At 36.4% G+C, this 288,358-nt stretch overlaps 4 protein-coding genes, 1 long non-coding RNA gene and 3 pseudogenes across 9 annotated transcripts; 5 read left to right on the top strand and 3 right to left on the bottom strand.

Annotated features, from left to right (window-relative positions):
- Positions 1-73,115: 73,115 nt before the first annotated feature.
- LOC120586098 (protein farnesyltransferase/geranylgeranyltransferase type-1 subunit alpha-like) lies at positions 73,116-80,088 on the top strand (annotated as a pseudogene).
- A 5,337-nt stretch (positions 80,089-85,425) lies between these two features.
- LOC120586097 (60S ribosomal protein L15-like) lies at positions 85,426-95,833 on the top strand. Its single transcript, XM_039842523.1, is given in 4 exon segments — positions 85,426-85,851; positions 89,092-89,194; positions 95,228-95,516; positions 95,518-95,833. Coding segments are annotated over 4 exon segments (1,134 nt in total).
- A 13,781-nt stretch (positions 95,834-109,614) lies between these two features.
- LOC120586423 (uncharacterized) lies at positions 109,615-109,733 on the top strand (annotated as a pseudogene).
- Positions 109,734-125,591: 15,858 nt separating this feature from the next.
- Positions 125,592-180,356, bottom strand: LOC120586165 (uncharacterized). Its single transcript, XR_005648614.1, has 5 exons — positions 179,530-180,356; positions 174,142-174,339; positions 161,863-162,072; positions 144,109-144,233; positions 125,592-125,949 (listed from the first exon to the last, which is right to left on the bottom strand). It is a non-coding gene; the product is annotated as an uncharacterized LOC120586165 (long non-coding RNA).
- LOC120586449 (uncharacterized) lies at positions 129,498-129,612 on the top strand (annotated as a pseudogene).
- PTGER4 (prostaglandin E receptor 4) lies at positions 180,348-194,732 on the top strand. The gene is made up of 3 exons (XM_039842603.1): positions 180,348-181,078; positions 181,534-182,445; positions 192,255-194,732. The coding sequence occupies exons 2-3, from the start codon at positions 181,576-181,578 to the stop codon at positions 192,843-192,845; spliced, it is 1,461 nt and encodes a 486-aa protein (XP_039698537.1). The 5' UTR covers positions 180,348-181,078; positions 181,534-181,575; the 3' UTR covers positions 192,846-194,732.
- An 8,323-nt stretch (positions 194,733-203,055) lies between these two features.
- On the bottom strand, positions 203,056-240,293 carry TTC33 (tetratricopeptide repeat domain 33). 3 transcript variants are annotated; one of them, XM_039842602.1, is made up of 6 exons: positions 240,011-240,133; positions 238,464-238,535; positions 234,663-234,884; positions 210,622-210,703; positions 209,039-209,170; positions 203,056-206,518 (listed from the first exon to the last, which is right to left on the bottom strand). In XM_039842602.1, the coding sequence occupies exons 3-6, from the start codon at positions 234,881-234,883 to the stop codon at positions 206,165-206,167; spliced, it is 789 nt and encodes a 262-aa protein (XP_039698536.1). In that variant the 5' UTR covers position 234,884; positions 238,464-238,535; positions 240,011-240,133; the 3' UTR covers positions 203,056-206,164. The 3 variants fall into 3 exon arrangements, with proteins under 3 accessions (XP_039698536.1, XP_039698535.1, XP_039698534.1); XM_039842601.1 differs by lacking the exons at positions 238,464-238,535; positions 240,011-240,133 and adding an exon at positions 240,160-240,293; XM_039842600.1 differs by lacking the exon at positions 238,464-238,535 and having other exon boundaries at positions 240,011-240,172.
- A 3,462-nt stretch (positions 240,294-243,755) lies between these two features.
- Positions 243,756-272,348, bottom strand: PRKAA1 (protein kinase AMP-activated catalytic subunit alpha 1). 3 transcript variants are annotated; one of them, XM_039842599.1, is made up of 10 exons: positions 272,195-272,304; positions 270,854-270,985; positions 258,662-258,803; positions 256,955-257,048; positions 253,508-253,652; positions 252,245-252,332; positions 251,015-251,239; positions 249,249-249,735; positions 249,004-249,130; positions 243,756-246,639 (listed from the first exon to the last, which is right to left on the bottom strand). In XM_039842599.1, exons 4-10 carry the CDS (start codon positions 257,012-257,014, stop codon positions 246,395-246,397), a joined length of 1,377 nt encoding a protein of 458 aa, XP_039698533.1. In that variant the 5' UTR covers positions 257,015-257,048; positions 258,662-258,803; positions 270,854-270,985; positions 272,195-272,304; the 3' UTR covers positions 243,756-246,394. The 3 variants fall into 3 exon arrangements, with proteins under 3 accessions (XP_039698533.1, XP_039698532.1, XP_039698531.1); XM_039842598.1 differs by having other exon boundaries at positions 270,862-270,985; XM_039842597.1 differs by lacking the exon at positions 270,854-270,985 and having other exon boundaries at positions 272,195-272,348.
- Positions 272,349-288,358: the final 16,010 nt, after the last annotated feature.

Below are 288,358 nucleotides of genomic sequence, written 5' to 3'. Positions count from 1 at the left end.
AATATTATTTTAATTTTTATTGCTTTTCCTTTCTGTGATAAATTAAAGTTCAACCCCAAATACTTAAGAAAAATAGTTTTTGCACATATGTCTTGATGTGGTTATCTTTTCATTTTTTCAAAGTATGAACAATAACCAAGCTACAGCAGAATCGTCTATTTTTCTTCTTTCAAATGAAGATGTCCAAACAAGACGTATAGCCTCTGAGGTTAGGGCCTAGAAACCTGCATTTTTAACAAGCTTCCCAAGTGATTCCTGTGTACATTAAATTTTGAGAACCCCTTCTTTGACAGTATATAATGGAATTTATTCTTAATGATGTATTTTTCCTTGGTTTTAAAATACTTTCGAATTATCTTAATTGTAAACTCAATAAACAGAAATTCAGAAAATTAGCTCCTGAGATATCTTTCGTCACAAGAAATCAAATCTAAGACTATAGTAAGAATATTTCCAATAAATAAATAAAATTTATACATTAGGTAATAAAATTGAGATGGGGAACTATGATTTTTTTACTTTACCAGTGTCAAAAAGATAAATCATTAAAGCTATATCTTCTCTATTAAACTTGTACACACAGGCCAAAGTCGCCTATAATAATTTTTAAACCTATATATTCCACTGGTAGTCTTCATTTTTTTCTCACTGTAGGGGCAGGTTGTGGCTATAATGTATTTACCAGAAACATAAATAAAGTGGAAACCAAACCAACAAAGTGATACAATTTGTTATTGTTGTTGTTGTGTTATCTTTGACTTTTTAGATATTTCTTGATGCCGGCAGCGTGAGCATCCATTCAAGACTTAGCATCCATCTACATGAGTTCTTCATAGAGGAGACAATGGTCAGGGGTTAGTCGCCGGCCCCAAAAGTCACGAGCCCAGTTCACTATCAATGCAGGTAACAATCCCCTAACTGGCTACTTTCTCCACAATCTTGGTTTGCCCTAGTCTGTGACAAATGACACTTGCCTCCATATAATATTGACAGCAGTGCTGCAAGCATCACAGCTTCTACCCAGCACCTAACTGATGAGCTGGGATATATCCACAGCACTTCTCATTCCTATTAAGTCACCCAATTCTATGGATTATCTCACATTACCAGTTTCCTATTTAAAATTATTTTTAAAAATTTTTTTTAATTATAGGAAATTTACAACATGGAAAAATTTTTAAATCATTTTGACATTACCCATATGCTTATTACAATTAAGTAATAATCTGTAATAATCATTTAGCAACATATCACAGATATTTTTCATATTTAAATTTCTTTTAATAATCGTATAATGTTCCTTCAAATGAGCAAACCATAGTCCACCTAAATTATCTCTATTGTTAAGTATTTATGTTGCTTTCAATATTTTACCATCATAAATCACGTTTTGATGAGTATTTACAATGTTTCTATATTTTTTAATATTACCTTGGAACAGATTCCTAGTTCTGGGATTAACAAAGCAAAGGTATGATGTTTTTATTGATTTTTGGAAAAAGTTATGGCAGTTTACAGAGCCCCAACAAAGGTATTATTAGTTCACTTTTTTGAAGTATCCTTGTCAAAAATGAATATACGATAAGGTTATGGCAGTTTACAGAGCCCCAACAAAGGTATTATTAGTTCACTTTTTTGAAGTATCCTTGTCAAAAATGAATATATGTCTATGTTTTTGCTAATTAAATAATTTAAAAGCAGTCGCTTTGCTGATACTGTACTCCTCAGTCCTTTGTTATTTTTTTCTCCAAGTATATTTACAGGAAAGCTTCTTAAAAACTGAAACTAGGAAAGCTGCAAATGAGCAGAATCTGGAAGGACTGATATACAAAATAATTACAACCAGCCAGTGAGGAAGGCTGGGAACATACCAGAATAATTGCAGAAAGAAGAAGATGCTGACTGAGTGGATACAGAATGAGTTCAGGGTCTGGAGGAGTTCCACAGTGGCCAACCGGGGCACCCACAGCGGCAGGGTTTGGAAAGGAAAGGAAAAAAGAAAGAGAACTAACGTTTGTTGAGCACCTGCTAAAAGCCAGCAACCATGCTAGATAATTTACAGACAATATATTGTTCAGTCCTTGCAAAGTCCTTGCAACAGAACACCAGTGCACTGGGTTAAATAGTATCTCTCCAAAATTTCCTGTCCACCCAGAACTTCAAACTGTGACCGTGATTGGAAATAAGAGTCATTGCAGATATGATTAGTTAAGATGAGGCCATACTGGATTAGAGTGGGTCCTAATTCAGTGACTGTCCTTATAGAAAGTCCGCATGGAGACACACACACTGACACGCTCTGGGAAGAAGACTATGCGACGACACAGGCAGAGATGGGAATGATGCAGCTATATGCCAAGAAACACCAAGGACTGCCAACTACCACTAGAAGCTATGAAAAGGCAAGGAAGGACCCTTCCCTAGAGCCTTCAGAGGGAGCAGGGCCCCCACTGAAGCCTTGATTTTGGACTTCAGGATTTTAGAATTGCGACACAATAAATTTGTTGTTTTAAGGCACCAAGTTTGTGGTAATTTGTCATGTAGCTCTAGGAAACTAACACAACTCGATATCTTACTCTGGTTTTACAGATGATAATGAAGTTCAGAAGTCCAGAGAGATTGAATACCCACCAAAACCCTATAAGCGGCAGAACCAGGTTTCAAACTAAAGTGGCTTGACTCCAACGTGTGTTCTTTCTTCCATATTTTGCTGCTTCGTAGGAATCATTGGTTCTAGGCCTGATCGTGTCACCAATTAGCTATGTGGCTTTGAGAAGGACACATAATCTCTTTTGGCCTTGGTTCCCTGTATGTAAAACAAAGTTACTGGGATGAGTGATTTCTGAGATCCTTCTTTCTCAGCATTCTGCAAGTCAGCTGCCCAGCTACGGCTTTGATCCTAGGAGCATCTCCAGCAAGGGAGGCTCAAGGACCCCGGGAATCCTTGCGTGTGGTTCCACTAAAGGCATTTCCTATGTCCTGCCTCGACCCACACATCCAGGTCCATGGCAGGTCTGTAGAATGGGACCTACCATAAAGAAAAGAGGCTTGAGATCCTTAACACCATGGAATTTGAGTCATGGACCTGCTGGCATCAGAGGCCAAGTTGTATCTTATTAAAGAAACAGATGGAGATAAAAGTCACCACATTAAGAGCAGAATACTAAGCAACCAACTCTATTTTTCCCTACCTCTAACTTCAGTGACTGCTTTTGCCAATACACTACTCCTCCTGCATTAGGCTTCATGGTCCATTCCCATGCTCTGGCATTAGAAACACCTTGTGTCACACTTATTACCCATCTCCAAACAATAAGTAAAGGCCATCATGATTTCAAGTCCTCTGAACCGAACTATTCAGTATGTCCCTTTTTACTATGAAATAAAATAATAGCAATACAGCTTTCCATTACAGAGTATCTGCTGTGTGCCAGACAATGAATGGAGTACCACATATACAATACACAGCTCATTCAACCCTCAGAACTCCAGACACTTTAGTAGCTGTTATTATTCTTGTTTTTTTTTCTAGGAAGAATCTGAGGACCAAGACACTCAAGTTCATTTAGTCATTTAATACACACTTATTAAACATCTCTATATACCAGTGATGAAAAGGACCAGTAAGACATGGTCGCTAAATAATAACAATTTTGATTAAATATATATGCACGATGGGAAAATCTGGAAAGATGTGTCATATAGAATGTTAAGAACTAGAATATCTGAGTAAATGATGACTTTTATTTTCTACTGTGTTCTTCCATTTTTCTATCATGAATATGCATTATATTTGTAATCATAAAAACCTTTCCTTAAAAAACAAAATCTCTGCTTTCAAGGGATTTACAGTGATGGGAAGCAGATATATCGACAACCTGCTCAGCCTCAGACAACTCATAAATGAAAAGGGCAAATTCCAGTTGTCAGAATCCCAAATCCCATTTCAGCTTCCCTACTCTATACTGCCCCTGGGAATATATTCATTTGCCTCTAGGTTTGTTAATATTTATTTTGTCTTAATGCAATTAAGTGATAGGCTTCAGAGGGCAGTGTCAGCAATACAATCTGAAAGATCTGCCTTTTTTGGCGTCATGGAGGTTGCTGGTGGCCCTCCTTCCTTTCTCCTCCCACAGATCTTTGTACCTAAGGAAACGTGGAGTTGGTGTCTGTGAGCATTTTATCTGACACCCAGACCCTCTAAAGAGATGCTTCAGATGCAATTAAGTGCTTCTAAAATATTCATCGCACAAATTATTTTACCTGCCCTATCACTTAAATCTGAAATATACTACATATTCTTGAACGATTAACTATACCATCCTAATGCTATATGGTAAAAGAAATTTCAAAAGGACTCTCTAAACTCTTTCTCCTTATCTAATTTGTTCATCTGCAAAAGAAATAGTCAATGATAGCCTAAGATCTCAAAACCTGTCCTCAAATATCCACTAAGCAATAGGATTTGAGTTTTGATATATGTCTGCCTATGATTGATTTACTTTCCAGTCCTACAGCAATAGTCTCATGGGGATAATAGATTTATTTTGATTTTCATAACTTTGTTAATGTTATTAGTCTTTGTTCTTATAATTATGTTAGGGATAGTGGTCAACATGGCTATATTCCTGATAATTCTTATTGAAGTACTGAGTGTAGTGTGAGTAATGGATACACACTGACCATCAGATTAATTGATTGCTGCAATTGAGTTTAGGGAATTTTTTTAATCTCAAAAACAGTATACAATAATTATTTTTCTATTATAAACCATAAAATGACTAACTCAATCTTACAGTTATTCAGCAACAAATTTTGCCAAATTACTTGCTCTACCTTTCTAATATTTTTTCTTGTCGTCCATCTATTTTCTCCACTGGATCCAAAATGGAATTCTTAACCGCTTGGCTGAAAAAGCAACTGAATCATAATATGATGTACAGTCCATTTGGGACTATTTCGTTGCCCCGTCCTCCTTTATTCAGTTCAGTTTCTGTAAAAATATTACTTGTCATTGAAAGTCTATGTCAGTTAAAGTCACTCTCTTCAAAATAAGAAGCAATGATGGAGTCTAACAAGAGGACATGTGATTTAGAATGTCACAGAGTGACTTAAGCTCACGTCACCAATGCCACAGCTTGATTCCCACTGTACAGTGAGGATTTGCTTTTTTTTTTTTCCTTTCTTAATCACGAAATATGCATTCTCAAAGGGAAAAGAGATGAGAAACAGTGAAAAATGGGGAAGGTAGGAAAGAGGCTGGGGTAGCAAGAAAGAGATAATCACTTGGTGGCTTGATTCAGGATTTGATTGAACTCACCATGGAAATACCTCGCTATGAAAATTAAACTCTCTATGGAAGTACCTGCATCATCCCAGAAACACTATACTAGGCTTAGGTCTAAGCTCTCAATGCTGAGACTTGAATTTACTTAGTAAAGGTCTGAGAAAGGTATGTGAGGACTCAAAAAATTCAAGATAAACATTGTCCCACATACATTCTTCAATGCTCAACTTCTTCAATCCCCGGCTCATATCACACTGGCCAGCACACTGGCCAGTTCACTGGCCAAGGCTGCTGCAGAGACTGGGAACACACAGTGGTGCTGTCCCACAGTGTGGTTGCTGAGGGCAGTGATGACAAGGTTCCCACAGATGAAGAGGACACCGAGAGCATCATCTGAGCCATTCGGTTCCTTCCCGTCCAGGTGCCAGGCGGTGTTCGTCCACAGCGGTCCTGCCACACACCTCCGAGCTTCTGGGGGAACCCAGGCCTCCTGTAGTCAGTCACCAAAAAGAGAAAAACGAGAAAGAAAAAGAAAAGAATGCAGGAGAAGGGAAGCATGAGAAAGAAACCAAGAAATGAAAATCATTCGCAGAGTGGAGCTGTTCCCTAATGCACAGGAGTACGAGATTTCCTGTGGTGAAGAGATCTGGGCTTTGATCGAAGCGCCACCTTGACTGTGGCAGAAAAAGGTTTCACCATGAAAAAGGTTTCGCCACTTTCAATGAAGAGTGTTTCCAAGATTGTTGTTTTCATTTATAAATTAAATTATTTGAAACATTATGTACCTTGGATGAAGAAGAGAAACGGCAGCCTCTAGAAGAAAAAGATTCTATGTTATTGGTTAAGACCATAAACCAAAGAGTATTTTAAAGCAGCTGTTTAAATCATGGGCATTTTCAAAGGTAAGCAGAGCACTGAAGTACACATATATGGTTCTAAAACAAGTATTTTCATATTCTGTAGCATAAGTGTATTAGGCAAATTTAACACAAAACAAAATATTGTAGGGAAATTCTATTTTCCCAGGGACTGATATACATTTATAAATTTCACATATAAATTTTCACATTTTAAAATGTCCTTCGGTGAACTCAGTTCAAAATGATGGTAAAAAGTTACTGAGGTAACAGCATCTAAAAATCAAAGTCCAAAGCAGGAACACACCCACTAGCAGCCATGGTTCTTCCCCTGAACCCATCCCCACTCAATCTGTTCATTCTATTTGTAGCATTTCTGTGATTCAGCTTCTTTTTTTATTTTGTCTCTTACCTCTAATCCTACAAATCCCATACTTGCTACCTTCAAACCATAAAACCTGCCCCAGACTTGGGACTCTCAACAATGCCAGCCCCTGGTGTGGCCCCTCATATCTAGGGCACCCTATATAATATAGATTATATTTAAGTTATATATTGCATTTATATATTTACATATGGTTATATTTATATATATGATATGTAATGTCATCCCAAAAGCGAGTGCTACCTACCTTCCAAAACACCACATTCTAGACTCATAAATCTGTCCATTTCAGCTCCCAAATTAGGTAAAATAAGCTATCTGATTTATCACATATCAAATTTAAAAAATCTTCCATGGTTAAAATTTCTTTCACAAAAACAATCATAATTGCTGGCTAACTTTCACTGAGTACTCAAGTTATATCAGGAACAATCTCTGTGTGTTAGTTAATCCTCCCACAACCGCATAAGGGGGATACTCCCATTACACCTCACTTGTAGTTGCTCAGAGGCGTACTGTAGCTAAGTAGCTAGTTAGTAACAGCAGAGATGAGTTTCAAACCCAGTCAGCCATGCTCTGAGCCCCCCTCTTACACACTGCACTATACTAACTCAGATATCTGAAAAACAGCTGAACGACCAACAAATTCCTGATGCTAACACAAAGTCTGACCACAGAAAGCAGGAATATAACAAGCAAATCAATTCAGAATAATTATTTTCTTGGCATTTTAATTATACTCTTTGTTTTTCTATCAGTTATAAACTATTGGGTTAATAGGCTACTTTGCAACTACCCTGATTGTTCCTTTTCCAAGCCCCGGTCAAAAGGAAATATCACAAACCTGCAGTTCTGGAATCCTGGGGTTATTATAGCTTTAAGAAAAGTATCATGGGACCACTCAATCATTGTATTGAGAATAAAATGATTTTCTGCTAGAACTGATACAGAGCCAGTAAAACATACGAGATGATGCACCAAAGTGAGCTTTGAAAGCCATAAATCAAATGATATTACTCGTGTGCAAATCCCTAGAAGGTTTCCTAGCCAGCAGAGATCAAAGTTCTCCAAGATCCAGACCCCATTTTTCGTCTCTCTGGTTTCCTTTTTTTTCACACTCTCTCCCTGTCCAGGTTTTCATCCGGTTGCCTCTTGTACTTCATTCAAGTTCTACTTAATTGCTTTTTCTCATCTCTCTCACTTTACCTGAAATTATATTTTATGTTCATATGTTCCCTTGTTTGTTTTCTCTCCTCTAGCATACTCCATGAGGTCTAGTACTTGACTATTTACTATAGTAACCCAAGCACCTAATAAATATCTGTTGACACAAAAATAAATATCTATTGGCTGAATAAATGATTGAATGAACTAATTGTTTCAGACCTAGAAATGTACAGGATACTTCTTAGATGATCACCTAGCGACAAAATACACGTTGCCTTTGCCCGACTCGATATAACAATGATCAACCACATTTTAATTCAATGCCTTAGAGCTGGAAAGTAAAACTCAAACTCTGCCCTCTCATTCTTGCTTATTTGGCAACTTCCTCTTTCTGTTGGTGTCAGCACTTAAAACGTTTTTCCCTGTAGCCAGATGATAATAACTTCAAATTGTTTTGCCATTTTTTTCACAGCAAAAGCACTACTTAGTTGAAACACTGAAGAGCCATACTGTAGTTGCATAACTCACCCAGACACACACACATGCTTTCAAACATAGTGAAAACCTGCTAAAAACACCTACCCAGTGATGTAAGATTAAGCAGAAGGAAACAAAAGAAAATATGCCATGATCATATACATTATTTTACAACTGAGTAACAAGGACTATCAGTGATTCTGCAATAGATAAAAATGTCACTGCTATTAGAGAAATAGTTATTACCAAGCTGCCCATATCTTCAACAGAAGTCCAACTCCAGAAATAGCCACAGATGCAATCAACAGGATCACTCATGACTAGACTGGCAGGTAGTTTCAAGAATTTACACACCCAAACCCTGAACATGTTATAACAGCCCCTGATAACTGCACATACAACACCCTGCTTTTATCTTCAAAGAAATTTATATCACCCACATAAATTGACTTGGATTAGAAATTGTGGATAGCTGTAAAGATAAAGTTTTTAAAGTTTTGAGGTCTTTGTTTCCAGTTTCCCAAACATAATGAGCTTTTTTCCTTGTGTGGCCCCTGGCGGAGACCATGTAAATGACCAGCACCTCACCAGAGTGGAGCATCTGCCTCCTGGTGGCACTGGCTCTGACCCTCTTCTACCACTAACCAGTGGCTTCAGCTGCGGCTGCCAGGAAAATACCAACAGATAGAGGAGGAGAGGCAAAAGCAGAGATTACAACTTCAGAGATATTTAATCACGGCCTTTTACTTGGCATCACCTAAAGCAAAAGTTTCTTGTCCCACGCGCCACTCAACTTCCTTTTTGAGACAAAAGCCCAAAAGGCATTTGGGAAGTGACTTGTCAGACGACATCACCAATAAGTGAAAATAAAGCAGACTGTAAGGGGAAAAATTGTTTGTGTTTACTCTGTTTATGTCAGTGATATGACTATCTCAGAGTTCCTCTAAGAGAGGAGCCTGCCACAAAGGGCTAACAAAAGACATAGCCACACATAGTCACTGATTCATGCTAGAGCACCCACTTTCCAGCACGTCTCTCTGTCCAGCTGGGAGAACTCACTCCACCATCCCTGCTCTTAGGAACGGCTCTGCCCAGCAGACCACACACATTGCCTCCCCGAGGAAAACGGACAGGTAAACCATGCAGGCCTCACTCCTGCCTTTGACCCATGTAGCTAAGCCAAAGGGACATAAAAAACCCTCATTTGAACACTGATCACATGGAGCAGGCCCATGCTGGAAGTGAATAAGAGCTCTGCTTCCCATCCCCACACGCCCTTCAGAAAAGATCATCACATCTGCCAGGCAGAGGACAGCCACAGCTGACCGAATGTGCTTTCTCTTTCACCTCTCAACCCTTCTGCCTTTGGTTGTCCACGGCAACCTGAGTTTTCAGAGAATTCTAAAGTGACTATAAGAAGCTGCTTGTGATCTCTCAATCTGCTGAAGACATTTATAACAAAGTGTTACAATGAATTAGGGAATTTTAAAAAGTCTTTGGAGTGTATAGCAAATTGACCCACATCATTTTCATCATGCACAACTCTTAAGATTCTTTCTGGTGGGTAATGTTAATCGCTAAAAATGTTGGATGTACACATGTATTAGCTACTCTTCCACAGCCTCTTTACCAGATTACAATGAAAACAAGTATCATGCCAAATTCTGCCACCATGTCGAGTGACTAACTTCATTAGCAAGCAAGAATAAAACACTAGATGTAAAGCTCTCTTTCAGCTGGAAGTCCAAGCTCTCTGCCCTCCTTGGTGACAAACCATCATCTTCCATGAAAGGTCTCTGTGAGGCAGAATAACATTCCAAAGACAGGATTCTGATACTCTCACACTGGTGTTAACCAACCAGAAATCCTCTTCAATAAATGGCTTGAAATAGGATTGCTTAGAGATTAGGTCTCAAGCGTCATCCTTAAAGAAACAAGCTACAGAATTCACTATGAGAATTTGTTTCTGCAAAAGTGTAAAGTGTCTTTTAAAATATTTTAGTGTCTTAAATGCTTTTTATCCATGCAAGCTCATTTCTGGTTTCTACAAAGCAGTACAAAATTTTCACCAAATAAATGTATTGGACATTCATCATGCTAACTAACCAAACCTCTGATGTGGATCAAGGTATGGCTAGCTGAAGCACCTGTGGTGGTTGCCAGCTTTGAGGGTGGTTTTTCTGGTATAATGTCTGTCACCATCCTTCAGATGTGGATTCTCCATTAGGGCACCAGACTAGTCCAAGAGTTGAAGCTCTAGTTAACTATAAACTTATAAACTACATAACGTCACACTGTTCTAGGCTGCAATATTTGAAATTAAGTTGTCTGCATCACAACTGGATGGGGAAAAAAGAATAGAATTTTAATAATAATGACTGAGAATTATTTTTAAAGCTAATTTAAATCTCATCTTCATTCAGTTGGCAGACCTGAAAGAAGGCAAGGTGGAAGCCCAGAGACCTCTGCCAATGGGCCCAAGAAGCAAGCCCTATAAAACTATATGTATGAGCCCTTCTTGTTGCTAGGGAGTGAAGTCAAAGCAATAGAGTGGTGTGTCTGTGTGCACAAACGTGTGTGTGTGTGTGTGTGTGTGTGTGTGCTGTGTACATGTCCACTGCCCTATAAGGTAATTATTTCCTTTTCATTTTATTGTGGTTTGTTGGTTTGTTCCCCATCTGGGTTGAGTTTAACTTCCAATCTCCACTGCACCCATGCATGAAAGAGGCCTTCCTGGAGGAGGAAACTCGAAATGAGACAAAAATCTTGAAGGTTAAATACCAAGAGACTCTATAGCTTAGAATTATAGACACTTCCATTTAAAGCTGCTTCATCCTATGAGTTCCAAAACTAAAAAAGAGAAATTCAACAGGACTAACAACTGTTTCAAAATATCCTATTAAGCTGATATTTAATACCAGGATTATTTAAAAGGCATTGTTTGGAAATGACGGCAGTATGTGATTTGGTCAACACAATTACTGAGTGTATGTTTATCATTATTATCATTTTTACTATAGATGTTTTTGGATTATGAACACCTCCTTCGGCCCCTCAGAATTGTGACAAACATAACCTTAGCTCTGAGTTTGAGAAGTCGTCCTGCTGAACAAGGACTTTGTTCTTTATTGTTCTTGGAGGCAAAACTTGACTCAAAGGATAGAGATATCCTAAGAGAATTCTTCTAACCATCAGAGCTATCAAACAGTAAATTGTAAATTCTTTTAACAAAATTGTATTTTGGTCACAACAGGTAAGTTGGCCTTCTTTTTCTCATTTTCCTGTACTTCCAGTTGCTTTATCCTCCTGCATTCCCCTTTTCTTCCTTGCCCATGACACTCCTCCACCCCCATTTCCAAACACATCCAAAAATACAACCTTATACACCCCGACCACACACAATCCTGAACACATATGCATCTTGATTTCTTCTGAGACAAGATTTCAAAAGGAACTTTTACTAATAAATTGCGTAGCAGAAGAGAAGAGGACTAAAGCACAGGGACGAAAGGAGAGATCCATTTGTGAAATATAATTGGTCCGTAAGCTAAAGGAAGGCATTTTTCCAGCTCTAGTTGGAGCCTCTATACCTATTAAATTCTATTTCTCGTTTTAATTACTAGGGTGACAGTGATAAATAAAATCAAGTAAGTTTCAAGTGTGTAAATCACAATATGTCATATATATGTATATATATAAATATATATTGTATAAACATAAACATAAATATATGTATATATTGCATTGTGTATTCACCACCCAAAGTGATTTCCTTTCATCACCAAATATTTGACTCCTTTTACCCCTGTCAATCTACCCACCTCCTCCTTCCCTCTGGTAACCACTAACCCACTGATCATGTCCATGAGTCTGTTTGTCATGCTTGTTTGTTGCTTTCAGTTTTATATTCCACATATGAGTGTAATCATATGGTTTTAAACTTCTTCTTTCTGACTTATTTTGCCTACCCAGCAATCCCTTTTCTGGGTATTTACCCAAAAAACCTGAAAACATTCATCCACAAAGATATACACACCTTGATGTTCATAGCAGTATTATTCACAGTGGCCAAGACATGGAAGCAAACAAAGTGTCCTATGATAGATGACTGGATAAAGATGTGGTACATATATACAATGGAATATTACTCAGCCATAAGAAAATACTGCCATTTGCGACAAGGATGGATCTTGAGATGATCATGCTAAATTCTATTTCTTAATACTTCCACAATGATCATTTCTGACTCGGATCTACTTTGTCTCTACAAATCCTGTTCTTACTTCTAGCCCCAAAGATTCTCTCTCTGAACTATAAATACTCCACAGTTACTTTTTATCTCCCTTGAGCATCACTATTACTGGACCCTAGAGTACCTTATCATGTTTAGTATCTAAAGCACACATGTACTAGGGCAGGTGTTGGTTGATTTTACCTTTTAGCAAAGTTAGGCTATTTTGCCTACTGCTCCAAGGTGGTGCTATGTAGCCTCGATGGTAGATGTCATCCTGCCACAAGCCTGTCTATCACCAAGCTTCTCATTTTGAAGCCCACCTTCCCTTTTGGAATGCCCACTAAGTGCCTTTTTTCCATTACAGAGTACTCCCAACTCAGCTCACTCAAAAATTAGAAATATCTGACAAATCTTGAACCCAGTTAGTTAAGCCTTGCCTGACCCAGGGTGGTAACTGTTAACTTCTTCAGGTTCTCTTGGTGACTCGAATCCTTGGTAATTCTCAGGGAAATGGTTTATCAAACTGTTATTTCTATAGTGTTGGGATACTAAAATACTTGATTTTTTATGAAGAGAAAGACACATACTTTTCCCTAAAGTAAGAAGGAAATTTCATTACATCACTGAAAGTTATCTTCTAACATAACATAATTAAGTTATAAAAAGCAGGTTTTTGTCTACCAAAGAAGCTATAAGTGCAGGTAGCATAAAACTAATGCTGAAATCCAATATTTGTGTTCAAGGACAGTGTTCTGAGAAACATTTAGAATGTGTGACTCCTGACCTTGTGCAAAATGGTTGTAGAGCAATTGGGAAATCAAATAAAGAGGCACTTCTTTGGGGGTCTAGTATACAAAATCTGAGTTCTCATGACTCACACTGTACCCTTAGGAAATGAGACACAAAAAGTGAAGATCAGGAACAAAATCAGCCTAATGGGACCTTTTCAAACGAAACTAGTTTTCAGGAAGGAAAGTTAGAACAATTGTTGCTGTGGGGAAAATTTTTAGTCTTCCTTAGTGCTGAAAGATGTAAAGAAAAGAAACAAAACTCTGAGACTAATAGGATTAAAAAAATTGGAGAACAAACAAAATACAAGACCTGGAAGAAGTTAGTTAGACATACGCATCTACAAGGGCGAGCATCCAACAAGCAGTCTGAAGCAGCAAAGATTTCTCAAAGGAATCTAATGTCGTATGTATCATTCGTATTCATTTCTCCCTTCCACTCAATCAAGGTGTTCAAAAAGCAGTGTGTAGTACCAATGAAATTTTAGTTCCTCAACAGACACACTCCCACATACTGATGTGTGTTTTCTATTTAATATTCTTGCTATTACTATGTTTATTCTACTTTTTTAATTAATTCTAGATATAAGTTCTCTTACTTTTCCCCTCTGACATTTTGTTAATGATGTTCATGATACAATAAATTCAAATAATATTCAAAGAGGCCTCTCCAGTGAATTTTTTTTTGGTATTTACTAAGAGAGATACACACCACGATCAAGTAGGCTTCATCCCAGGGGCACAGGGATGGTTCAACATATGCAAATTGATTAATGTGATACATCACATAAACAAATTAAAAAATAAGAATCATATGATCACATCAATAGACGCAGAAAAAGCATTCAACAAGATACAGTATCCATTTACGATCAAAACACTTAACAAAATTGGTATAGAAGGAAAGTACCTTAATATAATAAAGACCGTCTATGACAAACCCTCAGGCAACATTATACTTAATGGTGAAAAATTAAAAATTTTTCTAAAATCAGGAACAAGGCAAGGCTGTCCACTATCACTACTCTTATTCAATATAATATTGGAGGTCCTAGCAAGTGCAATCAGGCAAGAGAAAGATATAAAAGGCATCCAAATAGGAAACAAAGAAGTCAAACTGTCACTATTTGAGGATGACATGATTCTCTATATAGAAAACCCTAAAGACTCCACTAGAACACTACTAGAAACAATAAACAAATACAATAAAAGTCTGTTGATACAAAATCAGAATGTTATACAAAATCAACATTCAAAAATCCATAGCGTTCCTATACTTGAATAATGAAGCCTCAGAAAAAGTGGAAAAAATAATTCCTTTTGCAATTGCAACAAAAAGAATAAAATACCTACGAATAAATTTAATGAAACATGTGAAAGACCTATATAATGAAAACTGCAAGACCTTATTAAAAGAAATCGAAGAAGATACAAAGAAATGGAAAGATATTCCGTGCTCTTAGACTGGAAGAATCAATATAGTTAAAATGACCATATTACTTAAAGTATTATATAGATTTAATGCAATCCCCATCAAAATCCCATCAGCATTTTTTAAAGAAATAGAACAAAAAAAATCATCCGATTTGTATGGAAGCACAAAAGACTCCAAATTGCCAAAGTTATCCTGAGAAAAAAGAATGAGGTTGGAGGCATCACTCTGCCCAACTTCAAATTACACTACAAAGCGATGGTAATCAAAATGGCAAGGTATTAGCAGCAAAACAGACACATAGACCAGTGGAATAAAATCAAGAGTCTATATTTATAGGGGCAAATAATTTTCGACAAAAAAGCCAAAAATGTACAGTGGAGAAAGGAAAGTCTCTTCAATAAATGGTGCTGGGAAAATTGGAAGGCCACCTGTAAAAGAATGAAACTAGACTGTTGTCTATCACCACACATCAAAATTAACTCAAAATGGATTAAAGACCTGAATATAAGACCAGAATCATTAAAATCCATAGAAGAAAAGATAAGAACTAAACTGAAGGACACTGGACTTAAAGAGGATTTTATGAATTTGAGCTCAAAGGCAAGGGAAGTAAAAGCTAAAATAAATGAATGGGACTACATCAAACTAAAAAGCTTCTGCTCAGCAAAAGAAATCATCAACAAGATAAAGAGACAACCATCCAAACGGGAAAATATATTTGAAAGCAACACCTCGGATAAGGACCTAATATCTAAAATATACAAAGAACTCATATGACTCAATAACAAAAAAACAAATGATCCAATCAAAAAATGGGCGGAAGACCTGAACAGACACTCCTCCCTAGAGGACATATAAATGGCCAACAAATACATGAAAAGATGCTCAATATCGCTAGCTATTAGGGAAATGCAAATCAAAACCACAATGAGATACCATCTCATACCTGTTAGAATAGCTATAATCAACAGGACAAGCAATAACAAATGTTGGAGAGGATGCGGAGAAAAAGGAACCCTCATACACTGCTGGTGGGACTGCAAACTGGTACAGCCACTATGGAAAACAGTATGGAGGTTCCTCAAAAAACTAAGAATTGACTTACCATATGATCCAGCAAGCCCTCTACTGGGTATTTAGCCCAAAGACTTGAAAACCCATATCCAAAAAGATATTTGCCCACCGATGTTCATAGCAGCATCATTCACAGTGGCCAGATCATGGAAGCAACCAAAGTGTCCTATGATAGATGATTGGCTAAAGAAGCTGTGGCACATATATACAATGGAATATTACTCAGCCATAAGAAGAGATGAAATACTGCCATTTGCGGTATCCACATGGATGGACCTCGAAATAATCATGCTAAGCGAAATAAGCCCGACTGAAAAAGTTGAATATCACATGATATCACTTATATGTGGGATATAAACCTAAAAGCAACAAATGAACAGGACAAACAGAGACTCAGGGACATGGACAACAGTCTAGTGGTTAACAAAGGGTAAGAGGTGGAGGAGGAAGAGGGAAGAGGTAGACAGGGTAAAGAGGGTCAAATGTAGGGGGTTAGGGGGAGGGTGAAGTGGGTAAAGGGGATCAAATATATGGTAGCTGAAGGAAACTGGACTCTGAATGGTAAACACACAATAGAATATATAGATGTCAAATTATAATGTACACCTGAAAATTATATATTCATATTAACCAATGTTATCCCAATAAACTTAAAAAATAAAATAAAATAAAAGAGAGATACAAAGATAAATTTGGCAGTTCTTTATTGCAAGTTATTACACTCTAACATATACAATAAAGTATTACAGAAAAAATTAAAATAATAAATTTATATTAAAAGGAAAATACATTTTATATAAAATGAAATTAAGAAATATAATATATAATAAATACAACCTAAAACATAACTATAATACAAACATAATAAATGAATACACAAGTACAATATACAATAAATTTAAGTAATAAGTAAAAATATAAAATACAAAAAATTAATACAAAATACAATAAATTCAACAAATATACAGTTCATTCAAGTAATTCAAATGATTTATACTCTAGCATACACAATAAAATACCAAATGTAAAACCCACTATAAGTAATGCAAAAATTAAGCTTTTCATTTCTCTCTTCCCTGACTCTAAATGGAAAACTCAGTATTTCTGGTCTTCAGTGCCCTTATCTATAAAATGAGAAGGCAATGTTGTTCTTTGTTATCTCTAACGTTTTTGTAACCATAAATATGCTACACAGTTCTACAAATATTTGATGTATTAGGAAAAAGAGTGAGAATACAAACACAGCTGATGGCCTACCCAATATTGAGCATCTCTTTCCTTGCTAAGAGAACCATAATTTTATTTTGGACAGCAATAACCATGTGCTACAAGTAGCCATGTGAGATCTAGACAATGAGATGTAAACAGAAATTGTCAAGCAGAGCTTTAGAGAAAGTCTTTTCAAATAGAGAGATTTGGATGGCATTCTCTTTTGGCCCTTTACACTTTACTCAGTTTCATATGCCTGAAACATGTATATTAATTTGGAGTTACAACAACCATCTGTGACCACGAGTTGGCAAGCAAGAAGTCAAAATCTTACATTTTTGGAGAGAAGAATAGAAAGAATCAACCTAGGTAACATCCCTGGATTACCTTCCTCTAGATTTCTCTCTCCTGTCCCCTCCCTCTCTGTGGTGTAAATCACAAATATTCTATTTAAAACACTGACAGTTGTAATTCTAATGGAAACCCAATTCAATGATGCACAGAAAGAGTGAAGGAAGAATCACACCCATATAATCATTATCATTAAATTATATTTAAAATGAAATATAGATGTCTTTGTACAGAGGGGCTTAATTATCTTTGGAAACAGAAAATAGATAAGAAACATGAAAAAAAATCTCATCCATAAACAAACATATAACTGTATAATAAAGCATTTTTCAAGTATGCTGACTTTTGAAACCTGAATAATAATTTTGTAATGTCATCCCTCATTTCAATCACAAATAACTATTCTTCAAGTGGGGCCTGACTATGAATTTCAATTATGTCAACAACCACAGTATTCAGCAGATCATTTGTTTGGAATAAGAAGAGCTTCTAATATCAGTGGAACTGTTGCCCACTATGACGGGTAAGCAGGGTAGTGGCCTTGTATAAAGATCAAATTTAGGAGCCAAAAGTGAAGATGCGTTAAACATTATGATAGACAGGAACCCCCTTGTAGATATCTAGGTCTCAAATTTTGAATTGTATTGTTGTCCTCAAAGTATTAGACCAGTTAAAAAGCTGAATTTTTTTAAATTAAACAATGAATGATTCCTTAAATTCCCCTAAATTTTATTCAAGTGCTGGGTATATAACCCACAAGGAAAGCTATCATCTTCATTTCCTTTTCCCTAATGAAAATAAGAGTAATCTGGGGGTACAAGCCATGTCTTATTTCACCCCTTGCTTCTTCTATGCATCCACATGCGCACGCACATGCACGTGTGCGCGCGTGCACGCGCGCGCGCGCGGACACACACACACACACACACACACACCTTCTCTAACTGGAAATTTGACCACTTTGAAGGAATAATATTTTTTCCCATTTTAATTTTATTTATTTTTGTGACATTCAATACTATTTTGTATTAGTTTCAGGTGTACAGCATAGTGGTTGGACATTTAAATAACTTACGAAGTGATCCCCCAATTAGTCTAGTACCTACCCTCACTATACATAGTTTTTACAATATTATTGACTATATTCCCTATGCTGTATTTCACATCCCAGTGACTATTCTGTAACTATCAATTTGTACTTCTCATTTTCTTCATCTTTTTCACCCAGCCCTCCCAACCCCCAGCCCATCTGGCAATCATCAGTTTGTTCTCTATATCTGTAAGTCCATTTCTGATCTGTTAAATTCATTTATTTTGTTCTTAAGATTCCACATAAAGAGAGATCACATGGCATTTGTCTTTGTCTGACTTATTTCACTGAGCATAATACCCTTTAGGTCCATCCATGTTGTCGCAAAATTGTAAGATTTCATTTTTCATGGCTGAGTAACATTCCATTGCATATACATACCAAACTTCTTTATCCAATCGTCTGTTGATGGGCATTTAGGTGGCCTCCATATCTTGGCTATTGTAAATAGCACTGCAGTGAATGTAGAGATGCATGTATCTTTTCGAATTAAGTGTTTTGGATTTCTTTGAATAAATACCTAGAAGTGGAATTGCTGGGTCATAAGGTAGTTCTATTGATTTTTTGAGGACTCTCCAAACTGTTTTCCATAGTGGCTCTACCAATTTGCAATGCCACCAACAGTGCATGAGGGGTTCCCTTTTCTCCACATTCTTAGCAACACTTGCTGTTTGTTGCTTTATTAATGATGCCATTCTGACAGGTATGAGGTGATATCATTGTGGTTTTAATTTGCATTCCTCTGATGATTAGTGACGTTAAGCATCTTTTCGATATGTCTACTGACCATCTGTAAGACCTCTTTGAAGAAATGCTTATTCAGGTCCTCTGCCCATTTGTTAATTGGATCATTTGTTTCTTTTGTGTTGAGTTGTAGGAGTTCTATATAAGTTTTGGATATTAACACTTTTTCAGATATATCATTTGCAAATATCTTCTCCCATTCAGTCAGCTGTCTTTTCGGGATTTTTTGATGGTTTCTTTTGCTGTGCAAAACCTTTTTATTTTGATGTAGTCCCATTTTATGTTTTATTTGCTTCCCTTGCCTGAGGAGATATATCAGAAAAAATTACTAATAGCAATATCAGAGTTTACTGTCTATGTTTTCTTCTAGGAGTTTTATGGTTTCCAACCTTACATTTAAATCTTTAATCCATTTTGAGTTTATTCATGTATATGGTGTAAGAAGGTGGTCCAGTTTCATCTTTTTGCATGTATCTGTTCAGTTTTCCCAAAACCATTTGCTGAATAGATGTCTTTACCCTATTGTATATTCTTGCCTCCTTTGTCATAGATTAAATGACCATATGGGTATGAATTTATTTCTATGTTTTCTATTGTGTTCTATTGATCTTTGTGCCTATTTTTATGCCAAGACCATGCTGTTCTCATTAATATAATCATATAGTATAATTTGATATCAGGTAGCATGATATTTCCAACTTTGTTCTTCTTTCTCAAGGTTGCCATGGATATTTGGGGTCTTTTATAGTTTCATATAAATTTTAGGATTATTTTTTCTAGTTCTCTGAAAAGTGCCATTGGTATTTTGATAGGAATTGCACTGAATTTATACATTGCTTTGGGTAGTATGCACATTTTAACGATGTTAATTTTTCCTATCCATGAACACAGTATCTGCTTCTATTCACTTGTATCTTCTATTTCTTTCTTCAGTGTCTTATAATTTTCCAAGGAGAGGTCTTTTATCTTCTTGGTTAAGTTTACTCCTAGGTACTTTATTTATACAATTGTAAATGGGATTGTTTTCTTAATTTCTCTTTCTGATAATTCATTATTGGTCTATAAAAATGCAACCAATTTCTGAATATTAATTTCATATTCTGCTATTTTACGGAATTCATTTATCAGTTCTCACAGTTTTTTAATGGGTTCTTTAAAGTTCTCTATATATGGTGTCATGTCATCTGCAACTAATGACAGTTTTACTTCTTCCTTTCCCATCTGGATGCCTTTTTTTCTTTCTCTTGTCTGACTGCTATGGCTAAGACTTCCAATACTGTGTGGAATGAATGCGGTTAAAGTGGTCATTCTGGCCTTGTTTCTGATTTTAAGGAAAACGCTTTTAGCTTTTCTCCATTGAGTATGATGTTAGCTGTGGATTAGTCGTGGATGTCCTTTATTATGTTGAGGTGTGTTTCCTCCATTCCCACTTTTATGAGAGTTTTTATCATAAATAGATGCTGGATCTTATCAAATGCTTTTTCGGCGTCTATTGATATGATATGATTTTTATCTTTCGATTTGTTTCTGTGTTGTGTCACATTGTTTGCAGATACTGCACCAATATTGAATCCCAGGAATAAATCCCACTTGATCATGGCATCCGATCTTTTTAACGTGTTGCTGAATTCGGTTTGCTAATATTTTGTTGAGGATTTTGGCATTTGTGGTCATCAGGGATACAGGCCTATAATTTTATTTTTTAATAATGTCTTTGGTTTTGGTATCAGGGTAATGTTGGCCTCATCAAATAAGCTTGGGGACTTCACTCTTCTTGAATTTTCTGTAATAGTTTGAGAAGAAAAGGTGTTAAATCTTCTTTGAATGTGTGGTAAAATTCACCTGTGAAGCCACCTGATCCAGAACTTTTGTTTGTTGGGAGTTTTCTGATTACTGATTCAATTTCATTACTAGTAATTGGTCAGTTCAGAATTTGTTTTTTCTTGAATCAGTCTTAGAATGTACATTTCTAGGAATATATCCATCTCTTCCACATTGTTCAATTTGATTGCATATAATTGCTTGTAATTTTCTCTTATAAACTGTCAGCTGTCTCTTCTCTTTCATTTCTGATTTTATTTATTTGGGTCTTTCTCTCTTTTTATCTTTATAAGTCTGGTATAAAGTTTATCAATTTGTTTATCTTTATAAGTCTGGTATAAAGTTTATCAATCTTTTCAAAGAACCAGCTCTGTGTTTCATTGATGTTTTGTATTTTTTTTTTAGACTTTGTGTATTTCTGCTCTGATCTTTATTATTTTCCTGCCTCTACTTGCTTTGGGCATTGTTTGTTGTACTTTGTCTAGTTCCTTTAAGTATAAGGTTAGAGTGTTTACTTGAGATTTTTCTTGTTTCCTGAGGTAGGTTTGTGGCACTATGAATTTCCCTTTTAGGACTGCTTTCGCTGTGTCCCATAGATTTTGGATCACTGTGTTTTGTTTTCATTTGTCTCCATGTCCATCTTTTGATTTCTTCCTTGATCTCATTGTCAACCAATTCACTGTTTAGTAGCATGTTATTTAGCCTCCTTGTGTTTTTATGTTTTTCAGTTTTTTTTCTTGTGATTGATTTCTAGTTTCATACCACTGTGGTCAGAGGAGATGCTTAATATGATTTCAATCTCCTCATATTTATTGAGACTTGTTTTGTGCCCTGCATGTGATCTACTTTGGAAAATGTTCCATGTGTACTTGAAAAGAGTGTATATTCTGCTGCTGCTTTGAGGTGAAATGTTCTAAAAATCTCAATTGGAGAGGGAGGAGGGGGAAAAATAAAAAAACAAGATGGTAAAAATAAAAAAAGGTGAAAAATAAAAATAATGTATGCTAATTACAGAAAATATAAAATCCATTTTTAAATAATATGTAATCTTTTCATATGTGATTTTTTTTCATGAGTACAATGCATAACCTAGTTTTTTAAATGATGATAACTTTTAACATATTGGTTTATCTACCTGCATGTTCTAAATTCACGTATAAAAATACACAAGCCTTTTAAACAAAAATTTAAATTGTATACTCCGAAAAGAAATCTCAATTAAATCCACCTAGTCTAGTATGTCAGTTAAGGCGACTATTTCCTTGTTGATTTTCTGTCTGAAAGATCTGTCCATTGATGTCAATGGGGTGTTAAAGTCCCCTATTATGACTTTATTACTATCAATCTCTCCCTTTATGTCAGTCAATATTTGCTTTATATATTTAGGCACTCCTATGTTGGATTCATAAATGTTTACTAGGGTTATAGACTCTTGCTGGATTGATACCTTTACCATTATGCAATGCCCTTCTTTGTCTCTTATTATAGCCTTGTTTTAAAGTCTATTTTGTCTGGTATAAGTATTGCTACCCCAGACATTTTTTGTTTCCATTTGCATGAAATATCTTTTTCCATCCCTTTAATTTCAGTCTGTGCGTGTCTCTGGATCTGAAGTGGATCACTTATAGACAGTATATGTATGAGTCTTGTTTTCCTGTCCATTCACTTACTCTATGTCTTTTGATTAAAGCATTGAACCCGTTTACATTTAAAGTGACTACTGATAGGAACATAGTTATTGCCTTTTTATTATTCATATTTATATTCTACACACACACACACACACTCACTCACTCACTCATTTTTTCTTAAACAAGTGCCTTTAACATTTCTTATAATACTGGCTTGGTGGTGATGAATTCCTTTAGTTTTTTCTTGTCTGGGAAGGTCTTTACCTAACCTTCAATTTCAATTGATGGCCTTCCTGGGTAGAGTAGTCTTGGTTGTAGGTTCCTGCTTTTCATCACTTTGAATATTCCACACCAATTCCTTCTGGCCTGCAAAGCTTCTGCTCAGAAATTAACTGACAAGTCTTAGGAAAGCTCCTTTTTAAGTAACTAGCTGCCTTTCTCTTGCTGTTTTTAGAATTATTTGTCTTTAACCTTTGGCATTTTAATTATGATGTGTCTTGGTATGGGACTGTTTGGGTTCATCTTGTTTTGGACTCTCTACTTCCTGAACATGTATGTCTATCTCCTTCACCAGGTTAGGGAAGTTTTCAGCCTTATATCTTCAAACGGGTTTTCAATTCCTTGCTCCCTCTCTTCTCCTTCTGTTACCCCTGTGATGGGAATGCTGTTATGCTTCTCATTGTCCCAGAGGTCCCTTAAACTTTCTTCATTTTTTAAATTCTTTTTTCTTTTTGCTGTTCCAATTGGGTGTTTTCTGCTACCTTATCTTCCAAATCCCTGATTTGATCCTCTGCTTCATCTAATCTGCTATTGATTCCTTCTAGTGTATGCTTCATTTCAGTTACTGTATTCTTCATTTCTGATTGGTTCTTTTTCTTATGATTTCTATGTTTTTTTAAATAATATTTTTTATTTTTCAATTACAGTTGGCATACAATATTATATTAGTTTCAGGCGCAGGACATAGTGATTAGACATAAATATGACTCACAAAGTGATCACCCCAATAAACCCAGTACCCCTGACACCATATGTAGTTATAACATTATTGACTATATTCTTTATGCTATACTTTATATCTCCATGACTATTTTGTAATTACCAATTTGTTCTTAATCCCTTCTCCCCTTTTTGCTGAACCCCTGCAATCCCCCTCCCATCCGGTAACTCTCAAAATGTTCTTCTATCTCTGAGTTTGTTCCCGGTTTTGTTGTTGCTGTTGTTTATTTTGTTCTTTAGATTCCACAAGTATGATAAATCATATGGCATTTGTCTTTCTGTAAATGACTTTCCATCCTTTTACTTTCCCTCTGCGTGTCTTTTAATCTGAAGTGAATCTCTTGTAAGCAGCCTATGTAAAGGTCTTATTTTCTTATCTATTCAGTCACTCAGCTTTTGATTGGAGCATTTCATTCTTTTCCATTTGAAGTACTTCTTGAGAGATGTGTAGCTATTGCCATTTTTTATTCACATTTGAGTTTCATCTTTTTTTCATCTTAAAGAAGTCCCTCCGACATTTTGTGTAATACTGGTTTGATTGTGATGAACTTCTTTAGCTTTTTCTTGTCTGGGAAGCTCTTTATCTGTCCTTCGATTCTAAATGACAGCTTTGCTGGACAGAGTAATCTTGGTTGAAGGTCATGGGTTTTCATCACTTCAAATATTTTGTGCCAAGTCCTTCTGGCCTGCAAAGTTTCTGTTGAGAAATCAGCTGATAGCGTTATGGGAGCTCCCTTGTAGGAAATTAATTGCTTTCCTCTTGCTGCTTTTCAGATTCTCTCTTTTTCTTTAACCTTTGGCATTTTATGATGTGGCATTTTAATTATAATGATGGGCTTCTTTGGACTCATCTTGTTTGGGCCTCTCTGCACTTCCTGGGCTTGTATGTCTATTTCCTTCACCAGGTTAGGGAAGTTTTCCACCATTATTTCTTCATATAGGTTTTTAATTCCTTTCTTTCTTTCTTTCTTTCTCTCTCTCTCTCTCTCTCTCTCTCTCTCTCTTCCTCATCCGATACCTCTATGATACAAATGTTGTTATACCTGATGTTGTCCTAGAGGTTCCTTAAACCATCTTCATTTTATTGGATTCTTTTTTCTTGTTGCTGTTCTGATTGAATGTCCTCCATTACTCCATCCTCTGTATCGGTGATTTGGTCCTCCACTTCATCCACTCTGTTGATTCCTTCTAATGTACTCTTCATCTCAGATGTATTCATTTGTGACTAGCCCCCTTTTATGTTATCCATCTCCATTTTTATGTTTTCTATCTCTTGGTTAAAGTTCTCACTGAGTTCATCTACTCTTCTCTTAAGTTCACTGAGCATCCTTTGAACTCTGCACCTGGTAGATTGCTTGTCTCCATTTTGTTGTTTTTATCTAAAGCTTTGTTCTTTTCTTTCATGTGGGACATGCTTCTTTGTCTCCCCATTTTGGCTGCCTCCCTGTGTCTGTTTCTATGTATTAGGTAGGGCTCCTAAGTCTCGCAGTCTTATTAGAGTGGCTTTATGTAGTAGATGTCCTATGGAGCCCAGTGGCACAGTCTTGGGAGTGGTCCAGCTGCAGGCTAAGTTCAGCCACCTAGTGCACCTCTGTGCACCTCTGGGGCCACCTAGTAAGAATCACCAAGCAATTCACATATGGCAGCCACCTGTGCTGGGCTTACAGGTGCCTCAAGAAGCCAAGCTCGAAACCGAGGTCAGCTGCTGCTACTGCAGGGTTTGGGGCTGCTCAGCAAGAGGTATAGGGCACGCTGAGGCCAGATGCTGCTTCTCTGGGTTTTAGGAAAATCTTCAGCAAGAGCCAAGACAAGCCATGTGTATAGAATAAACCTCTGGAAGTGACTTGGGTGGACACACAAGTTAGGGGAGGTGGAATCACCTGGGCAGAACGACCTGTGTTATCCAGGTTGATGGCAACTCAGATATGGTAGTGCCTGCATCAGCAAGCTAGGAAGGGGGATGGCTCAATAAAGGAGCAATGAATACTGCCAGCACTTCCAGGAGAAAGCCGTCCTCTCAGCCCTCGCCCTGAAGGCAGACAATTCAGTTCCTTCTCAATAGCAGCTGGTGCCTTTTGAGCAGCTGCCCCAGCACGGAGCTCAGAGCAAGTGAGTCTGCCAGCAAGTAAGTCTGATCATAGGCTCTTTAAGAGGAATGTCTGTGGCTCCCACAGCCCTCCATCTCATTCAACTGCAACCTCTGCTGGTTTTCACATCCAAAGGTTGTGGGAACTTCTCTTCCCGGCACTGAAACCCTGGGCTGGATAGCCCAGTGTGGGGCTGGGACCCTTCACTCCTCAGGTGGAGAGGGGTTCTTGATCGCCACACATGGTTGTGGGACTGGGCCATTTCATGTCTCCACCTCTCCTACCGGTTTGACGTGACCTCTTATTTTTGTCCCTATTTGTAGGGCTTCTGTTCAGCCAGACCTCAAATGACTCCATATGCTGGTTGCTCTGTAGTTTCATTATAATTTTGGTGTGGTCACGAGAGGACACCTGCACAGCCTCTACTTTCTATACCATCTTGACTAGTCTCTCTCTCTGTCATTTTTTTTTTATTCTTACTATACTTTTGTTGATGTTTTCACTGAGATCATCTATTCTTCTCTTAAATGCATTGAGCATCCTTATAACCAGTGTTTCAATCTCTGTATCTGGTAGGTTACTTGTCTCATTTAGTTTAGTTCTTTTTCTGGAGTTTTCTCCTGTTCTTTCATTTGGGGCGTGTTTCTTTGTTTCATTTTGGCTGCCTCTCTGTGTTTGTTTCTATATATCAGGTAAATCTGCTATGTCTCTCAGTCTTGGCCTGGTGACTTTATGTAGTATGTGCCCTGCATCCCCTAGTGGCCCAGTCACCTGAGCCAGGTGCTCCAGGACTGTTCTCTGTGTGGGCTGTGCATGCCCTCCCTCCTACTGTAGTTGAGCCTTGACTGCTGTTGGCAAGTCTGTGGGTGGGACTGACACTCAGGCTGATCAGCTGTGAGGACTGGCCATGCCCACAGCATATGAGCTGCTATGTGGGGGCTGACCCCAAGGACTGGGATCTGCCACAGTGGGCTCATGTGCCTGTTGAGACCACCATTTGGGTGTATCATTTGTGGGCCTAATCGGGTAATGCTCTGTTGTGTTCTGAACCAGTCTCCAAGTGTGTTGGTTCTGGGGCCCACTGGGAGGGGGTCCAGTACAGGCCAAGGTCAGCCACTGCTTGTGATCAGCCTGGAACTCCTTGGTAGGAGCTACAAAGCTATCTGCAGTTGGTTGCTGTTTATGCTGGACCTGGAGGCGCATGGTAGAAGCTATGCTACAAACCGAGGCCAACTGCCACCTGTACTGAGCCAAGGGCAGCTCAGAAAAAGGCCCAGGGCACCCCAAGATATGAGGCTGGCTTCCCACAAGATTCAACCACTGAAAGTGCCTCCAGTGGTATATGGGTAGGGCGGAGTCTCAGGGAGTCACCACGGTGAAGCAATCTGAGTTTACCATGCCAATGCAAATTAGGATTTGGCCCATTGGGGGAAGGCTCAACACAATGATAATAGCAGCTAGCCCTCCCTCACCCTGAAGCCACACAACTCAGTGTTTTCCTATATGTCTCTGGTGCCTCCCAAGTCACTGTCCCTCCAATGGAGCCCAGGGGAAGTGCCTATGAGTGAGTCCGTGCATGGGCACTTTAAGAGGATGTCTGGGTTTCCAGAAACCTTTTCTCTCATCCAGACATTCAGAATCCTTACTGATTTTCACAGCCAGATTTTGTGGGGACTCCTGTTCTTGACACTGGAACCCTGGTATGGGGATCTTAGGGTCCCCTCGCTCCTCCAGGGGACCTCCACAGCCGAGATATTCCTCCCTATGCTCAATTGCTACATGTGGGTATGTATCCAGTCCATTTAGTGTCCCCATCCCTCCTACCAGTCTCAATGTAGCCTCTTCTTTATATTCTTAATTATAGGTGTTCTGTTCAGCTAGTCTTCAGATGGTTCTCCACGTTGACTGTTCTATAATTTAGTTGTAATTTTAAATTGGTCATGGCAGGAGGCAAGCACAGTGTTTATATACTGTGCCACTTCAGCTAGAACTCTTCAGGAATAACACTTTTTCATCTATCTTTGTACATCTAACTCCTATAGGTTTTAGGTCAACAAAGGTTTATGAAGTTTTTGAAAATATTTATGTAGAGTATTTAGCCAAATTGTCTGCATCCAAATCCCAGTTCCACCACTTAATAACTGTGTGACTAGACAAGTTAAATAAATCTCCCTGTGCCTCAGAGTCCTGATCTATAAAATGTGGGTGTAATAATTCCCACTTCCGTGTTGTGAAAATTAAATGAATTGGCAAGTCATTTAACGAAACAGGATTAAGGCTCAGAGGGTCCAGGATTGTTGGTAGATTAAATAATTTGATATATCTGAAGCACTTAGAACACTGTTTGGCATAGAGTAGGTACTCATCAAATGCCTATAATAACCGCCAAGACAATTTATGGAAAAATTGAAAAATTGAAAAACTGGTGAGCTTGATACAACATTCTTTTTTCTGAAATTATAAGAATCTGTCCTTTAATTTAATAAGAGATTACAAATAATATGTGATATTTCTTGTATATGTTTTCATAATACCTTGTTCCTATGTTCCTATAATGGCTGCCTTTGTAAAATTTTCACACCCCCACTCCTGGCTAGATACCATCCCAGATTCTTCATTCCAAAGCAATGTTGACCAAATTCTGTGCTACAAGCTTTTACTAAATTTGGGGGGATTATGGACAGAGATTACAATACAGTAAAAAACTGTACAGATACTATGATACAAAAACTTAAAACTAAATATTAGACTATTTAAAAACCCACTGGCCATTTGCTGCCATGAATAATTTCTCTCTAGTTTGTTCTCTTTCATCCATCTTATACCATCTCCTCAGCCTCTCTACCTTCACAGATCTCTCTCCTCTCATTTATAGCTTCTAACCTCTAATACTTAATTCTGTCATTTCTTATGAATAACATTTTAGTTCTCAGCTACCTCTAGCTAAACTCCACCCAAATTTGTATATTCAAAATTTCTGAAGTCATCTTCTTTCCACCCTTTTCCGGTTCAAAAAAATAGGCAGATACTTTAAAATTTCAAGTTATAAAGTTAGATTTCCTACCTACTAGTCTTTCAGTAGAAGCTCCTGTGCATCATGAATTTTATTCCTCTTTCTGCCTTCTATACCTAAATAAATAAGACCTACTCAATATGTCAATTCTTTATCAACTGCTGTCTATGTGGCAGACACTGTTTAATAGTGGAGAAACAGACAGAAAAACACACAGACCCTTCCCTTGAGAAGCTCAAAGACGTGGATGTTGACAAATAACTATAATACACTGTGAACATTGCCGAAAGAAAGTTGTGTATAAAGTATTATGGGAATAAAGCTAAGTTCTGTCAAATATGATCTTTGAAAACTTAAATATGCCTTCAGCACAGCTGTGGCTATCTTGGTCAGGTGACAATACATCTGCACATACTTTCTGGCATAAAAATGAATCTATACAAATTTGTTTGCTAAGCTTCAGGCTTGTAAAAGCTATAATGGGTGTATTCTTAGTATTTCTCTAAATACAATGTTTTCATTTTGAAAATATTGTTAAAAGTAGGAAGTAACATTTTCACTTCTGCAGTGTGATTTCCTTCATGTTTCACTAAAGAGATAACATCAGTGGGTTCTCCTTATACTCTTTTTTGGACCAAATCAATGATGTATCCTTTACAGTAGTTCATACAGAAACAGCACAACACCACAAGCTAACACCCACCAACTTCACTGCTCTCACCCAGCTTTTGCCACTTAAATAGTCAGCTTGACAAACACCGATTCAGCAGTCCTTGGTAACTGATAAGAAAAGGGCCATCACCCTCAGTATTTCTCAAGAGAATACTTGGGTGGTTAGAATGCAACTGTGAGTCACAGAGATGCTAATCCTAGCCCAAGCCCTGACTCATTCTGTGACCCTTGTCCTATATCCTCTACCCATGGGTTTCCCAAGATATTAGGGTACACTCCTCTATTTACCTGTCACAAGTAATGAGTTCTATTCAGAGATTATTTGCAAATTAGGTAACGTCATTGGACCTAAAGTGCTACAGATACAAAGACAGATACACAAAATAGTTATTCATAACACACAATTTTTCAATGTTTAAATACCTATGAGAGAAAGATTCAAATTTAGATATTAGGTAAACATTATCAAAGCATACAAAGAGCAGTTCCAGCAGGTTATCTTCATCTCCTGCCTTTCAGAGATGTGCACACTGAAGCCCAGAAAGTTAAATAAACTTCCCAAGGAGACACAGCTCTGCAGTGACTAAATCATCACTGTCCAACAGAAATAGAACATAAGCAACAAATGCGAACCACATGTATAGTTTTAAATTTTCTAGTAATAAGTTTTTTAAAAGGCAAAATTTCTAGTAATAAGTTATTTAAAAATATGTACAAAATATCATTTCAACATATAGTCAATTTTTTTAAATGGTTAAGGACCATATAACTTCTTTAAGGCTGTCTGAGTAGTATTCTGACCTGTTTTTGTATTCTCTTTTAAAAAAGAATCTCATCCTCCTATATAACTCCTTCTCTCCATCCCATTCTGATACTTAGCCTGCTTAAAGTCCTTTGAAATTCATTTTGAAATTTTCCTTTTCTGTTTACTTGGGATCCCTGAGTATGTCTAGGGGAATTTTCAAAAGGGATTGTCTCGTTACTGGCAATTATCTTTAATTCCTAAATATTCTGCCTTTCTGAAATCATTCCTAACAGAAACTAGCCACAGAACCAGCTTCTGCCTCTTCTACCTTCAACTGGTGACTTCATGGGAAAAACTGAAAGAATTGTATTTTTCCTCCTCTCAGGGGATTGATCTAACTATGTCAACAAGTTATTTCTCAATAATACCACACCTTAAAATGATTTCTCCTCGGATCCTTAAATAGAGTAAGGCATGATTCCAAGTTTAGAGATTTTCAATGGCATAGAATTACAATGAACCTAGATGTCCACAGAAAATTAGAGGGTAAACAGATAAGACCTAGGGATTACACTCCTCTCTCTCTCTCTGCTCTCCAAGAAAGACCACGTTCCTGGAACTGCCAGGTTCTCTACGGACAGTTGCTAGGGCTACAATGGCCCCAGTAAACTATTCAATGTGCAACCGGGCCATATTTCAAATTTCTCTTGGCATTACCTCTTTCTGTAGACAAACAGTAGAATGAAACTAAGTAGGCCCCAAGCAAAACTGTGAACTGAACAGGACTGGATTCTATGCCACAGAATTCATTCTGCCACTTACAAATTACTGTCTAATCTGCATTACAGATGAGAGACTCCTGTTGAAGGTCTTGTTGAAGGTCAACAAATCCAAGGCAGCAAGGAAAGGGGTTTTGAGGGAAGACTTTCAAAAAATGAAAAGGAGGCAAGACAATATGATTGTGGAGAATAAACTATCTCAGTGGCTAACGAAGGGTGTGTGTTTGGAAAAGGAAAGGAAAATCTTAAAAAACATTTTTCAATCATGCTAGGACCTATTAGCTCTGCAAAACAGGACACAGGATGCCAGAAAGGAGGCATGAATCAGGCTAGCATGGGCTACTGAAAATTTATTTAATTTAGATCATGTAGCTGATCTTCGTTTGCAGAATTTAATCAGTTTTTAAGTGTCCTTAATGCCCAATAATGTAAAATTTGTAAATAGAAGCACACAGATGCCTTGGGAAATGCAAAGCTTGTGAGACAGAGATGGGACGATTGGCAAGAAAGAAATTAAGTGTTGTTAACACCCTCTCACATATTTCCAACCATATCACCTCCTTCCAGAGAGTTAATTTTCTCTTATTCTGGCACGAGATAGATTTCAGCAAAGTTTAGGGTAAAAGATCTCCCTTCAATTCGCATCCAGCCACACTTGCTATCACCAAGGAGATCCTAGGAGCATAAAGGTAACATAACAAGGAAGACTGGGAGGAAGGGCTAAGCAGGGCAGTCCATGCTAACACAATAATAACGTATTTGTTACTGCTGCCTCCTCTCATCTCTTTCCAGGTACTTCACGCCCAGCCTTGTCTATTTACAAAGTTGCTATGATTATGAAAACAACAAATATTAGACATAAAATATACATGAGCTTTATTGTTCATGAAATTTCACCTTCATAATCTATATATCTATGATCTACACTGAATGCAGTAATCACTAACCAATCAGGATGAATTCTACTTTTTGGTCATCAGCATTAGTTCGCAAGATAAATTTACCTAGCTCTAGTCCTTGGAGAAAATCTGTCTTACTCTCTGAGGTTTCCAAGGGTCAAAATAAACTATCAAAGAATATCTGTAGTCTGAAATGCCCCAAACATCATATGATCAAAATGTGCTTCTATTTGTTTGCTATCATGATATGAATCCCCCTTCTCTGTCATGCTGCTGATCTCATCCCTAACATCTCTACTGTTTTGAAATACCTTATATGCCCAGTAACAGAAACTATGGAAAGACTTCAAGGAAGCTTTGTTGTTTCATGAGATTTGTGGCCACAAAAGTTAAACATTTAATCTGGCAAGAACTCAAAGTCCAAGCTGCCTCTAGTTTTTGAGCAAAATGTATTCTAAAAGTATGTAGATTAGTGTTTAAAATCTAGACACCAGTTGCAATAGAAAAAAATGCTGTGAATGGTGGTTAGGTTCCCTGGCCAGCCTACAATGCCCGCCGTAGTTGGCACACAGCATGTTCATAGTAAATGTGGTTGGAAAGCATACTATTTTTAAAATTCTGTATAATGATTCAGCTCTGCATATGCCCCGACTTTCAACTGCTCCTCAGAGTATTGGAACAAACCTTGATCCATTCTAGCTTAGTATATCCAGTATAAACTATGATAAAGGACAGCTGATAAGTCTTTCATCTGATGTTGGAATGGGGCATGTATTTTATTTTGGAAATATCCCAAATTCTTCAAACTCAGGTCTAATAAATGAATTAACCTGAGTGATTTGGTTTGGGTTCAAAAACAAGATTCAATCATTAGCCACAATTATTTCTCTAGAAATTTCCTTCAGAAGGCAATATCAAAACAGGAGTTCCACAACTTAGCAACCGCAGCATTGCATTGTATTTTAAGATTACCGTTAAGAAAAGACAATGTTCATTTGAATACAGAACTCTGGATATGTTTTTACTTTTTGTATAGTCAAATCTCATATACTATAAGACTGTCTAAACAAGTAATGTGTGCATCTACATTTCAAAGACAAGATAATCAATCCTGTGAATTCCCTGACTAGAATATTAAGTTGCCTAAGCAGCTCCAAAATACTCAGTTAAAAGATGATAGATTCATTTAATATTTGAATCCCCAGACCCTAACTCCATATATCTCTTTCTTAAGAGAGAGAGGAAGTAGGGAAGTTCTTAAAAGATAATAGACTGCTTAGGAGGGTAAGTGTACCCAACACACATACTTAAGTACAAACTGATCTTACAAATTAAAGGTAAAAGAGAGGAACTAAAATACTCTGACTCATCCCCTTTAAAAAAAAAAAATTAAGTATCCTTTTCTGTAAAAAGGAAAAAGAAGAGAAAATGCTCTAACTCAAAACACAAAATAGAGACATGGGATTTTGTTATGCTTAGTTTTTATAGGTAAAGGCAGTAAATGAATAGAATAATCATATTTTCAAACTTTTAAGGATTTCATTTACAGACTTTTTTTTGAGTGATCATTATTTTGATATCAGAGATATTTCTATTATCATATCCCTGTTTTGAATCTAAATAAGGATCACAATTAACCCACTTTATCACTTTTTCATGATAAATATGTTTCTTATATTATATTTCTAATTAACAATGGTCTCTCTGTAAGAACTTCTGTCCATATGCATGAAGCCCTAGGTGAACAGATACAACAAAGTTTGAATTATTAACTTTATCGTGATGTTTACATTTACAAACGTGAATTAAAAGTAAAGAGTGGCCTAAATGAAAGATTCTTCCAGCCAAAGATGTAGCAACACAGATAAAACTAAAATAGCCTGGTATATTTCTAACTCCAAAAATGAACAGATTTAGCTTGCCATTACAAATTCAAAATTTAATACCACAACAGGAATAGTTGGCAACTTCAATACACCACTTTCAATAATGAATAGAACAAATAGGCAGAGGATCAACAAGGAAATAGAAGATCTGAATAACACTGTAACTAACTAGCCACATAGACATCTATAAAACACTCCATCACACAATGGCAAAATATATATTCTTCTCAAATGCACATGGAACATTCTCCAGGATAGAACATATGCTAGCCCATAAAACAAACCTTGATAAATTTTAAAAGACTGAAATCATACAAAGTATGTTCTCCATCCAAAATGAAACAAAATTAGAAATCAATAACAAAAGAAATTTGAGAAACTCACAAATATGTGGAAAATAAACAGCATTCTCCTCAACAACCAATGGGCAAAAGAAGAAATCAAAAGAGAAATTTTAAAATATTTTGAGATAAATAAAAAAATGAAGGCATAACATATCAAAACATATAGGATTCAGCTAAAAAAAACTGCTTAGTGGGAAATCTATAGCTATAAATGCCTATGCATATTTTTAAAATGAAAAGAAAGATCTCGAATAAATAACCAAACCTTCTACTTTAAGAAATGGGAAGAAAAAGAGCAAATTAAACCCAAAGCAAAAAGAAAATAATAAAAATTAAAATGAAGATAAATAAAAAATATAATAAAAAATAGAGAAATCAATAAAACCAAAAGTGGATACTTTATAATCAATAAAACTGATAAACCATTGAGATTGATCAACATGAAAAGAAAGAATACTCAAATTACTAGAATCAGAAATGAATGAGGAGACATTATTAACAACCTTACAAAAATAAAAAGTATTGTAAAGGAATGTTATAAACAACTGTATGCCAATAAATTAGGTAATCAAGATAAATCAACTAACAAAGAAATATACAATCTGAATAGATCTGTAACAAGTAAAGAGTTTTAATTAGTTATCAAAAAACTATCCCCAAAGAAAAACCCAGTTCAGATGGCTCCACCAATAAATTCTGCCAAACGTTCAGATTTAACCCAAGTCTTCAATAATTCTTCAAAAAACAGAAAAAGAAGGAACACTTTCCAACTCTTTTTATGAAGACAGTATAACCCTGATGACAAAACCAAAGATATCACAAGAAAACTACAGACCAATATCTCCTATAAATGTGGATGCGAAAATTCTCAACAAAATAGCAAACTGAACACAGCAACATATAACCAAGTAAAAGTTTATCCCAGGAATCAAGGTTGAATTAACATCTGAAAATCAATTAACGTAATATGCCATATCAACAGAACAAAAAAGAAAATCCCATAATCTTTCAATAAATTCAGAAAAAGCATTTGACAAAATCCAATAGAGAAGGGAACTTCCTCAACCTGATGAAGGGAGACTATGAAAAACATAGCTAGCATCATACTCAATGATTGAAGACTGTTCCTAATATTTGGAACAAGTCAAGGACATTATCAAAAAGTGAAAATATAACCGAAAGAATTAGAGAAAATTTTTGAAAATTACTTGTCTGATAACAAACTTTTATCTAGAATATACAAAGAACTCTTACAACTTAATAAAAGACAAATAACCCAATTAAAAAATGGTCAAAGGATCTGAAGAGACATTTTCCAAAAATGATATATAAATTGTCAATAAGCACATGAAAAATGCTCAGCATCATTAGTCATGAGGGAAATGCAAATCAAAATCACAATGATATACCACTTCGCGTCTACTGAGATGGCTAAAATCAAAAAATCTGACAAAACCAAGTGTTGACAAAGGTACGGAGAAATCAGAACCTTTATATTTATATAAGACTGTAGGAATGTAAATTGGTATAGTCACTTTGGAAAAGAGTATGGCAGTTCCTCAAATGGTTAAAGAGTTAAACACAGAATTACCATATGACCCAGAATTCCACTCCTAGGCATATATAATAAATAAAAACATGTCCATATAAAAACTTATACATGAAAGTTTATGGCAGCATTATTCATAAATGCCAAAAGGTGGAAACAACTGAAATGTCCATCAACTGATGAATATATAAACAAAACATGATATATCTATATAATAAAATATTCATCCATAAAAAAGGAATAAAGTACTAATATATGCTACAACATAACTGAATCTTAAAACATTCCACTAAGCAAAAAGAAGCTAGTCACAAAAGACCACATATTATATGATTCCAGTTATACAAAATATTCAGAATAAGTAAATCTAGGGACAGAAAGATTAGTGGTTATTGAGGGCTATAAGTATGGGCAGTTAGAAGAACAGAAAGTGATAGCTAAAAATAGTGGGGTTTTTTTAAGTGATGAGATGTTTTAAATTTTACTGTGGTGATATTTGTACTTATTTGTGAATAGACTGAAAACCACTGAACTGTGTACTTTAAATTTGTAAATTATATGATATGTGAATTATATCTCAATGAAGTTAAAAAAAAAAAATTACTGACAAACATTAGAAATCTGCCCAGTTCTCTGCTACCGCTGAAAGCTTCTCTCTCCAACTCCTTCTCCTAGTCTCTCAATTCAGAGCACGTGGGCAATTTGGGAGTTTTACCAGCAGACCACTTAGATTATAGTGAACAATAGATCTTACCATCTTTTCTATAAGCATGCTAATTTAATTCTATATCTTGCTTGCCAAAAATCTGTGAGAATTGTGTTTGGTTCACTGAAGTTATTAAGCCTTGTGCTGAATTGATGTGGTATAAATTAAGAGTATAAAAATGAGAAATTACTCTCCAACACTTTCACAGCTATCTAAGACAGGGAAATGAAAGACAATGACTTGAGGATAAAATCATTTTTTGGACCTATAAGGGTCCTTAGTCATCAAATCATCCTCTTCATTTAACACATGAGAAACCTGAAGCCCAGGAAAATTCAGCGTCTGATTCAAAATGATGCATCTAATTGTTGACCAATCAGCTCAATTTGCCAGGGATTGGGACGAGCAGGGAGAAAGAACTGGGGGAAATAAAGGGAGTTCCCAGTGCTAAAACGGGAAAGTCCTGGACAGACCACAACAAACTGATGACCCTTCGTTGACAGTGGCAATCAGTTAGAGTCTCAGCTAGCTCCTGACTCCTAATCCAGTGTTCTTTCTTCAAGGCCATGTTCTCTCAGAGAGTGAGCCCACTCTCTACTTTGAAGAATCTTCTGTGCCTACTTTCCAATAACCGCCCTCTGGATGAGAATTTTGCAAAATTCAAATTCGACTGTTAGTTAATTTTATTATATAAATAAATACTTTTCAAGACCTAGTATTAATTTTTGACCATGAGTTGATCATTTTACCAAAATATTTAACATAAGTTTAATATCATATCACTTTTCTTCTCCTTTATCACATTAATTCCAGTGAGATTGAAGTTTTCAAGTCTGGAACTGATGTTTGCTATAGCATGTTGCTATGGAATGGGTATGTGGCACTCAGTCTCTCATCACTGAAATAATACACACTAAAAGCACAAATACATGAACAAAAACTGTTTTGAGTGACTAATCCCCCCTCTTCCCTGGGCTGCGATTATTCTATCACAGTCATAAAGATGTTTATGTGGAATTAGTTTCTTTTTGCTTATCTTAATCAACTGCCCATCTAATGTCCACATGACCATCTTAGAATCAAATCTACCAAGAAGAAAAATAAAGACCTTCATAGTCTAAGGCAACTAGGCTTCTTAATCTGGAGTCTATAGATAATGTTGGGAAATATGGGAGTCTGTGCAGCACATGAAATAGCATGTCAAAATTTTTATTTGTGCCTTGCAATGGAGAGAGGAGTTACAGCATTTGTTGCATTCTCAAAGAATCACTGAACCCCAAAATGGTCAAGAAATTTAGCCTTAAATCTTTCCTAGAACAATGTTATCTCACGTTCCCTATGCAAGACACAATGGAAAGTAAAGTGGTTAAGCCTGACTCAGTGAAGACTGATTAAGCCTTGATTAGCTCCCTAGAGACTAGGCAGAGACACTAAGAAAGCAGATTAAGAATAAAGGTACCAAGAGAGAGAATGTAAACAAACGGAAGCTTAAAATCATTTCAAATACATAAGGGAAAAAATTAGAGTGAAAGGAAAAGGATATAGTTACTGTTGATGTTGAGGAGTTTGTCTACCATAAGTAACTGAGACAGTTGGGAAGTTGGGATCATCATGAAATCTAATTAAAAAAAACATAAATGTCCCAAAGCACAATGAGAAATTGTGAACACCTGACAAGTTTTCCGTAAGGAACTAAGTTAAATGGTTTCTCTTCATCACTTAAACTTTTACCTCTCACTCTTGAAAAACACATTTTGAGATTGAGATAAAGCAGCCTCTTTTTCCTGACAATCTGGAGAAGTCAAATTGGAAAGCTTTAAAATCTCATAAGCAATTGAAGCAGGCAATAACCTTTTCTTTAAAAACCAATCTTTGCATGATTGTGCCCAGAGGCAAGGGTAGAGCTGGAAGACGATCAAGTTGTCCTTTATACCTTAATTTTCTCAGTGACTGGTATTAAAGAATCAACCATATTCTCATCAAGTTCTCTTGTGTTCTCAAACATCTAAATACTGATTAAATATCTGAGTTACAACACAGTAAATGCACTGAAGAATATTAATCATAGTCAAGCAATTGATATTGAAATGAAGGAATATTATAAATTTAAAACTAAAATACATCATCAATCTGGCAATGAAAGAAAAACACTGGTTTCCAATAAAAAAAAATGTGATCTAGTAATGACAGAGTTCTGAATATTTTACAAATCAGACTTAATTTTTGTTCTGAGGCCGCCTTTTTGCTCTATTTCTTCATTTTATGTTTGCCTTCATACATCAGTGGTTTCAATTAAGGGCTTTTCAAGATGCATTTTCTAAAATATATGCATAGACAATATATCACCAATGATTGTAAAACTGTTTACTATGCTTGCACAGTAAAATCACTTTATGGTTTTTCATGTTGTTATATAGGAAAATATAAAAATTTATTACAAATCTTGGTCTTTCTAAAAAGAGATTATGATCATTAAATGCAATGTTGATATAAATATAATTTTCTAGGGGACATAAATTTTGTCTTTTGAGTGATTTATGCTAGTCTAATTCCATGCATACCCAGGCACTTAACATTATTCAATGAGACATAACACTATAAAGATGCTGGCTTACTGGTATTCAAACATTTTTCAAGATGATGCTTTTTTTCTATGCTAGTGGTTGGAAAATTTCAATGAGAACATTACTGTAAAATCAAAGTCTGAAGACAAAGCTCAATTCAACTTAACTAACCATTACTAGAATATTACTATGTGTTGGTAGTATATTACATGCTATCAAGTTTATAAAAGCAATATACAATATTTTATATACTCTCTAGGAGTTTGAAAGACCATTAAAAATGCAGAACAGACACAGAAAACAATTAGAAAACAACACAAACCAGTAAGTAAATGACTAGAAGTCAGACCAGAGCTGGCCTTTAAAAAATAAAAATAATAATAAAAAGTAAAGATTTAGAAATCTTAAAACATAATTCAGACAAGGAAATGGAATCAGTATATCCAGGTATGGACCTAGTACATGGGGAAAGGTGAAGAAGATATTGACTAGAAGAAATAGGCTTCATTCCAGCAAAAAAGAGTACATATTGAGCTACAGGGTCATAAGACTATAATGAAAACAGTTGTTGGGAATATAAGATAAATCTTAACAAACATGAAAGAGGCTCAAACTCTCAAAACATAAAATGTCCTAAAATACTCCTTTGTTTAATACCAAGAAAATCTTATTGTGGAAATTCCATTTTAGAGAAGACTATTAGTTTTCAATCAAGAATAAGACAAGATAGGAAGAGGTAGCAAAATTACTCAGAGCTTTTTCATATAACCTATGCCTGTGTTTGGTGTCTAAAACATCCCTCTAAAACCATGTGTCAAAATCTTTGAAGAAGAATATAGCATGTCTAATTGGAAAAAGCCCTATGTACACCCTACTTCAGATGAGAACCAAAGCAGAGGGCTTTAAAAGACCATGTAATGTCATCTTTAATCAACAACACACAGCAACACTAATGTATTTTCTTAGCCCAATGTGCCTGACATTTAGTTGCACAGACTAGCTCTCCCCACATCCTACTGTTCTCACCAAACACATGGCTTGAGTTTTGTTTTTAGTTGCTGCAACAAAACCAAACATCTCAACCAGAGCAAGCAATTGAAGTTGAGCAACGTGACACCATGGGAACATAATAAAATCAGCTGTCATAAAAAAATAATAATTAAAAAAAAAAAACCTACCCAAAAGACAGTCAGAGGTCAGACACCACAGGTTTATAGCCTATGTTAACCTTCTATGACATCGGTTCTTGCGTCATCTGTTGGCATTACTATATTTCTTTAAAGATTTAGTAAGTGGAAGGAAAAATTTATCTCATTGAAAGGACATCACATAGAAACACACAAAACAGATGAGTTCTTCTTACTGTTTATCTAATAAATGAATATGTCATTAATTGTAAGGTTTAGTCAAGCATCTGGGGCTTTTGTCTTTTTATTTATCTTTATAGAGTTTAGAATTTTCTGGGTTGAAGTGTATTTACTGATGCAGGGAAATACATAATCATAACATGGCATATTTTGTGGATACCCAGAAAATACTACATCTAGAATTAGGGACCACCAGCACAGACAATCAATGTGCCTATTAGTTAAGAGAGACTAAGGAAACAGGCCTCTCTTCGTATTCCTTTCTTAGGAGGCTTGAGGAAGTAGATTCCATTAGAAAAGAAAAAAATGGTAGAAAAGTTTGGAACAAGTACCTCATTTCCTTGATTCTAAGATACATTCTTCCCATATTAATTTTTCTGAAATTGGAATACTTCTTTCCATAGGCACATGTACTTAATATAGAACTTTTCCCAGACACTGTCATTAAATGGATGATGCATCTTAGAATCAAGGACATTTCAAAAAATAAGAGAATTTGTAAGGAGATTTGTAAAGATATGGATAGTTAAGGTTGAACAGTCCATGGTCAGGTTGGTGGGCACATCCTGTGGCTTCCTTCCCACCTCCACCCTTCAATAAGCCTAGGTGATGTGATTGTAATAAAGCATTCCTGACAATGTCTCCTCACAGCCATGTATTTATAATGAGCTCCATCTCATATGTAGAGAATCATGAGTAAGAGATATAAAAGGATGTGAACGATGCAATGAAAAGGCAAAAGCATAATGTGGGGTTCTGACTTCATCCCAGAGGAAGGAATTACCTCTGCCACCTTCGTCTCCCATTCATGTGATCAGTCATCAATCCACCTTACGAAAAGTTACATAAAACTTTTTTCCTCTTGTTTCCGTCAAGAGAGAGTCAGGGAAACATATCAGGTCGACTGCTGATAAATTATATTGCAGAATGGAATGCTGTTTTAGAGAGGAAAATGATCCAGAGAGACAGTGTCAGGATACAAAAACTGAAATTTTAATTCTAGCTTCTTCACCTGGGTTTCATATAAATGACTTAAACTTTCCTTGACACCTTCTGATTGTCCGCCACTGTAACATTCAACAGAGAATAATAAAATACTGACTCACTTCCCAGGCAAGGTTTAAGCAACGATGAGTAATATTTTCAAAGGCCTTTCACTGCATTATTAAAGTTTGAAATTTCCAATCAAAATAGCTTAATTTTAAGTTACTTGCTTCTACAAAAGCACAATGCTCTTGTGTTTAATAGAGAACATCAGAAACCAAAGCTGAATTTGAAATGGTAAGATGTCGGGGAGTGGGGCAGCACAGAGTATGTAGGAAAGGAAATAGCCACAGAAACCAAGTTTGAAATCTCATACGAATGACATATCATTAACTATCAGCTACTTTAAGCAATAAGCTTTCTTTTAAGTACAGAGCTTCTTAACCACCCTCCATAATCCACTCTGAATTTGTGTGATGGTAGAATTCACAGATCCAATGCTTAGCAGTTGCCTAGATCTAAAAAAAAAAAAACAAAAAACAAAAAAAAAAAAAAAAAACAGGGCTTTCATTTGTGAGACTGTTCCAAGAACTGTTTTTGAGCAACTTAAAGAGAAGGACAAATAGCTACAAACAGCAGACGGTTACCTTGTGACCACTTTGAAGCCATTAATATAAATATAGATTCTTTCCCTGAGGAAAAATGTAGGCAGCAATCATTATTAGATGGTCTCCATATGAGGAAAAAGTCCTAACTGTATAAATTAAGCAGCTACCAGTAGATCGATATCAGATTCAATCATGGAAACACTTCTGTATGTGACCTTGACAAAAATCAATCTTATTCAAGGTGAACAGGGAAGTTTGAAAGTTTAAGGCACACATAAAGTCTCTTTCTTCTTAATTACTAACCTGATAATTACTTTACTGGTATCTATAAGCTATCTACTGGATAGATACTGGCTTTCTTGAGACCCCCTACTTGCTATGATATGAAATTAGAGTTCAATGCTGGAAGCACCTTCATGCTCTTCCAGCAGTAACTCCGTAAATATAATTTTTTAATTTTTTTTTTTATTTTTCAAATACAGTTGAATACAATATATTAATTTCAGGTGTACTACAGAGTGGTTAGACATTTATATAACTTACAAAGTGATCACCCTGAACTCTTCCCTCAAACCTGTACAACAATCCTCTCAACTATATTTCTAAAAGAATCAAAAACATTTGCTATGCACACCCTTTCCTCCTCCCTTTCTCCCTCCCTCTCTGTCTCTCCCCCTCCCTCCTTCTCTTTTTGTCCCTCTCTCTAATCAACTACTGTAGAATACATTTCATTCCTATAGAAATTTTCATGTGTGCTTGGGAAGAAAAATACACAGTCTTCCCAAGCACACATGAAAATTTCTACAGGATCTACACCAGATGCTAGATGATAAAACAAGTCTCAATAAATTTAAAAAGATTAAAATCATAAACAAAGTATCTACGAGCCATAATAGAATGAAATGTAAACGTAACAAAAAAGTTTAGAACACATGCAGATATGTACAAATTAAATAACACCTTCCTAAATAACAGCAGGTCAAAGAAGAAATCACGAGAAAAACTTTAAAATCTTAAGTGAATGAAAATAAAAGCACAACGTATCAAATATGGAAGGCATATAAAGCAATGCTTAGAGGAATACTTAGTGTGGAAATGCCTATATTAAAAAGAAAGATCTCAAATTAGTAAATTAACCTTCACCTAAAATGCTGGAAAAAAAGCAGGTCAAAACAAAAACATGCAGAAGGAAGGAAATGATAAGAATTGGACTGAAAATTAATGAAGTAGGGAATAGAAAAGCAAAAGAGAAAAATCAATGAAATCAAAAGTTGGTCCTTTGAAAAGATAAACAATATTGACAAACTTTTAGCTATACTAACCAAGAAAATTAGAGAAGACTCAAATCACAATAATCAGGAATGAAAGAGGAGACTTCACTACTGATCTCACAAAATTCAAAAGGATTATAAGAAAATACTGTAAACTCATGCCAACAAATTACATAACTGAAATTAAATGGAGAACTTCTTAGAAAGACACAAACTGCCAAAACTGACTCACGAAGAAATAGACATCTGAATGAACCTATAAAAAGTAAAGAAATTACATTAATAATTTTAAAACCCCTCACAAAGTAAAACCCTGACACTGTTGGCTTCACTGTGAATTCCGCTAAAGATTTTTTTAAAACTTAATACCAATTCTTCACAAACTCTTTCAAAGAAGAAAGTGGAGAAGAAGGCAGAGGTACAGTTCCCAAATAATTCTGTGAGGCCAGTATCATCCCGGTAACAAAACCAAACAAAGACATATGAAAAAAAAAAAAAACTGCTACTAATTTATTTATATAGTCTCAAAAATCTACAACAAAATAGTACCAAATCTAATCCAGCAACACCATGACCAAAAGGAATTTATCCCAGGAATCTAAGAATGGTTTAACATTCGAAAATCAATTCATGTAATTCCCCACATCAATAAAAAAAAAAAGAGCTAAAAGCCACACAATCATCTCAATAGATGCATAAAAAGCATTTGATAAAATATAACACACTATACATGATAAAACACTCAAGAAACTAAGTATAGAAGGACTGCCTCAACTTGATAAGAGCAATCTACAAAAACAAACAAACAAACAAACAAACAAACGGCTAACATTATACCTAAAGGTGAGAGACTGAATACCTTCCCCCTAAGATCAGAAATAAGAAAAGAATATCTGCCCTTGCTGCATCTACTCAACGTGATGCTGGAGGTAATTAGACAAGCGAAAGAAAGAAAAGGCATATAGATCAGAGAGAGAGAAGCAAAACAATCTCTGTTTGCAGATGAAATAACCTTATATATAAAAAATGCTAAGAAATCCACTAAAACACTATTACAGCTAATAAATGAGTTTATAATGTTACAAGGTACAAGATCAATATATAAAAATCAATGCATTTCTACTCAATAACAATGAGCAATCAAAACTGAAGAAATCAATTCCATTCAACATAGCAATAAAAAGAATAAAATACATAGGAATAAATGTAAACAAAAAAAGTACAAAATTTGTACTCTAAAAATTATAAAACATAGTTGAAATTTAAAAGATCTAAATAACTGCAGGCACCCATTTTTATGGACAAAAAGACAATCTTTGAGATGACAATATTCCCCAAATTGATCTAAAAAGTCAACAAAATGTATGTCAAAATCCCGGCTGGCTTTTTACAGAATTTAATGAATGGAATTCTAAATTCATACAAAATTGCAAAAGACCCAGTATAGTTAAGACAATCTTGAAAAAGAAGAACAGGAGGACTTACACGTCCCAATTTCAAAACTTACTACAGAGATACAATAATAAAGACAGTGTGATACTGGCAAAAGAGCAGACATACAGATCAAGGAAATAAAATTAATAAAAGAAAAATCATTAAGAATAAAATAAAGCATTAAGTTTAATACTTTTAATAAAATTATTAAAAATAAATCTACACATTTTATGCTCAATTGATTTTCGACAAGGGTGCCAAGACAATTAAATGGGGAAAAATAGTCTTTTCAAGAACTAGAGCTGGGACAACTGTACATCCACATGTAAAACAATGAAGTTGAACCTCTACCTTATACTACACACAAAAATTAACTCCAAAAGGCTATTAAACCTCAATATAAGAGCTAAAACTACAAAGATCCTAGATGACATAGAATTAAATCTGAGTGACCTTGGGTGAGGCAAAGCTTTCTTAGATACAATACCAAAAATATAAGTGACTAAAGGAAAAATAGATAAGTTAGACTTCAAAATTCAAACCAGTTGCACTTTGAAAGATACCTTCAAAGACAATCCACAGAATGGGAGAATATTTTTGCAAGTCATATATCTGATAAGAGACTTGTATCTAGAATTACAAAAAAAAAAAAAAAAAAAACTAATTTTACTCAATAATGAAGGCAACAAACCAAATTAAAAATGGACAAAGGATTTAAATAGAAATTTATCCAAAGAAGATACACAAATGGTAAATATACACATGAAAAATGCTTGGCTTCATTAGTTATTAGAGAAATGCAAATAATCACAAAGTCATACCACTTCATACACACTAGGATGTATATAATTAAAAAGATAGATAATGACAAGTGTTGGTAAGGATCTAGAGAAACTGGAACTCTCATACATTAGTAGCAGAATGTCAAACGTAAAATGGCACGGCCACTTTGAAAAACAGTTTGACAATTCCTCAAATGTTAAACATAGAACTATGACATGACCCAGGAATTTTCTCTTAGACACATACCCTAGAGAAATGAAAACGTTCCACACAAACTCTTATAGATGAATGTTCATAGCAACATTATTTATAGTAGCCAAAAACTAGAAATAACCCAAACATCCATGAAATGATCAAGGGATAAACAAAATGTTGTATATCCATACAACGTAATACAATTAAAAGCTCACAATATACTGATACATGCTACAACACAGATAATCCTTAAAAATACAATGCTAAGTAAAAGAAGGCAGATTAAAAAAATAAAAATAAAGGCCACACATACTATTCTAGTCATCTGAAATGTCCAGAATAGTTAAATCAATAGAGACAGAACATAGATTAGTGGTTGCCTTGGGGTGGGAGGTTTGGGAGAAAATGAGGTGTGATCACTGATGGGCACAGGATTTGTTTGAGGGGTTAATATTTGAGGGATGACAAAAATATCCAAAAGTGGACTGTACTGCCAGGTTCATAACTCTGTGAACATACTAAAAATTATATCTCCATAAGCTATGAGAGAGGGAAGACAAAGAGAGAAAGAGAGACAAACAAAGAGAAAGAGACAGAAACACAGAGAGACAGAACTTAGAACTTGCAATGGCTTCCATACCATGTCCAAATTGTTGTCTTTCAAGTCCCTCCCTACTCCACAATGTCAGATCTCATAATACCTTTCTCTTTTCAAAATTATTTCCAACTGTATTAGTTAACTACGGCTATGTAACAAACTACCCCCAAATTTAGCAACTTGAAAAACCAACATTAATTCTTTCACCATTTCTATGGTCAGGAATCTGGGAGTAGCTTAGCTGGGTCCTCTGGCTCAGTTTCTAGCTGTCTGCCCAGGCTGTAATCATCTCAAGGTTTGACTCATGAAGGATTTACTTCCAGCTCATTCACGTGCCTGCTACAACACCTTAGATCCTCACTAGCTGTTGATGAGATGTCACAACAGTTCCTTGCCACATGGGCTGCTCTAGCTTCCTTCAGAGAAAGTGATGGCGCAACCGTGTGAGCAGCATGCAAGTCAAAGCCTCTTCGTAACCTAATTTTGGAAATGGTATGCCATCACTTTTGCTGTATTCTATCCCTTAGAAGTGAGTCACTCAACCCAGGCCACCTGCAAGGGAGGACATTGCACAAGGGCATAAATACCAGTATGAAGAATCAATGGGGGCATCTCAGAGGCTGCCTACCACAGCACCTTACACCCTCCTACCCAGGAAGTCTGCTTCCCTCACCATCTCACATACAGATTTCACTCATTCTTGCTCCTGTGCTTTCACTCTTAACTCACTTTATTCCTCTAACTCCTTTACTAATTCAGTCAGACCATTATTTAAGATGAGTTCAAATTCCGTGTGTTCCTAACTACTCTTCATTACTCTCAATTCCTTCATGTTTTATAATGATACCACATAATTCACCCCTTAATTATCTTCTGTCTTGCCTTATTATTAAAAGCATGTCTCGTCTGACAACACATGGTTGACCTGAGAATTTGTAAGAAATGCAGACTCTCGGGCCTCGCCCCAGACCTACTGAATCTGAATCCGCATTTTAACAAGAGTCTAGGTGACTTCCATCCACATAAAAGCCTGGAAGCACTGCTAAATTGTACCATTCATTATTGTTTTACCTTTGTAAGTATAATATTTCTGCTAATTACAAATACTTGGAGAACCAGTAACATTTCTTCCGGTCTTACACACAAACACACATACAAGCATATTAAACAGTGCTGAGCACATAGTAGAACACAAATTAAACCTGCCAAAGAAGAAACACCACTATGAACTGACTGACCTTTAAAAGACTAGAATACATGAAAGAATTAAAAGACCAAAACGGTTAGGGTTAGAGTTAGTGTCACTTTTGGCAAGTCACTTAATTACTCTGCATTTTCATTTATCTGCAAAATGAGGGGACTACCATGGACTCTCTAATGTTCAATCTACTTCTAAATATTTATTAATCTACAATAAAATGTCTAAATATTTATTAATCCACAATAAAATAATCCACAATAAAATTAGAATAAATATAATTGAATATATTTATTCCAATTATATAATTGCTTAAGGAATAAGAAAGCATTTTGAAATCCTTTAGTGCCTAAATGTGGTCAACATGAACAGCAGTAGTAAAAGCATTGCAGATGCGGGAAAATGTTGCTTAGTCCAGGTTGGTTAGTAAAAACCACGTAATTGTATGTCCTGTATTCGATTCCTCTTATAACCTAGGCCACACCACATGTCAACTCAATCGAAGAAATAAAGTGTTAAAGCTCATAATAAATTTTTGGCTAGAGAACAAGGGACTAGCTAGGAGAACACATGAAATCGCTCCTATGTGACACTCCGGAAATCTCCACGACACTCAGCTCTGCCTTGGGAAAGGAGCTTTGGGCTCCATCTAAAAGAACCAGAATAGAAACAAGGACTTTGCTTTCAAAAGAAAATTATGAATTTCCACCTGGGCTCCAGCATCTTCTGCTGTAAAAGAGAAAGGAGGTGGATTTGTTAACCACAGCAGCAGAACTAGGCTGAGTAAATAAAGAAGTGAACACATAAACAGATTGTTTTGTTCTTTTCTTAAGGCACTCAATTAAATTTCATCTTCCACCTGTAAGTAAGGTTCAATCCCACCCGCGGAGTTTAGATTGGCATTTCCCCTGAGGACCTGGACTCCAATTACATCTTATCTTTTGATCTCTAAATCTTTTCAAGTTCAAGGACTCCACCTACTCTCTAGGAATAAAGAGCTGCACTTCCCCTGTCACCATGCTCCCTATTCCTGTTCTCCTTGCTTCAGCCTTCTATCCTCTCACCTCCCAAGGAGGGTCATAATTCTCCAACAGGGTCGGTTTGCTTCACACATATTCTTTTAGATTCTTTGTTGTTAGAACAAGCCCTGGATGTGAAAAACTGGCCTCACAGTGATAACAAGGCTGAACACTTGTGAGAGAACTAAGAGCTATGGTTCAAACTGAGGGGTGAGTTATGGGGCCAAGCATGCCCCATACCTACTTGTCTAAAATTCATCATAGCTCTTACACCCTGCAGGACTGCTACAAGAGACAGAGCCCAGCTACCTACCTTTAAACTTACGAGAAGAAGAATGATGGTGGTGGTGATGATAACAACAATAATAACACTAGTAATTGATGCTGTTGGCCGCCTCTGAGCAGAAGAAGCATATTTTTGGTTTCTGTCCTCAGGCTCCAAAGTGGTTCACATGATTGAAATTGGCTAACTGTACTCCCCATTCTTGGCATCAATCTGCACTTTGAAATGTACTGCTGTTCCTGTGCAAACTGGGCAGCGAGAACTATTCCCAGACTTTGAGATCAGTAAGGACACACAGGTTCCCAGAGATCATTATCCCAGAAGTGCAAAGTAAGGAATAAACATGGGGAGCTCAAAATCTGCCTAAAGAAGATAATGCATGTACCCTTCTGGCAGGTAAATTGCAACCACAGCCAAACTCTGCTTTATTAAGTTGTCTTGAAATTGCTCCTTCTCTACAGCTAACCTCAGGTACCTAGACAGAAATAACAGAGCCATCACAGGGAAAAGAGATGCAGTGAGAATAACACTGGACCAAAGACAGGGACCTGGGTTCTAGTCCCAGTTCCGTCACTAACTCTGACCTTGAGTGAGCCATGTCTCCTCCCAGGCACTGAGCTTTTTCACTTGTGAAATGCAATAGCTAGATACTGCAGTAGTATTTCCCAAACTTCTCTGTTCATAAATATCTTCGAGGACACTTATAAAAATACAGATTTCCAAGCTGCTTCCCTAGAGATGCTGGTAAGTCTAGCACTGAGGTCTAAGAATTTGCATTTTAACAGGTGACCCTAGAAATCCTCCATAAAGGCAACTTTAAGAGACATGGAACAGGTGACATCTGAAAGCTCTTCCAGGTTTGCATTCCACAGAAACCAGTCACTTTTAAGCATGTTCCTATAAGGCCTTGCTAGATCCTCAAGTTGATAAGAAAAACAGCTACCATCTATATAGTGCTAGTCACTATTCTAAATGCCTTACTATATATGAACTATTTTAATCTTCACAACAACCTCATAAGCAGATACTATTATAATCCTTATTTTAAAGATAAAGAAACAGATGCACATAGATTAAGTGACTTGCTAAAAGTGACACAGACAATAAGGAAGTAGGGTTGGGATTCAAACCTAGGCATCAAGCTCCAGTTTCAGTCCTCCTGCAAATGTTGAACAGTTCAGAACCCCCCAGCATTAGGCATTTGGTAAATATTAAGAAAAACCCTGCAGCAACTAATAGTTAATTAGCAATCACCTACTTTATCTGGGTCCATGTCTCAAGAGTTATGGGGCTGGGAAGGCAATGGTCTGGTCTCACCCCTGACCGATGGTCTACTTCAACCAGAGTAAACTCGTTTGGTCTGTTTATCTATTGAGGTCCATGGCAGATTTCATTTGGGAGGGGAAAAAAAAGAGTTCTTATGATTAAAAATGGGGTGTTAAAAATCATTGGCCTACAGATTTGCATGGAAGCACAAAAGACACCAAATTGCCAAAGCCATAATGAGAAAAAAGAATGAGGCCAGAGGCATCACTCTGCCCGACTTCAAATTATACCACAAAGCGACAGTAATCGAAACGGCATGGACAATATGGAAGTTCCTCAAAAAACTAAGAATTGACCTACCATATGATCCAGCAAGCCCTCTACTGGGTATTTACTCCAAAGACTTGAAAACCCATATCCAAAAAGATATTTGCACACCGATGTTCATAGCAGCATTATTCACAGTGGCCAGGACATGGAAGCAACCGAAGTGTCCTACAATAGATGATTGGGTAAAGAAGCTGTGGTATATATACACAATGGAATATTACTCAGCCATAAGAAGAGATGAAAACTGCCATTTGCGACAACATGGGTGGACTCTGAAATACATACCAAGCGAAATAAGCCAGACAAAAGAGGTTGAAAATTACATGATATCACATATGTAGGATATAAATCTAAAAGAAACAAGTGAACAGGACAAACAGAGACTCATAGACATGGACAATGGACAATGGACTAGTAGTTACCAGAAGGAAGGAGGAAAAATAACAAAATAAAATGTAAAAAAAAAAAAAATTATGTATATATAGTATAAAAAAATAAACTGGCATTTAAAAAAATAATAAAGTCTTCTGATAATAAATAAATAAATAGATAGATAGATAGATAGATAAATAAATGTCATTGGCCTAGGCTACTACCTCTTCACATGGATGAGAAAAGTGACTCCAAATGACTAAGGAACTTCTCCAGAATCACGTGGTAGGTCCCTGCCAGCTACCCCTAAAGCTCCAGGTTTCCAGACTCCTTTCTCAGAGTCAAAATGAACTTTTCAATCTGATGGACTTGAACCCATTAAAATTAATATAGATTAACAAAGCAGACATCAGAGAATTGAAGATCAGATCAAAAAATCAGGGCAGCACTTGAAATATGACATTTGCAGTGACACCGAGTAAAAAGGAAGGTGACTCAGGTCTGTGCCCACGCAAAGTGTCCACGCAAAGTGTCTGTGAAATCAAGATCCAAGACCATCTCCAACAGTAGCTATAGCATCACCGAAAATCAGGGGGTAAAAACACAGCCTATGTTGAAGTAGAAAGATGACTAGAATTCCAATTAGAGGACCTGCATAGGTGCCACTTCCTACCGGAGTAATGACACTAGTGATTAGACAAGCCCCTAAAATGAGGCTCTCATGAGATCATATATGTCAAGAAGTCTACCACTGTAAAGGCTTTCTATAAAGGCAATCATCTTTTAGATTGAAAGCTCCCATTCACAGCTTGGTTTTACTGACCCGAACTTGTGAAATAGAAGAGACTTGCTAATTATTATACCATGATGCTGAGAGGAGTGCTGACCACATAAAGGAGGGCTAGAGCCCAAAACCCCTGGGAAATTTCCCTGCCCATCCCTTCCCTTGAACTTCTATAGGCATGATGATAATCATAATGAGGAAATTATTCTGCAGTGCTTGGGCATCGATGAGCTTCCAAGTAGATGTTGTGCCATGTTATCAGTTTATTCTGTGAATGACTCCGTTTCACCATTGAGCACCACCCAGAAGTCACCAGAGGTTTCTTAGTGGTTATTTTGGTATGGAAGCCAGTCCTGCCAATACCACACACTTTGCTTGCACTCTGCCACTGGTTAGGAGGCAAGGAGGGAGCTGTATGTCAGCGTAAGGGCAGGACTGGAACACCAAAGTAGTGCCATCCTCCAAGGAAGAGGTTTCATATACTCTCTGCACCAGACAGAGAGCTCTTAGAAGGAACGACTAATAAATGTGAAAGTCTCTCCTCATCCGTTCTGAATGTTCATCACTCATTTTACTGACAAATGGATCAAGTGTTGACTTAGGTCTGTTTGGGCTGCTGTGACAAACTATCACAGATGAGGTCGCTTATAAACAACATAAATTTATTTCTCACAGTTCTGGAGACTGGAAATCCAAGATCAGGTTGCCAACATGTTTGGGATCTGGTGAGGGCCCTCTTTTGGGATGCAAACTGCCAGCATCTCAGTATATCCTTACATGGCAGAATGAGAGTGGAATAAAAACATTTTCAAGCAAACATAAAGCTGAGTATCATCCTCTAACAACTGCTGATTAAAGGGTATATTTCAAGAAAAGGGAAAATGGCCAGGAAGAAAATTTGAAACATATGAAGAAATGATGAGCAAAGAAAATGGTAAATATATGACAAAATTTGAACCCAAGCTGCAAAAAAATGTAATAGCAATGGGGGAAGGATGGTAAAAATCAAGTTTGGGCACTAAAATATTTAACAATATAACATATAAACCAGAAGGCTATGATTGGCAATTGATGTTCAACTTTTCTGAAGTCTTGTATTGTTAGAGTACCTGAGGTCCAGTTTTATTATACAGGAGCTCTGCTTAATAAAACGCAGTGAGGAAATCCTACAGACCAAATAAATGCCACACATTGCTGACCAAAGTAGGAAAGGAGGACAGTTGATGGAACAGGATTTTAAAAAGAATAACTTCCATTTTCAGAGTTTGGGAAATCAGCAAGATAGCAAAATGAGAGACTGACAGCTCACATCCCCCCACAGAAATAATAATTTGCAGCCATCCATGAACAAAAGTGCCTTAGTGGGAGTTTTGGGATACAGGTAGGAGGCTGTAAAACCCTGATGGAGCCCAACACTGAGGAGAACTGCTTTAAGAAAGCAGGCACATACCCTGATGGCAGAATTGCTGACTGTGGTCCTAACTGCGAACCAGAAGCAGCCCTATCCCCCTGTAGACTAGGCTCCAGCCCTGCCCTGCCATGATCCAGGGACAGTCCTGCAGCCTTGGTAACAGGCCTGCCAACTAGGAAGCCAGAAGTAGCCCCAAGCCCAAATCAGCAAAAGAAAGAAAACAAAGATTAGAGCAGAAATAAATCAAAAGAGAATAGAAAAACAATAGAAAAACTAACAGATCTAAGAGTTGGGATTTGAAAAATAAATAAAATTGGCAAACTCTTAGGGAGATTTAAAAAAAAAAAACTCAAATAAAATCAGAAATAAAAGAAGAGATATTACAACAGATGCCCCAGAAATAAAAGGGACCATAGGTACTATTATGAACAATTATGTTTCAACAAAGTAGATAATCTAGATAAAATGAATAAATTCCTAGAAACATACAACCTATAAAAATTAAATCAAGAAGAAATAGAAAATCTTAATAGAGCGATAACGAATATAGAAATTAAATTATTAATCAAAACCTACCAACAAAGAAAGCCCACAACAGATGGCTTCATAGGTTACTTTCACCAAACATTAAAGAAGAATTAATATAAGTCCTTCTCAAACTCTTTCAAAAATTAGAAGAAAATGGAAAACTTCCAAATTCATTTTATGAGACCAAAGCAAAGACACCACATGAAAAGAAAACTACAGGCCAATATCCCTGATGGACATAGATGCAAAAACCGTCAATAAAACACTATCAAAATGAATACAGCAGCGCATTAAAAGAATAATACACCATGACCAAGTGGGATTTATCCCTGAGATGTAATAATGATTCAACATATGCAAATCAATCATTGTGATACACCACATTAATAGAATGAAAGATAAAAACCACATGATTATCTCAATATATGCAGAAAAAGATTTTGAAGAAATTCAACATCTAATCATGATTATAACTCTCAAAAAAAAAAAAATAGGTATAGAAAGACTTTACCTCAACACAATAAAAAAACATTATGAAAAGCCCACGGCTAACATCACAACCAATGGGGAAAAACTAAAAGCTTTCCCTCTAACATCCAATACAAGGCAAGGATGCTCACTCACCACTTCCACTCAAAATAGTACTGGAAGTACTAGTCAGAACAATTAGACAAGAAAAAGAAATAAAAACCATCTGAATTGAAAAGCAATATGAGTTTGCAGATGCCATGATTATATGTGTTAGAAACCCTAATGACAAAACTAAGAAAAAAATTCAGTAAAGTTTCAAGATAAAAAATTAGCATCCCAAAATCACTGGTGTTTCTACACACTAATAATGACCTATCTGAAAAGTAAATTTTTTTAAAATCCCATTTACCATAGGAACAAAAAAAACCACACAAAATACTTAAGAATAAGCTTAACCAAAAGTGAAAGACTTGTACACTGAATATTTCTACATTGATGAAGGAAATTAAAGAAGACACAGATAAATAAAAAGACTTCCCATGTTCACGACTGGAAGAATTAATATTGTTAAAATGTCCATAATATCTAATGTGATTTACAGAGTCAATGTAATCCCTATCAAATTCACAATGACAATCTTTACAAAAATACTTTTTAATCCTAAAATTTATACAGAACTTTAAAAGACCCAAAGAGCCATGCAATCTTGAGCAAGAAGAACAAAGCTAAAGGCATCATACTTTCCGATTTCAAAATATATTCCAAAGCTAAATAATCAAAAACAGTAAGGTACTGGCATAAAAACAGACATGTAGGCCAATAGAACAAAATAAAGAGTCCAGAAATAAATCCATGCATTTACAGTCAACTGATCTTCTACGAGAGTGCCAAGAACACAATACGAAAGTACAGTCTCTTCAGTAGTGTTGGGAAAACCAAGTATGTACTTGCAGAGAATAAAAGTGGACTCTTATCTCACACCATGTACAAAATCGACTCAAAATGGATTAAAGATTTTAAGGTAAGACTTGAAACTGTAAAATTGCTAGAAGAAAACATAGATAAAAACTTCTTAACATTGACCTCAGCAATGATTTTTTTGGCTATAACATCAAATGTACAGGCAACAAAAGCAAAAATAGACAAGTGGGACTACATTAAACTAAAAAGCTTCTGCAGAGCAAAGGTAACTATCAACAGAGTGAAAAGGCAACATATGGAAAGGGAGAAAAGATCTGCAAACTATATGTCTGATAAGGGGTTAATGTCCAAAATATATAAGAAATTTATACAACTCAATGTCAAATAATAATACAATTTTAAAAGGGGCTAAGAACCTGAATAGACATTTTTCAGAAGAAAACTTGCAAATGACCAACAGGTGTATGAAAAGGTGTGCGACATAACCAATCATCAGGGAAATGCAAACCAAAACAACAATGAGGTATCACCTCATACATGCTAATATGGCTATTATCAAAAAGATAATAGATAACAAGTGTTGATGATGATGTGCAGAAAGGGAGCCCTTCGTGCACTGCTGATGGGAATATAAAATGGTATAGCTATTATGGAAAGGAGCATGGAGGTTCTTCAATAAATTAAAAATAAAACTACCACATAATCCAGTAAACCCACCTCTGTGTATATGTCCAAAGGAAACCAAATCAGTAGCTTAAAGAGATATCTGAAAATGGATGTTCACTGTAGCATTATTCACAATAGCCAAGATATGAAAACAACCCAAGTGTTCACTGATGGATGAATGAATAAAGGAAATGTGATAGGTATATTATTATAGGTTAATTATATATTACAAATATATATTTTAGATATTTATATAATATATATTATTTGGCAGATAGAGTGATCTCTATATATATTATTTGGCCTTAAAAAAAAAAAAAGAGGGAAATCCTGCCATTTGCAACAACATAGATGAACTTGGAGGACATAGTATACTAAGCGAAATAAGCCAGATACAGAAAGACAAGTACATGGTCACACTTATATGTAGAACCTCATAGGAGCACAGAGTAGAATGGTGGTTGCCAGGCGTTGCAGAGTGAGAGAAATGGGAAGATGTCAGTCAAAGGGTACAAAGTTTCAGTTATGTAAGATGAATGGGTTCTAGAGATCTAATGTCCAACATGGTGATGATAGTTAACAACACTGTATTACATATTTGTAATTTGTAGAGAGGGCAAATCTGAAGTGGTCTCACCACGGAAACAAACAAAAAATGGTAACTATGTAAGGTGATGAATATGTTAACTAGCTTGTGATGATTATTTCAGAGTATATACAAATTATCAAAACATCAAGTCATGCACCTTAAAATACACGATTTCTATTTGTCAATTATACCCCAGTAAAGCTATGGAGGGGGAAGAATAATTCACCCAAATCTTCAAAAGTGAAGAAGTAGTAACCTCCATCCTAGCCCAAAGGCTAGGGTGACATCATAAACCTTCATGCCAATTCAGATCACATCCGCCCTTCTGCAACAATTAGGCATATGCAAATGGATGATGCCCGTGCTAATGTGGTTTTTATCTCCCAAACTCTCATCAAAGCTATATGAATCTCTCTAATCACTAGAAATCTCCTGTGAACTCAGGCTTCTCAATTTGGGGTGGAAGAGGTGGCAAGTGGAGAGGTGGAGAGTGAACTCTGACACTCAAACTGAGACTATCTGGCTCTTACAAATTATCAAATTTGATTTAAAAAATTAAAAGTTTTTACCCATGCAGACCTCTTAATAAAACAACTAAATAAATAACCTGCTCTCTTAACCAGAAGCAAATAATCTAATTTGAACAAAAGTACCTAGCTGAAATCAGTTTACTCTGTACCTTAAAATTGTGCTTCTGGGAGACATGCCTCAAAATTCATAAAGATGTCACCTTCGTACTGTACAGAGTGTCTAGGTTAAGGCATGAGCATTGGGGTTGGACAACCTGAACCTGAACATCAGCTTTACTACTAACTACAGTACCTGACTGATCCTTAGCCTCAATTTCATCATCTACAAAGTGATGATGATACCACCTGAAACATACAACTGCTGTAGGGATAACTCAGATATGCACATGGATTTCAGAAAAAAAAAAAAGCTGGTGTCAAGGAATCAATCAGCTGGTGTTAGCTGTGAGTATTAATAACATTAATGGAGGCGGCACCAGTGTGACTAATCTGTACCAAGGGTAAGTGTCACCAACACTGGACTTTGGAATTTACAGACACATAAAATGTTGGAGGTTGAGAGGACTTAAGAGTTCACTCGTTCTGACTCCCATTTTCTAGATGAGAGTTTGAGACGCAGACAGAGAGGCATGGGGACTTGTCTAAATTCACACGACCAATATGGGGAACTCAAATCTGAACCTCGGCTCCAATCTGACATTATTTCTTCTATGTCAGAGCTCATGTTTTCTTTTATCTTCCCAGAAAATAATTTGTGAGGTTAATATAAACAAAATTGGAAGACTTTTCCTGAGCATACCCCAGTGAACTGAAGGAACACTGGTGCATGGGGTCTAGCCAAGGAAAAATCAAGTTTGAGAAAAAATGTGTTTGGCCTCCCTGGATATAGTTCACTATACTGTGAAACAGAAACAAAGAAGCCAACTATTATAGGTGCATCTCAAAACCTTTAAGGCCTCCTTCCTTTTGCTTTAGCTACCTAGGAATCCTATTTTTTTATATCTTCTAAAGTGACTGTCCTTTTTGTGCCATCACCAAATATCAACGAGTGGCCCATGATGTCGCTCTGATAACTGTCTGACAGAAAATCATGCTTGTTATGACTGAGGCCAAACTTTGCTTATCATTATTTTCAAACTCTTTTAAGTTGCTATGTTTCTGAGCTGCTATAGCTATTGCAGGTTAAATTCAGGGAAGAATTTCTCCATCTTGCCTGAGGCATTCTCCCGCATCTTCGCATTCACATCCAGGAAGAGCTCTCCTCACCCCCAGGGCCTGAGATGACTATATTCCTCTGAAAGGCACAGGGTAAGCTGGCAGATCATAGTGCAGCCTCTCAGCTAATCGGTGAATCTGCAACTGAAACATTTTACATCATGTTTGCTGCAGCTCCAGGTGGCAGAGGTGACTTCAGAGGTGGACTCCTTTCTTAGGCAAGGCCCTTGTAGTCAGAAAATCCACAAGTAACAGCTGAAATCACCTAGTCCAAACATCTTATGACACAGAAAGATTCACCAAGTTCAGAAAGTTACTCACCAAAGGTAAATCCAGATCTCCTGACTTCTAACTCAGGGCTTTGACGTGGCATCACTAAGTCTACGGCAACCCTCACAGCTCTCAGTTCCTTCCGCTCTGCAGCCTCCGCAAATTCCAGGGGATTCCCTGAATCTCCCTCTTTTCTCCTCACTCTTCCCTGGACTCACCCTTACTTCATTACATATAATGTTTTCATTATAATCTTCTCTTAAGTCGCCCCAAGTCTTAACTAAGACAAAAACTGAGGTCTAATGAAATCGTTAATAAAAAACCACAGCATTGCTTTCAAAGGTAGGATAATAATAATGACTTGACCTCCAAGGAAATGGAGAAGTGATCAAACCACATGGCTATTTTTACCTGCCCGTAATTATAAAAAGATTTGTATGAGTAAAACTAAACACATGGTCACATGGGCAGTGATTCAGAACTCTCAGAAATTTCAGGTCACATTTAAAACAACTAAATTCAAAAGATCATGATCCTTTTCTTCTGTCACTAAGTTATGTATCCTAGCAATATTAAAAAACCAATCTGGGCCTTGATTTTCTCATCTGTTAAATGAAGCATTTGAAATGGGTGAAGGTAGTCAAAAAGGTACAAACTTCCAGTTATAAAATAAATAAGTCCCAGGGATGTAATGTACAGCATAGTGGCTACAGTTAATAACACTTCATTGCATATTTAAAAGTTGCTAAGAGAGTAGATCTTAAAAAAGTTCTCATCACAAGAAAAAAAATGTTGTAACTATGTGTGCTGATGGATGGTAACAAGCCTTACTGTATGACTGTTTCACAATACTTACAATTATCTAATCATTTTGTTACACAACTGATATTACATCTCAATTTAAAAGAGAAAAAAACAAGGTATTCGGACTACCTGATTTCTCGTTTTCCTTCTAGGACTAAATTCTATTCCATGTTTCTAAACATTTGGTGTGAAGGACAGAGAAGGAAATTGGGGGGCCGAGGAAAGGGTCTGAGGGTTAGGTAGTGTGGCTCGGAGGATCAGAGAAGTCAATCTTCCTTCAGATTTACAGAATTCACCTTTATTATGAGCCAAGAGGCTTTCTCCCTGGTCCTTTCAGACCTACTCTTCTTCTTGTCTCTTCCACATTTCCCATGCATTCTGCATGTATTATTCTATCTAGGCCTCACCAAAATCCTATGGGGTATATACTACTGATAGTCTCATTTACCAATGAAGAAACTGAGACCTAGAAGGTTAACTAATCTGTCAAGGGCACTCAGATAAAAAGTTGAGAACTTAGATTTAAACCTAAGAAGTTTGGTTCTGGAGTCAGGAGTCTAAACCACTATGCCATGGAGCAACTTATATGTGTTAAACATTTCAGCTAATATCTCCATGCCAACTACTTCAGAGGGTAATTCGGAAGTAGGTATTTTCATAACCGGAAACAATCCTCTGGTCTTGACCTCCCAGGCACGCAGTGCCCAACCTACAGCCTGCCCATTGTGCAGATGAAAGCAGGAGCTGAAGGGGGATTCTTGAAAGGGCTACTAAATACTTTGCCTTCACTCTGAGTACTTTGCATGCCTAGAAGTTTCTATTAGCACTTGAACCTAGGGTAGGACAGAAAGGCTAAACTCATGGAAACTCACAGGTAGAAGATGAGCTGCCTCTGGCTGCTCCTTTACAATAAGGACCCAACAAAATACTAGGCTGTTCATCATCTAGTTCTTCTGAAGCACTTCATAGGTGATGAGAAGGTGGCAAAAACCTCTCCATCTATATTTATATGCTGTAAAATGCATATAAATACTTCTCTATCTTAACAGTTCTTGTTCCCCAGTTTAAAGTGTAATTGCCCCTTATAACTCAGCAATCTCCATCTGAAATGTGAATCTTGATGTGAACAGGCCCATCAGATCTTTTTATGAGAGTTAGATTTAATAAGGGAGAAAAGAAAGAAAGCAGTATCACTGTGTGTAGAAAACGAGGAAGCAGACAAACTTTGACTGCTTTACAATTCAGGCTAAGATCAGCCCTGGTCACCTGTGACAAACCAGCTTGAGGAGTTAATAATCCAGGACACAAGATTTTCAGTACTAAAATAAGTACAGCCCCAAGAAACTGGAATCATAGGATTGGGGATGGATCATAGGATTGGTCATTCCATCTGTTCAATGCTCAAGAAAACGTTTCAATTTTCCGTTCTCTGAAGCCAATCCACTGTCCCTTAATGAGTTAATGGATAAACAAACTGTGGAATATCCATGCAATGAATACTAAAGTATAGTTCCAACAAACAAAAAAATTTGCTCCAGCAATAAAAAAGGACAAACTCTTGAGCATATGACAACTCGGATGAATCTCAAAGGCGTTATCCTGAGTGAAAGAAGCCAGTTTCAAAAGATGTCATGTTACATGAACCCATTTAAAGGATAACCTTAAAAAAATGATAGTGACAGATAACAGGTCAGTGGTTGTCAGGAGACAGGAGGTGGAAAAGGGTATGAATATAAAAGGATGACATGAGAAACTTTTTCAAGATAATGTAACTGTTCTCAATCCTGGTAATGATTATACAAATGCATATGTTAAAATTTATAGAATTTTATACCAAAGGAAAAAGGTTACTTTTACTCTGTGATAATTTTTGAAATAAATAAATTCATTCATGAAGAATGTTCTTGACGAGAAAAAGTTTATCCAAACACCTTTCTAGGGCACAGGATAGAAAATACTGCACAAGGAATCAGGAAATCTGAGTTCTTGACCCAATTTCTTTTAATTTGATGCAAATCGCTGAACTCCGAGCTTCAGCTGTCTAATCAATCATAGAGTCTGGAACTATATGACTCTAAAATATATCTGACTCAGCTGTAAAATTCTAAGAGGTTAGAATTTTTGCATCATATGGAGTTCCCCAAGTTGTTTGTTTTAAACTCTGGCACGCTAAAATTAGCTAAGGGTAGTAGCTGGAATGGGCAGACATCAAATGAAGGTACTTCCTAATTTAAAATGTCTAGAAAGAAGAAGTAGGACAGTAGTCTCTCCCACCAGAAAAAACAAAAAAGGGAATTTCATATTAAGTTAGCTTTTTTTAGTTTGAGCACATAGTCACACAGAGGACCCAGTGGATAATTTCATGTAAATTTTAAAATCATCTTCTTCACTTCTTGCTCCAAACAATACTTACACATCAAGGGAAGAGAGAAAGAAAATCACAACTCTCTCTTGCCCGAAACTAAGACAGTATTTTGGTTTTTGCCTCTATATGTGGAAGATAAGTTTGAGAAGGAAGAGGGGATTTTTTTAATGCTACATAAAAAGATTTGAAATTACTCAAGTGGGTGTGCATTCAATCTGAAAACAGTCAAGCTGCTCATAGCTTCATACAGAAATTTCAAAAGAGAAAACAGTGGTTTCAGCTATATTGGAATTTCCCTTGAAATTTTTATCTCCATTTCTAATTGAGAAATTCCTGTGGAACAGAAAAGAGAAAGGTCACTTTAGACAGAAGTTTAGGAATTCCTAAGAATATTAAGGGGAAATGCTCTATCAAATCAGTATCTTGCTGATACTAGGGAGGGATTATAAACATTATTAAAGGGAAGAGTGGAAAATGCAATCTTTCTTAAATTTTAATTTTTAAAATCTTCGATGTCATAGATTTGCTCCAAATAGTAGCCTAATACTGAATAAAGAGAATATTCGATTTTATAAATGGTGTCCTGATTCTTAATACTTAACACTGAAAAGCTCTTGAGCATAAAAACCTCAGTTCACATACTCTCTATTCACACTTACATCACCAAATTGTAGTTTCAAAAGAATGTGCTAAAAACTGTACCTGTATTGGGTTTATTGGTGTATTGGTAGCTACTACCTCTTAAAGCTGTTAACATTTAAAAATATAATCTGGAAATGTAAAGTGAGTTTTGAACTAACCAAAATATGACTTTCCAATTCATTATCTCTTGGAATCTTAGAGCCCGGAGACCTCAGACAGCATCAGATGCAACTTCCAAGCTGATGCTGAAATTCCTCTGTATCCTCTTGCTGGCACACTTGCTCCAGCAAACAAGCTGCTCGCTACCACCAACCACATGAGACCACGCACTGAGACCGGATCTGTTTCTGGAACTTTCCATCCCTGAGGCCAAGTTCTGTCCTCAAAGAGACCAAAGATGTTATCTCCCTTTCACACATCTGCCCTGTGGCTATAAAAACTGCAATAAAGTCCCTACCTTGGTTTTCTCTTTTTCATATTAAACATCACCTACCCTTTCAACCAACCAGTCCACATGTGACTTGATTCTCAGCCTCTTTTGACTCTGGCTGTGTACTTCTAAATCGCTAGGTTATCGGTGCCTTTTAATTATGGTATATCTGGAGCAGAACCTAGGTATTATACCAACATCCCATTGTTCAATGACAGTTGACATACAATATTATATTAATTTCAAGTGTACAAAATAGTGATGAAACATTTATGTGAAACAATAAGTCTAATACCCAACTGACACCATGCATAGTTATTACAATATTATTGACTATATTTCCCTGTGCTGTACTTTACATCCCCATGACTATTTCAATAATCAGCAATTGTACATCTTAATCCTTTTCCCTTCTTCACTGATCTCTCCCTCCCATCTGGCAACCATCAAAATGTTCTCTGTATCTATGAGTCTGTTTCTGTTTTGCTTATTTGTTTTTTTGATCCCAAATACAAGTGACATCATATGGTATTTGTCTTTCTCTGACTTATTTCACTTAGCATAACACCATCTAGGTCCATCCATGTCATCACATATGGCAAGATTTCATTCTGTTTTATGGCTGAGTAATATTCCCTTGTATACATGTACCATATCTCTTTGTCTGTTCATTTATTGATAGACACTTAGGTTGCTTCCTTGGCTATTTTAAATAATGCTGCAATTAACATAGGAGTGCATATGTCTTTTTGAAGTAGTGTTTTGTGTTCCCTTGGGTAATTAACTAGAATTGGAATTGCTGGGTCATATGGTAGTTCTATTTTTAATTTTTTGAGAAAACGCCATACTATTTTATATAGTGGCTGCAACAATTTACAATTCCACCAACAGTGCACAGGAGTTCCCTTTTCTCCGCCTCCTTGCCAACACCTGTTGTTCGTTGATTTAGTGATGACAGCCATTTTGACAAGTATGAGGTAATATCTCGTGGTTTTAATTTGCATTTCCCCGAGTATTAGTGCTGTTGAGGATCTTTTTATGTGTCTACTGACCATCTGCATGTCCTCTTTGGAAAAATGTCTATTCAGGTCCTCTGCCCATTTTTAAATCAATATCTTCTCCCATTCACTAGTTGCCTTTCATTCTGTTGATGGTTTCCTTTGCTGTGGAAAATTTTTTACTTTGATGTAGTCCCATTTGTTTGTGTTTTCTTTTGTTTCTCTCCTCTGAGAAGACATGCAAAGAAAAATTACCAAGAGCATTGTCAGAGAGTTTACTGCCTATGTTTTCTTCCAGGAGTTTTATGGTTTCCAGTCTTATATTTAAGTCTAATCCATCTTGAGTTTATTTTTATATATGGTTTAAGAAGTGATCCATTTCATTCTTTTGCATGTCTGTCCAGTTATCTTCTTGCTTCTTTGTCATAGGTTAATTGACCACATAGACATGGGTTTATTTCTAGGTTCCCTAATCTCTTCCATTAATCTATGTGTCTGTTTTTATGCCAGTACCATGCTATTTTGATCATTATAGTTTTATAATATAGTTTGATATCAGGTAGCATGATACCTCCAACTTCAAGATTGCTATGGTTATTCAGGGTCTTTTGTGGTTCCATATAAATTTTAAGATTATTTGTTCTATTTCTCTGAAACATGTCATTGGTATTTTGATAAGGAATGCATTAAATTTATAGATTGCCTGGATAGTATGAACACTTTAATGATGTTAATTCTTCCTATCCATGAGTCCAGTATCTGCTTCCATTTACTTGTATCTTCTATTTCTTTCTTCAGTGTCTTATAATTTTCCGAGTAGAGATCTTTTATTGCCTTGGTTTTAAATTTATTCCTGGGTACTTTATTTTTTAATGGAACTGTTTACTTAATTTCTCTTTCTGATACTTCATTATTGGTGTATAAAAATGTAACCGATTTCTGAATATTAATTTTGTATCCTGCTATTTTACTGAATCCATTGATCAGTTCTAATAGTTTTTTGGTGGAGTCTTTAGGGTTCTCTGAAAATAACGACAGTTTTACTTCTTCCTTTACAGTTTGGATGCCTTTATTTCTTTTTCTTGTCTGACTGCTATGGCTAGGACTTACATTACTATGTTGAATAGAAGTCGTAAAAGTGGATGTCCTGATCTTGTTCCTGATCTTAAGGAAAATGCTTTTAGCTTTTCTCCATTGAGTATGATGTTAGCTATGGGTTAGTCATATATGGCCTTTATTATGCTGACATATGTTCCCTCCATCCCAATTTTGCTGAGAGTTTTTATCATAAATAGATGCTGGATTTTGTCAAATGCTTTTTCTGCATCTATTGATACGATCATATGATTTTTATCCTTCATTTTGTTTATGTGGTGTATGACGTTAATTGATTTGCAGATATTAAAACAAACTTACATCACAGGAATACATTCTACTTGATGATGGTGTATGATCTTTGTAATATGTTGCTGAATTTGGTTTGCTGATATTTTGCTGAGGACTTCTGCATCTATGTTTATTGGGATATCAGCCTATAACTTTCTTTTTTTTTGTAATGTCTGTATGGTTTTGGAATCAGGATAATGCTGGCCTCGTAAAATGAACTGGGGAGCCTTTCTGCCTCTTGAATTTCTTGAAATAGTTTAAGAAGGACGGGAGTTAATTTTTCTTCAAATGTTTGGTAAAATTCACCTGTGCAGCCATTTGGTCCAGGACTTTTGTTTTGAGAGAGTTTTTTGATTACTGATTTAATTGCATTGGTGGCAACTGGTAAGATCAGATTTTCTGTTTCTTCTTGACTTGGTCTTGGGAGATTGTCCAATTTGTTGGCATATAATTGCTTAGTATTTTTTATGATCATTTGTATTTCTATGGCGTCCACAGTTACTTCTCTCTTTCATTTCTGATTATATTTATGTGAGTTCTCTCTCTTCTTTTCTTGATGAGTCTGGTGAAGGGTTTACCAATTTTTTTATCCTTTCAAAGATCTGGATCTTGGTTTCATTAATCTTTTGTATTGTTTTTCTAGACTTTATTTCATTTATTTCTGCTCTGATCTTTATTATTTCCTTCCTTCTACTCACTTTGAGCTTTGTTTGCTGTTCTCTTTCTAGTTCTTTTAAGTGTAAGATGAGATTGTTTATTTGAGCTTTTTCTTATTCCTTGAGGTAGGCTTGTATTGCTATGCATTTCCCTCTTAGAATAGCTCTGGCTGTGTCCTATAGATTTGGAGATATTGTATTTTTATTTTCATTTGTCTCAAGGTTTCTTTTAATTTCTTCCTTGATCTCATTGTTTACCCATTCATTATTTAGTAGCATGCTATTTAGCCTTTATGTGTTTGTGTGTTTCTCAGTTTTCTTCTTGTAATTGACTTCTAGTTTTTAGACCATTGGTTAGAAGATACTTGATATGATTTCGACCTTCTTAAATTTGATATGATTTCACCCTTCTTAAACTTGATATGATTTCAACCTTCTGAGACTTGTTTTGTGGCCTAATATATGGTCTATCTTATAAAATATTCAATGCACGCTTGAAAAGAATGTATATTCTGCTGCTTTAGGGTAAAAGGATCTAAAAATATCAATTAAATCCATCTGATTAATATGTCATTTAAGACCCACTCATATCTTTTTTTAACATGAAAATGTGGAAGCCTTTTCGTTTGGTTGGTTGGTTTTGGTTGCTTTGTTTTTGACTGTGAAAACCACTTTCACACAAGAAAAAAATGTAAATTGTGGGCCATATACATGAAAATCAATTAAACTTCATCTTTACTTTTTCCAGTTGTATCAAATATAATCGACAGACACACTGTATAAATTTAGGGTGTATTATATAACATCTTTATTTTAAAAAGAGCAAGACCCTGTTTATTAAGAATCATGCAGCAGGTTAGAAAAACAAATTTTTTGAAGTAAAATACATGTTTGATCTAAAGCATAAGAGACAAAAAGAGGGAAACATGGGGGGGAAAGAATGAAATAGAGAATAATAGGCCATCAGAGATATGAGAACAAGAGTGGAGAGAAAGAGAGAAGGAGGAACAGAGACATGCGAGCATCTCACAAGCACACGAGATGGGAGGTGGGACGGCGCAGCAGCAGGAGATGAGGATGCTGCTAGTGAAGCACGGATGGGATGTAATTTTGGTTCCTCCCACAGTTGTCCAACACTAGAACCCTGCTGACCTGTGCACTACGTTCCAGAGGTTCACGTCAGTGAGACCCAGCTTTCCCAGTGGAGATCCCTGCTCCTTCCACGCCTGTAGGAAAGCAGTATCCAACTCGACACTCGACATTCCTCTCATCTGCTCACCCACAGTACAAGGCATGCCGACAGATTTTAGTTCATATTTTTAGGATTTCTGGATTCTGTGGGATTTTCACTTTGTTTAACAACAACAAAAAAAGGTTCGTTTTTTAAAAGATAATAATTATAACCATTAGAGATGAAAAATGTATCTAAGGTCATATCTCCACTCTTTCATCTTTCAAATGGGGAAACTAAAGCTCGACACTGAGGTGACTTTCCCAGGACCTCACAGTCTGGCAAGTGGGTAGCCATGAACTAGATCAGGGAGAGGGCAGAACGCCAGTGCTGTCAACAAGAGAGCAGAATCACTAGGACAGCCTGAGTCTTTGCCACCTCCAGTTTCCTCTACCATGTATCTGCAGTCTTGGCTCTGTCATGGTACTACTTCCTGATGTGAGGACTGTTTTCCTTTTAAGGATAAATAAACAGTAAAAGCCAGTAAACTCTAGAATGATAAATGCCCTCTTATCTCAATATTTTCTTCCTAGAAGATAGAATATGACACGCAAGGAAAGTTCTTTTCACCGAAATAATAAATATTTACCGTAAGATACAAACAGGATGCTAAAGAAAGACTTGGAGTGATTTTACTTTTTGTCAATGCAACATTTTTTCCACATCCTTGGGGCTATCAGCCCAGGGTGGACACACAGAGAGTGTGGCTGGTTGACTGATCCTGAACACCAGTTCGGCCACACTTTAAGTTCAAAGGCCAATGGGGGATGGGACCACTGAGACATAATGCTGTGGTATTTACTCCACTGGAGCAGATTCCATTAGGTTGCCTGCCCCAAAGCCACTCACCTAGGGGCAAATGCAATTCCCACAGCAACCAGAGGTTCTAACACCTACTGAGTCCTATGTCTCAAAAGAGGTTGGCCCCAATGCCTGAGGGCCCCAGTGGAGGAGGTTACTCCTGACAGTACAGGTCATTTCTGTGAGGTGATAACAAGCCACTCAGTACCACTCAGCCACAGCCCAGGCTCTCACATGACTCCCGAGTAAATAATGGACCTTATGTTATCTTTAATCCAAACCCTGTTCACATCTTGTAGGCACACTGAAAAATCCCATGATTCTGACCTCAGAACTGAAAGAATCCAAGTCAAATGACTCTTAACTCACTGATATGCTGAACTACATTGAAGAGGTTAAAAGCACTTACTGAACACCTACTATCTACAGGGCACCCTATTAGGAGTTGCATGGGTGTGACTGGGAGAAAGCGAATGGCAATGACATGCTAACATAAAACTGTCCTAATTCCAATTTGTGGAAGGTTTGCATTCAGGTTACAGTTGGCCTTTTTCTTGCCTCGATTCCTAGACTGCTCCACCCTCTGTTCTTACTAACAGCTTTCTGAGAAGGTAACAGAGAAAAATTTAGGTTAAACAAGACAATTCAAAAGAATTCTTTGCTAATATAAAAGTCAAAGATTACACCTGAATATCATTAACCCTTGCTGTCTAAATCCCTTTATTACGCCATTGGTTTGGTTTCGTGCGGGGGAGGGAGGGAGCATGGTCACAGAACAGCCCCCCTGGCAGTGCACCTGCACCTCTGAAGTAAAGAGAACACTCCTGTTGCAGCTTCTAATCCACACTTTGGTTCTCAGTTTTTCTACTTAGAGAATAGGTGCTGGTGCCTCTTCCTCCCCTCGATCCTTTCACTGTTCATGATGACTACGTCAACCACATCAGTCTCCAGACTTAGTTAAAAGACCTAGTAGCTCTCTTGCCTTAATAATCCTCTACAAAGGAACAGTCAATGCAAGAAAAATGACCTTTATTATCTAGAATGCAGAGGTGACAGAATATGGATGCAAGAGGACATCTATGCGGTGAAGGTACAGGTACCTCTGGTCCCCTTGGAAGTATGACTGCAGTAGATTGACTTAGATGTGATCTTGCCAAAGGCAAGGAACAGACTAGATGGCATTTGATGAGTTTTTCTAGCCTTATAGTTCTAATTCTTGGTTCTATGCCCTCAAGACATCTGATATTAAAGGGAAGACTTCAGATCGGCATTATTGAATTTTGTAGAAAATACAGCCATGGGAGTCATGCACTTAACTTCCTTTACTGAGCATTCTATTACAAAGAAAATGAATAACCGAGATTCAAGAAGCTGGGGGAAATGTAATCAACATCTCTTGCTAACTGAGAAATATGAGAAATAACTTATGCTAATCCTTTCTTGAAGTGCTATTATTTTACAGGTAATATTTCTCAAGATTATTTTACCTACTAAGATAATATCAAGCCCCCATTCACATGCCTCACAAAGTTCCAAGTACAGCAAGTCAAGAATAAAAGACAATGGAAAGCAATGGTCACTGACTTAAAACAACTGTGTTTTTCAATTGATAAGCTTATATTAATTGGTTAGTATTTCTCAAAGTGTTGCCTATTATTAATCTTTTGCATCGGAATCGCCATAAGAGCTTTGCAGAAATGCAGAGGCCTGGGTCTCACCTAATATCTAGTGATTTAGAATCTCTGAGCAAAAGGCTCTTTTACAAGGTTCCCTAGAGATCTTTAAGTACACTAAAGTTTGAGACTTCTTCCATTGGAATGATCTCAAGTCTAAATCACTCAAAAGATCCAATGCGGGGAATGATTCAATTAAATGAGGTTAAAATTTACTAAAAGCCTCATCCTCCCATTTCTGTCTTATACTCAAGCTCACATTCCAACTGAATTCCTTTAGCTCTTATGACTGAGAGGAAATTGCTGAATGTTCCTGAATTACCCTTCTGCCATACTTGAAGAGCTGAATATTAGTAATGCTTAATTAATTTATACCTGTTAAAGGAGAGATCACATTAATTTGGGAGGGGTCAAAAATCAGTGGACCTTTTTAATAGATTTTTTTTTCCCTGTGGCATAATAAAGTATTTTAACTCACAAACTAAGGCCAAAGTTTAGATCTAGTCTTTTTAGACTTGATGTGGCTTAAGATATATAGAAAATTCTCTCGACCACCTCACCTATCTCCTGGTCCATCATTACCAATTGTTATGGATTTTCTTCCTCTAGTTTAACAAGCATTCTGGTTCTGAATCCAAACAACTAATAGCAAAGAGAAGGAACTAGTCATTGTTAAAGTATACAATATGCCAGGCACTGATTTCCTCCATTCTTTCTCATATCATTTATTCATCATCGTCATAATTCTGGGGGGAGATATTATTGGCCCTATTTTATAGTTGAGGATAGTGGATTACTTGGCTACTGAATAATAAAGCCAGATATGATGCCAGGTCTCTGCCCTCCAGATCAGGAAGCTGCCTTTATTACAGCAGGCAGCATCTTTTTTCAATGAAAATACTCATGAAGGAGGCCAATTGTTTGTTATACTAGGGAGTAAAAGATGTAATAGGGAAAAGAATATTTTAAAGTCCATCATACTGAATCTGAATCAAGAATGTGTCCCTCTAACTAGATGTATAACCTTGAAAAAAGCCACTTAATTTCTCTGCGACTCAGTTTCTCCATCTATAAAAGGTTATCACTTATTCCATTCTTAAGAGGAGTAACTGAAACCAAGAGGTAACAGTGTGAATGTATCTAGTGCCATAGTTAACGGTTAATAAACTTTAGCTTTTGCTCTTCCCTTTTCTTTTTTATAATATCAATTGGTTGGATAACAATATTCTTCTACAATATCTCCTGAAGAGAATGGAGAATCGAGAAGGATAATTCAGGCAAGTAAAGAGGTACTGGAGAGTGGAAAGAAAAGCAAGTGTCGGCAGGTGAAATAAGAATATAAGAGGGAAGATTAGGTGAACACCCAAACCAAACTTCTATTTGACCAAGTTGTGAAGCCCTTTCTTGCCTGTCTTAAACACAGAGAACTCAGCAGTGGCAGCAGCATATCATGAGGCACACGTTGAAGAATTCCAGGAACTCATACCTAATGAAGGTTTCTCCCTTTAAGAAAAAACATTCCCCTTGAAATATGAATTTCGCTACCGCTGAACCACATTAAGAACATTTTATCATAATGCCATACGCTATACTGAACTCTAGAGCTGAAAAAAATACTTGTAACTTCAAGAGGCGACCTTATTAAAGAGTACCACAACACCAAGCTATTAGACGGTAAAGACACCTCTCCACAACTTGCGTCTCGGCCACCGCAACACAATCCCTGCAAAGGAGAGGCATTCCCAGCCTCATGTTCCAAGTGTGACTGGCCTTTTCCGAGTTCGCCACACTGCTCAAAACTAGAGAAAGAAGCCCTCTGAGCTGCTCTTGTTCCTGAGACTGGCACGCTGAGGACTCTCACTCCCGCCTTGGCTACCATTCAGTTAAGAGCTGCAAGAGAGAACACTTGTCACCTATTACCCTGCTTGGCCATCAGATCTAATACAATCATGACTCACATCCCTGTTATCTGTTTATCAGAAATCAGAGCTCCCACATCATCCATCATCTCAAACATTCTGTACTTCTACCATTCTGACTCACTTCCCCAACCATCCTCAATCTGCTTATCTGTTATCAACACTCTTGTTATGAGACGAACTGTGTCCCCTGCTCTTCCTTCAAATTCATATGTAGAAGTCCTAACCCCCAGCACCTCGGGCTGTGACCATATTTGGAAATAAGGTCATTGCAGATAGAAGCAGTTAAGTTAGAATGAGGCATATGGAATAGGGTGGCCTTCTAATCCAATATGACTGATGTCTTCATAAAAAGGGGAGATTTGGAGACAGGCACATATATAGGGGGAACACCATGTTGGAGCTATGCTGCCACAAGCCAAAGGACCACCAGGAGCTGGGAGAGGGGCCTGGAATGGATCCCTCCCTAGTGCCTTCAGAGGGAACATGTCCCTGCCGACATCATGACTTCAGAATTCTGGCCTCCAGGGCAGTTAAGAAAATAGATCCCTGTTGTCCTAAGCTACCCGGTTTGTTGTGCTTTGTTACGCATTCCCAGCCTATTGCGGTTCTTCTTCTCCGAACACTTTCTCCCCTTGGCTGCCTTCTGGTAACGGTGTCCTCCAGAGCCCTCTTGAAGGATTTTTCCTTCTCGTACCCCTCCATACCTCAAAGCCTGGCAGTAGACTAGATGTCTTGCTCCCATTGCTCCTTCTAAACCATCTCTCCCTCTGTGCTTAAAAGCTCAGATCACTTGAAGTTCAAGCCACCATACTCTCCCTACCTGCTACTGTCATCTAGGAACGCTGGTCACTCCTTACTGCTGATTGATTATTTTACTACCTGTCCCATAAGTTTCTTTCCACCCCAAATCCTGTCCAAAAAAATATTTAATAACATCAGCCCTCTGGTGTCACAGTTCCTCCACCTCCACAGGTGCAAAGATTGTTTCTTCCACTCTAGCCCAGTCAGTCATCCGCTCACTCTGTTGTCATCACAATTAACTGTAACGTTATGAAAGTCTCAGCCTCAACCTTCCCACTCTCTGAACACCATGTTCTAAGCTTTCGGCTCATTTACTCTATAATCATCCTCCAGCAAGTCTTCACTTCCAGTTTATGAGACAATTTATCGTCATCCTGCTTTCCCTCTTGATCACTCTTCCCATGGCGTCCCTTCTCTCTTATCCAGTTGAATCCCATCAGTCCTTAATTAGAATTACTGCCTTGGAAACACCCTTCATTCTCTCTCCCTTTTTGTTGTGGCACAACAAATGGCAAACGTTCCAACTTCAGAAAAATCCATCAATCTGCCTATGGTAGGTCTCTGTCTGAGAAGTTGCATTTGCCAGGGTAAAATCTACAATCATACTGTCTGATCTCCCTTTAAAGTTATGACTGTAAAAATATATTTAACAGCTGCCAACCCTCTCTACCAATTATCTACAATCCTCTCAGTAACCACTCATTCCTTGAAAAATTTAACCTTTAGATTGTGTCTTTCTTTCCATCACTTTTCCTGTGATTCAATGGTGATCGTAATATTCAAGTTAGTGACACATTTAATACTACGAAATATTATGGCATATGTTTCTCGATCTCTTCATTATGACTGGTCTTGCCCTCAACCTTACCTCAAGCATGCACTTCAGTAATTACACCTTAGATCTTGTCATCACTGAGATCCATAATCTCAATTCCAAAGATATCATTCTCTAATCTCTAACTTTTATCCTTCCAGTTCACTTCCTTTCCCATACTTACTCTAAAACTCTGTTGGCCCTATTGGGACATCCAGTCCATTGGTCCTACTACTCACCCTTCTCAAGTCCCTCCTTTACTTTTTATCAAATTTAGATCCAACACCCATCACCCATCATTTTAATCACCCTGATATACATCTTTATCTAGTTTGCCTCTTTCATACTTGCCTGACAAAACTCCAACCTATTAAAACCTAACTCTATGCCTACTGCACACCTGAAACTGAGCAGCTGAATGTGGCCAGAGCAAATATGACCTCAACTATGACCTCAAATCTCAAAAAGGCTTTTACTGTCCAACAATCTTCTACGTTCCTCTGACATTCCCACTTTGCAGAAAGCTCTTTTCATATTTTTTTCCTTTTCCCAAACCTCCACACAAGTTTTATCTTTAGTCTTAGCTGAAGACTTGTCTCTTCCTAATAAAACAGAAACATTTAAAATTAATCCCGATGTTCTTCCCACACTAAATTTGCCAGCTTACCTACATCTGTACCCATACCCTCTACCTTCCTCCTGTCACATGGGTGAACTGGTCATACTCCTAGCTAAAGCTAACGCCTCCTTTAATTGTCTGGATTCCACGCCCTCACCCCTGCTTACAGATTCTGCTCCTACAGTCATCCCCTCTCCCGACTGCAACACCAGGTTTCTCGTCAGTATACAACTATGCTGTAATCTCTCTCATCTTAAAAATATGCTGCTTAATTCCACGGTCTTCCCCCAGCACCTAGCCCATTTTTCTATTCTCATTTACAGAAAAACTCCTCGAAAGAGATGGCTGTGATAGCTGTCTTCATGTTCTCAGCATTCCACTAAGCTCACTCGCATCACCAAACCCAACCTCCGATGCTTGGTCCCCATCCTACTCCAACTCACAGCAGCACTGAACACAGTTAATCATGTCCTTCTTAACACACTTTCTTCTCTTGGCTTCCAGAACAATATACTTTACTGTTTTGCCTCCTGCTTCACAAGCTGCTCCTTGTCCGCCTATTTTGCAGAATCCTCCTTCTCTTTTTAATCACAATGTGGTGAGGTGGCCAGGGCTCCAGTCTAGACCTTCTTCTTATCTAAGATTAGACCTACTCCCCAGGTGTTCTAATTTAGTCCAACAGCTTAATATTCTGTCTATATGATGATGACTCCCAAACCGCCATCCTTGAACATTCAAACTCTAGATGTGCATATGCAATCGCCTACAAGACACCTCTTGGTAATGCCCAAAACCCGACTCTTCATTCCTACTCCACAGCCTCTAAAGTGTCTCCCTTCCTACTCTCCCAATAAATGAGAGAATATCCCATTACTACTCCAATTATCTAGCTGAAACCTAAGGGTAGTCTTTGATCTTTCCCTGTCTCAGACTCCCCACATTCAATCAATCATCAAGGCTGGGTCACAATATGATCTCAATACATATATATGGAATGAATGAATAAATTAATAAACAAGCAAGTGTGTGCAACTGTTTGGTGCCAGGAGTAGAAATTATGAAAAACTACTCCTTATAGTCCAAAGATACAACCAATGGCATTCGTTCTTAACATGTCTTTTTAAGAACGTCTGAGGAAATGAAACCTGTAATAAAGATGCTAAGATTTATAGCAAGAATCCTCACTTCTCAAATTTGGTCACTTCCCCTTAAATTACTGGTACAGTCTGCCCAGCGCTGCTATTTTGGGAAATCTAATTTCTCTTCTGTTAACTAGTTTAAATTAGTTCTAATATGCTGCATTTTTAAACCCTTGCTCTCCAAATATAATGAATCCCTAAACTTCTGTAATATATTGATTGCCAACTATTGACTGTGTAACTGCTCAGGTGAAAACCTAGAGAGCAAAATTAATTAAATTAACTTTCTAGATGAAAGAAGCAATAGCTTTGATGTACCAAAGCAGAAAGATAATGAGTCATATCAAATTATTTCTGGGAATAACCTCCGAGGGTAGAATAAATAAGGTATTTTCTTCAACTTAATATTTTAATCCGATATTTTCTATTCGCTTTTCAAATTGATATTCAATTAAAAATGTAAACAACTAACATTTTTAGAAACAAGAAACGTTAATTCGCTTTTCTTCTGGTACACAAAGAACATTAGTGTCTATAAAAATGACTTGGGTCATTGCTTTTTCAATAAAGGAGCAGAAACATTGAGGCAGGGTTGACTCATATTCATTAGCATCTTAGGTTTTACTGTCATCTACATTCCTTTTAAGCTCTTTTAAATGAGAGAGGACTTTACAGATGACAAGCATGTAAATCATACATTTTAATAAAATTGTGAAAGAATTTTATTATAAACTCACTCCTCACACAGACAAATCAGTCACGAGACAGTTAATCTTGACATGGCCTCCCACTGAAGTACCCAACTGTCACAAAGTCAACTAGAATGCAGAGAATATAGCCTATCCACACCCCTGGAAAATTACTTCATAACCCATACATTGACAGGAAGTCTACAGTGTTATTTGAAAACTCTCTCATCTAGGCAACAAACTGAGTCATTTCTGTTTTTCCATCTGCATTTTGAAAAGCTAACACAAATGAAAGGAGAAAGAAACTGTGATGAAAGAAAAATGAAAAAGCAAATGACTTGGAGAGGAGCAGAAACTTTCAATACAAGAAGATGGCAACCATAGAGGGTCTCTGTGTCCACTAAAGGCGTGACTGAAATTATTACATGAAGCACACTTTTTAAACTTCACAAGAAATGCCTGACAATAAACAGATGCTGAAGAAAGCTATTAAGACTGGTGGTCACTTCTTCACTGGACAGGGAGACACAGTGGTTAACAACTTGGGCTCTTAGTATCATTTATGACAAAAACAATTAATGAACAAAGGACTTTGTTCATCTGCTTCCTACAGAAATCCTAAAAAAAGCCTTGCACTGTATGACTAATTATGTGGCCTTGAAGAGTTAATTTTTCTACCTTCAGTTTTCTTCCTAGGAAAATTGATAAGAGCAGCTGTCCCATGGGGCTGATTTGAAGGTCGACAATAATAATAACCAACACTTATTAAGTGCTTACTGTGTGCCAGGCACTATTAAAGTACTTTAGTAATATAAATTTACTTAATTCTTAGAGCAACTATAAGGGAAGATAGATAAGATACTATTATTATCCTTTTTGTAGAAAAGGAAACTGAGGCACAGAAATGTGCTCCAGGGACTGGAAGTATCAGCATCACTCAGGAGCTTATTAGAAATGCAGAATCTCAAACCCCACCTCAGATGACTGAATCAAAATCTGCTTTTAAATAAGATCTACAGATGATTCCTACACATGTTAAAGTTTCAGAAGCACTTGACTAAACCACCTGACTAGAAGTGGTGGGGAAAGTTTTGAACTTTACAGGTCTCACTCCACAACCACTAAACTATTTTGCTTCTTTGTATCAGAGAAAATGCATTAGAGGTAAATTTTTATGATTTCTTCAGGAAGCAGATGCACAAAGTCTTTTGTTCACTAATTGTTTATTTTCATAAATGACACCAAGAAAAACACATAATGACACCTAGCATACACAAGTGACAGGTAGTGATTATCATTACAGTATTTTAGTGTGTACATAGTTCTACCTGGAAGTAAAAGAATATATATAATGAGCATAGACTAAAACAAACAAACAAAGAACTGAAAGAAAGTATCATCTAACACTTAGCATTGACAGGAATTTAAAGCACAGAATTCTAGAACTTCAACATTAAAAAGGAACATGAAAAGCTAAGAATTCAAATATCTTGTTTTATCTCTATGGAAATTAATGCTGAGAGAGAAATGAAGTAATTTGACTAAGGTCAACCAGTAAATTAGGGGCATAACAAGGACCTGAACTTGGGCTACACGGCTAGGTTCCCAATCATGCAATTATTACTGGCTTCTCTTTATTCCCTGCTACTGCACAGGTCAAAAAAGACAATTGCATAAGTAAGCAATTAGGAGATGCAAACGGTTTCACATTACTGTTTAAAGTGCTCTGTTGACCACAGAGGCTACTTTAATATCTATGAATATAAAATATCTTCATAATGTGTCTCTTCAGAAACCAGTTGTTTACTGGCTTCATAGTATCTTTTCTTATGGGTGTTTTCCTGGAATTTGGTACATTTGAACATTGATGCAAAATTGGTGTGTAATATTGTAAACTTTGGGCAATAGCATAGGTAGCTTCCCCTGACAATCCCTTTTTCTATCCAACATTAATTCTTATCATTCTATGCATCTTCATAAAAAAATTTTTAAAAGGTAACAATGCTTTTATCTTCTCTGAATTACATCATATCCTCTCCCACATACACAGGAGTCCCCATCTCATAAATATTTGTCTTCCAATTAGTCCAGCCAAATTTTATTTTCTGCCGGTCCTCTGCACACTAATCTTCCTTTGCCTTTGTAAAAATAGACACCAACTCTTGACCATTCATTTCTCTTCTTACCTCTCCATTCTTCCAAGATACTTTATCACACAAAACATATTCAGATTATTCTTTTAGCAAGCTATTTATTCTTTCTTCAAATTGCTCAAAAATTCATTTTTCCCAAAGAGTCTTTTCTTTACTAACATGAACTGCTGAGGATAAATAGAATTTTTTTTTTAATTAGGCATTTTATTCATCTTCACCATGCAGTGTTATCTATAGAGATAGCTGCTATCCCTTAGGCTTATTACCCAGTTTCAATTTGGATGGTTTGTGTGCCTTCACATGTTCACTGTTCACGATCCCCCACCACCACCATGTGTTCACTGCTCTCTGTGGTGATTCGAGATTTGCTGTGCACATCTGTCGAGAAGTAGTTTTGCCTTCTTATTCTAAGAGAATATTTAGATATACCCTTCCTAAACTGTAAATATTTTTCCCTTAAGTAAATTTCCTTCAAGGGCTTAAAGAAGTAGGAAGCTTACTGTGTGCCAAAATGTATTAAAAATTAACAGAAAAAAAACTGGAACGCGATTCACCAAAATACTAACACACTGATTATCTAAGGATGTTTGGATTATGAATGATAGTAATCTGTTTATTTTTGCTTTTCTGTGTTTCAAGGTTAATAAAATAGCATATTAATACTAATTTTAAAAAGGTTAAAGTTATTAGGAACAGAAGTTTTGGCTCATATTGGCATCTGGATAGTAATCCCCAACACATTGGCACAAACATCACACCAAAATTCAAACAAAAATATTTTTTAAAACAATTAAAAGGATAAAAACCCAAAACTACAAAAGTTAAGACTAACAGGTAATCACAAAACAGAAGAAATGAGATTAAGATAAACCTACATAAAATTCTACTCACAATACGTTCCAACTTAACATCACGAAATAGGAATCACCAAAAACAGGAAGGAAGATCTTTGTTACTTCCCTTCATATGTTCCCAGACTCAAAGAGCCAAGAAATTAAAACTAAAGAATAAGGTGGGTGTTCCTTTCCATCTGGTATATTCTCCTCTGTGAAGAAAAGAGTCACTATGCCCGTTTACCTTTCTTGCTACCAGATATTCTAATCGGCTGCCAGAAAAAAAAAAAAAAATCTCATTTAATTCTAACAGCAAGAATTATACAACTTATATTTTCTCACCACAAAGCAGATAAAATACTTTTTTTTTTTATTTGAATGCCATTTGGAAACTAGAAGAGAAAAGTTACTCTTAAATAACCCTTGGATAGAATAAGCCAAAACTACAACTACAGAACATTTGGAAAATAATAAAAATGAGAATACTACATGTAAAATATAGCTGTATAGTCAAAGAAAGTTACTTTAAAGGTTTTTTATTAATTTCTAAAATACAAATTGACAAAGCATTTAACTCAAGAAGTTAGAAAAAGTAAAACAGAACTTCAGGAAAACAAGCCAAAACTATTAATAAAATACAAATCAATAAATTAGGAAATAGTAAAATAGAGATAAATTAGAATGCATAAATAAATTCAAAAGCTAGTTATTTTTACAAATAAACAGTATAAACCAATTTGGGCAAGTATAAGTTTTAAAATGAGAAGTGAAAAAAAAACAGATACACTATCTAAAATTATTAAAAAATGGTTGAACTATAAAAATTTCTCTTTTGAAAAATTTTCAATTTGGAAAAAAATTAAAGATCAATAACCATGAAATAAATTGGGAAATTTTGCTTTTTAAAAGTATAGAAAAACATGACATTCCTCTAAATTTTATCCATCTAAAATAATCAGAAATCTGAAAGAGAAGATAAAACTATAATCCCATCTAACTTATAAATATTAATATCAAATATCTAAATAAAATATTAGCAAAAACAAACCTTTCAAAGTAATTCAAAACATTTTTTAAAATAGACCATGGGGCAGACGGAGGCAAGACAGAGGCCATTGAGGGGCCTGGAGAGGCTACACAGGGCAGCCAGCCTGGTCAGCCCGAGCTGCCGCGGCCCCAGCAGCAGCAGCAGCAGCAGCAGCAGGAACAAGTGATGGCAGCAAAGGCCAGAGAAGCGGTGGCATCCACTAAAGACAACAGGTTTCTGAGCCTGGACTTACCCACCTATGTCCTGTACAGGGGGAGAACAGAATGGGCTGATACAGATCCAGTATCACTGAATGATTGCCTCAATCCAATGGTCTGGATCATTTAAAACAAAAATTTAGAGATGTTTATGATTATTTCCCTGCCGTTCTGCAACGTGAAGAGCTTTTAAACTAACAAGAGATGCTATTGAGTTAAATGCAGCCAATTACACAGTGTGGTATTTTTGAAAAGTTCTCTTAAAGACATTTCAAAGGAATCTACATGAGAAAATGTACTACATCACTGCAATAACTGAACAGCCCAAAAACTATCGAGTTTGGCATCACGGGCATTAGTGAAATGGCTAAAAAATCCATCTTAGGAGCTTGAGTTTGTTGCTGATATTCTTAATCAGGATGCAAAGAATTATCACACCTAGCAACATCGACAGTGAGTTATTCAGGAATTTAAACTCTGGGGTAATGAGTTGCAGTATGTAGACCAACTTCTTAAAGAGGATGTGAGAAATAACTCTGGAAGATACTTCGTCATTTTTAACACCACTGGCTACAATAATCATGCTATATTGGAGAGAGAAGTCCAGATCACTCTGGAAATGATCAAATTAGTACCATATAATGAAAGTGCCTGGACCTATTTGAAAGAGATTTTGCAGAATCATGGTCTTTCCAAACATCCCAATCTGTTAAATCAATTACTTGATTTACAACCAAGTCACAGTTTCCCCTACCTAACTGCCTTTCTCATGGATATCTATGAAGATATGCTAGAAAACCAATGCGGTGACAAGAAGGACACTCTTCATGAAGCATAGAGTTTTATGAAATCCGAAAGAAAAGGACACTATAAGAAAGGAATATCGGAGATATATTGGAAGATCCCTTCAAAGCAAACACAGCACAGAAAAAGGTCCACCAACAATTGCACAGCAGCAACACCATCTAGAAGAACTTGATGAAGTGCATTTATTTTTTTAAGAGATTCTAATGCAAGAGTTTAAAGTGAAATTGATTATTCCCTTTGCTTGTGGTATAAAAACGTGCATTGCACAGGTGCTGCTTTTTAATGAGAACTAAGTGTAATGCTCCTTGGGTGCTATTGCTATTCAGACTAGCTCTAAGTAATTTGACTCCTTTAAAGCCAAATAATTCAGGGGAAGGGAGAAGAGATAGAAAATCCCTTAAAGGAACTTTTGTAGTCTTCTCAACATTTACTCTAAACCATTAGCAGCAACTCCTCCTCAAACGGTATGCATCAGGATTTGTAGCATTAATGGTTGTGAGTAACTTGGATATGAAGTCACTTAAATTTCCACTCAGGAAGCAGAGAATGCAATTGTTACATTAGAGCTGCTATACCACACTCAGTATCTTGCTATCACTGTAACTAATGCCAAAAGAATGATTTTGCAATAATATCATATATTATCCTAAAAAATAACAATAATAAAATAAAGTAAAATAAAGTACTCCATGGCCATGGACAGTTAGGAAACATTTTAAGAATGTTAGCATGGTTCTTTCACCCATTTAGAAAAAAAAGTGCAGCTCGCTGCCAGTGTTAATTTTACATAAACATGCTCTTTAAGGCTGAAGCAAATCTGACTGGTTTACAATGTGAAAATAAAATATAAAAACTGTCCCTTAATGTAACAGAAATGTATACATAAATCGGATTCATCAAATCAATCTTTGGCAATGACTGTTCGAGAATGATGTTAACATCACATGTAGGAATACGTGTTTTCTAGGATTTGACATTTTCAGTGATTAAGAATTACTATATTTTTTGTAAATGGAAATACCACTACTAAAAAGAGAATGCTATAAATACAATGATGTCTTTTGTTTCCAAAGACTATCCATATACTATAGCGATGCGAAAATAATAATAGTGAGATATTTTGTGGCAAACTTTTGGAGTAAGGTTAGGATTGTAATCTGCAAGTTTATCGTGGGGTAAACGCTGCAGCTGCAACCACTGCCAGCGAATATTCTCAGAGAAAACAGGAAACGAGTTAATATGTAAAAGAAAAATCTTTAATGTAAGTTATAACATCAATAAAACAAGGGAGATAAAGCAATCATCTCAACAGATGCTGAAATAGCACTTGAAAATAATTAAACATTTATTCTTGATAATTTGAAAAAAAAATTAATAAAAGAGAGAAAAATGCTCTCAACCCAATAGCTAATAGTCAATTTCATTGATAAGTGTGCCTGAAGGCACAATTATTTATCACTGTTCTAAAAGTCTGACCAAAACTAATAAGATAAAAGAAACTATAAATTTAAAAGAGGAGATGAAATCATTATTATTATTTGTATGTGGTACGATCCTTTACCTGTAAAATCCAAATCAATATGAAAAATTTTATATGAGCTATTTATCTGAAAATCCATAGGTTAAAACATATTTTTAGACTGGCTGCCCAGAGAGTTCTCCAAGATTGTATATTCCACTTCTTTAGACTAAAGTTTTCTACATCAGAGTGGTAAGTGGAACATATGACTTATTATTCTCTACTCATGGAACTAAGATGCTATTGGTAAGACTATAGCTCTAATCTTTTTCGAATTTTCTTCATTTTCATACTAAATGGAGGAATTTAGGATCCACTGTCAAAGTTATTTGAGTCATCTGAGAAAGTCCCATCTTAAATGGCATCATATATTCAACAGTTGTCATATATTCATTTATTTATTCACTCAACAGAATGTTCTAAGTCCTAGGGCATGATGATATGCGTTAAAGATACACAGATGAATTTGATCTCACTGAGCTTGATATACAGCAGCAGAAAAAGATATATGCACAAAAATTCAAGTGGGACATAACTTATATAATAAAAGCACATGCTGTGAGACCATAAGAAAGGCAGAGTCTTTACTCTTAGGACCCCTTGAAATACACATTTAAAGGTTTTCACACAGAACCATAGACCACTACTACGAACTAAGAATAATTTTGAAGTGACTGAATTAATGTATCAGCTACTCTGGGGAAATCAAGTGATGCCTTAATGTTCAAAGTTATCACCTAAATATAGTACATGGACAGCTACTTGCTAAAAACAAACAAACAAACAAAAACACCTACTTGTCTGTTAAACAACCCCTTGAGACATTTTCACCTTGATTTGATTTGCTATTTTGTTGTTGTTGAAGTACAATGGCCAACTGGACTGAAGCTGCTGCCCAATCAGCAAGCATACTGCTGTGACATAAGGTAACATGAAACTCCTTGAGTTCCAATGACATTCCCTACTAGCCTGTTTAACCTTAACCTTTAAATCCTGAAACACAGCCAGGCTACTCAGGCCCGTCTTGAGCACCCTGACCCACCGGATCTGTGGCAGGATACTGGAGCCTGGGCCATCTGTCAGGTAGAAGTGGGGCAACTAGACGAAGGACAAGTCAAAGACTGCCTTTGGACCCAGCAGAGGCCCAGTGAAAAATAATAGGGCCATGAACTGAGACTCGGTAACCAATAAACCAAGGTTCAGAAATCAAAAATGCAGCTGCTCTTACTTAAACATAAACTCTGGCCAGAGCATAAGTCTAGGAGGAAGGGTTACAACGTCCGTGATGGCTTCAGGCACAAATTACAGATTAAAATTACAATGCAGCCCTCATGTTTGCTCAATAGGAAATAAAAAATACTTGATTTGACAGCAATTATTTCGGCCTCAAATACAGAGATGGTAGTCAATCAAACTTTTATTGAGCATCTAATACTCTGTATTACGATCTATGTTAGGAGCTACAGAGCAACTCGAAAGAAGTGTAAGATACGGTCCCTGACTTCAAGGCAATTACAGTCTAGTTGACAAGTCATACTTAACAACAGTACCCAAAACTTATTCTTCAAAACTCAATACAAGTACTTATTACACTAATTTTTTAAACATCTATTGCCCTAGGATGCTCTAAACTCCATAAGCGTAAGGGCAATCACCATCTAGACTACCACTTTATTTTCAATGCCAAGTGCATAGTAGCTGCACAATAAATATGTCTCAAATAGATGAATAAATGAATATATAATTGACATGTTAGAAACTTTTTTAAATGAGTATTATCTGAATTGTGTTTAGTGTAAATAAGCACAAAGGCTGAAGAGAGCTCTAAGGGCTTCATTGATGGGGAAAAGCTAATTACTATCTTTATATCCTCTATAAAGATTAAGACAAACCAAACACACCCAAATACAGGAGCTTAAAATGTCTACTTGGTTTGTTAATTAAAAGCTGACACTGCAGCTCCATAGCCCCACCGACCACGCCTCCTCTCCCCCAGCTGTCTCCTCTGAGCTATGTTCTCCCCATACCAATTTGAGGAGAGTGGGAATACAGTTCCATTCTTAATTCCGCCACAACAGAAAACCAGGGTGTGAAGTGTAATAAATCATTAGTGAATTTGGAGATAGCATGAGTACAACCCACAGGAATCTACACTGTTAGTAGAGGTGGCCACTCAGAGCCACTGTGAAGGTCTGTTGAGGCTGGCAACACCTTTTCTGGTTATCTCAGAGTATGCAGGTGCCTGTACAGGCTGACTCATCCCTCATTTTGATATTGTGCAAATGCTACCAGGCCGTTAATGGATTGCGAAAGAGTTCATCCAAGCACTGTCACCAAGTTTAGGCTTTAAATTGTCCAACACATACATGTCTTCTCCCAAATTCATGATATAATAATTATCTGCAGTGGGGATGGGAATCCTCTTGCCACATGCTTAAAAGGCTGGTTTTCTTTTTTCCTTTGGATACACTTTCATTGTCCTTTTTTCTGATATTGCTGATAGAGTCCAATTGGTACTTCTCACATTTGTTTGATTTTCCCTTTCTTCTCTCAAAATTATTCCTATACTGCATACAGACATGAACTTTGTTCATTTTCTTGCTATTTAAAAAAAATTAGCTCAAATAAGTCAAACAGAAAAAGTTGAAAACCACATGGTATCACTTATATGTATGCTATAAATCTAAAAGCAACAAACAAACATGATAAACAGAAATTCATGGACATGGACTATGGGCAGTGAACACACAATGTAATATATATATGACTTACTGTTGAATTATACACTTGAAATTTATTGGATTTTGTGGATCAATGTCACTCCCAATAATTTTTAATAATAAAAAAAGAAAGAAAAAGAAAAAATTAGCTCTATCGTGATTTCTATTTTCATTTCTGATATAATTGCACAACCCCACTTACAAGCACTCTCTATTATTTTCACCGCTTTTGCTCTATTGGATCATGATGAAATTAATGATATTTATAAAACACGACAAATAATTATGGGTCGAATGATGATCATGATGAAATTAATGATATTTATAAAACATGACAAAAAAAATGGGGTGCAAGTGCCCCTGGGTTATATAAAAATGTTCCAAGGGTAAGCAAGCATGAGTAGTTTTAAAACAATGAATTTCCAGATCCTCAGCTTCATTCTGGGAATGAACCTGTAATAGACATATTTTCTGGACCCTGCCTTCCGTAACTATACACATGGAAATCCAAATGCAGCTTTTTACTTGTCTTCTGACGGCTGTCACCTACCAACCACTTCTCTGATTGCTTATTCATTCATATCATATACCTGCCACATTTAGATTAATGAGAATAAGCTACAATTAATATACCTTTTGTACACCTAGTATCCTCCACTTTTTTTGCTGTTGAATTCCACTGAAACCTATCTCATTCCAATAATCAATAATATCCAGATACAGATAATGTGCTAACATATCTATGAGCCTTTTTCAGAGGTTTCAATTCAATATGGCAACATAAAATGATCCTAAACTCACCTCTTCCCATGAACACACTGAATCTACCACTACATATGAAACAATTCTCTCTGAAAAAGAAATAAAAATAAAAACTGGCTGACAACTCCTACTCAACAGGCTAACAAAAGAAGGTCCACACTGAAGTGTATAGAAGAAGCTGGGACACAATCTCACCATAAAATCCCCCTCTGGTCTAGGGAACCACAGTCGAGAGGGAACTTAGAACCACAAGCTTCTCCGAGGAGCAAAGGGTTTGAATCCCACATCATGCACCCCAACTTTTAAGACCAGCACCTGCGATGAGCCCCCCAAAATATGTAGTTTAGGAAACCAAGAGGGCTCACGTTGGGACTCACCCGTCCTAAGCAGGGTTCCAGCGCAGAAGCAGATGATGGAGAGGCTCCGGGGCTTCGTGTGTGACTCATTTGCTTGTCTTCCAGCTTTGGCCTGAAGGCAGGTCTCTGATGTGACACACATTTGGGAGCTTCCTACTGGGGAGCGCTCCAGGGATGGGCACTGGTGGCACCATCATCACACTATCCCTCTGCCCCACTACAGAGCACCAACGCCTCCTGGAAAGGAGGTTTTACACCTGTCTGGTGCTCGGTTTTCACATGCGGAAGCTTGTTTTACTTTCACACCACCAGTTTTACGTCTGCACACTTGTTTTATGCCTGGAGCTCCGGTTTTACTTCCGGAGCCCTAGTTTTACGGCTAAAGGCACTGTTTTACGTCGAGTCCCGATTTTACGTCAGGAGCCCCGTTTTACGTCTGGAGTACTAGTTTTTTTAGTTTTTCCTCCAGAGCCCAGGTTTTCCATCTGGAGCCCTCATTTTACATCTGGAAAGCCAGTTTTTGTGACTTCCATCCAGGACACACTCAAGTCACCTGGCACTGACGGCCAGCAGGGCTTATGCTTCTCGTCCCGTAGGACTGTACATATTTGCTTAAACCTTTTTCATATAAAGTTTACTTTTATGTTTATAAATATAATTATATAACTATAAATATTTGCAAAATAAGTTGCTTTCTGTTATAATAACGTTAAATCTATTCAGAATAAAATTTTTTCTTAGAGCTATCAAAGAAATATTAATTTCTAATTTCAATTCGTTTATATACATAATTTTTGCAAAGTATATGTGATCAATATAAGATAGTCAAGCACAAAAAATTACAGTAGATTATGTTTTGTAGGGTAAGTTGAATGGAAATGAGGTCTAGAGGAAATGGAATGGTATAAAATATTAAAATAATCTTGTTCACATATTTTTAATGTGGCATTGTGGCTATTGAATTGGTATATTAAGAATCCATTGAAAAAATTTTTAAGCAATCTGATAGTTTGTTTTAATGTTAATATTTACAATTGGCCAGAAAATACATTTTCAATAACTTAAACTTAGAGTAAAATATTTTAGCTGTTAATCTAATGTGGAAGAAACACATAGATTTTTTTCAGTATTGTTTTGATGTGTAAGCAAAGAGTCTGCAATGTTTTTAACTTGTGACTTTATTCAGATGAGATGTAGGTTGGAGGTGAACTACCAGGTTATAGTCGTAGCTGGCTTTGTTAACTCTTATAGTGGTGGCTAACTTGATAATGCTTTGTTTTATTGATTCTCCTTGAAAAAAGGAAATGATAGGCTCAGAGTACCCAACTGTCAATCTAAAGAAAGCTGTGAAAGCCAGAGGGCTAACATAGACGCTTTGAAGGAGACTCATCTCTTGCAGCTACAGGTCAAACTGTTGAATATTAGGCACAGAATCTAATTCTAAAGATAGCAAGATTGCAAAAGAAACTAAATATAGGCTTGAGCCCAAGCCCTTGTAAGAAAAATGGGCTACTCTGAGATGTGGGGTGAGGATGTTTCCTGGATGAATCAGAGAATCTTCATCTCTCATATTTCCCTAAACTCTCCATGAAGCCAAAAGTGAAAGAAAGAAGCCTGGGCACCCTGCAAGGCCTTTATTTGATGCAGGTGCCTTAGAAGCTGATGCATGTCCTCAAGAGCCACCATCCCTCATTACTCCTAGGCCAATAACAAGGTCAGGTCTTAGCACAGCTGACATAGTCATACACAGCCCATACTCTGGGAGGAAATAGCTTACACTTGAAGGAATCACAGTACGTAGCTAATATGTACCATAGGAACTGAGAGAACACATGCAGGAGTAGATCTTGAAAGTGTTGGTCCGAGGGAAGAGATATAAAACCAGATAAGGGAGAATTTATTGAAAAGGAGGACCACTATTAATACACTGCTGGGATCCTTTCTTGAAATTTAGATATGATAGGTCCATAGGAAATGAGATGAACATGCCAGAACTTCCTTGGCGTAGTACTAAGGGTCAGAAAGCTCAGGGAGGTTGGAATATTAAAGCAGATTTATTATGTAAGAATCCAACCCATGTCTATGTTCCCTGGGAGGGTCCAGAGGCTATCCCTTCACTAGAGCAAAAGAATGCATGGGTAGGGCATAAGGAGGATCTTTAAGAAACAGTGAGGGAAACACAGTACTGACAGTAGAAGATGGTACCATACAGTTCTGCTCCCTAGTGTCAAAAGGGATGACAAAATTCCAGACTAATAGGGATCAGCTGTTACCATTTAATCGTGGATGTAGTTACCAAGACATGAGGTCAGAAGTGCATTGAGGTAATTTGTTGATTTGCTGATAGAATGATAGAAATAATACATTCAGGATCAGATCCAGAAGGCACCAGTAAATTACATAAAAAAGGCAGCCCTGACTCCTATGTCACATAGCTTTGTTGTACTAACACCAATCCCTCAACTTATATATAAGGTCTCGTGGGAAAGGCAGACCTTATCAGTAGATTGGAAGAGACCACTTCTCCCTCTTTGGTGACTCAGCTAAGGCATTAGCTAGAAGAAAACACTACAGGACTAAGATGTTGTTCTCAATAATGTGATGTATATGCTGAACCAACAGCTAAAAAACGATACTATATTCTCAATAGCTATAAGGCATGGGTCTCAGGAGCAAGGAGTAGAAATCAGATTGGTTCTTCTCAGCATCACCCCCAGTGTTCCATTTGCAGAATGTGGGCCTCTTGCCTCCCACACTGGGGCATTTCTGTTGATGACAAAAGCAAGGGACACCGTAGGAACCTACTTGGTGTCCACGTATGCACTCGGAAGTATAGGAGAGTTACTCTTTGTGAGGAAAAACTTTGACCAGTGGGGGTTAACTAATGAAAAAACATTTCCCCTAAGATGCATTTCATTCTGTTCCTCAGAAGCTTCCTGGAACTGAACAACCTTTCTTTCTCATAGTGATTCTAACTTGATAACACTTCCTTGTGTGGACTTCCCCTTCTCGTTTGCTTCAGTAGGCCTTTCCCTCACTCCTGCACTCCGCATAAACAGTCCACAGTAAAGTACTCAGGCCCTCCTTTCTGAAGAAATCTAAGTAGGAAAGGTCCTGTGCTAGCAGTTTACCTAGAAAAAATTAAATTCACCCCCAAACATTACTAGCCTTCCCTCTGCTAGAAACAGGCTTCTAGCAATCTTCTTTCTCTCTCTCTTTTTTTTTTGTAATATATTAAGGTACAACTTACATACAATGGAGTGCACAGATCTTAATTGTACAGCTCGATGCATTTTTAAATTTGTATATCTTTCTTGCCAACAAACTTTAAAGTTAAATTCTCTCGCCCCAAAATAACTTAAACTCATATCTTCACAGGTGCTTCATTACATGTGGATCTATTCTCTTCTTTCTATAAGTGAAATACCACTGCTCTAGCTCAGGCCTCAGCATCTCTCACTACAGCAATCTTCCAATGGGCTTCCTCCGGTGTTAACTTCTTTTAATCGGTCCTTCGCTGCCACCAGAATAAGTTATCTCAATGACAAACCTGAACTTGTTCACTCTCCTGCCTAAAGTTCTTCAATGGCTCCTCATTTCTTAAAAGATGACACTGAGCTTCTTTATCTTGGTACCTAAGGCCTTTCAGGATCCGACCTCTGCTTACCTTTCTAATCTCATTTTCTGCCACTCCTCAGCAGTTCTTGCCTTAATACCATCTACCACCTCCTACATTGGCTTTGCAGTTATCCCAGCTAGAATGACCTCTTCTTCATTTTGCACTGCCCCTCACCTCTGCCTATCTACTTGAATAAATTTTCCTCACTGATTTTACCTCAGATTGTAGCTGTCTCATGCCAGAAGCCTCATCTTGTTTCCTCGTCCCAAGCCACAACTGCTCTGTTACAGGCATCGTCCCAGCCTGAGGCCTGGTTACCCACAGGTGAGTCACTGCTGAGCTATTCTCACCGATGGCTCATGGCGCCACAGATCCCAATCTACTGGGTTCTAGTTTTCCATGTCCCTGGTATTGTCTTAGTTACTATCTACTTGTTCATGTCTCTGCTTGATATTCTAGTTCCTCAAAGTCTAGGTCTTCCACCCTTTATCCTCATCTTCTAGAAACTATGTCTCTGATCCCTGATGGCTGCCTGCCAACTGCACCTGGGTTAATTGCTTGACCTTTGAATCTCTATGAGTCACCTGCCCCAGATCTTGGGCTTGGTTTGGACCAAAGGTGTGTGCCATCTGTCCTTCCTACCTTTGGGCCTGGCATCCAGTTTTGTACCTTCCTTCGGACTCATTTTATATCGATTTTCCTGTATGTAATTATAATCCTAACCCTCCCCTGATCAGTTTTGCCTTTCAGAACTTAAAGTAATTCAGAGCAGAACAAAGCTTTGGAGTGAATTCAGAGGTAGTAACTCTCTCAGAGTGGACTCAGCAATTTGCCAAATTTTCTGAGAGTTTGGTGAGAGAAGGCCAACAAGCTCTTACGAAGTCATCAGAAAGTGTACACTTACAAGATAACCACTTCGTAGTTCATTAGCCTCCCTCTAGGCTACCCGCCTTAAATTATTTCATTGACTTAATTTTTTAAATGACCTAAAATGCAAACCATTTTTGCTTCCCCCAACATCTCTGAAATCGTATTGGTAGGAAAAGTTGAAACTTTGTCCCAAAGAAGACTGGGGCATTATTTACATATTTATATGTTAGCAATGTTTCCTTTATGTTCAGCATAAATTTGTTTGTGTTTCCCTAACTCATCTGCATCCTTCCTTCAAGTAATAAATGACTTCCCAATTTAACAAGCCCTCCTTATTGCACACAGGGTAACATTTGGTACATCATGTATGGTTGTCCCCTGCTTTGATGGATATCGTGGAATTTAGCTACTTGCTCCAAGATTTCCTTCCTTGCTTCTCCTCTTTTAATTCCCTGAAAAACTAAGGCAGGGATTAATATAGATGTTCACGCTATTTTCTCCTCAGTCGTTTCTAAAGCACAACAGGAAAATGGTCAACCAGGTCGTTTTAGGATCTTTGGCTATCTTTTTAAAGAAAAGCTTTCCCCCTCATTTCCTTGTTGTTGTTTAGTTGTTGTAAAGTTTACTAAGTCACAGATTGTTTGATCTGCAACTTTTCATGGGAGAGAATTGTGTTTTGCTGAGTAAAGTACAGCATGCTCCATTCTCTATTTAAAGATGAGATATTGATTGATTTTTTTAATGATATTTGCGTTGGGAATATATATTACTGCTGAATTATTTTTTTTCAAATTGAACACTTCACAAATGGATTCAAAATGGTCCTTAATGGATTAAAATACTTCTGAAGAGTACATTATCTATAACAACAAAATAAATCACCAGTATGTGAATAAAATCACCAGTATGTGAAGATATTGATTATATCTTCTTTCCCCCATTAATTTGAACTTTACATCTAATGTTTCAGTGTCTGTGTAATGGGATGGCATTATGTCCACACTGATTCCAGCCTAAAAATGTTTTCAATTAAAATTTCATCATAAAAAGTATTCTTTGTTTCAGTGATAAGGGGCTAAAAACAAAAGCTAAAGTGACATTTTCAAAATAATTCGTTTGATATTGGTAGCTTATCCATGACTTTGTCATAAACTCAGGACAATCTCATTGAAAAATTATCTCTTGAGCTGCCACAAAATAGTGGAGAAAATAGATTTTCATCTCGCTCATAAGCATTAGCTCTTGATTCAACCACAAAGGAATTTAAAAACATTCATAAAACTTATCTCAGCCTATGGAGAAAGGTGCTTATGTAACTCGTGTTCTCTCACTTAGACCACATGAACGAACTTTTTTTATATTGCAATTTCAGTCAAGGGTCCTGGAAACAATATCCTAGTTATCCTCTTCATCATAATCATCATCACCATTACCACCTGTGTGTGCTCAACCATAAGATGGGTAGAACAAGACTGAAACCAGGGATTTTCAAAGGGTTGACTCTAAAGAAAGAGGGTGGAAATATAGTACCAAAGTAATATAGTTCCAAAATCAAAAGGAAGGGTGTCAAAGCTGAGGCTGGTTATCAGGTATCCAGTATAAAGACAGTAAGAACCAAGTGAGAGAAACACAGCTGATACAAGATCCTGTTTCTTGACTTCTGAACCATGGCTTTTTCATGGCGATTATCATCAACTATGACAGGATATATAGTGCCAGAATGGGTACATATTTACATTTTAGGAGAACAAAAGAAAATGACACTAATATTAAAAGAAAAAAATGTTACCAGGGAAGAAAAATAAGAGAGACAGTCATAAAGAAAGGTTATACTTGGAGTCAAATCCCTGTTAAATCCTATAAAAGTGATGACACATTGGGTTAAATTATATACACTTCAAAACAAGCTTTTGTAGTATTGATGCTATTCATCTTATGTTACGGAGGAGGAATTAGGCTCAGAAAGTTTAAGCAATATGCCCAAGATCATGCAGCTGAGAGTAATGAAGGAGAATTGAATACCATGTTCAATGGACGCAAAGGTCATCTGTTCTAGTACAGATGCTAGTGGTCCTCAAACTGAGCTCATATTACTATCACATAAAGATCTCTGAAAAAGTACCTGTGCCTGGGCACCATTCAGGGTCAGCTGAATATAAATCTCTAAGAGAGCTGAACATCATTGTTTTTAAAAAGTCCGCTGTGTAATTACAATGTGTAATCGAGGTTGAAAACATTGTACTGGTAAAAGGCTACCTAAATGCTGTGAATTAATAGGCAGTAAAAAGGCCACCCATCCAGGACACAAAGTAACCAATATTTCCAAAGACCTTATTGATGGAGTTCCTGGAACTGGCCAAAACAAATATTTTTGGCCCGAAGCATATTAGCAGATGATTCCTTTCAGCATGTTTATAGCTAATCATAGCTCAAGAAGGAAGTTGAAAAACAATGATAAGTGGATATAACTTCCTGATAAAAACTCAGAATTGCATAGATATTTCCTGTAGGAAATATCTAAGTTAATTAGGGCATAAGAATTCACTTGAAAGGGCACTGCAAGAAAATAAACGGAGCTTAAAATTTGTCAGTCCCCTTTGCAATAAGGCCTCTTTACATTCTGGACAGTAAATAGTAAAAATATCATTCATTTCCAGGCTTTCAGAGGGAGAAGGGGAGGATTGACTAGATGATGTCTGGGGATTGGTCAGGAAGTAAAATTATTCCGTGTGATACCATCATGGTTGATGCATGACATGCATTTGTCAAAACCCCTATAACTTTATAGAACAAACAATGAACCTTAATGTATACAAATTTTTTATTAAAAATTATTGGAGTAACATTAAGAAAATCACATAAGTTTCAAGTGTACAATTCAACAGTATGTCATTTATAGTTAGAAGGTCTGGGGAATCTCAGGAAGAACCCAGACTATGACAAGAGAACCTGTGTTACAAATGTATGAAATAACCTCACTGAAGGGGAGTAGAGGGGAAAAGGTGCTAATAGAAGTAAATTTAGAAATGGTGGAGTCTATAAGATTAAAGGCAAAGGAACTGCTGATAAACACTGTACTGTAATTGGTAAAGCTATTTCCCACAGGAGTACAGGGGTAAGGCATACCAATTCTGATTCTCCTGTACATATGTACTATAACTGAACAATAAATAAATGGATAGTAGATGATGGGAGCCAGGTTTCTTAACATTGGCGTGAGAAGTTATAGAAGAGCAAGGGGTAGGAGCTAGTGTGATCTGATGCCTTGCCCATGCCTCTAAATTTCCATGTGGACACCCACAGTAATGGTAATACACTGAGACCTACTTCTTAAGTGACCTTGATTGTAGCTTCCCAAATCTGAAAACAGAAATTTGAATAAGTTTCATTACTCAAAATATGTATGCCTTATATACTGGGGTGTATGTTATGTTTTTTAAGATTTTAAATTGTGATATTCAAATAAGTTTTAGTGGATTCTATGATATCTGACAATTAGTGAAGATTGTCTAGAAGATTTAATAATAAAAATTTCAAAAATCAACTTCTTGGCAACTTAAGAAGCTAAATTTCAAGGAAGTTCTCACTGGGGAAAGATTATGCGAAGTTTCTTTTCAATTAATTCATATTAGATATGTCAGCAAAGCACCTAAAATTGGCCATCGTGTCCAATACCTGCCTTGTTTCTGACTCTTGGGCGGGACGCAGTGGGTAAGGCTGTGAGAAGATTAGGGTTTTGTTCTCCCCTTCAGCATCGCTCATGCAGGGGCTCCTTTGCATGTCACCTCTCTCTCAGTTCTGCATGGGAGAAGATGAGAATGCAATTAAAATCTTAAGTTATCATAAAATAGAAAAGCCTGCATTACAAATCCTAAAATCTTATCTTATTTTACTGGAATTTTAATTACCTTTTGATATTTAGTTCCTGTGAACTGGTTTGAAGTGTACAGACTTGAAATTTTAGACAGCTAGATTTATGGTTTGATTTGGATATGCATAAAATGAAATACATTTTCCAATGTATTTTCCTTCTCAAATTCTTTTGAAATTTAAGTACGATACCTATCCCAGGCAGCAAATTACCTAGAACTAGAATATTAGGGCAAGACTGAACTTTACAAATCATCTTACCTACTTCCTCTTCCCCTTTTGACTGTTGGGGAAAAAATGCCCAAACTGAGTTGTTACTTCTGAGCTCCCACTTTATGATAGGCATTGTACCAGATGTTGAATATATATTATATCATCTAGTCTGCTCAATGACTTCATGAAGAATTCAATATTCCCTAGTTTAAAAACAAGCAAACTAAATTACAAAATGTTAAGTAAAATAACTGAGACACTCTGGAAATAAAATCTTTATGGAAACTTGAACTCAGATCTGTGATTCAAAGGCTGTGTTCTCTCTCTAACACCATACAACTCAAAGAGGTGACGGGCTGTTAAGCCAGTAAATCCACTGCAAACTTTTCATTAACCTCTAATTAAACATAATATTTCCTTCTATTATAAATATAAATTAGTAGCCACTGGTAGCCACGGGTTTTAAGGTACCTATAATTTTATCTCCATTAGAAATCGCAAGTATTTTGATATCACAGTATAGCTGTTGCAAATACCTGAAAATATTATTTGTGCTCATTATTGATATGAAGTTATGTGGTCATTGTCTGTGTATTAGGTCTTGTTTTTAATAAATTAATAAAGCAAATTTCACAAATCTTTAAAAATATTGATAAATGTCTTTCAAATAACATTGGTTTTTCACTGAAATTTTAAGTGTTTAATTTTATGTATTAGAAATTCTATTCTGCAAAGAGACCTAAAGATTTCACAGTACTGCCCAAAAGTTTTTTTACACACTAATAAGATTAAAAACTACTAACCTAAGGCCATGTAATTAGGAACATTTTAATATGTGATGACATAAAAATTGGTTTTGTTTATTGTATTTTGATTGAATGAAGACATCAGTTCTACTAGTCAATAATCCCCAAAATGGGCATCACATATTTCTCAAGTAATTTCTCATAATATATACTCTGTGAAAGGATCTCTTTTGGTAAGCTTATAAATCAGCCTTTCGTATTTGTATCATCAGAAGAAATTCGATCATTCTCTGCCACTTTACCTGTTCTTAAATACTTCGCCTTACACAGAGCAGGTAGGTCTGTGGTGAGATTTCAGGGATACTAGGAAGGACTTTGTTTTCATCTTCCTTCTTCCTCTACTAGATTCATGCTAATTACTGATGCCTGTAACTCCTTTAGATATTTAGGATTTAGGAGAGTCCCTTAGAAAATTTTTGTATCATAATTAGGGATAAGAATTAATAGTTAAATGCCCTCTAGGAGGAAAACAATTATTAACAATCACACAGAGGCATAAATATGTGACAACAGACATTTGCACAAAGAAGTTTTCATAGGAGATCTGTGCAATAAAAAAGCATCAAGCCTTTCCACCTGGCCGCAGCCATCCGGTAAGCCGAGGTGGGCGCTTACAAGTACATGCAGGAGCTGTGGAGGAAGAAGCAGTCCGAGGTCACGCGCTCACTTCTCAGGGTGCGCTGCTGGCAGTACTGCCAGCTCCCCTCTCTCCACAGGGCGCCCCGCCCCAACCAGCCCAATAAAGCGCGCAGGCTGGGATACCAGGCCAAGCAAGATTGTGTTATATACAGGATTCACGTGCGCTGCAGTGGCTGCAAACGCCCAGGTCCTATGGGTGCAACCTACGGCAAGCCTGTCCATCATGGTGTTCGCCAGCTACAGTTTGCCCCAAGCCGAGGAGCGAGCTGGACGCCACTGCGGGGCTCTGAGAGCCCTGAATTCTTACTGGGTTGGTGAAGATTCCATATACAAATTTTTTGAGGTTATCCTCATTGATCCATTCCATAAAGCTATCAGACGGAATCCTGACACTCAGTGGATCACCAAAATAGTCCACAAGCACAGGGAGATGCAAGGGCTGACGTCTGCAGACCGCAAGAACCGGGGCCTCGGAAAGGGCCACAAGTTCCACCATCCTTTTGTTGGTTCTCGCCATGCAGCTTGGAGAAGGAGCAACACTGTCCAGCTAAACTGTTACCACTAATATAATGTTTGTAAAATTCTTACCTAATAAATAATTTAGGACAATCAAAGAAAAAAATAAAGGCATCAAGGAGGTAGGATGAGAACACAGCAAGAGAAACAGCACCAAGGTCGTTCTCAACTTTGCCTGCAGTTGGCCCTAAACATCAATGATTCACTTCTAGTTGTTATAATTTCCAGTTCGTGGGTTTGTCATGTGTCAACAGGAGTATTAATATGGTGCTTGCCACCTACGTACAGGCTGTGTGGTGAAGACTGCCAGCCTCCTGGGTACCAAACACTTTCCATTCACTCAAGCAAATGTCATAGGCCACAATCGGTGATGGCAAAACCATCTCTTCATTAGGATGGATCTCACCATGACTGTCCTTTCTTTCTCTCATAATACAATTCCTCAATCCCTAGTCTTCCCACAACACAGGAAGAATGCAATTACATGTGCTTTTAGTCTGACTCATTTTCTGATGGTAACAATCAGTATTTAAGCTAATTAGAAAGATTCTTTTGATGTCTTTTATTTCATTCATAATTAGCCTCCTGCTGTATATTTCTTTAAAAAATAAACTCCCAGCCAGTGGTGGGAAGAGAAGGAACAATTTTGCTATCCTTAATTTCTATCTAGTTTCAGGGAATTGTTCATCATCTGGCTGTTTCTCCCTTGAAGACCTTATAAAACGGAAGATGTTTGGATAAAGAGATTCAGTTACTACGAGCAGCCTTTAATAATAGAATTCTGAGTCCAAGTCCAAAGGGGGATCTGATATGAGAAAGGTCAAAAGTCCCAGAATTCTCTCTCTCTTTTGGGTCAGTTTCCTGTTTTCATCAAGTCTCAATTGAAATTCAAGTTAAATTTCCAGACTCCAGCACCTTGGTACAGATGAATTTAGCAATTAGTCAACATCAGGAAGCAAGACCATTGGGAATGGACAAAGACATGGGTAAAATTAGATGTAAAGCAGAGGGTGGAGATTCTGCTGGAGAAGCATGTGGTGAGAGGTGCTGTTCAGTTTAAAGAAAGGAGAGAACAGGAGGGCCTTACAAAGGTATGCAAGAGATGAACCCTCCCCCAAAGAAAGTCTTTGGCATTTTAATTAACCACTGGCTTTAGTAATTAAATGACTACTATTCTGAAGCTTGAAACAGGGGAACTCAGAGTATTAATTTCCGTTTTTTTTTTTCTAACAGGGCAACATTAGTGCCTGTCAATGTCAGCCTGGACCAAGAGGGTGAGCGTGGTCAGCAGCAAACCCAAGGTCAGACTATTCACAAGTTCTCCAAGATAGCTCATGGCTGGAATTCATTTGGTCAACATTTTAGGCAAACCTACAGAGAATCCTACAGAGAATGCTATGGTGTGATCCTTGCCCTTAAAGGTGCTTGCAATCTTGGATAGAAAGGAAGTGCTTGGGCCACTCACAGACACTGACACAGTGACACGGTTTGGCTTAGTCTCTGTGGGTGAGGTTCACAGAGCACTGCAGATGGGGCTCACCAAAAGAGGGCCTCTGTGGCCTCAGCAGGAAGCACCATTTATATATGTCAGGATGACACCACAGATAGAGTTTACTATCTTGTGTGTGCAGACGTGGCTGACAAAAAAAAAAAAAAAAAATCTCTTCGATGCCTGTATGTGAAGACTGATATTCAATTTTAGCTGCAGAAACTGTTGCTGTTCCAGATGTCAGGGGTTTCCGGCCCACGTTCTGAGTTGGGCTCCTTACTTTTGCTCAGACAATAAAAGCTAATTTTTTATCCAACTGTTGCAGACCATCTTTACTTACTCATGGAGATCCCCTAAAGTCAATAGCCACTGTCCTCATATCAAATTATGGGTCAAGGTATATTTTTAAAAAATTCTCAGCCTAGCTTCTATGTAGAATCCTCTCTCAATTTCCAGTTTCTAGGTTGTACAATTCCCCTCTGCTTCCACACAAATTTCACACTCCAGCACAAACACACCCTACCATCACCACCACCATATTGCTAAAGCTGTAAATATCCCCTCGGTGTACAGTGGGCCATAGCTTCAAGCAACGGAGCATATCGCCTTTCTGAATACCTTTTTTCTCTTCTTTGCTTAATGAAATCCTGTTCATCCCTCAAAACCCAGTTGAAGCATGACTGCCACTGTGACACCTCCATGCTAAAAATCATTCCTCTTCTATGTTGCCACATTTGGCTCTAACTTCCATTATAACATTGATATCGCATTCAGTTGTATTGTTACTCTATGTAAATCCTCTTCTAAAGATTCATGGTTATTTTTCCAGCACATAAAATGGTTCCTGACAAATAAATCGCTAATGAATTAATAGAGAAATTAATAGACTACTCCTCTGATAAAATCATTTCTCAGCAAGCATCAATTTAGTGCTATCATACCAGCTGTATGACAAGACATCTGGGGGAGCATTTGAGATCTTACTTTCTGGCATATGTCATCAGTTTGGTTCAAATAAACTGCTATAAAAATTTTTTAAAAGAGATATCTGGATGACCTAAACTTGTAATTTTAAGCCATCATTGTAGCTCAGAGATAAAACTGAAGAAAGGGTTAAAAGTTTGGGTGCAAAGTTTTCATTTGAAGAAGACTCAGAGTTCTTTTTTAAAAAATTAGAGTTTCTCCTCTACAGACTTCAATTTGCTCAATAACTTGATTTAATCATGTCCACATACTGTCTTTAAAAGACACAGTAAGGTCACTCTGAGCTTGATCCAGTTCAACAAGAACAGCAGGTGGTGATGCCCTTCATCACTTCTAACCTGCACCAATCACTACCCAGAAGCAAGAGAGAAGTTCAAGACTTGATTGGTCCCTAACAAATATTACTGAACACTCTAAATATCTAACTCTGCAGTTGATCAATAACTGGTGGGATTCTAAGTGTTTACACTTGGAAAAGATCTAACAATCACCTGTTCTGGCTTACCCCCAAACTAAGAATCTTCTCTACAACATATGGGGTAGATGGTTGTCTACCTCTGCTTGCAAACATCTACAGACAAGAAGTTCCTTATTCTGTGAGCTATCTATGAAACTCTTTTAGGCAACTGTAGAGATTAATGAGCAAATATACATAAAGCATAGTACCTAATACATAGGAATTGCTCAATAAATGTTAATTATTGACATGATTCTCGTGATCAACTCTTAACTCTTTGTATTTTGCTGACAATTCCTTCCATTGTGAGAATTTGAATGGCCATGCCAAAGATGCTGTCTCCCATCCTCTGATGACAGAACAGTGCTGGGATCTGTGACAAAGAGAGGATGAAAAGCCCTCTCCCCAATCATATGCTACATATTGTCACCTAGAACTCGAAGCAATATCACTATATTCAAAGTTCTACAAAATTCATCTCTAATTTAAGCTAATCCAAGACATTGGGCAGGGAATGATCCTTCTCATCTCCAACCTTTCCAGAGCTCAGCTGTTGGTCACCTACGGTACTTAAGCTCACTATTACCTACTGTCATTTAACCTCACTTGGGGAAAATGAACACACACACACAAAATATCTCCATAAGACTAAGTAACTGTTTCTGTATCAGTAGTAACAAATTCACATATGGGAAAAGAAGGATACAATGTCTACAGCGATGCAGCTCTGGTTAGAGCATATATATAACTTTCAACATTGTCACATAGAGCAGTTTTTAGTTACAGAGTGCTACAGCTCTTAAACATGCACTTTTGTAATTATGAGCTAACTTCTGCACTTAAAAAACAACTACCCAATTTCTGCAGTTTCTCCAACAAAAGAATTCTTTCTGCCAAAGGTATATTTAAGTCTCCAGCTCACAGAGATACAATTGCAACATTAAAATGGCAGGTTAGTTTTGCCTTCACCTTCTACTATTCCCATCCAGGTTTCAAAAATCTAAACTCTAAGATCTAAGAGCCAATTGTCAGTCAGAACTCACATCCCAGATATTTTTTTCTTCTCCAGAAATTTCTGCAAGAAGCTCAGAATAGGATCTTAGCCTGGCTACCTAGTCATCTCAAATTTATTCATCAGTTCATTAAACAAACATTCTGAGTACTTTTTTGGTGTGAACCATATACCCTCCCCTATTGTATTCCCCTGATATGTTCCAATTTATGGAGCGCCTATATAAAATGTGGAAAATCATGCCTACTTCCCTTCCTACCAATTCTATTGACATTGTTTTGCTTATTTTTCATCACCATGAAAATTTTTCTTCAGTTGTGATAAAAAAAATAAAAGCAAAGGTGCAATATGTGCTACGCAAAGGTACAGTTCTCATATGTTACTGTTCTTTAAGAGAAAAAGACCGTATGTAAGTATATGCTCATATAAATGTGAAATACCTCTGGAAGTAAATTAAATCAGTGATGCCTCTGAGGAACGAAACATTGCACAACACTGACATAATTTTCAATAAATTTAGAATTAACTTTTTTCAATTTTATTATTTAAAAAAAAATTTTAAATAGTAAGAACATTGGTTAACAAAATCCAATAAGTTTCAGCTGTACACTTTAACAAAAAGGCATATATATATTTACACTGTGTGTTCACCTCCCATAGTTAGATTTCTTTCTGACACCACATATTTGACTCCCTTTACCCTGTCTACCTCCCCCCTCCCCCTTACCCTCTGGTAATTAGTAGTCTGTAGTAGAATTAACTTTTGAATAAAAAAATTCTCAGGTTAGCTCTTCCTTGACAGAGAGACTGTTATATTTTTTATCTCTTCTCAATGATGAAGCTCTCCAAGCCCTATCTCCCAGCCCAAAGGAGAAATTGACACCTCCTCACTTATGGTAATAAGTGTCACTGTAAAAAAAAATCACAAACTTAGTGGCTTAAAACAGCACAAATTTATTTATTATACATTACTGTAGGTCAGAAGTCTGACACAGATCTCACTGGGCTAAAATCAAAATGTAGCAGATTTACAACCTTTTCTGGAGGCTCTAAGGAAATATTCCATTTCCTTGTCTTTTCCAGCTTCTAGAATATGCCCATAATTCTAGACTTGTGGCCCCTTCCACGTGTAAAGCCTGCAATGGCTGGTCAAGTCTTTCTCATATTTCATGATTCTAAAACTGATTCTCCTGACTCCCAATTCTACTTTTAAGGATCTTTATGATTTTATTAGGCTCATCCAATAATACAGAATAATCTTCTAATCTTAAGGTCAGCTGTTTAGAAATCTTAATTCCATATGCAATCTGAATTCCCATTTGCTATGTAACATAAAATATCCACAGGCTCTAGAGGTTAAGACATAGATATCCTCGGGTAGCCATTATTCTGCCTACCATAGCAAACAGATTGTATAGATTGATGATAGATAGATAGATAGATAGATAGATAGATAGATAGATAGATAGACAGACAGACAGGCAGACAGGTGCTTTGGAATCCTTTGGCACTGCTGGGAGCCATTCCAAGACATATGAGGAGGTACTTCAGGCAGTCTATTAATACATACTCTTTAGCCCGACTTCCTGATTTCAAATGCCAGGTACACCACTTATACTGTACAACTTGTGCCTCAGTTTTCTCACTTGCAGAATGAAGATAGTATTAGTACCTCTACCACAGGGATGCTGTGAAGCTTAAATGAGTTACTACCACTTGGGACAGTGCTAGCATATTATGAGTACCCCATACATGCTACCTAGTTTGACTTGACTCACCTGCATGACCAGGAGTGCTCACAGAGGAACGGCTCCCAGGACACGGGCATGGCAGCCCTAAGGCAAAGTCCTGTTTTTGTCCTAAGATCCTTGAGAAGAAAATTTTAACAATGTTTTTAAATCTACCTTGGTATATCTAGTTTTTTTCCTTTTGATTTTACCATATTGAAAGGTAAACTACCAGCCTGTTTGGTTCAATACTAAGAACCTAGTAACCATACTGGTTTTCTGCTATGGGTTATATGGATTAAGCCAGACAGTCTTTGCCGTCAAGGAAAATGCCACATAATGGGTATGTAGTATGAGCTAACATGAAACTTAAACAGTAAAGAGATTTAACAAAAAGATTGATTTCTAGAGCTCCAGACAGTTTGGATCTAATAAAGCAAAGGGAGAACTCTCCATTTTGAGCTGTTACATTTTGGCTGCAGTGTACTCAGAATGGAAGTTCTGTATAGCAATTTTCATTGTTAACACAAAGGAATCTGGACACCAAAGTGCCATTCAAGGTACCTACTCTACAATTAGAATCACATAATTGGACCAAACTACATTTCACTAATCTTTCAGTAAATCTTTCCACTAACATCTGGGGATTATTTCTAGGAAATGCCTAAAAAGATAGCTTATTTATCTCTTTAGGTTTACTATGCTAAAGAATTATTCAATGCACAAAGTTCAGAGACAAGCACATGGTATCTCAGTTCAACACTAAGCATTATTTAAAACATAAAGATTACACTGAAAATTCTTCCGGTTTTTACTGTTAGAACTTGGTAATAGGCTATCCTCATTCCCATGAAATTACTGCCAAATTGGAATCAGTAATCCTACCTCTATTTATTCTCCTTTCAAGTATTTTGGCAGCAACTCTGCCATATAATTTAAAGCACTTAGAAAACTGACAATACCCAAATGTCAACACCAGGGAAAAGGAGTGCAAAACTGACATTCTATATTCTATACTTTATCATGACTGTCAAATGAAATTCAATTTTATATTACCGAATACGGCAATTTCTCTCAATGCAGTAATACGTGTAATTAATAAGCTAAGGAGAAATTAAATACTGCCTGCCAAGTATTCTATTACAATCTGATTCAATCCAGTCTTCAGCAAATCCATAATTTTCATTACACCTGTTAAAATGTTCTGAACAAGCAGTCTCCTATTTTAAGTTTTCTATAAGCAGGAAGAAATTTCCTTTAATGTGAATAATATAGCCAGATTCCATGAAACAAAGGTTTAATAATATTTGTCTACAGCTCCCTTTTAGAAATATCAGCATTATAAAGGATATTAATTGGTAATGTCATATTTGTTGGGATATATGTTAGAGCAAAGAAATCTAAAGCAGTAAACATATTTTTCCTCTTTGTTTCAGAAATTGTCCAACACTCCTGGTCCAGTGAAGAAAGGAGCAAAGATTTATCAAAGAGGCTGAGTCTAAACCAAATAAGATACTGTCTAACCACAGCAAAAGTCTCACTTTGACTGTTTTTCTCTTAGGTAGATTTATTTATTTATCCAAGTGAGTTTTTGGTGAGATCTTTTAAAAGAACACCTGAATTCATTCACTCATTCAAAAAATATTAAGCACTACCCACTAAGTGTCAGGCACTGTTCTGGGAACTGGGGATACATAGCTAAGGGCAATGGCCTGACATCAGGAATCCAAATATTGAGCAATGGCTAAAAGTGAGTACTTGAGAGTAGCCGTAATGGCTCTTGGAGAAGAAAGGAAAGGAAGTGCCATATGCTGGGAGTAGGGTCCAGCCAACTAAATTTTTTAAAGACTAATTGTTCGAAGATCTGGTGTTAAAAATAATTGGAAATTAATAAAAATTTTGAAGACAAGGCAAAGATATAAAGTACATATGACTGGCCCAAGGGAAAAAAATGTGAAAAAGTGGTCAGGAAATATAAAAACTAAAAACAGAATGACTTGGCACAAAGAAACCCAGACTAGAAACTTCTAGTGGAGAACAAGAATCTTCGGAGAAGTGAATCTAATGACTGTGAGTGTGTCACTCTCATCTGACCATGTTTATAAAAAAGAAAAGAATGATGAACTTGGGATTGTTTCCCCTCATATTCCAATCAATAGAAACTTCCTTTTCGCAATGAGACTTTAAACAATTAGGGGAACACTTTGATTTCCATCTAATGGATTTAATAGTGATTGCCATTTCAGGAAAAGCACTTCATCCAATTGTAGGCATGCCAAAGGTGGAAGAGAGGGGAGCAGCAGCATAAACTGTACTAAAGGCCTTCGCAGCTGGCTTTGAGTCACTGTGAAAATAATATCCTTCCTCTAATAAGCCCTTAAAGACTTGGGCTCACTTTTCATTGGAGATGAGAATGTGCTGGCCCAAGAACAACTGTTGTTTCAGCACTTGAGCATCAGGGAGCTAGATGCTCTATTTACTGTGCTGATGCCAGGCATTCCTGAGTACTGTGTAAGCTGTCCTTGAGAAAATATACATATCGTGGAGGTTCAAATACTTAGATAGCAGTTTTAGTTAATGGCATATTCCAGCCTCCCACATTTTTTCCTCCTGCTCATCATCCAAGGGCCTCTGAATATTTTCTTATTCCCTTGGTTTTGACCAGGGAGCAAAGTTGGGCAGAGAAAGGACAAATACCCCAGGTTACCAACCCTTTGGCCACAGATCTCCTGTACCCTGGAAATAATCTGTTATATTAGGGCTAGCTTTTCCAGAATTCACCCTCACGTTTGCCTCCACCAGTGCTATATTATTTTAAGTACATTGAAATATGTTCTTGCTTTATGAAGGCATCAATATTTCAACTGAACTATAAATGCCAGCATATCAAAATTTATTATAAATATTGATGTTAATATAATATATGAGGATGATAATTAAGCTTGGATAATTTTCTGGATTAAAGATAATTGGCATTGAATTAATAAGGCACACTTATGCATTATATATTTGCTAAATTAATTGCTTATTCAGTTTCTTAACATAATATTCAAGTGCATTCTCTATTGATTTTGTTATTCAATTATGCCATTTGCTATGTGAATAAATTGTCCTCTTAATTATAGTATAAGAGTTCTATAGTGTAAAAATTGAAATTTATAAAAAGTGAACTGTAATATGCAATCCATTCTAGGATATTCTATCAATTAGGAATAGTTTTAGCCACAAGCAACAGAAACTTGACTAGCAGGCTTAAACCACAAGGACATAATAAAGAGACTAGAGAGGAGCCATACCAACATTGAATCAGCAGCTCGATGACGTCATCAAGGATACAGGCTCCTCAGAGTTTTCTGCAAGACCCTCCTTGGTGTTTATTCAATTATTTTCCAAAACAAGATCACATGCCCATGCAGATAAATCACTGGCAAGGAGCAACGAGATTGTCATAATTACTTTACACTAAATGTGACTTAGACGCAGAGGTCGAGTGTGTTGGCAAGGAAGGTGAGCAACCGACAGAATCTGCCCCATGTGAAGCCCCTTCTGAAGCCAAGCATGTAATAGAGATCCTACTTTGTAACTAAATGGTGACATTGTGTATTTTGCACACTAGAATCAAAGCTGAAGAGAAAAGACAGTTACTGGCTTTGGTATTTAAGTGTCCCCACAGATTTATCTCCAAGTCAGAAGGTCCCCTCCTGGATAGGAAGGCACCACCTCTGATGTCAAGAAATAAATGCCATTATCCACTATCCACCACTGGGATTTGACAAAGATAAGAGGGGAAGCAAATAGACAAATCGCAGAGAGCAAATTCATTTTTGCAGTTGGAAACTGCAAAATATTGTTAAGTCTTAGGCCTTAAAAGTGTCACAGATAATGTTTTCTTCTACTAGTTACTCACCAGCCCTTCCTAGCTCTCACTTGTAGCAACTCAGTGGCCAAAGAGTTTCTGCCTTCTACTCCATGTCCCACTAAGACTGTCCTAGGAAGACTACAAGAGCACTGCAGTAAAGGTCAGAACACTGCTCAACTCCAAGGTCAAAGCACTTAGGAACAACATCTCCACACCTTCACCATGGTCAAATCATCTTTGTGACATTAAGTTTCTTTTAAAATGGAAAGCAAATACAATGCAATACACATACACCTTACTGTTGTACACCTGAAACTCACTGAATTTCATTAACCAATGTCACCATAATAAAAATAAATAAGTTTAAATAATAAATAAATAAATAAATAAATAAATAAATAATAAAATGAAAAGCAAGGAGTCAAATGTCTGGGTTAAACACTGGCCCCTACTAAGTGCACGTACATTGCAAACTAATTCAAAAACTGCTTTAGAGCATAAATCTGGCAATCTGGCCTATGTCAGAATGTACTAAAGGGAAAGAAAACAAACTATGCAATCAAAGTCATAATCAGCTTAAGTGGAAACAATACTGTATCTGTTCATGATGGCCGTTCCCATCACCAGTTGAATTAGCCAAAGTCCCAGACTGCATGACACCAAGCCGGAGGCTTCAGGAGACTTACGACTGATATTCAGCAATGTTGTGCAGCAGAAAGAACACACATCGTTCGCCAAGCGGGCCAGCAATGAGCCTTTAGGAAAGTTGCTTAAACTTTGGGTCTCTGTTTCCGTATCCACAGCAATTGTGAAAACAAAGTCTGTGCAACAGGGATGGAATGAGACCACGTCAAATAAAATAAAAGATACCATTTATTATCATTTTGATAAATCAGGTTAAGTTCTTCTTGGGAACATCTTAAATATATGGGGCACTAAATAAAATAAAAAGGAATGAAAGGTCAAGTGAAGGGTCGTCGTATGACACATTTTGGTGCAGTGTTTTTTATCCAGATTGTCATAATATCCCCCAAAGACTTGTTAACTACAAATTACGGACATTTCATGTATTTGGAGAAACTGATGATGAAAATGACATGAAAACCTAATGCAAATCTAAAAGCCAAATATGATCAGCAAATTTTGACATTAAGCCTTGTATTCAAAAGAAATCTCTGAAATTTAAATTAAGCAAATGCTTAGGAATTTAAACATTAAGCCATTTGGCACTCATTTTCTTGTCCTCTTCACACTATATCAACCAGGGATATCATCAATACATAGTGGGGAAAACTCTTAATAAATATCTCTTCTCCTTTTCTGTGTTTCGGTTACTCTCTAACTTTGTCTTTACCTCAGTTTCTCTCTGTGTAGCACACATCCCCCACACCCCACACACACACATATACCTCTGGGCTAATGAGTCAAGCAACACTTTAGAGAGGCGAAGCTGGGAGCACAAATATGCTAAGAGGGGTGAATCCCAAAACAATCCAGTGGCAGTTACCTCATTGCAGTTAAAGTCCCCTTGTATGTATATGTATGTATGAGTGAATAATATGTTCTCATTTTTCTACTTTTCTCCTTAAGCAGTACCCTTGGTGTTTATTTTATTCTGCAAGAGACAGGCAGGTGGGGAGGGAAGATGATTTCCAGAATAATTATGCCAGTTCCTTATAGCCATGGGTTACACTGTTGGTATCGCCCCTGATAAACACTCTATCTGGATTATTTCCCTGGTTGGTAATTTACATACCATTTTTCTCCTGCCACTCTTCTCAAAAGTAACAGATTTTTCTCTAAGCAACTATTTCATTTTTTTATTATCTGCAAAAGTGGAACTGATCCTTAACAGATGTTGTCAGAATCAAACTTCTATTTTCTTCCATTTTTAGTGATAAACCACCTGTGGTTCCACTTTTTTGACATTTTTTTCCTCCAGTTCCCTGCTTTTCTTGATTAAAGGCATGAGTTCCTTAACAAAGATCATTTTGTCATCCTAACACTGTGCACATGTGGGATACGGCTTCCCTTCTTGACTGTAAATCAGGTTTTTTAACTAGGTGTGCACCATTCAGATATGTATCCTTGAGAACAGATGGGTGCCAAAATCTACAATGCATAGAAAAAAATAATTTGAAAAAAAAGTTTTTGAAAGAAAGTTATACATATGTTTTTAGGATCCTAGAACTTTACATTGAGAAGGGCATCACAGTTCAATTATTTTATACAACACTTCCTCTTTCCTGTCTTCTTGTCACACCCATTCAACCCTATAATATGTTAGAGTAAATGAGGAAATTCAAAGAACATACTTACAGCATATTTAAGATAATATAAATTGGCCACAAAAGATAACTGATCTTTTCCATGTTAAATCTTAAATCATAAATGGTTCTGCTATTCTAGTCACGCCCTTCAAGTGATATTTTTCCAATTAGATGAAATACAAAGAGAAGGAAATATTTTTTTTTTTTAATTTGAAGAAAATAGGAAAGTAGAGGAGTTTGTCAACAAACAGAATCTCTTTAGGCAAATCTTTTTAAGATAATGGAATTGTTTCAGATGCTCCTAAAAGGAAAAAATGAGAGAACCTTTGTCTCAGACCCATTTTTTCCAGGCCCCACCTTTGGTTCTGTGAGAAGAGACTTTCCAATTCATTCCACAAACCTGCATCAAGAAACTATTCTGTGCCAGGCCCTGAGCTAGGGACTGGAAAGAATAAAACATAATCATGTCTCTAAAGAGCTCCCAGTTTGGAAGGAGAAACAAACACAGGAATAATAATTAAAATACCATGCGCTAAGAAACAAAACAGGGGTATCTGCAAAGTGCTTGGGGCTTATAAAAAGGGTAAAACCAGGTCTTCCAGATGTAGTCAGGGAAGGCTTCTCAGAGGCATTGGCACATTACGAAGAATAAAGAACTCTGCAAAATCTGTACAGGCAGGTCCTAGTTCTCCCTCCAAGTTTCTCCAGAATAACTCCAAAGAAAGTAACCCAATAACATATTTCTTCAGGATGATTCATGGGAGTGCTAGGCAACTGCCACCCCTAATAGGATCTCTAAGGAAAGCAATTAACTTGCAATTTTCCTTTATTATTTCACTCATCCACATAATTAAATCTTCTTAACACACTTATTTCATAGTGTTTTATGAAGAATGATAATGCTGTTACTGTATACTAATGATAATATAATTAGCCACCAGTTTCACATGCTTTGATGCATTCTTTCAAAAAATTATTCTAAAATACAACTTCTGCATGAGGATGAGAATGAGCTAAGCCTTTTCTTCTAGGACGCTACTGCTTGTCACTATTTCACAGTAAAGAAATATCTTAAAAGGTTTGCCTTAGATTCTTCTGTTTTCAAGGAAAATCTAAAGGTTTATTTGGATAGACTAAAAATCTCACTGGTCACACCTCAGGGGTTTTGCTTAAAAATATATGGTTATTGTCATTGTGCTATCTTTATTATACTATATAAATATTATACTATATATGCATATATACATATCTACATATATGCATACATATGTATAACTCTTCTCTATGTATTATATTATTTCATGTGTACATATATACACACGTACATATGTAGTTATATATAGTATATATACATATATGTATATGTATATATTCTATATACAGTTATATGTACATGTTTATACCTATATATATACCACAAGGAGCCCTTTAACCTTTCCTCAAATCTCATCTCTATCTTATAAATATCAAAAGTTACTTTTCCTCAATCCCTTTCATGAAATCTTTATGGGCCAAGATAACAATGTGAGTCTTAGCTGTGGTTTCCTCAGAGTTAGATAATATGAAGCAGCACCCCGACTACCTACTACAGCATCACATGTATATGATTTTAAATCCACTTTTCTGAAAGTGAGCAGGAGTCCATTTATTTCACTTACTTTCACTGTCACTTTATGCAGTTTAGGACTGCATTTAAATCTAGTTCAGAGCATCAGAGCAAGTTTTACAATAAAATGAACTGGTCCTAATTGATCATCACTCACATAGTTTGACCTCTTCTATCCTAATATCTCATATGAAAGTTTCCTTTCAAAGTTACAACCTACTGCTTTTCGAGATGAATTAAAACCAATTTTTGATGTACTAAATGTTTCAAGAGATGACTTAACATTTCAAATATTACTGTCTCCCTTACATATAGTATTCTTATTTTCAGTGCATTTTTATAACTAGCATCCTATTTATGCCTACAAACATTTACATGACAAGGTGAAGGAATTTAAGATAGGGACCCCTTAAAAGTTAGGAGATAGTCTATGGCCATGCTACCCTGAACAAGTCTGATCCCATCTGATCTTGGAAGCTAAGCAAGATCAGGCTTGGTTAATACTTGGATGGGAGACCACCTAGGAAGACCAGGTGCTGTAGGCATAAAAAAATAATAATAATAAGGGATTGTAAGCTGACGAGGTCTTTGCAATCTGTGAGGTCAACCAAGGGTTGCCTCGCCTAAAAATAAATAAATAAATAAATAAATAAATAGATAAATAAATAGATAGATAGATAGATAGATAAATAAATAAATAAATAAATAAATAAATAAATAAATAAATAAAAAGTCAGGTGATAAGCTTAAATGCTGTATTAAAGGCTCTCTTATAATAATTTTGAACCATGACGTGGTCACATTTGGAGGGAAGCAAGGCCAAAGGTTTGCCTTATGTGACCAAAGTTTCTCTCTTTTTTCTCACTCATCAAAACACAGTGCCTCTTTCCTTTTCAAATATATACCTGGCACACAAAATTAAAACTTCAGGTGCCAAGACAAAGCGTACATGGCACTTTCTTCTAGTTTACAAATACCACAGACAGTTTACTTCACATTTCTCTCTAAGCCGTCTTTGGGCTCAAGCAATCTGGCCAAGATTGTGCCAAAAACTTACTGATGGGATTTTTTTTTTTAATTAGTTTTGTGCACAGTTCTCATTAAGGTCAATGCAGAATGATTTATCCAAATAAGTCATTTATCTGTGCAGTGGCTTAACAAAAACTAGGTTGTATCATTCTTTAAATACCTCATCATTCAGTGTTGCTGATGCTCTTGTGTCATTAACCATAAACCACTGGCATTTTCCAGCTCTGCTGTATATCGCTGGTTGCCTCACTAGAATAGAGGTGCACAAGCAGAATTAAGGATCTATTTATAATGTCATGCAGAAGTGTACAGTATACACTTTACAGAACATTTTGTCTTAAGAAAGGACATTAGTTTTTCCAAAAGCCTAACTCACATGTTTCCATGCTTCTGAGCAGTAGGAGTTCAATGTGAGTATTGAGAGATAAGATGACTGATTTTGAAGAGTGCTTTCTCTGTTTTTGCCTATGAACATGCAATGGCTGTATAAAGGAAGAAACCATGCAACGGCTGTTTCAAGGAAGACATGTTAAAAGGAAGATTACCAAATATGCAAGATCCGCCACCAATTTTAAATCAGAATGAAAGCTTTGGTTTCCAAAAAAGGGATTGGCACTAACAGAGAGAATATTTTAGCACTTCCCTATTCCTTATTTTCTTATTCTTGTTGCCTCCTTTGTATTTAAGTCTTCACTGTCAAGAGAAAAAGCAAAATAAACAGTTCTCAAAGTTTACTCCTACAGAAAACTGAGGTTCCAAGAGATGGAACCTGATATTTCTTATTAAATCATATCTTGGTGATTTTCTTTTAAAATTTTCAGAAGCTAGGACCATTAATGGATTGGTTTTTCTCAACAGAATGTATTTACCCCATTCATTTTTCTTAAAAGTTTGACACATCTGCAGCTTGCCTACATTAGAATTTCATGTGAGATGGTATTTGTAGCATGGCATTACAGTCTTAGTTGTTTTAAGCTTAATATAACAAGAGTTCATAATGTTTTGCAAAGTCAATTATAACTTTCAGGAGTTTTATCATATGAGCCATTTGGGGCTTCCAAATCTTTCTGCTTCCAATTCTTCCCAGAATCATCTTTCTAAAGTAACTCTGATTTAACTCCTCTATGAAAAACCTTAACTGGCGCCCCATTACATATTGCACAAAATCCAAACATCTGAGCAGAGCACCCAAGGGTTCTCTGAGCTACACTGGAGTTCATTGTTTTGCAAAGATAAACTTTCCCTACTTCACAACATAAGGCTTGGTGTGTGTGTGTGTACTGAGTCATATCACACAACACACAGAAGAGAAAGAGAGACAGAGAGAGACAAAGAGGGAGACAGAGAGAGAGAGACATCAGACCATTTTCACTCATAATATATCCCTAGAATCTATATGACTTATTTTCCCAAAGAAACCATGTTTAATTACATATCGTATTCTGAACAAAGAAACTTGTGTAAAATAAATAACAGACATGCCAACAGTAATAGTTTAGAAAATAAAACTAAAGATATATATCCTAAAACTCCTGGATATAATAAAATAATCCTTCAAGTCAAATAAGAAATATGATCAAAAATTACAATTGTAGATCACCAAAGGGACTTATGCATATGTAGCACATAAGACTATTCTCTTCCATAATATTTTACCTAAAATTAATATGCAAGCTATAACAAACACTAAATTGATCATTAATAATAACAATGCTTATATCCTAAGAATTTAGAATTATTTAGTTGAATCGTTTGCAGTGCTCAGGTGTCTCTGAGAAAGCTGTTCAAAGACAATGGGATGGGTTTCTTTTCTTACAAGAAGTTTTCTCGCTGTGAGGAATTATTCACATCATTCTAGTTTCTTAGAGATATTTTCAGGCAGATACATCAATGTTTTTATAGGTGTTATGTTCTTTCCCCACTGAAAAGTGTTTCTTTTTTCTTTAAATAAGGACTGCTCCTATGTTCCCCCACTTCACTTTGTCATCTTAAGTTTAGTGGGAGCAGGTAGCTAATTGAAGAAAGACCACCAAGAAAAAGTGTGTTTCACTCAACATTATCTTGACACTAGCTGGGGAGGGATAATCTTCCTTAGAGATTCACCTAAAAAAATTTTTTTTCATTAATATTCACAGTTTAAAAATTATTTTAAACCACCTCATATTTTATAACGGAAGCTCAGAGCAACATCATCTAAGTGCCACCTTCAGTTGAGCAAGAGAGGCACAGGAACTTAGGATTTTGTTAAATAAGTATTAGGAAAAGATCAGAGAGCCTTGGGAATTAGAGGTTCATTTCATTAGATTTCTACTCTGTCACAGGTTAGTTTTAATATCAGCACCCTTTGTCCAACCACCCTTTTTCTCTTCGCACCTCACGAATACCAACTGTAAGATTCCAAATGTGAGAGAGACAGTAAATTGGTACAATGACTTCAGAAAACTAGCAGTATCTACTAAAGCTGAATTTATCTAAATCTTATGACTTAGCAATTCCACTCCTAATTATACATCCAACTCAAATACATACATCCATTCACCAAAGAAGTGTCCTAGCATGTTCATAGCCCAACTATTTATAACGTCCATAAAAACAGAAACAACCAAATTCCATCAACAACAAAATTGATAAATAGAGTATATTTACTCATTATTCAGAAATGAGAATGATCAGCAACTATATACAATGTGACGACTCTCACCAACATAATGTTGGATGAAAGAAGACAGATACAAAGAGTAAATAGAGAATAATGTCTATAATATGGCCAAAACAAGACCAAAAGTATAAAATCAGGCAAAAGTAAAAGTAGTCTGTACTGTTAGAGGTCAACATATGGTTACTGTTGGAAGGAGAGGAGGAGTTAGTGACTAAAACAGAGCATGAGGGATTTATGTGGTGCTAACAGTGTTTTGCTTCTTGATCTAAGTGCTGGTTACATAGGAGTGTTCAGTATCTGAAAATTTAATGATTTTTATACTGATACCATGTGTACTTTTCTGATATGTGTATATTTTAATTTGATAAAGTTTTTTTTTTATAGACCCAGAAGGTCAAAAGCACCTTTCTGGTGCTACCAATGTGACCCTTTAAGGATTTTAAGGTTTTCTGAATATCCCAGTAAGTACTAAATGAAAATATTATTCAAAGAAGGCACAAATCAGCCACTATTCAGTCCAGCTGAGTTGAGGGTTTTTTTTTGTTTTTGTCTTTTTTTTTTTAAGGTAAAGACTATCAGAAAACTAGAAAAGAAACTAAGTTAATATTGCATATCACATTTTGCACCAAGTAGTTTATTTAAAGATCACCTTCGACACAGTTTCCATGAAAGAAAGTACTTATAGGATGTCACTCCAATTTTTTAAAATCAGATATAATTCCTATGAATTAGCAAACTGACAGAGAACTAAATTTCATGAAGAATCTGAGAATCTCAAAAGGTCAAGAAAATGACAGCTTTTCTTCCTCTGGAAATTTGCTGTGGTTTCATCACCAAGAAAATATGTTTCTTCACCCTCACCATCACTTTCCCAAAATTGTTTTTCTTTAATAAGTCAAATATGCAGAAAAAACATTCTTACCAACTATGCTGCCATTGTGACATTCCTGTAAACTATACTTCCCAAGATCAAGACATGAACATATTGTAATGATAACAGCTGGACACTTGGAAGATGTTAGCAAGTGACTGTGCTGATACTTTAAATCTGGACTTTCTTCAGATGCCAAATAGCATATTTCTGAGATCACATTATCTTCTTCAGAAGTTAAACATCCAATCTCTTCTCTCAGGAAGTTCCACAGGGACAAGATATAGAATAAACCATAAATGTTCAAAGAAGAGAATGTGTTGATGGGTCTGGCTCCTACTCACTGAAAAATTAAATATTCGGACTTGGGCAAGACCTCTAGCTTTCTTCTTCATGGGGGCTAAATGAAATATATGCCTAAAGCAGATCACACTCTTGAGAACATATTCCTTTCAACTTCACCATGCTGAAAGCATTGAGAGTTGTAAAGCATATTTAGATCATTTGTATTAAAGCCTTCACTGAACAATCAAATTAAGAGACTTGGCTAAGGGAATGCAACTAATTAAAGTTTGAGTTAAGACTAGAATCTATACTGCTAATGTCAAGTCTAACCTTTTTGTGCTATATCAAGATGCCTTTGAGTCACAAGAAATTCATGAATGACAATGTAGTTTTGTGGGTTATGCATTGTTAATCAAGCAAAACCAAGAATTGTTAAGTTACAGAGAATAAAATAAAACTCTTTATGAACTGGACATTCTTCAAAGAGGTACATAATCTAGTGGAAATGCCCAACTCCAGTGACTCCCACATTTGTTTTACCACATGATGAACACCAAGAAGGAAATATAAGAAAAGGAAAACAGAGCACAGACATGCATATACGTACACACTCCCTTTTTCCCTGCTTTATTCCATCCTAACGAACCACTTATATTCTAAGAATAAAGATCAGGAAATAAATAAGCAACAGTCTCCCAATTTTACCAGATAGAAAAGGAGGGATTCAAGTCCGCAAGAGATGGACTTTTTCAAGGACCTATAATCAATAAGAAAAAAAGGATTTCTCATTCATTCTTTCATTTATTCAACATATTTGTAGTTCATGCCTGCCCTGTCTAGGTATGGTGATAGTCAATGGAAACACACAGATGAATAACACTGGTCCCTGCCATCAGGATGCTGGCAGTTAACTGGGCAGACAACAATTGCCAAGCAGTGTGGTAAATGCCATGGTAGAACATGGCAGCCAAGAGAAAGGGTGGACAAGGGGTGGAGGTTAGGGGATGTAGGGAATTAGAGGAGAGAAAAGGATAATGGAAAGAATTAATGCTAAGAAGCTCTTACTAAGAGTGACTATTAAAATGTGAGAAATTGTATCATTTTCTTCTCTGAGGGACTTTTACACATTCTTACTGGTTCAATGGTTCTCAAGTATGGCCCCAAGGCTAGAAGCGTCAAGCATTACTTGAAAATTTGTTAGAAATATAAATTCTTGAGTCTTACCCCAAAACTATTGAATCAGAAACTTGGGTGGGGTCAAGCAATCTGCCTGTAACAAGCCCCTCAAGTAATTTTGATGTGTGCTATAAAGTTTGAGAACCACTGGACTAGATAAATCAAACTGTACAATCTACCGATGGGACTCACAGAAGCTGTACTGTTGGCTCTCTCAGGCTATGTGTTCTCTGATGTTCAGTGTTTGCTTCTTTTTCTACATTCCTCCTATAGAAAAGGCCCTCTACCTCAACTTATCCATAGTTTGCCACATGTCCACTCTTTGTCCTAGCTCTGTAAGACCTTAGAGCTCCGGGATCTAGAATGTCTAGCTACACTCTCCAAGTGTCTAGACTTTAAGCCTCTTAGTTCAAATTCTCAAGAGAAAGAATTTGATTGTCTTGATTTGGCTCAATAGTTCATTTAGTTGTGGCCTTAGGACACAGGCAGACAGAGCAGAAGAGAAGGCTGAATATTGACCTGAAAAAAGTTATGACCTTGGCAAGGAGACAATGTTCAGAAAACATAATAAAGTAAGAATGATCCATTTGTCCCCCTGAGAGTTTTAACTTCAGGAGTCACTGAAGCAATCATGTAGTCTTAATTTCTGTGAATCTCCGACAAAGAGTAAGAAATTCATAGAATATTTTTAATTCTTGCAACAATATTTTAAAAGATAATTTGATTATACATCAAAAATCTTAATTATATAGCCACCATTCATCCCAGCAATGGAAATTCTAGGTTTTTAACCTAAGGAGAAAATTAGAATGTGTTCAATAAGACATAAGCAAAAAAGGATTCTTGTCACAATATTTTTTTTTCATAGTAAAATTTTTAAAAAAAACACTAAATAGCTAGAAGTAGGGATTTTTATTAATGAAAGTCATTTATAGTATTTTTGTTTCTACAAAAAAAGATCCATCAAAATCTATTTTTGGTGAACTTTTCTCCATCATGAAAAAATATCAGTAAGCCCTAACATTGTTTTGATACTGGCATAAGGAAATTGCAAAAAGACTGCCTCCCACATTCTGTTTTTCTTGTGCGTGTTATAGTCACCATGATGCTCAAGCTGCAGCTGCTAGATGATCTCTTCCAGCTGCAGATTTGATCTGCTCCTACTAGTCTCTAATTGAATTTAGCTGTTTCTCCCTCACTCCTCTGCCTCAGCAGAGGCCTCCTAATCTTGAGAGTCCAAGTCTGCCTCCTTGCCTTTGTCCAATACTCCAACAGCAGAAAAGTCCATGCCTTGAGTTCTAAATCACAACTGGATCAACTTTTAGTCATTTGGTCAATAATTTAATATAATTTTCATAATACTGGCTAAATAGTTCTAGCCTTTGACTTAATAACTTAATACTTGAGTTTCTAGGTCCTCTGGTTATCTTCACATATAAGGGCAGAATGAGCTGGAATGTTAGAAACACAGAATGAGATGTATCTTTTCTTTAAATATAATGTCCAAGAGAGACTATAGAATTATAGTGTTATAACACAAAAAGCTAGAATTCATAAAGAGTGGTTTTCCCTAACTCAGAATCTTCTCTTCTCTCTATCAGAGTGTTTGTTAAGAAAACAAGGACTCGGGTTTGTATGATAATTCTTCATCTCTTGCTAAGAAGGTAACCTTGGAATTTTTTGACTGTAAATTCAGGACTTCAACTAGAGACACAGGTAACAAACCCAGAAGAGTTTAAGATCTGACAACAATGTTAATAAAGGTCAAAGCAATTTACATCATACTCAATGACTACAATTTCTTAATAGCCCCAAAGTCAAAACATTTGCCATTAGTCAAAGCCTATAACAGGGAAATCAGAGTGCAATATGACTAACTTGGCTGAGGATCTCAGAAATATGATGAAAGCTAAACTCCCTCTTAAAAACAGTATGCAGAGAATAAAGAATACAATGCAGCTCATTGGTATTGCAAATGAAAGTATCTTATTTTCGTACCTTCTTAGCCCACTGTGTTGTTGACCTCAGAGAGTCACTATCTCTAAATTTCTTCATTTGTAACAAGGAGGAAACTTCAAAAGAGCTAACAAATAAAAGTTTGGAGCAGCTCTGGCTGAAATGATCGAGACAGAAACAGAATTCTATTACTTGGTCTCCCCTTTAATTTCCTCTGTTTCCTCCCTGTACCCAAAGATGGCCAAGGATAAACCCTGGCAAAACCTAAGGCTCTGCAGAACCCAGAATGACAACCAATAGGCTACATGATTTCTAGGGCCCCTCCTTACTATAACATCCTTCACTGTTGTGTGCCTGTGACTTCTTTGTAAAGATAGACATTGATTACTCTGCTTAATATACTGGCACCAAGCACATAGCAGTGCTCCATGAATTTTGAGTGAATGAAACTTGAAATTGTTTCTCTATTTACCCAATGATCTAGTAAAACTTTCAGAAGAGTAGATATTTCTAGGACCTGGATTACTCATACTTTAAATAGAAATAGATCAAATTATAAACGAATTTTTAAAATTAAGGTGCCTCTTAATTAATGATGATTTTGGCTCCCATTAATAGAAGTCTTTCCATAACCTTACCTGAGGTCAAGCTGATGTAGGTCATAGCTTCTAAACCAAATTCAGTAATTTGGGGAATTTAAGACATAAAAGACCAGAAATTAAGGCAGTCTTTTTTGGGAGGCTGTAACTGTTAGATATAAGATTTATATACTATCAACAGCCAAGTTCCCACCTTTGACTGGAGAAGCAGAAGCAGTAATCTATGAGGGCAGAAAAACAGGGAAGTCAGATGCACAGAGAGGAGCAGAGGCTGGAGACACAGGGAATTGTGACAGCATCTGAGGCCATTTCTGAAGAAAGCCATGTTCCTAGGGTTCAGCCAGCGACTGTTATACATTCTCTTTGGGCTTAAGGTAGTTAAATTGAAATGTATTAAAAGGGACCAAAGTTTTGCCACCCTGAAGCTGCCTTTTGAGAGATTTATTTTAACCTGGTTATTAAGAAATACTAGACTCAGAAAAAACTTTTGACCTTTCCATCTTTCCTTCACAAGAGATTCAGACAGAAAAACCTGCTTCAGAAAGGAAATTTTAAGATGTTCTTCTTAGCCTAATTTGAATTAAATATGGTAAACAGGAAGGCTTCATTTAGGGGCCTGTTAGCTAGATATCCCTTGTCAAATGTTTCTGAGTTGCTAGCAAGAATTTGCCTGCCATGTGTGTTCCACTCTTCCTCAACTACCTGTGAATTGCCCATTCTCACTTGTGAAATTAATACCCCATTCCTCCCTTTCTCCTTTGTCCAAAATGTCTTATATACTCAATATTGCTTCAGTGTCTTTGTAATTTTGCATGTATATGTGAATTCCCCATGTGCATGTGTTAAAACTTGATTTCCTCCTGTTAATTTATCTTTGTTAATTTGATCATTAGCCCAGCTAGAAGAAACTTAGAAGGTGAGAGGAAAAGTATTATACTTTTTGGAAAAGTATTATATTTTTTAAGCCTCTACCATTTCAAGCTACAAAAAAAAAGAAAAAGAAAAGAAATACAAGGTATTAACAAATGGATTAAGAGCTCTGGATGAGAAATCTCTCTAAGAATGACTTTATAAATAGAGATAATCATATTCCAAGGCAGACAGAAAGTATTGAATCTTCCTCTACCCAACAAGGCATATTTCAGTGGTTACCTATTCTTGCTCCTATTAAGTAGGATGACTATATGTCTCGGTTTGCCCCAGAAAGTCTTTACACACTGCACAGTGAGCTCCCTCTGTCATAGTTGAAACTGTCCTGGTTTGAACAACAAAGTATGTCACTCCACTCATAGGACTAGATCAGACATTGCCAGCCCCCTATGCCATTCACCTTCCTCTAGTTCTATTGTTTTTATTCCTGCTATTTCCACTCTTTGTTGCCATGTATTTGGCAAAGTACTTATAATTAAGTACAAATGCCAGGAAGTATGGAGCACAGGAGAAAGCTAAAAAATTCATAAAATTATTAAATAGCAGAACCAAATAGTAAATAATAGCAACAATAATAAATGAGGTAGTACATATACGGTATATTGAACAATATTATCATTATGCTGATTAATAAGATTAGCTCAACCTTTCTACCGCCATGGATGAGACAATTCTTAAAAAGTTAAAACGCTTAAAATAAAATAAAAATTGTAATTTATCTCCTGAACATTTAACAAAAAGAATAAATATTCCTTGACGAAGCAATTTTTATGAGTTCTGCCTGAAAACTGATTTATCTAATAATTACAATAGAATTTTTCATCTTTCTATTTTGGTGATTCATCAAAGGAAAGGCAAGTATGTTATTGTAGATAGAATGTAAAACAGAAATTGTTTTACCTCAGATATTTCCAGATAGTTGGATTTTTTTAAACGTTGATATAAGGGTGGAAAACAAAGGCACATGAATTGAAATTTGTGAACTTTCTCTCTTAACACAATCAGAAGGAAGACAACTTTTTTCTTTTGTATGTTTAAACAGGCAAAATTACCAGAAAGAAAAGAATGTACAGAAGACACTGTGTATTGTTACGTCATAACGATGCTAAGGAACACAATTCCGCAGTCTACCGAAGTGATAAAAATAACTTTTATTATAGTATTGTGTTATATCTTACCAGATCCCTTCCTTTCCTGCTAAGTAGCCTTCTGTTACACACATTAAATCACATTAAACCCTGAGTCATTTTGAAACATTAAGGGAGGGGGATATTAATAATTCATAAAAATACCCAGGATTACTACACTAATTTTCCTCCCAAGAATACCAAGTAATCTCTATTATTTCACAATAGTCCTCAGAAGAGGATACAGATGGGCATAATTACTTCTATTATACGGCTAGAGGAGTTACACAAGAAAAGCTGAATAAACTATCCTATCACATGGGGCTAAACTGGGAATATAACCCTGTCTTTCTTATAAGCCTTATTTCTTAGTGAAGGGAAAAGGAGGAATGATGGAGGAAATATGGAGGAAATAACTGGTAAAATGGATTATTTAAATTGTGTATTTATATGTTATAAAAGGGTTCACAGGCATTCTTTTAACACAGATAATCAAACATGGTACATCCCAATTTTAATTTTGTAAATGTAATTTATGCATAGAGGTAAGTGATAAAAATGGAATCATACTATATATATTGTTTTAGAGCCTATTATTTTTGGGTAACAACCTTGTAAACAACTGCCATACATCTACATCAACATCTGCAATGGCTGCAATGTATTCCACTTATAAACATATCCTAATCTATTTACTTTTGGAAATTTTTTCCCAAAGTCAGAGATGAATATGCTTCTTTGGAAAATACACAAAGAAACTACACACCTGCCCTTAGCATACGCCACCGCCACCTTTTACCACACGCACACACACACACACACACACAAACTAATAAAGATTTGTTCTTTCAAAAAGTAGTTGTCAGGTACTCTAAGAGGAATCTCCATCATCATCACACTCAGGCACCAAAAATTTAGGGAGGAGGATGAGCAAATAAGCCAGCAATTACAATAGTATGTGGTCAGCTACTTTTATAAACTGAGGTAATATTTTTCTAGAGGCTAATTCAGTTAAATATATCAAAAGTCCTAAAACTGTAAATACCCTCTGCCTCAATAACTCCTTCTGAAATTTATCCATAGTTTGTAATAGGACAAGTTACAAAGATGTTTGTACAAGGATATTTATGTCAGTACATTAAATAGGAGTGAGAGGAGGGGAGCACTCTAAATATCTTTGGAAAGAGAAGAGTTTAAATAAATTAGGATATATCCAAAGTGGATACACCAAAGCCTTAAAAATGATGATGCAGATTATGAAACAATATTTCAGATATATTTATGATTGATTATGTTTAAAAAAAAACAAACAGCTTACCTCAACATGTGTATATATGTGCATTGAAAAGATAAAACCCAAAATACTAGCAGTGATTTTCTCTAGGTTATGAGGTTATTTCTCTAGGTTATGAGTTTCTTTTTTCATATTCACCAGATTTTCTAATTTATGTATATTGAACAGAGAATATTTACCCAAAGTAAAAATTAACATGAATGTTTTAATAGAATGTGGTACAAGCTATTATAAAGATAATTCAGACTGATGTTAAGAGAAAGACATGGCTTCCCAAATTAGTGACACGCTGAATCTTCAAGGATATATAGCAGTTAGCCCCAGTTAAAGAAAAAAGAGCTTTGTAAGATGAGCGAAAGCCTTGAAGGAATGTGACAGCTGGACCCAATCAAAGGATGAGTAGTTCATAAGCTGCAGAAACAGCACTTAAATAAAAAATAAATGTGTCTGTTAGATTTTGAAATAGAAGAATTCGATTTTGACCTAAGCTTGAGTAGTTTTGGTGAAAAGATGAAGTCAGAAGCCAGATGGTTACAAGTGGAGGAATGAATGGGAGGTGAGAAAGTGTCGATGAAGGTAAACACTAATTTAAGAAGTGCTGGTATAACAATGAAAAAAGAAAGAGGTAACAGGGAATTGGAAATCAGGTTAAGAGAAGGTTTTAATTTCTAAGATGGGGCAGCTAAAGGATGTTAATAGGGGAAAGAGCCAATATAGATGGAGAAGGTTGATTTAAAAAGAAAAAAAAATGTAGGATGTAAATAATAGTCTAATTGGAGATAATGAGGGGAATCAAGAACAGGAGTGGAAGGCTGAGCAGGCAGGCCAAGTGGCATCTCAGGAAATCATCCCTTAGTTTAAAACTACAAAACCAATTCACAGGAGGAATAATAACTTCACTTTCTTAGAAGATAGAACCAGTGAGTTGCTGAAGGAAGAAGAACCCAGAAAACAGTACAATCAGAAAATTTGACAGAAACAAAACAGAACATTATTATCTCACCTCTGAGTGTCAAGAATCGTCCTGTGAAATTTCTATAACTTCGCCTGAAAAGACATTACAGTATTAGAAAAAGTATAAAGATACAAACTAAAATGCTTGAGCAGATGAGAGGTACGTTAAGGAGTACAAACAAGATTTGGACTTTTCACCAAGAAAAAAAACAAAGATTATTGAGAAATATATTTTATGTTAGTGGCTTCTAGTCTTCTTGAATTATGAAAATCTTTTTTAATATCAAAAATGTTTGATAATATACATGATAGTGTTGGAACATTTAATAATTATTGATTGGGAAAATACATTATGACAAAAAGTAATCACAAATTGAATCGTTTTTTAAAATTAACTTGCACCTTATTAATCTCAGCAGTATCTGCGTACTTTTGGTATATGTGTATTTATGTGTGGCATCATATGGTTAGCCTACCAGAGACAAAGTTTGGGTTTACATATGGAATTACAGCTCTCTTGCAATAATTCTGAATTACCAACCACCACCCCTACCTTCTCAGAAATCTTCAGATCACATTTGAGAACCACTGTCCTAATATATAAAACCCTGAATTGGATAAATAACATTTCATCACCTAATACCTAAAAGCTAGAATTAAAATGTGAACTTGAAAGAAGTATATTTAGAACATAAGTAATCTTCTGGAAGATTTGCAAACATTAACATTACCTCAGAGACAATTTAAAATAAAAAATACAAAGTGTTTCCAAAATGTTTATATGTCACTGGATGACATTTCTGTAATAAGTTTTAAAGAAAAATTGTTTTTTCAGAGACCACAACCTTTGTGCGGACATCAAGGGGGACACCTGGGCTCTGCTATGATACTTCTTGGTGCTACTGAGCCAAATAAACTGTAAGTCCTGTCAATGTTAATTCTCATATTTGTATCCTGATCAGGCGTAATACAGAGGCACACATATGCTCAAAATATTCTTGAAGAGCAAATGAATGAACGAATCAATCCATCAATCAGTGAAAGCAAGGGATGGAAATTGAAAGAAAAAAAACCCAGTTCTAGGACTCAATAATTTCACCATCTCACAGATAATTTAAAATATAGAAACTATTTAATGCAAGGTTCTAAGAATAAGTTTCACCTGAATTTCCAGAAAAGATTATAGAGAAGTGTGAAACAGAGAATGATTCAGATTCATTTTTTCATGACAAAAATGCATTTTGCAATCTGCATGTATACAATCTCACTAAGTTTATTTTCCAGAAAAGCCCAGCCAGTTGGCCATTTTGCTCTTCCTTTTAGCACATCTGTACTGGTCCATTTAATTTCCATGTGCAATCTGCCGTTGAATCCAGTGAACTTCCTACTGACCACAATCTCCGTAACTTACTCTACGAGCTTCTGGACTAGCCATTTCAAGAAGGAAGAGCAGATGAACAAAATAATTGTAATCTGCATGAACAATCTGTTTTCTGGCAAAGTCTGCTTTTGTCATTAGATAAGAATATTAATGTGACCATTTTAGTCAATCAATCAATAGACTAATAAAATTCTAAAAATTTAGTAAGCTGTGATAGGAAAATAAATTCATATTTACATTCTTCCTTTTAAAATGAAAAAAAAAAGCTCTACTTAGTTTATTGTTTAGTTTAATTTAGTTTAGTTTAGTTTAGTTTAGTTTAGTTTAGTTTTGTTTTGTTTTAAAGAAGACTGTACAGAGCCCAGTTTCTGGCTGTGGATCTTTTACTAGCTGTGTGGTCTTGATTAAATTATCTTCCTCTGTCCCTCAGATTCCTCTTTGACAATACATGAGGTTGAGCTGGACGATCTTTAATGTCTCTATAAATTCAAAAACTTTAATGTCTCTATAAGCTCAAAAACTTCAATGTCTCTCCAGTTCTTGAGAAATTTCCTTCTCTTCTATATTGTTTTCTATATCAAGAAAAGAAAATGATGAATTTCTACTTGTCTTTGGTTTACCAAAGACATCAGCCAGAACATCTTCTCATTCATTAACTAAGCCCGTAAAATATTCCTGAACTGCTCCTGGAATTAACATCTTTCCACATTCTGAAATATAAAGACAAGATTGGAATCGCTATAGCCCTATCATTTTAGATTCATGTTTAGAAAAAAGCTAATTCACTCATTAATTTAACATATAATTAAGTGGATGTCAGAATTAGCAAGCCCTAGAAGCACAAAGACACCTAGAGCTACCCACAAATATCTTAGAATTAGAATAGGGGTGACAGGTACCTCAACATTTATAGTTCACTGTGTTAATTTCTAGGATGGAGCAAACTATACACAGTTTAGTTATGCATTACATTGTGATCATTTATGTCTTTCCTCCACTATAGTCTAAGCTCTATGAGGACAGGGATCTAGATTTTTCTTGTCACTCTTTCCCCAGAGCCTGACATATGACTGGTTCTCAAAAAATATCTGTTGAGTGAACAAAAGAATAAATGAATGGCCAAGTAATAGGGATATAAAAGAAATGAACTTAACTCTGCTAGGAAACAGATATAATGAAGGGCATGGTTAGAGGCCACATTCTGGAAGTCCTAATTTGTCTCCTTGTCAGTCATTATTGTTTCATTATATTGAAGACATAAAGAATAAAACTCATATACTTCCACTTCTCTTATTCATTCCAAAACACATTTTTGACATTTTAAAGCCAGGATATTTGTTTAAAAAATGGAGAATTTTCTATATGGAATTCAATGTCTAGGACCTATGAATTTATGTAAATGAAAATAAACAGTCTAGATGGTGACCACTGTCACTTTCAGTTTTGGTTTATTTATGTGACATTTGCTGGGTTCATTAACACCGAAAAAGAATAAAACATCAAATTAAAAACCACTTTAGATTTATTGCTATGAATTTTTGTATTTGCTAGTAGCTAATAGCACAGATTCTGAAAACAGATCCATTCTCTCCAGATAATGAGGCCTTCAGCAAGTTACCTAACCCCTTTCTGCCTCAGTTTCCTCATTTGAGATATAAAGACAATAATATTACTTCGTGGAATTATTATGAACAATAAATGAGTTAACATGTGTAAAACTCTTAGAAACAGTGCCTGTCACATAGTAAGCTCTAAGTAAGCGTTTGCTAAATACATAAAATCAGTATATCATCAGACTACTCCAATGAAAAGACAATGCATGATAAAGACAATTCTTTTAGAATTATGTTGGTGAAATTTTCATAGAAGGCTGTAGATTCAGAATAACCCAAATTAAAATAAATGGGTTGAACAGAGAGCTTAAAAAGGAAAAAAAACTCTTAGAACATGCTCAGATGAGCTGACACAAGACACAATTGCTTCCATTTTCTCATTTGAAAAATTCTCTCAGGGGAAAGTGATGACTTGAAGTTAAAAAGGATATTAACAATAATATTATTTTTAAAAGAGCATAAAGATGACTTTTAAAACTATTAGGTTTCACAAAATTCAGTAAAAAGGAGTAAACACCTATTTGGTGTGCATTCTTAAAGTTTGAAAATAATACGTAAAGAACATACATTATAGTACTGGTCTCTAAACCTGACCATGTGTCACTATTATCAGGGGAGCTTTGTCAAAATTGACACCCTGGAGATTGTGATTCAAGAGGCCTGGGGTAGAGTCTAGGTATATATATATTTTTTAATTCTCCCAGTGATTTCCAAGTACAGCCAGGTCAGAATGCATGAACACTTGCTATGGAGAGGTCTCTAGTAGTGTGACTGAATTATCCTTACCTCCTGCAACCTTGTTACCAACAACAATATCAAAAACCGTCAACATCAGACAGGATGAAGTCATGAGACAGGAGCACATGATGCCTGACCAACCCAAGGGTCTGAAATGGACAGCAAAAAAATGAACCATAAATCTCATAATAAATTAACCTACATTCAGGTTTAAAAGTCAAATACAAAATTGCAATAAAGAAGTGAGATGAAAAATGCCTTCACAGCTGAAAATATTTCCTAGATTTGTTTTACCACCAGACATATAGCCCACTGGGTGATGCAGGTGTCTGCAAGCTGACGGTCCCACTCTAATACCTCAGACTACCTCTAGAGCATCACGTTCTAAACTGAAACTGTGTTCTAAGAGGGAGATTGACTAGGCTAATTTTCAGTAAGCATGCACCAGTATGGCCCGTTTGTTAAAATACTGGACGCTTTAGTGCCAGTTGGTAAATAGCTGCTACTTAGAGCCTTCTGTTATTTCAGATCCTCGCACAGAACTTCATCCCCTCCTCAAACCAAGAAGTTAATGCCAGGCATAGTTAGGTCTCCATTCTGATGGGCTGTACCTGTGCCAGCTGTATTGTTAATATTTTTTAAATGGAAATATCAGAAAGCTACTAACCAGGATTGGTAATTGCCTGAAAAATATTATCAGAGGAAGAACCTGTGGAAGATGAGCCTGGAAAGAAGACTTGAGATGGGATGGGGATAAGAGGAATCTGAGCGCTGCCCTCAAATACATGAATGGACTTGTGTGAGAAATAAATTAGATTTATTCCGCGTAGTTCCAGCGGGAGAAATTATGCACAATGATTGGAAGTTACAATGAAGGTGATGTCAATTCTATACAAGGAAGAACTTTTGAATGCTGGTGTTCTCCAACAATGGAACTGGCTTTGTGAGAACAGTGAGCTTCCTGAAGAGGCACAGGAAGGAAGCAATGACTCTGAGAAGAGTGTTGCGGCTGCAACTGCTTCTGCCCCAGGTGGTGAACTAGAGAGTTCAGCTGGTCCCACATATGCATGTTCATCTGAATCCTCTGTGAAACCGTTTTTAAAATAAACTATTTGTAAGAGAAGTATTAGGTTCACAGCAAAATTGAGTTAAAAATACTCAATAGGATATCCATATACTCCCTGCCCCACATACACACAGCCTTTCCTACTATCAACATCTTGCACCAGAGTGATACATTTGTTACAATCGATAAACCTGCATTAATACATCGTTATCACCTGAAGTCTGTAGTTTAGAAGTCTGTAGACATTAGAGTTTACTCTTGATGTACATTCTATGGGTTTTGACAAATATATAATAACATATGTCCACCATTATCAATGGAATTTCAAATCTACTAAATCAGTATTATTTGGCATTGGAGTTTGGGAATCAGCAGTTAGAGTTCTTCGCATGATGTTGACACACAGCTAGTTTTGGAAATCTGCATTCGATGATCTGTAAGTTTCTTTCCAACATTCAGATTCTACAATTCTATCCACTAAAACTCACAATAACTTTTTTTAAAGGAGTACATGGCTCTTGAAACCGGACCAGAGCTTAGAAGAGAATCTGTGGAATATATATAAAGATATATATATATATATATATATATATATATATATATATATATATATATATATAAGGCATTTATCAAAATTCAAGATTTATGTGCCTATATATATGTACATATATATATCTGTATATATATATACATACACATACAATACCATGCACACACACATACACACATACACACACTGTGGGAGGTATATATATATATATATATATATATATATATATATATATATATAGGCATTTATCAAAGAAGTATATATATATATATATAACATGTCAAGCACTACGCTAGATCCCTGTAATTCTTATAAGAAGTCTGTAAGGTAATTGTTAATATATATTCCCATCTAATAGAAAACAAACTGAGGTTCAGACAGGTTAGGTAAGCTGACAAAGGTCACAGAGCCAGTAAAAGGCAGAGCTGGGATTCAAATAGATTTGATTGACACTATTCCCCTTACACCTCACAACTGAACCCTGACCCATTCCCTGAGTCAAGAGAAAGGCAAAGCAATTACCTAGAGCTGTACTTGGACCACTCCCCTGGGATGTGGAAATAAACTGTAGTGGTTATTAAGAGCACACACCTTTGAGTCAAACCTGGATTCAAAGCTGGGTCTACCACTAACTAAATATATAATCTTGGGGAAATTATCAAACATCTTTAGCTTGATTTCCTATCTATAAAATGAGGCTGATAATATTGCAATATCTAATTCCTGGGGTTACCATGAGTATTGTATAAAATGCTCTATGTGAAATAATTAAGATTCACCTGATATTTAATGTATGCACTCATCTTATTATTAATCCTTCCTTGGGTAATATATGGTATAAATGGGCCACATGCCAACTGAATGCAAAAAGAACCTTTTCTGATTGATGGGGGCATAGACAGCATAAGCTGATTTATAGGGTTAGTTTGATGGGGCAGAAAAAATGTAACTCACTTAAACTCTTCTTACAGATCACTTTTTTAAAATGCTTCTTTTTTAGACCATTAATTTTTAAGACAAACCAATACGTTGTTTAGGGATACATAATTAGGTGATAACACTACAGTGAAAACAAGGACACGAACAGCTTGCTATCTTTGTCAGGACACTTACCTGCAGGAGGAAGGAAGAGGGTTAGATTAGGTGGGACCATTGAGATAGGTGCCAATATATGTCCTGTTTCGTGACTTTACTGGTTTTTTTTTTTAATATACTGATGTTTGTTCTTTATATAAGAATTTGTTTTATAATTCATGAAAGTAAATTAGTGTTTATCCAGAAAAATTAAGGCATTTATCAAAGAAGTATATATCCAACAGTAGTTATTTCTAGTTTTTCCCACGATTGACAAAAAAAAATCTAGTGGAAAATTGTCTGTTATGGTCATTGTTATTTTCCTTAAAATACTTCAGTATCAGCATTGTGATATTATATAAGTGCTGATTAGTTCAAACTTTCATTCTTGAGATATTCAGGAAAATTCTTTTAAGAATTCAGCTGGCATTATGTCAGAAAAGACCATTCCCCATGGGTGGCTACTCTAAGTCTTTCTGCTGGTCATATCTTGATTGACAACTGATTCTTTGCTAATTAGCACATTATGTCAAATGGGTTTTTATTGGTGAAACTAATAACTGTTTATTTGTATGATGCATGCTAAAAATTTTCTCCCATTGGTGCAATTAATGGCATTCAAAGAATATGGATTGTCTAGAGTTGTTAAAGATCTGTCCACTTTTGCATGCACAAGAGAGGAGAGCATCCTGTTCCCTTAGGAGATGGAACCTAATCCTAATACATGCTATACCCAGTCATTAATTTGATGACATGAGACTGGCTATAGGCAGAAACATGCCAATGTGTACTCTGAAACATGAAAACATGAAAGAACAGATTACTGGGACTTCATGGAGCCTACAGATAAGTTTATAAATGGTTTCATACCTGCTTGCTAATGAATATTTGTTGAATACATATTTGAATACATAGCAAAATTTAACCTGAGACATGTATTCATTATAGCCTGGTAGTGAGGTTGTGGGAAAGAAGCTAACCATTGCCACCTCAAATATCTTTTCTGAGTCTACAGCCATGCTACCCTGAACAAGCCTGATCCCATCTGATCTCGGAAACTAAGCAGGGTTGGGCCTGGTACTTGGATGGGAGATCACCTAGGAAGACCAGATGCTATAGGCATAAAAAATAAAACAATAAGGGATCGTAAACTGACAAGATCCTTGCAATCTGTGAGGTTAACCAAGAGTTGCCTCACCTAAAAAAATAATAATAATAATAAATAAATAAATAAATAAATAAATAAATAAATAAATAGATAGATAGATAGATAGATAGATAGATAGATAGATAACTATCTTTTCTGACTCCTGTTATCTATCAAAAAGAAAGAACCTGAAGGTTTTGCATGACTAACAAAACTCAAGTTGGTTCACAACAGGGTCTTCTCCTTTTTATTGACCTTTTTCTGAAATTATTGACATTTTGTAAATTGAGTGAGTTATTCCGCAAACAGAAAATAAATCAAAATACTCAGTAGAAAGATAAGTAAAAGACACATGCAGGCATTTCACCAAATAAATTAAATATGGTTGATAAACACAAGGATGGGAGCAGGGAGATCAGTTATGAATGCTGCAATGGTCCAGGAGAAAGTGGCAGTGGTTTGAAAAAGGTGGTAGTGGTAGAGATGGTTAAGATTAGTCAGTTGTAAAAATGGTTTAGGTGTGGAGATATGAGAAAAAGAAAAGATCATGAATTCCCTCCAAGGCTTTTGGCATAAGTGGCTGGGTAGAAAGTGGTATCATTTGCTGAGAGTGGAGCACAGGCAAAGAAAATGTTTCTTTGGGGGAGGGGGTAATGTGGAATCAAGAGTTTAGAGTCAGAAATATTAAATTTGGGATGCCTGTTAAATACGCAACTAGAAACGAGTAGACAACTGAATTTCAGAGTTTGGAATTTTGGGGAGTGGCCAGCCCTGAAGAGGCAGCATTTAAAACCACAGAAGTACATGAGCTGATCTAGGGGACAGAGAGAAAGTACAGGGCAAGGAGTTCTAAGAATGAGCCCTAGGTCATTCTTCATAGTTAGAGATAATGAAAAAAAACAAGGGAGATCCAGCAAAGAGAATGAGGAGGGCCAGCCAATAGGACAGGCAGAAAAGCAGAAGTGTTGGTGCTCCAGAAATCAAGTGAAGAAAGTATTTCAGGAAGGAAGGAAAGAGTGAAAACTTGTGTTAAATGCTGTAGGGAAATCAAGAGAGATGAGGAATGAGAACTGACCATGGAATTTAACCATGTGGAGCACACTAGAAATCTTGATAAGAAAAGCTTCAGTGGCATGAGGGGAAAGGAAGTCTAAATGGAGTGATTTCAAGAGAGACTAGGAAGGGAGGCAGTCGAGATAGCAACACAACTGAATTTGCAGAGTTTATTTAAAAAGCGTATCCCATAGAATAAAGACATCATGCTGCACGTCAGACACCAAGATGTGTGTCTCATGACTTTGAAAGAAGACAAAATTGTTCTACATTCAGATGATACCTTATCACAGAAGATGGATTATTAGAAATGTCATAAGGAGCAGTAGTCGCTCAAGGATCTATCTCTACTCTCCTAGTCCTTTCTTCTACCTTTGCTCCTTTGGAAAACCTCCATAAGCCTAGTCTCTCTTTTCTGCTCTCATCTCTTCTCCTCTCTTCTCCCATCTCCTGTCCCTCTCTTCATCTAGGCCCCCTGATTGCATGATTGATTACATACCTCCTTACCACACCCCTACTCCTCTTCTGTGAACAACCAACCAGAAGCTAACAAGCTGTTCCAGGTCACATAGTCCCTCTGACTCGCTAGACTGTCACCAATCCTAGAAATGTCTCCAGGCGAAATTGCTTTCTTCCTCCAAAATAGCTAAACCAGCCTGAGTCTGACCAAAATTGGTTGACAACTAGTCCTCTTGTCCTAGCCTGTTTCTTGAGTCTCGCCTAAGTGTGGGAAGAGTGATGCTCTCTAAGATATTATCGTTGAAATCTGATCTCTGCTAACAAGGAGCAGAGACTCAAGTGGGAGAAGTTATCTCTTCTCTCACTTTCCCTTAGCTAATGGAAAATGAGCGAGTTCTCACTTATTTTGTGAATACCACATCCCCTTCCTTCCAAACCTACCTAGGTCCATGTAAGTGAGTCAGCTTCAGAAAACACTCATGGCAGGCCCATGCTAGCTCAGGTTCCCATGGAATGGGAAAAGCAGACCTTGTGTTTGGGCCCTTTGGCTAAATTGTTTTAAAGTCATTGTCATTTCTCTGAGGTTCATAACCCTAAGATACCACTTTTTCTGATGACCACCTAGATTTCTTGGTACTGACTAGATTAGAAGATCTCTGAGCAAACATGTCCTCCAGGGACCAGATAGGAAAAGGGAAGGGAAATGAAGAAAACAAGACAAATTTAGAGACACTGAAAACAGCCAGGAACATTTCTAGCCAGAGGTGTCCTTTCTGATGGTACTAAATGGGTTAAAAAGCCATCTCATCAGATCAGAGGAACACATGAGAAACCAAAACTGTGAGTCAATAGGTATTGATTTACCCCTGTTGTGTTTTAATGAAGTTTCAAAAGAAAAATTATACCCCAAGACAGGTACACATCTATAGTGTCCAGCTTTCCTGGGAAGGTCAATCAAGGGTCCCACAAATTAAATGCATAGAACTGGAGTGATATTTCTGTTTTTTATTGAAGTAGAAATCCGAAGTTTTTGCAAATATAACAAGTGGGACCAGGAAATTTGTCTTTTCAACTCATTAAATAGTTTATATTTTAGCTAATTCAATAATAAGGGCACCAACTGAAGCAGAACTAGAGTTGTAAATTACCTCTAAGTTCCATAAATCTTTTCCGTTAAGAAGCAGGCTGGGGCCTGGATATTTTGCCCCCCAATACTAAGACATTTTAAATAATTCTGGATTACGTGAAAATATTCTGTGTCTAAGAAAAAAAATATTTAATTGAATTGGGATTTTTTTTATACACCCATTAGATTCACAAATTCTCTAAGTTCAGGATTGCAGCACTCATGTACTGATAAGAAAAAAAATTAATAGGGTCCAAAAAGAACGTAGCTAATTTTACAAAAAGGAGCTCTATCTCGTATAGAAACTGCGGACAGAAACGGCTCCTGCTATGGACACAGGGCTGGTCCACAAAGAGATGGAGACCAGAAACTATGTGAAGAAGAATGCAGCACCTTCGGCAGTTCAAGGGCGGGGTTGGGGGGCATGGAGGGGATCCTTTGTTTTATCACTTTCAAGGGGAATTCCCTTATCTATTATTTTCTCTTTTATAGCTTTTTCATTCTCCAACTGAAATTTATTGGCTTCACAGTGACCCTAGCTCTTCTTGAAGCTTCCTTGAGAGCATATTGAGGCATGCTGATACCTCAAAGCATTTCTATAATTTTCAGAAAATGAGAAGACCAAAGCTGTTAAGCTCAGCAGGTAAGGACAACTGCAGAATGAAATAGAAAATGTATTTCAACAAGCCCAGAGAGTGAAGGCCAGCAGGCTGGGCTTCACTGGGCTTTATAAACACACACTTTAGAATGCTAACCCACACCAAAATATACATTCCAAAAATAACAGTGTAGGCCAGTGAGCAGCACAGTCTCAGATCACCTGATTAATATCCTCCTCCTCTAGGGAGATGAGGAAGAGAAATTATAAAAAGATGAAGGTGAGGATTAACCAAATAAATATTTTTTGGTAAACCTTGAGGTGATATGAAAAAGGATATGAAAAAGACAATCTCTAGAAGGAAAATTAAGCATCTCTCCATACTAACTGAGCAGTTCATAAGAAAGTCGCTTCTCATTTCCAAGGGTATTGAAACACTTCTTCCAAGAAGTCTTCCCTCTGACTAATGGGAAGAGAGTTGTAGTAAATCACTTCTAAAGTTTCTCTCTCAAGCAAAATTGTAATCTTGGTAAAATATATCTTACAGATATTCTGATCCTTCCTCAAGTCTAAGTGCTTTGCATTTCCTATGTTATCATGCACATCTCCTCCTAGGCCCTTACTAGGGTGTGAACACATCCCAGACTCTAAATATTTTCCTTCCTTTTCTCTTCTATGTAAAATGTTTCTGTCCTATGTACTATTTCCCTAGATCCTGTCCTCAATCAAAGTTACAAGGAATTAGCAATATAAATAATATAGCTAGCAGATGTGCTATACTGATATGCTACAAATTAATGTCCATAATCTTGTTTAAATGCTTGCTTTTGTTAAAATTTGATTGGGCTAGCTGATCTTCAAATTCTCTCCCAAATCTAATGTTATAAAATTTTATGAGTAATTCTGATCAGAAAAATTGTAAACCTTGGGCCAAGCTAGTTGGCAAGTTGACCTTTTGGGGTCTTGTTTCTACTGGGTGTAAACTTGTCAGATATGATAGCTGCCCTTCAATCAGAAAGTTTAACAGCAACTTTTAGAAGTTGAAAAGCTCCTAAGAAACAAAGTCAAGATTCCAACCAGAGCTGTCTGAAGCCAAAGACCATGTTCCTTCTGTACTGTGCTTGTAATACTTAAGGCCAGGAAAGTACTGTACTATGAAAAGTTAAAGAGTTAGCTGGTTGGCGAGGAAAATTCCCTTTTCTCTGCCATATTCTTTCCATCTTGAACCAGTGGCAGAAAGAAAGCCATTGCAATCACTTACTCCCAGATTCAGTTCCTCTCCTGCATACACCTCTTCCCAAGTTCTGGCCCTCAGCCAAGCCTCTGATCCCATTCCCCTCTAGTTTCCCTAATCTAATTACAGCTCTTAGGAGACTCAATTATTCAAATAATAATCACAACATCCTGCTGAGTTCAAACAAAATATTTCTTAAAAACAAGTTCAAGGTGTTTTATAAATACTAAAAAGATAATAACTTCTTAAATGCATACAATGGTGGCTCTTCCTTTTCAAGGAACTTTAAAATTATTAACTAATTGGTGCCTTAATATAATATTAAACATCTTTTAACCTGTGGAAATAAGTGTCTCAGGGTAAGCAATTCTGACTCTTGCCTCACAGCACAGGGGGTTCTGACTCTCATTTTGTGGGGAGCAGCCTCCTGAACACAATGAGGACAGAGCAGAAAGTAAAGTGAGAACAAAGGCTGGAAGTTTATGGAAATCTTTCCATCTAGTAGACATGCTGCTCATAAGGCTCTTGTTTTGTTAAGATGTTCCTTCAGCCATATAATTTGCTATTTTAAAAGGTGGCTTCCATCAATTACAACAATGTGGTATATGATGTAAGGGAAAGCTAAAATCCTATGAACTATTACACAAGAGCTGACCTCACAATGGATAAAAGACTAAGCTAAGAGTAAACGCATGTGTGTTTGCTGCCTACCTGCCCTCTACAACCTAGAGGGCTCGCAACGATGCCTCAGTTGATCAAATGATACTCCCCTACTTCTGTGCTTGCTTCTATAGGGAACTGTGGCTTATTTCATCTACTGTTTTCTCATAACATGTTCTAATAGTTAAATAACATAATATTTTTTCTATTATTTTCTCTATTATTTGAAGACTTCCTTTAAGGATTTCTAAGTAACCACCATTTGCATGAAAACATGGTCTCTCAGGGGCACAACTTTGAAACTGACTTTAGAGACATACGTGAAACCCTTCTTGAGTTCCTAGAGCTGAAAGGCACACAAGTGTGATCTAAACTCAGCAGAATTCTGTACAAAAATGTGACCACATACAACATTCATGAAACCAGCTCTCTCAGAGCCAGTTAAGAAGGAGACAGAATTCAGCAAACCGATCTCTTGACAGATAGATGGACCTTAAAATTTTTGCAACAACAACTTGAACTGTCCTCCTTAAGGCTTAGTTATTTCAATGTCCTGAACAAAAACAACAATAACAAAAATCTAGATTGATCTTCAGTATGAAATGTTGACTCTCTTTTGACTTAAAGATGTTCTATAGATATGTTGGTAGCTCCCGTGTTCTTCCTAATCTTCGCTTAGCCGAAAGGAAGTCACCTCTCATCAGGAATCCTTAGACACTGTTACAGACTGAATGTTTATGTCTCCCCAAAATGCATATGCTGAATGTGACTGTATTTGGAGATAAAGCCTTTATGGAAGTAATTAAAGTTAAATAAGTCATAAGGGTAGAGCCTTGATCTGACAGAATTAGTGTCCTTATAAGAAGAGACACCAGAGTGAACTCAGTGAGAAGGTAGCAGTCTGCCTTTGCCAGGCACCTTGATTTTGGACTTCCCTGCCTCCAGAACTATGAGAAAATAAATTCCTATTGTTTAAGTCCCACTATATGTCGTATTTTATTATGACAACCTTGGCAGACTAATACAGATATCTGATTAAAAAGAGAGTACTCTACTGATTTGATGGGAAACATATGATTAAAAATATTTGCAACCTAAAATCAGCAATGGAACTTGCTTGTACAGTTTTTTTTTTTTTTTTTTTCAGTTCGGCTTCCATGGAAGAGTCCAGTTAAAGATCCTGGGGAATCATGACATCGCAAAATGATGACTTGATTTTTTTTTGTAATTGCCTTTCATGTTTAATTTATTTAAATAAAAGAATTTCCCACAGAACTACCTGGCTGGTCATCTGTACATTTACATTATTTGGCATTCATAACTCAGTACCTAAAGATACAGTAGACTCCCCAGGGCTCTACAGAAATTGTAATGTGCCAAAGACAGTTAATACTTATCAAATATTCCATAAGCTCCTCTATACTTCATAGTTTCTATTGCAGGTTCATTTGGAGTCATGTGACTAATTCTAGCCAAACAATTCTAAGTGGAAATGCATGTCACTTTTGGGCTAAGGCAGTTGAGAGCCAGTGAGCCTCTGCCACCTATCTTTCTCCATCCACAAAAACCACAGAAGCCACAAATTCCAGATTCCATAGCTGCAAAATAGACTGAGAAATAAGCAAGAAATAAGCATTTATTTGGTTAGTCCACGAGACTGCAAGGTTTTATTTGTTGTGGCAGCTAAGACTAATTATCCAAATACATCTTGAAACTCTCATTCCTACAGACGACTTCATGACTTCAATGCTATTTGAAGCTTGAATGTAAACTTGAAACTGCCTGCCAAGTCATGACAGACCATCAGCAATTGAGCATAGAGGGAACAAGGCAGATCAGGTATAGGTGTCTCCATAAGAACCACTTACTAAAATCCTTATATGTTCCTGGCCTGAGCTATATAATGTGGAGAGACAGAAGGAAAAAGACAGTTAAGGCTGTCACAATGCTCACAGTGATGTTCCCAATAAGGTTTTAGACTCCTGCCTCTCCTAATCAGGATGTTACTAATGTACTGGGCTGTGTTGCTGAAGGAATTACATAATTATTCCACACTGAGGTTTTATACATACCTAGAATGATGATCACATGAACTAACGTAATAAGAAATTAGGGTTTAATTGATGCCATGGGTTTCAACTCCAATTAGAGCAATAAAATCCAAAATTTGATTTACAGTAACTTTCCTCACCACAGCCTTGCCAAAGTGCTTAGGGGTTGTAAGAGTAATTAAAAATAATCAAAGAAGATAATGCTAATTAAAACCATAAGCTAGAACTAGGGTAATGGTTAGATTAATTGACATCTTAGCCAGTGCATTCCTTTATCTTATTCCAAAAGACCAGGGAACATTCTTTAGTCATTCGTATTCTCTTTACTACTGGGAAAGCTGAGGGACGTGGAGGCTATCTGGATGGGAAACATGGAAGACAGACTGGACCGAAACCCACATGGACCGCAAAGTTTATTTGTGTGCCTATGCTCCATCACAGTTCCCATGCTCTTTCCCTTTGTCTCCTTCCACTGCCATTCTCAGATGTTACTTTTCAGTTCTCAGAAGATAAAAAGGTTTTGTTTTTTCAGTTTTGCCTCTTTTGCTCCCATGGCATCTACCTGTTGCCTTTGAGTAGCAGAGAAACCAGGAGCGCTGCCCGGTGGCCCCCCCTCTACTGGCTTCTTCCAGAGGCTGCTTTTGAAATGGGGAGGGGGAGAGAGAAAGAGAGATTGAGGGAGGGAAGGGAAGAGAGAGAAAGTCAGACAGACACAGACAGACAGAGAGAATGATTTACTTCATGGATCTTACCCCTCTAAGATTCAGTGGAATCCTAATTATTAAAGCCTGATATAGCAACTTGTCAAGAGTATGAACCATTTGGTTCATATTAGGCCAACTCTCTCTACTGAAACCTTCCTTTACTCAGTGAAAATAATTTCTTTTTCATTCTCCCAGCTACCATAACAAGCACTTCAGTTGCTTCCTCTGAATGTTTCACAACATCGAAATCCGGTTAAAGAATGTTATGTTAAGAAAAAGAAGAACAAAAATAAGAATACCTAAGCACTTGCTAGACTATGGGTTAAACAGTTTTATTTGTATTATGTAAGTTTATTCACATTATTAACTCATAAAAAATTATGAAGTATAAATATAGGTGTGACATTTGTCCAAATATGGTACATAATAAAAGTCATCATTATGTGACATTAACAGTAAAACATTAATTACCTTTTTTATATAAAGTGTTCCTCCGAGAATTCAGTTCTCGGTCTTCTTTGCAAAATCCCATAATACCATGACTCATGTTAAATGTAAAGGCATTATTCTATAATATGCCAGAAAAAATCAACATGCACCATAACATAAAGAAAGCTTATTTTGCTAGGTGTTTTTTTCCATATAATCAGGAAAAAAGTTATTTTTATTCACTTTTCTAAAGCGAATTACATTGAAGAAGATTAGAAAGAATATGGAACTGAGCTTTAAAACACATGCATGTGAACCTGGCTTTGTGCCTTAGTCAGCTGTGTCAGTTGAGGAAGTCACTTAACCTCTCTATGACATACTTCCTCATCTATGAAATGAGGAGCACATTTCCATATTATCGGTTTTGACTAAAAAAGCTAATTTATAACACATGCTATTGATCACCCATTTAACAATATTTTCCATTTCTCCTACATCTCCATCTTTTCCTCATCTAGTAATGAATGATCGGTTATCTATTACATATCAGAACCTATTAGGTACTAGGGATACAATATGTAAAACATTACCTTTTTCTTCTATAAGACTACAAACTGAGTAGGAGAACAGTCATGTAAACAAGTAACTCTAATGCAATGTTATCAATGCTATAATAGGGGGAGGGTCTAAGTGCTATAGGAGAACAAACAGTAGAAATAGAGTAGTCAGAAAAGACTTCAGAGAGTATATGACATCTGATTAATGCCTTGAAATGTGAATATTTCATATATTTGCATAAAATCTCCCCTCTCCACTCTCCATACTTTAATGGATATTTAGTCTTCTTTCATGACACCTTAAAAAGCAGTACTCCAACCAACTTGACCATGGCCTTAAACAAAATTACCTATTGACAAGTCACCAAAATAAAACCACATTTCGTCTCTCTTTTGATGTGAGAATTGATCAAAAAATTAAATGAAATAGAATATTGAAGTGTCTTGAAGATATAGAGTCAACTGAAGCATTCAAAGAGTCCACAGTCCCTCTGTCTCTTTTAAGGAAACTCCATTTTTAGTAGTCTGTAGTTTATGGCTTCCTCTAACTTAGATATCCAAATCCCTACATAAGAAATTCTAGCCAAAGAATTAAGCTTCCATTTCTCTTAGGGGATATGGTCAACCTATAAGAACATATGCTGACACATACGTGACATGATGGCTCAAGCATCTCTATTAGGACATCTATAACAGCACATTCGAACCAGCCTTTATCAGTACACCCAGAGCTGTATACTACAACCAGCCTCTATTGACACATCCTGAACTGTACACTCCAAACAGTCTCCATCAGTACATCCACAGCAGTGCACGCAAAGCAAACTAACTAACCAGTTCCTTCATATCAACAACTGCATCAGGATAGCATTGGTGCAGAAAGATTCAGAAGTTGATATGGCAATATGCCAAACTGAATGAAGTAAAACCTTATAGACATGTGTACAATGAGACCATCTAAAGGGTCTTACCTTAGATAAAATGAAAACTACCCTTTTTATATTACAAATAAATCCTTAAGTCTGACAGGAATTCATTGAAAGGGGGAATACTGATGCACTGTTGGCAGGGCTGTGGAAGATTACTATCTTTTGGAAAGTAATCTATTCAACTGTATCAAGAACTTGAAAATGTTCATACTCTTGGACACAGCTTCTAGGATATAACCCTATTTATAAAAAAATAAAATCTTTATGCATGAAGATGAGCACGGCATTGTTTACAGTAATAAAAAAAAAAGTAAAAAAAAAATATAGAAAAAAACACAGTACAATCCAAAAGTTTAACAATAAAAGAATGGCTTACTAAAATTATTGTACATTTATACCTTAATATATAAGACCCATTAAGTAGAACTTAACAAAGGGTTTATAAACCCTTGGAAAACATATAGTTTACAATATTAAAGGAATAAACGAAAATACAAAATCAAATAAACAGTTAAATTTTAGATCACAGCCATGTTTTAAAAATCCACATAAGAAAAAAGACTAGTAGGAAATAAACCAAAAAATTCCCACTGGTTGTCTTTGAGTGAAATCAATTGACTGACATTTATATTATTTTAATTTTAATATTTCTCATCTTTTCTCTAATGAAATTCAGGAAATAAAATTCAGTGAATTAAATGCAATAACTTGAAATGGCCCTGTTTAGGTTTGGTATTAGATGTTCACAGATCCACAGACAGCCAGACAGATGAATGACCAATGCGAACCAACACTAAGTCCAAAAGAATGTCAGTGAACTGAAAAGCTAAGGGAGGCACAATGATATAAAACAAGAAAGTTAGATTCCCAGAACTTATGAGTAATAAGCAGATAAATGCAGAAGAAAAAAATGCAATTAGAAATGCATCTCATTAGTGAGAGTTCTGGTCAAGATGGCAGAATAGGTATATCCTGTGCTCGCCTCCTCCCAGGACCACATCGAAATTACTAAATTACAAAGCAACCATCTTTGAGAACCACCTAAAGTCTAGCTGAACAGAAGTCCTATAACTAAGGATATACACAAGAAGCCACACTGAGACAGGTAGGAGGGGTAGAAACATTGAACAGGCCGGTCTCACATCCATATGTGGAATTAAAAATAGGGAAGGATATCTCACTGCAGAGGTCCCCCCTGAGAAGCAAGGGGTTCCAACCCCAGACTAGTCTCCCCAGTCCAGGGTTACAGTGCTAGGAAGAGAAGTCCCCATAACTTCTGGCTGTGAACACCAAAGGGGATTGTGGCTGAGTGAGATGGAGAGTGGCTGAAATCATAGGCATTCTGCTTAAAGGGGCCATGCACAGACTTACTCACTGACAGGCTCACTCTCTTTGAGCTCCAGTGCTAGAGCAGCAGCTCAAAAGGCACCAGATGTAGGGGAGAGACTGAATTATCTGGCTTCAGGGCGAGGGCTGGAGAGGCAGCCTCCTACCATACGAAGGTGCTGGCGTAAGCCATTGTTCCTTTGTTGAGCCCTCCCCCAATTCAGTGTGCAGACACAGGCGGGCACCATATCTGAGTCTCCATCAACCTGGCTAACACTTCCCTGGTGATTTCAGGACCTCTCCCTACCCAACTTACGGCACCACTCAAGCCACTTTCAGTTTCTTCTTTCATCCAAACAACCTATCTTGACTTATGCTGCAAACTTTCCTAAAATCTGTCAAAGGTTCACAAACTCCCAAAAAAGTAGCATGTGATCTTGGCATGCACTAGCAGCAGATGGCTTTGGTTCACAGCTTAGCCTCTCCCAGACACCTCCGAGCAAAAGTGACAACAACCATCTGCAGATCACTTTGTAGTTCATGTCAAGTGGCCCCAGGTAGGGCACAGGCAGCAGCTAACCTTGCTCTGCACCAAAGCCCCTCCCAAGAGGCCTCAGGACCAACACACCCAGTGGCCAGCTTTGAACCACACCAGAGTACCACACAACCAGATCCACAAACATACCCAAAGGGGAGATTCAGCAGGCACCAGAGCCCTGCTAAATTGAATCCTGCTCCATGGGGTTAGCTCCTCCACTGCAACCACATCCAGTCCTCACAACCGATCATCCCAAGGGTCAATCCCTTTCAGTGATGTACCAACAGCTCAACTACAGGCTCAACTGCAGCAGGAGGGCACACACAACTCACACAAGGGACACATCTGCAGCACCTGGCTCAGATGACTGGGCCCCACAGGACACCTATTACACAAGGCCACTCTACCAAAACCAGAAGATGTAGCAGCTCTACCTAATAGATATAAACAAACACAGGGAGGCAGCCAAAATGAGGAGACAAAGAAACATGTCCCAAATGAAAGAACAGAACAAAGCTTCAGAAAAAGAACTAAACGAAATGGAGACAAGCAATCTACCAGATGCAGAGTTAAAAAACACTGGTTATAAGAATGCTTAATGAACTTAGAGGAAGAGTAGATGAACTCAGTGAGAACTTTAACAAAGAGACAGAAAACATAAAAGTAGAGATAGAAAACATAAAAACGAACCGGTCAGAAATGAAGAATACAATAACTGAAATAAAGAATACATTAGAGAGAATCAACAGTAGATTAGATGAAGCAGAAGAATGAATCAGTGATTTGGAAAATAAGGTAGCAGAAAACACCCAGTCAAAACAGCAACAAGAAAAAAGAATCCAATAAAATGAGGATAGTTTAAGGTGCCACAGGGACAACATCAAATGTACCAACATTTGCATCATAGGGCTACCAGAAGAGAGAGAGCAAGAATTGGAAAACCTATTGGAAGAAATAATGACAGAAAACTTCATTAACTTGGTGAAGGAAACAGACATACAAACCCGGAAACAGAGAATCTCAAACAAAATGAGTCCAAAGAGGCCACTACACAAGGCCACTCTTGATCACACGAAACAGATCATAATTAAAATGTCAAAAGTTAAAGACAAAGAGAGAATCTTAAAATCAGAAAAGCAGTTAGTTACCTACAGGGGAGCTTCCATAAGACTGTCAGCTGATTTCTCAACAGAAACCTTGCAGGCCAGAAGGAATTGGCATGAAATCTTCAAAGTGATAAAAAGCAAGAACAAACAACAAAGATTACTCTACCCAGAAAAGCTGTCATTTGGAATCAAAGGACAGATAAAGAGCTTCCCAAACAAAAGAAAGCTAAATGAATTCATCACCACCAAGACAGTATTACAAGAAATGTTAAAGGGAGTTCTTAAAGAAGAATAAAAAAAGATGAAAAACATGGGATAACTACATATCTATCAACAATTACTTTAAATGTAAATGGATTGAATGCGCCAAACAAAAGACATAGAGTGGCTAAATAAGAAAATAAGGCCCCTACGTATGCTGCCTATAAGAGTCCCACTTCAGATCAAAAGACATACAGACTAAAAATAAAGGGATGAAAAAAGATATTTCATGAAAATGGAAACAAGCAAACAAAAAAGATTGAATAGTAATACTTATACCAGACAAAATAGACTTTAAAACAAAGGCTATATAATAAGAGACAAGGAAGGAACCAGTAATCCCACTTCTGGGTATTTATTTGAAGAAACTCAAAATGCTACCTCGAAAGGATATATGAAACCATATGTTTATTGCAGCATTATTTATAATAGTCAAGATATGGAAGCAACCTGGTGTCCATCAGTGGATGAATGGGTAAAGAAAAAGTGGTACATACATACAATGGAATATTATTCAGCCATTGAAAAGAGAATGAAATCTTGCCATTTGCAACAACATGGATGGACCTAGAAGATACTGTGCTGAGTGAAAAAGTCAGATAGAGAAAGACAAATGCCATTTGATTTCACTTACATGTAGAAACTAAAGAACAAAATAAACAAATAAAACAGAAACAAACTCATAGAGAACATTTGATGGTTGCTAGATGGGAAAGGGGTTGGGGAGAGTGATTGAAAAGAGAAGTACAAATAAGTAGTTGCAAAATAGTCATGAGGATGTAAAGTACAGCATAGGGAATTTGGTCAATAACATTGTAACAACTAAGTATGCTGTCAGATGGGTACTAGATTTATTGAGGTGTTCATTTTGTAAATTTTATAAATAATCGCTATGTTGTACACATGAAACTAATATAATATTGCATGTCAACTGTAATTATTTTATAAAATACATATTTTCTACTATAAAAAAGATAAAATCAACTGGTTAGCAAAACAAAAGCATCACATTTTTCAAATAATGTGCACATAGATGAATTCAGAACCTTAATTTAACCAAAAAACAATTCAATTAATTCAATAAATCTTTATTGAGAACCTGCTGTATGCCAGGTACTTGTCCATGTGTCTGATACACAAAGATAAATATGACATGCCCCTGTCTTCAAGAAGCTTAGCAGAGTATGATTCACTGCTATGGCTTTTATTATATCTGGATTTAATTAATTCAGATACTGTCCCAAAAACTGCCTAAAGATAAGAAATTTTAAAACGTCTTATTTGGACTTGTTGAGAGGAAGGAAGATTAAATTCCAAGGAACTGGCTAATAAGAGAGATTAAAATTTGGAGTTAGAAAGTCAAGTTAAAAGTTCAATAATTCGTGCTGAGATCCTACAGCTGTTAACACCAAAACAGGCTGGATGAAGAAGTCAGCTTACCAGAAGTGAATCAGTTGGCCACGACCATTTGTTGAGAGTCCACTGCAGCCAGACATAGCATGAAAGCACTTGAAACAGCGCACAGAAAACAGAACATCCAATCTCTTCCACAAGAAGCTTCCAAACTGATTAGGGAAACACAATACACAAAAGAAATAAAGAAAACTTGTATAAATTTCACTTGTCAGTAAATCTAAAGGAAAAAAAATAATACATGGGAATAAAGAGGGCATCACACAGAGCAGGGAGCATAATCTAGAGTGTGAAACATCAAACATTAGCTGGAGAGATATATTTGAAGCTGCATTCTGAAGGTAATGAGGGACGCTGACAGAAAAGAGAAAGGAATGGCATGCTTGATGTACAGAATAAGGCCAGGAGGTTGAGTTTGGCTTCATTCTAACCCAAAGATTCCAAACTCTGACTGCACCTGGGTGCTTTTTAAACACACCATCATCCAGAGATTCTGACTTCATTGAGCTGGGCAGGGCCCAGGCATTAATACTTTTAAGAAAGTTGCCCAAGGGGTTCTGGTGTTCAGCCAATGTTGAGGACTCCTGGATAAAGCGACCATATAACTAAAAAACAAGAAATGATGTACTTGAAATGGGAAACAGATATTGGCAACTTAGTTAAAAGATAGCTTTAAATTCCATAATTAATTTGGTTCATTAGACTGTGAATTCCTTGGAAGCAGGGATCATGTTTTTATTCATTTCTGTATAAACATAATACTTTTGAATGATAGTTGAATAAATGAGTGAATACAATAAGTAAAAAAACAGTCACTGTAGGCACTTCAGTCAATAGATAAGATGATAATGATGTTTAAGGGAGATTACTTCAATATTATAACAGAAGGGAAGAGAAATAGGCAATGACTAACATCTACTGAGTGCTCTCTATATGCCAGGTGCTTTACATGCAGTGTGTTGTTTCATACTCATACCAGTCTATTAAGTAGACATTATTATCCCAAATAAGACAGTTGAGGTCCAAGATCACTCAGCATTGATGAGAAGCAAAACTGGAATCTGGTTTTATAAGAATGATGTAATGATTCTTGGTGGATGCCTAAATGTATATAAGCAAACTGTATACAAACCAACCTAGGCTCAAATTTCTGAAGAGTTCCAGCTTTTGACCTATTCTAATGATGCAGAAATGGTATGTGATTCAATTAAGATATTTACCTAACTACAAGATTAGAGCTCTTAATAGTAATCAGACAGGTGGGTCAACATCTGGTGTTTCTGGAAAATCACTTCTATTTATCTCTTCTCGCATAGGATTTTATTAGAAATATAATAGAAAGGAACACAGGTCTCATCGCACATTGTTTTAAAATAAGAAATTACATTGCTTTATAATTTAGGGGAAATTGTTTACCATCCACTGTTTCTCCATTCACATTTTTCCTTTCATCCTTTCAGAGCTTGTCTGAAAAGAAATGTCTCCACTCTATCTGATGCCATCAATTATTCAGAACAGCGGGATTATAGGTCAATAGAAATAAGAAATTAAGAAATGAAAGCGGGTTCCTCACATTCATTTGTTAAAGTCTGTGGTTGTCTTTAAAAGGTTGCTCTAGATTACCTTATACTGGGAACTATAAGAGAACAAGCCCCTCAGAACAGTAAATTTGTTTAAAAAGTAAAATTGAGGACCTTTCAGGTAATACTACCCTCTACTTAAAAATAAGCAGAAGACCTCAATTTAAAAGAAAGAAAAGAAGAAAAGGAAAGAAAAAAAGAAAAGAAAAGGAGGAAAGTGAGAAACCATTCTATCAGCATTGAGCAATATTGATATGAACAAGTCAGACACATTCATTGCTTTGTGATTCTTTGGGAAACCGGAAACTGGATCTTTTGAGAAGCTATGTGTTTAGGTATAAGCAGAGCCAACTACTTGAATGACGATTTGCAATATATTGCCAACTAGAAACACAGCTGACTTCTTAAAACTCTTTACCTTATAACTTCAACCACAAGAATCATATAACCTTTATACATTTTCCACTCTACCTCCTGTTTATATTAATAATCTTATCATTGGAAAACCCTGAAGTCCCTATTAAAATTTCACGCTCAAGATCAACAACTACTCTCTCTGAAATATTAATTCATTCATTAATGAAGTTTGCTCATATTTTTAAATCTCAAACTTTTAATGTCTCTCTGTCTGGTCTGTTCCTCCCCTCTCAGATCCTTGCTCAATTCTATCATAAATGGCATCACTTATTTTTAATTGGCATCAAAGCTTCAATGTTCTAATTGTAAGCTTTGCATCTGGCTTGAATTCTGCACTGGGGATATTTAACAAAGCTCTTGTGATGGTCTCTGAATTGCTTTGGAAAAAAGAAAATAGCATTATCTAGAAATTTCCCTGAGCTATCTTTAGAACCAGCTTACCGCCCTCTGGCAGGAAAACTTACCCTCTGGATCTCCTGGAAGGGTAAGTTACCCGGAAGGGTACTTTTGGAGTTGAAGGATTTTTCTAGCTTATTAGATGTAAGATTGGGGCTTCTCCATAGGTCATCCTAGGAGGGCTGCTCTAAAAAGATAAAGCCCTTGGTCCAGAGGAGACACAGAAGTCTTCCCTGTTATGGACACCAGCTGTCACTTATTACATAAGTTATAAATTCCATTTCTTTCCTTTTCCACTCCCTACATCTCTCATCACTATACACTCTGCTTCTTATTCTTTACTTCATAGTGAAAGAAAAAGGGAAGTGAACGATGATAAAATTGTTCAAAGGTTACATAATCAAAAGCAGAACTCAAACCATGAAACCAGTTGCTACAGTAAAACCACCAAACTCCAACTGAAGAAAAACACCAAGAGAAGCAAAGTCTTCTGCTAAATATGGCTTATAGAAATGAAAGTATTTTAGAAGGCAGGCCCCACATGAGAGCCCCAGTGATCATATACTCTCAATACCTAGAAGAGGCTGAGACAGAGGCTACTGCCCTCGGCAGCCCACAGTATGCAAAGCTCTGTGCTCAGCATACAGCCCAGGTTTTCCCCCTCATTCAGTTGTGCACATACAGTGTTCTTCTTTTCCCTTTTTCATTCCTTAAATTACTACTTTCCTCGGAGATTAGGTTTTTAGTCGTCTTTCTTTCACTGCAATACAATGCTTTGCAATAAATGCTTATTGAATTTAAAATTCTAAATGGAGGCTGTGCTATTCACACACGTCTTTCCATTGCAAATACACCAATGGGAAGATCTATTTCTATACATACAGACCAGTTCTACATGACGAGTATGCAGGAATTTCTTAAAACAAATTGTTAGGATGTCATGTTTTAAGCGCATTTTGCATATAGCACTCAAACACTATGTGTCAATAATTTGAATATTAGTCTTTAAATTTGTTATTTTATGAGGTGATATTCAACTGTCAATACTTTTTCTTATTTGAATGCAAAAAAGGAGGTGAGGGAGATGCAGCAATTATGCCTCTTCTACATGACACACAAAAAAATTAATTGAAATACTCATAAATAGTAATACTTTTCATACCTCGAAACTCTAGTTACAGTTTCTATTTTGACACCGAATGACAGCAAAGGGGTTTTCCTTTAATTTTTTAATCAAACCAAATTGAGAGAAAACTGAACATATTTCCTTAGCATCTTCAGTCAACAATCTTCATAGCTACTGAATTTTCTCTAAATTCATTTCGCCACTCGCAAAACAGAAAGTAAGAAAACTGGGAGAGTTTTTTTCAGGTCAAAAATATCATACCTCAATTTCTCTCTAGGTCAAGTATAAGAAGTAAGGGGGAATATTTCCACATACAAACTTCCGTCCCCACTTCCTTTTGCATATAAAACGTTCTCTGAATCCAGTTGCGATAATAACAATCATCTGAAATTTTAACTTTGTTCCAAGCTTTACACATTATCTCCATCTAACATCTACAACAACCTTGTGAAATTAGTATTGTTATTATCCCCATTTTACAGAGAGAGAAACTGAGGCTTCCAGAAGTGAATTAACTTGCTCAAGTTTCTTCAGGTAACTTTTTTCTTCTTCTTATAGGAAAAGGGAAAAGAGAGACTTATCCAAGGTCTCATACCATAAGAATATAGAAGAGAGAGGATTGAGACCCTTGGAAAATGTTGAAAATGAGGCTGAAAAAATTAATTTACATGAAAGCACGGGTGACAAGATCAGATTCCATTCTCTTATCTCAGTAGAAAGGTATTGGCTCCTTTTCTCAAATCAAACTGAAGGAAATTCTCCATGTGATGGTAAAGGTAGCCCAAATTTTCACTGACTGACTAGCTGTGTGGCTTTGAGCAAGGTCTTCAGCCTTCTTGGGACTCAGCTTCCTAATCTCTGACATAAAAACAAGAAAGATTTGTCTCTTGAGGTGGTTGTGGATGGTTCCTTCACAGCACATATTGGTGTTGTACTTTAGCAATGACTTGTTCAAGAGATCGCTCCCCCACTAGATGGTAACCTTCGTATAGCAGGGACCTTGTCTGTCTTGCTCACTGCTGTACTCCCAGGGTCCAGCTCTGTGCCTATCATAGAGTAAGTGCTTGAGTAACTGAATGAATGTATGTTAAATATTTTGCGTGTATTTAATCCTCACAACAACCCTATGAGGCACATATCATTATTTATCTCTTGAGGTGGTTGAAATAACCTGTAAAAAGCCCTTAGTATGTAGTAGTCACTAAAGAAAAAACTTAGAGTAAAAGAAACTTATACTAAATTCTCAGTGGAAGAGATAGAGACTGTGGGCTCAGGAACCAGAAGCCTTAAGCCTCAGAATAACTCAGTCTCCACGTTCAGAAGCTACTGGCCTCTGCCGTCACCAGAAGGGGGACCATACCTGGAACCTATTCTCTGCCTCACCCGCAGGAACACTTGCCTCCATCTGGCTCTTAGGAACAAGTCACAGAATCCCAAGGAGGCCTCCTCTTCACCCCATTCACAGGCACAAGGCCTTCCATAAAACACAATTTATCATATAAAATGAGGTACATCAAAAATTCAGTGTCAGAATAGCTCTGTATTCCATGGGTGAAGGTCTGAACCTCCTCCCTTAAAATTTCCTCACCCCAATTGTTTCTAGGCCTGAGCTCATAACTACAAATCTATGTGCAAACATGCTGAGGTCATCTTCCTTTATATGAGATAAGTATGAGCAGGAATGCAAAATAAGGACCAATTCAGTTTATGTCATTGCAAAATTACTTCATTGCTGAGGAAAACCCATAGAATCAGTCATATAATTTTTGAAATCAAGTTTATTAAACTGAAAGGTTCCATGAAGCCACTGTCAAAAGGTTCACTCATTATCAAACTATTGTATATATCTCAGTATCTAATGATTCCTGTCTTTAGGCCTTGGTTCTAAAATTCCCTCTAAATAACATATTTTAGTTCTGTATTAGATTTCTTTCTCAATTATCAAAATTTAATATCCTAAAGAGACACGATTTAAAATAATTATTTTAAATATTTCCAATTCTCTGAATCATATTCCACAGAGAGATATATAATAGGAACTCAAAAATAAAGAGCCTTTTGATACATTAGCATAAATAAGATCAACAACCAGGAATGCCCTGAAACCTCTCATTCAGTTTACACAGTGTCTAACATCAATTCCACAGGAAGGATAGTTAGGAATGTCATTTATGATATAACCATGCATAGGGGGAAAATCTAAAAGTAGACTAATACGGAAAAAAATCTAACATTTTTAAATGGTTGTTTTTGTGTAGTACAAATTTAAGTGATTTCTCCCTCTTTCTGATTTCGTTATTTTCCATATTAGTTTTAAAATACAGAAAAATCTATGTTTCATAAAATCTATGATACTATAATTTTTTTATATTTTTTTGATCAGGTTTAGTAATGTACAATTTACATACGATAAAATTACGATTCAAAGAGCATTCGGTTGGGTGACCAACACCACAATCATGACAAAGAACATTTCCATTACCTCAGTAAATTTGTTCAAACGACTTTGTAGAGTCTTCTCACCCCAGCCCCTGGTCTTTGACAACTAGTGATCTGCTTTCTATCACTATGATTTTGTCTTTTCTAGAATTTCATATCATCAATATTATACAATATGAAGACTTCTACACCTGGCTTTTTCACTTTTATCCATGATGTTGTATGTACACATAGTTTATTCATTTTTATTGCTGAATACTATTTCGTTATATGTATATACCACGATTTATTTGTCTATTCACAGATGATGGACATTTGGATTGTCTCCAATTTGGGCCTACCATGAATATTTGTACACAAGTCTTTGTGAGGATATGTTTTCATTTCTCTTTGATTAATACCCAGAAGTAGAATCGCTGGGACATAAACTAAGTGTGTGTTTAACTTTTTAAAAAAGTGACAAACTGTTTTCCAAAGTGGCTATATAATTTTTCATTTCCATCAGCAATGCATGAGAGTTTCAGTTGTGCCACACCCTCTCTAGCAACTGGTTTTGTCAGTCTTTTTAATTTTGCCATTCTAGTAGGTATGTAGTGGTATATTATGGTTTTAATGTGCATTTGCTTATGACTAATCATGAGTAGAAGATGCCACTGATATTTAATGTGTTACTAAGAAAAAAAATGCTATCAATTAAATAGTGAAGCAATGCTTTCTTATCACTTAAAATTTTTATTTTATAGCCCTTTTAAAAAGCTTCCTTAGATTTATTTAGGCATAGACTTTTTATCATTTATCTCTCACATATGAATAAAAAAGAATATATAGGCAAAATTATTGGTGAAGAAAACCCTAAAAGTTCTTCAAATTTAGATTTCAGCTCTTCTAAATCACCTTCTGGCTCAGAGTTACCAATGTGTTTTCCACATAACATTGACTTCTGTGTCAACAACGGCATTAGAGAGCAGCCTTTTATTTCAGAAGTCTGTACCATTATTGCTTCTCAGATTTTTCTCCAAGCCACTAACAACATTCTGCAAATTTTGATGTTGACACTTATTTGCTCTTACTAGACTAGATTGAATTCCTTATTAGAAGAGATTTCCATTCCTTCTTCAAATGGATTATAGACTGAAATGGTGAAAAGTTTCAGTTGTCCAGTCAGTCATGCTACCAGCAATGATAACCAAGATTGCATATGCCTAGACGACAAAAAAATGAATTAACTGCCCCAAAGGAACTATTGTAAAATGTCAATTGTAAGATATACCCCAGTTTCAAAGATGTAATGATATGTAAAAAGGTGCCTCTTGAGAACATGAACAGTATCAAATAAGCATACTTTTGAAAAGTTGTCTTCTTTACCTTAGATCTATGTATTTCAATACAGAAAACACGCTGATAAAAGCTGAACATTCATCATTTTTAAATTGCAACTAATTAATTATAGTCTTAACATACACTTCAATGGTTTGTAAGTTAGTTTTCTCTCCCCACGTAGATGATAAATTAAGGAAGGCTATCTTTGATTCCTCTCATATTGTTTACAGCATTGTTTTTCAAATTGTGTGTAAACCTATTACAGAGCTGTGAAATCATTTTACTGGGTCATGACCAGCACTTTTTAAATAAAATAGAATAAAAAACATAAAAGAGGTATACACAGTAAAAGTAAGAATCATTTCATAATACTTTTGTATTATATATGTACAACTGTATACATATATACATACATACATACATATATACAACTGTCTTATATATGTATGTACTGGTTCTGATATTAAATATACTTTTATAGCATGCCAAAATCAAAAATGTTGGAAAAACACTGCTATAATAGCATGAGAAACATTCAATAATTCTGATTGATTTTTGCAGACTGAAGCCAATTTTAAACTTTTTTAAGTGGCTCCCAAACTTTGTTTCAATTCTTTAAAACTTGTTATCAGTTTGATATATTTTTATCTTCTTTCAGCAGGGGCAATATTGGAAAAACACTTGTAATCTCTCAGTTTATTGATATGATTACAATACCGCAATCTAACATATTTCTTCTTTTTCTAAGGGGAAGAGTCTCAATTCCCAACATGCAAATGAGAAAATTAGAATTCTGTCATCTGGGCTGGACCCTGACCTTTTAGTCCAAGAGAGGCTAATTATTTAGCGCCCTCTCAAACTGAGATTCTTTAAACAATTATTCAACATTTATTTGAAAGCCCTCTGCTCAATTCTTCAATCAGTAAGTCTGACCCCAAATGACATGAAGACCCGGGGCAGGGGCGGGGCAGAGCAGGGAACCAGATCTATCCTCTCTTGCAAATGGTTCCAGGACTACTCATTTGCAGTTTCTCAAACACATCATTTGTAGGGAAGTCACCTTTCACGCACACAACTTAACAAAATATTTCTTCCAACCAAACTTGGTAGTCTTTCAGGGAAAAGTTCTGGTACATATAAGTTGTACCATCTCTATTACTTCTGCAGTAATGTCCAGCTCCCTGGCAGAGTGGCTTCCACCAGAGCACCTGGCTAACCTACCTCATACTCCTTTTAATCTAATTTTGGTTATAATAGAAAAATCTCTGTCCTGAAGCCAGGAGATTAGAGTGCCTGTCCTGGCCATGTCACACTACAAGGGAACTTCGGCATTTTAGTCAGACTCACTGGGCTCCATTTTCTTCATTTATAGACAAAGTGAGCTTTCTGACCATGTGGTCTAATGTGCTTTTTCTCTCCACGATTCCATATCTTTGGTGAATAATTTTCATATCTGCCCCAAGGGATGGGGGTTATGAGATGTGGGAATACGGACCTTAAGACCATGCCTTCTTTTTGCCACAAAAATTCTACTGTAATCAGTATTGTTAAGTCTTTCTAAGCTTTCATTTGAATAAAAGATTCCCTGAACAAAATAAATAAAATAAAATTATAAAAAATGTATTCATTTCAAGTATTTGTTGAGTAATCACTATGTGCCGGACACTGTTCTAGGTGCTAGGGTTTTCCTTGCGACTAAGACAGAGAAGGCCTCTGCACTAGTGGATATTTGAATGAGCATTTATGTTAAAGTAATTTGTAAACTTGAAAACACTATGCAAGGTAATATGCTTACTTACATTAAGTGGATATCATTTTGTAAAAAATAATTTCATGCTTTTCCATTAAAATATTCCTATCAGATCTAGTATTGTTATGGTCCATAAGAAGAATAAAGTTGAAAACATCTGTATAATTGACCGCAAAATGAAAACATTTTAGAAAAAGAACTGAATTTCTGTAAAATATATCTTACAAAATGAAGTTAACAAAGACATTATAACATTTCCTTTCAAATAAGGAAGTGCTGTTCATTTGTGAGATTAAAATCATGAGAGCAGAGATTGAAATAGCTAAAAACTAAATGCTATAACTAGCATTGTTCTGACTTTTAGCAACAGCTATCCCTTTCACAACACTGTGAGCTCCTTGAGAGCAGGAGGCTGAGAGCTATTTCTATATATCTATTTCTCTCACAGCATCTACAGCATGACTTTATTCCACATTAACTTACATGAAATATGCCAGACACTCAGCTCTGGGAGATAATATCCACTGCCACCACCATCATAAGTGGAGTGACTACACGACCCTGGTTCACACAGGACAGCCCTTGTCTAAACCTGTTGTAAGGTAACAGTGTTCCCTTCCACGCTCAGAAGGGTCATGTTTGGCCAGATAAGTGATATATTTGCCCTAATCATAAGCCTCAGTGACATTGATTCTACTTTTCAGTTGCTTTTAAGGTTAGGAATTCTAGAACATCCTGGCTCAAGTTCTGAATTTATTTTACTCTATAAGCAAGTAGAGTAAGTGTAGACCTTAAGAACTATATTCCTGTTCCACTTTCACTATAGTATATTATGAACTCCAGTCTCTTAGGGGGAAAGTTTGTCTTGGGGAAACTAAGCAAAATCAAAAGCACACCTTGCCATATGAAGACAAGGCCACCAAAAACTTGACTGAAAGGCAAGAAATCAAGTTTCCACTACAAGCAAAGACATGACCTGAAGGGAACCTTTCACCTCAATCCTGGTGAGCCTACATTTCCAACAGGCAGATATGCCCTGCTTCCTGCTACATCTGGGGATTTAGGAGGATAATTGGATCACATATGTTAATCACTTTGAGTTCTATGGAAACAGATGCAAATAAATTCCTAGCTTTGTTAGAGGAATGTTGCAAAGACCCGACTGTAGGAGAACTCCTCACTGGTCATAACTCAGGGAAATCATCCTAATCTAGACTTCAGGTTGCATCAAATGCACACAATAATACTAATGCAGCAGCACCCATTTCACTCTTCCCCATCTTCTATCTCACAATAATGCAATGAAAATGAACAGGAAGGTGACATCTTGGGGGAAATGACAGCACACAACATTTATGTCAGGGGAATGCCGGCATGAGTAGCCAAGTTTTAAATATAGCAAAAAACCTTGAAGAGAAATAAAGTAAAAGCAGTCTACATCATTTGTATTTATATAAATAAAGTTCAAATCAGGGCACTGAGCCATGGACTTCTGATTTCTAATCCCCTCTCTGTTCCGAGCTTGGCAGCGATAGAGGCAGTTATGTGGCAGCCCCGACAACACACCAGAGACCCTAAGGAGAAGGTCCCAGAAAAGAAAACACCACCTTCCTTCTTCCTAAGCTGAAATTAATTCCTGCCTAGTCCTAGAAGTCCACAATTAGATAAAAAGAGTTCTGGAGGCATCAGTCTGACCCCAGGGAAAGTCTGAAGCAAGATGCCCACAGTCAGGTACTCTTGAGAACAAGATATTTATAAATTGATGTCAAACTGACAAGTTTATGTCATCCTGGACCTGTACAAGGCATATAATCCCAAATTTAATTATTGTAACAGGTTAACATAACCACTTCCCTTTTTCCTCTTTATTACTTCTTAGCTAACCTACTTTTTTACCCCAAAATGACAAATCTTTTAACTTCTTTACATATTAGTTTCCCCATTGGCAAAATTAGTGGGATAGGGACTACATTTAGGCAACAACCATGCCAAGAATGTTAGAGAAGCCCCATACATTTTTCTTAAAGCAAAAGCATAGCTATTATCTCCCTACCCCAATCATCTTAGCAAAGTGTAAGAACCAAAGTGAAAGGAACCTGAGACACCAACATCAAAGGCAAGCTAATTCTGTTGATACAACAAAGGATGGTTATGATGTAATCAGAGCCATACATAGTTCCACAAAACACTTCATTTATCCATAATACTCATGTTCATTCCTTCCTAGTTTCATTTACCTCTGTCTTCAACTTGGGGCTTAAAGTCAAAGCGACTTGCCCACTCATTGGCCTCAAAGAACTTGCTCCCATCCACTCTGCCTAGAAAGGGCACCAAAGCAGAAGTTAGGAGTCTAAGATCTAAGCACACTCCCAAACAAGAACCATTTAACCTCCTAGACCGATTTTCTTCTCCTGTGCAATGACGGGTTTGGTCTCCATGAAATTTAAGATCCCTTCATATTCAAATACCTCTAACTTTCCTAAAACTCCTTACTCTTTCTTTTACAACCCCTCCTTTTTTTTTTTGTCTTCTTAACAGTTGTGCTCTCATGAGCTCCTATATATGTAATCACCTGGCAGAGGCAGAATAGCCCAGAAGTTAAAAAGTTCATTTTTGGAACCAGAGAAACCAGAATTGAAAGTCCAGTCCTACTACTTACTAGCTTTATAAATTAGGGTAAGATATTTTGCCTTATCTGTACAATGAGAGTAATAATGTTAGGTGCCTCATAGGGTTGTTGTGAGGATTAAATACATGCAAAATATTTAACACATATTCATTCAGTTATTCAAGCACTTACTGTGTGATGGGCACAGAGCTGGACCCTGGGAGTACAGCAGTGAGCGAAACAGACAAGGTCCCTGCTATACGAAGGTTACCATCTAGTGGGGGAACGATCTCTTGAACAAGTCATTGCTAAAGTACAACACTGATATGTGCTGTGAAAAAAGCATCCACATGCAAGATGCTGAACAGTGTAATGTAACAGGGAAGTTAATTTTGGTGGGGGCTTGGCAAGAATATTGTCCTCAAGGAAATTAAGGATGAGTAGGATGAAGTCAGGGAAAGGGATCCCAAGCAAGGTTGAGGAAAGGCTATGGGAAACCCTAGAGCTAGAAGGAGTGGACATAACCAGAGACCCTGAGTGCAGGAGAGGCTAGAAAAGTAAGCACAGGTTTCATCATGTAGGCAGAGTAGGCACAAAAATGTTAGTTGTCATTATAACTGTTCCCACAAATGTAAGATATCCAACATGGAATCTATCTTCTGTCTAAAACAACTCCTCCCTCCTGCCTTCCCCCATTTCTTGTCATGGTAATGTTAATTTGCTAACCTTCATATCTTGAAATCCTCCTGGGTAATTTTCTCCCCTTAGCCTTTCCATTCATTTATTCCACAAGATATATAATCTAGCATTTCAACTCTTGAAGTTTCTTCCACCCTGGACCCTTGTTTCCGCTTTCACGGTTCCCACCCAAGGCCTTATTACCTTATGCTTGAGTAATAGCAATAGTCTCTTAACTGATAGTCTTATCTCTATTCTCTATTAACTCTAGAAAGTGCTACCCACAGACTAAATACTACAAAGTACTACTTTATTCTTATTTATTACTGCTATAAAAAGTTACTGGTCTCTCATCAACCTTCAGATGAGACCAGTTTCCAGAGTCCTTTGAGACGTTTCCTGCCTGTCCGTGGCTGCTTCACAGCGGGAAGGGAGATCTCCATTCTCTCCAAACTGATCTCATGTCCTCCAAACACATAAGATTCATTCCAGATTCTAAATCAGAGACTCTCAACCCACTGTCACCCTAAAAAGTTCTTAAAGTACCCATCCTTTGGCTCACTCCTGGAGATTCTAGAGAGAATCTTAGTTGTCCACATTTTTTTTTTAAGCACTCAGGTAACTGAAATGTGCAATCGAGGCTGGAACTGCAGCTCTTTGCATTCTGTCCTGCTGGTTCCCTGTCTAGGACACCTACACAACTTCCCTCCCCCACCCTCTCTTCTCCACCCTTATAGGTTCAACGATTCAGATTGCCCCTACTCCTGACCATCTAAGTCCCATCTTTTTTAAGACCTTTAGAGTAATAACGGTTTGAATCAATTGTTTGGCAACTCCATCATAGGAAGTTGATCCAAAACTTCTCATTTAGTGGGAGTCCTAGAACTCCCTCTGGTATATCATGGAATCAAAAGACTAGTGTGAGCCAATCTTGGAAACTAGCCATCATTTATAAAATTGCATCCATGGAAAAGCAAATCTGCTCTTATTGAAGAACCTAAAGACCATTAGGAAAATGTGTTCAGATTTCCAACTTGACCCGTCAAGTATGCTTCCCTGCCTATCCTTACTGCCCTCGCCAGCTCTATGGGAGCAAGGAATTCCATTTCTCCAACATCTCATATTCTAGCAGACACAGGACAAATCTTCAAGGCCTTGGTGAGGCTTTCATGTCCTAAAGCACCAACTGGAGCCTCTTCCACAACACATAGTGCTTGCCACTTTGCTAAGTATATAGCATACACACTGCAGAAGTCTATTGTCTCTCCTCAATCTTGGAGACCCTTAATACAAATGGATTTTCTAAATAACCTAAATTCATCTCTTTGAATACACAAATATTTTTGTTCTTTCTTTTTTCTAAATTTATTTTTCAATTATATTTTACATATAATATTATATTAGTTTCAGGTGTACAACATAGTGATTAGACATTTATATACATTACAAAGTGATCACCCTGTTAAGTCTAATACCCACCTGACACCATACACAAGTTATTACAATATTATTGACTGTATTCCCCATGCTGTACTTTACATCCCCACGACTATTTTTACAACAGGCAATTTGTACTTCTTAATTCTCTTCACCTGCTTTTGCCTATCCCCTACCCCAGCCCAATGTGACAATCATCAGTTTGTTCTCCGAATACACAAATTTTCTGTCTCAGCCATTCTGACAGAAATCTGTTTTAAACATCACATTCTTACACACCTTCCCGAACAGAGTAAATAGATTGAAATGATTTCCACTCAGAACCATTACTACAAGCCCGCAGCCAAGCTATGTAGCACCATATAGACCCCCAAGAAGGGTTTTAAGGTATCTAAACTTCTCCCTGCCCCCATATATATTTAATTATCTCAGACAGAAACACTTGGCGTGAATAACTGAGCAGAAATAAAATGACCGTCTACCTTGCGCCTGAGCCTTTCTGTAAACTTTCCCATGTGACACACACCTAATCTTTGCTGTGCACATTCCATGTATTCTGGATAAAGTCCCGAGGGTGACTCCTCTCCTTTTAGGTGACCTCCAAAAGCATACTTAAATTTACCAATATTTCTCACTGTTTAAGGGTCTCTTTGTTTCCTGGGTCATTAACCCCAAGGTGGCCAGAAGGCTGAAATTAAGTGAATGTGAAAGAGGGACTCTTTTTGGGTGAGAGTCACTTTGCATTAATTATTCAATGATTCTGGTTTTTAGGTGGGAAAATTGCAATAAGCAATGACCTACAAGGGAGTGTTAGGGCTAACATCTCCACCCCCACCCTAATCATATGACATAAAAATCTAAGTAGACTTTGTATTAATATTGAATATTTGCTTGAAATTAGAGAGTCACAGCTTAGACCATTTCCTAAAAATCTGCTTGGGCCCCAAAATGCACAGCTAAGTCCTTTAATATATTCCATGACCTCCCTTAGCATAAAGGGTCACAATTCCCTGGTTATAACCTTATACACCAGCTCCCAGAGCCTTTCCAAAATACCCGTCACACTCAAAATAAGACATGCTTCACACAGGAAAAATAAGGGGAAAAAGAATACATGCTTTAGATTTAGGCCAAAGTAAGCACCCATAGCTAACATGTTATCAGTAGCTATAACCATAAGACTTATTTGCCCTATGTGATAATTTTCTGATTTTGAACTTGTGGTAAGTATTGTAACGCATACATTTTCTTCCTACTTGAAGCTCCTGTTCTTTCTCAAAGAAAAGTAAAAACTAAAGCTATTTCTGCACCTACATTGTTGTTATGACATCTTTATATCTGCAAATAAATCTTCATCCATAAGTTTTGGCAGTGGTTTCTCTCTTCTCTTCTCTTCTCTCTTATCTCTTCTCTCTCTCTCTCTCTCTCTCAATTATGGGAAACTTGAAATAAAAATGAATCAGCAACAATGACTGCGGCACTTAAGGAAATGTATGATCAGGTTTATAATTCAGGTTTATATATTAGCTGTTGAAGAAACTCAAGTATTTAACTCCCAATTTATGATAAAAGTATGAGTAATAACATCTCTCAGTCTGCATCTGACTCAACTCGCTTAGTTTATCCAAATCTAATGCCTACATGTAGTTTTGACTCTGTGTTAATTTCACCAACAGTTTAATCCTTAATATTTGTATTTATCCAAAATGCCTTATTTCTAGTTTTGAGACAAAACTTAGAATAGTGTCTTTGAAATGCTCAGGAAACATTACTGCTCTACCTGATGGTAAATAGCATTAGACAGAGAAATTATTTCTCAGGGAACTATGGGAAAGAAGGAAAGGGAGAAGAAGGTAATTACATAAGAGAAGCACTAATTAGTAATCAACTAAATATTTTCAAATTTTTCTAAGGATTATTTAATTTATGTCTTTCCTATCACCACATCAAATCTAAACTTCTCTGTCTGGCTTTCCAGATTTGGCACTATCCTTCCCATTTAATCATATTTTCCACTTTGTCCTAACACAATGTGTCTGCCCCCTTGGGTCCCACACAGGCTCTGTTCACTCTCACCTAAGTAATTGTGTGACTTGACCATCTAGGAAGTGTGTGCATATTAGAAAGAATACTAAACTAGGAGACAGTAAGCCAGAATTTTATTCCTTTCTTGCTAATAATCTGAGTGACTTTAGCTATGTTACTTAATCCCTGTGAGCCTCAGTTTCTTCATTTATAAAATGAGAGGGTTAGCTTGATGCTGATCATGATTATATCACTTCCTAGAGAATTCTCCATACCTACATTACTAACTTATTCTTTTAATTTCATAGTGTTTATCATCATCTGATATAATATCTATTTTCTTATTTAGTTTTTCTTACCTACTTCCATGAGAATGAAAGCTCTGTGTGGGCAGTTTCTTCTCGTTTTGTTAACTGCTCGTTCCCAGTACTTAGAGAAGTTTAATGCATCATGGCTACTAAATAAATATTTGCGAAATTAATGAATATGCATTAAAGCATTGCACATGTTATTCTTCCTCAAAGATGCTACAGGTAAAATTTCCTCCATCAGATTCCGCTGACTACCACAAATCCAAATCTCTCCCTTCCATCTCTTCTAACACTATTACAGTTTGTGCCATACAGTTTGGCATTCAAGAATTCTCTGAATCTCCCAGAAATGTCAGCAATAACTTCTTTTGTTAAGAGTATACATTTTGTAGGGCCAGGACCACGTCTTATACCTAGTCTGTCATATATTTGCTAGATATTTGGTTGATTGAATTAATGAACAATTGCAGCCTTGTGTTAGGCAACTAACTCAGGTTTCGGTCATCTGCACCTCTTATCTGCTAATCTCTACATCTGTTCTCTGGACAGGGCTTTTTGGGGTGATGGAATCATCCTAGATAAGTCTCTGCAAGCAGCAAAGGAGAGCAGTCAACATTTCCTTTCCAGTGCCTTTGGCCAGTATGTAATCGTACCCACTGGTATTACAGAGACTATAGGGGCAGAGGGAATTTGGGGAGAGAATCAGAATAAAAAGAACTGGAAGGATCTTTTAAATAAGAGAAAGAAGAAGTAGAGGACTTGACTTCCAACAGAATTTTAGAGCTAAAAAAGCATGTTAGACATTATCTCTTCTCTTACCTTGTGTAGGTCAGAAAAAACTGACAACTAGAGAAGCGAAGCGACATGCCTCAAGGCACCCAAGATTACTGGTGAAAGTACAATGATACTGCTGATCAAAATCTGGTCTGGGAAACTGCATTTTATCATTAAAGTTTTACGGGAAAACCATTTGATTTGTAGCTATATCAAAAAGCTTTCTAAAATATATCTGCAAGGATATACAATATATTGGGACATTTACTTTTAAGTGTAGCCTAGTTAAAGTAATTTAATCTGCCCTTGATATTTTAGGTTCATATTACTGAGCATCAACTATAACTATAGCATATAAAAGATGTGAAAATTATAGGTGCTAGAACTGAATTGCGCTAGACTCTGACAATGGATTTGGGGATATTTGGTTTTTACAATAAATTGTTTTCTTTGGATTCATTTCTTTCTCCTAAAAGTCAAAAGGCTATATATATATATATACACACACATATATATATGCATGTATTTCTATATGTTTATATATATGCATGTATTTATATATATATACATATTTGTATTTCTAATTTAAATATCTTTCTAATTTATTTCTACTTGAAATATATATTTACATATAATTTCTAATTTACATATATATACTTATATGTATATGTGTGTATATTTAAATTAAAAATCCAAATTAGTTCATTTCCAGTTCTCATCACTGAACAGGGTTTCTGATGAATATAAAATACAAATTAACTATATCACTGCGGAAACTCTGAATTTGCTTTTGTGAAGAGGTATTAGTGAGTTAGTGAAATACATCTTTATTGACTCTGCTTCCGTTTCCATTGCAGAATCATAGACCACTGGATTTGGAAGATAACTTAAAGAGCACCTTGCCCTATTCCCTCACTTACCCATGCGGGAACTGAGGTCTAAAGAGGTTAAGTGACAAGCCCAAAGCCATACAGCCAGTGTTAGGACCTCTAATAAAATCCCGACGGTTAACTTCAAGACTGTAGCCAAAGGCATCCTAGTGACGAGAGGAGGCAACCTCCCACAGGCTGCTGGCGTCTCTCAGGTGCAATAAATCAAGGCCCACGCACACAGCTTCCTTGAGATTCCACCTGCGTATGAGAACGTAGTTCTTAATTGCTGGACGTTGCCCTGTTGGCCTGCCAAAGGCTGCCAAAGGATAGTTTGCTGTGTCCTTAACTGTTTCTGTTACGTAACCTGCAGCACTGAGGCCATGCCTGTGGAGGTCTGAGAAAAGCTCATTCTGCCATCTAATCAAATGTCTGAAGCGATTCCTTTCTAGGGAACTCTGATCAATCCTGTCCGGACTTCCCTTTAATTGGCTCATTTTTTGAGCATTCATCGTGCAGAGCACTCACTGTAAAAGATCCAAGGGAGCTACCATTTCTGAAGTGTGTCATTGTTGTTCAGCTGGTAAACTCTCTCAAATTTAGCCAGGGAAGCATAAATCTTAATTTCCCAGGTTAAAATGTACCTTGCTTGTGGAATATGTTTGTCACTGAAATAATTTTGTTTTGTTTGTTTGAGTAACATCACAAATGCAGGAGATAGATAAATTAGCTGGGTGGGGGTCAAGGAAGTGCCTACACACCTATTTTAGTGAACTGATACAGACATCTAAAAAAGCACTTACTTATTGCACCTATGATGCACCAGGCACTCTTTACATTGATAAATTCATTTAATCGTGATAAACCCTAAGAGGTAGATATTAATATTATCCCATTTCATAGATAAGAAACTCAGGTGCAGATACAGCATGTAAATTACCCACTGTAACACAGCTAGCAAGTGACAAGGCCAGGATTATGAACCCAGCAGTTCATATTTTTACCTCTATACTATACCTAACACAGGTGATTTGAGAAAAGAAATTAAAACAACTTTTATCCTACATTTTATAAGCATTTCAGTTAAAGTATTTTAGGATCTGAGATAATTGTATGGACAATTAACCCAATAGCCACAGACTTAACTGTGTGATCACCATGTAATTTTTAAGATTTAGTTTACATGTTCAGTTTTAGAAAAGAGTTAAATGTATGAGAATATTTCTAAACTACATGACCTCTATAAAAAATATTTCACTAGCTACCTACTATGTGCAAGAATACATAGGAAACAAAAAGTGCAACCACACAGGCAGTGCATGGTACATGTCAAATTGGGAGGCTGACAGTAAGTGTAAAAATAATTCTCCTAGAAATAATCCGAACACTCAGCATTCTAAACACTAAAGATTATAAAACCTCTCGGCATAACTCAAAGTTAGAAAATTGGGAAAAGTTTTATATTTTCTATTATGATTGTGGTGCTATTACTTTTCAAATCTTGATAGAATCATATAAACATTTTACTAATTATATACTATGATTAGATTTATTTGATTATGCTTCTAAAGGGATTTTGAATTGGATACCAGGTAAATATTTCTTTTGTTACTGAATAACATCTTCTATTAAAGCTTCAGTGTGCTTAATGTTTATCCTTCTTTCCATGTCTGCTTTTCTTTAAAAAATAATAAAGTAACTTAAGTCTCTTGACTATAATAGTAACAAGATTTCAAAATAAACCACACAAATGTCAGATACGACAGTATTCTTAACAATTTCTTTCCCCCTTGTAAATATGCAATTTCTTGATTATTCTTTATGTATAACTTTGCTTATATCTCAATTTGATCTTCAGTTTTAATTTTCTTTATTTTGCACTATGGGTTAGTGATTATCTGCTATTCCTCAGTAAACAATAACCAGAGAATTTGAGTCTGAATGTTTATAGTCATTTTCATTCTCAACCCATTCTCACTGAAATCTGTAAGAATAATAAAAAGCTCTAAGAGAATGTATCCATTGTGTGCACTCCTGCATTCATATGTCTGAAGCCTGAACCTCAGAATGTGACTGTGTTTGGATGTAAGACCTTTCAAGAGGCAATTAAATTAAAACGAGGCTCTTCCAGTGCGCCCTAATCTAATGTGATTGGTATCCTTGTAAGAAGAGATTAAGACACACCGGGGATGTGCGCCCACAGAGCAAAGACCATGAAAGGGCGTGGTGAGGAGGCAGCCATCTGCAAGCCAGGAAGAGGGCTCGCAACAAAAACAGAATCTGCAGGCACCTTTATCTTAGACTTCTAGCCTCTCGAAGTGTGAGAAAATAAATTTCTGTAGTTTAAACCACCCAGTCTGTGGTATTTGGTTATGGCAGTTCTAGGAAACTCATATACCCATGGAGAGGCCTGCTTTCCTCTCTCACAAAGTCAGTTCTTTACAGTCAGAATTCTGGTTTGTCCAAGTTATCTCATTTTTTACCTCTTCCTGACCCCCCTTGTCAAATTTCTTCTCCTCTTCTTTACTCAAGCATAACTAATTTTAAAATACAAGCTAGAGCTGTAGGGACAGGATCATTTCTGAAAGACATGTAGAAATGCTGACAACTTTTTCATTTTTAGCAAGGATACCATAAAGGGTCATAATGTCTCTCCAAAATCAAAAGCATTTGAAAGACACTAGTTCATCATGATCATTTTTATTACATATGTAATTTGCATCAATTATTTTTAAAATATCAAATAATATGACTGTATAACATTAAAAACAGAAGCTTCGCTACTTGATGACCATCCACCCACTCCTTCTCCTAAGAAATATCCACTATTGGCACTTTAGTGGGTAAAACTTCTGCTTTAAAGGAAGGCATCTCCTTTAAAACACATCTACAATACTCTCCAGACTGCTTTCATATTCTGTGAGCACTGCTCTATCAAATGTCTCACTCCCTGGGAGAAAAGATACCTCCTCCATCTCTGGAACTGGAGACCCCATCGTGGCTTCCTAAGCTAGGCATCTGCCAACCAGAGCAGAATGTCAGCCTTTGCCATCAGCCTTTGCCATCAGCCTTCCACAAAGTCGAATAAAAGAAGGCCAGAATTGCTTAAACATTAGATAAGTAACTGTTCAGATGATACAATATGCCAATCCTAACAGTTGGAAGTTAAACGATAACATACTTCCCGCTCTGTTCCACAAAGCAATAACCTGTTTCCCTGGTGGATAATTAGAGGCCAAAGGGTAGATAATTTATCACAAAAGAGAAAAGGAAGGCTTGCCAAGGGTAACAAAGGGGCTCTGATATCCTTGCTCCTACAGTATGTCACCAATTTAATTAAGGCAAAGCTAACAAACTTTACCCTGATTCCCAACAATGTAAGGTCAAATTCAGTTTTCTAAAAGACAAGGTGGCCAGCCAGAAAATATGTGAGACGTAATAGATATCATGTTAATCATCTTTTTTATGGTCAAGAGCTGTATTCCTGGGAATGAAAAGACTACTCTGTTATAATCTAGTTGGCTCCTTTAAAGACCTCTGATAATATTTTATATAGTCATGCAAATTAATGTAGGCCATGCTACCAGGAACTAAAAGAAATCAAGACAAGCCTCAGGCAGAAGATGCACAGCCATTCAGAAAATTAAGTTCTGTCTCTTTCTAAAAAGAAATAATTTATAGGTTATTTTTCATGAGGGATGTGTGTCTGTGTCTGTGGGTATGTGTGTGTTTGAAACCTCTGTATTAATTCTCACGATCATGTGATAGCTGAACCTACTTCACAATTTGCTGGAAATGACACCGAAGAAATAGAAAGTAGTATTAATAAGTAAATGAGGAGGTATTGAAAATTCTGTAGCTACTAAATTTTGTTTAGAGGGTCAAATTTATATACATGGGAAGGGTGGCTGGCTATAAACACAAAATGAAACAAGAGAATTCAAAGTAAATACTTAGATAATAATGTGAAAATATGTGCAATGTTATGTATGAAGAAGAGATGAATTACATGTCTCATGGGGCAGGGAGGACACTTCTTTAAGGACTATAGTAATAACAGCTAATATTTAGTTAGTGCTCACTATGTACCAAGAATTATTCAGTGCTTTATACATATTTAACCCATTTAATCCCACCACAACCCTGTGGGGTAGGTTCTATTATTCTCCCCACTTTACTGCTGAGGAAATCAAGATCCAAAAAGGCTAAGTGACTTGCCCCAAGTCACCTCCTTAAAGATGTCGGTGAATTTGGTGCGTTGCCAATCTGGTCCCAAGTCCCATGCTCATCCTATCTCACCTTGAGGAAGAGATTTTGCAAAGGTCCGAGCAACACACACACACACACACACACACACACACACACACACACACAACACACCTGTCTTGCAAGACCATATATATCAATACCAAATTATGCGTATGTCCCTGAATATATATTTCAATTTGAGTCCATAGTGCTCTGGCACATGCTCTTCCCTATATTCGGAGTGTGCCTCTCCATGTGATCTTCTTTATGGATTTCTATTTATTCTTGAAACTACTGCTTAGACATCATCTAACTTGGAGGCTTCCCAGTCCTTCCTTGCACACAGCAGAACTAATTTCTCCTTCATATAATTTCTGTGCCTGCAAATACTTACATTTTTACATGTATCACATTGGAGGAGATATTGCCCGCTTGGATGGACAGAGACAGAGACAGTACAAAATGACGAGGTCTTTAAACCCCCAAACTTCTACAAGCAGGAAGTAGGCTGCTAGGGTAATCAGGGAGAATCACTTCATGGATTATATAAATGTCTAATTTTTTTGAAATTTAAAATAAAATAAATTAGATTAGCAAATGAAAATTGCTAATAAAAATGTAAAAAGCATAATTTTAAAATGATAATAAAACATTTCTAAAACATGAACATGCCAATACCATGTCTATGCTAGGAACTTAGCTGTTGATATTATTATATAAATAATCTACCTGTGATGTAAACATATTTGCAATGTCATTGTTCAGCCATATGCTAACAATATAGGCACTCACTTTCATTTGCCTGTTTAATAAGGATGAATTCAGGTACAAAGGAAATAGTCTATCATAGTTTTAACTTTGATAAGCATTCCACTTCTTTCATTTAAACTGTACTTTTATTATAATAGTTATAACTGAAATATAGAAGTTTTATCTATATATAAAATATGCCTTATTTTATACTATCATGTAGTATAAAATAATAACAATAATCAACACTGAAACTTATGTGCCACGCACCACTTGAATCTTTTATACATATTCACTTTATTTATTACCAATTTTTACGAGGTGAGTACTATTATTGTCCCAATTTCCAAAAGAGAAGCATGAAGCAAAGATAAATTAAATAATTTACATGAGGCCACACAGCTCAAATTCCTATTTGCCTATATGAGCCTAGAGCTGTGCTGCCCAATTAAGGTGACCACCAGCCCCATGTGGCTGTCGAGCACTTGAAACATGGTGAGTCCAAATTGTGATATTGTATAACTAAAATACACACTAAAGTTTGAAGTCTTGGTACAAAAATAATACTGCAAAATATATCATAATATTTTTATATTACTGCATGTTAGATCTATTTTTTTTAACGTAATTTTAACATAGTTTTACTTATATTGTTAAAATTAAGTAAAATTTAACATATTGTTAAATTTAACATGTTGTTAAAATTAAGTAAAAAAGATAACTAATATACTGGGTAATTACAAATCTTTACTTTTATTCATTCAAGGCCAGGTTTTATGCTAAGCACTGGAGATACCGTGATGAACAACACAGCCATAATCTTTCCTCTCAAAACAGACTAGTGGAAAGGCAGATATTAACAAACACATACATTTATATTTACAGATTGTGGTAAGTACTGAGAGAAAAGAATATACAATGAGGAGAAAAAATGGAAGAGACATCATTTAGATTTGGAGGATTTCTCTAAGGATGAATCATTTAAGCACAGATCTAAAAGAGGGGCAAGATTCAGCCAGGGAAAAATTGTGGGAAGAGACTTCCAGGAGAGGGTAGAGCCTGCACAAAGACTCTTAGTGAAAGAAAGGCTTGGAGGGGTCAAAGAACCATAGAGGCAAGGGCAGAAATGTTAGGTTGGAAAGGGAGGCCAGAAGCAGATCATGCAGGAACTTGTGGGCCATGATGAGGACTTTTCAGAAGTCTCTGAAGGATTTTAGGCTGAAGAATGATATGATTCAATTTAATTTGTTAAAAAGGCTACTCTGAAAGTCACATGGAGTACTGACTACAAGGCAGCAAGAATAGAAGGAAAACTAGATAGAAGCCTCTGCCTGTGGAACAGAACGTGGATTGTGGTAGAAATGGGGAAAGGTAAATGGATTTAAACAATATCGAGGGGTATAGAATCGATAAGACTTTAATCCATCAAGTCCAGCAGAATAAGCAAAATCTCCTATTATGATAAATGAAAGTAAAAGCCAAACCCTATTAAAATTTTTCTGAGTTACTGCCTAATATTAACTATTTAGTAATCATTCTGCTTTTTCTAAAATGACTCCCCCAAAATATATGAACTCTAGTGTTACTCAATGTCTAGAGAAAGGAAACAGAGGGATAATTTTCTAAACTTCCCTTTTGACTAGAAATTTGAATTAACAACCCTTTTATAAAATCCAGTTACAAAGCTGCAGCACCAAAGAAGTGAACTTAGGTTAAATAGTTTACTATTTGGGAGTCAGTTGTTTGTTTGTATTTTATTGCTACTTGTATAGTCCATGTAAAACCTTAAGGTATGGTATTTTACCTGGCTACCACAGTATTTCAGATAACATACGCATAAGATTGCCAAGACAAATTAGCTAAGGGTGATACTTTGAAAAGCTAAACCCATTCTACCAGGTCAGTTCCTCAAATGTTGCAATCAAGGGGTGTGTTACGAGCTAGATGGTTCCTGTTCTGGTTGTACAAACTACACCACACCTGTGTTAAATACCAAGTGTCTAGGTTTACAGTAGGAAAGCCTAGAAAGGACTAAAGGACAAAAAAATATTCGATCGCATGTTTTAAAAACTGAAGTCATGCCACAATGCAATATATGTGTGTGTGCATGTGTGTGTGTGTGTCTTACTGTTAAACTGTACACCTGAAACTTAACTAGATTTTGTTAACCAATGTCACCATAATAAAAATTAAAATTTTATTACATAATTAATTAATTAATTAATTAAAGAGAAACAAACTGAGATCATGCAATGGTGTAAGGTTTTCTTAGGTAACTGCTTTAGGATGTGTTTTTTCAAAATGAAACATGTATCTTCCAGAGCAACTTTCCTCAAAGTGTGATCCCGTAGTCATCTGCATGCATCAGCATCACCAGAGGCGCTTATGAATATACAAATGATAATTCGATTTTAGCTGGGCCCCTTGAATCTGTGTCTTCCGTAAGCATTGAGGCAACCCCTATTTATTTATCTACATTAGAATTTAAGTACCTGCACTATAGGATACACTATTATGACTAACATAAAAACTCTGAGTAAATACAAAGGTATCTGGTTTGATAGCCAAATGACATGAAACCATTTCAAAAGAGAGATGCTCAGTCAGAATTATAAATCCACTATTTTACTTTATGAGGAGAGTAACAGTGTTAAACACATATAAAACTTTCAAAATCTTCCATCCTTCATAACTTGAAATCTTACTGCTGGCTGTCAAAACTAAATTGGTCAAAGCAAAGTCCGTTGTCTTTCTTCAGACATTTTAGCCCACAAAATGGGCTTTAAACTGGACGTGAGCACAAGGACAGCTTCTGGGGTAGAGATAATGTTCTCTTTCTTGATCTAAGCTTGTTCTCTTTGCAAAAATTTATCAAGCTAAACCCTGTGATATGTGAACATTTCAGTGTTCAGAATATCCTTCAAAACAATTAACTGGTCTTTAAAATACAATTCAAACTCATTAGGTATATGATATTTCTTGTCTTTCATGTTAATAACCCTCACGTTGACAGCTGTTGAACTGAAATGATTACTCTCATACATTGCTTTTTGGGAATATAAGCTGATGTAAGCCTTTTGGAAAGCAATTTGACAATCAATATTTGCTCAAAGCTTTTAGAACAGTCATACCCATTGACCTAGTTATTCTACTTCTCAGAATCTATCCCAAGGAAATAATTATCAGTATGAGAAAAGTTCTATGCCCAACATCCAAAATATAAATCCACCTAAAGAATTACAATAGGGGGAACTATTAAGTAACTCGTAATACATCTGTATGGCAATATGTATACACTGGTGGTAAAAGTTAAAAGAAAAGCAAGAAAATAATTGGTAAAAATTCTCCATGCAATTGAGGAACAGCATAAGGGGCGCCTAAGTGCCTACTAATATTCTATTTAAGCTTGGTGCATATACAGACATTCCAATTATTATCATTATTTAAACTATATACATATATATTTTATATACTAATATATGCATACATGTATTTTATAACATGCAATTTTCAATATAATCCAGAACAAATAATGTTTACCAAAAGTTTATCAATCTGAAAAATGCTCATATTATAATAGTTAGTAAAAAAAAAAAGGACATAAAATTGGTTACAAATTATGGTACGTACATTACGTAAAAGAAGATTGAGATCATCACTACAAAGACATAGACATCATCTCAATTATTGTGTGACATTGTGTTGAAGATCTCAGTAAAGAATTCCCCTAGAAAAACAAAATAAAGGAAGAATGCACCTAAACTGATATTCTTTTCATATGATGTAATTATGAACCTGGAACTTTCAAGACAATGAACAGACAAGGTACCAACACAAATAACAATTCAGTAATCTGACCAAAAATTGTGCTAGACACCAGCTACAATAATAACAGCTGTTTTTGAGAACTATGTATCAAGTACTATATTAAGTGCTTTTTAATGTATTCATTCATTTAATCCTGAAAGAAGTCATTATTATTATCTTGATTTTAAAGATTAGAAACACCCTAAGGAACAGATTAAGAAATTTGTATAAGATCAAACGGCTAGTAAGTGACAGAGCCTGGCAGAGTTTGTGCACATAACCATTACATTATATTGCCCTGACAATAAGCAGATAGAAAAATGTAATAGGAGACAGGATTTCATTAATAAAACAATCAGGAATCATTTTTTAAAAATCAAAACAAAACCAAAAAACTGTAGGGATAAATTCAACAAAAAAAAGATCATATTTTAAAAAATTTAAACAAGACTAGACTGAAAGACTAAATATTACCTTACATAGATGTTAGTTCTCCAAAATAACAAAAAAACTTTGGGGGATGAAAAAAAAAAAAGAGTAAGCCTTGCCACCCAGGTAGTCTAGTCATCTGGCCGGATACTTAGAGAATTGCCTGCAGCTAGAACTGCAAGGTGCTCCATTCAAACAAAGGTAGTTCAAATCCAAGAATCTGGTTCAGCTACTTTAAGAAAAAGGCTTAAAGAGATTCAAATAATGACATACCATGGAATAAAATATTCTGCTTCATTGCCACACAAGAATCAAAGTATTAGTGTGACAGCCTGATCAACATTCACTAAGGGATGGTCAGTGCAACATTTGCCCACTATTTGCCTGGTAAAGACAGCAATGGAGGTTACAATTCTCCAGCTGTGCAGAAATAAAAGAGCCTTCCCTGAATCCCAGAGTGCCTGAGGGACAGGGCCATGGTGGGGCAGCAGGGAGGAGCAGGTCAGCCAACAACTACAACCTCTCATTCACGTCAATGCTATTGAATTGAAGTCAACCGAAGATATTCTCCAAGGCAGCTCTCTCTGTTTATAGACAAAGAAACGGAGGTCTAGAACAGGTTTCTCTTCCCAGATCACAAAATTATTTTAAGCCAGAACTAGATAGCTAACTAGCCCACTTCCCCAAGTTTCCTGATGACTAGTTTGAATATATACATTCATATTATTACAATCTATTTACAGATTAAACCGGCATATCCCAACACTCAAACATTCACCTACAACCTTCATTTTGCCATACTATATACTATCTGTACTATTTTTCACTTTATATTTTCTTTATATCTGCTCCTTTTTACATACATTAACTTAGCTTCATTCTAAGTAACAATATCCATACAAACATGAATGAATTGTGCATTTTTCCTAACATGTCAAAGTAAATATTTATCTACTGAAATTACAGTGTTTGGCTCTGAACCTCCTCAGAATATCCTTTGCATATTTCAAAAGATCCCCTACATGTGTTCCAAAGAATTTTAATCTGCATCATGTTAATAGGTGTTATTGATGAAAGAATTCATGATCAAATAAATCTGGAGGATGCTAACTAAAGTTAAACAGTTCTGAATTTTTTTAATTGACACCTCAGGGCCTTTCATAACAATATGCACCGACACTTCCTAACCAGAATATAGCACAGCATTTTCCAAATGTATATGACCATAAAATCCTTTCCTAGGTAGGATCAGTATTGAGAACATGTTCTAAGCTGTATTAATTTTCAAAGGTTGCAGTTTTTTTTCTGAACCCATAAATTATAAAAATAAATGCTGCCCATAATGACTTACATTGTATCCTTATTAGCATATTTAGAATATTTTTATGATGGGAAAAAAGAACAGGTAGAAAAGCATATTTCCTCTTACCATTTTCAAAGGGTCAGTCTCTTAGGGAAAGATAACTCTCCTTGGTTCTTCTCTGCCTCCCTACTTCCTTTCTCTGTTTCCCAACCCTCCCTACCCCTTTGAATACTTTGATATAAAAATTGAAAAGAATTTTTTCACCTTTGGCATTTTTACCATTTGGTATTTGTGTTATCAAGGGGAGCACATACTTCGATGCTTTAAAGCCAAAGTATATAAATATTTCTTTCTATTGCATTTTCAAATAAAGTTAAGAACTAAGACTCAAGGCAAAGAAAATACTTTAATACCCTTTCTTCAGTAGTATCCATGTTAATGATATTATTACATTAATAAGGAAGAATGCTGATGTGTTAAGAACAAGTTGTTCTTTCATCCAACCATGCACCAACTCACAGACCAGCTTGGGTATGTTACGCTTACTTATTTTGTTTTTTTACCAACAACCAAAGTTTCAATATATTTTTCCTCTACATCTTACAAAGGTTATCAAATTCTAAGTGAATTTTTATTCTATAGAATGCTTTTTATTCTCTCATTCAAAAATATGTATCAACTAGAAAGTTATGTTTTTCTGAGGTTCCTCACCAAACACTGAGATCAAGAAAACATTTAGAAAATGATTCAGCTCTTGCAAGTGCCCAGTGTAACACTAACGCATTGCAACAGAATCAATCTGAATAAGCTCAATTCTCTAAAATATAAAGCAGGTACAAATTGAGACTAAAAATTGAGTTTTCTCCTCTCTCTGGTTCTAGAGTCAATAGTGCACTGCATTTGTAATCAAGAAATAAATAGCATTTACCATTTTGGTAAGGGAGGTAAACAAGAATTCAACTTGTATAAATACAATTAAAAATTAATATTCTACTTTATACAAGTGAGAATCATTAAAATACACAAGTATCAAGAACAAAAGACAAAATAGATATAATTAATAAGTTAATCCTTTAGGGAAATATTCCTCAAAGGACTCTATTATTAAGAGAACGTTATGCCATTGATTTTAAATGATTCAATTTCCCAAATATTCATTTTTATGTATGTTTAAACATCATAAAGTATCTACTTAATAATGTTAGGTTATAATGATTGAAATTCATCTTTTTTTCAATCATGTACTCCCTACTTCGCTCCCAAAATTCTATTTGAGGTGTTGAATGATTTACTTAGTTCTTAAGAGCTGAAAAAGATTCAGACTTAAATGTCAAAATTTGACAAAAGTACAATCCATTCCTGCCTCTTCAATTTGTGTCCTGCTGCTTCCTGAATTGCAAATGTGGGTATTTTGATGAAATGCATTTATTATACCATTAGATACATTCCAGACATTCTTGAAGTTTCTTTTTTATAGGTCACTAGGCTTTGTAGGACCCTCAATCCTAGGTGAGATTTTTTTTCTAGTTACATATTTAATGATCACAATCTCTCTCCTACTATAGTCCTTTCATATTCTCTTGGCACAAAATTTGCCCTCCAAAGCAAAAAATCTTGATAAAAGATATACTTAGCCCTTCTATAATTGCCTAGGCAAGGAGGACCTCACACACATACCTTTGCAGGTTTACAAAAGCAACAGAAGTAGGCAATAGAAACAACCTCATTAAAAATAATTTTTCTTCTCATCACAAGAAAGGAAAAGGAATTTCCTAAATTATTTGAATAATTACCTTCTCTCTTCGTGATTATATACACAACCAGTCTTTGGAAGTTTTAGGTTAGGCCCAGGCAACCATATTAGAGTCTCTTTGTATTGATTCTGTACACATATGCTAGATCAAGCATGGCAAATAAGTTTCTTTTCTTCTGCCATTGCTAGCAGATTGGTGGTGGGCCCTTCAAGGAAAGATGTTGTTGGTTATCAATGTCTGTAACGAATAGAGAAAGATGAAAAGGATTAGATGATGTATCTCTCACTCTCACCATTTGCATCCCTGAGTTTATGCTAATCATTGTGTATGCCCATTCCCACTCATCTCCATAAAAGAGATGCACCAAATAAATGCAGATTTTCTTACTGCCTTTACATCCTGATAGAGCTGCAGGTGCACTGCCATCATCTGTGAAGGTTTACCATAGGCTTATCTAAGATAAATATAAAGGGCTTAGTATAATCCCTAGCACATCATTTATACTTGATTGATGTTTTTTCATGTTACTGACAACACTCTCCACTTTATCGTTATGCATTGGCTCAAACTAAGCAAGAAAGTGGATTTTGGCTGTGTGTTTGTGAACAGAGTAAACCATAGCTTTGTAAGGAAGTACTGGATCATTTAAACGTCTCAGAGGTTGTTATTCATCTTCTTGGTAGTTGCAAAAGTGGTAAACTACTCCACATAAAATAGAAAATCAAATTAAACGGTTCCTGCTTTTGGCACCTGCTTCCTGAGAGCACAGAGATAGGTGGTGGGTGGCTAGACTAACTATACCACTATTATTTAGAAAAGTTTTACCTTTATCTTTTATTGGAATGTGGTGGCTTTGCTCTTCCATTTTTTTAAGGGGTGGGGAGAGGTGTTTAGGAGTGGGCCCCTGACTAGTGCTGAGGAAGGGGAAAGAAATGGTAGAATTCAGTAGTTAGTCCCCCTTGCCCCTGCAAGGTCATCACATTGACTCCTTGCTTCCAGGCAGATTTGCATTCATCCCACCCAAACAGATGTGCCTCAATTATTCTTGCAAGCACCTCAAAATAAAAAATCAGAAACTCATTCTGGAAGAGAACCAGGTGAATTCTGCATCTGGGGTAAAATTCACAAATAACTCTTTAATAGCTACATTGTGATTACATAGTTAATATTAAATGTACTCCTGAGCAATTGTCTAATGCACTTAAGCAACAGAAGTAGGCAATAGAAACAACCTCATTAAAAATAATTTTTCTTCTCATCAAAAGAAAGGAAAAGGAATTTCCTAAATTATTTTAATAATTACCTTCTCTCGTGATTATATACACAACCAGTTTTTGGAAGTTTTAGGTTAGGCCCAGGCAAAAAATTAAGTTTTATCAAAATTATACATACTCAATTTATCACGATGCCCTCCAAACTATTTATGCCCAACAACTAATCATACAATCATCAGAAGTGAATTTTGGGGGTATAATTTTATGTAATAATAATAACTATAATAATAGACTAATATTTATTGTTTTTAATATGAGCCAGATATTTTATTGTATTCATTATTATATTACTTAAACTTCAAAAGAACCAACTTAGTAAAAACTCCTTTTCACTAAAGCAACTTATACACTACAGCCACCCAGGTTTTCTTTATCCCAAAGCCAGTGATACTGAGGGAGAAAAGGAGAGGACTATGAGTCATATGCTTGGTGTTCCAGTTGGGCTAAGAAATACAGAGGTTAGGGGTTCAGGTTTGCAGATCAGACAGATCTAGATTAAAATCTTCATTCTGCCATTTATCAATCTGTAATCACTCAACCTCTCCAAACTATGTGGGGTTATTATTCACAAGCAACAGAAACTGATTATGATCAATTTAAGCAGGAAAATAATTTATTGGAAAGACAATCAGCCACATAAAGAGTCAATGGGAAGGGGCAACATCACACAGCTACAATCACACCTAATCCAGGTGGTTAGGATGCTTCAACCCCAGCAGCTGCTTCTACTACAGGACCCTCGGCACCACTATGCCCCAATGCTGCGTAGTCTTTGAAAAAATGACAATGTCCTCTACTTTCCTTAAGCAAACTTCAGCTTGCTCATTTGTAAAATGGTTATATTACTATATGGTACCTTCTTCATAGCTTTGTTGTAAGGATTAGATGTACAAAGCACATATAAAAAGCATTCAGCACAATGTCTCACACAGACTAAGCATTAGAAAAATTTCAGCTGGTCTTATTAATTCTCATGCCTTTGAACAAGTCACGAAGCTTTTCCGGGGCTATGTTGTCATTATTGAAGAGAGATGATTCTAATCATACTGTATGAGTCAGAGGCTAACAGCTGAAACAAGCAGCCCCTCAAGTCTCAGTGGATTCTCTTTCACTTCATCATCCAATGAAGGTCACTGGAATTGGAAAGAGGTCCCCACTCCATGCAGGTTCAGAGACCCAGTCACCTTCTGATGGCTCTGCAATACACCAGGGCCTTGTATCTTGTTGGCAGGAGAGAGAAGACAGAGAACGTGGAAAATCGGGGTCTTTTAGGGACCAGGCCTAGAATTGGCACACATCACTTCTACCTGTATTCTGTTGGCTGGAATCAAGTCACATGGGCTTCACTTGACCACAAGAAGTCTGAGAAATAACACATAGCTATGTGTTCAAGAGAAAATGGAAACAGGATTCGGTGAAACATGGCAGTCTGCATCACAGCTACCTAACACACTCAGGAGATCACTAATAAGATCATGGCAAATGTGAAAATGCTATGGAAAGTGAGAAACAAGCTCACTATTTAGATGATGCCAGTGTTGATGATTAAACCAGGGAGTCTGCATATTTTCTAAAGTACTAAAATATACATATATACATACATATATATATACAGCAATTCAGGAGGTCTGACAAGGAACTGAAATATAATCAGAATGTCCATCTTCTTGTCAAAGGGGCACTTGAACTCATAAGGCGTTATCTCTCCATCTGTATGTTCAAATATGAGCAACAATAAGCAAATAGTCCCTTTTCTTTGCTCATTAGCCCAATCTACAATGGGTGTGCAATGGAAATATTTGTCTGGAGAAGAAAAGAGGAAAGGAATAAAAGAGAAGAAAGCCATCACTTTGAGAGTGTAATTATGGGAGGAGGCAGCCTGAAGCAATCACTTGGTGGCAACCAGTCTACTCAGCAGTAATTTATTACCACGTGAAGAAGTTGGGGAGTTAATCACAGTACTGACATGTGTAACAAACAACTCCATGCACTAGACTCAGCATAAAACTCAAGCTTAGAAAATGAAAGTAATTAGAAGACTGCACATTTGAAATGCACCACTAAAATAAGAGGGTGGTCATTAGGGCCACAAACACAACTGTGGACCTCTTTTCACGCCCAAGTTCAGGTGAACGGCAATCCACAGAACCAACTGGGCGAGCTTGTGGAAGGCAAAGGTGTCCAAGGGCACTGTGTTATTTGCACCAGACATATGCTCTGAGTATCCGCATGGCCTATTGTGAAAGACAGAGAGCAAACACAATTTCCACAAGCTTTGCTACATGAATGTTAGTGCTTTAGGAATGCTCTAAGACCTGGCCAGCTTTGGCTTAGTAAAGGGGTCCAGGCCGGATCTGATTCAACCTGCTGCCTTCCTCCCGGGAGTTATCCCCTTTCTTACCCATTATTTTGACCCAAGGAAGATTCAACAGAGTCAAAGGGAATATGGTCGGTAGCGCCCAAGTGGCCTTTGCTTTTAAACAAGTTTTCACTTTTTGGTGTTTATTCAAAATAGTAGTCAGATAATTAGAACTAGGAAAGAATAATCAATTTGATCAGTCAGGTCGTTCTTAATGACATTTTTAAAGATTTAATGACAGTTCTAAACAACTGAACCAGGGTTTTCCAGTACAGAGAAGTAGGGATTGGGGAAGAAATGCCAGAGGTGTATACAAAACAATGTTTAGAACAAAAAGCTCTTCATTAAAAATATGTAAACAGTGACAAAAATTATCCACATAATCACGGCAATTCCTCATCTTTTTGCAACGTAGAATCCTGGCAGAGTATGAGGGAAATTGAACTACACTATTCGGGTTTTCCAAATTAAGAATAGAATGATTTGTTTTCCAAATCTTTAACTTCTACTTCTGAAGGCTAAACCTTAAGCTTTAAGAATCATGAACCAAAAGAGGACACAGGTAAACCTCATTGCAATTTTTTAATCTTATTTTTAATCTTGGATTCTTATTTATTTTCATCTTCCTAAAACTACTATGGAAAGAAAATTTAAAGGACTAGTAAGAAAAAACAGCTCCATTGATAACAAGAACAATCTATCAATGACATGTTAAAATCTGTAATATCTACTATCCCAGATTATTATGCAATTATCTCAGCAGTGTGCCTCAATTTTCATATTTAATATAGTCTTTATGGTGAAAAATTAACAAGTACCAACCTAATTGTTTTCTATTTTAGGAACTTCAAATGGAAAGAAAACTAAAACTATTTTTATTGGCAGAAAGTGAATACAGGTGGAACTTCCCACCTCCTCTTCATGTATTTACTGACAAACCACCTGACAGGATGATAGTGATGCAATATGGTTAGGGAAGAATGGGGGTAGAATGTGTAGTTTCCTGTTTCTAGTGCTGATTTGTTTTTAATGCTGACATGATCCTACAGGTTATTACTCAAAAGTAGCATAGGCAACAGAAGTTGTTATAGTGGTGATTAAGAGAAGACTGAGAAATGGACCAATTGCTTGTGTTCTTTTTATATTGCCTAACAAATGTATGTTTTTATTTCTGAATCCCTAATATTCATGAGGAAATATTATAAACAATAGAATGATGCTATAGTAATATATCCATATAGTAGTGCCTTACTAAGTCAATGTGATTCTAGATAGTTAATGCTCTGTAATTGAAATCTGGAATGTCCTCTGTTTCTGTTACTCCGTTGTTACTGTGCCATTTGAGAAAAATTGGAGAACCAGATAAATTCGTTCATTCATGAAATAACGTTTAAGGAATAAGTGCCTGCCCATCATATAAAAGAATCGAGTTATTTACTTACCCTGTGAAGAAATGCAATATGTTAAAATACAACGTATAGGTCACATGGTTTTTCTAGGAAATTACACTGTGTGAAGGCCCACAAAGTCTTACTTTATGGTTAAAAAAAAAAAAATAGTGAAGCAGTTATAATTGCACAGTAGAGTTTTACAATTTTCTTCTTTTTTCTTCTTTTTTTTAATTTTCACTTCTGATTTTCAGATATAGAGGAGATAGAAGTGAATGTGTATAAAAAACTGTTTCCACCACAAAAGAAGTCAAACTGTAATTCAAAAAAAAAAAAAGGGTAAAGCAAATAGGCTTTTCCAAGACTTAACCATAAAGGGAAATGACTAGAGAATTCCTTTACTCACATGACTTTCAAATCCTGGTCTCACCCTACATCAGCCTTTCAAAAGATTCGTGGTGAAGGTGTCTAACGTGAATACAGCAGGACAAAGGCCAAAGCTTAGTCTAACCGTTCCTACAGGGCAGAGAAGCTGCCGGGAGGAGGAGCAAGGTCTCGGCGTCTATCCAGACAGCGGTCCCACGGTTACTAACTCTCCATGTGGTACCGACCCGCCACCTCTCTAACGTCTGCGCCGGGAGAGGTTGCTGTCTGATCTTCTTTTCTTTTGCCTGGGGCTACCCTACAGAGCGCAGCCCACAGCCTGGGCACTGCCAACCAACTCCATTTATGGTGACAGGATGAATTCTTCGTTGTTTCCCCGCCCAAGCCTCGTACCCACCCAACCATCCACCCACCGCGTCCGTTACGCGCACCCTACTTCTGACCCGGGGCCAGGCGCGCGCACTCCATACTTCTCCCTACTTCTCCTTTTGGAGCCGCGCGTGCGTGCGTACACACCCCTCAGCTACTCTAAGGTACTTCTAAAGCAGTTGACCTCCCTTCCCAGCACCCAGATGTTGCGACCTGCCTGTAGAAGGTGAGGGAAATAGCCTACTAGCAGCTGGAGGCAGTGAAGAAGAGACGCGGATTTCAGAGCTGGCCCTCTGGATGCGGAGTTCAGAGGGGCTATGAAGGTGCCAGGGAGAGCGGGATTTCCCAGGCTCCCCGCCCACGGCGGTCCCTCAGCACCAGTAGCCTGCAGCGCCGGGACCTGTCTCGGCGACCCTCGCCCTAGCTGAGCCGCAGAAGCCGCGGAGAGCGTCCCCCGGCGGTGCGGTGGGACCCGCACAGCCCCGAGCCCCGCCCTCCCGCCGGCCGCCTTCCCCGCCTCGCTACCTCGAGGCGCAGAGGACGCACCCCGCCCCTTCCCGTCTGGCCAATGGGCGCCCGGGCCGCGCACTGCGTGTGCCCGCCTCCGCCAGGGAAACTTGAAGCAGAAGAAAAGTTTGTACAGAAGCTGGAAGAGCAAGAGCGGAGCTTGAAACCTCGCAGCCCAAGAGGAAGAAAATGAATAGTGCCAGGTCAGAGCTTTTGGCCCAGTGGACCTCAAACCGCCCCCAGGGATCCAGAAGCGGCCTCAGCGGCAGCCACCAACCCCAATAGCCGCTCACGCTGCTCTGGACTGCGGAGGAGAGCGGCCCGAGTGGGAGACTGAGGCTGTGTCACCTGAGCGCGCGGCCGCACACCTGAGGGCTGTCCGCCCGCGGATGGGACTTGCGGACCCCGCAGAACTTAGATTATCTTTGAAGAAACGGACAAATAGAGCGAAAGAAACCTAAGAGCAGGCTTCACTGATCCATGCCGCTGCCCTTCTGGTTCCCCAAGTTTTTGAAAGCTGGCCACTCTGACTGCCGTTCCAGAAAATTGACAGCCACCGAGACCCGGCTCTAAGGAGGCAAAGGCTTGGCAAGCTCCACATCGCGCGTGGCTGAGGACAGGTTGGAGGCGTGTCCAGGACACTTGAGGCTTGACACTGGGGCTTTACACGGCTCCCACCGCCGCGGCCACCACAGGTGAGATAGGGTTGGGGGCACTGGACAGAGAGCAGTGGGAGGGCGCTCCACGAGCAGAGCCTGGGAGGAGAGAGCGCGCTCCCCAAGTTGTCTTTCATAACCTGTTTTTAATGAGAATTTTATTGACTCAGAATCTGCGGGAATGAGAGCGAGCCACTTTTCCCTTGAGATAGGTCTTGTTCATCTTGGCAGTGGAGAGAAGTTGGGTTGGAGGCAGGAAGAGAGAATGGCAACTTATTAATGCTCATAGAGTGGTGCTACAGGCAGGGTGTGTCAGGAACCTGGAGATTTCGGTAGCCTTCAGTGGCCGCAGTAGGCAAGTAGCTACACTCCGCAAGGTAGGATTGAATTGCCCCCTTGTCTCATGAGCATATTGTTTCTTGAGAGCGGGTATGACACCTTGCGAGTGATAATTTACCCTGACCGCGCTTCTGTCTCTCTCCTACCATCCCCAGACCCAGCCTCGCAGTTCAAGGCTGTGTATCGCGGCCATCATCATGACCACCCCTGGGACCAACACGTCCGCCTCTTTGATCCCAAACAGCCCGGTGACCATCCCGGCGGTGATGTTCATTTTCGGGGTGGTGGGCAACTTGGTGGCCATCGTGGTGCTATGCAAATCGCGCAAGGAGCAGAAGGAGACGACCTTTTACACGCTGGTGTGTGGGCTGGCCGTCACTGACCTACTGGGCACGTTGCTGGTGAGCCCAGTGACCATTGCCACGTACATGAAGGGCCAGTGGCCCGGGGGCCAGCCGCTGTGCGAGTACAGCACCTTCATCCTGCTCTTCTTCGGCTTGTCGGGCCTCAGCATCATCTGTGCCATGAGTATCGAGCGCTACCTGGCCATCAACCACGCCTACTTCTACAGCCACTACGTGGACAAGCGGCTGGCCGGCCTCACGCTCTTCGCGGTCTACGCGTCCAACGTGCTCTTCTGCGCGCTGCCCAACGTGGGCCTCGGCAGCTCGCGGCTGCAGTACCCGGACACCTGGTGCTTCATCGACTGGACCACCAACGTGACGGCGCACGCAGCCTTCTCCTACATGTACGCGGGCTTCAGCTCCTTCCTCATTCTCGCCACCGTGCTCTGCAACGTGCTGGTGTGCGGCGCGCTGCTCCGCATGCACCGCCAGTTCATGCGCCGCACCTCGCTGGGCACCGAGCAGCACCACGCGGTCGCCGCCGCAGTCCTGGCCTCGGCCTCTTGCAGGGCCAACCCGGCCACCGCCTCCCCAGCCCTGCCGCGCCTCAGCGACTTTCGCCGCCGCCGGAGCTTCCGCCGCATCGCAGGTGCCGAGATCCAGATGGTCATCTTACTCATCGCCACTTCCCTGGTAGTGCTCATCTGCTCCATCCCGCTCGTGGTGAGTGGCGGGGACAGGGGCCCCACTCGGCCCTTTCTCCCGCATCCACCTCCCCCTCCGCCTCCTGCTCCCTTTTCTTCCCCTCATTCCTTGGCAATGGGCACGTGTCCTCCAGGGCCCAGCTGGGATCGCCACCCCCGGCTTCTCAGAGCAGGCCCAGCCTCCTTTCAGGCCACATCCCTAACGAAATGTAGCAGGTGCTTTTCCCCCACATCCCCGAGTTTCTTTCCCCGAAAGCCCTGGTTTCCTTTCTCTCCCGGGACAGCCCCTACCCCTTGCTGCCTGACATTGGCCTTGAGACTTCCGAGAAACCCCGCCTCTCTGTCAGATGTGGAGGGGAAACCTCTGTAAGTGTGACTTAGCCCCATCCTCCACACTGTAAACAGCAGAATCCGAAACGTCAGGGTGGTTATCTCTTTGGTGTACACCATTCCTTCGAGCAGTGAAGTTTGGGGTGTTTTGATTTATGTAGGACTTGGGGGTTATGGTTATGTAAAATTTTAGAGCTAGAAGACATAGTAAGTGCTTTTTAATCTTCACTTTACATAATGAGTGACTCGCATAAAATAATCTAGCAGAACTACACAGTCGAGCGAGAGTCCCTGCTCGTCACCATGCTGCGCCTGGGAGAACATCTCAGTGCACGTGTGGGTTGTTTCTGCGCAAGGAATGGCCCAGACTCAGGTTCCTTCATTCTCTGTAGAGGCCAGAAAAGCGAGATTTCACGGGGGGCGGGGGGGGGCGCTATTAAAGGCAGGCTAATGTACATGGGGTATTGAATTTGAATTCTCAACAACGGCGAGAAGTTCATTGCCGTTCTAAAGAAATAGCGCTTTAGAGATGGTCATTTTATTTATTGTCGGTCCAAAGCCTGCAGCTCTTGATGAACCTCAGATCTCTCTGACTGCAAACCCTGCTCTTGTATTACCCCTTATCTCCCTTCTAGAACGCTTCTAATTTTGGCCTTTGTACAGTGTGTATGTGCTTTTGGATTTTGGTACACTTCATTTTTAGAACATCACCTTCTTTAAAATTGTCTTTGAATTAACTTTTTAAATGTTACACGCAGAATGGTCGAAAGCCTACCTAGTTCTCCTCTACTTTGCCTGTCATTAAAATTTTATGCACCAGAAACCAATGGGCAACTACACATAATACTTTCTCTAGAGTTTCTCTTAACAGCAACTAGTTCTGAGTTTTTTCATCCTCAAAATACTGCATTCCTGGACAGAATGCAGAAGAGATGATTTCTCTTTCTTATGCTGATTAATGGGCTATTATTCCTGTCTTTCCCTTATTAATAATGTCCAGGGATATTTAATATAAAAATATTATATATCTGATAAGAATGACTGTAAATGGAAGGAACTTAGAAGTGGCTGAGAGCCAGTGTACAGTAGCTTCTTGCCAATTTGTATAAACAGAAGTAAATATAATTGGCCAGAAGGACCTTTAAACCATTCCAGGACTATATGTAATTTGCAGAGTTAAGTCACACTTGAGCCACATAAATATATTTTACTGTGTGTAATGGCAACTCAGAATAAAGTGAGATTTTGGAAAAGACAACACAGCTTCTTCTGGGGCTCCCTTCTCTGGCCTTTGCCTTATGTTTTACAGAACCGCAAATGACAAAGTGAGAGGTTATTTACAGAATATACTCTTAAGGAACAGAGGAATTACAGCCAGAAGGTTAGCAACATGCATGTACTTTTTAAATGTGTTTTGGTAAGAAGTATGCATCTGAAGCTATTGACTAATGCAGATGAATTGTTTTCTTCCAGCATCTACAAAGGCACAAAATGCTTAATTCATCTTATTGACTGAAGCAGCAGACCTGGCCCTATAGGGCAGGGACATTTATCACAAAGCCTTTGAAATTATTGGAGAAGCTAGAGGCAAGAAATTATAGGAGCTATATTTGTGGTTGCAAATTAGCCACATTTTAACTAACAAATACTGTCCATTCTATATAAAGTCAGTAACGTGCAGTAGATAATAAGTATTTTTACTCTGAAAATTGAAACTGTCTCAGCTAAGAAGTAATCACATTGTAAGTAATAAAGAATCATACAAGTAGTAACAGCTTCAGTTTTTAGCCTTTAGTTTTGGCTACCAAAATCTCATTTCAGAATCAATTTAATTATAAGTTAATGATATGCAGTAAAAGTCATCGCACTACCCACCTACCCACAGTTTAGCAATTACTGAAAGAATTAAAAGGGAAACTTATCCACAACTATGGTCTTCCTTAGCTTCTTTTTACAACTTTATTTATTTATTTTTTTTATGTTTCTCATCTGGATATTATCATTTAAGCTTAAAGTTTCTGAACTCTGACATATAAAGCAGTCAGATTTGTCTTTAGTTCCAAGAAAATGAAACATCTCTTTCTTTAACTTTATCAAATCAAGTTGGTTGCTAATCTTATTTTAGGAAAATGAAACCCTTCGAAACATTTAAAAGCTTTGGAAAGGCTATAGAGTAAAATACAGTTTACTTGGAATTTCAGAAAGCTTGACAAAATATATAAGGAAAACAAGCAGTCACTGAAAAGCAGCCAAGTTTTTTGTCTTTTGGGCATCAGGGAAGAAAAAAACCACAGTGGCTATGAGGGTACTTGATACTGAGTTTAGTATAGAAGTAATTTTTAATTTGTTCTCCAAAATATGTATGTTTCATAAATAGAGCTTAGAAATTTGAGAAAGGTTGGGAAATTAGTTGTGAATATAAAGAACTGTGCTGAACTTGCAAAATTTGCTAAAGCGAGAGATAATCAATGAACAGAGAAGGTGTGAATACAATCTACAAGGAACATTTTATGACAAAATTTAGTGGGAAGGTGGATCTTGTCATTTTGTCTATTTTTCTGTTTATAATCAATCTCTGGTTTTTTCTGTATACAGGGGAAGCTGAAGAAATGAAAGAGTCTACCCTTAAGATAAATAAAAGGGATTGCATTCTTTAGAAATAAATATGCAAGCAAGACAACCTCATAAGGTCTGCCATTAAACTCTGTAGCTAGATCAACTTCTGGTGCCTAAGTCTGCCATTACTAATGTTAAGATAAATATGATAATCAAATCTTTTGCCTTAGGGTTAAATAATTACACTATAGGATTTGGAAAGGCATTTTCCCTTATGCAAGAATGGCTGTGTTTACTGCTTACTTGTTTCTTTTATTTTCTTTCTTCTTCCTATGAAGTAACAAGTATTTATCTCTGTTAGAGGTAGAATGGCCAATTTCATTAATCTTCTGCCTGGAACTTAGTTTTTAGGCAAATAGCTTCCTGTGGTTGCTTACCATAAACTAATTGTCTGTATAAAGCTTTGACCGGCATTTGATCAGCAAAGGTTTATTAGGGCAGATGAAAAGTGCATAAATAAATATTCTTTTGTTTACTGTAGGCAAACTGGAAGTTAAGTTTTAAAGCAACTGATGGGATTTCAGATGAGTAAAAATCACATTTATAGGTGTAAGAGTAATGCCATAAATTAGGGCACTGTTACAGCAGAACCCGAAGGATTTGATTATTTTTCAAATAAATTTAGCAAGTTAAAAAAATGGCAATTCCTAAAAGTAGTTTTTAGTCATAAAATTACAGACCTATTCGTAGTACCTTGAAGACTACAGGATAACATAAAAGTAAGGTATTTCCACATCAGGCATCTCATTAAAAAAAACCAGGAAGAAAATAGGGCTGGCCAATATTTTCACTCTTTCTGTGCCTCAATTTCCTCAACTGCAGATGAAGAATTTATGTTATTATGCAACTCATTGGGTGGCTATGGGTGAGTCCTAGTCTAATACTCTTTTAACCATAAAATCTTGGTTTTTTTGAACATCTGCTAACAAGATTTCTTTTCCCCAAGGTGGAAGTGATTCTTGTAGTCTCCTAGTAGAAGGTTGAAAGTTAGAGTTTTTAAAAATATACTTCAGAAATAAAATTTTGATGTAGAGACTGACCTGTAGAGATTAAGTAATTTGCCTGCAGTAACTGGCTAGTTGGTGACCCAGAGGGAAGGAGAACTGAATTCCAACCACCCGGTCAAGAACTCCACCATCCTCTACTTAAAGATTTTTTTGGTCACTAAAAAAATAAAGAAGAAAAAAGTGACAAAAAATTCTAGTAGCAGCTGTGTCAGTCAGGGACTTTTCACAAGGCAATGAGATAACTGAGCACACACAAATAGTTCCTTTTATTTGCTTGGAACAGAACAAGTAGCGTACGTACATAAATCCAGTTACAAGATCTCGTCATTTTTTGGAAAACATTTCTACCTTGACAGTCTATTACTGAAAATCAGTCTAATCAAGACTTTAGCATTCTTTTTTCAATTAGACATTCTCTGCCAACAGGTTATTCTTACACAGGAAGTACATGTTTTTGATACCGTGTCATTAACTGTACCCTAAGCTACCTCTAAGCTGTGGTTTTCAAATTATTAATATATTCCACAGTGGCCAAGCTTCTATATAATGGGTTACCAAAAAGTGACGACAGCCAACAAATATGTTAGGTGTTAGCCATTTTATTAAGTGCTTTTATAATTTGTACATAAATTATAAGGAGCAGAGGCAGAATCTGAATAGAGGTTAATTTGATTACAAAGCTTAGGCGTCTACTCCTACCTCTACAGCATATAGCCTGCCTCCTTTTAGCTTTGCTGTCATGACATCTTTTGTTGAATTTACGATATTTTCTCCAAGTTATGTTCCAATGCTCCTGCACCCTAGTCTCTAGTCATCCTCAAGAAATTGAGAATATTGTAATATATGCCAGTATTAACAATAAACCGCAAGCATAAACCTGCAGCTACTAAAAAAATAGACTAACTTTTAAAATTGCAAGAAATTATATATGTTATATGTATTTGGTGAAATTTTTTATGGTGTTTTCCTCCCCTGACTCAGAGGTTCTGTTTTATCAACGGCACACTCTTCCAAAACTGAAAACTGTCTGAACATGTTTATTGGGGTAACATATAGGGACTGTTGGACAAGAATTCCAGAAAATTGCTTTCACCTACCCACGTGACACTGAAGTGCTGCTGTGGATATTCCCATCTTAATCCTGGGTTTTCCCGTTTAGAAAGAGCAAATCCAGTAGCCTTTAAAGTGAGACAGATTGCTCTGTTTTTTCAAACATTATGAAGTACATAGAGCTTTTGTTCATTTTTGTCTTTTTTCCCCTCTGCTGCAAGTCAGATCCTATTGAAAACCCACTGCAAATGCAAACTCATTTGTCTTCTTTTCAAATAACCAATTTTTGATAATGTTTTGCCTGAATTTGGGATTTGGCTTTTCCTATTTTTTTTTTTTGCCCCTCTGTGAACTCCCTGTTACTGAAACGACATTAAGTGACCAGGCTCATTAAGTGACTTGTGTTCATTGTAAGCTTCCCCCCACCCTCAGCCCCCGTGGGACTCTGAAATAGGGCTTCCGTAGTTCTTGGCCCTTATCTGCCTAAAAGCAAGGCATAAATTTCCCTTCGTGAAGGTGGCATATACTTCCTCCCACCCACTCCTGGACCAGGATGGAAGCCAGTGACTCTTATCTTGGGAGACGGAGCCAGCACCAAGATGAGCCTGCATAAACCTTAATAAAAAAACAACAAACTATCTTCCATTAGTTCCCCATATATTTCCTAGTTAATCCCCACAGTTGACCTCCACTGAAGCATAAATCCTCCCTTCTTTGTTAAGAAGGCTATATAAGCTCACGAATCTGCTTCTTTTAGTTACTTCGTTTTTGTGTGTGAACTCTTATGCGTGTAAAACATATTAATAAATGTGTATTCCTTTTCTCCTGTCTAAATAAATAAATAAATAAATAAATAATAAAATAGGCTTTCTTTCATTCCCTTCTACAGTAGTGAAAATTAATTACTGCCGTTGATGAACTGAGGCTCAGAGATGATTCTTCCCTTGCCTATCATCACTTTTGACTATGAAAGCTCACTATTAATGTTTTTACAACACTCAGACTTTTCTAAAAGGTCACAGAAATTTAACAATAAAACGCTATCCCTAATACATTCCTACAAATTTCATACCTTTGAACTGTTCAAAAATTTTCCTCCTTTCAGTACTAACCATGTTTTCTTTGAGATAGTGGTGAGAGAAACAACCAGCTAAAAATATTTAAATGCTAAAAGTATCAGAACTAGGACGCAGTTCCATAGTGTAGTGGTTAGCAAGTCTTCTTTACTTGCAGAAGGCCCTGAGTTCGCATCCCAGTGGAGCCACAGTCTGTGGTCTACCGCCATGCCACCCTGAACAAGCCCAATGTCTTGGAAGCTAAGCAGAGTTGAACCTTGTTAGTATTTGGATGGGAGACCTCTTAGGAAGACCAGGTGCTGTAGACATAAATAATAATAATAATAAAATTTAAAAATAAATTAAAAATAAATTAAAATATCAAACTATCATAGAGAGGGCGTGGCAAAACACTCCTAGGATGGTTGGTTCTGAGACCAAAACATCCCAAGTGGAGCAACACTGCCACCTAGAGGCTGCAAGTCTCAAATTTGCACAAACCCTTCCATAAGTTTTATTCTAGAGACTAGCACAGGCCAAGATAGCCTGATAATAAGTTTTGGTCCATCATTTCTTTAATCCTTAGAAACATAGTATGTAATTTGAGTAAAATATAAGCCTCATGTTTTTACCAAGAATTCCATAGCTGAGAAAGGTTAAATAGAACACAGCCAGCCCGGTAGAACAGAAAAAGCAACATGGAGGTCATCTAGGGGCCTGGGGCCCAGACCAGAGTGGGTCACCAACAGAGTGGGGACCTTGATAAATTCCTCAAACCTCTTCTCATCGGAGAAAAGGCCCGTAGACCTAAGGGAGATTAATCTCTCAGTGCCCAAGAACAACTTAGAAACTCAATAAAGATTATGGTAGGAAGAAACCTAGATGCTTTGTTTCACTAGGTTTTACAAAGATAGAAAAGCAGCCATGCTTGGTCTTGATACTATCATTTACCCAAGCATAGTTTTTAAAAGTATTTTAAAAGAAACATCATCTGCTATTCATTCTAGTTCAATTTTTATTTAGCTGTCTTCCAGAGATCAAACTATTAATTTCATCTTGGTTTAAGCCATTTCATCATTTTATTCTATGAGATTTATGAGACCATAATCTCTCAACCAAGACATTTAGGACCAGATGTGCTTTAGAATTCAGAATTGCCTGAGTTTTAGAAAAGTAACTTAGTAATATACTGTATAACAATGTAATATCTCCATCAGCACTGGAACGGTACCTCTGGAGCAAAACATAGGAGTAGTCACACCAAGTGGAATCAGTGAAACTATACATAGCTTCATAATCTAGTCAGTTCAAGTCTTGCTGCCAAAATAACTTTAGGTCAGGTTTTGCAACCCAAAACAAGTGAATGACAACAAAACAACAGCAAGTGAACAACAATAACAATTTCTTGATTAAGGATTATGGATTTGTAGCTGATGAAAGTCTAAATTCCAGTTAAGGAATAAATACAGTTATACCTCATTGATCTAGCATCATCTAGGAATAAGTTTCATGTGAGTTGAGTTTTGCAGACTAATGAAATTTCTTTAAATATTTTAAAGTCACTCCTTTTATCCAAATTGTTATCTTTCCAAAATATCTGTACTCTTTCTTCGCGATTCATATACCGTGAAAATTAACTATTGTACTGTATGGAAAGGTAGTGATACCCTCAAGTCTTGTTAAAGTTAGATATTTGCCCCTAGTTAAATGGCTCCAGCTCTGCTTTTGTAAGTTCTTTCTCCTTTTTATGGTTTTTATGCATCCTCCTTGGCTGTGAGACTCACTTCTTCTCCCTGACCTAAAATAATTACTAAAGACAAGTAATAATTATTAAATAATTACAAAAAACATGGTAATTATCACAAAACCACTATTTTTATATGAATTACAGTTGAGATTTTTATGTAAAAGAGTGTAATTAGGAGTAAGATCTAGACTAATAATATTTTAAATAAGAATAAATTTTTTTCTATACATTTTTTATTGAGATAATTGACATATTACTTTCAGGTATACAACAGTGATTCTGTATTTGTCTATACTGTGAAATGATCACCACAATAAGTCTAGTTAACATCCATTTTCACACATAGTTACAAAAATTTTTTTTGATGAAAAAATCTACTCTTCAAGAGAAAATTTGAGAGTGTACATTTAACAAGCGCTAATGGATAAAATGATAAGTCTTCCTTAAGTTTACACACATTCATGGTCTCTTCATTGAATTGTTTGAAGTTCCCAGAAGTTGGCATATCATTTTTTCTTTCACGACATTGCACATGGAATTACCTCTACTTGAATTGTCATATCCTTCCTTCTAAATTTAGCAACTTTCACTCATCCATCAAAACTCAGTGCAAGCTTCCTCTCCCCTGGAAAGCACCTTCCCATGCCCTCCCATTCAAGTCTGGAGGTCTTACGTATCTCCCTCCCGTTTCATTTCGTATCGCCCCCAGCCATAGTTGATCTACCTTCTTGTCTTCTACACTATAGGTTACTCTCGGCCTTCAAGAAGTTTATGGTATTTAATGCAACTTTTTGTGCCCAGAATCTATCACAATGCCTAACACAATAAGCACAACACTCTTAAATAATTAAATGCATGCAAAAATGTGATTATAGTAAGGGCAAATTTTTTTTTAACTGCCAAAAATAAGACTTCAAAATAGCAAATAGGTTGTTAGGGTCTCTTTTTTCGTTTACTTCATTTAAGCCGTTCTTGGCCTGTGGTGGGCTGGCAGACATGCCTTTTGCCTTAAACAGCTCAAACTGCACTAGAATGAGTTGTCATCCCTATTGGTGTGTCCAGAATGCTCTTTGAGCACTAGGCCATTTACCAGCTTAAATGCTATACAAGCCCAAAGGAGGGACTGATTCTGAGTGGAGTTTCAGGATGGAGTCGCTGAGTAGCAGTTGTGAAGCAAAACTATAGTTCACAAGCGGTAGGGAGCCACTGAAAGTTTATAGCTGATTAGCATAATCAGATCTGCATTTTAGAAATAATCTTCTGGTAGCAGTTTGGAGGATGAGTTAGAAAGGAAAGGAACTGGACGTGGGAAAGCTAGTTTCACGGCTGATGAATTAATCCAGATGGGAAATGCAGTTAGAGGGAAACGACTAGAACGGTTTCTGGAAGAAGAGTTGATAATACGAGATGATTATTATAACTGAGGAACAGACTCAGTGAGAAAATAAAAACCTCTCTGGTCATTTTGGATGATAGGAGTTTCCGATGTTGGTTTAAAAGTATCCTGTATGTTTTTTCTAGAATCTAAAATAAAGGAATCTCTGGCTTTGTTTTTGATGATTAGACAGTTAGTTGACTTACAAAATGAGTTTCATTTAAATACATAGAATGACAACTGGGATAAGGGAAATCAATGGCTATTGGAAAAAAACGATACTTCATTAGAATTACAAAACCTTAAAAGTAGTCACAGAAATGGAGTTAACGAAATGCTTCTCAAGGGAATTTTGTGCATACATTACCCATACACACATTGCATTTTTGTATGCCATCTTTGATCTAGAAAAGACATTCATAAGATAGTTACAAAAGTATTTAAAGTTATACTAACTCAAAACATAAGTGAATTGTGCAATCAGTGGTTTTCCTGAGGCTTATGCTGCTCTATTTTTTTTTTTTTTTTTTTGCACTTATTACCAGGAAAGAGTGCAGTTGCCAACTTTGCTAAGTTAGGCACTGCATACAAATGTTTTCCCCAATTGATTCGTGATAAAATCTAATTGCGAGCATCTCACTTATGCAGGTCCGAGTATTCGTCAACCAGTTATATCAGCCAAATTTAGTACGAGAAGTCAGCAAAAACCCAGATCTGCAAGCCATCCGAATTGCTTCTGTGAACCCCATCCTGGACCCGTGGATATATATCCTCCTTCGGAAGACAGTGCTCAGTAAAGCGATAGAGAAGATCAAATGCCTCTTCTGTCGCATCGGCGGGTCCCGCAGAGACCGTTCAGGACAGCACTGCTCAGACAGCAGGAGGACATCTTCTGCCATCTCTGGCCACTCTCGCTCCTTCCTGTCAAGGGAGCTGAGGGAGATCAGCAGCACATCTCAGACCCTCCTTTACATGCCAGACCTCGGTGAAACCGGCCTCGGCGGCAGAAATTTGCTTCCCGGTGTGCCGGGCATGAGCCTGCCCCAAACCGACACCACCTCCCTGAGGACTTTGCGAATATCAGAGACCTCGGACTCCTCACAGGGGCAGGATTCGGAGAGTATCTTATTGGTGGATGAGGTTGCGGGGAGTAGCGGGGCTGGGCCTGCCCCGAAGGGGAGCTCCCTGCAAGTCACATTTCCTAATGAAACACTGAACTTATCAGAAAAATGTATATAGTAGCTGAAGAAAGAAATACAGCACTATTTCTGGAAGCTTACAAAATCCTGTGCAATAGACACATAAATGAAATGTTTAGCTGTGCTCAGAAGGGCTATTTTTGTCCTGTGACTCACATTAGAAAACATCTGGTTTTTGAATGCTTTTTAAACAAGTTGATTCACGTGGCTCTGAGGTCTGAAACACATTGATGGCCACTACTCAGAGACACAGGATTTCAGTCAGAACCTGACTGCTGGGAGGATCTACCTTCAGTTTTCTACTTGATAGGAGGATGACAGAAGTTTTATTTTCATAATGTCAGGAACTTTATATCTGGCACACAGCAAAAAAAAGGCCAGGTATGGAAGGGCTTTTGTCCAATAAAGTATAAGGACTATCTTATGGATGATTTAAGTCTCACTAAAGCATGAAATGTGAATTTTGTTGTTGTAAATATGATTTAATGTATTTAAAGTATTTTCTTCTCTGTGAGAAGGTTTATTGTTAATACAAGGTATAATAAAATTATAGTAGCCCCTCTCCACCCAATATAACCAGCTGACGTTGCAGATGTTAGATTTTTTTCATATACAAATTGAAGCCAAGCTGTTAAAAATTCACAGTGAAATTCCTATTAATAAAATAGATATAGATTTTCAAAAGAGTTTGGTACTATTAAAAGAATAAAGAAAAAAACTATTTTAGACATGAAAATTATAGTCCAAAATATTGAAGTTCTTTCCAAACTATGTACAATACATAGTGAAAATTTTTAAGTGATGGCTACATGTATTTATCCAGAAAACTGTGATTTCAGGAAAACCTAACATGCTGGCAAATATTTTCTACTTTTGTCCTCACAAACTGGTACTTTTTAAAATGTAATATAAATTTTAAAAAGTCTTTAATGAATAACCCATAGCTGAAGTGTACAATATAAAAAGTCTAAGCAGTTTGTTTTCTCCTTAAAATTGTGTATAGTTTTACTTTCCTAAGGAATGTCTAGAATATCCTTTAAAATTTAAGAGGAAGACTGACTGCACCATAACAGCCTTTACTTTGAGATGTGAAAGGATTGGTTAAATTAGCCTTTCACAGATATCCTAAGAGTCTAACAAGATAAGGAAAGGGGTGCAGAATGTGGGCACATAAAGGTCACCTAACAGTTTTTTGTCACGCCCAGTAATGCTGTACATTTATTTGAAGGAAACTTTCTCAAAGAAAAATTAAGCATGTTTTGTTGCTTAAAGTGTTTTTGTGAATCGCCTGATTGTAATTAAATTCTGAGCCTGATAGTGATATGGTTTTAAGAAGCAGTTGTACCAACTGAAATTATTTTGGAGATTATAATAAATAAATACACTCAATCTGAATTCCATATCCTTGGTTTTGAAGAACTGCGACTTTTGCTTGTTTCAGGTTATCTTCTGTATCTTTTTCAGTTGGAATATTCAATTTTTTTAAATTTTAAAATGTCAAATTTAGAGAAGAGTTGCAAGAATAGTAGAAAGGCTTGAATCCACTTACTGGAGAATGGTATTTCGAAACCAAGATCTGGGTGAGGAGTGTACTCAAAATCACCAGTTTGTATGGGTGGGTAGTGGGCGAGACAGTATTTATTCCTGCTTGTAAGCAGTCGAGATAAATACTTCTCAAACTTTAGCATGTGTCAAGAGTCACCTGGAGAGCTTAAAAACAGTTTCTGATTCAGTAAGTCTGGGGATGGCGAGGGGTGGGGGATGTCATTTCTAAAAATCTCCTAGGTGATGCTGACGCTGCCAGTATGAGGATACACTTCAAGTAGTAATAATCCCCAGGAGCGAGGTCATAATTTGCTATTTGCAAGTTTTTAAATATATCTTTGGATGATGTCATATAAACAAGACTCATTTTCACAGACCTGATGGAACGGCGATTCTCAGCTGAGGTAGGGATAGCTCAGAAAAGGAGCATCCAGCTGAAACTTCTAAAATGTTCTGTTTCACCAATAGAAGTAGTTCTAATTCACCAATTTATGCTAACCCATGCCTAAGAAACAATGTTTTCAGAGGATATTTTATTTGCGAAAGAGGCTTTTGTTTTTCTCCCGCATATACCAACAATAAGACAACACCTAGATTTTTATGTGTGTGCATATGTGTTTATGTATGTATGTATATATAATATAAAATGTTTATCACCCACGTTCATGGGGGAAAACAAGCCTTGTTCACAAGTTAACATTGCTAATATTCAGGGCATAATCTCACTCATTCTTTACTTCAAGTTCACCATCCAGAACACCGATTCTGGCTAATTTTTTAAATCGAAATATAATTTGCATATAAAATTTGCCCTGTATTTTCATATGCTCACAAAGTGCAACCAACTAATTCTAGGCCATAAGCATCATCCGAAAAAGAAAACACATACCTATTTGCATTCACTCTATTCTCTGACTCCAGCCCCTGGCAACGACTATCTGGATCTGCCTATTCTGGACATTAATGAAATCATATAATATGTGGTCTTTACTGTCTGGCTTTTTTCACTTAGCATATGTTCGCAGTTCATCCATGTTGTAGCATGAATCAGTATTTCATTTCCTTTTTATGGCTGAATTTTTCATTATGTGGATATACCACATTTGTTTATGTATCGGTTGATGGGCATTTGGGTTGTTTCCACTTTTTGGCTATTAATAATACAGTATCTTTGTACAAGTTTTTGTGTTAACATGTTTTCGATTCTCTATGTACCTGGGAGTAAAATTGCTGGGTTATATGGTAACTATGTTTAATTTTTTTAAGGAACTACCAAAGTATTTTCCCAAGTGGCTGTACCATTTTACATTCCCACCAGCAATGTACAAGGGTTCCAATTGCTCCACGTCCTTATCAATACTTGTTATTGTCCATGTTTCTGATTATTCCCATCCTACTGAGTGTGAAGTGGTATCTCACTGTAGTTTGGATCTGTGTCTTTCTAGTGGCTAATAATGTAGAGCATCTTTCCATGTGCTTGTTGGCCAAATGTGTATATCTTATCTGGAGAAATGTCTATTCAAATTGCTCATTTTTTAAATCGGGTTATATGTCTTTATTAGTTTGCTAGGGCTACCATAACAAAATACCACAGAGTGGATGACTTCAATGGAAATTTATTTTCTCACAGTTCTGGAAGCTGAAATTTCAAGATCAAGGTTCTGGAAAGCTTGGTTTCCCCTGTATCCTCTCTCTGTCTTGCAAATAGATGGACACCTTCTTGCTGTACTGTCACACGCATCCCTGGAGTTTTTCTTCTTATAAGGATACCAGTCATATTGGCCCACCCTAATGACCTCATTTAACCTGAATTATCTCCTTAAAGGCCCTATCTCCAAATACAGTCACATTGGGAGTTAGAGCTTCACCATGTGAGTTGAGAGGGGACACAATCCAGTGCATAACAATGTCTTTATTGTTGTGTCTGGCTTATTCTTAAAAGAATAACCAATGAAGGTAAACTCTAACATTGTATGCCTTCCATGTTTATTCATAAGGCTTACCAGTTATGTTATGCAAAGATGGTTTCTTACAGTAGGAAGCTTGTTCTAGACCATTTAGAGCTTCAGATTTTCTGTGCGAGAAAGTTCTGATTGTCTAATCGGCTAGTATTAAATCTTACCTGGTCCCAAAAGGATTTAGCAGACAAGTAATTTTAATACCATCTCAGAATCTTTGACAATCTGACCAATCAGGTCAATTATGTTAGAAAAGATTATGAGATTGGTAGAGCAATTAAGGTACTTTGACCAAAAGACCATGGACTGAAAGAGTCTTTTCCCAAAGCACAGTGACTCCTCTCCACAAGTTTCTTACTGGAGCCACAAACAAAGGGCCATGAAAAAAAATCAAGGCAAATTTGAATTTACTGTCAGCTATGCTTTTGGTCATAAACCTTAATGCAGAAATACTCGTTTTCCTCAAATTACTTGTACTAGTTTTAGGACAATACGAGCCATGAAGTTTGCTCTCTTCCACCACTCCCACCACCAAACGTGAGTCTAAGATGCTGCAAGAATCATCTCATGATTGCTCTCCATATATACCTGAAAAGGACCAGCAAAACAGACTCATAGCAAGAGAGAACACTGAATTTTACATGCTACAAGGTCAATATACAAAATTGATTGTATTTCTATGTAATAGTATCTAACTGGAAAATAAAATTTGAAAAGCACTCCTTGTAATAGCATCAAAAATATGAAATATTTAGGGACAAACTTAAAAATATGGGCAAGACCTATTCACAGAAATTTAAAAAGCATTACAAAGAGCAATTAAGACCTCAAACAGTGAGTTATGCCATAATCATGGATTCAAAGACATGACATTGTTAGATAGAAATTCTTCCCAAACTGATTTATAGATTCATCTCAATTCCAATCAAAATCCCAGGAGACTTGCATGTAGATAGAGACAAGTAGATTATAAAATGTATATAGAAGGGCAAAGAAACTAGAATAGTGGAACAATTTGGTGGGAGGAAAGAACAAAGTTGAAAAAATCACATTGCTACTTGACTATAATTTTTAAGCTAGAAAAAAATTTTTTAAGCTAGTAATCGAGACAGTGGTACTGTCATCAGGATAGACATATAGATCAGTGTAACAGATTATAAAGCTCAGACAAATCTTCAATACATGGTGAACTGATTTTCAGTAGAGATGCCAAGGTATTTCAATAGCAAAGGGCAGTTTTTCAATGAGTTGTGCTTGAATAACTGGACATTAAAAAAAAAAACCCTCAACCCTCATACTCACATAAAAATTTACTTGACGTAGATCACAGACTTAATTATAAAAGTTAAAACTATAAAACTTTTAGCAGAAAACAAAGACTCTGATTTTGGAGTAAGCACAGATTTCTCAGCATACAGAAAGCACTACCATAAAAGAAAAAGAAAAATAGGACTTCATCGAAATTAGAAACGTCTGTTCTTCAAAAGGTATCATTAAGAAAAAAAGGTGATTTTTGTTTGTCAAGATGGTGGAGTATGTAAACACTGTGCTTGCCTCCTCTCACTACCACATCAAAATTATTTCTAAACTACAGACCAACCATCATTGAAAATCACCTGTCTGGCTGAACAGAGTCCTAGAGGTAAGGACATACAGAAGAAGCCACCTTGAGACAAGTAGGAGGGACGGAGATGCAGACTAGGCTGGTCTCACATTCCAGCGTGGTGGTTAAAAATGGGTAGGGATATCTTGGCTGTGGAGATCCCCCAGAAGAGCAAGGGATCCTAGCCCCACACCAGGTTCCTCAGCCCAGCATTCTGGCACTGGGAAGAGACAGTCCCTAGAAAACCTGGATGTGAAAATCAGCAGAGATTGTGGCTGAACTAGATGGAGGGTGACTGGATTTCTAGGTGTTGCTCTTAAAGAGCACGCGCATGAACTGACCTCCTGACAGACTCATTCACTCTTAGCCCCACTAGTGGGGCAGCAGCTAAAAGTATGCCAGGGACATATGAAAAGGAACTGAATTTTCTGGCTTCAGGGCGAGGGCTGGAAGCTTTCTCCCAGACAAAAGTGCTGGTGGAAGCCGCTCATCCTTTGTTGGGCCCTCCCCCAACCCAGCATGCAGGTGGCCGCCACTTCTGAGTCTCCATCAACCTGGTTAACACTGGTCATCCTGCCCTGGTGATTCCGAGACCCCACCCCACCCAAATTGCAGGCCTATGCAAGCTGCTCCCAGTGGCTTTTCTATACAGATGGCCTATCTTGGCTCACACTGAGGACTTTTCTGAAATCGCTCAGAGGCCCAGAAAATCTAAACAAGCAGCATCTGGCTTTGGCATGTCCCGTACCTCTCTCTGAGCAGCCAAAGCCTGGCACTAACAGCAGCCAGCCTCAGTTCATGGGTTGGTCTCTCAAGGCACCTCCAAGCCCAGAGTGGGTGGCAGCGATCTGCAGATTGCTTGGTGGCTCAGGCCAGGTGGCCCCAGACAGGGCACACATGGCAGCTGAACACGGCCTGTGGCGGGGCCACTCCCAGGAGATCTCAGGGACCGGCATGCCTGGTAACCAGCTTCAGATTGATCCAGAGCACCACCCAAGCTCACATCCAGATGAAACACCCAAAGGGCAGACTGGGCAGGCACCAGAACCCTGCTAAAGAGAATCCTGCTCCATAGGGTCAGCTCCCACTGATGTGCAAACAGCAACCAAGGCTCAGACTACAACAGGAGGGCACACAAAGGACATACCTGGAGCACCAAGCTCAGGTGACCAGGGAGACTACGCCACTGGGCCCCACAGGACACCTACTACCTAAGGCCACTCTAAGAATTGGAGACATGGCAGCCCTACCTAATATATAAACACAAAAATAGGAAAGCAGTCAAAATGAGGAGACAAATATGTCCCAAATGAAAGAACAGAACATAGCTCCAGAAAAGAAACTACACAAAATAGAGACAAGCAATCTACCAGCTGCAGAGTTCAAAACACTGGTTCTAAGAATGCTCAAGGAACTTAGGGGAAGAGTAGATGAACTCTGTGGGAACTTTAACAAAGAGACAGGGAACATAAAAATAGAGACAGAAAACATAAAAAATAACCAGTCAGAAATGAAGAGTAGAATACCTAAAATGAAGAATACATCAGAGGGAATCAACAGTAGATTAGATGAAGAAGATGATGGAATCAGCAATTTAGAAGATAAGGTAGCAGAAAACACCCAATCATAACAGCGACAAGAAAAAAGAATCCAAAAAAATGAGGATAGTTTAAGGGGTCACAGGTGTACCAACATTTGCATCATAGGGATACCAGAAGAAGGAGAGAGCAAGGAGCTGAAAATCAATTTGAAGAAATAATGACAGAAAACTTTCGTAACCCAGAAAGGAACTAGAGCTACAAACCCAGGAAGTGCAGAGAGTCCCAAACAAGATGAACCCAAACAGGCTCACGCCAAGACACATCATAATTAAAATGACAAAGATTAAAGACAAAGAGAGAATCAGAAAAGCAGCTAGAGAAAAGCAGTTAGTTACCTACAAGGGAGCTCCCATGAGAGTGTCAGCTGATTTCTTAACAGAAACTTGGCAGGCCAGAAGGGATTGGCATGAAACTTTCAAAACGATGAAAAGCAAGGACCTACAATAAAGATTACGCTACCTAGCAAAGCTATCATTTAGAATCAAAGGACAGATAAAGAGCTTCCCAAAAAAGAAAAAGCTAAAGAAGTTCATCACCACCAAGCCAGTATTACAAAAAATATTAAAGAAACTTCTTTAAAAAAAAAAAAAGATAAAGAAATATGAATAATAAAATGGGAATAACTATATATCTATCAACAATTACTTTAAATGTAAATGGATTAAATGCTCCAATTGAAAGACAGGGTAGCTGAATGGATAAGAAAACAAGACCCTTACATATGCTGCCTAACAGAGACGAACTTCAGATTGAAAGACACACAGATTGAAAGTAAAGGGATGGAAAAAGATATTTCATGAAAATGGAAACAAGCAAAGATAAAAGCTTAGGTAGCAATACTTACGTCAGATAAAAACAGACTAAAACAAAAGCTGTAACAAGAGACAAAGAAGAACTCACTAATTCCACTTCTGGGTATTTATCTGAAGAAACCGAAAACACTACTTTGAAGGGACACGTGAAACCGTATGTTCACTGAAGCATTATTTACAGCAGCCAAGATATGGAGGCAACCTGGGTGTCTATCAGTGGGTGAATGGATAAAGAAGAGGTGGTACACATATACAACTGAATATTACTCAGCCATAAAAAGAGAATGAAATCTTGCCATTTGCAACAACATGGAACGACCTACAGGGTACTGTGCCGAGTGGAGTAAGTCAGACAGAAGACAAATGCCATACAATTTCACTTACATCTGCAATCTACAGAACGAAACAAACAAACAGAAACAAACTCATAGATACAGAGAACATTTTGATGGTTGCCAGATGGGAGGGGTGTTGGAGAGGGTGAATAAAAAAGGGGAAGGGATTAAGAAGTACAAATTAGTAGTTGCAAAATAGTCACGGGGATGTAAAGTACAGCTTAAGGAATATTGTTAATAATATTGTAATAACTATGTATGCTGTCATACGGGTACTAGATTTATCAAGGTGATGACTCTGTAAGTTTTATCAATGTCTAATCACTATGTTGTAAACCGGAAACTAATACAACATTGTATACCAACTGTAACTGAAAAATTAAAAAAAATTCTTAAAAATGAAAAAAAAACAAAAAAACAAAAGGCAAGCCACAGATGAGGACAAAATATTCACAATACATATAGCTCATAAAGGATTTTTATTTAGAACATTAAAAAAATCTCACAACTCGATAAGATAACCCATACAAAATATGGGCAAAATATTTGAAATAGCACTTCCCAAATGAAGATAAACAAATGTCAAAAAGACACATGAAAAGATGCTCAACATCATCAGAGAAATGCATATTAAAACCACAATGAGCTATTACCACTACACATCCACTAAAGTGGCTCCTATTAAACACAATGACAACACCATGTATTGACAAAGATATGGAGCAACTGAAACTTTAATACATTGCTGGTAGGAATGCAAATGATACAACTACTTTGGAAAAGTTTCACAATTTCCTCTAAAGTTACACATATACTTACCATAAGACTTAGCAATCCCACCCAAAGTATTTACCCAAAAGAAATGAAAGCCTATATCCACACACAGACTTGTGATATATACACATAGCAGTTTTATTCATAAGAGATCAAAACTTAAGATATTCATTAACAACCTAGATGTCCATCAACAGATATGAAAAGCTACAAACTGTAGTCTCTTCGTAAAGCTACAAACTGTAGTCTCTTCGTAAAAGCTACAAACTGTAGTCTCTTCGTAAAACAGAATAATGCTCAGCAAAGAAAGAAACATATTACTGATATGCATAATAAAATGGATGAATCTCAACGCAGATTTCAAAAGTGTTATGCTGAACAAAAAATGTCAGACACAGAGTACAGGCTGTATGATCTATTTATTTGAAATTCTAGAAAAGTCTAATCTAATTTATAGTCACATAAAGCAGATAAGTAGTTGAATAGTGCTAGTTGTTGGGGTGGTAGAGAACTGACTGTGAGCATTGGAGAACTTTTTTGGGTGGTGGGAATATTCTACATTTTGATGGGAATATTCTACATTTTGATGGTAATAGTGATTGCATAGGTATTCACATTTGTCTAAACTCAAACTATAAGCTTATAAAGGGTGCATTTATTATATGAAAATTATACTTTAATAAAGTCAACAGGGTGGGCAGAGGATACCATGGTTCTTTTTACATTCTTCCCTTCCAATTAAATCTAGAGTCAATATTGTGGTCTTCTACAATTCCAAAGTCAATAGACCTTTTAAATATCCTGAATAAATGTTTACAAGTTACCTTGTAATTAAGGAGAATGTCCATGATTTTAAAAAAAATCTAAAATAAATAATTTCCCAATTTGTTCTTGTCTCATGCTTACTTTGAAATATAAGCTACACTAATCTTTGTTGGGGTTGGAGCAAATCTTAATAGCCTTTGTCCCCTCCTGATTTCTGAGCTACTCGAGACAAAGAGAGTCAGGCAGATAGAGATTCAATATGTCAGATTTACTATCAGATGTGATGTCAGAAGAAGTCTCAGTTAGAGGATGTACTTTTAGGTTTGTGCCAAGAATGACCACCTAATGTCAAAGCCAGGATTAGGCAGACCTGTTCATCCAGGCATGGGCGGTCCTGCAAACCACCGGTTTTCCCTTGCAAATGCAGAGCCTTCTCTGCAAAAATTACATGTCTGGCAAGGGACCACAACATAGGCTCTCTGCAGGCATGACAAATCCAAAAGAAGGGGAGAAAGGACGTTTTATGTCCAGTTATTTATCCTACACTCCCTCTCCTGAGGAGGTGGAAGGAAGGAAGAAGGGAGAGATCAGGATTCCTTGGTTAGTGGATGTCCAAAGAGCACTGTGAAAGGAAGCCACCTCCACCCTCTGCCTTCCCAACACAAGGTAAATTAACATTTCTCAACCTTTCTTCCACCTCAGCACACACAACAGGTGAAGTTCACAAATAGCACACATTAAGGCACAATTCATTGTACATTAGTTGTAGGGTCACCCCTTCGCTTCCATTCAAGTGGGCATATTTAATTGTAAGTGACTAAGGTGACATATTTCAGTTTACTTTGGTAATGAGTAAATCATTTACAAATTTCTATATTTTATTACTGGTTAAGAAAACATTACTTCGTCAATCCTAAAATGCCATCAATTACAAAATACACCATCAGTTTAATAGTAATCTCTCAGGAAAAAAACACATTTACTGTAGCCATTGATTTGAAGATAATTACCAAACTATAGCTCTTGTGTCAATTCACAACTCATTTAGATACGTTATGTCATGAAATCAAAGTCCAGAGTCAGTTTAGAAGGGCTTCTGACTCACGAAGCCTGAAATTAAAGAAATGACAATTTCCTACTACCGGGAATGGCAATGAAACGAGTTCTGACATCATTACATAAAGCGTAATTTTCAAACTAAAAAGGCTATACTAATCAGTTATAATCATGGAAACTCTAGCTTTCTGAGACAAAACATTTTTAAGTCTTCATTATAGTTTTGCCATATAACATCAATTTAAAAGCTTCTCCTACTGAGGCTGCCATACAATTTTGACATAGACCTCAACTGTAGTAGCTTTAGGTTCTTGCATGACTTTTCAAAGTTTATGTAGTATTTGTTAGTACATTTAAAATAAATATTCTATATAATCTAAGAACCTGTTGTCTAGAGAATACTAAATAATCTCAAATTATCAGGCACAGTCTTGGCGAGTAGTGTTCTGACTAATGAGTGTCTATGCCATATAATTTTCAAACAAGAAAAATACAAATTATAATCGAGTTAATTTCAGTGTTTAGTGTTGTTTCAGAAAGTATATTAAACATCTTTAATTATATTACTATCATGAACATGAATTATTTTTCTTTCAGATTCAAATAATTTGTTATTACAGTTAATAAGCTTAGTAAATGTCAGATATCAGTATTCACATCCTTATAAAATAATGTATACATTTTTCTCTTCAGGCATTGAAGAGCGTTAGCTAAGCATCTTTTATGGCCTAGAAAAAAGAAAGTTGCTTTCTTTCTCCACAACTCACTATTATTTTTTCTCCTCTATCTTATGTGTAAACCATCTTATGTCTTATATCTGAGTAAGGAAGAGACGATTCTGACCTACCAATGTCAATAGAGAGGAAACACAGGGTCCTTAAACATCGTATAGTGGCTATGTGTACCCCATCCTGGGTCTTGCCTCTTTTGGGTTGAGGCATAGACTTTATACCAAGACGAATCCCCAGTTGATAACCATCTGTCCTATAATATCAGAAGTAGTGACTTCTCACTTTTAAACAAGGGAAAGATTACAAAGAATTTCTCTTCCTTTCTTAAAATTAGAAGAAACTGAAGTTAAAACTAATTCAAGTTCTTCAAAGAAAAAGCTAGCATTTACTGAGTACTTTATATGTGAGATATTATACAAGGTGCTTTACATATTTTATTTTCATATAAGAAAGAAATTAATAAATCAATCTAATTTTTCAAAAGCTAACAGCACAAAATAGGCAAATCTTTAAAATATAGAAGAAAACTATTTATTCACAAATTGCACAATAAACAAACACTCATTATTCAAAACAACATACCAAATAAGTGCTCATTTTTCTAGATACCCAACTATCTAACGTTTGAGAATATTTCTTATTAAATAAAATAACAAATAATTAATATTTGTTTTTTGGATCATTCTAAAATTAACCTCTCTAACCAGAGCTAATTTTATAATGTAACTATGGGGGAAAATATAATACTTTTCAAGGCAAGTGCTAACTTCTCTGATTCTGAAAAAGAGGTAAATATTCCACTAAAAGAAAATAATTTTTAAATCATCTCAGAAAAATTTAGACAATTACTTACATGCTCCAACAGAATAAGACTTCTGAAAATAAAGTAACTTACTTTCATCTTTAACAAGAATAAAATTAATTTTACACCAATAATAGATTCCTGAGTGTCAGAAGTAACAGTACCCAGTAGTTCTATATAATTGTACTACAATATGTATAATATAAAATAATTCATGTTAGCAATGACCATATTGATTTGTGGACATAACTGTAATGTTTCAATGAACTATTTCTTCAATATATCCTTCTCTACTCGTGCGATCATGCCGTAAATTACATTTCAGTTTCCACTTATGCTGTACCTAACTTATTCACTCATTTGTACTCTAACAATAACATTTCTATGTTGTTTTTTAGAACGATATAATTTAGCTGTTTAAAATTGTGATTATTTCTCGTTTCACTGAGTAGTTATGAACAAGTTATCTAAAAAGGAATTCCAAACCATTAGCTGAAAAATTATAAGCAAAAGCAAGTTATTTTCAAGGTTTTTAAGCTGTTTAAAATAAAATACTGCTTTGACTAGGACAACATTGCAGTACAATATATAATGTAGCTTAAAGGGCCATTCATTTTTTTTTTTAAATGCACATCTTAAAAATGACTCGTTTGTGGTCAGGACTATCTACTTTAACAATTAAAAAAATAAAACCATCATTCTTACATTTATCTGTACTTCACACATCTAACAAATACTGAAGGTGGCAACTACCATGGTTATAATTTTAAAGTCAAAACATTAGCACAAATCAGAATTAAGAGAAACTACAGAAAATGTTCAGAATGTACACATTCGCATGCATTTCCAGCCAAACTTTCAAAGAGTCTACATATAACCAAATGACAATTTTGAATCAAAATGAATGTCAAAAATTTTCAAGCTCTGTGACAGATTTACCCTAATGAAAGAAGAAAAACAGAAGAAAGAATTGTAACAGCAGTATATTTTTAGGAGGGAAAGAAATCACCTACTTCCTTTATCATAAAACAGAAGTCAACAAGTCAACATTTTAATAACACTGGCCATCAAGTTATTCACTATTTGAGAATTTACTTTTCAAGTTGTGTCTTTAAAATGTATTCACTTATATATTTTGATTATTTATTAATCAAAAACCATTTTGTTCAGAATTCTAATTTTAAGAAGTTTAAATCATAACTTATCAAAGCATAGTCCAAACACTGTACAATAATTCTACCATTTAGTTTTTATATACCTCATCTGAAAAATTTATTTTACAAACAGGAGTTTCTCTATGTTTCTCCAGAGTAAATGCCCCTATGCCTAAAGCTTTAAGTGGCAATCAAAAAGATAGATTCAAATAATTTCTATGCTTCATCGGGCTTTGATAAAAACAGAGCCATCTGGTGGTAGAGCACCATCTTCCTTCTCAGTTACAGTCTCTACAGTACCAGAAGCTGACACAATAACCATTGTTTTATTTGCTGAAACTGTCTTCTGTTTTTCAGCAATAGCTGCACAAACAGCAACAATCTCATCACTTTCAAAGTCGTAGTCAGGAATTGACTTTGGAGAGATATGTGTTACTTCCACTGGTGCTTCACTTTTTTTAATCCTCTGGGCTACCTTCTGCTGCTCCTGAAGCGTTCTTGCCCAAGAAAGGTCTTCTTTCCATATTTCAGGGTTCATTGGATAGATGTGAAGGGCTACTTGAAAACTTCGAATTGCCTAAAGAAAAAAAGGTTAGGGTTTTTCGTTCGCTTTGTTTTAAAAAATAAGTATATTTAACATAATCCATGTATGTCTTTTTTTTTTTTAACATAACAGAATGTAAGAATGATGGAAAGGTCAATTCCTCAGAAAGATAAAACAATTATAAATATATATGCATCCAACATCAGAACACCTAAGTATATAAAGTAAACATTGACAGAACTAAAGGGAAAAATAGCTATAGATCAATAAGGAAAGACAAGTCTTGAATAACACTATAAATCAAAGGGACCTAACAAACCTATACAGAACATTTCACCTAACAGCAGCAGCATATACATTATTCTCAAGCACATGTAACATTTCCAAGATAGATCACGTTATATTACATATCAAGTCTTAACAAATTTAAGAGGATGCATCAAGTATCTTTTCTGACTACACTGGAAAAAACTAGAAATCAATAGCAAAAAGAAAACTGGAAAATTTAAAAATATGTAGAAATTAAAGAAGAAATCAAAAGAGAAATTAGAAAATATCCTTACATGAATGAAAATGAAAATATAACATACTAAAATTATGGGATGCAGCAAAAGCAGAACTAAGAGGGAAATTTATAGCAATAATGCCTATGTTAAAAAAAGAAAGATCTTAAGTAAAAAGTCTATTTTTGCACCTTAAATTAGAAAATGAAGAACTAAGCCTATAATCATTTTCCAACATACATACCCAATTCTGCATAAAAAGCTAAATAATTACTCATAGAGCTATATCCAACTATTGACTTTTAATTTACTGCCTGTTCTATTTAAATATACATTTTCTTATGTTTTAATCCATACATATATATAGTAAGAATTGTTAGATGTTAGAAATTTTAGCTTGCTTTCAATATGTTTTTCATAGTATCCCTTCATTACGACATTCAGTAAAGTCATTTTTTAACTATTCCAGTCTTTCAAAAGAAGAGATGAAGTGTACATAAAAATGACAAGTTTAGATTTTTTTAAGTAGAGCCCTAAAAAACATTAAATGAGGACAAAATAGCACTTTTAATTCCTCCAAGAATTTCACAATATAGTGGAGAGAATCATTATCAATAGAAAAAAAAAAAAAACCTAGTTGAACAACTAGTACTCTTATTTTAAAAACTTTAAATATTGAATAATTTTACTTTTATTGGTTGTTTTAAAGTATTTGTTATCTCATCTGCAGTACATTTTCTTTATTTTTAGGAGAATTTTTGCTAAACATTCTATCCTAGAGATTTTTTCCATTATCTAATAGGTACTTACAAGCAAAATATATAATGATCTGTAAGTTTAAAAAAAGAAGAAATAGGAAAAAGTATTACATGATAAATTTTTGTTGTTTTCCTGTTAGCTTATTAGAAAACCAAATTCCTGAATTTCTTTTTTCCAATTCTGCGATGATTTAAGTCTTCAGGAGAGAAAAGATGACTATGTTAAATGGCAAGGAAAGAAAATGGCCTTTGGCTGATCTGGTTTCTGTCATAATATCATTTTTAAGTTACTCTACTCCAATCGATTATTTTCTCATCAAAATTTCCTACTTATTATATTTGAGAATTTGACAAACATCTTTTTTTTTGTAAACAGAAATAATAATATATTTACAAGAGTGCCAGAAAAACCTAATTTATCTACAACTTACTAAAACCATTGTTAGCCAAGTTAAATTCCTGGTTTACCATTTTTTTTTAGCCTTTAACGAAAATTTTTTATTTGTTTTTAATTATTTTGTCTTATTTTTAACCATAAAAGGCCAAGAAAAGCATGAAAAATCTTTATTTACTTAATGACGAAAAGGAAATTTGGCACCATTACATTAGATTTGCAAACATTTTTTTGGAAATTAGCTGTCATCAGGGATATAGAAGCCCTGCCAAAACAAAAATAGGACAATTCTCAGAGCTAACACTCACCTCCTTGGCCTTTGTGACCTACAAGGTATAGTTCAGACAAGTTGAGAAATGCTTTAAGTATCAGGTTATAGTAAACTTTACACAGTATTTAATTTTTATAAGCTTCTACTCTTCCCCCTTTTTCCTCTCACTAAGCTTAGCAATTTTTCAGTCCAAATAGTTATCACCACTACGCTCCCATATTCTACTTTCTTCCTTCCCTAGCATAATCTTTTAGTGGTTTTGTCTCCAAAGTAATACTTATGGTACTTCATAATGTAGTATATTTGATGATGAAAAGAACTAACTTGAAAGTTGCTTACTTTATATTTAAATAACATTTACCAAATGTCAATGTTTTATGTTAAAATTTTTTTTAATGTCCGTGATTCCAAATACCTGAAAATTATTCTGACCCTTATATAAATGGCATTTATAATGGAAAAAAATGTTTGGTAATAACTCTGATTTGTGTTTATCATTTAATACCTTTAGGAGATAATTTGTTATTCATTTTTTGCATAGATTTAATACATGACTAACCTGTGGGTTTAGCTGATCAAAACATGTAAAAATAAAATATCAGCAGTATAATCACCTGACTTCCTTACCAAGACTATCTCTCCTAATCCAAGCTGAGCACGCCCCAAAGTTTGCCAAGACTCCCATGAATGTGGATTTCTCTGAACAGCCATTTCTGCTGCATGAACTGCAGGAAACATTTCATGAAGAGACATCAGAACCTACAGCCAAAAAGAAAAAAAACAAAACCTGTCAGTAATATTCATAAGCTAAAAAACTACTAATGGATAACCATACATAAACAACTCTTTTCATTTTTAAAAATATATTTTTAGTCTGGCAAACATAGCATTTCAGTGGTTTTGACCCCCTCCTCTGCCATTTGGAGTCAGGAATTATATTATTCTTCCTACTCCTAAAATAACTATAAAAATATAAACTATTCATTTTTTAATTATTAACCTTATTATCCATCTTGTCAAAACCATGCAGTCATACTAGCATGGTGGCTCAGAGCTATTTGATCTCTCAACTTCACTTCTATTTATTCTTTACAATGTGGTTTAAATGTGGTTTTCAGGGTACCCCAGGACTTGCTGTTAAACTAGATACATTTAAATTTATTCAACCACTCATCTTGGCCCTAGTGAACATCTTCCTACTATAAAAATTATTTAAACACTCCACAGGCCTCCACACAACTGGGTTCTTCATACCATGCAAACCAGAAAAATCAAGTAGTTCCAGAACCTTCTACCTTCTACCCACGAGAAAGGGCTGGATTTTATCTATAATCTTTGGGACCATATGCATTTCACATAATTTGTGACACAACCATCATTATCAAGTTCCAAATTAAACAACTCATTTCATACAGTTTGCCACAAATTCTGCCTTTAATATATATATATATTCAAGATTGAAAATTAAAGACTTATCCAAATGAAGGTCCTCATAGCACTTCATTCAGCAGATGTAATTTATTTGGGCTTTTCCTGGATAAACCCAAATCGAAGCTGATAAAAAATGTGCCCTATGCTTGAGATCATTAACTGAAAGATTCTGTTGAGTGTGTAGATCAAGGCTGAATGACAACTACTCCTTGCCAAAAATATGTGTAATACTCTGAGATTTGAAATCTCTTGGATAACCTAATCTAGGTGCTCAAAGGTTTTCTTTATCAACTTTCCTATAAAATAGTAGATATGTATTTTTAAGTATAAATGTTATTCTTAAACTATTAATAAACCGAGTCTATTCTGACCTTTGGCTAAGGACTAGGCCATTTTTAGAGAAATATCATCATCCAGAATCCAATCCATACCCATTCTGAAGAAACTTAGTTATTGCTAAGTCTACTACACTTAATTTCCAAGGAAAGCAAATACATTTCATTTATTTAGAAGATCACTAGTGACTTTTTAAAAGATATCCATCTGCTCATATCTTACCATAGTTAGGTTGAAATAAGTTAACTTCATTGTGAAGGTAAACAAATTTCTAACTGGACACATAAGGAAGAGCTATAAATAATATGGTAACTTATTTTTTCCCCCCAATAAATTGTATTTTAACAAGAAAATGGAAGAAAATGCTATTTTGGTTTATCATTGCTCACCAAACAAACGTAGTGCAATTTCATAATGAAAGTGAAATTCTTTATAATCATTACCTGTGATTTCATCTCATAGAGGGTAGCATCATTTGGGGTTAACTGTAGTGCTTCATCCCACTTCTGAATCGCCTCTCGATATCTGTAGTTGTTAAAGTTACATTAATATCATATTTTCAATAAGTCCTTGAGAGTACATGACCAAATTTAAAAACCAGATAGTAAGGAATAATTGTTCATCAAGAAATATCGCTATTCAAGAACTGACAATAATGATGTTACAAAGAGCAAGAAGTTTTAAGAGATAAAGGGAAAGGACAGCAAAAGAGGAAAAGGCAAAATATAAATGAAAATATAAATGATAATATAATCTCCGAGATTTTCTGGGCTGAGAAATAACCAGAATGTCTCTTTTTTTCATCATCCTCAATGTCTGCATATGTTGTCATTCATTTTAGATATACTATAAAGAACTTTTCGTAAGAATTTACAATCCAGTTGCAACCCTGGGCTCTACTGCGGTAACCTAGCTGATAGTGACAACGATTTAAAAGTTTCCAGGTAATTTTGTAAAGATTCTTCAGTTTTAAGTTTCCTTGTCTATAAGCTCCATGAACACAGAGATCGTGTCTTATTTCGTTACTCTTAATACATGGTAGGTTTATAAGATATGGGTCAAATGAATGAAAAATAGTATGGAGATGGTAATTTCATTGATGATCTCCCAGTCAGGTCTCTCTCTTGAGCTCCAAAGCCATATAGTCAACTAACATCTCCACTGAAATGTCTCATAAACTTGATATGCCCAAAACTGATCTTAGCATACTCCATGACAAATCTGCAGAAGCATAACAGCACTCTCTTTTTTAAAAAATAAAATTATGGAATGACTAAGTCCTACATGTTATCTAAAGGGGTCATCTTCACAGCATCCTTCCCAAGTGATTAATTCATGTATACTTGAATACTTCTATAATGAGAAAGCTCTAATTACCAGAACATTCGTCATTATGATGAGCTGAAACTTTCTACCTTGTACTTTCCCTCAATGCTACTAGTTCTGCTTTCCAGAGCTAAACAGAAAGTATATAATCCACCAGTTTTTACTCCTAGCTACATACGGAATGATCTAGGAGGATTATGGAAGGGAAACACACATACACACAGGCACATGCGCTGGTCCCTGCCTCAGCTCAATCAAAATTCTCAGAAATTCTCAGAGTAGGACCCAGGCATCTGCAATTTTTAAAAAGTTCCCCAGGTAACACTAATAAAAACCAGGGTCTTAACGACGGATAATATCTCTCATAGCATATTAAGCCCTATCATGTGCTATCTTCTCTTGAATCACTTCTTGTTACCCATTTTCCAGACCTTTCCCTTCCCCTATATGTGTTCTTGTGCATAATTTCCTACCTAATATGTGAAGATCCAAACCAAACATAACAACCAAGATGTGGGCTGATCTGCACTATTATTTAAGCAGGGAGCAAAGAACTAAAGAAATAAAGACAAAATTTGGTAGAAAATACATAGTTGAAGAACATAAAAAAGTACATTCTCTGTTTTCACCTTGCTATGGAGTTCTTTACTAGTGAATAATACGTATGGGCAATACCATTTCTCGGTCTTATGTCATATCGACAAATGGCAAATGGGCTAGAGCCTGCTTAGAATAAGTTTGCCATGGTACCCGCTCCATGGCTAGCAGCAAGGGTGAGGGCCAACAAGGTGGGAGTGTACTTTACAAAGCCTGCTTTAACTGCCATTATAGGTTGTAGCAGTGGCTATTTTTATTTTGTAGAAGCAGGCTACGTACAACTACAAGCCAAAAAGGCTGGTGGCAGTCTTTGTTCCCAGGCAAACCACATCTGAATATGCAAAGAGGACTATCAGATCTACTGCCCTGACCACTGTTAATATCTTCTTCCCTAACAGGGGCCCCTGCTGAGTCCTGAGGAGATATCTGTTTAAACACCTAGTTTAACTCTGGGTAAAAGACTACTTACATGAATTTTAGGAACTGCCAGCGATTTGGACAATGACCATTATTCACTTCACTTTTATAATGTGCTACCATGATGCTGTTATGTTCTTCCTTGCCTCTGCCTGTATCAGAAATATTCTTGTCACAAACCAAATCTCTAAGAGCTTCACTACTGAAAATGATTTCTCTATCGAGGATTTTGCCAAACTCAAGGATCTGTCTAGAGCCAGAGCCTCACCTGAACTCTAATTAGCAAAGGAAGAGATGAAATGGAACATACACAGAAGGAATGAGAAAGTCTGAGCTTCATTGTTTTAAAAACCACAGCTTCTGGAAAGGACAGAAAGGGGAGGAGGAGGAAGGTAGGTGCTGCAGATTCCAGTGGCCTCTTCCTTCTCTGATCTGCACATGTACATCTATTCAGGCAGCCTAAGACTGCAAATCTATGCTCGCAACTAAAACACACTGTTGGCTTGCACTGGGTATTCAATTCTTTTTAATACAAAATGTTCTTAAATCAGGTCTTCCTCGCATTCTACACCTGAGGAAAATGCACGTGCACACGCGCGTGCGCGCGCGCACACACACACACACACACACACACTCATAATTTCACCACCCAAAGATGATAATTATAGTTAATACAGTTAACATTTTATTGCTAATTCTTCCAGTTTATTTTAATGTATTGTGTATCACACAAAACATTTTTTTCACGTCTTTAAATCATCAAATCCTTCTCTCAGCAGCATAATGCTTAAAGAATGATTACTATTATTCCAATGCAAAATTCACTCAATTGGGTTCTCTATTGTTAGACATTAAAAATTACCCTTTGGTACAAGGTTTCAGTGATAAGTAAGTTTTGGGGATCTACTGTACTATAGTTATTATGATTATAGTTAACAATAGTGTATTATGTACTTGAAAGTTGCAAAAGAGAGTAAATATTAAATGTTCTTACCACACAAAAAAGTAATTATGTGTAACGATGGCTGTGTTAACTAACTTATTGTAGTGATCCTTTTGAAATATATACATGTATCAAATCATCACATTGTATACCTTAAACTTACACAATGTTATACATCAATTATATTTCAATAAAGCTAGAAAAAAAAATTACCCTTTGGCCATACAATTCTCTTTTGGAAGGAAGTGGCCTATGAATAATAATTACTGAAGAAGAAAAATCATATGTTAGAGGTCAAATTTAATACATATATTATATTTGATGTAAAACTGACTGGAAATGAGATTATCTTAGAAAGAAGTTTGTAAAACTCAAGATATTATTCTCATCGATTTCCTTTAATTAAGAAAAAAGTCAATAAGGGAAGAAATAAATATTATATTTACTTATCTATACTACCTCCCTTCAGATTTTCTACTGATATATGACCTGCCAGCTTCATAAGAAATATAGTTACAGTTCCCAGTTGGTTTACTTATTAGAGCTAGTAATCTCTATGCTAATCAAAAATTCAAAGGATACTAATATTCTTTAAATACAAGATTACATCTATAATACGAATTGTAGTCAGGCTGTTTAATCCCCTAGAAACTAGCCTAAATGTTTAACAATTAGAATCATAATTTAAATTTTTGATTTTTAGTCTTACAGAAAAAGGGAGAAAAATCCTTATAATGAAACACAAATAAATAGCCTCTCGTCCTTTCTCCTCAATCTAGTCTTCGAAATACATGTGCACGTACACATGTAAAAGCTCTACTTCAAGTGAACACTTTTAATTTAAACTATGGAAACAATAAAAGACTATGAACCTGAACACTATTTTCAAAACCTTTATAAGAGACAGAGATGGAAGTTTTTCCCTTCCATAATTTAGAAATAAAAATAACAAACCTCTAAGATGTTTATGAGGGAAAGTTCTTCTTTATGAGGGAAAAAACAGCTAATAAATGCAGAAGGAATATCACAATTTAAAAAATTATCATTTATGAAATAATGATCTAGGCAAGACTACCAGTGGATGCTAAAACCGTTAGGGAAAAGATTGATGCAGATCTGCATAATGGAGGATAAGGCTAATATACTACACAAACACTGTTAAATGATCCTAGCATCATTATATACATCATGACGTGATGTAGCAGAAAGTAAACAACGGCACGAATAGCCTCGCACAAAAAAAGGTTTTTGAACCTGAATTAAAGTTGCTAGACCTGACTTCCAGTTTACAGAAAATGAGACAGAGGATAAAGTTAAATAATCCAGAGGGGAAAAAAATGAGGCAAATTCAGAACGAGAGACAGTCTACAAAGCAATCTAATCTGCCTGGTCAATTTTAAAAGTCAATGTCATGGGAAAATTTTTTTTTAAGTGAGAGAATTGTTCTAATGGTCTAAATAAAAGGCCCATAAACTTTTTCTGTAAAGGGCCAAATAGCAAATATTTTAGGCTTTGGAATCAACTGTTGCTGTAGTGTGAACACAGCCAGAGAGACAATACAAATGAGTGGGGCTGTGTTCTGACAAAACTTGATTTGCAAAAATGGATGGCAGACTAGATTTGGTCCACTAACTGTAGTTTGTAGACCCTGCTCCAAATTAAAAGAGATTTAAAACACATAACAATCAGTAACAATAAATGAGCCTTGACAGTCAAAAAAATCAGCTTTAGAAATTTTATGGACAATTGCAAAACCAAATATGTATTAGATACTAGAATATATTAGGTAATTATTGCTGTCTTATGTGCTAATTGTATTATGGTTATATATAAAAATGTCCTTACTGATAGAAAATTCATATCAAAGATTTCAGGAACATGCTTTCACAAGGTCTGCCATTTATTTTTAAAACATACACAGATTAAGCAAATATAGAAAGATTGCTGAATTCAAATGATGGGTAAACAGGTGTTCACTGTATAATCATTCAACTTTGCTTTATGTTTGAAATTTTTCATAATAAAACGTTAGAAACCAGTTTTTGTTGGAAAATTATATGCACATTCTCTCTTTATACACACATTATGCATCTGTATACACACATGCATTAACCCTTAAAACCCAAGTTTGTTACTTGATAACAATATATTCAAAAGAAAAAAGGAAAAAAAAGTAAAATATTTTTTAAAAATGCACCCAGTTTGACACAGCAATTCCATCTCTACCAATCTTTCTTTTTGGACTAACCTGTATATGTGTACATTTATATCTCTGAAAGGATATTCACTATATAATTTTTAAAAACCAAAGATGAAAACATCCTTTCTCAAAAGTTAAATACATTACAATATATCATACAATAAAATATAAGTACCCCTTCATATCCAAATCTTTTTGGTCCCTGATTTTAGAGAGTAAGAGTCTGGGTGGTAAGAGATCTATACAGCCATTAAATATAAATCTAAAGATTAGGTTTATATTTCTTACAAATCTAAAGATTAGGTTTCTATTTCTTATAAATCCAAAGATCGTCTTTGGCAGGATATCAAGAAACTGGTAGCTGTCGTTGCCTGTGGGAAAGTGAACTAAGAGTCCAGAAAACAGGAGTGAGGGCAAGACTTACTTTTCAGTGTATATCCTTTGTTATTACTGCATTTACTTTTTAAAATGATGAACATATGTTACTGCCCCTTCCTTTTCATTAAAAATGTTAAGAACAAAATAAACAAACCAGAGAACGAGGTAGGATCACATACAGAGAGAGTAGATGAAAAAGTGAAAAGACACCAGAGATGGCGTTTCCAAACTTCCGAGGCCAAGCAGAAAAGAACAGTCCAGCAAAGACAACTGAGAAGCAGAGGAGAGGAAGAAGAAAATTCAGGACTGTGTGTGGTTTCGCAGAAACCTAGAGAGAAGTCTGTCATAGAGACTGATGAGTTTTTCTGAATACCTCAGAAAGATCTACTAAAATGTAGGTCATTGCTGACACTGACCAAAACAGTATTCTTAGAATGGAGGGGACATAAGCCAAACTAAAGAGTGAACTGGAAGTAAGACAGTGGGAACAATGAATGCTGACAACTCATGTGGGAAGGATTTCTGCGAATACCAAAGAGACAAATGAGAAGATAAGTGCATAGGAATATAAGATCAAGATAATTGAGCAGGTGTTGGGACTGCAAATTGGTGCAGCCACTATGGAAAACAGTATGGAGGTTTCTCAAAAAACTAAGAGTTGATCTACCATATGATCTAGCCCCTGTACTGGGTATTTACCCGCTAAGACCTGAAAACCCATATCCAAAAAAATATTTGCACATCAATGTTTATAGCATCATTATTCACAGTGGCCAGGATATGGAAGCAATCAAAGTGTCCTACGATAGAAGATTGGATAAAGAAGCCGTGATACATATATACAATGGAATATTACTCAGTCATAAGAAGAGATGAAATACTGCCATTTGCAACAACATGGATGGACCTCGAGATAATCAAGAGAAATAAGCCAGACAGAAAAAGTTGAAAATTACATGATATCATTTATATGTGGGATATAAACCTAAAAGCAACAAATGAACAGAACAAACAAACAGAGACTCATAGACATGGACAATGGACTAGTGGTTCCCAGACAGGGGGGAGGGTGGAGGGAGGTACACGGGGTAAAGGGGGTCAAATATGTGGCGACAGAAAGAAATCTAACTATGGGAGGTAAATACATATATGTCTTACTGTTCAAGTGTACAGCTGAAACTTATTGGATTTCATTAACCAATGTCACCATAGAAAAAAAATTAATTAAATTTTAAAAAAAAGATAATTAAGCAGGAATATAAGAATATAAGAAGGAATATATATCTCAAACACAACATGTTCAATCTAAACGAATCATCATCTCCTACTAATACCATGATAGATTTCTATTTGATTTTTATTGTTTATTTGTAAAACACAATTTTATGAGCCTATGTAGAACTATCAGAACAAATTTAAAAGCTATTCCCATACAGCCACATTTTTAGCAAATTAGTAGCTAATATTAAGATTCATCATTTTATTTCCTTACTAAAAACTATGATGTCAAGAACTTTTAGGATTTCATCTTGTTTCATATTGTGTTTCTAATAATATTTATAATAATTGTGCCCCAAAATATGTAATGATAGAAATATATTTTCTGGTTCAGTATAGATTTTGTTATTAGACATGACTTTCTTTTGTTCAGCATATACTGTTTGAAATTTAGTTTATGGATTAAATAGTTGAATGTAATACCTGAAACCATGAAACTCCTAGAAGAAAATATGGCAGTAAGGTTCTTGACATCAGTTTGGGAGATGATTTTTTAGGTTTGACATCAAAAGCGAAGACAACAAAAGAAAAATTAAGAAGTGCGACTGCAACAAACTAAAAGCTTCTGTACAGCACAGGAAACAATCAAGAAAATGAAAAGGCAACCTACTGAGAGGGAGAAAATATTTACAAATCACATATCTGATAAGGGGTAAATACCCGAAATATATAAAGAACTCACACAAATCAATAGCAACATAACAAAAAATCCGATTAAAAATGGGCAGAGGATCTGAATAGGTATCTTCCCAAAGAAGACATACAGATGACCAAAAGATACACGAAAAGATGCTCAACATCACTAATCATCAGGGAAATGCAAATCAAAAGGGAACTCTGGTGCACTCTTGGTGGAAATGTAAACTGGTGCAGCCACTATGGAAAATAATATGGAGGTTCTTCAAAAAATTAAAAGTAAAACGACGATATGATCCAGCAATTCCATTTCTGGGTATTTAATTATCTGAAGAAAACAAAACCATTAATTTGAAAAAACAAAGGCACCCCCATGTTCATTGCAGCATTATTACTAAACAATCACCAAGACATGGAAAAAACCTAAATGTCTATCAACAGACAAACAAAGAAAGAAAAATGTGGCATATATACACGATGGAAGAATATTCAGCCATAAAAAAGAATGAAATCTTCTCATTTGAGGCATTATGCTAAAGGAAATAAGTCAGACAGAAAAAGAAATACTGTATGATCTCACTTATATGTGGAATCTAAAAACAAAAACCAAACCAAAACAAAAAACTAAGCTCGTGGATATAGAAAACAGATTGATGGTTGTCTGAGCTGGAGTGGAGGGGGGCACAAAAATGGGTGAAGGAGATCAAAAGGTACAAATTTCCAGTTATAAAATGAATAAGTCATAGGAATGTAATGTACAGCACGGCAATTATAGCTAATAATATTGTAGTGCATATTTGAAAATATCTAGGAGGGTGGATCTTGAAAGTGCTCATCAAAAAAAATTTTTATAACTATGTATGGCGATGGATATCAAGTAGACTTAGTTTGGTTTTTTTTGCAGTATATACAAGTATCAAATCATTACTGTGCACACCTGACACTAATATATTGTTGTTGATTATATCTCAATAAAAAATAAAGTTTAGTTTATGTTCTTGATTTTGTGAGAGCTTTCAAATAGACATTATAATGATACTGAAAACAGTTTTAGATAGATCTAACTGAACTGACAATCACGTGATACCCAGGGTAGGTAAATCAGGTTCCAGCTTTTAGACGATCTATTTCCTGAATTAAAGAGGAAAAAAAAAAAATCTCTAAATTATTCTGAGTTTCTCTGTCTAAAATCTGGAGTAGCAGTCTGAAGAAATTAAGAACAAAATAATGTGTAGTTATATACAATGAACATTCATCACGAGGACCCTAATTTCGAGTAGCTTAAGGCTCAGGAAAAAAAAGCAAAAAACAATGAAAGAGAAAAAATATATTTCCTAATTGCATATTTTCTCAAGACAACCATATTTAGGGAAAGGGGAACTGACCAGGAAGAAGTGTTGAGCCAATGTTCAAACTAGCGTTCCAGTAAAAGATAGGAATATACTTTTAAAATAACTGCTAAACTGCTCTGCATTTTACTTACTATCATTTATTAGAATTATGTGAACACAGGATTAAGTAAGTCATAAAAGCTACTTTCAATAATAATTTAAACTATTTGCTTACACAAAAGAACAAACATGCCTTTAAAAGCTTCTAATTTAATATAGACAAGAACAAACAATTTAGGATGGATCAATTCACTCTGGAAACAGGGAGGAGCTCAAATAATGATGTCAGCTTATACCTAGCACAGGACATTTCTCAATTATCGTATTGAAAGCAACTACTCTATTCTACTTCTTACTACACTAAACAATGGATTTTCTGAAATAAGTAAAAAGTCACAATTTTAATCTCTCAATTTCTACTTCATATACAGGGATCATTTAAAATATTTTACCATGTATATTATTTATTCATTTAGCATACACATAAATGACACAAAATAAAATTCACTGGAAATTAATTTCAGTATCATAAAATAATTTGGATCAAATAAAAATATATACAGTAGTAAGCAGGCAAGACAATAGCAAGTTGCCTTATTTTAATGATAAATATATGCTAAAATCACAAAGTATGCAAAAGACAAAACAATAACTAGGACTCCCTCTGTTCACCTGGATGAACCCAGTCACTTGCCTTCTTGCTTCCTCAAAGAAGCCTTTTGTGGCCCCTTATCTAAATCATCCTGGTGATACTGGCTCATGGTACACAGTTCTTTTTCTTTATAGAACAATTAGAAACTTTACATTTATTTCTGTCTTTGTTGAAACCAAAATCTTTACATAAACGGTGTGATAGGAATTTTGCTTATCAAAGTACATTGCACCTAACACATATCAATAATTTCTGAAGGAATAAGGTGGAAACAAGGAGTAGTCCAAGTTTTTGTAGGATGTAGTGGGACAATATGGAAAGGCCCTGACAAGAAAATAGCTGCCACTGCCTAACCCTAAGTCTTAAATTCCACAATTAGAAACGTAGTCTTAAGAATCGTAATGCATCTCAGCATATTTGGACTACTCCAAAAGCACATTTTTGTCCTAAGAAAGATACATTATCTGAGAAAAGAGAATTAATCCTAGTGATCACTGAAAACTTTCTAGTCCATAAGGTAAGTATAAAAATCCTAAATAAAGAATTATCAAATTAAATCCAACAACTTATTAAAGTATCAAATCCACATGACCATGTAGGGTACACCTCACAAAAAAATTATGAAAGGTTGCATATATAACAGATAATGGATTAAAAAAGTACATGACATTCAATAATACTTAATATAATTTAATACCCATTTCTGATTATTTATAGCTATTTCCTATAATGTTCTTAACAAAAAGTATATATACATCAAAGAAATTTAATCTCTTGGTATTAAGCTTTAATATTACATCTAAAAGCAGTAGGTGATTTCAAGCCTAACTCTAAATAATATTTGCAAATGTTATTATAAACACAATGTGAAAAACTTTGGAAATATTAATTACATTCTGTCTTCTTTCTCTGGAAAATTAACTTATTCCATAATAATTGCTCATAATTTTCTAACGAACAAATTACTAGTAAATTCTGCAGGATTTAATAAATCAAATGTGGGGGTGGGGGTGTATGAGAGAAAAGGGTGAAGAGTTAAAGAAGTACAAATTAGTAGCTGATAGGTGGTCATGGGGATGGGGAGCATGGATGGCATAGGGAATGCAGTCCGCATTAAGGTAATGGCTAGGTGGAGAGTCAGAGGAGAGAAAGAGTAATCAGGGGGATCATTTCATAAACTATATAAATATCTAACCGATGTACTGTATACATGAAATAATAAAATTTTTAAAAATACTACCAAATATATTTCTTACAGTATTAGGCCATCTGTCCAATCTTTGTTCTACTACTCACCACCTACACCTCTGCTCCACTCCGCTGTGTCTTCGCCCAGTCCCTACCACACATCATGCCTCTGTTCACGTGCGTCCCCAGGGCTCATCCACATGCACATCAAGGATTCTGTTCCTCCTGCTCTTCACCTACTCAAAGGCTCTCTCTCCTCTAAGACTAATTTAAAATCTCATGTTCGTCATGAAGACTTTGAATACCACTTTATGGACCACATAGTAACACATATTTCTAAAGTGCTTTGTTTTCAAAAGCATTTAAGATATAATTACTTAACATACAACTTTCACAAAAAGTTAATTCACTTAGTACTCACAGAAGTCCTATAAGATTGGCATTACTTGTTCTCATTCTACCGATGAGGAAACAAAGTATGAAAGCAGCTACAGGACTAATCCAAAGGTATTACTAATCCTGCAGAAAACAGGATTTGAAGCCAGCTCTTTAAATACAAAACCATCGCTTTCTCCAACTACCCCAATGCTGTCTCCTGTTTAATTTTTCTCTAATTCCTCCATGTATTTTTATCTTATCTTTACTAAAGAGTTCAGTGACCAAAAGGTAGAGTTACTCGCATTCTCTACACTGCCCAGAACATAGTGCTAATATCACAGATTCTATCCACCTCATTTGTCCTACTTCTTCAAGAGAAGTCTTGGAAACAATCAGACAGATGTACAGAAGACATGAAAAGAGGGCCCAGGAGTTGGCATGCTGATAATAAATCAAAAAACAAACAAAAAAAAACCCAAAAAACAAAAAGGGAAAGAAGTAAAAAGTAATTCTACCTTAAGACAAAAGTAGCAAACACTTCAATCCTTATTTTGTTCTATCTCATCATTCCAGGTACAGAAATTACAAGAAATCCCAAGACTAGGGGATTGGGTATATGGGTAGAAAGAACCAGGAGATTAGAATGTTAGATATAGACCTTAAGAAACTGTGATGTTTGAGATTTCAGGAGTCTTTATGCCTTTTGAGGAAGGGGATGGAGGTCTTTGGTCTCTAGACCAAGGGTCAGCATAGTAAAGGTTCATACAGTGAATAGTTCAGGTTTTGTGGGCCATACAGTCTCAGTACTAAGTTCTACTATAGCATACAATCAGCCATAGATGATACACAAACAAATGTGCATGGTTGTGCCCAAATAAAGCTTTATAAAAACAGAGTGGTTCGCCGGCGCCTTTTCTACTTGGCCCAGCCACTGTTAAAATTTCTCACATTTGTCAAACATCCTTTTTACTTTCAGTACTATTTTCTGCCTAACTCAAACAGAAGCAGTTATCACCCCATGGAGGGCATTTCAGGCACTGTGTAGAGAGGCCTTTTTGGTTGTCAGTATGACTTGGAAGGCACTTGTGGCAGGGGATCAGGGATGCTCCTGGAAGATAAAGGGCAATGTTGCCCAACAAAGAACTGTTCTGCCCAACATGCCAGTAGCACTATCACTGAGAAACAGGACAGCTTACCCCATCCCCACTCCAACAAAGCTGCTTAGGTACCTAAATTTACATTATTCCAAAGTACAAAATAAACTAAAAAGTTCAAGATGATACTATCACTAGTTCTGTTTTGTCATTGCATTAGGCAGGTATGCATGCATGCACACACATACAAGCATGCACATGTGCAAATACAGGTACATTGATTTGAGGAAAAAAGAAAAATGTTCTCTCCTCTCTATTGCACTGCTTTTATTTTGAAATTATAACTATTGCTGATAGCAGAGGCATTGCTAAATGAAATGTGCTTTGTTACCCATAGGTTTAAAGGAACAAGTGAGCTGTTTTCCATTGGCTATTGACTTATTTCTCCTGGCCTACAAATAAAGGCTAACACTACTTAGTTCCTCCATTTTTGGATCAGAGGTAAACTTGGCACCTAATAAATGGTCTCTCATAATTCCTACAGCATATCTCTTAATTCAACTTCAGTTTGGAACACACTGAACAGACACAGCCCTTCTGCAGCTGTTGGATAGGAAGCATTAAAAGATAAAAATTTGGATTAAAGTCACTGTGGTTAATAAGTGACCAAAGTCTGATTCGGTCAGTTTAAAGACAACCTTAACAGTATGCCACTAAACTAGCACAAGGAAGGGAGAAAAATGAATAGCTTCAGGGGTTACACAAGGGCAGGGTGAGATAATACCCTACACTGAGGTAAGGAACAGCTGGTCATCAAGCCAAATAAGTTAGCACACTCATTTACCACACAGAAATGTCAAAGTGTTTAGCTACTTTGCTCTCAATTAGATTTCTAATTTACTGTAGCTTCAAGTTTAATGAGCTCTACAGTTATCAGTTTACTCATTTAATAAATATTTATTGAGCACCTACTCTGGGCCAGGTAGTATTCTAGGTACTGAGGATACAGCATCTAACAAGACATAAATGAACTCTACTCTTCTAAATCTTACATTCTAGAACATTTGCATGCGGAAAAAAAGGCAGAAAAAGACAACAAACTTTATGTTAAAATACAATAAGTACCAGGATAAAAAACAAATGGAGTGATGTGATAGCGACCAAGTGACTCCTCAGAATGCATGGTCAGGAAAGGTCTCTAAGGAGACATTTGAGCTGGGATCTGAATGTTAAAAAGTCATCAGCTAACTGAAGATCTGGAGAAAATTCATTTCAGACAAAGGGAAGAAAGAGCCCAAGGCCACACTCCATGTTGTGAGAAAAGCAAAGAAAACCAGCATGGCTATAGTAGGAGAAAGGAGAGTGTAAGATGAAAGAGGGAGGCCAAACCCCAATCACTTAGGGACTAGCAGGCCACGGTTATGACTATGGGTTTAACTGTACGTGTGATGGGGAATCCATAGAGTTTTTATGCAACACAGAGACATCAACTGATTTATTCTGAAAAGATCAGTCAGGTCCAGGGGAGGAGAATGGACTGCAGAGGTCTAAGTATGAGCACGGGAGGCTACACGAGTAATCTAGATAAAAAATGACAGTAGATTAAACCAGATGATAACAATGAAAAAAGAGGGGAGAATAAAATAGATTTGGAATATGTTTAAAGAGTAAAGTCTACTCGACTTGGATCAGATATGAGGACTGAAAAAAAGGAAAGGAATCCAGGAAGATGGTTAGCTTGGGTTACCTGGGAAATAGAGCATGAGGCCTGAACTTACTGGCTAACTCTTTGTGGGGAGAAGGATCCCAGGGAGCAAGAGTGAGGGAATAAAAGAGAAGTGAGGCAGGAAAGAGGAAGAATAAATACAAGGTATATGTTAAGTTGGCAACAGCTTCAAAAATAAATACAGATGATTGCTAATCTTGCAGAGGTTCTTCAGAGATACTGTATGAAATCTCTGTGTCCAGGAGACAGTTTAGGGTGGGGGGGAAGGGAGAGAAGGACAAAAATTATCTGCAGGCTCGCTACCATACCCTGTCTCCCACCAATCAAAGTCTCCCCCACAAGGCTTTAACTCACTCATACTTCTGGGTATGTGATCCAGTCCCTCCAGAGCAGCCACAAGTCCAATCTGGCCAGTGTCGAGGTATAATGGTCTTTCACTGTCAGCACCATACACGGGGGCTCTTTGGTCTATGGCAACAGCAGCAGCTGCCAGGGCTTTGTGGTCACAGGAGCAGTATGAACTGTCTCAAGGGCAGGGAGCTGGAGCTGAGTTGGACTGATTAGTTGTGGTTGGCACATAAATCAGCAGAGCTGACCCCGGGCTTTTGGGCTTAAATAACTGGGCAAATGGTGGGGCCTTTTCCTGATATAGGGAAGACTGGAAAGGACCAGATGTTTGGGAGCAAAATCAAGAGTTCTGTTCAGTACACAATAAGTTTGAGATACTAATTAGACATCTAAGTGGGTATAAAGTAAGCATCAGAGACTTAAGAGGCTGGAATTCAGGTGAGAAGACAGCACTACACACATATATTTGGTAGTTGACAGTACAAAGATGGTACTGAAAGCAGGAGACTAAGTTTAAGAAGGAAAAGGCTACATATGGAAAAGACAAGAAGTACTTTCTAAATACTGTGGCCCACCAATATTTAGAAAATAAGCAAAAGAAAAAAGCAAGCAAAGAAAATTAAGAAGTGGACATTGAAACAAAGGAAAAACATGACAATGTTGTAGATTAGGGAGCAGTGTTTTTAGGAAGGGAGTGGTCAACTATGCCAAAATGTGAAAAGTACAGAAAATGAGAACAGAGACACGATGACCGAATTTGACTAGATGGAGGTCATACGACCTTTACAAGAGTGGTTTCAGTGGATTAGCGGGGACAGAAACCTGACTAGAAATGGACTGAGAGGATAATTCATCAAGAAATGGAATTTATGGTGAAAGGGAACAGAAATGGTAGGGCATGCGGAGTCAAGAGAAGCTTTTAAATGGATGCTGTAAGGATATACTTGTATACCAGTGAGAAAGAGCCAAAAGAGAGAAAGGAACAGATGACATCAAAATGAAGATCATTGTCATTACATCTATCCATGCTAGCACTCAACAGAATGTGTGTCACCCAGCCAAATCACCCTCAAGTTCACTTTGGTAGGTACACTTTTCTAGAGACAACTCATGGTAAATTCTAATTATATTCCTGCCTCACACACATACACACTAATTCTCAGAGAAAAACAGACCACTTAGCTTCACAACCAAATATCACCATCTAGTGGTTGAAACCTTAAAAGCCAATATATCAAAGTTAGGACCCACACTGTGACAGACTATTGAGACGGTATATCCTCGTTACTAATAATTCTAGAAAAAGATGTCTAAACAAAATAACTTTCAAAAAGAAAAGTAATACTAAATGGAATGTACCTATTACACATAAAATCCTAAAATATAATATCCAAAGTACATGTACTGAGTGCTTACTAGGTGCTGGGGGCATGTTAAGCTCTTTTACACGCACTTGCTTTTTAATCCCCCAATAGTCTTGAGATAAATCTCACCGCTTTACATATGAGGAAACTGGAAACTGACACTTAAAAAGTTAATAATCTGCTAATGTTTATACATTGAAATGATAAAGCTAGGATCTGAAATGAGGTCAAATGACTTCAAGATCCACAGTCACCCATTAGATTCACTATGCTGTCTCTAAAAAGCACCCAAATTAGAGATAGGGTAGAAGAGTAAACCAGTTTTTGGTTACAAAGAATTTAGGATGATATTAACACACCTGAACCATGCTGCATTTAATGTGTACAGATAACTCTCCATGTGCTAAATAAAACTAAATGAGAAAATACTGAGGGTGAAAAAAAAAAAAAAGATAAGGAAAAATAAAAGAAAATCACAAGGAGGCAAAAGAATATATCAGAAAGAAGTGGCTCACCCCTCGTCATCAATCTTCCTCCCTGCCTCCTTCTCTAAGCAATTTCTCTAGAGGTATCTCTACTTCTCTATCACTCTAAGGATTATTACTCATTCCAGGTTCAAAGCTGTTCTACTTTGTTGCACTTAATCCTTACCATTTTACAAACACACACACACACACACACACACACACACATTCAACCCCCAAAAGGTTACCTGATTGTTATACATCCTCTGAAATGCTAAATTGAGAAGGAAAGATTCAAACTCAATTTGTGAATATACGCAACGGCAAAAATCCCCACCCAACTTCTAGATTAAGACTGGGGACTTCTGCCACTGCTCCTAGAACAGAGGACGGACTGAAGAAGGCTGACAAGGTGATAAAATGACCAAGATCCCAAAAATCTGCAATTTCTAGAGAGTTTTATTAAAATCTAAATTGTCCCTTCTACCAGTTAACTTGCAAAACAATAGCAAATATTGAATAAAAATATATCTTGAACATATATATGAAACAGAATTATTTTACACTTCATAAGCAATTAAGTTTGGTTTTTTAAATCAAATTTCCTGAAGTATAATTTATATACCAAAACATGTACCTATTTTAAGCCTACTCTTTGATGGACTTTTACAAATGGATGTACCCATGTAAATACCACAACCATCACAATGAAGAACATTCCTATCAACCCCAAAAGTTCCCTGGGGCCTTTCTCAGCTACCCTGCCCCAATTCCTGGCCCCACACTGATCTTTTGTCACTATAGATTTGTCCTTAAAGAGTTCTGCACAGATGGAATCAGACTATAAGCACATTCTGATTTCCTTCTCTGAACATGATTTTTGAATGCACCAATTATTCCTTCTCATTTCTCAATAAGATACTATGGGATGGATATACCACAATTTATCCGTTCACCTGTTCGATGGACATTTTGGTTGTTTGCAGGTCATGGCTGCTATGAACGAAGCTGCTAAGAACATTGTTAGACCAGTCTTTGCGTGGATATATGTTTTGATTTCTCCTAAATATTTAGGAGAATTACTGAATTGTAAGGTAGGTGTTTATAAGAAACAGTGAGACTACTTTCCAAAGTAGTATAACTAGTTTACATTTTCATGAGCAATGTATAGTTTTAGTTGCTTCACATCCTTGCCTGACATTGTCAACCTTTTTAATTTTAGCATTCTAGTGGTTATATAGTAATATGTCATGGTTTTAATTTGAAATTTCCTAATGACTAATCATGCTGAAAAGCTTGTTTGTGCTTGTTGACCATTTGTACTTCTTCCTTAGCAAAGTTTCAATTCAAACTTCCTGTCCTTTCTTCAATTGCATAGTGTCTTATTATTGAGTTGTGAGATTATATATTCTCACAAGTCCTATGTCAGATATTTATTGTAAATATTTTCTCCCAGCCTGTGCTCTCACTTTTCATTTTCTTAATTACATCTTGTTAACCAGAAGTTTTAATTTTTGATCAACTGCCCATATATATGTGAGTCATTTTGTACCTTATATTCTTTTCATTGATCTATCTATATGTCTATCCTTACACTAATACTATAAAGGTACAGCATTCAAGAATATGATAAGTGTTGAAATAAAGTAGTATAAGTTCTCTATGTTTTGTTCCATAAAATTATTTTGACTAGATTCTTTGCATTTCTATATAAACTTTAGAATAAGCTGTCAATTACTATAAAAAACAAGTTTGCTGGTATCTTGATTGGAATTACATTGAGTATACAGTTCGATTTGAGGAAAACTAATGTCTTAAAATTTTTTCTCATCTATGAACATAGTGTATGCATGTATATATATTTTATATATATACATATGTATGTATATATACATATAATATATAATACATATCATATTTCATATCTATATCTCATAGATATATATGTATATATGTACATATATATAATATATATATATCATATCTCATACATATCTATGATATCTCATATATATCTCAATTTATTTAGGTCTCCTGAAATTTTTCTCAGCAATGTTTTGTAGTTTTCAGTATATAGTTCTTACACATACTGTTGAATGGTTGTCCTAAAAATTTTTGGAGGGGATGATACTGTAAATGGTACTTTAAAATTAATTTCCAATTATTTTATTTTATCTCTCATTATTGGCTTATGAGTCTTAATTTTCAGTGACTGGTAAAGGTTTAGGTTCGAATAATATTATATCACTTCACTTATAATGTAAAAGCCTAAAGCAATATACGATTTGTCTCTACTTGCTTTTTATTATTGTTGTCATATATTTACTTTCATATGTTATAAATCTCCAATATGTTGCTATATTTTTTAAAATCCATTTTCTTTTAAAAGAATTTTTAAAACTTTAAAAACAACATTATTCTTCATACTTACCCACATGTTTACAATTTCTGGCACCCTTCACTCTTGTTTTGATACAAATTTCCATCTGGCATAATTTTCTTCCACCTGAAGAACTTCTTTTAACATTTCTTGAAGTGCAAGTCTACTTGCAATGGTTTATCTCAGTTTTGGTTTCTCCAAGAAAGTTATTTTGACTTATTTTTGAAAGATATTTATGTGGAGCTCTACATTTATACAGAACTCTACGTTGATAGTTTCATTTTCTTTCAGAACTTTAGAGATGTCCATTATCTCAGGTAGACCTCCACCTTAGCTGCTGCACTCTAAATCCACAGTCACATATGCAGGAAGGATGAGTTTCCCATGGGCTGTTCCTTGCACTGACTGAGAGCAGCAGGGATACTAAGACAAGCCCATTCCTAGGGAGCGAGGACTCCTCTGATGCAAGACCACCTCAGATCTTGCCTATGATACCTCTACCAATCTTTCTTCCTTCTCTCCTTCACCCAGGGTCAGACAAACATTGTAGTCTGATGGCTCTCCCACATTACCCAGGTCCCTTACACTTGTCTCTCATACAGGTGCTTCCACTAATAAAATCTCTGCATGACGTTTAACCTGGTCTTAGCATTTGCTTCTCAAAGGACTCAACTGACATAGCTATTAATTCCATTTGGTGTGTATACATATTTTTTAAGATATTATATTTTTCACCTCTAGATGTTCCATTCGTTTATATCTTTCATTTCAATCCTGATTAGATTTATGTTACCTTTTAAATATTCAAACACAGTTACGACCATTTTAACCTCTTGGTCCACAGCTTCTATCATCTATGTCATTTCTCAATCTATTTCTATTGACTAATTTTTCTCCTGTTTATGGGTCACAATTTTTTCCTCCTTGGCATGTCTAGTAATTTTTTTATTAGATGCTAGATATTGTAAATGTTATCCTTTTGACTATCTGAAAATTTCTGGCTCTGTTCTGACATGTAGTTAAGTAATTTGTGTATCAGTTTGAACCCTTCAAAACCTGTTTTTGAGCGTAGCCTTCCCTCCAGGGATAGTGTAGTCATTCTACTAAGGCATAGCAGACTCCTTGGAGACAGTTAATGTTCCTGGTGACCACTAAAGACTTCACTCTGGGTGGCTGAAGCTTGAACATCTATCTCTTTGGTCTGTATGAATTCTGGGACTAGTTCAACTTGCAACTCCCTAATCATTTTACATGAACTTGTAAAACTTTCCCCACAGTTGCATGGCCTAATGTTCAACAAATACTCAAGGGGACCTCCTACAGATTGCTGGAGCTCTTTCTCTGAGTAGCTCCCTCTTCTCTGGTATACTATTCCACAACGTCTAGCTGCCTTAGCCTCTCCAAAAGCCATCTCCATCTCCTCAACTCAGCAAGACCAGTAAGGTCCGTCTGGTTTCCCACTCATGTCCTTATAGCCAGGAAATTGCCTTCAGGGAAATGAGGGATCACCTCATTTGAGTCCCTTTCCTCAAAGATCAGAGTCCTATGCTGACTATTAGTCAATGTTTGAAAATAGTCGTTTCATGTCTTATGTCCAATTTTCTAGTTGTTTGGGGCTGTCCAGGCCAAGTTCTTGATACTATCTCCTAGCTGCAAGTTAAAGTCCACACCAAATTTTTAAAGTATTTCTATATCCATCACTGAATTTCAGCCTCACAAGAACCCCATGGAGAAAACAATATTGCTGATGAGAAAATGCATCAATAAAGGATACACAAGAATTGACAATATTATAATAATATTAACAATAGCTAATATTTATTGAGTACTTATTATGTGGTAGGCACCATATTAAGTAAGTACCTTATATAGATAAGTTCATTTCATCATCACAATGTGATAGGTATTTTTTTGCAGAAGAGGAAACCTAAATACAAAGAGGCTGAATAACTTGCCTAATATTACGAAGCTAGTAAATGGCAGAGCTAGGATGAAAAAACAAGGCCATCTGGCTTAAAGGCCCAAGCCTTTAACACTGTATATTGTAAAACCTGTCATTATTTTCCTGTTGTGTAAATAAAAGCCTTCTGCACACAAAACAGCTTGGAAGAGAAGGGGAAGAAGCATGGGTTATGTGAAAAGCAATGAGACATATACAAGAGCGATTATTCTCAAGTGCCATATTCTCAAGCAGGAGAAGGGTAAGAAAATTCTATTCCCAAAGGCCCTTTGTGGTTGGGATATAAAAACAAATTCTCATAATACTGTGTTCTAAAGGGTAGTTAATCCACAAAAAACTATTAAACCATAATACAGCTAAAAACAGCAGCTTTATGTTCAATAAATACGTACTGAGAGCCTAGTAGGTAGGACAAATTGTTCTAAGAGCCGAAGATACAGTACAAAAGACAAAATCCCTACATTTCTACAGAAGACAGACAAATAACATGTAAAAAAAAAAAATTAAATGAGTATATGATTTCAAAAAGGAAGAAATGCTAAAAGAAAACTAAAAATGCTGATGTGATGGAGAAAGAAGGAATATGGGGTGTTGCTTCAGATTGGGTAGTCAGAGAGCGGCTTGCTGAGAATGTGACATGTAAGAAGAGATCTGAAAGAACAGACATCAGAAAACAGGAGATAAAAGCTTTCCATACAGGAAGTCATAAGATAAAGTTGTATATGAACTATATTGAAAAACACAAGAAAGGCCAGTGGGCTAAAATATAGTGAAAATGAGGGTGATGGAAGATGAAGTTGATCTGGAATGCAGGGACTGAGCCTTTACTTTTTTTAATTTAACTCTACTAATTCACCTTATATTATTTTATACTTTTCATATTATTTTCAATCAAGTTTCATATTCTCTTAGATATTTTAAACTGCTATCTCTATTTCTATTTTTGGCATAGAGCTGTTGAACTATTCAATTCCACGAGATTCCTTAAATTTTGTTTAGTTATTTTCTAAAGCTATGTACACATTACTCTAAAACAAATGATAATGAGCAAAAAAAGAAATCTCACAGTGGTCTCCATTCAAAATAAAGCATCTAATCCAGCTGATTTTAGTGAAATGACTCAATGTTTTGACATGTGGGCAAAAAAACAAGAGTTATTTTGTTTATCTACAAATTCGATATCTCTTCTACCACAAGAAATTCAGAGGGAATCCCATGGCAATAACTGAATAGCTTTTCCCTTTCACACACTAGTGTGGTCTAGAAAAAAAGGCAAAAAAAACAAAGTTAATGAACTTTTAACAGGCATTTACAGGAATTTCTAAAGATGTTTTATGGATGTTCTGAAAGTGATTTCATAAATGTGGAAAATTTACAGTTGGTTTTCTTCTGACTAAGACAGAATAGTCAATCTCACAAGTTCTACAGGAGAAAAATCTTTGTATCTAAAATAACAGAAACGAGAATTCACAATCTAAAATTAAGCTGTTAAGCTGCTAACTGTCCTTGATTGTTATTTATTTCCTACCCTTCATTCCCAATTTGAAATGCTGATACATTATAGTTCAAGCACCATTTTATGTTTTACATTAAAATATATTTAAAAGTGCTCACTTCGGCAGCACATATACTAAAATACATTTTTTTAAAAAAAGATTACACCAGAATAAAAAATAAAAATAGACCGAGAAACTAAAATATTGGTTTTTCAATTCTGACTCATTTATGACAAAAATGATTAACAAGAAATCTTCTAACCACCCTGACCAACTAAGAAAAAAAAAAAAGGAACAAAGAAAAGTTGTAGTGTTTTGTTAACACTACGTCTTTTAATTTCTCGAACTCTTCAATACCACATTGAAGACAACCAGTCAAAAACACACAGTCCTAATTTTAGATCTCTGGATGATATGAAGTGTATTCTGTCCGAAACAATAACTTATTCAGATACTACTCCTGCTGATCATATATATGTCTTCTAAAAATCATATCTTTAGTGTAAATAAAGTCCTCCTGTTGTTGTGTAATTTTCCAACTATATTTTCTTCACCGAAGATAAAAGTTTCAAGATTTTTATAAAAATAGGGCTTTCAGCAAATTATTACACATAGCAGACTGACATAGGCACGAGGTCTCTCCAATGGCTGCACTAATAACAACCTGATGTCATTTATCTCCCAATATGGTACAATATAAAGCACAAACATACCTATGAAGTATTCTTGCCCAAAATGTTTAATCAGATCTCAACACCTAACTCTCAGTTTATAATAAATACATGAGCTAGAGGAATAAGTTAAGGAAACAATCTAATAAAAAATTAGTCTGGACTCTTCAACAAGTCAATGTTATGAGGGATAAAAGTATGGGTCCTAAATAAACACTAAAGAGACATAATAACCAAGTGTGTAGACTTTATTTGGATACTGGTTTAAAAAAACACCATAAACAAACACTACAAAAGACATTTAGATGAAAATTGGAAAAATCTAAATGTGGACTGGATATTACATTACGGAATTATTAATTTTCACAGGCTTGACGGTTATTGTGTTTGGTAAGAGACTATCCTTAATCTTAGGAGAACCATACTGAACTAGGTGCCAGGTATCATAACGTCTGCAACGTACTTTCAAATAGATCAGCAAAAAAATTATAAATATACAATTATGTGTGTGTGTGTCTGCATGGGAAGAGATAAATAAAGTAATTACTAAGAATTTTTGAATCTGGATAGAGGGAATAGGGGGGATTTAATTATTCTTTCGACTGTAACATAGGTTTGAAATTTTAAAAAATAAAAAAAGTCTTTCTCCATCTCTAGGTTATAAAGATACCTTCTATTTTTCTTTTATTAACTGGGTAGTTTTTTTACCTTTCACACTGAGATTTTTGATAGCTATAGAGTCCATTTTTGTATGTATTAGATAAAGATCATTTTATTTTCCTCTATACAGAATTCCAGCTTTCTCTATACAACCTACTAAACAATTTGTCCTTTTCTTAGTGATTTATGGAAGAATGACTTTTGGTGCCACTGAAAGAGCTATGAAGAGGAAGGGGAAAAGGAATTTTAAAAAGTAGAAAAAAGAGAAAAGAAAAAAAGATAAATATAAGAGCTTAGCTTAGGAAGGGCTAAGAATAAATGACGCTGTTATCAAATTCCTGTGCACCAAAACGGAATTTACTAAATTATATTACAAGTCGATGGAAAAAAATAACTGAAGACATATATATGTATATATGTAAATAAATTTATACATATGTACATATATATACAAGTATGTTTCTATATACGTGAAAAAAATAACTGAATACATATATATGTATGTATATGTATATAAACATACATGTATAATATATATGTAGTCAGTTATTTTTTTCCATGTATATACACATTTTGCATATACACACCCTCAAAGCTGTTCAGGAAACATCTACTTTATCTGGTACATAATATCGCAAGGAGAAAGTTTCGAGAAATGAAACCATCTCCTACCACCAGTAAGTTGGATTACATTTTATTTAGCATTTATTCCACTTTCAATAGAACAAAAAGGATGGCAAAGCAGAGACGTTATAAGCATCTTGATGATTCCTTTATACTTTCAGATTCTATGGTAATGTTTAAAGGTGACTTTAAAACTTATTTTTTGATTAATTTATCACCTAGACCACATTTTAAAAACATGAATATATAGAATTCATAACTCTTCATCCCATTACTGACAGCAAGTCAGAAAACAAAAACTCTAAAAACATACCTTTTATTTTCAGCCAAATTTGCTCCTTCATCCTTCAGTTGTTTACTTTTCTCAGCACAGCCTTCAAGGAGAATTTCTTTCCTACGTTTAATGGCATGAAGCCAGTTCCCTTCATCATTCTCAGCTACATCCTTTTCATCAGCAGCTTCAGCTTCAAATTGCTGGGAAGTGACCTTTGAGACCTTTTCACCAATCTTCCTCTTCCATCCAAAGGAAGCCATTCTGGGAAATGACAAAGAAATAGCTTTAAATTTCAACACTGGCCCTTTATACAAGTATTCCAACTAGGTGAAGAAGGAGTAAGAGGATCTAACTATCACCATTTTTTAACTCCTAATTAAATAGTGGACCTAGGCAACAATCATCAAAGGCTGTTATCATCAAAAAAGACAACTAAACATTATGCATCTCCTGATGAAAGTGACATACTACCCATGAAGTACTCTTGTCAAAAATTAATCCTGAATCAGATCAAGCCTCTACCAGCATATAAGAAATATGAGATCAGGATGAACATGTTAAATAACAGGACAGAGATGCTGCCGAAAAAATTTTTTTTTAAATAAAGCTGGTTTTTTCAAGAAATAAACTGCCAGGAAAAAAAAAAAGGAAAGATGGGAGATAACCCTTAGATTAAGAGAAACTTAAGACATACTAACTGAACAAAATGCGTAGATTTTGTTTAGCTCTGGACTCAAGCCAATGAGGAGGAAATATTTATTAAACAATAGGGAAAAGCAGAACACTGATTTGATATTTGATGATATTAAGGAATTAATTGGTTTTTTTTTTTTTTAGGTATGATAATAGTACTGTGATTGTGTTTATTAAAAGAGCCTTTATCTTTTAGGAATGTATACTAAAATGTTTCTTACAAAATTATATGATATCTAGAAATTGTTTCAATGTTATAGGTGGGTGTGGGAGATGCAGTAGAGGAGAAATATAGGTGAAAAAACTGCTATGAGTTGATAGTTCTCCAAAAATGACATACGATTGGCCAATAGACATATGAAAATATGCTCAAGGTCACTAATCATCAAAGAAATGCACATTAAAACCACAATGAGATATCACTTCACACCTGTCAGACTGGCTATCATCTATAAATCAACAAAACAAGTGTTGGTGAGAATTTGGAGAAAAGAGAAGCTTTGTGCATGATTGGTGGGATTGCAAACTGGTGCGGCCACTATGGAAAACAGTATTGAAGTTCTTCAAAAATTAAAAATAGAACTATATCATGACCTAGCAATTCCACTTTCTGCGTATTTATCTGAAGAAAGCCAAAACATTAATTCAAAAAGATATATCTATCTTTGATATATATATCAAAGATATATCTAATGTTCATTGCAGCATTTATAATAGCCATTTGATCTAGAAGCAACTTAAGTGTCTATCCATAGATGACTGACTGGATAAAGATGTGGTACATTTATACAATGCAACGTTACTTGGCCTTAAGAAAATAGTGAAATCTTACTATTCATGACGACATGGATGGACCTAGAGGGTGTTATGCCAAATGAAATAAGTTAGACAGAGAAAGACAAATACCATATGACTTCACTTATATATGGAATCTAAAAAACAAAATAAACAAACTAAACAGATTCACAGATAGAACACATTGATGGTTGCCAGATGGAAAAGGGGTTTGGGGGTCTGGGTGAAAAAGGTGAAAGGATTAAGAAGTACAAATAGGCAGTTACAAAACAGTCACAGGGATGTAAAGTACAGCATAGGAAATATAGTCAGTAATATTGTAATAACTATGTATGGTGCCAGGTGGGTACTAGACTTACTGGGGAGATAAGTTTGTAAGTTATTTAATGTCTAACCATTGTGCTGTACACCTGAAACTAATATAATATTGAATGTCAATTGTAATTGAAAAATTAAAAAAATAATTTTAAAAAACACTTATTTTTTAGGAATATATACTAAAACATTTCACATGAAGTTATATATCTAGGAATTATTTCAATGTAATCAGTAGGGATAGAGATACAGTAGAGGAAAAATATAGATGAAAAGATTGCTATGAGTTGACAGTTGATGAAGTTAGGTGATGACTACATAAGATTCCTTATACTTTTCTCTCTCTTTTCATATATGTTTGAAATTTTCCACAATAAAAAGTTTTTAAAAGATTCAAACTTGGTAAATGACTTAATTCACAGTATTGGGTGACTCAAAAAGACGACAAATGTTAAATTGTTTTGTAAATCTGCAATGATATACAAATGTAAGATATAAGAGACAATAATTGATGGTATAAAGTGAAAGGAAACTCTGAAGAATTCAACAAATATTTAGAGAAGAAATTTACTGAGAGATCCAAGAACTCTTACTAGTTACATGGATGGGCTTAAAAATACTGAGAAACCCCTGGAATTGATATAAATTTTTATGTGCCTGTGTGCATTCTGAACAAGAGTATCTAAGCTTTCATTCCATTCTTAAAGGAGTCTATGATTCCAACGAGATTATGATCAACTGACTGATCGACTTGAGAGATAGGAAAAGCAATGAACCAGAGGTCTGTGTAAAAATATCAAAGAATGTGCACTGTGGGAATAAGAGAAAAATGAAATAGTGAATAAGTTCTAGCAGATATCAAGGTCTTCGTTGCTGATGCACATGGCTGAAATAAAGTATAAGTAATCACTAAAAGGAAAGAGACAAACAAAGTGAAGGCTGTGAGGTCATTCACATGGAAAGGCCCAAGAAAATGGAAGAACTTGGAGGGGTAAGAAAATTGTGGGTCATCTGCTTAAGTTTTTAATAAATATGAGTGAGTGCCAATAAATTATAGCAATTGAGAAATGTATAGACTGATATGGATGAACCATATGCTTTCCACCGGAGCATGGATTTTTAGAAAAGCCTAGAGGAGTAATGGATTATAAACTATACTAGGGAACTGGGACAATGCCACACTCTTTCCCCAGACTCATTATAGTATGAGAGAATGAGATTCCTCTGTTTTAAGGTAACAAGTTACTTAGGGGAAGAACCAAGAATGGCTGAAAATGGAAGTGTGATTACTATGGAACAGAAGTCCAGAGATGTAGAGAGAGGACAACGTGAGACAATGGATCATAGGAACATCTCACAGGCTATCAGGGTAACTGAAGATAAGAAAGAAGTCTTGTAGTTTTGACTGTCCCTAAAGGTGACAAGAATGAGGATAATTAAGTTTTTTGGTTTCAAGTTTCCAAATGGAACTTTGTTTCTAAATCAGCAATGTGAAGCACCATATTAATGGGTGAGAATCCTATTAATACAGATAAATACATGGTGTTTACTAAAGGCAAATTACATTATAACTCATTGGTCAAGTCTGTAGATTATTGGGAGCAGGGTTTAAGGTGGAAAAGAAAGAAAAAAAGGACAGACACGCATGTATTTTTTAAAAATTAATAGGTCATTCAGACTCCCATTACCATCCCCACCTTCCAACCCAAACCGCTGTTATAAATGCTGAAGACAGGTATAGATCAATGCCCCAGATGGTGATTCTCAACCATGTATCAAAAAGCCACAGCAGCTGCCTCAGGTGTTTCTGCCATTCTCCTCCACAAATCCCTTAAAATCTTCTAGAGATCAAAAGCTGTGAAAGTCAGCAAAGAATGAGGTTTAGGAGTATAAAAGGCCTGGTGACTACTAGCAATTGACAAGTTTAGCCTTAAAGAGAGGGACAACAATACATTTCTCTCAGACAAGAGCTAATATTGAATGAAAAGTATAGGCAAGGTCAGGAGTGAAGCAAAAAGAAAATGACAAATTTCATACCCCCAAGCTTCACATTCCTCAGAACAACAGGAGGCTAGTCATCTGCTCCAAGTAAAGGGAAAAGAAATAGACCTGAGACATGAAAAGAATTAAAAAGATATGAAATAATCACTGTGGAGAAAAGGAAAAGCAACAATAAGAGATGAGTAAAGACACCAAACAGTATCAAGGGTCCACTGAGGTTAAAAAGCATGAATCTGTTACCAAGGCCATTACTACAGTTTTATATTTTCTTCAAAATCGTCTGGAGACCACAAGAGCATAGTCAATTACAGTACAGGAAAAGTGCTATAAGAGGGCAAACAAAGAATGCCATGATGTCAAAGAAGAAACACTTGAGGCTTGGTGGAGGCTATAAATTTTGAAAAATAAAAATTAGCCAGGCTTTAAAAAAAAAAGGGTGAGTCTGATAACATCTGCAACACACTTTCTGCCTTGGAAAATTAACGCTCCGTGTTGATTCGGGTACTTAAATAGTATGAGTTCATTGTTTCTCTAAAGCTATTTGAACATTAAATTGAAACTTCTTATAAAGAAGACTTTCTTGAATCTGCAGTTAGATGCACAAGATGCCAACATCTTAACCTTTACGTTTTTCACAAGGATAAAAAAAATCATATTGGTAAATCATATGGGTTTCAAGTTAAACTCATAAAACAACAAACTGATTTTATGCCGAATTACAGTTAATAAATGCCATGAAAATTCTAAACAATGACGTATTATTCTAAATTCTTTTGCTGGTACATTATGCCTATAGTAGGCGCTCAATTACAGTTGACTGCTTGACATTTTACCCAGCAGCAAGCCAGAGAATGCTTGTCTTCACTGTGTCGGAGGATACAGCACCCAAGGCAAGAAACCACTGAATTTACATGATCTTCAGAAAATCAAAACAGAGACCTTCTGGGTACAGGGATGTATTCAGAGGTGAGGAATTCAAGAAACTATTTCTCCGAAAATGTTTCTCTGAGAAAAACCAGTATTAGCAACTTCTCTTCGTTTTCAACAATAAAAAACTGCGAACTACGCCAGGGGTTCCCTGGCCACAGATTCATACCGCCAATGGCCTATTAGGACCCAAGCAGCACAGCAGGAGATGAGCCACGGGAGCAAGCTTCATCTGTATTTGCAGCCTCTCCCCAACGCTAACATCGCCTCCTCAGCTCCACCTCAGATCATCAGACATTAAATTCTCCCTGGTTCTAAAAAATGTTGGGGACCGCTGAACTAAACGAAGTTCAGAAAAGCAGGCTTGACCCTCACCCTGGAGTTCACGAGCCCCGCCCTCATCCGCAGAGACCGTCTACAGCGAGGTGGAAATCTAGCTCTGTTCCGCTCCTCTCATCGCTGAGGAAAGGTCGAAGCCCCAAGAACAGTCTAGAAATCTCTGAAGCCACCCAGGGCATCACTGCAAGGGAGGGCCCACCCCCGGACTTGCTAGTATCTAAAAACCAACCTGAGTGTCCTGGCTTTGCCACAGCCCCATTAAGTTTCACCTCCAACTTATGAAGTTCTTTTCTCCCCTAACCACAAGACCTACTCACCTCCTTTTCCTGCTTTTCCTCCGGTTTCCACCACGAATCGGGTAGCCCCTGTTACCTGATGACCACTACCCTGGCCCGGTGTTTACATCCCGCTTGCCCTTTGCACACCGGAAGCGGAAATCATCATGCCTGACCTCGGACCTGCCTACCTTTGGTGCCTGGTCTCCCAAGATATGCAGTTGGATGACCTGGAGCGTCAGAAAGTTCCAGAGAAAAGGTGAGAGAAGAGGCGACTCTCAGAGGCTTTCTTATCCGCCGATTCCTTTCCCTGGACCACAAATCCCAAAAGCCACTGCGGCCACCCCTACCCCGTTACCCTCTGGGAGTTGTAGTCCTGGCCACTCGGACAAGGCGCTCCCTCTAGCTGCAAGAGTGCGCGGGCGCGCGCAGCGAGGCAGTGCGGGGAACTGCGCCCGCGCAGGCTGAGTTGCGCTCCGAGAGACGCGGGTCCCGCCAAACTACGGGTCCCAGCAGGTAAAGCCGGCCAGGCGTGGGGAAAACGATTTGCGGGAATTTCAGAACACTAAGATGTGACTCTGCCCTAAAGCACTTTCCACCCTAGCTGATGAGGCCGGCCACACACAGAGGACAGAGAGAAAACTCATTGAAAAAGGGCTTGGGGATCAGATCAGAGAGGGCGATGGCTGAACTGTGGGCTTCCCGGTCAGAAAATACAAGTAAGTTGCCTGAAAAAACTGTGGTTCGTGGCTTGAAAACAAGTGAGGAAAAGTAACACAGGGAAGTGTTTAGGAAATTGAAAAATTAAAGTTGTTAATTTATCATTGTAGCTATCTTGTGCAAAAGCGGGGCCATTTTTGTGGACCAGGCGCTCGCTCGCTCTCTCAGCACTATAACATTTCAAACTGGATAATTCTTTGTTGCGGAAAGAAGGGCTATCCTGTGCACTGTAGGATGTTTGGCAACATCTCTGGTCTCTACCCACTAAATGCCATTAGCATCCACTACAACCACTGCCAGTTGTGACCACCAAAAATGTCTTCAGACATTGCCAAATGTTCCTGGAAGAAAAATCGTTCTACCACCCCTACCCCCTTAACCACTGATTCTCCAAAGATGATCCTCAGACCCCCAAGGGTCGCTGAGACCCTTTGAAAGTCAGAACTATTTTAACACTAATTTGAAGACATCATTTGCCTTTTTCGCAACGTTGACATTTGCACTGATAGTGGAAAAGCAATAGTGGGTAAAACTGCTGGCACTTCGGCAGGAATCAAGGCAATATAAACTCTACTAGTCACTGTATTGTTCACCACCACACACTCCTAGTAGGAAAAAAATGCAATCACTCAAGAATGTCCTTGATAAAGCAGTAAAAATTTTATTAAAATGACCATTCTGTATGACAAAATGGGAGTAATACTAAGTACTTCTGCTATATACTGAGGTATGATGTCTCAAGTGAAAGCACTTGTTAGATCGCATTATGAACTAAAGTAGGTACTTTCTTTGTGGAATACAACTTTTACTTAGAACGACTGACAGACCAGCTGGTTATTCAGGCTTGAGTATTAGACAGGTCTGTTCTTAAAAAGGAACAAAGGGAGCCTCTTACCTCAAGTAAGCAACTGATAGTGTTGCCAATGATAAAATTCAATGATTAAAGCAGAAATTGTCATTTAGGAAAATGTATTTGCCATAATGATCTTGACAGCTTCCCAATACTTCCATACTTTTCTGAGGATATTAGTTGTAATATCAGATATGATTTTTATTTGTTGTTGGATTAAATGTATCAACATATTAAGAGCTGCATACGCAAACCAGTATTTTCAAAATAATCAGTGCATGATTGTGGTAGCCAGTCTCCAAGATGGCCTCCTATGATCCCTACTCCTGACATTCAGTCTTGTGTAGTTCCCTTCCCACACTGTACCAGGTTGTTCTGTGTTGCTTACAAAAGACACTAAGATGGTGGCAATATTTCTTAAACTGAGTAGAGGTTTACATGGCCATGTTCACTACAAACCTATAACTGAATATTTAAGCCAAATCTATGGTTTGTGCATTTTTCTATATATACCTACAAAGTCTTTAAAATATATATCCCTAACAAGACATTTAGAGCAAGATTTGTGCCTTATGGTCATATTTGTAGTACTTGATTCATAGTAACCATCTGAGGGGATAGTTTGCAGAATAATTAAATGGTGCTTGAAGGGTCTTTTCTAAATCTCTCAAATAATCTTAATCCACTCCTCTGATAAAGGCTACTTTAGTTGACATTTATTGACATTCACAATAAATAGAACAGTTCAGTCCTGATTTTCAAACAAGATAATTTCTTGTACAATTGTGTACTGTCAGGTTAAATACCTAGAATAATTTATAAGTTCCCTAAAAGAACAACTCTATGTGCTGTTCATAATAGTCTTTAGTATTGTTTTGTGACACTTATCAAGCTATTTTAAAGATATAGAATGCCAATAATCTAGCACAAACCCTGCCTAACAATGCCACATTGCATACAAGATATACTATTTGAATTCTAACACTAGTGGAATTCTAACCAAATCCAATGTTAGCAGCCAGTGATACAAGGTAGCTGCTTTGGCTTTTATCATATATATATTAATATTGTTTAGGTGGTTGATTTTTAAGATGAAATAAAAACTAGTTTGAGACAAAAATCACAATATTTGAGTGTTAAATTTGTTCAAGCACTATATTTTATATTTAGGCACATTATTTAACCCATTTCCCATTTAGAAAAAAAGTGCAGCTCGCTGCCAATGTTAATTTAATTTTACATAAACAATGCTCTTTGAGGCTGAAGCAAATCTGACTGGTTTTCAATGTGAAAATAAAATATAAAAACTGTTCTTGGAGTTATTTCTAAACAGAATTTGTCTCTAATCCTAATGTAACAGAAATGTATATGATGATCAGTATGGTAAAGTTCAAAGCATGGAGCAACACAAAGTGGAACATCTAGGATTTAACATTTTCAGCGATCACGAATTACTATATTTTGTAAATGCAAATACCACTACTAAAAACAGAATGCTATAAATAGAATGATGTCATTTGTTTCCAAAGATTATCGATACTAAAATCATAATGAGAGCAAGATATTTTGTGGCAAAATTTAGAGGTAAGGTTAGGACTGTAATCTGTGAGTTATCTCGGGGTAAATGCTGCAGCCGCTGCCGCCACCGAGTATTCTCTGGGCAATCGAGAAATGGGCTAAAAAGGTACACAGATGGTCAACTATAAACAATTGTTTGGTTGTTTTTTTTTTTCATTTGGTTTCCCCAGTGGTTAAAAAAGTTAAGCACATTGTAACAGATGAAAAATGATGTTATTCTTTATTACTCATTTACTATATCCAAGTATTTTAACTTTTATAAATATACTCCATTCAAAACAAACATAAACATGTCTCAGAATAGTGTACCACAAAGATTGATTTCGACCCTACTACCAATTTACCAGTTATGTTGTGTGTGGAATTTCATTCATTTGGTCAGGAGAACTCACAGAGAATATGAGATTTCTGTTGTAAATGGGGGAGATAGGGAAAAGATTTAAACACATTTTTCTTTCATTTCAAAGGTGCCAGTCAGAGCATAGATGCATGGAGTTCCACATCTAGCCACAGTCCACAAAGCATTAATTCAGTGTGAATGGTATCACTACAAGGTCAAAAGGGTGGAGGTGAGGGTATGAGATTTTTGTATAAAATCATTTAAAACTCTGAAAAACTACAAAGCATCGCAAGAGAAAATATAATCAAAGTAAAAGCAATGGAGTTTATTTCAGTGAAATTATTTTAAATTAGATATGATATATTAAGCTCCCATATCCCCCAACCTGGTAGAAAAGTTCCTCTCAGTGAGAAATCATTTATTTTCATGGCAAAATTTTTACATATCAGTAAAATCTGTTATATTTAAAACTATGTATACAGTACATTTCTGGCAAAAACCTTATACATCTTTCAGTTGTCAAGACAAAGTAAAAATATGGTTGCATAAAAACACAAAAAATATAAATTGCTGAAAAAATAAAAAAAGATTAAAAATCATTTGTATTGACTCCCTTACATCTTCAATTAGTAAGAATTTGCAAACTACAATGAATTTTTGAAAATTCTGATGCAACCTTGACATACTCAACCAAAAGTTGTCATTTCAAATATCCCAGCTTAAAAAAGAATTTACTGCAATAGTCTGTGCATTTATTATACTATTTGTACAAGTGCAATATTTAAATATCTTCAAAATAAAACTCAGTAACTAAAAGGAATCACAATAACTTAAAAAGAAGCAGTTTACAAAATTAACAATTTTTAGAGGTCCTATTTAATTGGTTCTTTTTGTTCCCCCCATCCCCACAACAGCTTATAGAGACATTATAAGTCTTAGTTCTATATACAAATTTTTAACTTTAAAAATACAGTCTCCTGTTCTTAACATCAGGAATAATGCTGCACTTAGAGAGCCTATGTAAAATAAACATCTTCAAAACAGAGGGCCACATACAAGTTATAAATACAGTTTTGAACTTACATTTAAATGGAACTCCTCTTACTTTATACAGCTTTCAGATTCTTAATTGAATAGAACAAGCCCTGGACAAAAAGAAGCCAAGATTTTTCTTTTGAATTCAGTGCATGTTTCTTGGGGTTCTGGAGCCAAATCTACAGCTATAGTAACTATGCAAGCTATCACGACATTTGAGTACATCATTACCTAATTATACAGGTGCTCACTGTATTTGCCAAAAACAACCCTACATTAATAAAGTCTGAAAAGACAAAAAAGGATAGCTCTGTCGCAATGGAAAAATGATTAATACCAAAAAAATCAATTTCTTGAAGTTAAAATAATGTAAGGCAAATATGGGTAATACTTATTTTTTTAGCATATACAATACCAATTTTATCTGAGGTGACTTTAAATCTTCATTTACACGTATTATGTAATGCTATTACTAAGAGCAAGAAAACGAAAATATAAATCAAATCTTAGGAAGATTAAACATTTTTAGGAGGTTCCCATAATGCTACTTTTAAAAGTAATTAAAATCCAAAAACAATTGTGACTATTTACAAGAACTAACCAGTCTGTTCCGTATTTATCAAAATAATGTCATACCTGAATAAGGAAACATAACCAAATGCAACTTTAACTGGATCTGGTTTGAAATAACCAGCTATAAAAGAAACCTGGAGAACGACTGGGGAAAACTAAATACACATGATTAGATGACATTATGGAATTATTAATTTTCTAATACGATTGTTTTTTCAGGAAAAATATTATTTTTAGGACATGCTTGAAGTGTTGAGCAGTGATGAGTATGTCTGCAACATCCAAACGGTTCAGGTATATGTTTATACGTGTGTAACTGTATATGCATCTATAGATATAAAGCAAATATGGCAAAATGTTAACAAGTGTTGAATCCAACTGGTAGATACACATGTATATACCCTATAGCTTTCAATTTTTGTTTTTAAAAATGTTTGATAAAATTTGGGAGAAGAACTCATCTGAACTTTTAAAGTTTGTAAGAGATGTTCTTTCCGTGCACTGAATTGATTTAAAAGATACGTAATCGAATGACAAGAAGTGTCTGCATACATTCAATACTGACTGACATGATAAGGAGAGAAATTTGTGAGATTGGCAAAAACAACATGATTTATTTACAGTATATGTAACTCAGGTCTTGTGACAAAAAGAGCAATTTTATACAGAATGTATTGGGACAAATTGTTAAAATTAAAACTTAGTTCCTAGAGTATCTGAATTTATTAGTTCCGTGTGTTTTAGACTTAACCAAGCTAAAGGAAAAATTTTCATGTGTCTACTATTTTTGATGTGACCTATCATATACTATAGAATATTAAGAGGGAGATATGGAAGAGTCATCCAGACCGTCCCTACAGTTGGAAGACACTTGCTATTTAAGAAGTTAAGGAACCCAGAAAATAATTCATCTATAAAGTTCTCTGGGGGTTCTAGGCAAATATTTAATGAATAAATTTATGAAGCAAATATATAACACATCAACATGTAATAATATATGAAGGCCTTTATGGTAAATTAATATTCTACAAAGCCCTGTATACACTAAATATAAAATAGCCAAAAACCAAGTGAGCCTGAGAGACCTATAATTCACTGTGTATATTATGTTATGCTATATACTTACTGAACAATGAACGACAAAATTATCTTAATTCATTTTTGCACATTAGGCTTTTAACTATTAATCATGTTCCAATCCCTGTGCAAAATGCATTCCAGAAGGCCAAACCTCAGTTATAATTATGTATAACTTGATTATAAATGGAAGCATTTGGCTATGATTTATTATGCATGCTTATTGCTATCAAAGAAATAAGCAGTTTTAGGTTTACTGTGCAAGAATTTTAATTAGATTTGCACACATCTCAAAAAATTCTATTGTGTGACTTCCAGGTCTTGGAGTTAAGTCAATAGGAGAAGAGTCAAGTGAGGTCACAGATGAGGTAAGAGAAGCTTCTGAGGATTTTCCTTGAGCCTCAGCATCTGAATCGTTCCTTTGGCAAGATCGATAGTTACTAACCGATCCCGATCTCTGTGGTGTAGCAGTCCCTGATTTGGCTTCAGTAATTTCGTCTGGGTAAAAAAAAATTTCAATTAATTATAATCCATTACACACACACCCAAAATTTTTAATAATATTTAATTTTCTTTGAGCGTGATCATTGACCAGCTATTAAGAGCATGTCTATTTTGAATACCTTCTCAAATAGAGGCAAAGCATAGGTGTTAAATTACTCACTTTTATACACAGCAGGTATTCTGATGGCTAATCAAGATTAGATATAGTATGTAGCTACGTATCAATTTTACATTCCAAAATTAAGAGCCCAATAAACTAATAATGTGGGGCTTAAGAAACATTCCCTAGCAATAAGAATTAATCCTTCTATATTAAAATTATAGAAATGCACTTAAAATTTGGAAGGAATCTTGGAAATCATTTCATCCAGCTCTTTGTTTTATCAATAAAACATAAACTCCCAAAAGTTAAGGGATTTGCAATAAGTAACAAGTGAACAGAAATGTAAATCTAGAACCCAAGTCTCCTCCCATCTCAGTGCTTTTCGCTCACCCACTTTCTCTTCAATATTTGATTTAAGATCTCATAAAAGAGCAACAGTGAACGAAATGAACAAAATCAGGGAAATGAAAAAAATCAAGGAAAAACTAAAGTTGGGAACACAATACAAAAGCAGTAAATAGTCATTCCATTGGTAAACTCAGGTGCTAATAAACCTAAGGTTGAGAATCCGATCCAAATACAATGAGAAAAATAAAATCCATTCCATATCTCAGACTACATTTAGTATTTGTTAGCAGATAAATACCACTTGGTCATAAAGATAAGCAGACAAACAGTTTTGGCCAGCTTATCACAGGTCAAATCTGTATCTTTCTGATACTATGTAGATACTATCTTTGAGTTTACAAAAATGACAAAAAAATTCATAGGTGAATCTTACCTAATAATGCCATACAATCTTATATGAATAAAAATAGCAACATACCTCAACTCAATTGATTTGGGCAATGAAGAACTGTCATTAACGTTTACCAAATTAAAAGCTTTGTTTGTGAGAGAACCTTTATTTATAAAGCTATACCCTTTTATAATGATGGGCTAGAGAAAGAATATTTACTTGAATTATAAATTAAATGTGTTCCAACAGGTAAGGTAAATTAGGTTTAAGAGCATATGCACATGAGAAATCTGAATTCATGTAAATTTCAAACCATGTCGTGATTATTGCACCATTTATTATGTCTATTATAAGTTTATTCATTCATACACATACACACACACTCACACACATACACAATCTTGGCATATAAGATATTTTTTCCAACAAAAACAAAGGGTCTGCTTTCTAGAGTTAATTTACCTCAATTTAACCAATCTAAATAATTAAGAAGGAGCTATTCTGGCAAACTACACATAATGAGAGATATATTTTCTAAGTATACATTTTCATTTTGAAACTTTTAAAACAGTAAATCAATATTCTTCATAGTTAATGTTTCTTTAATAAAATGCAAAAAGATATTTTAAGATCTTACAGTACAATAGGGTCATTATTTTGATGACCACTTAAAATTTTAAATATTTCAGTGATTTAATCATCAGATCGTCTATGATTATTTATGGTAGTCAGTAAATAGAAATGTACCTATAGTTACCTAGCTAAATAAACCTAGCAGTCTAGGTTTGAGGTTAGCAATGTCACCTTCAGCTAATTATGATAGTTATCTTGGACATAAAATACCCTTTACTGAAAGAGAATTAAATTGGAATCATGTTAACTCTCACACAAATTATAAAAGATGCATATCTCTGATTGTCTCTAGTGTCAGCCTAGGAGGAAAAGGCTGATTCAGAGGAGAAAAATAACAAGAAGTCCCTACAAAACATTTCTCTCTCAGTGCCCTGCAGGAACCCTTACTCAGCAAATAATTTCCTATCTCGTTGAGCTACTAATCAAATCTATTTACAGTGCCACATCACTCAATTCTAAAAGCTAGTGACTATACTCTAATCCTTAAATGAAAAAAAATTAAATATCAGATATAAAAATTATTTAATAAAAAAACTTAAAAGTCAGTATTTATTTCTAAATAACACATTTTTATCTTACCAAAATGAACCACATCGAAAAACAGAAATGTGGCAGAAACTATCACTTTAGGATCAGACTGCATCTGGCTTTGAGGATTCTACAAGATAATCTTAAAAGGACAAGATACTTTTAAGATTACAAGAATAACAGATTCATAAATGTTGACATTGAAAAGGCAAAAAAATTTCACATTTTACATTATTTTGCTATTGAGTTTCTAGGAACAATTCAAGAAGCTTCAAAAGAATCAAAGACTAAAAGACCAAGTTAACAAAGTAACAAAGTCTAATATGTCATCTATGGTGTTTTATGATGTACATACCATCAATACTACGGAAATCCAATAAGTAGGTCCTACTATCCACTTGGTATAACTGTAGACTCATTTTGGAGTATGTACTTGTCACAGGATTCTTCCTTCGAACACGCAAATAATATGGGTTTACAACCTACCAAATTGGTATGGACAAAAAAAAACAAAAGTCAAAAGCAATTCTTCTATAAAGCACTTTATATACTACAAGTTTGCCAAATGTGTTAATAATCATAATGTCCTTTCTTTCCTACCTTCCATTCATAATCCAGTTGTTTAATTGCTCTACAAACTTCTGCCATGATATCATTTGGTCGACTTTGACTTCTGATTCCCAAATGCCATTTTGCTTTCCTTACACCTTGGTGTTTGGATTTCTGTGGATTTAATTCATCAAGGGTATGGCGTGCCCTTGGTGTTTCAGCAACCAGGAATGGTACTCTTTCAGGATGGGGCCGAGTCAAATGGTGATCATCGAGAAAAGAATCGGGTGGGCTTGTCGCCAAGTAAAAATCTTTGGCCTCATTCATTATTCTCCTGTTATCTATTATGAGGTGGTAAGCAACTGCTAAAGGGTCCTGGTGATTTCTGTTATAAAGGCAGCTGAGAACCTCCTCTTCTGAGCACTCAAATTTTTCACATACTTCTTTTAAGGCTTCATCATCAATCATGGTTGAACTATATGATGGATCCTCAGGAAAGAGATATTTTGGAAGATCCTGTTTGAACCATTCATGTTCCCTGAGGGAAAATGGCAGGGTAAGGAGGAGCAGTGATGAAAGTAACAGTTTGGGGAATTTAGGATATGAATTCACTTATATTTATATTCATACTGTATTATTAATTTTTAAGCTGAGATTTTCCTTTTCTTCCTCATATTTCATTGTGTATATTGGGAGAAATGCTCCAGCCTCTCTCTGATTTTAAGAGGGAGAAAGCATTGCTGTAGTAACAGGAAAAGAAATATCTATACTTTACATTTAAATTGGAAAAATATGTAAAACACAAGAAAAATCATCGCTCCTTTAGATATTTTAAAATATAAATTTTAGAAAATTATTTGTCAGATGGTAAAATCATGCCCTGACATTCAGTCTCTTTTTAAGCTAATCTACAGCATATGGAGCAAACGGAAAGGAATCAAGCTCTAAGTTCTACATGTAACCTTTCCTTATTCTTCATTATCCTAATGCTTACTTGTTTATTATTTCTAGATCTACATCTAATTTTTTTCCTTGTTTCTCCATCTCAGAGAAATATGCTTGCTGTCTAGCTATTATAAAACCAAGAGAACTTTATAGTGGGAAAAAAAGGAAGGAAACAATGATGGTAGATGAAACATAGTTTTCAGTGACTTTTTTTTTTTAAGTCTTCATCAGAAATAGCACGCCCAAATCTGAAAAGTAGATTTTTCACCATCACTCTTCCTTATTTAAACTATTTGGTTGAACCATATGAAACTGGCAATACTGATGAATTTTTTACCTATAAAACAATGTAATGTGTGATTTGATGTCTACTACTGCTACTACAAAAAATGTCATTGATTATATTAAAAATTTCTCATTTCTTTGAGATAAACAGAAAAGAAAATAGATTAATTCACGAGATTAGAATTCAAATAGCAACACAAATTTACTACTAAAAAGTATTAATCCTAATGAGACTACATAAAAGACAAATATGAAGCATACTATAAAAAATCTTAAAGAACCACTACAAAATCTAACACCCCACCAGAGTCCTTTTGATTTTTCATTAGCTTTTCCTTTTTAATTTAAAAAGTAAAATAACGTTTACTGTTACAGTTTCAAAACAAACAAAAATGAATAAGTAAAAAGTGAAAGGTCTCCCTCCTACCAATCTTCCCCCTAAAGCAGCCAAAGTAAATAAATGTGTCTATACACTATTTTTAACATAAAACAGATTACATTATAGATACTGTCCTGCAACTTTTCCTTTCACTTGACTTGTATCATTGATACTATTAGATCTGATAATCTCCAAATTGCTTTATTACCTGATATCTTTAATTGTGGCCCTCTTCATGGGATCCACCTGCAGCATATGTTTCAAAAGGCTAATCACAGAAGGGTTTAAATACTGAGGGGTATAAAAGATTCCATCACATATCTTCTTAAAAAGAGTTGGCACATGATCATCATCAAATGGAAGGGTTCCACATAATAAAGCATAGAGAATAACCCCACTACTCCATATATCCACCTCTGGACCTGCGTACAATCTGTAACAGGAAATACCCATTGGATTAAATAATCATTAGTAATTTAAGAGTTAATCTTTTAATCAAAACTTTTAAATATGGATACTTCATAAATAATTATTAGTCAGAATATGGTTTCTATAATCAGTACTATGTACTACATGTAAAAATTCTATACTAATCCTATCAGTATTATCTTTGAAAACAAGTCAAATTTTTAAAATTATAGCCTATAGCTAAAATTCTGTTCTTACTTCCTTACTATGGTCCTCATGAGCTCCAACCAATACAGCCAAATCTCAAACAAACATATCACTGAATTTAAAACCATTGTTCTTTGGTTACAGAGGAGAGATTAAACGACATTTCATCAAATGAGATTGTTCTTTACTGATCGACTCTAAATCCACTCTCCCAAATAACCCAAGACATCCTACCAAGGTAAAAGGGGTCTTAGGCTGTGGAAGGAAGCCAAGCTAACTGCTTCACGGAAGATTCTAAACTCTTATTTGCAATACACTGTAGCCACCAACTAGAATAGGTGCGGACTACTTAGATAACCCATTCAAAGTCTGGCTTCAGAGTAAGGATTTCTTTAAACTGGTTCAAATAAATTGTTGAACTGATCAGTAAATACTGTTTTGAAAGTAAGTTTCCATTCATCTAGACCTCACAGAAAGATTTTATCCAAATTGGGAAAATTTGACCTCAGTCATGGCCCATTGCATGTATACATAATTACAATACATTTTTTATTTACTTAACACCGACCCCAGTATCTAGGTCCAGATAAGTACTGTCATCTAAGTACTTAAACATAATATTGACTTGCATACCAACGTTCTCCTCTCCAGAGTCCTTAATCTCTTAGGCTTTATTCTTAAAACTGAACATTTTATGGATAAGAAAATAATAAGCCTTAAATGTCTTTCTTTTCACCAGAATTCAATACTATAGATTCTACAGACTAATAAAATCGAGGAGAAAAAGGCAAGTAGAAATGTATAGATGGGGGTCAAATACTACCTTCCTGAAATTACTTCTGGTGCCGCGTAGTTGGGCGAGCCACAACTTGTTCTTAAAAATTCACCATCTGACATCATGTTTGAAAGACCTGAAAATGCACAAAATCAACCACTCAAGATTTCCCAAGGACAAAAATAAAAACGAAACTCCATTAAATAATAAAATTGAGTTTGCATTAAAGCGATAAATCATTTTATTCTTTGCTCCAACAAAATCCTAGTCTTTACTGTTCCCAAATAGTTTGTCATTATGCCCGAAAATTTGTAATCTATTTCAACATTTAAAGTTAGTGCATTTTTAGAGTTTAATGAGTATATATAAAGCTGCTGGTTATTCTGCTTGCTAGAATAAACTTGGCATGATTAAGTTTTATTAATACAGAAATTACTATAAATAATGTAGAACAGGTGAGTGGAAGAATTATAATTGAAACTTTCTCTTAACCTCTGTTCTGATTCTTTAAAAAAATGTAATAATTTTGAAAATGAAAGTTCCCTCCTAGTTGTGCTCCAAAAAGACACCTCTGTCTCTTCAAAAATGCACTGTCTAAAAATAATTATAACAAGGAATAAGGAAGTCAAATAATTTAGTCGGTCACCTAAAAAAAAACAAAACCAAACCAAAAAACAGCTCAGGACTGGCTGGATCACTATTCAAAACTGAGTAAAATATAAGAAAATATAAGCATATAAGCAAAAGAAAGTTGCAGATACTCATTTTTCTCTTAGGTTTAATAATGTCAATGGTAATTTATATAGGAAATAAAGAAAAAGTAAATTCATTTTTGACAATCTAGATAATGTTCCTCAAGCTGAAATTATGTTTTTCTCAAGGTGAAATTATTTTTCATTTAAAATATCTTACCTTACTTTCCCTAAATCATCTTGCCCATATACTTTACCTTCTGGCTTTCCAAGTTTGAATAACTCAATCCAGTCTCTCTCCTCTTGCTCCATAATTGTTCAAAAGAATACACTGGAAATAAGGTCACTAATTTCTTTACATGTAATAGGCTCTTTCAAATGATGGCTCTACTGCCACCAACTTAAATTGTTTACCTACTGTCACGAAACTCAATTTTAAAGATATAAAGCTAAGGAAAGAGAATTCCTTATCTTTTCTCCTTTCTATATGCTCATGAACAGAATAGTGAGGATATACTTTGGGATAGTCTGTTACATAAAAGTAAAAGTTATCTGAAGAATTCTACTAACAATGTTTGTTAAACCTAATGAATATATGAAACTATAAAAGTTTCCTTACCAAAATCAGCTATCTTTGCATTCATGTGTGCATCAAGCAGGACATTTTCAGGTTTCAAATCTCTGTGGACCACCATATGCCTGTGGCAGTAATCCACACCAGAAAGGATTTGTTGGAACAGACGTCGACTTTCTTTTTCATCCAGCTAAGAAAAATAGAGAGGCGTCTTAAAGGAGTGTCCTTCAAAAACTTCTTCTACCTATAATTTTCCAATTTATAAAACTGTCAAAATGCATGAAATCTTCCAAATGAACCTCACTCATATGATACTTTTGAAATGCAGAGGAGATATATGCAGAACACAGAAAGGCTAATAGGATCTTGGAATCCAAATCAGTAACTGAACTTTCTAAAGTTATCACTCGCATGACTACAATGTAATAGCTTGCTTTCCTTTATAGCTCATGAGCTATTTCAAATAGTTTCAATCTCTACTTGTAACTAAACATGTTTTCTCCTATTTAATATTTAATTTCAAAACATTAAATCTTTCATCCTTTAACAAATATTTATTGAACACCTTCATTATTCCATGCACTGTTTCAGACACTTATAAAAAAGCAACAAATAAAACAAAGGACCTAATCCAGTTGACAAAAATAAACAATGAACAAATATAACACCAATGAATGATAATGAATTAAAAAACAATAAAGCCGGATAAAGGCACAGAGTTATGTTGTGGTGGTGATACTATTTTAAACTATGAGGAAGTAACATTTAAGCATTGTTAATGAATTAGCAAGCAATCGTCTGATTATATGTCCTGAAATAAAAGATGTTAAAATTTTAATTTTAAAGAAAAACCTTAATTCATTGATTTTATAAAATAAGCATTTTATCTTTAATCTGCTTACTGAAAAAATTATATATTATGCTGCAACTTTTAAAATATTCTTTAAAAATTTCTTTCTGTTTATCCACATTTTCTTATGTTTTCATAAATTATAATCATTACTTGGACATGCCTACTCTCAAGAAGTCATATTTAATAAATAAGCTATTGATCCTCTAAGCAAAGGACTCTAACAAGCAATTCTCTAAAACAGGTCACAAATTAGCATTCTAAAACCAGATTCTTATACTTTAAATGACATGGGTAATCTGGAAGAAAAGATGAAATAATAATTTTTTTGAAAGCAAGATAAAAACCATCAAAGTACTATGAGATACCCTTCCTCTAAAAAAAAATACTAATACATTAGCAACCTAACACCTTTATTTCTAGAAGAAATATAGGTTCATTTTTTAATACAGCTTTGTATCAGATATACTAAATGAAAAAAAAAGAATGTGTTCTAAATGTGGAAGAGAAGAAAACAATTGATTAAATAAAAGAAGTAAAATAACTAGATAGACTACAAAAATGAAGATTATACTATATTAATAATAAATACAGTACAAAGGATGAAGGAGGGGATATCTACAAAGGAAGATTAGAAAAGTCAAAGCATATTTCCAGTTAAAAATGGCAGACGGAACCTTTTGTCTACCTCCTTGAAATATCACCAAAATGACATTAGCATATAACAACAAAAAGAGCAAGAGAGAAGGCAGCTGTAATCAAGAGGAGTCACCAAGCTGGAGAGTGGATGAACAGTGATAAAGACTTCGCCAACCAGAGGAAGCTGACACCTAAGCCTATAGGGATGGAATCCAATAATGAACTCCTCTACAAACAGAACCCTGGAACGACTCAAACTGGAAGCATTAGGAATTTGGAAGCATTAGGAATTTCTGATGGTAATTCAGAAGAGGTAGGCTGAAAACAGAATAATTGGTTGAAAAAGTTTTAAACTCACCCCTATTGGGGAATAAGACTGATGATTTACTCTTTAAAGGCTGACTCTGCTCTGTCCTCAAGGACACCAAAGTAGGGATGAGGAACCCGAAGGAAAACATAGGGACTCAATGAAAGTCAGTATACTAACTAGTGACGTGACGCTTGCAGGCTTCTCCATTCAGCTTCCAAGTACTGGCAGCTACGCTGATACCCTCAAGGAAATTGGAAAAGTTTCTTCTGGAGCAACTATCTGATGCAAAGAAAGATATGTGTAATTACTGACATTTGGTGTACCCTACTAAAGTGGACAAGTCCCTGCCTAATGAAGCTATGGGGATCTAATCAACCACTGAGTTCCATGCACATGAGCCTGGCATTTAGTACCTCACTCTCAAATGAGTGGACAACCAAGAATAAGTAGACATCTTAGGAAGGGCCAATGCACAAAAGACAAAGACCAATAAAATGAACAGAAAATTAAAAAAAAAAAAAAAATGGAGCAGAGAACACACAGAAGGTACAGAAATGATGCAGGGAACAGAAGAAAAACTTTTTAAACTAATTTGTTATCTTCAGACAGATACAATTATTACATCTGTGGAGCAAAAATAAGCTGTTTAAAGAATTCAGAAAACAAGAGATCTTTGAAATAGAAAATATGACAGCTGAAATTTTAATATGCAATAGGTGAAAACAAAAAAAAAATCCTCGAATGTAAAGCCAACTGACCAAGAAATGAAAAACAGAAGAGAAAAGGTAAGAAAACAAGATACCAATTCAACTTGTGCCTGTTTCCATTTTTCCAGGCAGAATGAGGAATGAGGGGCAGGGGAGGGCAGCTACAGGCTACAGTGACTAGAGAAGGAGAATGAATACCTGAAATTTAAATGAACCATGTCAAGAAATGGCAAAATCAAAATTAACTTGATTAATGAATTTGATTTTGATGAAAGTAAACATATGCTGTATAGAACAGATGAATGATATAAAGAACTTTAGATTGAGAAGGGAAAAAATTGAATTCTCAGTGCTAGATATGGCTCTTCCAGAAAAAAGTTTTTGCATACCATATAACCTGGATGAGAAAAAGTATGGGCAGGGGGCAGTGTTCGGTTTTTGTATCTGTAACTTAAGATACTGTTCAAAATGTCTTCTAAAGTTCCTTCCAACTCTAAATTCTTTAAGTCTAATTCCTACCTCCTTAATGGAGGCTGTTCTTACTACTTCAAATACATCAGATTTCTGAAACCAAAAAAAAAAATGAATGCAATTTAAATGTAGCTAGGGTTGACTAGCAAGGCCTAGATCTTCAAGTATTAAATAATATATTTTGTTAGGATTAAACATATACTTTAAGATATATATTAAAAGTATTTGTATGACTCCCCCCCCAAAGCATTGAGTCTGAGGATCATGAGTTCTGGGGTCCCAATCCAGTTCTGTCATTAAAAAACCATGTGACCTTGAACAAATTTATAAACTGTGAGTCTCAGTTAACACATCTGTGTAAGTAGGCTAAGGAGATAATGTTTAAGGCCCTTACTAGCTCTAAATAATCTATGATTCTAGACAAATAATGACTAAGGGAACTGGTTATTAAATGGACCTTTTAAGGGATAAGGTGAGTTACAAAATAGATACAGGATTAAATCAGAACTGCTTACCCTTCCATTTTTACAGATATAATCAAATAGCTCTCCTCCTGAGACATATTCCATCACCATGAAAATATCAGATGGTGTACTGATGACCTGGTACCTGGTGAGAGAAAACATTATCTACCAATATTAAAACATGTATATATCCATTCATTCAATAAATATTTACTGAGTACCTATAACATTCCAGGTACTGTGCTAGGAGCTGAGAAAAGTACAGGAAACAGAACTTCTCTGCCCTCCTGGAGTTCATGTTCTAGGAGCCAGGAAAACAAACGTTAAATAAATAAGCAGTATCTCAGGTGGTAGAACATGCTATGAAGAGAAATTAAGCAAACTAATGGGAATCTTTCATATGGGGTGTTCAAGGACGGCCTCTCTGATACAGTAATATCTGAGCATAGCCTAATGGAAGTAAGGAAGTAAACTGTGCCATTATCTACGAAGAAGGTGAACGAGGTAGAGGGAATAGTAAGTGCAAAGGCCCCAGGTGGAAGCCTGCCTCGCATGTTCAAGCAGTGGTAAGAAGTCTAGAGCAGAGTGAGCCGGGAGAGAGAAATAGGATGTGGAGTTAGAGGTAACTGGAGACCAGAGAACATAGAACCTTGTAAGCCACGATGAGGCTTTGACTCTCACTCTAAGGGAGATGAAGTTTTATGCAAAGTAGCCATGTGATCTGGCCTAGTAAACCGGTAACTATGGGAATAATGTGAAGAACTGACTGTAGCGGTGAAGGTGGAAGCAGAGGCTACTGCAGCAGTCCATGAGAGAGGTCGAGGAGGCTCAGACTAAGCTGATGGCAATGAAGGAAACGAGAAACAATCAGATCCTACATATATTTTGAAGAAAGAAATGGAATGGATGGTAGGAAGTAACAGAAATAGGGACATTAAGGATAGTTCCTAAGTATCTGCCCTGAGGAACTAGATATTAACTGAGATGTTGAAAACTGGGAAGAGTGGATTAAGGAGGGCAGGTTCAGTTTGGGCCGTGCCGAGTTCATAGGCCTTGTGGGCATCCAAATGGAGATGTAAAGCAGGCAGTGGACATGAGTCTGGAGTTCAGGGAAGGGGTTTCAAAGCAGATGTATATTTAGGGGTCATGAGCATGTGGATAGTATTTAAAACCATGGCACCTCAACAAATATGAGGTGAAAGTGAAACAAATTTTGAGTTATCCAGTTCAGTACAAAAGCCTAAGCAGTTTTGCATGTAAAGTTGAGAAGTAAATAAATTATCTCAAGACCTTACAGTTGGCAACTATAATACAATAGTAATGTTACTGCCCTTTGAAATACTAAATTCCTGATATTCTCGTTTGTTATTTATCAGATGTAAGCAACATGCAGGAAAACCCTTTCTGCTGCATGGTCTCCAGTGAGGCTAACTGCCATCATGTGGAAATTAGAAGTCAAGAGTTTTTACTGGCCAAATCATTGTTGGTTCTGCAGTAATAGGGGTTCTGGACATTATCTATCAAAAAGGCATTGATCCAGAAGACAAGAAAGAATAAGAAAGATAACTAGGGTAAGCATAACAGCAAAACAGGAACATAGGCTTAAGTGGCCATGAATAGGGTTAGATAAATACATGAACAGGAAGAAACTTCAAAACTCTCGGGAAACACACCAAAGAAATATCAGTCATCTTTAAGTAGGTTAACAAAAATGATGAAAAAAATGATATGACTATATTTAATATAATCAGATCTTACAGTTTAATTATATGAGGATGCCTGAAAAGCTTGAGGTTCTGAATTTCTCTGCGGATTTTTCCTACCACATCAAGGCTTCGAATCTTCTGTCGATTGAGTATCTTCACAGCAACTTTATGTCCAGTCAGTTCATGTTTGCCAACTGCAGGAGGAATCATTTTAATAAATTAGTGCCAGACTTGATTAATAACATAATTTGACATATTCTAAAACTAGTAATCTTAGCATTCTCAAAAAATACTTAGCAAATTTAAGTTTCCTTTTAAATTCCTCCTGATTTACCCCTGAAATGAACATTTACATGTTTAAGAGTGATTAAGTGGGAAAATACATAAGAAACTGGTAACAGTGGTTTCTTTCAGGAAGGAAAGTTGGAAGGCTAAAGGGGAAAGAAAGAAGACTTACTTTTCACTGTATACCTTTCTGTACTTTTAAGTTCTCTTTATCTTTCATTTTTTTATGCTACCAGACATACAGATTTAACTTTTTTCTTTTTATGTAACTCTATGGATTTTAACACATAGAAATTGATGTAACCACCACTATAATCAGATACAGAACAGTTCCATCATCCCAAAAACCTCCCTCATTCTATAGACAAACTTCCTCTGTCCATAACCCCTTGAACCTTTTAAAATACAGTTAATGTGCATGTAGTTTCTATTTTTAAAAATAAGAAAAAAATTCAAGTGACTATCTTTCAATTTTGAATGCTAGTCCAGATAGTCCATTGTAACAGTAGAATTTAGACATTTTCATAGAGGCAAAGTCTCCAAATATTTCACTTCTATTCACCCTTTCTCAAGAACCTACTGGAGAATATACATTTCATCAAAATCATAAAGGAAACCAAAAAGATGGTATCCAATACAGGAGAAAAACTAAGAGAATCCCCAATATGGTGATGAAGCAAAGTCCTAGGTAACATGTGTAGAAGGCAACAAATCCAGACAGAAATGTGACAGAGGATCCTAGATGGTTACTTTCATGGGAAAAGGAGAGAATAAACTGTCCTACAAGTTTGAAAGTATACAATATTATACTGAAAGAGATTTTACAAAGGCATTTGACGATGTGGAAAATTTAGACTTAGGTTCTAAGAAAATTAAGCAAATGAAAAAAATGAGATAAGAACTTTAGGAAAATTAAAAGTTCTTTAAGAAAATATAGTCATATCTCAGACAAGAAAAAGTTAGAGTTCATCACCACCGCACCTACATTAAGAGAAATATTAAAGGGACTTATTTCAGAAAAAGAAGGGTCTATGGCCATGCTACCCTGAACAAGCCCAATCCCACCTGATCTCAGAAGCTAAGCAGGGTCCAGCCTGGTTAGTACTTGGATGGCAGACCACCTAGGAAGACCAGGTGCTTAGGGGTAAAAAAATAAAAAAATAATGGATTGTAAGTTGACAAGGTCCTCACAATCTGTGAGGTCAACCAAGGATTGCCTCGCCTAAAAAAATATAAATAAATAAATAAATAAATAAATAAATAAATGAGGAAAAAATCAAAAATATGAATAAAATGGCAATAACTACATATCTATCAATAATTACTTTAAATGTAAGTGGATTAAATGCTCCAAATGCATAGGATGGCTGAATGGAAAAGAAAACAAGGCTCCTACATATGCTGCCTACAAGAGACATACTTCAGATGGAAAGATACACACAGACTCAAAGTAAAGGGACAGAAAAAAATAGTTCATGAAAATGGAAACAAACAAACAAAAAAAGCTGGGGTAGCAATACCTATACCAGATAAAAGAGACAAAGAAGGACTCAGCAATTCCATTTCTAGGTATTTATCCAAAGAAATCTCAAACACTAATTCAAAAAGATGTACACATCTATATGTTCACTGCAGCATTATTTATAACAGCCAAGATATGGAAGCAACCTAAGTGTCCATCAATAGATGAAAGGATTATGAAGAGGTGGTACATGTATAAAATAGAATATTACTCAGCCATAAAAAGGAATGAAATCTTGCCATCTGCAACAACATGGATGGACCTAGAGGGTATTTATTATCCTAAGTGAAATAAGTCAGACAGAGAAAGACAAATACCATATGATTTCACTTATATGTGAAATCGAAAAAACAAAACAAACAAAACAGAAACAACCTCATAGATACAGAGAACATCTTGATTGCCAAATAGGAGGGTGGTTGGGACGATGGGTAAAAAAAGGGGAAGGGATTAAGAAGTACAAATTGGTAGTTGCAAAACAGTCATGGGGATGTAAAGTATAGCATAGAGAATACAGTCAATAATATTGCAATAACTATATATAGTGTCAGCTGGATACTAGATTTATTGGGGTGATCGGAAGTTTTAGAAGGATCTGTCTATTCACTATGTTGTACGCATAAAATGAATGTAATATTGTATGTCAGCTGTAACTGAAAAATAAAAAAAAAAATTTATTAAACTACAGGAAAAAATGTCAGAGTATTGTCTTAGCAAATAATTTTTACAGTCACAATTATGAAAACACCCAAAATGGATTTTTAAGTATAGTATAATTTTATTAGGAGGATGAAGGTGTAGAGGAAAAGGTTTTAAGAGAACTGAAATCCTCAACTACCATACCAAGAAGTCAACAAAAGTCTGTCAGTAAGAATTAAGATAGCTTGTATGCATACACGTATCAATTAGAAATGGGGAAGTTTTTTTAAAAAAATAGATAAATACAAGAAAAAACAGCTAACAGTTGAAAGTAGGATGGGGAATTCTGTTTTATAAACATACCTGTTGGCACTATTTGACTTTTTAAAATATACATGTGTTATTTTACAAAAAAAAAAAAAATTAATTTTTAAATAAGTGATTTAGGGTTTTAGCTTTACAGGAAGAAAACATTCTCTTCTAAATTAGAATAGTTTGTAAGACCATTATCAGAGAGCTTTCCCTGGTAATCTTGAATAATTACTAGCTAAAAATCAAGGGTAGTAATAACAACAACAAAAAATCCCTTCTTTATTTGAATTTGTTATGGGCTGAATTGCATCTCCCTCTCAAATTCATATGGTGAAGCCCTAATCCCTAGTTACCTCGGAATGTGACACAATTTGGAGACAGGGCCTTTCAAAAGTGAGCAAGTTAAAATGAGACAGTTCAGGTAAGCCCCAATCCAGCCCGACTGGTGTTCCTATAAGAGGAACTTTGGACACAGAGAGACAGCAGGTTTACACACAGGAAACCAGGTGAGGACAGAAGGAGAAGGTGGCAGTCATCTGCAAGCTGAGGGTGGGTAGCCCTCAGAAGAAACCAAACCTGCTGAAACCATGATCTCAGACTTTTCGCCTACAAACTGTAAGAAAATAAATTTCTATTGTTAAGGCCATTCAGTCTGCAGTATTTTATTATGGCAGCCCTAGAAGATTCATACGGTATTTCTTATTATTTCGTAGTTGAATGCTCAACATTGATATTTTAAACTTGTGTTTAAAACATCATTTTAAAAAAGAATTTTTCTCATTATTCCAATCTTAATAGGCTTTCCCACTTGATCACGGATTTGGGATAGAGCTGAACCTGACCATTCTTTAAAAACCCCCAAGGATGAAAACCCACAGATATGGGCTCCAATGGTTTTCAACAATTCAGCATTTCCCCCCAACCAGACTAACCGAGACCGAGCGCTGGCTCCTCTGCTCCACTACAGCTGTGCGAACTGGAAAGGGTAGAGCAGGGGATGGGGTAGTTCCTCATTATTTTGAATTGTTTTAAGCATTTGCTATTTGGTTTAAATATTTTAATTAATAATATTAAATCCAAGGTCCAGTTATACAGATATTTCACAATGGGAGAAAATAGTCTGTTAAATAAGACTAGAAGAAAAGTGTTTAAGTCAGAGTCCTCTCCCATTTTGCCCAGGTCCTTTCTTAACCCTCACAATACTGCCACAACACAAATCTTTCCAGCCAGTGAGGAAATGTGCAACTGAAACAGTCTACTCTAATCCAAAGGATCATCACAGAATCATAAGGTAAAAATGCCATTTTTAAACTACAATGTAAAAGGAATCCAAATTTAACTACCTTTTATACAGCTCAACTAGTCTTAAAAGCATCCATGACTAAAAAATTATATCAGCTTTCTGAAAGATGGCGGGTTAACAATGCACTGGATATACTTCTATCAAAATTTCATTAAAATATACATGAAATCAGTGAGGAAGAAAACCCTAGAGTCATGGCTAAAAGAAACTGTGGAAATCAAGCACATTCTTATTTCAGGTACGGCCTTCTCCAATCTCTAATACCAATCGTGATTGAGAGCAGTCTACTTGACTGTCAAAACACAATTCAGGAAGTATTGTCTTTTAGAGACCTAATTTATTGATACCTGAAAAAGTACTAATCTCATCTGTCCCAACTATCCCCAAAATCTCCAAGCCCTTGGCTTACTAGGAACCTTTTCCCATTAACTGCACAGCTGAAACATGACTGGGAAATAGGCACCATACTGGATAATCCTGGCAGCCTGACACTTGGAAAGACTATTAAAGCAGAATCCATTCAGGCCTGAACTCCAATTCATCACAAACCTACCAGTCTCCTCTCATATTATACGCTGCTCGACTTAATTTCAACCCCACTTAACTTTACGAAATAACTGGGGCTTATCCAAAACTCTAGATGCATATTCTGTTGTTAAATAAGGAACTGGAAGAGGAGATTTAATCCATTCTTTAAATTTCCTTCATTTGTTATCATGTACTGAGCATCTACTATATGCCAGTTAATGCTGCCAAGGAAAACAGTACCGACCAAAAGTGACCTGGGTTCCTTGGATCTTCCTGGCCTCTGTAAGGTAAGAAAACCCAACAAATTTTACAGTACAAAAGAATGGGTAGAAAATGCATTAAGCTCACCCAAGAAATGAGTGTTTTATGAAAAATTAACTTTCAGAGTAATAAGACAATATAGAAGTTATGAAATAAGAGTGGAGCAAGATGAATTTTGCAACAGAAAAATTAAAATCATTTACAAAGCAATAAGTTGCAGCAAAAATGTGACAAAATTTTATGAACATGTACCAAAAAAATAAGGAAGAAATTAGCAAGAATAGGAGAGAAGGGAATAGGGAATAGGGAATCAAGTAAAATTCAACTTGTGAGTAGAATATTATTCCACCTGAGAATAATAAAAGCTTCCCCACCCCACAAGAAAGGATAAACAGATTGAAATCAATAACCAAGATACAGCTCAAAACTTTTTTTCTAATACTTGGTATTTCACCAAATTGTAAATTAATAAGAAGAAAGTATAAAGGCATAATTTCTTCACTTTTGAAACAATATAAGAAATCACTAAAGTATGGCTGTATAAATACTCAAACAAAAATTGAAACATTGGCAGGGAGTAGACAGGTACCTTGACAGCAACTGTAAAGAGATCATTCAAATGCACGTGCCCAAACACACACACACAGACATTAAAAACTATATAAATAGGCAAGGTAATGATTAGTTTTTTTAATGGAAAATTAGTATACAAATTTCTTTTTCACGGCTAGGTAAGCCAAGAGAACTTTTTAAAGGAATAAAAGTATGGTCACTGTCCCAGATTAGTATTAAGGGTAATACTTCATTTTTTAAAAAATTTGTAGTTCTCCTCCTCAGAATTTAAATTAGAATTAAATAGATGGAAAAAAAAAGTGCATTAGTATGTTTATTACAGTATCTTATGTAAGATCAAAGAATGAGAATAATTTAAATGATCAATTTCAGGAAACAGTTTAATACATTGTTATTCTAACAAGAGACAAAAAGACTACAGAAAATATTCCTATAAACGTAAAAAGAGCAAACAACTTATATATGCATTCTACATTTTCCAGCTACACAAAAAATACATGAAAATTATTATGTGCCAAAATGAAAATAGTTATTCTACAAATTTTGTTTAAATTGTACTTACTCTTTTATATGTTTTTCAATTAAAAAAAATTCCAAAGAGAAGGGAAAAAAAACTGATAGATGTTAGCAGATTCACCTTTTTCTTACACAGGAGAAGGCAATCTGTGTATAGAGCATAGACTTTGTAGTCACACAGACCTGTTTTTTGTTCCTGTATGAAGGTATTTACTACATATTTGACTTCGGCAAGTTAAATTACTTCAACCTTCTATTCACCCATCTGTAAAAATAAGCACCACATACTCCTGCAGGGAATACATAAAGTATGATGCTTTGTAAAGCACGTTCCATACTGCCTGAAACGCTGTTAAGTGCTTGATAAATAAATGGTGGCTATTACTATTTAGGGTTATTTATTTTCCATTTCTCCCAGACCTGCCCCCAACTCTATCTAATCAGCCCTAAATTTTCTGGTATAGCCAGTTTTATCTCAGCTTTTTGATTTGTCCCCCTTATCCACTTAGATTCAGTAGCATGCCTTTAACTGGGCACATAATAAATGCTAAATAAATAATAGCTGTAACTCCTATGCATCTAACTCTCATTCTCATAAAGCTTCAAACCCACCAACCTACTCCATCTTTCCAGTCATCAACCAATCCTGAGAATTCTAGCCTCCAAAGTTTGACCCATTTCATGACTTTGATTACTGCTAGACATAAATACAAATCACACCAAGTCCTATAGGAACACTTGTTTGGTCATAGAAGAGTACAGGGGCAAAAACAACAAACGAACAAGCAAACAAGTTCATTTGACTTGAGTTTAAATCAGATTTTTTAAATAAATACTATTTTAAAAAAAATAAGTCTATGTGATGCACCTGTCAGATTGACTATCATCAATAAATCAAAAAACAACAAATGTTGGTGACGATCTGGAGAAAAGGGAACCCTCGTACACCGTTAGTATTACTGCAAATTGGTACGGCCACTCTGGAAAACAGTTTGGAGGTGCCTCGAAAAATGAAAAATAGAACTACCTTTTGATCCAGCAATTACACTTTTGCATATTTATCCAAAGAAAACCAAAGCACTAGTTCATAAAGAGCTATGCAGCCCTGTGTCCACGGCAGCACAGAAGATGAAATCACTGACCAAAGTTACACAGCTAGTAATTTGCAAAGACAAAACCTGAACCCAGGTTTGTCTCAAAACTTGTGCCTTTTCCAAAAATAGTAAGGGAAAAATTAATTTTTTAAAAAAGATTATCCTCAAAAAGACATACATAGTATAATAACACAAATATAAATATCCTTTAAAAAAAATCAGGTTATCGGAGGAATCCTTAATTTATAGTCTTGTATTTTATAATTCCCCCACACTAATAAGAATTATTCTAAAAAATTCATTCAAGAAATAGTTACTGAGTACCCGCAACTACTATATGCCAGGCATCGCTACTATGACTTTTTTTCCTACATGAGAAAATGAATCCAGTTTATTAAAAACTCAACTTATGTCAATTTTAACATTTTAAGACAAGATACCAAAAAACACTGTATTCATTCTATCAAACTAATTTAGAAGTTATTCAAAACTTAAGGAATTAAGGAGAAATGAAGAGCATAAAGCTATGAGCACATAAAATGTAATGGCAAGTGTGGTGGGTTGAATAGTGTTCTTTCCCCTGACATTCATGTCCACCTGTAACCTCAGAACTCAATCTTACTCGGAAACAGGGTCTTTGCAGATGTAATTAGTTAAGAATCTCAAGATGAAATCATTCTAGATTTATTTATGGTGAGCTCTATATCTAATGACTAGTGTCCTTCATAAGAAAACACAAGAAGCAAATACACACAAAGACAGAGGCAGAGATTGGAGTTTTGCTACCACAAGAAAAGGAATGCCAGCAGCCACTGGAAGCTGGAAGAGGCAAGGAACAGATTCTCCCCTAGAGCCTTCGAAAGGACTGTGACTCTACTAACCTTGGTTTTGGACTTCTGGCCTCCAGAACTGAGAGAATAAGTATGTTGTTTTCAGCCACCCAGTTTGTGGTACTTTGTTACTATGGCCCTAGGAAACTGATACAGTAAGTTTATCAGTTCCTAAGTGAATTTTCTAAAACATGACATGAACAAAAGTAATATCTTTTTGAAACAGGTTTTCTAAACTGCAGTACACATGCCCAAGTATTCTTGAATGGAACACTGCTGTACCTGATGACTGGGAACCAAGCAGATGTTCAGCGTGTATGAGCAGCAGTTACTCCCGTGCCCGCACACAGTGACATCCGTAGGAGTTACTTCGCTGGACAGGACATCTTGCTCCTAGGACTTCTTGCTCCTGGGCTATTATGTTCCAGCTCTTGTGGTTTTCTGCTTTTTAAGTTGTGTCTCATCCTTCACAGACTATCAGAAGTCAACGCTGACAGCCCCCTCTCCAGTGTTCTAATTTGGGGATTCTGATTTTCTATGGGCTAGAAAAACCATAAAACTAAAATTATAGTGGATTTGCTAAAGTTTGCTCTACAAAACAAACACTAGGACTCTCCACAGAAAAAGATTTCATAATCAAGGAAGTCTGAAAAAGGACATATGTTCTCCCTTTTGGAAACTCACTATGCACATAAACATGGTAAAGGCTCTGAAAAAGCCCTGTAGTAGAGAAACCTGTTGAAAGCTGTTTAACCTGGTATTTCCCGGCCTTAATTGGATACAGGCTTTTCCCTTCAAGGTTTTCAAATAATGTCCCAACTCTGGTGACTCAAAAATACTTTTTCTTTCAGCGTAGGCAGTATCCCCTCTATTCTTTTTCTCCTTTTCTTTCTTCCCCAGCAAGTCTTAGTAATTTAAGGCCATCATATGATGATCTGCTGTGTTTTCCTTAAAGGTACAGAAATACTTGCCTTGAACCCAATTACCAAAATACGTCAATATTAGAATTTCAGTAGCATAATACTTTTGAAAATAGTCTCATCACTTAGGAAACACACATTGTCACATTTGAGCCTCAAAATAAACCTATGATGCAGGTAATATGAGGCTCTGAGATAATTATGTAATTTGTCAAGGTAAAGCTATTAAGTTATCAAGCTGGGCCAGGTCTTCTGACTCCAAGTCTTTTGACCTATCCATCATGTGCAGTGTGAGAGGGAAAAAGGCGTAGCACAATAACAAAACCTGAACTGTTTTCTCAAAACTAGGCTAAAGATTCTCCATTGACTAAACTCAGCTGCAGCCAAATTGATTGACTGCTCCACAGTCAATCAATCAACATATCAGAAATGGACCTTTCAGGAATATGCATTACTAAGAGTTTTCCCCTTTCTCCGAGGTTCAAAATTTTACTCTTCAAACTGTCACAATTTTACAGTAGTGCTAAGGTGTTGCTTTTAAACGAAATAGAAAACAAGTATTTCTGCCACTGAAGCATGTCTCTCACAGCAAAGGTTACTAGAATTCATGTCTTCCTCAAAGAACAGATCAGTCAACTAAATATTAGCTAACTACCTGTTCTTGCTATCTAAAGGGAACTTTATCTAACTGTAAAACATTGTAACAGATGCTCTTCTAATCAGATGTGCAATCCTGAAGTGAAACAAGATCATACTCTGAAAGAGAGGATTTTAAATAGGAAAGAGATGCCACAAAGATAGAAATATATCTACTAAAGATATGCTAATCACCAAACTATTTCGTTTACACTCTAAATTAAAATAATAGTATCTCATAAAAGTATTATGGAAAAAACAATCCTGGAGAGGGGTGAACTTTAAGTGCTATAGGTGGAAATTTAAGAATGCTACCTTTTCTTAACAAAACGTTTCAGGCATACCAAAAGGCACACCAAATACCTATGTCTCAACCACCACTAGCTTAAGCAATAAAACAGTATAGATACAACTGACGCCCAGTGTGACTCCTCCCAGATCTTTCTCTTTCCTCTCTTCCCAAACGTAACCACTATCTTGAAAGTAGTGTTTGTCTCTCCCACAAATATGAATCCATAAACGATACTGTAACATTGTTTTTCATGTTTGTCAAATTTAATTTTGTATACTTTTGAACACAAATCTGCACTACACAATTCAAAAGTACAAAAGGAAATAAGATGAAATGTTCCCCTGCTACCTAGTCCTCCTCCCCTGAACAACTAATTTAACAGTTTCATGTTTATCTTTAAAGAGACACTCTATACATATGCAAGAAGCTGCACAGATAACATATTTGCCCTGCTTTTTATACATAAATGGTAGGTATACTTATACATTGTTCTATTATCCCCTTATTTTTCCTCTTAAAAATACACCTTGAAAATTGTTTTCTAAATTATATAAAGTTTCTTGTTTTTCTTAATGTTTGCAAGGTATGTCACCGTATGGATAAACTATAATTTAACTGCTATCCTTACTTCCAATCTTTTGCACTGACAAACAATATGGCAATGAATACTCATTATTTCACATGCATGAGTATATCTATAGAATAATTTCCTGGAAGTTGAATTACTGGGTTAATTTTAATAAATACTGTCACACTCTATAGAGCTGGTACCAAATTATACTCCTACCTTCAATGTATGAGTATTTTTGCATGTTTTTAAAATTGATATAAATAACATGACTGTACATATTCTTCTACTTCTGCTTTTGTGGCCCAACCTTCTATACTTGAGAATCACCCATGCTGACATAGATAGCTCTAGTTCACATATAGATTTTTTTACTTAAATGTGTAATTTCCACTGTGATTCATTAGAGTTTTATGTATACTCACCAACTTAATAGATTCTATACATAAACAACTCATTTGCCAAAGACCACCCACCTCACTAAAAAGACAGCCTTCTCTTCTCTTGGAAAACTAACAAAAACTGCCATTTTAATTTACTGCAATAGTTATATGACTCTTTGTTCATTCATGCTTTTATAACTGTTCTACCTGGGAGGAAGGGGGAGTGGACCAGCAAGGGAGTGGAGACTGACTAACTTTGACAACCAGAAAAAAGAAATACCTTAGAAGTAACAAAAGATAATTCAAGCATAATTCCAAATTAACCCTCGTTGTCTGTTTAAACTTTCTCCTCAAAATGTTACCATTAAGTTACCAAAAGATTTTTTTTAGCCTGTAACAGAAAACAAAATAATCACTATGAATTTACAGTTTCCTCCTCCCAAATTAAATTTCCTCTAAGCATGGAATATTACACTGGGAATTTTTCTGTATATCAATATCTACTCCAAACTGTCTCCAATGAAATATATGGCTAATCATATTAAGGTTTCTTGTCAAATTAAAACTAGTATTAGTTACCAATGTCACCACTACTATAGCTATTTTTGCCTCACTGAATATCTATGTCCCCTTTCTCTCTCCTAATAATTAATATCCATTTCTGTATAGGTATCTACTCTGTCCCTCCACACTATCCAAGTACTTCATCAGAAGATGCTCTTAATAATATTGAATGTCAACTGTAATTGAAGAAAAATAATTTTTAAAAAAGATGTCCTCCCCCCACTCCCAAATATCTAAGAATGGACCATATTCCTCCAGGGGTAATTCCATCTCCCTTGCTTACTTAAGAACGTAAGCCTAAGCCAACTGGCACAAGGCACCCCAGGCCAAAGGTCTCATAAGCCAATGAGACTCATGAGAAGTATGCTGAGATTTCCTTGCTCTGAAGAGAGAACCTCACGAAGAGATATTCTTGGCTAGACTGAACTGGATTTTCTATTACTTGAGGCAAAAAGCATCTCAACTGTTTAACTGTTTGATCAACATCAACTAATGTATTTATGAACAAATTGAACCATATCTATGAAACCTATGATCCTTTGACTCATATTGGCCATTCTATATTTGGAGAGGTTGCTGACTTTGACAGCAACTCAAGAGAAGCACCTGTGGAGGAGTGAAGGCTAAGGAACAGCAGTCACTGGAGGAATTCACGTCACAGCCACATCACAGAACAAATTCGGAAAACAAAAAATTTCCTCTTGCTTTCCCATCTGCCATGCCAAAGCCACCTAGCAAATAAGAGACCCGACTCTTCTCAGGTCTGTATTAGGAAAATGATGAGCTTCCTAATCTAAGCAAAACTCTGGGAGGGGTGAGGGCACCGAGACTGTCATCACTATTTTGGGGGCATTAATGGGCATTTCTTACAAATTCTTGTAAACTAAAAGCAGTTTGTAAATGCTAAAAAGAGACAGCACAGCCAAAAATAAATAACTTCAAGGGCACAGAAACCTCTTACTGACCTAATACCCACCCTAATAGCTGTTATTACCCTATTCTGGCATTTGCTTCTTACTTTCTTACATTGTTGGCTTTGCTGATTTTCATAAGAAGGTTTAGGCAGTTGCTTCCCTGTGGGCTATACAGCAATTTTCCAGTTCTATGACTCAGAAAGGACAAGAGAAGGAAGTGTTCTCCTCTTCTATCCCTAGATAAAATCAGAAAATGTTTATTTAGCTCTGGTAGAGCAAGGCTCAGTCAGTCAATTCACTGTACAGACCTTCGCAAACTTTTTTTTCTTTTAAGTCCAATATTTACCAAGAGCTTAGTATATGCAAGTCATAGGCTATTATTTATCCAAAGCTCATGCACGAATTATCATCATCAGTTCCACACTTCCTTCCTCTGTATCCCTAATAACCAAGTCAAGTATTTTAAAGAAAAAAAAAATCATGCCTCACAAAGTTTGCAATTAAACTTCTCAGGCCAGAATTAGCGGATTGGAGAGCAAGTGTGCTATTTTTCCAGAATACCATGTTGAAACACAACAGGCAAGAAGTCTAAGATGCTTTTCTAAAAAAAAAAAAAATCAATCAAATGATGTGTACTAAATCGTTTATTAAAATGTAAACATCCTGTGAAAATAAATGGAAAGGAACTGCATTAATGAACTAATAAATACTATCTGGAGGCAACATCTGCACTTACTACCAAGTATGACATACAGACTGCAAAACTGGTAATTCAGAAACACTGAAGGCACGGAGTCTGCATTCGAAACATAAACATGCATCGCAAATACAGGACCAGTTTATATTCATTAACTGCTCCTAAAAAAATTAATTATCCTTTCCGATGAGATGGCCTTTTTAGAAACTCTGTATTTAAAAGAAAAGCAACCTGACTTTGCGGGGGAAACAGATTTCACACTTGAGAATCAGCCTGAGCAGGTGAGTCGACAGCCTCTTCAAGAGGACGGAAATACAGACAATGCCGAGGACGGCCAAGGAAGCGATGGGCTGAGGGAGCACAACCCAGGTGAACAGGAGGCCGTCTCCCCAGGGCTCCAGGCCGAGACCCCCGCGCCCCCTCCCAGCACTGGGAGTGCGCCGCGCAGCCCCCTGACCGCCCACCTGGGAAAGTTCGCACCTCCGCATCCCCGCCCCTCGCCTAGACAAGCCCCTGGCCGCGGCGCCGTCGCCATGGCGACCGGTCCCCACCCCGCCCCCACCCGACCCGGGAGGGCCGCGCCGCAGTCCCGCGGCGGCCTCCGGCTCCGCTCCCGCCGGAGGCAAGACCGGGACTGCGGAGCCCGAGAGGCAAGGAACGCAGGAGGCGGGGGAGGATGAGAAGGTGCGAGAAGCGGAAACCGCCCGGATCTCGGGCTCCGGCCCAGCCCTGCCCCGAGGGTCCTCACCCTTCACTTTGCCGAAGGTGCCGACCCCCAGCGTGTCCCCCAGGATGTAGTGGCCGATCTTCACCCGCCCGTCGTGTTTCTGCTTCTCAGCTGTCGCCATCTTTCTCCAGGAACTGAGTCTGCGCATGGCGCCGCGGGAGGGGGCGGAGGGGGCGGGCAGGGCCCCGCCGGGGGCGGGCGGCCGGCCAGGGAGGAGGTGGGGACGCGGGAGGGGAGCCGCGCCGCGGAGCCGCCGCCCTGCGCAGCCCGCCGAGTGCCCGCCGCCGGCCGTCGGGCGCACACGCTCCCCCTGGCGGGGCGGCCGGCCGTCGCTGGGAGGGGCGCGGATATCCCCTTCCTTGCCCTGCATCCCTCCGACCCGGGGCCCCCGCCCACCTGCGTGCGAGAGGGGGGTCTTCCTGGCCTGCTGAGAAGGGCGGCACCCCCCCTCCGCCCCCTCCCCGCTCCTGTTCTCTCTAGGATAGTCTCTCCCCTAATTTTTACTCCTGGGTCGGGGGGACCACTCTCCTGGTGATTCCAAGGGGGCGCGGGGCTGATGGGCCCTGGCGAAGCCCACTCGGGTAGGGCGGATGTGTGGCTTCTTACTAGTGCAGCGTGAATTAAAACACGATTGGAGACATCGCCCTGCCACTGTCTTCTAACCTTTTCGTTTTCCCTACGCGGATGGACTAGAAACAACCGGGAATTTTCACTTGCTGCTTTGATAAGAGTTCCTCCTCCACCCCTCGCCCGGCCAGCCCCCTCCGCCGCTCTTTTCTTTCTTCTTTTTTTCTTTCTTTTTTTCTTTCTTTTTTTTTTTACCGTGAGCCAGTAAATTGCTATTGGACATCTCGATAGTTCAAGTAACGTTATGGGTCTTTCCTCCTGCTGGACGCTTTCCTGAAATTCCCTCCCAAAGCAAGGTATGTTGGAAGGAACAGGTTAGGGATATGTGCGAATGTATTTGTATTCGAGGAATGGGATGGTAACCCCGACATTTTGATGTATAGGAATGAATATTTTAGATTATCAGTGAAATATAGACTTTTCACCGAACTGAAAACAAAACTTATGGTTGCATCAACCAGATCAATCGACAAATATTTATTGTACTAAGAATGAGTAAGACTTAGTCTATTGGGATCGTGCCGTATATCACAGGGGAAGTAGAGGAGAGGGAGTATACTTATTTGTAATAGAATTTTTAAATGAGTTTGTTACTCAGTTATATTCGTCTAACATGGGTGGAATTACGTGTCCAACCACCCACCCTCCCCCCAAAAGAAAACATGATCTCGATTTTGCAGTGTCATAGCATTTGGGCCAGTGTCGATGGGCAGAGTTGGACTCTTCATGAAAATAGTGTTTAAAAAAGTAAGAGACTAAAAATATTATTTTTCCAATGAAGATACACAACTCTCCTAATTTTTATGTCCTTTCTATTTATGAAATCAAAGTAACGTGCATTAAGCACTGCTTTGTTCCAAGTAAGATACTGCCGGGAAAGCAATAGCCTTTGATTCTTAGAATTACATAAAGTAAACAGTTACAACTAGCCTTGGATACATCATCAGTTCCTTCTCTGTTATGGACTGCACATATTTTGAAGGACCAAAAAGTTAAGAAATCTTTGATTACTGAATTATTTGCGGGGGTGGGGGGCGGGTGCACAGTGGTTACTGTTGTAAGTTTTGCTTTCTGGTTTCTTCACCTTTACCGGTTTGCCTTGTGAATTTCTGCAGCTCCGGCATTTGGGACCTCTGCAAAGCAGAAAGAGCTCTCTGGGATTCTCAGAGAGAGAGAGAGAAAAAAAAGACACTTTAATTTCTCTCCCCTCGTCCCCCCAGAAATAGCATCTTAAATTATTTTATATTTGCATCATGCCTAGAATTTAGCCCAGCAATGTTCTATTATTTCTTTTAACCTAAAAAAAAAAAAAAAAAAAATCACAAAGTATTTCCAGCTCTGTATTAACTCAAACCACAGAGCATCTTATGAGGGAGCAAACTGGAGTTGAATTTTGCAAACCATCCCTGATTTTCTCTAATGAAACTGTAGCACCCAGTTAAGAAAGTAAAAAAAAAAAAAATTATTAGAAACATCAGTTTGTTTCTTCTTTGGTGTTTTGATTATAATTCTATTTAATAAATATTCATTAAATGCTACTATTCACTGAAGAGTATTATTGGAGAAATAAAATCTAAAATCCTAGATCAAAGAATTGAATAAGAACTTAGAAGTCATCTTAAACAATCTCAGTCTCTGTTTAAACAGCTTTTATTGCTGTTTTTTTCTTTATGTCACATTAAAAGCTGAATCCAATTAACTTTTTCTAAGAAAATAATAAGACATCTTTATTCCTTTGCTTTTTCTCTTCCTGTCGTTTTTTTTTTTAATTTTTGTCACATTTTCTTTCACATTTTCTTTCATTCTCCCATTGATCATTCTCCAAACCTTCACTTCCTTCTTTCCTTCAAGCTTCTGTTAATTGCCAGACACTGTGGACAGATACAAAATAAAAGTCACGTGCCCTACCCTGAAGGAGCTCACAATCTAGGATGGCAGTTCTCTGAATTCCCCTGGAATAGATAATATTCACAGTTCGGGATCCTCCAGGGCAGAAGCAAAGATAAGGTAGATTGTGGCTTACACCCAGTTTCTGGACGCATCAGGTTTAACTCTGTCTCTATCAAAGCAAAGTATATTGGAATATAAGTGGACAAGAGTGACATAGAAGTAGACCTGAGTCTACTGTAGTTTAATAGGAAGGAAAAAGTGTTCAAATTTCACTACTTCAGCTTTTATTAGTACAAATAAGTTACAATACATCTCAGTGCTGATGAAGACATACCAGGATGACCCAACACCATGGTGGAGAACCTCCTGTCTTGGAAAAGCTTAGTAGTTACTTGTCAGCTGCTTTCTCTGTAGCCCTTCAGAGATTATGAGGGAACTGTGGGTCCTCATAGTCTCTTCTTCTTAAGGCCATCATGGTAGAATGACCCTACACTGGCAGGTGGATAGTGTACTTCCTAAATGTCTATCCCTAAATATGGTATCTGGAACTAAAAATTCTGAGTATATACTGCTATTAATGCAGCCTAATATTTCCTTAGCTTAGTTGTATTAACACTGTAGCTAATAGTCAATATTTATTAAACAACAACTAGGTGGCTAATAGGCAGTCTGCTAGACTCTGAGGACTCAAAAAGCAAAAGAACACAATATCTGCCTCCGACTTGGAAAAGTAATATGATAGGTGCTATAATAAAAACATATATATGGTCCTAAAAGGGCATTATGAGAGGACGGCATAACTTTTATCTATGGAGCTCCACGAAGGCTTGAACTTGAATGTATTTAGCAGAGTATTAACAGATGGTGCTTTGTACTCAAAGAAAAGGATGGTCTGGGGTATGGAGGAACCTGGGGGCAGCATCCCAAGTAGGGGATGAGCAGATGCAAAATCACAGAGGGAAGGAAGCCTTAGGCTTTTTAGAGAAGAGCAAGTGGTTACAGAGAATGAGACCTTGATTTCCAAAGGGGCTTGTTAGAAGAAAGGAGGATTAAATCCTGAAAGGCCCCATATGTCCTTCTCTATTTGGACATCGTCTTATAGAGAACCATGGGAGGATGCGAAGGCAAAGCATTTCAGAAATACATTCTTAACCAAAGAAATTGATAGCATCTAGAGAAGAAACCGTGAGGCAAGTACCATGTATGAAAAAGAAAACTCAAGGCCTATTTAGAAGTCGAATTGGTGAGGTACAGAGATAGGTGTGGACAGAGAGGGAAAGGACGAGATATTAATTACCTCAGGTTTCTGGAGTGATTGTCAAGAGGATGGGAAATAGAGGTTCGATAGAAATAATAAATTCCATTTATAGCATTAAGGCATCTAAGAGACATTCAGATAAAGATATCCAGGAATATACTGGTAACACATGTCTGTATTACCAAAGAAGGGTCAATCTAGAGATACAGATTGAGTGTAATCCCCAAACAAATGGCAGATGAAGTAGGGCAATGATTATGGATGAAATCTCCCCAATTTGTAGAGTTAAGGGATCCAAGGACAGAACACTTACTTAGAGTGTGGATAATTAAGATCTGGAAGCATTATAAGCCTATGGAAGAGACAAAAGTAATTTATATTAGACTCTCCTCAAGAAGTTATAGTGATTAAAATTAATTTGTGGATACTTGGTAACTAGGGTAGATGATTCCTAACTCTTGATCTGAATTTTTTTTTTTTTTTTTTTAGGTTCAAATGTTTGCAGCCTGTTCATGATGATGAATTTTAAGCTTCAATTACCCTTGTAGAAATAGGTCCAGAACGGTTTTCTGGGGAAAGTATAGCACTATTCACAAAGACTCCCTTGGCCCATCTACAGGTGGGTGTGTTTGGTTGGTCCTGGTTGGTTTTTTTACTTTTAATAAGAAAATGTCAACCCTGCCCACCTCTTAGTTGATCCACTGATTTACCAGGCATGTGGATCTGTCCATGATCAGCTAAAGTATATTCATTCACCAAAAATTATAACCCCAAACTCTGCTGCTCTATTTTTCTCAGTTAAGGGAAAGAATATCCTTGGTTGGTTGCCTGAAGGATAGGCCAATAGTCTGAACTGTACCTCTGGATCAACTGAGACAGTGAGAAGGGTGCAGGGAGGAGAAAGAGATCTTTGGACTGTCCTGTTTCTGGTCACTGTTAAACTTGCTTTTACTCGATTTGGTAATACGAGGGGTTGATAAAACATGTGGACACCTTGAACAGGCTAATAATTTGGCTCTCTATTCAGACTAGAAAGATTTGTTCAACATTCATTTAAGTCTAAAGACAGAGGACTGCTAGAGCAGTGGCCTAGGAACAAAGACCCCGTGGTGACCAGACTCTCAGTTCTTAGATAGCAGTTCACAGGCCACCGAAGCATGCATTGTTTGGGGTGGGGAGGTCTTACCCTACCCTAAGTTTAGTTCCCTCTAGTCTGTTGCTGCTGTCTCTGTCCTCAGTGCAGGAATCTACTGAGGGATGCTGGAAAACTCAGAAATGCAAAATATATTTGCTTCGGCTCTCCCAAATTTACAGTCTACTTCTAACAAAAATGAGGTTGCTGCGCCATGCACTCTACTGATCTGACCCTCATCCTGGATTTATTGTATTTTCCTTCCCCTAAGTTCCTTACTTCCTCATTTATTTATTATTTACTTTGCTGGAATTATTACTCTTTAGGCTTCCCAGATACTTTTCTAAAAATCGACTTTATTTTTTAGAACGGCTTTAGATTTATAAAACAAAAATGTGAAGATAATACAGAGTTCTCATATACTGTTTCCCCTACTATCAACATCTTACATTATATGGTACTTTTCTTAGAATTAATGAACCAGTATTGTTACATTATCATTAACTGAAATCCACACTTTATTCCAGTTTCTTCAGTATTTACCTAATGTCATTTTTCTGTTCCAGGATCCCATCCAGGACACCACTTTACATTTAGTTGTTACGTTCCGTAGACTCCTCTTCGCTCTGATAATTTCTCAGATACTCCTGGTTTTGATGCCTTGACAGTATTGAAGTGTATTGGTTAGGTATTTTGTAGCATGGCTCTCTAATGGAATTTGTCTGATGCTTTTCTCATGGTTAGACTGGTATTATGGGATTTGGGGAGGAAGAATACGATGGTCCATTTTCATCACATCATATTGAGGGTTCAGGCTATCAACCTGATTTATTACTGTTGGTATTGACCTTGATAATCTGGCTATGGTTGTGTTTGTCAGGTTTCTCTACTGTAAAGTTACTCTTTTTTCCTCCTTTCCATACTGTACCCTTTGAAGCATAGCCCACGCTTAAGAATTGGGGGGTTCTGCTCCCACCCTTTAAGATGGGCTAGCTACATAAATTATTTGGAATTCTTCACGGGAGATTCGTCTCTTCCATTTACCTATTTATTCAATCATTTATTTAAAGCAGTATGGATTCTTGAATATTTTACACTGGGTTATAATCCAATACACCTTCATTTTATTGCTCACATTTTTCCACCTTTGGTCCCTGGGTGCTCTCTCAGTTGACTTATGTACTCTGTTGACATATCTCCATCAATATAGTTCTTATTATTGGCTTTTGTTTAGCACTTCCTTACTCTCTGGCACCACAAGATGCTCCAGACTCCTGTTGTATATTTCCTGCCCCAGTTCTAGGATCAGCTATTTCTCTAAGGTGTCCTGATTACTTTTATTGGAGAGTGATTTCAGAACTCAAGATTTGATGTTTGGAACATCATTGCTTCTAGACCCTGTCAGCTAAGAGAGCAAGAAAATATATGTGTGCGTGTGTATACTAACCAATCAATATAACCACATCTCTAAATATTCCTATTCAGGGAAAATACCCCTGTCTATATTAAGTTAGACATGACTTCATACTGATCCATACAACCAACTCTAATCCATTACACATAGATTATTCTAGCCTCATCCCTTTACTTATCTGTAAACTCCCACTCCAACAGGTAGAAATCTAGCTTCCATTATTGAACAACATTCACTCACTTAACTGTTCAATTTGAGTATATATTTGTGGAAGTAGCAGAATTCTTAACCTTATCCCTACGGGTAACAATTTTATCAACCTGAGTTCCTTTTGTCTTTTGTCTTACAGACTCCATTCATTCCCACGTGTTAATCTTGTACTTCACCATTTTCTTAGGTAACCACCTATTCCCTCTACCCTCTTCAGTGAGGTTGTTTCATACATATGTAATTCAGATAGATGATGTCACAATCTGCATTCCATCCTGGGATCCCCCAACCTGTTTTAATTGCCTTCTATTCACCCTGTTGGTGAGGAAGGAATTCCCTCCCTTATGGTTATGGGGGCCAAACACACAACACCCAACAAAGGACAGATGATATCGATAGCAATCTATTAGTCACATTTACTCATAACCTAGGGGAAGAAGGCGCCACATACCACTCAGGGTTTTGTGGGGATTTCACTCAGGAACAGAATGAACACGCAGTGACTGTGCAAGGCAGGCTTATAGGATCAAGAGGGTGGGCTGCCCCCTCTTTCCTGTGAAGAATGTGGTTAGTTTGAATAATTCCACAGGCTACCAGAGAACTGAAAGCCCCTACTCGGGGGATTATCACTAACTGTGCCTGGTGCCCTCTGGTAAGGACAGTTGTTTTAACTAGAGGAGCAGATTATCTATGGGAGCAGAGTTGGGAGGGGAATTTACAGTTAGGACATACCAATTTTACCAATGTCGAAGCAACATATAATATGGAGCTTTAATATTAGGCCTTACACCACAACCTCCCAAATGATTTTTTAAGATTTGCATACATTAAGGTTTACTCTGGACTATAAAGTTCTGTGAGTTTTGACAACTGTACAGTATCATGTATCCACTATTACGGGATCATACAGAATAATTCACCACCCTAAAAAAAGGATGTGCTTCACATACTCAACCCTTCCCTTTTTCCTGTCTTTATAATTTTGCCTTCTTCAGAATGCCGTATAATTGGAATCATACAGCATATAGTCTTTACACACTGGTTTCTTTTCCTTAGCAATATCCATTTAAAGTTCATCTATATCTTTTCTGTGACCCTTAAATACTTTTGAAATAAGAAAAATATAAAACATTTAAAAATTTAAGGAAGATTGGTCTTCATTCTAAAATATTTTCTTCAAAAGTATTTAAAAGTACTTTCTATTTCCTAAAAGAATCTTACAATGGTACAACTTTGTTAAAAGTTATACTAAACATAATAAGAGGATATACTCTGAAGAACTGAGCTGTTATATAGTTTTGGTGGTTTCTTCAATAACTAATACATTTTATAAGAAAGAAAAGATAGAAAACCTAATTTTTTCCTTTTTCAGTAAGAATATTATTTCTTACATATGTAATCAGTATATTAAATTACTAATTTCTCATATTTTTCATGTCCACTAGTTTTCTTACATAGAGCAAAACAATTAAATTCAAGTACACTATGAAATGTATGGAGCTTTTAATTTCAGAAATTAAGTGTGTTTTACATTGGAATTTTGTTCCCTGTATTAGGAATTTGTTCTAACTCTAGTATGTTTTATTTCTACTAAAATTATTCGACTGAAATTTTAACATAGAGAACCTTATAGGTCCATTATTGGATTATGTACATTATAATTGACCTCTAAGATTTCTATGTACTTATCACAGATTCAACCAAAACTTTTACTAAAATCTCTCAAGACATCGAAATGCACGAGGTGTATAATGTTCAGAAGGTGTTAATACTTTGTCGTATTTTTTACTTGCTTTTCTATATATTTATCATTGATTTGACTTAGACTTTCACCATTGGTCTAAAATCTCTCAAAGACATTGAAACATGTGAGGTGTATTATCAGTTTGATCTTGAACTCTCCTACAGCTTTCTTACCTGCTTCAGTTGTTTGCCTTCTTCCCCGAGTTATCATCCAAGAATCCTCCACCACCAGGAAGATTCAAGGTGGTGAACCTTGGAACCTGGAGAGTCCCTTTATCTTTCTCCTATGTTGGCTTTATTGTTTCCTGTATAGCATGGTTTCTCTTGTTTGTTTTTGTTTTTTTCTGCCTGGCGTGGTGGAACATTTCCCACCAGTAGTTTTTTGAGAAATGCTTAGGGAAGTAAATTTTTCTGAGAGCTTATGTGTTGGAAAATGTCTTTATTCTACCCTTATACTTTACAGTTTGGCTAGATATAGGGTTTTAAGCTGTAAAAAATTTTCTTAACAGTTTTGAAGGCATTGCTCCATTGTCTTCTAACTGCTCTTTTTTTAAACAAGTTTTTTGAAGCATAATTTACATACAATAAAATTCACCCTCTTTAAATGTAGAGTTCAGTAAGTTTTAAAAAATGTATACAATTGTGTAACCACCACCAAAATCAAAATATAGAATACCTCCATCACCCCCCAAATTCCCTTGCCTTTTTGATTTCTATCCCTATAGTTTTGCCTTATTCAGAATGTCACATAAAGAAAATCATACAATATATAGTTTTTTGCATCCAGCTTCTCTCACTTAGCATAATCCTTTTGAGACTCATCCATGTTGTTGCATGTGTTGGTAGCTTATTGCTTTTTATGCTGAATGGTATTCTATTTTATAGATATAACAGAATTTATTTATCCATTGTTAAGTTATGACATTTGGGTTATTTCTAGTTTGTAGAACAGGAATAGCCTGTTACACTCATATAGAAGTCTTTGCATTTTGATGTCTTTTGAATACTCAAGAGTAGGATTGCTGGGGTTGTAAAGTGGTGTGGAGGAGGAACAAACTTCCCTCTACCCTCGGGGTTCTTCTGGCTAATCTAATAATCAAATAGACATGAGACAGATTAGCAAGAGAAAATAACCAAATGTAATACATACATATGTATGGGAATCGGGCAAATGTGAGTCAGAGACTATACATGCAGGGGAGATCAGAGATAGAAAGGGAGATTGAAGTATATAATAGTGGTCCCCAACCTTTTTGGCACCAGTGACCGATGCTCTTATGAGAATCTAATGCCTGCTGATCTGAGGTGGAGCTGAGGTGGTGATGCTAGCCTAGCCCTGGGGAGTAGCTGCAAATCCAGATGAAGCTTGGCTTGCTCACTTGCCTGCCTCCCACCCACCTCCTGCTGTGTGGCCCAGTTCCTAACAAGCCAGGGAGCTACCCAGCCAGCAGCCTGGGGGTTGGGGACCCCTCATATATAAGACATCCCCATCTAGGGATCAGGTAATTAAATTAATATACCTTGGGAGCTTCGAAGTGTCATTGTAGGATGATAACCAACATTTAGTAAATAGAAGTTTGCCTTGTCCTACGGATAGTAGTTAAAGGGAAGAGCTTAAGTTTCTCTTGAGCCTAAAGCTAAAATTATTTTTAGCTCAAAGTAATCTGCATACCACTGAGACACATCTTAGGGTGGCTTGTTCTGACCCCTCCCCCCCCCAACAGTGGTAGATGTTTAACTTTATAAGAAGCAGCCAAATTGTTTTCCAAAGTGGCTATACCATTTTGCATTTCCACCATCATGAATAAGCATTCCAGTTGTTCCTCATTAGCACTTTGTATTGGCAGTTTTTATTTTTTAAAAATTTTAGCCATTCTAGTAGATGTGTAGTGCTACATCATTGTGGTTTTAATTTGCATTTCCTCAATGACTAATGATGTTGAGTATCTTTTGAAGTGTTTATTTGCCATGTATATATATTTTTTTGGTGAATTATCTATTCAAATCTGCCAATTTCAAAAAATTGGGCAATTTATTTTTTTAATTATTAAATTCTTCTGAATACAAGTAATTTATCATATAGGTTTCACATATATTTTCTCCAAGCCTTTGTCTTGCCTTATTTCTTTAATTTCTGTCTTTCCAAGAACGAAAATATTGTTTCGATGAAGTCCAGTTTACCAATTTTTTCCTTTATAGATTGTCCTTTTTATGCCATATCTAAGAAATATTTGCCTAACACAAAGTCACAGAGATTTTCTCCTAGAATTTTAGTTTTAGAATTTTACATTTAGGCTTTTGATCCATCTTGATTTTATAGTACAAGGCAAGGTTTGAGATTCTTCTTAAAATTTTTTTGCATATGGATGTTGCGATATAATTTATAAGAAATATATTTTGGTAGATGACCAAAATATATTTCTCATATATATTTGTTTTTCTACAGTTTCTGTCTCACAGCTTCCAAAACATTTAGCATTTCCAGAGTGTTAAAAGGGATAAATTTCTTAATTTAATGAGGTGACTTTTGGAAATCAACTCAGGATGGGGGCTGGTTGCCAGGGGAGTCAACCCTGTGATTAGAAGTTTTGGACTTTCAGCCCCTGACCTCAGGGAGGGGAGAGGGGCTGGAGGCTGGATCAATCACCAACAGCCAATGATTCAGTCACTCATGCCTATGTAATGAAGCCACTATAAAAACCCAAAATGAGCCGATTCACTGCTTCCAGGTTTGTGACACGTGGAGGTGCTGGGAGAGCTGTGCGCCTGGATGAGCAGTGCTGGGCACACAGCGTTGTATTTACACTTATAGATAGAATGTTGCTAAACATAACTTTATTGATTTTACATTCATCTTGGTGACTTGGTTAATCTGAACTTCACCTGAGAGATAAGGCACCTGCATTAAATCTGATCAAATCAAATTTAAGGCCTACAGTGCTTTAGGGTCTCCAGCATACAGTATAGACTATTGACTGGTGACTTCACCAAGATACATGTTGTCTTACAGGGTTTTGTCTTCCTGCTATTGTCAAAGTGATACCATTATCCAGGAGTGATACCTATGTAATAACATTATTGATCACTAACATTTATCAAACTCTTCCTGTGTGCCAGGCACTGTACCGAACACTTTATATGCACCATTTTGTTTTCATAGCAGTACTTCACAATTAATGTTGTTAGGAGGTAGGGTACAGCCTTTTTGCCATTTTACAGATAAAAAATTGGGCTTTAATTAACTGTCTTAAAGGCTAGTAACTTTTGTGTTTTGATTTTATCTGTATAATTATATAGTGAATGCACCATTATTTTTGATGCAGACGACTTTACCAAATGATCACTCAATCCCAAAACACTAAGGTTTGTGCTATGTAGTAGGGTAACCACCTGTAGTTCTGAACATTTGAAATGTGACTAGTTTGAACTGAGATGTGCTGAAAGTATAAAATATACACTGTATTTTGAAGACTTGCTGTGAAAAAGAGAATGTAAAAGATCTCAATAATTTTTATACTGATTACATAGTAAATGATAATATGTTGGACATATTAAATATTAAAATTAGCTTTTTACATTCGTAAATGTGGGTACTAGAAATTTAAAACTACATACGTGGTTTGCATTTGTGCCTCACATTTTATTTCCATTAGATAATGCTTGTCTGGCACATTTTACAGGCACTTATATTGGCCAAGTCAGCAGATTTTACTCAGTTTGAATCTGACAGAGCGCTCTAAGATGTATTAAAATGATGCTTGGTAAATTTCAGGAAGAGGCCTATGATTTCTCCAGGGCCAAGCTCCTGCAGTATGGGGGTGCTTTCCCAATGCCAAGCCCCTGCAGTGTGGGTGGCTTCCCCAGTGCCAGATTCTTGCCATAGGAATTGGCCAGAGGCAGTGACCGGAAGCTTTCCCCAGAGCCTCTTGAGGCAGCTTCTTCACAGCAGAATGGCTTCCCCTCAGCCATCCCTTTGGTGGCTTTCCAAGCAAATCCCAGAAGCAAGACACTTCAACATCCAGTGAGCCATGCCACACCTTCTCTGACACCTGGATCTCAGCTTCAGGGGTGTGAGGCCTTTTCCTTGGGTTCTCTCTCTCAGTTCTAGGGGTTAGTGGCTGCTCCTCATTTCTGCTCTTGTTAGATTCTATAGAGTTCTCTCTAATTTTATTATCCAATACCTTAATACCCCAATCCCTATTTTAAACTTTTCCTGTTCAAGTTACTAGGTGATTTCTGTCTCCTCACTGAACCCTACCTTATATTGGATGTTTATATTTTTATACTCTACATTTTATTTCTGATATTTATATAATGCATATGTTTTAGTCAAATAACTTAAGCTTTCTCATTTTGCAAATACTAAATGCTTGTCTATGCTTGCATCTACATGTTTTTTAGCATTGACCTACCTAAGCTTAAGACAATAAAAAATACCAAAGAAAAAAACAAAAAAAAACCCAACAGAAGGCAGAATGAGATACTGTCTTTAAATCTATTAGTTAATCTATTCAGATCCTAAGAGTTGTCTCTGATGAATATGAATTATTCAAAATTTAAAACTGTTCAAAAATTTAAAACTATTGAGGATTTTACTCCATAATATATTCTTTCATAGGACTTTTTTTTTTTTTTTAAGACAAAGGGATTCAAAACGGCAGATTCGCTCTGATCAAGATGATTGGAAAATGGCTTGCTATTATTACCTCATAAAAATTAATATAATGCTAAAATTATATATGTGTATGGTATCTTGATCTCTATACAATGTATGATTAGCACTGTGGTTTCACACCCAAGCCACAGATGAGTAAGGATTCTATTTGATGAAGACCAGTTTGCTACAAACTAATCTTACATTGCATAATGTCTTTATTAATTTAAAAAATGCATTCTAACAGCACTATCATCAGAATCTTTACCACTAAAAGGAATAAAACATATACCTTTAGTAGATAATCTCTGTGCCTTAGTTTTCTCTCTCCAAAGTAAAGTGGTTTTATTATACTATCTCAAGCATCTTGCAAGTCTAAAAGCACTGTGCCGTGGTGTGCTACCTCAGAGGGTTTGTTCCCAGAGGTTTCTCTCTCCAGAGCCATCCCTAATTGGACAGTACTTCTCTCTGAGGCTCCCTGCTTCCTGTCTCTCTCCTCCCTTAGGAAACTGCTTCTCCTCTGAGAGCTGCTCCCGTGAAACAAGGACCATAATGATTTCTGCTCTGGCTTCACCTTCTCTGCACTGAGGTGGCTGAACCATATACAGCCAACCTTTCCTTCCTCCCTTTTGCCCAACATGGTTGTGTTCCTGAAACACTACTACTTGCCACCTGGTAGACCATTTGCTTTCTTCTTAGCCACCACTACCACCCGCCCTAACTTGAGGAAGCTAGACCTTTCTCCAGTACCATCTACCAGTTCTTTTTATTTTTAAAGACCATTCCCCTAAAGGACTATTTTCTCCACATAATAACATTCAGGAGTTTAAATCATTTTAAACATTTTGAGAGCAAAGCAAGTACATTTTACATTTGCTAGGTGTTTATTTGCAGAGATATATATAACACTGTCAGAATGGGGCTTTTCTTGCCTCAGGGAATTACCAACTTACACACACAGACGAAATGCAGCTAAGAACCTCAGGGAATTACCAACTTACACACACACACACACGCACGCGTGAAATGTAGCTAAGAACCTGGTCACAGCTTTTAGAATCCAGATCAAGGACATACATAGGAATCCAAAGGAGAGATCTGTAGAGAAATTTAGAAATTTCTTTAAAGAGAGTTTTTAACTATTCAACCTTCCTGGAAAAGGGGGTTACTACCTTCTAGCTCTAAACCTGGTGAAAGAACCTCAAAGGAACCACTCAGCTTCCAACTGTGTTTTCTGCAACAGTTTTGGTGGTGAGCCAGGAGAGGGCTGCTGCCATGAGATCTTCTCATGCTTAAGAATTTGTTAAGGCCAGGGGTATGGACATCTTTTCTGTGGACCAGAACATTTCCTGTGGACCACTCATGAGAGAGACAGCATGGGATAATTTTGGATCCTGCCAATAGGGCCCTCAAGGGTAGAGAAAACCTCAGAAAAGGCTGGATCCTAGAGGCTAGGAAGGAATCACAAAAGATTATTTTGAATTGAGATGGGAACTACTTGAGAGGGAACTCAGCAGAGAACCTCCAAAGAGGTCATGCAAGTGCCCAGAAGAGAGAAAGTCAGCTAAATCATCTGCTGGGTCCAGAGATTGTAAACCCAACCAGCCAAGGAAGAGCCAACTGCATCCTCTCACCCCTCACCATTCCTTCCCCCTCCTATCAACCCTTTAGCTCCACCGAGGAATGAAACTGCAGGCTACGAGCCCCAGAGAAGATATACGGGGAGAAAGCTGAGAACAGAGGGATTGTGCCTCCTTCTCCACTGCTGGCTTTTAGCCCAAAGGAGGCCCAAGCTGGAAGATGTGAGTTAAGGTTAAGTCAACTTTGAGTTTTGACTTATTACATAGAACCAGACATTTTATTTATTGAAAACTGTTTTTACAAATAATCATGACTGAAGGATATTTTTTATTATCTGTGAGTGATCTAAAAATATATAGGTCAGACCAAGTATTCATTCTGGAGCACTGGAGCATATTCCCACTATATAAAGGACGCTATTTTTATGTTTTTATCTCAAGCCACATACCATGCCTGTTCAGCAAACCACTTCCATACATGAGAACCATTTTTTCATTGGAATTTTCCCTAACAAAATATCCCTCTACCTTATGATAAAAGAAAGCTTTTGCTTCAGATTCCATTCTTGGTTCCTGAGCTTATTGATAGTCTCTGTCTTGTGCTTCTCTTAGATTATGATTCAAACTACCTTTTGTTTTTAGAAAAAAACAAAAAATATAATCCTATGTACTAACATGAAAGAGAAAGCTCTCTGAAACAAGTTCTTAAGAAAAACAAGTCTATAGTGCATTACTTTGCTTTTCATACATGAACATACAGTATTACAAAGTTTCAGCTAATTACAGCCAAAGTTAAATTTTGCAACCAACCCAGAACTCAAAAAAGGCTGAGTACAATCTGCCTAAATGGCTGTTCTCTTTTTGCGGTGGGGGAGAGCAGGGCGCTCCTTATCATTTAGCTTTCTTAACAACTTTCTAAAGAAGTTTCCTCCTCCCTCCCCACCCCATTACATTAATTTTATCTGTCTTTACAGTGGCATTTATTCACTACCTGAAATTGCTTACTTGTCCACTGTCACCCTCCAATACACAGCACATACACATAAGCATATGAACACACAACTGAAGTCTGTCACAGTAGGGTTCTTGTTCGTCTTGTTTCCCACTTACATCTCCTGGACCTAGAACTACTTCTGGCACATCGAACTCACTGAACAGATAGTTGGTCCATGAGGAGGGGCGACAGAAATGAAAGGGAACCACAGGATACCTAGGCAACCTTACCAAAGCCTCTTTGTTCTTTAAACTCTCCATTCCTTATTGCCCCATCTCCCCTGAACCTCTAGCAAGTTGGCTTTATTTATTTATTTATTTATAAACAACAATTATGTCTCACAATTCTGGAAACTGGAAGTTAGAGATCAGCAAGTCAGCACTGTCGGGTTGTGGTGAGGACCTTCTCTGCAGACTGTCAACTTCTTGCTGTGTCTTCACATGGCAAAAGAGGCTAGAGAGCTCTCTGCGGTCTCTTTCAAAGAGCAGCAAACTGGATTTATTTTTGCTATTCTACTGAAATGAAGTTTTTGGGGAAAAACCCACAAATTTTGCCAAATGCATGTCATTTTTTTTTGTCTCCCTTCTCTTTGGCCTTAGCCACATGCCCCTTCAAATAACCTTTCTTGGTTTATGCAACTCGACCCTATCCTAGTTCCTGGGCTAATTCTGCAACACTGGAGT

Source organism: Pteropus medius, unplaced genomic scaffold, assembly GCF_902729225.1.
Source record: "Pteropus medius unplaced genomic scaffold, Ma_sr-lr_union100, whole genome shotgun sequence".
NCBI classification, from domain to species: Eukaryota; Metazoa; Chordata; class Mammalia; order Chiroptera; family Pteropodidae; genus Pteropus; species Pteropus medius.
The sequence above is the reverse complement of the archived record's forward strand: the minus strand, read 5'-3'. Positions and strand labels throughout refer to the sequence as shown.

Coding starts and splice junctions, on each gene's coding strand:
- PTGER4 (XM_039842603.1), top strand. CDS start 181,576: ATGACCACCCCTGGGACCAACACGTCCGCCTCTTTGATCCCAAACAGC. Junction 182,446..192,254: donor TCTGCTCCATCCCGCTCGTG/GTGAGTGGCGGG, acceptor TCACTTATGCAG/GTCCGAGTATTCGTCAACCA.
- TTC33 (XM_039842601.1), bottom strand. CDS start 234,883: ATGGCTTCCTTTGGATGGAAGAGGAAGATTGGTGAAAAGGTCTCAAAG. Junction 209,171..210,621: donor TCTATGAGATGAAATCACAG/GTAATGATTATA, acceptor TTTTGGCTGTAG/GTTCTGATGTCTCTTCATGA. Junction 206,519..209,038: donor GATTAGGAGAGATAGTCTTG/GTAAGGAAGTCA, acceptor TTTTTTCTTTAG/GCAATTCGAAGTTTTCAAGT.
- PRKAA1 (XM_039842597.1), bottom strand. CDS start 272,321: ATGCGCAGACTCAGTTCCTGGAGAAAGATGGCGACAGCTGAGAAGCAG. Junction 252,333..253,507: donor TGCAAAGATAGCTGATTTTG/GTAAGGAAACTT, acceptor GTGCATTTTCAG/GTCTTTCAAACATGATGTCA. Junction 246,640..249,003: donor GGATTTCCGTAGTATTGATG/GTATGTACATCA, acceptor TTTTTTACCCAG/ACGAAATTACTGAAGCCAAA.